At 33.6% G+C, this 225101-nt stretch overlaps 11 protein-coding genes across 38 annotated transcripts; 8 read left to right on the forward strand and 3 right to left on the reverse strand.

Annotated features, from left to right (window-relative positions):
- Positions 1–1029: 1029 nt before the first annotated feature.
- Positions 1030–9411, forward strand: LOC141459575 (serine/arginine-rich splicing factor 1B-like). The gene is made up of 5 exons (XM_074138811.1): positions 1030–1359; positions 3459–3649; positions 3893–4065; positions 5280–5371; positions 5950–9411. Exons 1-5 carry the CDS (start codon positions 1196–1198, stop codon positions 6074–6076), a joined length of 747 nt encoding a protein of 248 aa, XP_073994912.1. The 5' UTR covers positions 1030–1195; the 3' UTR covers positions 6077–9411.
- Positions 9412–10157: 746 nt separating this feature from the next.
- On the reverse strand, positions 10158–14678 carry LOC141459574 (uncharacterized). Its single transcript, XM_074138810.1, has 5 exons — positions 14352–14678; positions 12698–12870; positions 11913–12078; positions 11124–11257; positions 10158–10533 (listed from the first exon to the last, which is right to left on the reverse strand). The coding sequence occupies exons 1-5, from the start codon at positions 14502–14504 to the stop codon at positions 10254–10256; spliced, it is 906 nt and encodes a 301-aa protein (XP_073994911.1). The 5' UTR covers positions 14505–14678; the 3' UTR covers positions 10158–10253.
- A 1250-nt stretch (positions 14679–15928) lies between these two features.
- On the reverse strand, positions 15929–20513 carry LOC141459284 (leucine-rich repeat-containing protein 49). Its single transcript, XM_074138175.1, has 5 exons — positions 20328–20513; positions 18963–19104; positions 18430–18803; positions 16922–17137; positions 15929–16151 (listed from the first exon to the last, which is right to left on the reverse strand). The coding sequence occupies exons 1-5, from the start codon at positions 20358–20360 to the stop codon at positions 15954–15956; spliced, it is 963 nt and encodes a 320-aa protein (XP_073994276.1). The 5' UTR covers positions 20361–20513; the 3' UTR covers positions 15929–15953.
- Positions 20514–22742: 2229 nt separating this feature from the next.
- LOC141459097 (uncharacterized) lies at positions 22743–46428 on the forward strand. 4 transcript variants are annotated; one of them, XM_074137686.1, is made up of 15 exons: positions 22743–22894; positions 27541–27599; positions 28338–28652; positions 29729–29777; positions 30317–30436; positions 31262–31429; positions 32218–32302; positions 33150–33297; positions 33487–33540; positions 39360–39417; positions 40074–40190; positions 40273–40490; positions 41353–41609; positions 41904–42005; positions 42835–46428. In XM_074137686.1, the coding sequence occupies exons 3-15, from the start codon at positions 28551–28553 to the stop codon at positions 42929–42931; spliced, it is 1575 nt and encodes a 524-aa protein (XP_073993787.1). In that variant the 5' UTR covers positions 22743–22894; positions 27541–27599; positions 28338–28550; the 3' UTR covers positions 42932–46428. The 4 variants fall into 4 exon arrangements, with proteins under 4 accessions (XP_073993787.1, XP_073993789.1, XP_073993786.1 ...); XM_074137685.1 differs by lacking the exon at positions 22743–22894 and adding an exon at positions 24884–25272; XM_074137688.1 differs by lacking the exon at positions 27541–27599 and having other exon boundaries at positions 22827–22894.
- Positions 46429–47095: 667 nt separating this feature from the next.
- LOC141459270 (uncharacterized) lies at positions 47096–58041 on the forward strand. Of its 2 annotated transcripts, XM_074138127.1 has the most exons (9): positions 47096–47670; positions 50594–50702; positions 51801–51947; positions 52146–52235; positions 52601–52788; positions 53090–53525; positions 56172–56387; positions 57297–57445; positions 57581–58041. In XM_074138127.1, the coding sequence occupies exons 2-9, from the start codon at positions 50630–50632 to the stop codon at positions 57713–57715; spliced, it is 1434 nt and encodes a 477-aa protein (XP_073994228.1). In that variant the 5' UTR covers positions 47096–47670; positions 50594–50629; the 3' UTR covers positions 57716–58041. The 2 variants fall into 2 exon arrangements, with proteins under 2 accessions (XP_073994228.1, XP_073994229.1); XM_074138128.1 differs by lacking the exons at positions 56172–56387; positions 57297–57445; positions 57581–58041 and adding an exon at positions 54449–55605 and having other exon boundaries at positions 47106–47670.
- A 10261-nt stretch (positions 58042–68302) lies between these two features.
- On the forward strand, positions 68303–89554 carry LOC141459170 (uncharacterized). Of its 8 annotated transcripts, none has more exons than XM_074137903.1 (8): positions 68303–68726; positions 70471–70602; positions 81500–81639; positions 82348–82461; positions 82648–83039; positions 83666–83803; positions 83886–84096; positions 85286–89554. In XM_074137903.1, the coding sequence occupies exons 1-8, from the start codon at positions 68651–68653 to the stop codon at positions 85472–85474; spliced, it is 1392 nt and encodes a 463-aa protein (XP_073994004.1). In that variant the 5' UTR covers positions 68303–68650; the 3' UTR covers positions 85475–89554. The 8 variants fall into 8 exon arrangements, with proteins under 8 accessions (XP_073994004.1, XP_073994005.1, XP_073994007.1 ...); XM_074137904.1 differs by having other exon boundaries at positions 81503–81639; XM_074137905.1 differs by lacking the exon at positions 68303–68726 and adding an exon at positions 68989–69346.
- Positions 89555–91654: 2100 nt separating this feature from the next.
- Positions 91655–126753, forward strand: Pvr (PDGF- and VEGF-receptor related). 16 transcript variants are annotated; one of them, XR_012461397.1, is made up of 28 exons: positions 91655–92397; positions 93526–93641; positions 97839–97998; positions 98349–98482; positions 98776–98920; positions 101986–102155; positions 103853–104033; positions 104210–104333; positions 105274–105452; positions 106215–106375; positions 107186–107321; positions 108293–108426; positions 108863–109022; positions 109840–109949; positions 110538–110688; positions 112077–112301; positions 112413–112536; positions 113083–113252; positions 114388–114515; positions 115868–115990; positions 116678–116807; positions 117612–117693; positions 118166–118271; positions 119199–119403; positions 122439–122570; positions 124760–124903; positions 125055–125168; positions 125868–126753. XR_012461397.1 is itself a non-coding variant. In XM_074137895.1 (26 exons), exons 1-26 carry the CDS (start codon positions 92343–92345, stop codon positions 125904–125906), a joined length of 3516 nt encoding a protein of 1171 aa, XP_073993996.1. In that variant the 5' UTR covers positions 91655–92342; the 3' UTR covers positions 125907–126753. The 16 variants fall into 16 exon arrangements, 7 of the variants coding, with proteins under 7 accessions (XP_073993996.1, XP_073994001.1, XP_073993998.1 ...); XR_012461396.1 differs by lacking the exon at positions 122439–122570 and adding an exon at positions 122731–122798; XR_012461395.1 differs by lacking the exons at positions 122439–122570; positions 125055–125168 and adding an exon at positions 122731–122798.
- Positions 126754–130184: 3431 nt separating this feature from the next.
- Positions 130185–192053, reverse strand: Smr (nuclear receptor corepressor smrter). Of its 2 annotated transcripts, none has more exons than XM_074137894.1 (28): positions 191500–192053; positions 185260–185830; positions 184360–184600; positions 183783–183916; positions 182873–183005; positions 182606–182797; positions 181940–182047; positions 181763–181819; positions 170574–170626; positions 170366–170495; positions 169718–169894; positions 168774–169074; positions 167320–167686; positions 163843–163943; positions 143572–143874; positions 142636–143033; positions 142385–142532; positions 141096–141289; positions 139890–140058; positions 139544–139752; positions 138721–138912; positions 138119–138329; positions 136817–137156; positions 135465–135620; positions 134007–134504; positions 132997–133186; positions 132328–132612; positions 130185–131417 (listed from the first exon to the last, which is right to left on the reverse strand). In XM_074137894.1, the coding sequence occupies exons 2-28, from the start codon at positions 185343–185345 to the stop codon at positions 131151–131153; spliced, it is 5640 nt and encodes a 1879-aa protein (XP_073993995.1). In that variant the 5' UTR covers positions 185346–185830; positions 191500–192053; the 3' UTR covers positions 130185–131150. The 2 variants fall into 2 exon arrangements, with proteins under 2 accessions (XP_073993995.1, XP_073993994.1); XM_074137893.1 differs by having other exon boundaries at positions 182606–182800; positions 191500–192052.
- Positions 152139–155335, forward strand: LOC141459171 (uncharacterized). Its single transcript, XM_074137912.1, has one exon. It carries the CDS (start codon positions 152169–152171, stop codon positions 153192–153194), a length of 1026 nt encoding a protein of 341 aa, XP_073994013.1. The 5' UTR covers positions 152139–152168; the 3' UTR covers positions 153195–155335.
- A 4554-nt stretch (positions 192054–196607) lies between the features above and the next one.
- Positions 196608–212933, forward strand: Gycalpha99B (guanylate cyclase 1 soluble subunit alpha 2). The gene is made up of 14 exons (XM_074137913.1): positions 196608–196807; positions 198852–199015; positions 199332–199396; positions 199511–199590; positions 200771–200946; positions 201795–201958; positions 202883–203121; positions 203834–203973; positions 204831–205010; positions 205990–206128; positions 206605–206771; positions 207168–207311; positions 207598–207752; positions 207931–212933. Exons 2-14 carry the CDS (start codon positions 198854–198856, stop codon positions 208121–208123), a joined length of 2004 nt encoding a protein of 667 aa, XP_073994014.1. The 5' UTR covers positions 196608–196807; positions 198852–198853; the 3' UTR covers positions 208124–212933.
- Positions 212934–214671: 1738 nt separating this feature from the next.
- Positions 214672–218308, forward strand: shrb (charged multivesicular body protein shrub). Its single transcript, XM_074137931.1, has 5 exons — positions 214672–215008; positions 215564–215741; positions 216120–216234; positions 217381–217516; positions 217748–218308. The coding sequence occupies exons 1-5, from the start codon at positions 214828–214830 to the stop codon at positions 217795–217797; spliced, it is 660 nt and encodes a 219-aa protein (XP_073994032.1). The 5' UTR covers positions 214672–214827; the 3' UTR covers positions 217798–218308.
- Positions 218309–225101: the final 6793 nt, after the last annotated feature.

Genomic DNA, 225101 nt, shown 5'->3' on the forward strand with positions numbered 1-225101 from the left:
AATAGACAGTGTGCGAAAGTAAAAAAAAATCGTTCAGATTTTTCCTGTCAAGCTACTTCCCGAAAACTCAGAATTTTAGGCTGCATACTTTACATTCCCTTAGAAGGAAGTGGAATGGATGTCGTTAGATTATAGTTAGGTTCCCTGGTTGGGTCCAATCTAATTATAAAGTTTCAGTTTTCTGCAATTTTTTTGAGATATTTTCTTCATATAAACACACAATTTTCTAGAAACCACTTTTTTTAACTCAGGTGATCTCAAAATAGATATTTCCTCTTGAAATTCGAAATTGAAAATTTGACAGGATGGCTTCACTTTCCTTACCTAAATTTAAATCATTTGTAAATGAAAAATGCTGTAAACAATCGTACTGTGTCTAATTACATTTAACACAATCGTGCAATTTAGTATTAATAATATTAATTAATTTATGTTCTCAACTAAATTGTGTGTAGATGACAAAGGAAACTTCGTTCATATCTCCCGAAAGTGTTGAACATTTGACTTATCCTACTTATTATTATAAGAATCCTATTATAACTTCTTTTTGGTAGTGCAACTAAGGTTCTGCGGTACAGTCTTCGAAGTTCCAAGCTTCTATATTTTTACTTGGTGGTGGATTTTTTCATATTTTGCTTTCATTACAGCTCCAACTCAGCCGCGCTTTTTCAATAATTTCAATGTTATTCACTTCTTACTGTTGCTATTACTGCAGTATTTCTCATATTGCCTTTCACAGTTTTATCTTAAACTTAGGTGTGAAATTCATTTTATTACTATTGAGCGGACATCGACCAGGTTCTATCTGTAAGAATGATTCGCTTAAGTCAAGCGGTCTCTATGTAATTACAAGTTTCTTCCAGTTACAATAAGCAATAAGTATTAGTTAAATTCAAACCTTAAATAAATACATTAATTTAATTTACTAAAAAATAAACATAGGTATATATGTGCACAGTGTGATCTTTTTTATCGACTATTTATAAAGTATATCGAATACGTATTGGTTATTACAAAATCGATTTTTTTAGTGGTTACACTTTTGTATATATGATGCTAACGATAAAGTGTTTGTGATTCTACGTGTTTATCTTTAAGAAGTTCGTTAGATGTAGATCAATGAAGTTTAATACAACTATTTGCAATTGCTTTATAAGCTATTAATTTTTATTATTATAATACAATTAATAGAATAATGTCTGGGAGAAATGAATGTCGGATCTACGTAGGCAATTTACCGCCGGACATTCGCACGAAAGATATTCAAGATCTGTTCTATAAGTTTGGAAAAGTCACTTTTGTTGACTTGAAAAATCGTCGTGGGCCACCATTTGCTTTTGTAGAATTTGAAGATTCTAGGTGAGTCTTTCTTAGCTAAGAACAAAAATAACTTAGATACGATGTAACATTTTATGAAGATGTATACATTGTGCATCTTAAGGAGCACCTTATTTGGTCAATCGGATTGACATTTCCTGACTCCTTCATTCCTGTTGTACAGATTTTTCAATCGTCTTATGTTTCATGGACCAGTACTTTCATTTCTGTTTCTGGATAGTGTGTTTAATGTAAATGATAATGGAAAGTAGTGTACCCGCGTATTTATAGTAATTGCTTGAAAGCAATGTCGTAGAAGCAAAATTTGTTCCACTTGATGAAAGATTAGCCACAGTCTTAAATTGTCTCTATGATTCTAAATCTACCACAATTAGTTTACAAATTGAAAAGCTAAGATCCCCTGGTAACTTACAAATAGCTTAAGTTTTTTATATCATGAAGGGTTTGATGGATAAATATTGATTTTTAAGGAAATAACAAATTGTCAATATTTGAATTTAGCCGTCATGTTCTACAGCGTTAGAGGTCTATCGGCGACTGCAGCTGTGATTTCTTTGATGTTCAATTATTTGAAGCATGATCATTGTTTTGTTGCTTGTTTCACTGATTTTACTAAGAAGCGAACGTTCTTTTAATTTTTTCTTCTCTGATAATGTTTAAATTGATTTTAGTATCCGATATTATTATTCTCCCTTTTATGTTTGGTCCTTTTATAATTTGTCTTCAATGAGCTGTAAACTTTCACTTCTTCTAAATTTAACCGTATCAATTTCTATACTGCGGTAAACAGTTCAAACTTTGCACAGTTTACAGACAATAAAATGAATTAATAATTTTCTGTGTTGAATTGCCAGCTCCGAAGGAAATAAGTCATTGATCAGAACAAATGATGCCAGATGAGGTTATAAGCTGAGTGAGGTAAGCTGCTCATTGCTGTCAAGTTCTGGGTTAATGTCTGGGGTCGTACTGGACTAATGTTGGGTGGGTGGTTTGGCCCAGTAGTTATAAGCGTGGATTTGTAAGTGGGTGATCCCCAGTTCGAACGCGGAGTCACTTTTTATGTGTTCTCGTAACCAAACTTTCGCGCTTTTACGTCGAGCCCCGCCAAAAAAATTCGGAGATTACCTTTCACTCGTTTGCATTCCTATAGACATATATTTTTAAGCCAAAGATACATATACATGCTCAGTAGTTTACAAATAGAGATGCAAACCTCGGTTTAGCCATTTAGGGATTACTTCTTGATAAATTTCTTTACAAATTTTCCTGGTTGCTTCGCATGCAGATCATTTTCTAATGTCCTCTTAGGTTCATTAAAATTTTGAATTCTACAGGCAATTAAATTAATAATAGATTGAAACACACAGAATAAGCATTTAAATTAGAATTAAGTTTAAAGAACATTTTATCAAATATAACGCATATGTTTATTACATTCACAGCTAGTTTACTAAATGAACAATGTCCAGTGGTTAATAAACATGGTATAACTGGAAAGCTAAACATTTTTGTACTCATGCCACTATATTTTCCAATATTGGCTGCTTTTAATATTAGTTACTTGTAATATATTAGCTCTCCGGTTTAATCACCTTACAAGTTACGAGGAGTTGAGCATTAGCCTCATTTCTTTTAGATTTTGTTTTGTTTTGTAAACTCTGGCTTGCAATCTTCCAGAACTCTGACATTGATTTATTTTCATGATATGAAATTATCTTGCACTTGCACTGTTCGTTGGTATGAGGTTCTCGATAACACGAGATTTGGGTCATTCAACTGTAATCTTCTTTATTGCCTATTCTTGTACCAGAATAACCAAAATTGATTTGCAGTACTATGCAATAATTACGACTGCCAATCGACCTCCTTACAATGAATTCGCGCTATGATTTCAAACTAACAAGAAAATTTTCAAACTCATTCAATCTTCTATCTACACAGTCAAACAGATTAACAGTGCTTTGTCTTTCTCTTAACCTGTTTGATTGGAAGGTGCCTGTTATAACAAACTAGTCTGGCGCCTACTCTAGTCTGGACTCAGTTCAGCAATATATTTGTAGTCTTTTCATCTTTAGAGAAGTTCCTAATTAGGTAACCTTGGTTTCTTCGAATGTCCGCAGGGATGCAGAGGACGCTGTGCACGCTAGGGACGGCTACGACTACGATGGCTACAGACTGCGCGTGGAGTTTCCGCGTGGGGGCGGTCCCAGTGGGTACCGGGCCCGCGGCGGCGCTAGTGTTGGCAGTGGTTTGGGCGCCCGGGGGCGGGGTCCGCCCGCACGCCGCAGTCAGTACAGAGTTATTGTCACAGGTGAGTCACATGGATGAGTCGTTCTCGGAGCATGTCCCTATACTTCCCGGTCAGTGCAATGTACATGATCTACCACTTATGTTAGGGAATTATACCTTACCCCTAAATTGCTAAGTCCATAAAATGTTCAGATCTACCTTCTGTTTAGAAAGAATTTCATCCTTGACTTTCCCCCTAAGTCAATAAAATATACAGTCTTTCGCCTTCATGAAATGTCTCAAACGAAGTGTTTTATTTTTACAGGTCTGCCCCCTTCCGGCAGTTGGCAGGATTTAAAGGACCACATGCGGGAAGCCGGCGATGTCTGCTTTGCTGATGTTTTCAAAGATGGCACTGGTGTTGTCGAGTTTTTAAGATATGACGATATGAAATATGCTTTTAAGAAATTAGACGATTCAAAATTTAGATCCCATGAGGTGAGTTGGTTGTCGAGAGTGTAAGTAGATGCTCTATGATGAGCAGACTTATTTTTAGCTAAAGGTTTCTTCATTCCAGAAGCGAGGATAGTTCCGTAGTCAATGGGGGGAATAAATGAAAAATTTATTTTGATTTATTTACACCCAGAATTGTTTTTAGTCAGGATTTGTAATTTAGGAGTGACAAAAATAAAGTTACTTTATAATACATAAAATTAAAATGCAATAATAATGATAATCTGAAAAGATAAGTGACCTTAGTAACTTCCTGAAAGCTTAAAAAATTATGTTTTCTGAAATTTAATTCCACTAAAGATTAAAACTAAACAACAAGCCACGATATAGTAGGATAAAAAGAATTTCAGAGATAGTAAAACGGTGATTTCATTTAATATACGTATAATAAGTATTTGTGAATTACCTATCTCAATTCTGGCGATGTGATTAGGAGTAGTTCTAGATAAGTGCGGCAATGTCCAATATAAATTTATTTACGCTGTTTCTAACGTATTCAGTTAACCTTCATACCCTTGAGGGAACAGCATAAGTTAAGGTACTTTTGGATAAGGATTCAATTAGTATAACGCGCTTGGTTCCCAAACATTGGATTGAAATTTTAGTTTCAGTTATTATCTTTTTTCCGTGGTTACTAATTGTTTCAGTAATCATCTTTTTTTCCATCTGTTTTTTAGAGTTTGTTCGATTGTGAGCTTTAAATTGTTTACTGCCATAAGTAGTTTTATAAGTCCTTCATTATTTCAAGTATTTGAGAAAACAGATAACTGATTCACAATTTTAGATCAAATCGCACGGAATAAAAAAAAAAACTGAATTTTAGTTTGCTAAGTACAATAAGAACTCAATAGTTTTATAATTCCTAGTTGTAGAGAATGTTCGCAAAGTGTACACACTAGATGTACTACATATCCTCTTTCCATTAGTAACACTGACCAAGTCTTACAAACACTTCCCGTTTACGAAAAACTACCATAAATTTTTTTAAAAATGTAATAGTACAAATTTCAAAGAAGAAATTAACTGCAAATCATAAATTACAAAATAATTACGTAATTAAAAAAAATTATGAAATATAGCTGAGCTTTTTTTACAGTTCTAACGGAGGGTACGTTAAGAGATGTAACAGTTATACAGTTTGATTGTGCTGCCGGAATCCCGTAAATGACAAATTTTAATCAACGCATGTTTAATTGCAGGGTGAAACCTCCTACATTAGAGTTAAGGAAGACTATTCCGGCTACGGAAGTCGGGAGAGTAACGAACGAAGTAGCGGAGAGCGTGGTGGACGGTAAGTTACTAAGTTGTTTTAGGGGTCTAGCTCTTTAGAGCCTAATAAAGAACGTTTTCGCTTGACTCTTTTAGACTGCTCAATGAATCGATATGGCCTCAATTTGGTCAGACAAATCAAGCGACTCTAAACTATACTTCAGATTTAGGTGATCTCACATTTGAAATTTCTTTAATTAACTCAACTAGCTGAAGGGACTTGTCAAACTGGACTAAACACTCTTAAGGGCTGTTCAAACTTTGTGTTGCATCAGTTCTTAAACAAAAAAAATTGTAACTATCATCTAAAAAACAGAACTGTGTTATTCCATTACTAAATCTCCTCTACCACCTAATGTTTTCTACATTGGTTGATATTAGGAGCTAGGCTAAACACTTTTCAGACTGAATAGACTTTGCAATAACCTCGGTGAGTTCACCACCTTTTTATTAGAACGAAGGTTGTTGTCATTGTCAGGCCGACTGCATGTTTATGACTCCATAGAAATGAGCTGTAGAGTTTATCCAGACTAAATTTAAAGCTTTAATAACTAGCTAGCTTAATTAACATATGTGTTAAGAGTATTTACTGTGTTACAGATCGAGAACCAGGTCATATTCACCACGGCGCAGAGGTTCACCAACGTATTCACCTGTAAGGCGCAGCTACTCATCAGCTTCTCGCTCGAGATCGCCCTCTCGATCGAGATCTCGCTCTCGATCATAGTTTCAATAATGAATTACAAAAAATCCATTCCAAAATTCCATTTTATTTAGGATTAATTTATATTAACTGAATTGTAAATTTACACGATTTTTATAGTGGAGAGGTATTTTACTGGGGCTCAGAATGTTACTGAAACTTATCTAGGAATTTGCCTTCTCGATCATAATTTCCATAATTCACTCTGAAATTGTATTTTATGTTTTGTGTGTACGAGGTTAATGAAAAAGTAAAGGCAGTTTTATGTTTCCAAAGGAATGAAATTGATGGGTCTTACGTCACCCCCAGTATATCAAAGTGGTGTGGAAATAGACGTATCCATAGCGCTCGGACATGAAAGTGTTGCGTTAGCACTATGGCTTTTATGTTTTCTTCTGAGGTGCATGTTTTTGGTCGTCCTTTGTCTTTGCACTTCGGCGTTCCACTTTGAAGTGGTCCACCCTTCTATGCACTTTTCTCTGAGTCATGGTGCTAGCTACGTACTGTGTTAATAGTCGACCGTGAATTTCTGCCGGATTTAGGTATCTCTGGCCACAGAAATCTCACGATGGCGCGTTGTTCCTCGACAGTGCATTTATAAATGGTTCATCTATAAGGTTACCTTTCGCTCTGCGACAATCGACTGAATGGGACATGGATGTATACACCTTCCACGTCATTAGTATATAGGTAGGCATAATCTGTCTTCGTTTATACTTTTAAAACCCAAAATTCCTGTACTTATTTATTGATTCACTTTCATTCATGATTTTTATAGTTATATATTTTATAACTGAGATATTTTATTTTGAGTGCTAAAGAAACAATTATAGAGTAATGCATGTTACTCCCATTTAAATCTGATGGAAAGCTCGAAGTTTTTGTGTGAGGTTCGAATAAGGTTTATTTTACACCAGGCTTCCGTAGAGTTCACTGGATATTAACGGAGATTACTGATCCTTAATAAATCTTACGAGCATTAACGAGCATAACTAGGCCTTGCAGAAAGTTATTGAACTACTGAGCATATCTGAAACTTGATAACATTACTAGTTTCCGCTTCGGCGAAGTTACATTACTATATAACATTACTAAGCCTTACTGAATCTTTCTGGACCTTACACTCACGTATTCTTCTTTAATGAACTTTATTTTGCGTTATTGAACTTTCTCAATCTCTCAGAGTGTTAGTACTCAAAATTATCAGCTTTACTAAAACTTTGAACCTCATAAAGACTTATAGAACTTTACTGAACCTTGAGCCTCTAGCAAAAACCTAAGTTCTATAAAATTCCAGTATCTCAATTGTGTATTAAAAACAAACTAAAATTTGTACGTAAATAGAGTTTATAAATTTTGGAAATAAACTACTTGAAATGAATTTTAAGTGAAAGGTTGAATTTTACTTGGCGATTTAAAAAATGACCGCATTTTGTTGGAGTCTGAAGTATTCCGAGTTCAGTTGTTTACTGCTGAGAGATAACCCTGAAATCCGTCGATGGGTTCACGGATGTTTGGATTTCTAGCGGCTTAAATAGTTCCTCACACACTTGAGACTCCAGGTATGTGGCTTCAGGAAGCACATTCTACAAGCCTCCGCAACCCTCGGCGAGCAATGATCCTCATCTTACCTATAGTTTCAGTATTTCCAAATTCCATCTGCATTTTGGATTTTTAGCAGCAAATTATGCCTTAATAAAGAATTAATGTCAGAAATTATGTGTAATTTAGTTCCTTCAGATAACTGAGTAACACTAAGCTAAAAATCCAAATCCTAATCATTTAACTCTTTTATGAGCATACATAGATCTAACATTTCAAATTACAGGAATGAACGTTCGATTTTTTTTTTTCATTCGCCAATACATTTAAAATTTTTGTCACTTTAATTAAATTTTTAAATTTATTATATTGTCCATAGTGTATAGAAAGGATATTTGTAATTACTGGTGGAGTTCTTTTGGCCGCCATTTTAAAGCGCTGGTATCGTTATGGCTCATTCCTGTAAACATTACAGTTTAATCTTTTTACTTTGAGTAAGCTCTAAGTTAATTGGGTTATAAAAGTTAGGCAGGTAAAAGTAAATCATTTTCTAATACCGAGAGGACACCAAAATGAAACCAAAGCTCTTGTTGTCGTTTAATTCTTTAAGTGCTATGTACTACTGCAGAGTCGTGCGAAGACATAGCGTACTGCTTATTAGCCTCGCTGTTAATACTTAAAGGTTTTTTGTTACTGCGTTTAAAACGTTTCTTTTTTTGCAGCTTAACAGTTTTTTTAAATTACTTTTAGAATTGTGTGTTAGCAGTACTTCCTGTTTGAAATTGATTGTTTATTCGAAATTTTTCGCTGTTTCTTTAATATTATAACTATTCTATTAAATATTTAATAAGTAGCGGTAAATAAAATAATTTCATTTACTTGTGTAAAAGGTTAACTTTACAATGGTTATTTATGTAAAAATTTGAAAACAAAGCGGTAGCCACAAACTTACGGAGTTTTTTCCTGGATCTTTTTAAGTGACATTATTAAAATAACCTACTAAGAAATCTGCACTTATTCAAATTTCTTTAAAATTTATTATTTTGTCCTAAAATAGACTACTGAACAGTCTGCCTATATTTAACATTTACCAAGAAATGATGAAAAAGAAGCACATATCATGCAAGCGTTGCGTGTAATTGCTACTTCCTCTTTCATATTTCTCTTGCTAAAAGTCCGTGATTAATGTCGCATGGTACGTCAGTGCCTTATCCAGCAGGCTGCTATCCAGATTTTAAAGGCGTTGGTGGAAGAATATAAGTTAAGAAGTATGGGAGAAATCGCATGTGATATCTTCTATTTTCCACCAAGCATTTCCAATCTCTCGCCCTACATTTCACATTAGTAAGTTTTAATAATTTAACCATTAGAATTTGATTTCCGCTCATGCTGCTCTTGTGATGCTGTAAATTGTTACGAAAAGTGGCTATTAATAACAGGGTCCTTAATAAAATGATTCCCTTATTATAATGTATGGAAAATTATATTATTTGAGTTAAATCATGAAAATAAGCAAAAAGGATGCTTAAAAAAAAATTTACAGTTAATAAAAAATAGAAATGAGTGGTTCCTGAGCCAAACCGACATTAGCGCTCATAGTTCGTTGATCTACCACGACCAATAGTACATAATCAGGAGTGACTCAGTTATGCTTTCCACTTCTATACACCATGTCCTAAATTTGAAAATTGAAATTTACAAAATAAAAATTTGAATATTTTATATTTTTATGTTTTTTATTTAATGTCATTTTGTTTTTTGAAAATATAAACAAAGATGTTGAGAAATAAAATTTAATAAATTGTATTTATAATAAATGCTTAGTTTTTATTATTTCTTACAGCTTGACAAGTACAACCTGAAAGCACTGTTCTTCGTGCTTCACTGAACTGGATTGTGTCTTAATTTCAAGGGTTCCATTTATCGATTATTCGCCCTTGGGCCGAATTGTCTTGGAGACTTTGACCTAATACTACACTGTACACAAAACTTAGACTGTGGAGAGCTCTGATTTTGGTCTTCGCTCCCGGTAAACTGACCCGAACAATTTATTACCAAGGCTCCTCTGTCGAAGGACTCCGCTGAGGTGCCACACTGAATAAAGAGAGAGGAACTCAGGTAGGGGTCTTTAGATCGACTCTGCGACAAAGCCCTATCTCCGAGGTACCGCTGACATGGAGCTTTACCCATCGATGCCCTAATGAATAGGAAGGAATCGATTTAGCATTTCTGATCTCTTCTTTAATTATACTTAAGTAAGTTTTAATAGTTAACATCAGAATTTGATTTCTTTACATACTGCTGTTACGTGGTACTGTAAATTGTTATGAAGAGTAGTTATTCTCAATAAAATGAGTCCCTTATTATAATGCATGGAAAATTTACAGTTAACAAAATATAGGAATATGTGGATTCTATGCCAAAGCGACTTGAGTGCTTATAGTTCATTGATCTACCAGGACTAATAGTAATCAGATAGGGTTAACTAAGTAGTTAAGGAACTAACTATAGCTATAGTGTGTAGTAGAAGACGTTATGAACTGAAATATTTTTTCATGTACTAATTGAAAAAGTGTTTATTTGAATTATACATCTGCTATTTCTGTATCGTGTTAACAGCTGGGTCTTAAGATTGGTCATGTTTAGGGATGCTAATCATTCATTTTGTGTGTAAATCTTGTTTTAGCAATAAAGTTTTTCCAGCTCGGATAATGTATCTTGTTTTGTCTCCGGGGCGAGCTTTTCGCACTTTCATAATTGTTACTTTTAGACAATGCACATCCAGATCTAACTTAATATCTGGTGGAACCAGCTGTCTAGTGATCTCTCGAAAATAAAATTTTACACACTGGTCAAAATGGTTAGCTAATGAAATTTCTGCAAAGCACTTGAAGTCTGACGTATAGATTCTCAGTGAGCTAGAATTAGCATTCAAAAATCTGCAAAATAAAAATAATCTGTAATGAAAATATGTATGTGTTGTTGATAATTAAAAATTACTTAATTACTAGATTTAGTTTAAAAAAAAAATTCTACTGATTGTTTCTTTAGATCTTGCTGTGATCTCGGCTACATTTATCAGTCTGTTCTTCTGTAAATTACCAGAAACTTGCAGTACTAACACATTAGTCTGGACCACAAGATTTACTTCTGCTATGTCAAAGGGGATTCAGAAATGGTAGGGTTACAAGAGATTACCTGTAAGTGCAAGACCCAAAACTATGACGGAATCGGTGAAACACCTATTTGGGATTCGAATCCATCTTGTTTTGTACATCACTACCAAGACCACTTTAATAAATCTAGTGGCTAGCCACTGCGCTTATCTGTAGTAAGAGAAAGAAACAGGTGCAGTAAGAGTATGACGATTTCACCCCACATTTATATATGTATAAACGCTGACTAGTGGTACTGATTTTTTATTTGATTTTTTTGTTTTGTTTTGATAAGTAATTAGGCTTTTTAAATTTCTTACTTATTTGTTAAATTTAGGATGTGTGGGCCGAATATAATATCAATCTAATCTTACGTTTCACGGTCAATTCTTAGATTGCATTCTATCTGGTGCAAGTTAAGCAATTCCTTTTTAAGGACCGGGATCAAACCGCTCAGAGTCTCCAAATTCTTAGAGCGTACTCTCATCACTGGATTTGGATCTCTTAGCTGAAACATCAACATTGTGGTAATGTAATTTGAATATCGATGTAAATTTAATGCAAATTGATCCCCGAATACCTTCTAAAACAAATTTTCACCAAAAAAGTTTTAATTAAATGTTGTGGCCTTCTACTTCAGTCCTTAGGACATCAAACTGTAATATTACTAGAGATTATTGCCGAATTTTTTTCACTACGAAATCTCAATGGTGAAGGAGTGTAGCCTGCTGAAGAATACTAGTATTCTTGTTAATATTCAGAATATTCTTATTAATGTTATTATTAGAATCCATGTTAACAGAAAATCACTTAACCGTATGTGTATGTGAATTTGCAGACTGTTTTTTGATGTGATTTTCTTTCAAATTAAAATAAATATAGATTTTTCATACACAGCACAGTTTCTTAAAATAATATTTTCTTTAATATATAATAATTATACTTTTCTTTCCATTTATTATGATTAAAAAGTTGTTTTATAGAATTAACATTATGCTTGAAACCGTATTTGATGGGTTTGACGTGGTTGCAAAGTTCCAGCCATCTGGTGCCATGAAAATGACCAATCTAACGCTGCTGTACTTTTGAAAAAATTGTATTATCATTAAACAGAGTTGTAGTAAAAGAAGTGGTTTTGTTTCAATGCAAAACGTTTTACTTACAGCGAGTATGCCAGAAATCATGAGTTTTCTCATCAATGCTTTACTTTTTTCTCCTTTTCTTGCGTTATGCAGTTTTACCTTAGCCTCATCTAGAACTTCTAATACTAAACGGTATCGAAAATTTAGTAACGCCAATTTCGCCTTTCTTCTCATTTCTATTAAGTCCCTACAAAAATTTGATGTAAATTGCAGTTTTTTTTTTTTTTTTTTTTAAACACCAGCTGTTTTGCCTACAGTTTAAACTAGATTGTTTAACTGTAGAACATGTTTTTTCATGATTATTTTGTTATAAATTCTTGTTGTTAGTCCAAGGACCGGCTTAATTCTGCCAACGCGCCCTTAAAAATAATTGAATAAAATAGAGATATAACAGAAAACCCCTTTTGTAGCGAAGAAATCTGCTTTTTCTTTCCAAAGATCTGCAATGAATTAGCCACTCCTAAAATAAGCAATTCCTTCCATTTAATGTTTCCATTTTTCTTAAACATATTTTCTATCATTCTGTATGCTACGCGATAAAAGAACAAAGATGATCTATAGCAGTGCTGCTAATAGCTATAGTTGTAGGGCCTGGGTTCATTTAAACGTTTAACATATGTCAGATTCATTTGTAGTAAAATCGTAAGAATATTTCTCAAAAAATATTGGCTATAATTTATCTTTAATGCTAATAGTTTTTTTAAAAAAACTTATAAGTGAAATAATTAAAAATTACTAGGTGTAAAAAAAAAGCTGTGTTTTACTCTTAATCGACAAGATTGGCCAAATTCCCCAAGAATACTTACATTGTGTATCGTTTGTAAACCGCAATTAGCTTACGCTCGAATTGTAGATCAACTTGATCTTTCGCTGCGTACTTTTCTCTTCTAATTTCATTTAATTTATTTTTGTAATCCATATCTTGGTATACAAGGCGTGCGTCTCCCATCATTTTGATTTTATTCGATAACATATCAATCTTTAAAAAAAAAATTAGAGGTTTGATAGTATAACTTACTTTTTTTTAATGCATCTTTCTTAGTAATGTAACGGCTGTATTTTTTACTTTTTATTTTTTTGTCAAAGCGGCCACTAAAGTCAGATTGAAGCCGTGGCTATAGTTTAGTGAACTAAGCTGGAAAATAACCCCCTAAAACTAAAAATGAAATAGAGCAGGTTCTTCTTTACTGCCTAGCAATTTGTTGCGACTACTTTCTTAAAATCTACATACTCCTTGATCAGCACTATTTACTTCATCAACGATCACCATGATGAGGGCCATGGAGATTTTTATTGTTAGCAATTATATTTTTTATAATTTTCTTTTGCTATTAAATTGTCATGTTAGAATTAGAAAGTGAGACTTCGGTAACAAGTTTTCAGCTTCTCTATCATGAAACAGTGTTTTTAACTGATTGGTCGTACGCATGCTACGGTATAAAAAGATAACTCCATTAAAATTCAGAGACGAGCCCTATCACCCAGTGCAGTCTATTAGTACGTGTTTATACAGTTCCCCGTTGCTAAAAAGCTAATGATTAAACGCAAAATACTGTATAAATTTTATTTTCTGCTTTTAAATTGAATTTTGTTAAAGCCAGCCACAATATATTTAATCTTTCAACAAATAGTTAGAAAAATATTAAGAAGTAATGGATTTTAATTTTTTGGTATCTCAAACTCAGGCTTAGTTTTCTGTTAAGCTGTAAAACCGAGCCTATAAAAAATAAATAAAATAAAAAAGTCCAGAATGAAAACATTGCACTTATTAAGATAAACATTTTGAATTTTCAACTCTCTGAATCCATCGTTGACTTAAATTTGAACATATAAGAAAACTTTCGGAAAATCATGTATAAAAACCAAAAGATCTACATATGATTTTCCTCTAAGGGGACTTTTATTGGAAATTTACTTGTAGAAAATAACTGTTTACCAAAAAAAGAATTTTTGTATAAATTTTATTAAGATTTATAGGATAAATTAAAATTTAACAGCAGTTCCTAGACATTGAGGCATTTTCCATCACGATCTAATTTCGTGTAATTTATCTCAGTTTCACTTGTACGTATCCAACTTTGTATTTGTTATTAGTTTAATCTTTTTAGTTTTTTTATTAAATTTATTAATCTTTTCATTTTATTATTACTGTGTCTAAAACAACTTATTTATTTGTTAATTAAGTGGTTCTAAATTCACACACATTTAAAGATAAAAATTATTTCTGAAAAAATATTTTATTTGTTCCATTTCTAAAGGTACTAAAGGAAAAGAGGTTTTCAGTATAATTTATCTAAGCACTTATTGAAGTAATTTCAACTTTTTAAGAGTACCACACTTCAGTTTAAACCTTCAGCATTGCAGTTAGATTTATTTATTTATTTATTTTTTCAAAGCCAAATATTTTAAATAAGACTGGAATACGTAATATTATAAACAAAACTTTATTAACGAACCTACCTTTCGCTCGGCGGCTCTGGGTTTATATGCACGTACCGACCGATAGTTGAAGTAACCAATGATATCGTCTTCTTCCTCTTCATCATCGACAACAAAATTCATTAAATATAGTAAAGCGTCCTGCATTTCTTCCCATGTAATTTTAGTTCCCATTTTATACAGTTAAGATTTTTTAATTACATTTTAAATAATAACAGGTGCATTGTCTAAAATTTTAAACTGTATCATGTTGTTAAAAGAAATCGTTACTATTTTCTTGAATTTACTTGAATGTTAAGGAATTAAAAAATGTATTAGAGGCATGGGTACGTTGCTATGTAAATGCTAATTAATTTTTCTAAAATTAATTAATTTTCAATAATGTTAATATTAGAATTTTTTTAAGATTTTGTAATTATGTTCTTGAATTTACTGCTACATTCGGATTGCTAATGAGTTTTATGTATGTATATATAGTTATGTATACAAATATATTTACAGTTATATATATGAGTTACATATATATATGATGGCAAATAAGAATGAGCTTAGAAAAGTGAGATAATGTTATGAGTAATCGGAGATATGATCAAAACAAACACCAACGATACTTGCTTAAGTGCTGTCGAATATTATTATGAATACCTAATAAGAAGCTACATTAGTCATGATGGTACCAAGAGTTTGAAGGAACAGGCATGAGAAATATTGAAGACAAGTAATGCCTAATTTTTTTTTTCAGGCGATCTTTACTTTTAATTATAATTTAGTTGAGAATTTTTCTAAAAAAATATTTTTTCTTCACTTCATTATTCCGAACTCGATAAAAGGCAGGATAAATTATTTTGGAAGTGGAAGTATCTCATAAAACTGTCCGCAAGTTATGGTGCTATCAGCAAAAGCATTGGAAATGAAGTTTCAATAAACAGAGCTTTTAGTATTTTTAAATTTAATGGAAGGAAGTCAATGAAAGAATTATGGTTTAAAAGATGCTACTTGGAAAGCATACCGGCCACTACAGGGTCAGAAAACACATGCATCGCGTGGGCCTAGTGGGGTAGCAGTAGCGTAGGCCTTAAGGGTCGCCCCTATTAGAATCCTATCTTATCTTACTTGGAAAGCATGGCCAAAACATCCTTTGGAAGCACCTAACAAAAATATTAAATTTAAATTTTCTGTAATATTTTGTACTTGAGTTACGGATGATGAAAACACACATGTAGAACGAGTGAGAGTGACCTTTTTCGGACTCGAAGACCTTCAAAACTTATATGGCAGGTGATAAATTTAAATTTAAAAAAAGCAGTACGATTGCAGTATCTTCTCTTAAGTAGATTAAAATAAAGCATAAGTCTGTTGAGCAAACCTAGAAGTTGTACACTGTAGAAAACCCATGTATGTAAACTTGGAAAAATCCATTAGCTCGTGGTTCCGGATAACTTTAGTGTCCTTCTTCAAGTACACAAATGAAGTTCTAATTGGGTTTCCAACAGAAAACGCCGAATCAGTATAGTTTTATGCTTTTTTTTTTTGCCCAAGTCAACCAATAAAATAACATACATTTTAACAACAACCAATCATCCAATTAATTCATCAGAAATATTTAATGTTCTTTTTTTTATTTTAAATATGTATTTGTGAAATACATTGTTTCATATAAGTATCGATGTGAGAATAATCCACAAGAGTGTCTCGAATGATTTCTCGCAGTATGACCGACCATTCATTATTTAATGATTTCAGCTTCATCAACGTGCATAGTGTCATTGAAATTATATTCTCTAAATGTATTTTACCTTTTTCACGCCATGTTGAATATTCCTGGAACATTAAAAAAATAAATAAATAAACAAGTTTGGTAAGTTTGTTATCTTATAACAATTTTTGAGAATAATGTGAACGTTTTGAAACAACATAAGTTCATACTGTGTACGTATGAAGGATATACTTTAAAAGAAATAGTTGGTAAAGTGAGTCAGAATGCTGCTAAATCTTAAAAACTTTTCGTGCATTTTAAAGTTTTAGCATCATCAAAAGATGTAAACATTAGCAAACAACATTCACCTGCTTATATCACAATATTTCTATGACTAGGATGGTAAGGATAGATTTATAAATGTGTAAACTGATATGTTCTATTCTTTACCAGCAAATTCAAAGATAAAGCATTGAATATCATTCTGTATTCAAGGAGGTTTGAAATTTCTAAGCATAACCGAGAGATCAGGGTTTTGTAGCCCTAAATGTGATTCGAAGAATCTCCTACCTGATTCATGTTTAACGTAGTTACTTAAATATACTATAATTTTATTTGTGAAAGATGGTGGAAACAAATTGTGATAGAAAAACAGCAAGGAAGGTCATAGGATATGTAAGAGTTAAGTATAATCCAATGCAATGAACTCAATGAATGTATAAAGTCAAAAAAGAGACTGCTGAATATTTTTCTATTACAGAAGAACCTTTACAACAAAAAAAAAATGGTGAATTGGAATGAAATCAAAAGTTTAATTACTGAAAAAAACATTCAGACAGAAATTTATTTTAATAAAAATTAATTCAAGTTAAGACACAAATGTTTTAGACTTTACCTGCTTGGTTTTGCGCCATTGCAATGCTTCCTTAGCAACCACAGTGCGGATAGAAGGTTCTGTTAAATCTAACCATTCTCTAGGATGTGTCATAGAACCATTCAGTTGTAGCCGGTCAAGTAATGGTTCCAATAGATTGTCTGGTAGGCAGGAAATCACTACATCGCTTAAACCACGAAATTCTAAGTCGCTGGTGGTTATTTCAATCACAGTTATCTATTTATACAAATATAATAACTTAATTTATATTTATGAGGATAATTTTTAAGAATTATTAGTTAATTGGTGAAGGTAAGGACAGTTATTGAAAATCTCTGTAAGGATGGACTATAGATCAATACTGATGGTCAGCAATCCATGGGTTAGAGAGTGAAAATTCATGCCTCAGGAGAGTCCAAGGGACAACCTGCAAGGAAGGTCTTGAAAGAAAATTTTCGAAACAAAGGGAGGTGAAATAAATTAGGGGAAAAACATTTCTCAGAGCTAAAATAACAAACTTAATAGACCTCAGCAGTCAAACATTTGAACTTAAACATTCTCCGTCGCATATCTCACTGATTACCATTACTTCCACTACTTGGCTCATTTTATCGGGGAGTGCTATTAACTGAGCCGGTAAAAGCAGAATGAGAACTGTTTAGATCTGAACTTGTCCAAGTGTAGTATAATTTCCTTCATTAGGCAGCGCGACCCCGCGTCTTACCTGAACGCTGAACGGCTCTTTTTGCTGGTTAGGGTATCGTCAGTAAAGGATTTGGGCATCACGTTCAACTGCAAATTGGATTTTATGGAGCACATGAATAGGATAAGAAGCAAATCTCTTCAAATGCTTGGGTTTGTACGTATTTAGGAACTCGAGGAATTTCTCTGACAGCCGTTCTTATATCACATTATATAAATCCCTTGTAAGACCCCATCTGGAATATAGTTCAGTAATTTGGATTCCGCTTTACAAGGTACATATGGCTTCTATTGAGGCTGTTCAGAACAAGTTCTTTTGGTGGTTAGCTTGCCGTTTGAAAATACCTAAAGAAACCCTTATCTATTCCGATCTACAGCTCACTCTCTATATTCCTCCACTTGTTCCACCAGAAGAATTTATTATGACCTCTCTTTCCTCTGCAAACTTCTCCATTCTCAAATAGACTGTCCTTACCTTCTTTCTCTAATTTCTTTTAATATCTCATCCCATACTACACGACATTCTTCTCCTTTCAATGTACCGTACTGCAACCATAATTACGTTTTTTACTTCCGTATCTTTCGTATGATGCGGACAGTCAATCATTTTAACTTAGATTTCTTTGGCACAGATATACAAAATTTTCTAAATAAAGCCAGATTTCAACCATTTCTTTGAACTATTTGTATTGTATAAATCTTCACCATAACCTCCAAAACGTAAAATAAAATGCTAAAACCTAATTATAAACCTAAACATATATACTGTAATTATTAATTTATTCTAACTTTCTTGGTCCTACTTTATTATAATTGAACTTAACTACCTGGGTTCCATTGATATGTTTTAATCCCCAGTGTGATAATCTGTAGATAGCGTAACTTCTCCAAGGCTTGCCGTGAATCGGATTGCCGACAGCATCAATAGTGAGTGCGGTCAGCCCTTGTAAGTCAGCTAGCGAATTTATCTGACCAAGACAGCTAATGTTTGTATCAATAAAATTGAAATATTCAGCATGAGGAAAACGTGTTTTCATTTTACTCATAACGCTGGCCACATAGTTGTAATCTAATGATGAAAATTGTACAGAAGTCACTTGTCTAGCTTTCCCAGGATTCCATGGGCGATCGATGAATCTAAGCGCTCCTTGGCCAAGTACGCTTAATAAGTTTCCATTTATTTCAATAACATAATCACCACCTGCAAAGTATGACAAAAAAAAGAATGTCCTCGTTAGAAGAAAAAAGATGGTCGCCCATACTAAAGTGCGGCTCCAACTGTTCAAGTGCCAAAAGCACAATTTTATCCAAATCAATTGTACACATGGTAAAAATTTCTGTCCACGATCTTTTAGCATACCATTGTGATGTTCCTTTTTTCTAGATTTTTGCTTGGTGCCGTATCTTGTATACTCCTTCAATCCATCTGGCAATGTCTTGTTGTCGCTGACCAATTTCACTGGTTGTAGTCTAAAACATACTTCACCGCCTTCATTTTCTGACTAAACGAAAAAAGAAAGCATTGGTATTGTTTTAAATATAATATTAGGAAAGTAAGGCTATGACAGTAAAATATCTTGGAAATGTAATTAGGTCTATATTGATGGACAATTTGTAGAGAAGAAATATCAATATTATAATATTGATGATGTCAAAAAGCAGTAGGCCTCTGTTAACCACCTTAAATATTAAGTCAATAACATTACTATACAATTTTATTGTAGCATTACAGCAAAAAAGAAGCAGTAATAATAAAGATGTAAGGGGCAACAGATACTGTTACAACACGCAGTTAATTTTATAACAACTTACTATCACTAAGACTGACTAAATCTAAATTGAATTCAATTATCAGAGAGATTAATCTAAAAAATATAAAATCAGAAATAAAGCACATGGAACGCGTGAAATTTAAGCAAGCATTTATATATTCTTGATAAATGACTGTGTTTTTTTTTTAAATAATATGAAACAGACTGGACTTTAAAAGACATTAAAGTAAACTGAGAATCAGGTACCACTCTAGAGTTTTTAGAAGGGATTTAGCTATGTGGTTAGCGTATTGAATTCCCACGCAGAGATTCCGGGTTCGAATCCAGCTCCGTAGATTTTTTTCTCTTCCTAAGAGCTTCTTACAGCTCACTGGCTGGTGATGGACTGTGACTGTGTGTTGGTAACGAGAGAAAACTGTCTAGAGATTGGCAGTGCACTGCCTTTAAATTTTTCTTTATAAAAAGTATCTCTCGTTTATTGTTATTACTAGACTAAAGCCCGTTCGTAAAAAAATCCAACTCTCATTAGAATTATGAATAAAGTGCCTATTAAACTGATACTATTTCAATACCAATTTAAGTAAATTTTTCCCCTATCTCTGACCTTTATCGGATTTTTGTCTTCAATAGAGTTTGATTTATCATTCTGTCTTAGAAACAATTCAAAACCAACTTAAAATATCATCTAGTGACTGTAACGGTTCACGGTTTCAGACTGTAGTTTTTGGATTAGACGGTTAGACGGAGAACAAAATTCTCACATTGGGCTTATCAGTAATTTTAAAAGACTGTACAGACAGACGATAATTGTTAAAGAACAAGCAGTCTTCTATTTATAATTTTGTTAAAATTTATGCTGTTAGGAATAAGCTAATGTAGAAATTGCCTATTTGAAAATATTAGATTAGTATTTGGCAGAGGGTTTCTCTTGGAGAATTTGTGGAATTACTTACCTCTGAGCACATCTCATTGTCCATTGCTATCATACGTAAACTTCACCATTTTGTAAAAAATTTCAGCTCTAATATTTTTAGAAAAAAGACGTAGTTAAAGTAAAGTAAAGACAAGCATAAATATGCTTGGCATAAGGGACATGACAGATAATAAACTGTTCTGGTTGCTTAGTTACCTTAGCTGAATGTAAGTGAATCATAGCTAGTCATGTATCTGTTTGATCAATCAAACCATGCAAACTAACTAGACAAACATATTGGCTAAATCTATCTTTAGTGATGCGCGATTAAGAAATGTTTTGTTTTTTCAATGTATAAATTAAATAGTTCTCAAATAATTTAATAAGTAAAGCGTTCAAAGCTTATTACTTTTATTTGAAACATTTTCTTCAAGAAAAATGTATTTTTCAGGTACTCAGTACTCTGCTATATCAAATGTGCTCGAATGCGCTCGTTCTTAATTAGTTAAAGCTTTGCAATTTTAAAAATGCATCGGAGATAAAAAAACAAAATACAAAAAAATTCACTTGTTTTTGAAATAATTGAAAATTTATAGCACAACATAAAATTTTAAAATATTGCTGAATAGTTTGTAACATTCGAATTTAAATTTAACGCTAATCAAAAAAGTATTTTGCAGGTTACTGGATCAGTTGATTGGATGTGATTAAGAAGGAAAATTTAGTATTTTTTAGTTTAAATTTGTGCATAATTTACTGCATGAGCTTTAAAAAATAAAAATGATTTTAATACAATTACTGTACTGAAAAAGTTCAACATTAAAGATGACAAATGCAAAATTATGAGAACATAAATATAAACATGTAAACACTTTGCATATCTGATGTGTTTTCTTGACGAAAGCAGCGACCACACTATAGGAGCAACTTTCATTTGGGCTGCTAAATGGCGTTAAGGTAATAAAAGTATTTACTACGGAAATATTACAGCTTGTCAGGGGCACAAATTGTTAGAATAAGTTTGTTCTTCATGGTGCTGAATCTCGAAGAGATACAGTGGAACCTCGCATAACGAGCACCTCTCTTAACGAGTAATTCGCATAACGAGTAAAACAAATTGATTCTTATAGCGAGCGATGTTTCGCATAACGATAGTTTCCTAATGACATTTCGCTGACTGCGCAGTTTTCGCTGACTCATCGAAAACTGCGCATTCTTCGATTAGTCATTCCTGTTTACGCATATGCGTTTCATATTCTCCACGTATCTAATGCATTGATACAGTCGAAACCGAACTTCACCGAATGAGTGGTGTATAGGGGAAGTCCATATAGTGACATTTGTGTTTAAATATTATTGTGTTTATTTTGTTATCCCTCTAACAAAATGGCTTCGAAAAGAATTAAAATAACGTTAGAATTGAAACGTAAAATCATTGAGAAACGAGAAAATGGTGTAAATGTGGCTGATCTAGCAATTATCCCCTTTTATTTTAATTTATATAAAAAAATTGTTTCGCTTAACGAGTATTTCGCGTAACGAGTAAGGTTCTGGAACGAATTATGCTCGTTAAGCGAGGTTCGACTGTATTATGAAAAAACAAGGCCATGGTGTATCTCAAAAGAATTTTGAGAGTTTGTGAAACCGCATTGTGCTTTCAGGTAGAATGAACAAAAGGCATCTCTTTTTCTTTCATTCAATATAATATTATTAAATGAAAATAATTACAAAAGAAAAAAAGTAAAATACAAACTAATGTACGGATATTTAGAGCAAGCCGTCTGCTTGAGTTCACTGCAAATAAGAAAAAAGTATATTTTTTTTAAGAAGACTTACATTAAATTTTGCCAATCCAAAGAGCTTGTAATTGGATTTGCAACAAATTATCACGTAGTTCTATAATCTGGAAAATTATTAGTAGTTAATGAGAATCTGAGAGAGATGATCTTTACTTAAACTCAGTAGACTGGCAACGTTTCTCACAAGAGGGTCATTTTTCAATTTTTAAATAATAGAAAATAAAGAAATGTTACGGATGGGATAATCCAATATACCTTAAATAGATAATTAACAAATTTATTATCAAATCCTTAATTATAACTTGAAAGAAATCATAAAATGTTAGCAGAAAAGTTGAAACGTGTATTGGCAGCGTAATAATAGAATTTGATCACATTTTGCCACACATCTCCAATACAATTACTTGGCAAGAATACCTACTGATCGTCATAATAAAGATTTGTTTAAGGGGTCATTAAACTTTTTCCCAGTGAGTCATAGATTGCCGATCACTGCTCTAACTGATTCAACTATGAGCTCGTTCCAACAATACTTCGTTTCCGAACGATGTTCCCTACATGTTACTGATGTTTGAAAAAAGATGACTGCAAAACTCATACCTGGGGATGACATAATACACAAATATTTTAATTACCCGAAAAGGAATAAATGAATTATAGCTGGCCTCGATATTACATTCATTGGACATTATCTGTATGAGATAAGATTAGGGCTAACCACTACCTAGCATGCTTCCTATAACTTATTAACGTAGGTTTATCAGCAAAGTATTGAAAGATCTTACTTCTTCTACTAATCTACCTGAAGGTAAATTTACTTACTATTATTTTTTTTATCAACAAAATTCTCTTTTGTTAAAATTTGACTTCAAACACAGGTTTTTACAAAAATTAAACGATTAGCATTTTCTAATCATAGTGTTTAGACTTTTAGATCGTAAATTTTACAATTTACTATCTTCGTTTTTTGTGGTCATACTACTATATTATCATTAATATTTCAATGTGAAGGCTTTAAACTAAATGGTAGATCGATTAACTGTACAATAAGACTCTACAACTCTTATCCTTCAGTTCTTGTTTATAGATTCTCTCTGGTTGTTCTACTTGCCAATAAGATTAATCTGGATGAAGCTGGGTCAATGTTAGTAGGTGTAAAAGATTCTCTTTAGCCAGAACTAACGTTCACGAGTTCTTTTTTATAATGACTGACCCTTTCAACATGTTTGTTTTATATCTTTTAATTATTTTAGGTTGTGATTTAGGCCAGTTTAGTGAGTTTTGTGCCCATTAATTACTTAAGTCATTACTGTTAACAACAGATCCATGTGTGTCTTGTCTTTCAATGGTCATTGGGTGCAAACAATACTAAAAAACAAAAACAAAAGATCATTTTTTTGCGTAGTTAGAAAAACTACTTACGTTATCTTTAACAAAATTAATACAAAATTTTACATATCCTAAAAAAATCTTAGGAAATATAGGGCAGTAATAAAAATAAATTGGGAGAGCTGAACTGAAAGTAATACTGCCTCTATTCCCTGAAATAATATTGGGAGAGCTAACTGAAAGTAATAATTAAACCAACCTTAAAATCGGAAATCTAAAGGCTACACTCAGAGATGCTAAAACATTAGACAATCACATATTTTTATATTTACAATTAATTCACTTGTATAAGAACATACAATAATGAGGTGTAGACCAGAAAAAAAATCATTAAAATGACGTAACAGTTTTGTCCCTTCGTAATTAGACACAAATTAACAATTAGCACGTGCTTCGCTTTACAATTTATGTTTCCTTCACAATTAAAACACAGATTAATTCCTGGACAATTGAACTAGGCTTTGGACTTAGCCTCTTCATTGACACTGTTCCCCTTATCTTTGACAATTAAAACACTGGCGAGTGCTTGAGATAAAAAGCTTTAGAAGCGTTAACCCTGGTCGACCACAATGGCTGACGCTAGATAAACACACCTTTTGTTGTCTTATAGATAAACACAGACTGACAATTGACTTGGAAATGACACAGTAAGAAAATGGGCAATAAATGATTATGTTATAGTCTAATATTGGTCTCTTGATGGGGGGGATATTCGCCATCATTGGCGGGGCTACATAACTGTTCTGTCGCTGGACAGAGAGACTAATGGGTGACACGATGGTTGAGTAGAGCATCTCTTCTTCTTTTATACAGTTCTGCCAACTGTTTAGGCATGGTCGGCTTGCAGGAGAGAGGGCGCTAACAGCTTTCAATTCAAACCTCTCGTCAGGGACCGAACATACCCACATGGTTAAATTTAAATAGAAACTCTTACGGCTGTGTTAAAGTAGTGCTTAGTTTTGAGATTAGTAAAAATGTATCTATTCAAAAGAATACAATTTATTTTAACAAAAATGTTTAAATATCAAAGATTAACGCGAATAATTGCAAATTAAAACTGTTTAGTATGACACTTGTTGATAAGAGTTGATCGTCAAACACTGCACGAAAAAGCGTAACGTTGAAAAACATCCAACTTTGACAATTGTTTTCTCTATTTCTATAAAAGATAAAGTTCCAAAATTTTCTTTGTAATATAGGGCAAATCCTCCTTTATAACTATAATTTTTTTGCAAAACCAAGATGTAATAGATTTCGAGGAAAAAAAAAAGGTGCTGAAAAGGTGCAAAAACGGCATTTTCAAAAATTGTTCTTGTTCTTGTTGTACACAAAAATTGCAGCACTCGTTTTCAAATTTTGTGTAATTTTCTCCCAAAGAAGTGAAATTACTCCCAATTAAATGTAGTATTTCATACTCGCTAATTGGCGGTGATGTTCGGCTGGATTCGGGACTACCACAGAATTTGCCTCAACACTCCTCTCCCTGTGATAGAATCTTGTTTGGAGTCTCCTGTCAGTGGGTCGTGGCTTGCGCCGGTAGATCGTTGATTGGAGGTTGCCTAAATTTTTTTGTTGTTGTTGAGTCAAATGAAAAATATTAATTATGTATTTATTGCATTAAATCCAAAAATTAATAAAAATATATATAAAAAATTAGGAAAGTAATGAACACCACAATTGCAATTTATATTGAATAACAAACATTAGGGTTATCTTACTTAACTTTTTGGCGTCAGCTACGGTCATAACCCTAAATTGGGTTTTTTTGTCTCTATTTTGGCATGCTGACTATGCAGAGTAAGTACTTGTTTAAACAATTTAGGTGTCAATTTGCTAAAAAGTATGGCGTACCCTTATATATAGTTAATTTTTTTTTTATTTTTTACTTAAATGAACGCCTAAAATTTGTTAATGTGTTGATACCTATGTTGATACAAACTGAGCAATGAATTTCTGACCATCCTATAATACATAAACGTTAATATTACAAGAAGTAAAGTATTTTTACTTTCAAATTTTTTTTTTTTAGTCCTACCTCTTCCTGATTTGTGGATGTCAATATATCCAATCTAGAGTTTTTACAAAAAACAAAATTTTTGTTTTATCCCTAAAAACAATAAAGTTAGTTTTACAAATTGCTCTTTGTGTTTACACGTAAATATCGCAAGAAATCGAAATTTTAAATTTATATTAGGTTCCACCTTTGGACGTTACATAATGGTTTGGTCAAAATCGGTTAAGAGATACTTTATTTAATTATATACAGTTTTTTCTTTTATCGATTTTAAGGACAACACTTCTCTCCCTAAGGATTGTATCAGGAGTTTATACAATCCTTAGAGCTTTATGAGCACATTTACCCATGAATGTAGGTTTTGAAGCAGGGATGTTTTTTTTATACTTACCACTTTTGCTCACCTTTGCGTAAATTGTAGAGGCGACTCCTTGTTAGGGGGGTAATGTTTCAACGCTCCATTAGTAGGAATAAATATTAGATGATAAATAAGGGACACCATTGGAATTTATTTATTGGTAAATTTAAATAAATCGAATGAAATGGTAGGCGAGAAATAAAAACTGATTTTATATGAATATAAATATACTTGGCGTACGTTTGTCATCTCTTTAAGACCGCAATAACAAAAGAAATTATTTAAAGCAAAGTTAGTTGTAAATTCTAACTAAAGTATTATTCAAAAAAATTAAAATTAAAGCTACATAAATACTAATAAATGTCTCTCCTAATCAGCCAAGTTAGACGTGTTGCAGAAAGAACATTAAAATACAATTTCTATATTTAAAAAAAATATCCTCATAGCCTAGAAATTCCGAAGTTTGAATATGTGGCATTGATTTTACTATGCCCCAAAAAAAGAGCTTTTTTGAGTTTAAAATAATAATAATAATAATTAACAAGTTGCGATTTGGAAAACTGTTAATAAAGTACTTACTGGTCTAAGGGCTATTTCGTTTCTCTGTCTGAGAATCACAGTTTCAAGTTACTAACATCCTGTTTATAATAATCTTGTTTGTATAAACTCATAAAACTTCATCATACCGCGAATTAGTTTACTTAATTAAATTTCCCGCAAACTTAAGAATTTTTACTGAAAAAAATAGTTTTGTTTCAGTATCATATGTAAATTTTCATAAAATAGTTAAAATATTACTGAAGTAAGGTTATATCCGTCATTCTGCTAGAACCCTACGAAATTCAATGTTCTCTAAATAACTTTCAAAACAATATTAATGGACAAAAGTAAATTTTCAAAATGGGTAAAAAATCAATTTACCGAAAGTAGGACTCTACAAAATGGATTGATTGGTCTAGTCTTTTTTAATTTCCTGAACAGTAAGAAGCTTTTATGTATTACTTTATAATATACTGCATAGAATTTAAATGTTCCTTTGTAAATTTGCATAAAAAGGTGTAATTTTGGTGGAAATTACAGTATTGCGCCTAATATTATTGCATAAGGTTTATTTCTCTTTTTTATTCTTTTTTTACCTTGCGCTAAGTGGATTCATTGGTTATTTTTGGAAAGTTAACAGACAGAGGTTTGCTCTGATTTTGCCTTGGCAAATTAAAACAAAAAAGGAAAAAAAAAACATCTAATAAGATAAATTAAGACAAAATGGAAAAGTAATCTACGTAGTCATAAAAGCAAATAAGTTTTATCGATAGATATACAAAATTTGTCATGATAAAAATTTCTGATAAAAAAATAACTTCATTATGAAGAAAAGTGTTTTTAGGATTGAATTTCAGTATAAGAAACAATGGACACCACAACGTAGCGTAATTGGGATCTACTTGATCCCAGAAAATTAGTGAATTTCTGCTCTCACCACTGACAATGCAAAAGAGCTAGAATATACATGCTGGGTTGCCCGAATTTGGAAATAAAACTTCAAAAACGATGGAAAATATTGGCTAGTATTTATATTAGATAAGCTGGAATGGCCGTGTAGACTAGCATACTTTCAAATGTTTTTTACTTTTTCTTAAAAGTAATGAGATCAAATGTACGATATCGCTTTACCACATGAAATATCCGCTTTTAGGTGCTGTGAGCCGAAAAAAATGCTGCTTTGACTGATGGGAATAAAGTTATCTTCCATTGGTGAGTGAGAATTAATGTGTGAGAAACAAAAATAATAGAAATGGCTAAAATAACTTATCAAAAACTATTTAAAATTAATAATTTAAATTGTATTTAGTTGATAAAATGTTTATTAATTTTTAATCTGTTTAATGAAATCCATAACTTCCAGCTACCTCTCATGTGGTTACAATTGGTCTTAACGCTTAACGAGTTCTTAACGCTTCAAGGTTTTGACAATATAAAATGATACGCACGTTTGGCTAGATATTCGATTACTGTGGAAAACTTTAGATTTCAGAGTTTTTTCTCGTTTTTTCCGAAGCTCAGCCATAAATCGGATTTATCGCCAAGGAATAGTTATATCTCGGGTCTATTTTAATGGAATATTAATACTGTGACACAGTTCGCCCATGTTTCAGAAATATTCCTCATTAGTAATAAAATATTACTATCAGAAATATAGTGATTGTTTTCGATGTCAAATTCATTTAACATCAAAATAGCACAGTACAGCATTTTTTCAAGTTGGGCAAATTTCTCTGCCCAACCTTCAGGCGATGAATTAAACAATGACCTTCTATGCGTGTGTCAAAAAGCTACGTTTTAAGAGCTGGTAAAAAGTATTTTAAACTCTGCTGCCTACAAAAAATTGTAATATTCTATTTTTCATCAAAATCTATTGACTAAATGAGATTCTGTTTTTATACCAATACATACAATTGCTGGCTGTGTACTAAAATATATTTTTGTTTACAGGGATCCTTAAAATATATATATAACCTTAGGAATACTCAAATTTTGGATGTTTGGCTGGATTGCTAGACAGCAAGGAGTAAATGCTTAGTTTAGAGATTTATCAGAGCTCTTTAAGAGTTACTTTGCTGGCTAGTTCACCTGCTGTCGAGGAAATCACCTTGAAGGTGTTCTGCTAGCTAAGAATATTCTTGTTCATTTCTAAGTAGCAGCAGCATGAACCAAATTGTAACTTGCAGTTTGGTGGTAGTAGCTACCACATTGATGCATACAACTCTTACAGATGTATACGAACTGACGCCACTGGTATGCTTCGAGGTAGGATAAATTTTATTTATTTTAATTTGTGCATTTATGCTGGTGCAAAACTAATTGCCGTTTCCATCAACTTGTAAAAAAGAAAAATGTCATTATTGAACTTCTTAAGCTTTAAGGAACCATTGGGCTGTTAACAATGTTGAAACTAATGGGACTGTTTTTGATTTCTGGGTCTGTGTTTTAGGAGCCGCTATTTGGAGAACAGGGCGGGATGTGATTAGGGAGAAACATAAACATAGGCAAGGCGAGTGATTCGCTCTTATGTTAGATTAAAATATTTATAGAGTGAGATGGTGTTATATTTATTTTTAACCTTTACTTCTCTTTTATTAGGAAGTACTGTAATAGCAAAATAAACGCCGTGTATAGGTTACACGTGGGTTATGTGGGCAATGAAAAGGCAGACAAACTGGACCGATTTGGTTCTGGTAAACCTTTCATGGGTCTAGAAATAACCTTTCTTCTACGTATCTAAGATTCTATGAAATTATTCTTCAAGTTCTGGGTTCGTAGAAAACTTTGAGGCCCGATGGAGTAATACAATTGGCAAGCGAAAGAGTTCATTCCAAGATTTGCGATAGATCTGTTTAACCAGGACCAGGGTAGCTCGTTTGATGGTTCTGGTTGATGATAGTAATTGTAGGGTTTTGTTTAAATTAATTTTGCATGCTCTTAGTGCTTTGCACTTGCACTTTCTATTAATATACAGATTACGAGTTGTAAAAGTATAAAAAGTTTTGATTTAGAAGTTGTACTAGGTTGTGGAGGAGTGTAAAGCAAGTCGTTGAAGTTTTACACCGTTAGAGAAATCAGAGTACGCCATAGCGTTCATCAGAAGGCAGTGAGCTTTAGAGCCTCTACAAACAGAACATAAAAAGGCTCCTTTGCCTGGGCTTGGAGCACTTAATAATTGAGTTCTCTCAAACTCATATTATTCTTACCCTCATATTTTCTCCCACTAGTTCCCACACGGATATAAAATCATAAAATAAAACGGCAATTACTTTTTCATCAAACGAAAAAGTTTTAATAATTTCAGAGACATTTCATGTAACTAATAATCATGCTCTTGACAGGATGGAATTCATGGAGCCGAGTGTTCAACATCTCTAAGAAAGATTTCAGGTCAGACAAAATAGATTCTGTGTTTAATTATCTTACTCTCGCGATTAGTCAGATTTTGGTAACTTTGGTTCTCCTAATGCCAGATAATGTCGGCATGGATTATGATGCCATAAGTTAAACTACCTTTCCAGTCCAAACGTTTCAAGAGCTATTCGTGTAGCGATATCTCATTGCAGACTTATTTTAGGACCACAAACCCCTTAAGTACAAACTATTTTATGGGAAATTCCACACTTTATCTTCATTTTTGTTTTTGCACCCGATTACACTTACATTTTTAATTTTCTAAAGACATACTTTTAAGAATACTAGTGTTGAAAATTAACTCGATTATTGCATGCTTCTAAGCACACGTGGACCTAATATTAGCAAACTTCTTAGTCAATTTTATGAAGGTCTGCTAGCTTTAGAAGCTACTTTCAACGGAGCCACTATACTTTCATTAAGAGCGCAGGGGCGATAAATATTAGAGCAACATCAGAAAATCCATTACTATTTTATTATTGAACTAAACATTTTGAATTCATTTATTACTGCAGGTGCACCGAGTGAATATCACTGGCTGAAAGAAAGATCTATCATCCAAGTACAAGGCGTTACAGAATCTAATATTGTTTACACGAATGTTTCTATAATCTATAAGAATTCATCAGAAATAAGTAAGTTATTGTTTGTTTACATTTGGCTGATACTATTAGGTTCAGTAGTAGTTGCTCTAAGGAGACAAAAGTTTGTAAAATGGTTAAAATAGAATGTTGAATCCTGTGCATCAAATTCCCTGATGAAAAAAAATAAGTTGACCATATTTTGTTACATACTGGGCTAATGTGGCTTACGTTGTAACATTTTTTTAAAAACCTTTCAACACATTTAAAATATTTTCATGGTTTTAGTTATTATTTGTATTTTACTCAGGAATTTTTACTACTTTGAGTAAATATGCCACTTTTCATGTTACTAAAGATGCTTTTTAAAAATTCAAAAAAGCTTAGATAGGATAGGGTATGGATACTTCATTCAGGACAAATACCTACATTTTTATGTATATTTGATGTCCACGGGACTATGTGGGAATTTTGGTTGTTGAAACATACACCAAGATTCACCCTCCGCTATACATACTACATGCTGTAGAATGTGCAAATGTTTGTATTTGTATGCGGTGACAGAAGATTCAAATTGGTGACCCTCATTTCTGACTACAGCAATTTATTATCTTAAACAGTTTGTTGTAAAAATGTATTTTATTCACTTAGTTAGCTTAGCTGTTGCATACATACGTATTTACATTTGAATAAATTTGACAATTGTACGTTTATACAAAACTATTGCATTTCTATTAAAAGCCTTTTTTTGCGGATAATTCATATGTTTATTTCAGATTTTCAAAATTTACACTGCAGTGAATGATGTTTAGAAAATTAGTCTTTTATTTTGAAGCTTATTGATGTTTATTAGTTATAGTTGGTGAAATTATATTTCAGCCCAGCTATACGTTGAACCAATTGGCGCAGGGGCCAACATCCCTCACTGGCTAGTACAGCCACAAGTGCCGCAGACACTGATGTTTCCTCTACATGTTAAACTTGCATTCATACCGTACGATCCTATAGATGTCAAGAGGAAATCAAAAACACCTTATTTGCCAGTCGGTAAGTGAATTTCTCCAGGCAATACACATCTAACTTCTTCTTAGTGCTTTGGTCAAATTAGATTGACTTGCATAGTTTGACTTAAATTTAAATAGAACGTAAGGTTCTCCATGGTGATTGGGTAGAAAAAGGTATGAGTTGAGGGGCATCACCACCCCATGGGAGAGCTACAGTTGATGAAAAACTTCAAATTTGGCGGCTTCAAAAATAAATTAAAATTTAGGAGTAAAGAGCTTGTGTTCCCTCTTACAATTTATTAGTACAAACTGATTTCTTTGAGTCCTGTAAAACTTACATGAAATAAATAATGTTTTTTGATTATTTTTTCCTTCAGTAGCCATTGTATTGGTGGAAAATACTATCATATTTTTCAAAATAGTCTTCTGAAAATTCTCTAGCATTCTCTTCATCATTTTTTATTTTTTGTCTGCGCGGACCTTTTATATAAATGCTGCATTAACCTTGTTTTGAAATGCCTCTTTAATTCACAAATAGCAATATACTGTTATTTAACAAGTAATTCATCAGCTCGAGATTCGTTAAATTCGTTGAGAACTGGGATTTTAGTTGATAGGAACTTGTACGCTCAAAATCTAATGCTAAATCACTCCCTGAATTATTGGAACAATTAAGAGCACGAATCAACTTCAGAAAGTACGGCAAATTCAAAGATTATTGTTTCTAAGAAGTTGAATACATTAATAATTTAATTTATCTAATAAAAAATTAATTTCTTCTTACTTTCGTAGAAAAATCTTAGTTGAAAAATATAATTTATTAATTTTCAGAATCGTTTTGCCAAACCAGTGATTCGAAAAGCGAATGTCGCATTCTACATAATTCTTTATTGGTATTCAAGAGCCTTGACTTTAGGTAAGTTATTTAGTGAACTATCTTACTTTAAAATCCTATATCCTGCGCTAATTTGCTTGGTTTATAATGGGCTTTACCACATACCAATTCAAAAAAAAAAAATCACAGACAAATAATTGCTCTTATTTGGTAAATCAGAATTAGTATGGAACTGCAAACATTGGTTTCCCTTCTTGTAGAAGTTGAAATCGTAAACGAACAAGCTTTATACAATGATTCGGTTCAAGTGAGTTCCATGTTCTCTCATAGATTGTGTAAACTGCAGAAGTTGCAATTTGCCAGCTCTCTCTGCAAGACTAAACGCTTCCTGCGATCCTAATTAGAAATACCAAACAGTACCCCATTTCTCTTGAACTGAAACCAATATGTTTATATGTGTGAGTAGTAATAATTAATTCTGTTTGTTTGAAATTTTCACTAGTAAAAGTATTTCTAATCTAATAGTTATACATACAATTTTATAATGGATTTCTAAAGTGGCCCTCAAGTTCATTTGGGTTGATCAAGGTATCCCCTGATCTAGGTATTTTCTTCTAACTCTGTCTTAACTTTTTTTTTTTTTTTGCCTTACACTTCTAAGGACAATACAGGCTCTTTATTATAGAAACTATTATAGTACAACTTTTGGTCAGACTTAAGCCATTTGACTCTTGAACAACCAAAGCTTTTAGATTCCTGCTGTCCTGTAGAGCGAACAACTTCAGTAAAGTGGGAGATAGTGTTTCTAAGAATTCATCCTTCCCAGGAAACTGTTTTTTATTAGCCCTGTCTTGTACTTATATTGTTTTTAATCTGTATATAATTATCCTTTTGTATAAAAATCAGCAATAAATAAATTTACTTACAGGACTATACTTCTGTCATTAGAAGGAGATATCATTCTGGAAGGATTGCACGTGGAATTACTCTCCGCACCCTGTCTGCTTCATTGCCAGCTTGGAATCAGTAACTGCACTGACGGAACAGTAAATGTCACATATCGGTTCTGGCATCGTGTACGTAGCTGCAAATGCCCCATTTTCAAAGTGTGAATCAACCCTTAGACCATCCATTGTTACATAAACAGTCTTAATCTCGAATACCAACCGGGAAAACCCTGTTTACAATTACTTAAGAAACATTTTTTTGTTTTTGTTTTTTTAATTTATTGGAGAAAGTTTATTCATTGATAATATTTCTTGCAGACATCCAATAATTTAATGTTTGAGAATCGATCACCAAATCACTACTGCGTCCGAGTAAGTAATTTAGAAAAAGTTGATTTCTATGTAATTTGTTTCCTTTTACTGCTGTTATTCTTAAAATTAAGTTTTCGCCAGAAATGATTGAAAATACATCGTCTTTTCCAACCATACTTTTCTAATTAAATAACCTAATGAAAAAAAAACCACATTTTCAAAGAATTTTGTTGTAATAGAAATTTAGGGAATTGAGATTATCAGTTTTGCTCAACTATGTTAAAGCGGCTAGTTACCTTTACAACCTGTTCATTATTTAATTAACTTTTAAATTGATTAAAATCTAAATACTTTTAACTTTATTTTAAGTTTCTCTAGGCTTTTCTGTGAAATTTTCAGGGTAACACTATTTTCCGAAGTACCAATTCAGAACGATTTGCTTTTTTACATATCAATATATACAAAAACAGTATTAGAATTCCAAAATTTAAGAAATATAATTTTGAGGAAACAAGCATATACACTTCCTGCCAAATTTTATCTCAGATTTAGAGCACAATTTGAATTAAAAGCAATAGATGGGACCTTACATACGTGGGAGTTAAGGGGCATAAGTGTGTTCAGCGTCCAGAACGACAAAAGCAATATCTTCTATAAGCAATATATCTAAAATTTAACCATCAATAACTCATAGTTTATTATAGGTAAGTAGAACATAACAATTCACACTTTTTATAGAGCAAACCGTTTCTCTACAATTCGGTAAAGCATTCATTAAAATCTAAACAGTATGAAAAGAGATGTAAACGTTTGAATTTGGAACGTATTTGAAAGCTTAGATCGAAAACATCCAAAATTTAACCTTATATATCTCATTTACTATTATAATTAGATAAATGCAATTTAAACATGTTCTACAGCTAACTGTTCACTACAACATACTAAAGAAATCATTAAAATGTGATAAACAAGAAAAGAGATATAATGGTTTCAAATTTTCAACGAATTCGAAAACACCCAAAATTTAACCTTCCACATCACAATAACTATTGGGACTAGGACATTGCTATTTATACCAATTATAGAGCTCACTATTCTCTACAATTCGGTAAAGCATTCATTAAAATCTAAACAGTATGAAAAGAGATGTAAACGTTTGAATTTGGAACGTATTTGAAAGCTTAGATCGAAAACATCCAAAATTTAACCTTATATATCTCATTTACTATTATAATTAGATAAATGCAATTTAAACATGTTCTACAGCTAACTGTTCACTACAACATACTAAAGAAATCATTAAAATGTGATAAACAAGAAAAGAGATATAATGGTTTCAAATTTTCAACGAATTCGAAAACACCCAAAATTTAACCTTCCACATCACAATAACTATTGGGACTAGGACATTGCTATTTATACCAATTATAGAGCTCACTATTCTCTACAATTCGGTAAAGCATTCATTAAAATCTGAATAGTATGTAAAGAAATATAAACGAATGAATTTGGAACATATTTGAAATCTTTGGACGATAACAACCAAAATTTAACCTTCAATATCTCACTTAATATTATAAATAGATAAACGCCATTTGTACCTGTTATACAGCTTACTTTTCTCTACAATCTGGTAAAGAATTCATTCAATTCTGATTAAAAGGGATAGAGATATAAAGGTTTGAAAATATGAACGAATTCGAAAACAGCAGAAATTTAACTTTCCACATCACAATAACTATTAGGACTAGCAAATTGATATTGATACCAATTATAGAGCTCACTTTTCTGTAGAATTCGGTAAAGCATTCATTAAAATCTGAATAGTATATAAAGAAATATAAACGAATGAATTTGAAACCTATTTGTAATCTTTGGTCGATAACATCCAAAATTTAACCGTCAATATCTCAATTAATATTATAAATAGATAAACGCCATTTGTACCAGTTATATAGCTTACATTTCTCTACAATCTGGTAAAGAAATCATTTAAATCTGGTGAACAGGGAAAGAGATATATTGGTTTGAAATTTGAAAAGAATTCGAAAACACCAAAAATTTAACCCTTCACATTACAATAACTTTTGGGACCAGGACATTGCTATTTATATCAATTTTAGAGCTCACCTTTCTCTACGATTCGGTTAAGCATTCATTAAAATCGGAACAGTATGTAAAGAAATATAACCATTTGAATATGGAACGTATTTAAAATCATTGGACGATAATAACCAAAATTTAACCTACAATATCTCACTTAATATTATAAATAGATAAACGCCATTTGTACCTGTTATACAGCTTACTTTTCTCTACAATCTGGTAAAGAATTCATTCAATTCTGATTAACAGGGATAGAGATATAAAGGTTTGAAAATATGAACGAATTCGAAAACAGCAGAAATTTAACTTTCCACATCACAATAACTATTGGGACTAGCAAATTGATATTGATACCAATTATAGAGCTCACTTTTCTGTAGAATTCGGTAAAGCATTCATTAAAATCTGAATAGTATATAAAGAAATATAAACGAATGAATTTGAAACCTATTTGTAATCTTTGGTCGATAACATCCAAAATTTAACCTTCAATATCTCACTTAATATTATAAATAGATAAACGCCATTTGTACCTGTTATACAGCTTACTTTTCTCTACAATCTGGTAAAGAATTCATTCAATTCTGATTAACAGGGATAAAGATATAAAGGTTTGAAAATATGAACGAATTCGAAAACACCAGAAATTTAACTTTCCACATCACAATAACTATTGGGACTAGCACATTGATATTGATACCAATTATAGAGCTCACTTTTCTGTAGAATTCGGTAAAGCATTCATTAAAATCTGAATAGTGTGTAAACAGATATAAACGTTTCAATTTGGAACGTAATTGAAATCTTTGGACGATAACACCCAAAATTTAACCTTCAAAATCTCACTTAATATTATAAATAGATAAACGCCATTTACACCTGTTATATAGGTTACTTTTCTCTACAATCTGGTAAAGAAATCATTTAAATCTGGTGAACAGGTAAACAGATATATTGGTTTGAAATTTGAAAAGAATTCGAAAACACCAAAAATTTAACCCTTCACATTACAATAACTTTTGGGACTAGGACATTGCTATATATCAATTTTAGAGCTCACCTTTCTCTACGATTCGGTTAAGCATTCATTAAAATCGGAACAGTATGTAAAGAAATATAACCATTTGAATATGGAACGTATTTAAAATCATTGGACGATAACAACCAAAATTTAACCTACAATATCTCACTTAATATTATAAATAGATAAACGCCATTTGTACCTGTTATATAGCTTACTTTTCTCTACAATCTCGTAAAGAATTCATTCAAATCTGATCAACAGGGAAAAAGATATAAAGGTTTAAAAGTTTGAACGAATTCGAAAACACCCAAAATTTAACCTTCCACATCACAATAACTATTGGGACTAGGACATTGCTATTTATACCAATTATAGAGCTCACTATTCTCTACAATTCGGTAAAGCATTCATTAAAATCTGAGTAGTATGTAATGAAATATAAACGAATGAATTTGGAACGTATTTGAAATCTTTGGACGATAACAATCAAAATTTAACCTTCAATATCTCAATTAATATTTTAAATAGATAAACGCCAATTGTACCTGTTATACAGCTTACATTTCTCTACAATCTGGTAAAGAATTCATTCAATTCTGATTTACAGGGATAGAGATATAAAGGTTTGAATATATGAACGAATTCGAAAACACCAGAAATTTAACTTTCCACATCACAATAACTATTGGGGCTACCACATTGATATTGATACCAATTATAGAGCTCACATTTCTCTACGATTCGGTAAAGCATTCATTAAAATCGGAACAGTATGTAAAGAAATATAACTATTTGAATTTGGAACGTATTTGAATTCTTTGGACGATAACATCAAAAATTTAACCTTCAATATCTCACTTAATATTATAAATAGATAAACGCTTTTTGTACCTGTTATAAAGCTTACTTTTTTCTACAATCTCGTAAACAATTCATTCAAATCTGATCAATAGGGAAAGAGATATAAAGGTTTGAACAAATTCGAAAACACCCAATATTTAACCTTCCACATCACAATAACTATTAGGATTAGGACATTGATATTTATACCAATTATAGAGCTCACTATTCTCTACAATTCGGTAAAGCATTCCTTAAAATCTGAATGGTATGTAAAGAAATATAAACGAATGAATTTGAAACCTTTTTGTAATCTTTGGACGATAACATCCAAAATTTAACCTTCAATATCTCACTTAATATTATAAATAGATAAACGTCATTTGTACCTGTTATACAGCTTACTTTTCTCTACTATCTGGTAAAGAAATCATTTAAATCTGGAGAACAGGGAAAGAGATATATTGGTTTTAAATTTGAAAATAATTCGAAAACACCAAAATTTTAACCCTTCACATTACAATAACTTTATGGACTAGGACATTGCTATTTATATCAATTTCAGAGCTCACTTTTCTGTACAATTCGGTAAAGCATTCATTAAAATCTGAAAAGTGTGTAAAGAGATATAAACGTTTCAATTTGGATCGTAATTGAAATCTTTGGACGATAACATCCAAAATTTAACCATCAATATCTCACTTACTATTAAATTTAGATAAACGACATTTATACCTGTTAAACAGCTTACTTTCCTCTAGAATCTGGTAAAGAATTTATTCAAATCTGATCAACTGGGAAAAAGATTTAAAGGTTTAAAATATTGAACGAATTAGAAAACACCAGAAATTTAACTTTCTACATCACAATAACTATTAGGAATAGGACATTGATATTTATACCAATTATAGAGCTCACTTTTCTCTACAATTCGGTAAAGCGTTCATTAAAATCAGAACAGTATGTAATGAGATATAAACGTCTGAATTTGGAACGTATTTGAAATCTTTGGACGATAACATCCAAAATTTACCTTCAATATCTCACTTACTATTTTAATTAGATAAACGACATTTATACCTGTTAAATAGCTTACTTTTCTCTACAATCTGGTAGAGAATTCATTCAATTCTGATGAACAGGGATAGAGATGTAAAGGTTTGAAATTTTGATAGATTTCGATAACACCTAAAATTTAACCTTTCACATCTCAATAACTATTGGGACTAGGAAATTGCTATTTATACCAATTATAGAGTTCACTATTCTCTACAATTCGGTAATGCATTCATTAATATCTGAATAGTATGTAAAGAAATATAAACGAATGAATTTGGAACGTGTTTGAAATGTTTGGACGAAAACATCCAAAATTTAACCTTAAATAAATCACTTACTATTATAATTAGATAAATGCCATTTATTCCGGTTATACAGCTTACTTTTATCTAAAATCTGGTAAAGAATTCATTCAATTCTGATGAACAGGGAAAGAGATAATATGGTTGGAAATTAGATTAGACTGTTAGATCTGGGTTGTTGCAAAGAAATTTACAGTTATAAATGTTTATTTGCCTTATATTATAAAGTAAATTTTATCTTTCATTGAAAAAGAGAAAAAAAAAAATCAAAGTGTGATGTTTTTTAACGTTACTCTTTTTCATGCACTTTTTGACGATCATCCCTTTACAACTGTCCTCCCGTCCAGTTTTAATAAAAAATAAGTACAAAATACAATTGTGTTGCAAAGAACCCACCTTTATTCGGTATTTACATTCAATGAAAAATTTTCTTGATTGCCCGCATTCTACTTACTTAGATTATAGAGTGATAGCAATTGAAGCAAGCAAATTTAAAGATATTGATTTTGTGTACGGTGCATAATCCAATAATTGTATAATTTGTAAAGGTAAGTCCAAGGGACCGGTGTTGCAATCGATGTTCTGAAAATGAGGTGCTTACTACCGGTGAGTAATTCATTATTTATATATACGAACTCTGCTATTTTTTATTTTATTGTTGTTTTGTGTTTGCTGAGTGTTGGCTTCTAAGATGAAATCTTACCCTTAGTTAATCAACAACATTTAATATTAAATTAAATTAATATTAAACCAGCGAGGACTCGGTCAAATAAAAAAACCAACTACAAAAATTTATCGACAAATTTATTGTCTTTCTCAGGGCCTGGATATTACAAATACAGAACACGCAATTAGACTATTGAAACACGTGACAATAATAATTCACATCTTATTAAAAAGCTTAACTTGCAGCCAATTCATATAACAATTGCAAGTCTAACGAATTGTTATCGATATAATTTATAATAGCGTATCGACTGCCATAGTCATTAGCGTCCTTCTTTTATCATTATTTTTATATTCAGAATTTTTTTTTGCGGGATGCATTGAGGTGGCGAAAAACCAAGATGGTCGGCTTTGTCATAACAGAAAGATTTTCCTTCTGATCGTCTACTTACCTAGGAACTTTCTCAATTCGCGCGCCGCGACCAACGCTCAGCTTTCTGCTTAGCGAGACTAAGCCTTCACTCCAGACATATTACGAAAGCGTAGAGCTACATTGATTATTATAATTTATTCATATGTTTTTTAATTGTTAATAGGCAGAAGTTTTGTCGAAAAATATGATGGTCATATATATACAAATGTTGTTGGAGTTTGTCTCTATTTTTCGATTGGATTTTCATTGGTCTGCTTCGTGTTGTGGATTCTCTACAGAGGTAACTATGAGTAGAATGTGCTAGCTTACCATCTTGCTTCTAAAGTAAAAGCTATCATTGCTTCAATTTTGTTTTGATGCAGGTAATTGCGGTCGAATTTCTTACACAGCTACTGAAGATCCGTCCAGGCTACTGCCAACTGCCTACCAAGCTGGTCAACATATGCATACAGATCATGAACTTGCAATGGTCCAAAATAAACAGTACGTAGAGATTCTGCTGCTTTATCCTAAAGAATCAGAAACGTTTCAAAATCTTATGGACTCATTCCGTAATCTACTAAAAATATATGTGTCCAAGGTATGTAAAATGAATGCGTAAGAGCACGGCAGTGGGCCTGGCTTCCTCAAACCTACAACTTTCATCGTCTAAACGTGCCTCTTGTATTTTTTCTCATTGTTTCACTTCAAAATTATTTGAAATTCTGTAACGGTTTGCCAGAGACACTTCAAGCAATATTCAACGCATTTATTTTTCATTTACGATTATCTCACTAATTGAAGGTCAAAGTAAATGTAAATGTGTTTGCAGTGAAGACATGCAACACTCTAATGTGGTCATATTTCCTTAACGGTTTGGCTGTCCACTCCGTAGTCTCAACAAAATCGCACTAAAGCGTTTGAAGAATAAAATGTTCACAATTGATATCTTACCTCCGCAGACTATATTTATTTGATGGCCTTCTTTTTATGAGCCAACCATGTGGCGAAATGTAAATCTAGTAGAGTGGTTGAAATTCAACTGGGAAAATTCAAAATCTTGCGCTTTGAAATGATGACCTTGCAAGCAATTTTTGTTATTTAGAGCTGTCTCTATGTATCTATAATAGAACTAGCTTACTAAAGTGTGAGAATGGTTCACCTATCCTAAGTCCTATACTCATCTGTCCTTAACAGTACCAGTCAATTACAACACTGCGAGTGATGTGTTGTAAACGAGTGGTTGTGTCAAGAGAAGGTCTTCAACGGGAGAATGAAACAACTGCCCTGATCCCCAGACCTTGTCTTTGTAACACTTGGAAGTGGGTTATTATATCTAGAACTTGCTTACTACCCAGTGCGGTTGTTCCAATCCAGATAACACCTGTCCCTTGCGGCACTTACTGCCGGGCACATTTATTTTCGCTTTGAAAAATTGTTTATTAAAATTTTAAATTTTACAGATTTGGGATCCTAATGATGAAGAATGTATTGAGTTGGTTTGTGAAAATTGGTGGCAATGGTTGGAAAGAGTGTTTAAGATACCTAAGCTGAAAGTTATCGTTGTGGAAACAGAAAATTGCAAAGAATGGTTGTCAAAAGATTTCGAACAAGATTCTGTACAGTTACATTATCTTGAGGGAATATTTTATTATGCACTTGCTAGATTGAAGGAAGATCTTTTATTTTGCAGAGACTATACCAGACTCTTCAGAGTTAGGTAAGTGCTTGATTAGCTCCTCTGTTTCTAAACTCTAAACATATCTCAAAGTGTATATTTTTGATGAATCCAAATTTAAACCCTCTCCCTTGTTTATAAAGATTGTTTTTTTAAAATTAGCCATAGTCCACCTTAATAATTTTTTGGATAAAAAATAATTTAATGAGCTATAGATATTTGTTTCCCTATAAAAACTGCTGAAAATGGTTGAACTTTGTCGTAGTCACTTATATTTACTATGTCTACAGCAATTATATTATATTTCTGGAATTCAATGAGCATTTATGCTTATAGATTTGATTCATGTGCACCTTCTGAAAGAATCAACTTAATTGTTCCATTCACATGCTATGAGATGCCTCAACATTTAAGCAATCTAATTGTAGATCTCTTGGGGTAAGTATCCTATGCATTTTGTTTATTCCATTTGGATAGAACGAGTATTGTGAAAATTGTACATTTTCAAAGGCATTATGCGTGGGACACTTAACTTTAAACTTCAAGCATTTACCTTTATTGGCGCCAAATCTTCTTAATTGTTCTACTTATCAATTAGAATTTAGGCTGAACTATTAAGCGTGATTTTCGATACAAATTGTTAACTTTATTCCTAAGTTTTGCTTGCTTGCAGGACAATTGCTTTTAGATTTGTGTTAAGATTCGTTTATTATGTATTATTATTAGATTCGTTTTAGTGTAATGAGTGCTGGTGTTATTTTCAATTAAATTTGCGCGTGTAAATTGTAGAAGTGCATTCACGAATTATATTTTGGTCCAACGGTCTTCAAAGGAAGTGTCTAAGTTACAGAATTTATGCAGCAAGTGCCATCTAGCGGATTTTTTTTTGTTACACCATTGTGGGCAAAAGTCACTATTAATATTGTTCTCCATTTATATTCTCAACATATTTCTTTTGCTCAAGTTATACAATATTTTTACGCTAATCTAGTAGTCCTGAAGGAAAATATAATTTCATTTGATAAGTTTAACTGTTCAATATTAGTGACAAAAATTAGTTCAAAGATGTATTAATACTGCTGTGAGAGCAAAGCTTATGGATCTCACATACTTTAGAGCGCAAGTACAGTTTGTTTGTCTACACTGGAGTCAGCTTCAATCAAACCTAGATTGGAAGATTGGTTGGGGCGCCTAAACTGTAATTTTGCCTACACCCACCTCATTATTATTTCCAACTGCTAATGAATAATTTCTCTTTCATTTTCAGATTACGCTCATCTAACTTGCTCTCCTCAAATACTGCGAATTCTAAAGAAAAAGAATTATTGAGTGAAGCGATGCGGCGAAGTGGATTAAGCATTTAAAAAATGTCATTACCTACTTGATTAATCTGAAATTAAGCTTGAAAAAGAAGTTTTTCCACGTAAAAACGACAAATACTCTTGCAAAAGCTATTTTGAGCAGAAACGGATTGGTACTGACGGAATTAGGTTTTAGATTATTGAATACAATCATTCAGATGGTTGTATTGGAACAGTTCAAACCAATTAGGGCACTAATCACTAGTTAGATATTTCTGTTTACAACATAGCATTATTAAGTGAGAAACACAAAGTAAAGTAAAGCTCATTTTTCTGATGTCTAACTACCTACGCAGGTGGTTAACATTATCCTCTCACACTTTTCAACTTCCCCCCAGCTAATTTTATAGAAACGTGGAATATTTTCATATTGAATCCTTGGCTACTGCTACTGATGTCATTTATTTATAGCACAAAAAGTAACTATGATTAAATCATCCGAAACTTTTATTTTAATATTCCTTATAATAACATACAAATGAAACTACATGTTAAGATGAGTACTTGGACGAAAGCTGAAGGCTCTTTCGGAATATCCATAAATTTTATTAATTTAAAACTTGGTAACAAATTAAAATTCAACAAATCATGCATCTACCACTTAAAAATCATAACTAAAGTAAAGTAAGTCTTTTCTTACTTTCTAGGGCAATAACTTTTAATTGCCTAATTTTTCAGGCAGGGCTTAATGTTCAATTCAATTCAATTTATTTATTTGTTATAGGGCTAGTCCCCCTACAAAGGAGCATGGTGGTGATGGTGTACAGATCAATAACATAGAATTATAAAGAAACCTAAGATTAATAATTACAAATACAGATTAAATAAATGAACTATTATGCAGACCAAAGTTATGCATAAGTTTTTATAAAACCATTTATATTATAATTAATTGAAAGAAAATGTCTTAATTTCAAAATGCATGTTACATATTTATATAAAACATGAGCCGAATTGACAGTGGTTGGGTGCAACAGTTTTTCAATATGCTCCCATACATTATCAGAATGGTAATACTCTCTAATAGGTTTGTAGAATGGGTATTCAACAAGAATATGGTACCAGGTCCTCTATCTTTTGTAACCGACATTACCCACAATCCAACTGAGGATCTATTTTGCTTATTAATCGATCGTGGGTTAACTTTATTGAGTATTTTCCACTTGTCCTAAGTTGGAATAATAATTTGCTATAATTAAACGGCATTTTATATGTTAGGTACGACTGTGTTTCAATTGAGGGGTTAAAAACTTTTACATAGTGGCTGTTATATCTAGACTGTTGAATACTTGTATTATCCGAATTAGTTAAATACTCTCGGTACAACTTTAAAATTATTCTTTTTTAAAATAAAGGCATCTTCAATATATACTATACCAGATCGGTTAATTGGTTGCAGGAGATCTTTTAACTGGGCTGCCCAGTTAAATCGCGAGTCCGAATTTTATAACGAAATACTCAACAATTTCCGCTAACATATTCTTGGTGATCTTTGATCACTCATTTCCGAAATATTCAACAACCAATTTAGGCAGGGCTTAATGTACAACTACCAATTTGGTGTCGTGGACGGGGGCGGAAGATCATACTATAAACATTTTTTTCTGACAAATTAAAAATAGTCATACACGGGATTCAAACTGGGGATCTCCCACATACAAAGCCACACTCTTGACCACTAGACCAACACCCTTCCCCCTAAATATTACTAGAAAAAGAGCTCCAAAAAAATATTAGCAACGTTAATGCAGTACGGTATGCGTTTACAACCAATCTTGGATACATGCATATAATAGAATAACTGTCTGTCCTTACCTAGTCTAGGTTAAACGAGCACCTACTAACACACTAACACGTAGAGTTTCATTCGTTCAAAATTATCACAGAATCAATCTTTTAATCTAAGAACTTTTTGGGTAATTGTACAATAAGAAATTTTGATTCTAGTTTTTTTTTTGTGTGTGTGTGGATTCGCGGCATTTACGAAACATCTTGTTTGTAAATAGAGGCTTAAAAAGTTGGCTATGTCAGCTAAGGTAGCCATTAAAAAGACGTCAAAAGGCCTCTAATAGATAGAGCAAAGATACACATAGAAACAACAAAGAAATGTCATAGATACAGCAAACAAAAATGGCCTAGTGCATTATTTCTGAGGTTTCTTTTCGTTCAATCAACTTTAAGGCTCCACATCAAACTTTGGATACTGATTGCTTTCTCTTCATTGGAATATACGCCATTAAACTATATCTTAAAATGAGGAAAAATTGCTCAAAACTCTCTCTCTCAAAAAAAAAAAAAAAAAAATACAAGCATTTCTCAGATATTTAACACTAGCTATTAAGAAGATAAAATATATTTTCTGAACCAATATCAAATAAACACTATTTTAACATTACAATGTTTATGTTGTGCAGCGCTGCTTTATTTTTGAGATAAAAGTAAATAGAGCAGTAAAATTCAGCTGCAATGCAAGAGAAAAGTTGATGTTGCTGCCCTTAGCTCGAACTGCAACTTTAAATGAGCATAGGACGGCTCCCATATTCCTAATTTTTATGGTATTTAATGCATTTCCATTCATTGGTGTTAAATGTATAACTTATTAATTAAGTTAATGTTGATAAGAAAAGATATTCTTCTCCTAAAATTTTACTATTTATTTTTAAATGTTATCTGTACAATATTTTTGTTTATATGAAAAAAGGACTTATATATGTGCTATCTATAAATCTTTAAATTAAATCAAAACCATTAATTCATGTTAAAAATTTAATTTCTAGGGTCATTTTTTAAAAAAATAATTAAATAAATTTCTTCACGAAACTTTTTAATGTTTTGCAATATTTTGTTCTTTGTTTGTTTTTATCACATCAGGGGAAGACCTAAAATAAGTTATGAAGAAAACAGAAATTATTATTACAACCTTTTTCTAATTAATAATTCAGCTGTTTGTTGGTTTCTTTGTTGACTTGATATTCATAAATGCACATATTCTCCTAATATGTCACACAACGCATCCACAGAGGACTTACCAGGTCACATATACATACTGATTTGTCCTTTTTTCGCGTCCACCAATCGCATTAGCGTCACGATTGGCATTTATGTATATATATATTTATTTAATTATATATGTAAACAGTTTTCGAGACCTGGCAACAAAAGTAAGATCTAATTGTACAGTGTTGAAATTCAAATTTTCATTTTAAATGTTTAAATAAAATTTTTGTAAAATCTATTTTAATAAAAGTTGTTATTTAAAAACAAAAACTCAGTATACGCTCACCTCTTGAACCAAAACTATATTTTCAATATTAGTTTGAGCATTTAAAATATGTTTAATCTAAAATACGATGGTATAATAGAGTTTTAAAGAGCATTCATTGTCTAATAGCTTATCTCGGAGTGACAATATTCTCAAAATAGAAAGTAAACTTATATAGGCTTCTGCGAGAATTAATGAAGGGAAAATTACTGTAACTATTCTAGAAATAATAAAAAAATCAACTGACAGAAACATTTTTATTATTACTATAACTAACTTTAAGACAATTGGTCAGCAAATTAAATGAATTCTCTTTGTGTATGAATCCATAAGTGAATGTATGCGGTATTATTGTGTGCATTACCAACACATGTTTATGTTCAAACATATAGCTTTTTATTAAAAATTTAGTATATTCTTTACACATATTGATGAAACAAAAGTTTTAGATGTATCTACCTAATGTATACATTAAATTTAGAGAAAATCGTAGCCTTTTTCGAAAAAAAATGTGGTGTGGAAAAAGTGGTACCTCCGTTTGGTACCACTTAGAGCTACCTGATAATTTTTCGTTTTTTAAGATAGTGTTCAAACTCACAAAAAATAAAATAAAAAGCCCAGGGGAGTTTAAAACAGATATACCCGTAGAAAATTAAAATTTTTGGCCAGTCGCAAAAAAGAAAAAAACAACTTTTGACAATTGTTGTCAATAAAGTATACATTCCCAATAAAATTCTCCGTTTTTCTCAGATGTCGAAGCGATTTTGTAGGTATCTAATTCTTACAACAAATTTAAATATTCCAAACAATATGACGACAATAATTACTATTATCAGGGCGATTTGTTTTTCACTTTCACTGGCCACTCGAGAGCTATTTGTGTAAATTTTGATTTTCACTGGGAATAAACGTTCTTTTCGATTCCTAAGTAAAAACCAAAATGTCGGCCGTGGTGAGAAATTGGTCTATCAGTGAGATATCTGTGTATTACTGTCTTGTTTCGGGGGACAAGTTAGATTCTTTTTCATATTATTCTCGTACTGAAACCGTGCACTTCAGTGGGTGAGTATAACATAAATAAACAGTAAAAAAAAGAGCTTTCAGCCTTTCGAATGAAGGAGAGTAACTTATAGAACGCAAAAGTCTTAAAAGAATTCAATAGATCCTAAAAGTAACTAGAAGATAGGTTGTCGATGAGTAAGCTGTTCACTGTTGAAAAGTGACTGGACCGAATAAAAAACACAAAAAAAAAATGGTGCATCTATCAGATATGAAAGCTCCAGTGAGGCGACTTACTTAAGAAGTCGTATCAGCTGGTAGGAGCAGTCACCGTTAGTAGGTCGAAGTAGTAGTGCAAGAAAGCAGGATGTAGCATCGCGAGTGGGGCAGTTCAAATTGTCTGTTTCTCCGAGCGTGTAGAAATGTGAGTCAGTTGGTTATACTAACTTCACTTAAACGTCTTCTACCAACAAATCAGCAGGTAACTACTATAGTTTATTCTAGTCTATTTAATTGAAAAAAAAAAAATGTAAATCTTATTTTTTATTTGAAACTCATTTGCCACTCGATTCTTCTTTTATCGAAGTATTTAAACTATTTTTCAAAATTATTTTGTTTCTATTTGTTATAAAATCAAAAAAATTGTGCATTAAATATGGGGATAATTCTGGCGCTAGATGTAGGACAATGAGAAATGATGATCCTAATTCTAGCAATGATAGGGTTCACGCAAACAGAAATACTAGATCTTTGCCTTGAACAAGAATTGGCTTAGCTAGTCTCTTAAAGCTACAAAATGTTATTTGGCCTTTTTTACAATTTTTTTTTAAAGCAAAGAAAATTTTCGCGATCGTGATAATTTTTTTCAATATTAAATTTTGGCGAAAATATCTGTTTTTTGATTTATTTTTTGTTTTCACTTTGTAATTGCACTTTTTTTTAATAAGGCATGTTCTTAAAGTCACCACCAAGTTGTCTTTTCTTTTTTTAAAAAATATTCGCAGAGAGATTTCATCTTTATAAAAGGTCTGTCTCTAAGTCCCCTTACATAAAATCCATTGGCAATCGAATTTCTTGCCCAGTACGACCTGGTTCCGTTCAGTAGAATAATAATAGTGAGGTTCACGAACTTACTCAATATTTTTCACAAAAAGTCCAACTGAATAGCACGACTAGGCTACCTGATTACGTGCGATAGGGAGTTATCCTTGTTTTTACTATTCCCAGATAATGTGCCACCCAACTTATGAAACAGAACAGATTCAAACTGAGATCCTTAATCCGAATGAAACTCATAAGAAATCCTGATGAACTTTTCCTCCTATACAATCGAAATTGTCTCTGAAAATAAATCCATCAATCCATTTAGTGAAATAGTTAAATATTTTGGTGATTGGAAATAGTGCACTCATATTTACAGATAACCTTGAGAATAGGAATTCTGCGACACGGAAGCGCAACCAACGTTTTACACGTTAAAAAGATAAAAAAAATTGTGACTATAAAAGCGTTAGGATTTCATCAGAGTTTTGGTTACGCCAAATAAAAAGATACTTTCTTTTACCATTACTGAGAAAATCACAAAAATCAAATATGGACGAAGAGATTCACACTTCTAGTCCAGAATTTTTTTTTTTTTTAAAGCTCAAACTCTATCACAAACATTTTTCACCTCACTTACTGTAACCGTTAAAACCGTACACATTAAACAGTTGATTTTAGAGTACACATCAAAAAATTAATTTTTAAGCGACAAAACTTGAAAGCGGTAAACTTAAATGGACAAAAACTTTTCATGAAATCCGCGTTTCTGATCACTCTTGCAATTTTTCAAAATTTTAACAACTAATTTCATTCTAGTTAATATCAAACAAGTGAGAAGATCGTATATTTTAGAAATGACAACTTCGCAACTATCTTTTAATGAAATTAATCTGGAAAAATGTTATAAATATGATGAAGGCTGTGAATTTTCATGTATACAATAAGTGAACCAAGTTTAAAGAGAAATCTTAGGCGAAATTTTCGAGAAAATCTCAAAAAAGTGAAAAATCCCTTTATTTCCGTCAGAAACGTTTAGTAGTATTTCCTGTGACACCGTATGGTGAAATATGTACGCATTTTGAGCTCCTGTAATTTTTTGTATTTGAGTTAGTATTCACATTAAATGAACATTATCCGTAAATGTGCATGCACACATAGAATATGCATATAAATTTTCTAAAAACCTTATTTTCGGATTCAAGGTAGCTTAAAACTTGTATTTTTGCTGTGGGAACGCAATATCTTAAATTTATCTCGATTGCAATACCTCCTATATTAGTAAGAGTAAACAAAAAATTGATTTGTGGGTGAGTTAAAATTAGGGAGCTTCCTAAAATTGATAATCTTAATAGATTAAGGTAAGGGAAATGCTATATAATCGCACAGGACTTACTGTTCACAAAATACGAGTAAGTTCGTTGTAGAAGGTGCTGGTGACCAGAGAAAGTGGCCATCGAGGGAAGTGTGTCAGTGCCCGCTCACGAGCAGTCACTTTCCTACATAACCTTCAATGCACTCATTCATATTTACAGTTTATTCATTTGTTATCTTACTAAAACAAACCCTCTATTTGAGGGTCCAAAACGTGATAACGTTGGAAAAATTTTTAGTATATTTTACATACTAGTAGTTCTAGACTGAAAAGGACGGAATTCATAAAAATTTATCATAAAGTAACTGGTGATGAACTACTGATTCATGGTTAAAATAATAAAAAAAAAAAAACTGTCTCTAACATCGTTGTTTTACAATGCCTTCTTCGGATCTCAGCGATTCGACAGCAAACCCAGTTAAAAAAAACACTTCAAATGAATGTTAAAACCAACAAAATTATAAGTATCTATTGTCCTGGTGGCATATTGAGCCATTAAAATTAATTATAATTAAATTGATTGAATGTGAAAAGAGATAGGTTTTTGCCTCAAAAAGTGCATTTAAAATCTCTCCAAGAAAATTTATTTTAGAGAAGAAAATTGTATGTTTTGACTACACACATACTACGATCAGTTGCTGCTCACTTTTTTCATTAAATGAGAAAGCCACTTATTGATCCGAAATAAGTACGATCTATCTAACGAATATTTGTTCAAAATAGACACAGTAAAGCCTTTTCGGCGAAGTCCTCTTCTGAAAGAAGGTTGCCGGGTACTTAATTTTCTGAACGATAAAAATATTTTCTAAGAGGCAAAAGAAAAGTATATTTCATAAATTATACTAATTCTCCTATTATATATTTAGCCTCTCTCTCAACAATACTGACTCTAGTTATATTTGTAGAAATAACAAATATTGAGTGAGCTAGTTTTTTAGAAAGATAAAAATGAGAGTTACAATATTTTTTCTTCTTCTTCTTGTTGCAGAGATAACAATTACTGCATGAAAGTTTATTGAGGAAAATGAAATTATCAACAGTGTTTGAACTTCTAATTATATTTCTCTTTATTGCCTTTGCTGCTTCCAGAAATGTAGGTAAGTTGATTTAATTTAATATTAAGATGCAAGCTAAAGTACTTGTTAAACAGGTGATCGCGTAGTTGTAGTTCGGCTTGTGGCCAACAGATCGCAGGTAAATTAACTTATTAGAACTGTTTAGTGTAGAATTTATTTTCTTACATTCTCATTAAAAGGAGAGATCGTGATATCTAATTTGATTATCTGTTTAGTATGAGTTTGTTTTTATGATGTATTACCATTCCGCTTCTTCCCTTCTGAACCTATTTCTGTTAGGCCTCTATAAGAATGAAGAACTAACTGAAGTATGCCCGTCTCAAGCGAGTGTATTCATTTGGTACGGTAATTTCAATAAATTAATTCACCAAATTTCCATCATCTCCCACGGTTAAAGCTCAGCCTATCTGACTAACTTATTAAGACACAAAAACGCCATTTCAAAAAGTTTAAGCATCTACAGCATGTCACCATAGACTGTAAATCAATTTTCTACTGCTTTTCTTTGTATTATTTCGCATTGCAATTTTATTCATATCCTCTTAAATATTTTCATCCCTAACATTTGATCCTAACCAGCGCGAACTTTGTTATTATCCACTTCCCATGACTCTAGAGGGTAACTAGATGCTGTGGGCTAATAAAATTGGGATACTAATACGGTTCTAAATTAAGAATACATATTTGTTATGTTACGAATATGAATTTCTTTAAGTTAATTCCAGATTTATCCAATGCAAAAAATGTAAACATATTCATTAATAATTTCCAAACGATTTGTGTTGTTTTTCCTTGATATACTTAGTTGAATCTATTCTGGTTTTACATGATCGTAGATGCTATATGTGGAAAAACGGAATATGTTTCACTATTTACGAAAATTTGTTGACGGTTTCGTGTCTGAACATATTAAGAATATTACAATAACTGCACAAAACTTTGCATAAGGGCTCTGACAGACTTTAGGCCAGCTGCCTAGCTCTATATGTTATGCGCCTACCTTCTTCAGGATGCCAAACTTGTCCTACTTAAAACACATACACTCACTGAGATCTACCGCTAGAATGGTATTTATTTTAGCAATACAGTTCTATTTTCGAAATCTTTATATTATTACAGGTGAAACGAAAGTGAAAGTTTTAAGGAAAGAAGAGAATAGCACAAAGCCAGCGAATCCAACACCACTGGGCAGTTGCAAGTGTGCCACTCTGCAGTGCAACTGCTGTCGTCATTTCTCCCTGCCGATAGTTTCAGTCAAAGGACCAGGTAATCATTTGCTTACCAAATATAACATGTAACAGTGGGTAGAAAACTTTGCAGATTCTCCATGTAAAGTTTATTTGTTCAGGTTGCTCGGCCTATGCACCACGCTGTAGCAGAACTGTAGCACCAATTGTTTTGGCACAAATGCCAAAACGTCTTTCATTTAAATATAAATAATTTTTGTGCATTGTTTTTAAACAGGTTGTGCATCAATCACTTACTTAAATGGAAACTCTCTAAGGCTAACCATGAGCTTCGGTGATCGAGTTCTGCGAAATATCACCCTTGCAGGTTAGGCAAAATATATTAAAGTAAATTATGAAAGATTATAATCGCTTATTAATCGCCATGTTTAACGACCTACTATATTAATAGACGAAAGCACATTCTTCACTATTTTATAAACAAAAATAATTTTAGTGGGTGTAGAAAAAGAATAATTGCACAACAGACCAAGTCTCATCCCGAATTTCAGTTACAACAAGCAGCTTGCATGATGTAAATGATTAGAAATAACTAGCCTGCACCAAAAATCTTTTCAAAACAATATTTGGGGATAAAGCAGAAGTTCTAGACGATTTGCAAAAACGTTACCATGGAATCGCTATCAATTTATTATCAGGCTAACTTTTTGTTTTGTTTTTTATTTTTAACAGGTAAAAAACCAAATCCTGTATGCATGGGTCTACCTGGAGGAGTATCAAAATTCTGTGGTCGTATCTATGGAATCCAAAGAGAGGGTGATCACTTTCGTGCATGTCTGGCTTTGGAACTGCGAGCATTGGACGACATTGAAGCAGCACTTCGTGTTTCCTGTTTTACATTTGGACCACAAGGCGTCAAGGTAAGTACACTACTAGTTTCACTAATAATTTAAAAAAAAAAGATCTTTTATTTCACTTACAATTGAATCGTGATTACGACTGTGTTAAATTTTCTAAATCGAGTGTACACTGAAAATGTAACCTTAACTACGTTTAAAACTCAAAATAGAAATACTCTTAAAATGCAATATATCCCTCTTAAGAAATGATAAAAGTAGAACATTTACAAAAAAAATTAACAAAAAAAATGAATGTATCTCTGCCAGGATTCCCAGTGTAAACAATATATCATGTTTTATATTTTTTTTATTGTTGGAATAGCTGGAACCAGCAAGACCATTACCAACCTCTCGTCCAGATGGTGAGGATGAAGATGACGATGAAGACGATGATTACAGCGATTTCGGATTGGATGATGATGAAGACGATGATGCAGAGAACGATGTAGATTCTGGTGAAATTGACTATACGGGATTCAGTGCACTCAGCGATGAATTTTTAGAAAGTTTCTTTGAATCGTCCGATACTAAAAAGAAACCATCTCACACACCACAGAAAATTCCAGCAACAACTGTTGTATTTTCGGAACATGTCACAAATTTACAAAATAAAAAAGTAACAACACTAGCGCCCACAACGGTAAACCCTACAGTTGTTACGTCTGATTATACTACTCCAAATCAAACCATTGTTGAAATTCAACAAAAAGTGACAACAACAACTGAAGTAAACAATTCCACATATGACCTGTTACAAGGTGAGTTTAATCAATCCGATAATCTTTTAAACTAATACCATTAGTGGTTAACAAAGTTTTTTTGGGGATCATGTATTGTTAGAGGTTAACAAAAGTCTTTTGGGATAATCTCTATGTTGCAATCATCAACTACTGGTACGCTTTATTCTTTCTCTTAGTGAAAACCCCACAGACACTCCTGCAACTACTCTTAAATTCATATCCTTTTGCCGTCCATGAATGCAAGTGGCTGCGGTGGTAATAAGGTACGAGTATATTCTCTTTAAGGCAGTTCTTGATTTCTTACGCCCAGGAGGTACATCTGCAAGAACTATCGTTATTATTGTGATTTGACTGTTATTTGCTGGCTACCAGTATACCATCTTCATCTTTGTCCTTCCAAACCGTTCTTCCTTTATATCCTTTCGTCAGACGCAAAATTATCACTTCCTAAACGACCGCTTTTACTACTTTTTTCATTCAATTTTAAGGTCCACCTTTTTTCCAGCAGCATTTGCGGATTTGTTGTCAGATAGTGTAAGAATAGCCCCGTTTCCTTCAGTTGGTCTTATTGTTTCATATATGGCTCCAAATTGAAGCCAAAATATCCTGCAACTTTATCTTCACATATCCATCATTAAAGACAAACGTCTTTCCAAAGTAACAAATGTTATTGTCGTTTCACGTAACGAAGCCTTCAGTGCAGAGTCTTAGGTGCTGAGAGCGGCACATAAACCTTAAGAAGTTTTTAAGAATCGCTTTTCGCCATTTAACTCAAGATTGTGATAAAATAGTTTTTTTAAAAAAAGTAACCGAGTTATCATAAATATTTTGATGTGAAATCAGCTAATGGAAAACTACATGAATATAAATTATTTTAATTTAATGAGTAATTGAATTGTTTACCAAGAAAAATGGTTTTTAATTTCGAAACTTTTGAACAGGAGATGAGAGCGATAAAGAGGAGCTACAGAACCAGGCAGAACTCCAAGTGCTAGATAAATTACAAGAAGAAGAAAAAGTAGAAGAAAATGATAGCAATACAGAAGATCCAGTAGAAGTTGATGAAGATAATGATGATAAAGTGACCGAACAATCTGCAATCAATGTCAATCGCACTGATGAATTTCGCCAATTAAGAAGTTACGTGCCGCGTACACCTTTTGCACCGATGACATTAGCCGAACAAGAGAAACTTTTTCCAGGATTGTCTGCGCTGATAAAGCGACCAGCTCATCACAGAGCTGCCTATGGCGATGTGATCACAGCGCGGCAGTATCCCATTGAACAACCAGCCAGCGCAATCAGTTTTGACTTTCCATCCGATCGTAGTGCCAGAAATCATAAAAAAATGAGATTTCCACTCGATTCTTAGCTTTGAATGGACAATTTTATTTCCTGAATTATATATAGTGTTTATTACATGAGTAATTTTACATCTGTAAGGGAACATTTTGTTGGAGTTGTTTTGCAAAAATAAATGCTGTTCAAAAATTAACGAGGCGTTCTAGCTTAGTCAGAGACGATTGACCCCATCATAGACCAACAACATTGGATATATTTTTGTTCTTTTTGTGCATTATTTGAGTCTATGACCAGTAAATCTCACCAAGATTCCTAAAGTATGTTATTGATAGTAAGTTTTATGGCAATCCATTTTTTTTTAAGTCGTAGAGAATTGTTTTGGATCACCAATGCCTCATACTGCTTCTCCAATCAATTTTACTGCAACTTCACATTGTTGCGAATTTAAAAATTAGAAGAAATAATCCTTTTTATATAGCAAAGGAAGATTTGCAGTTGTATTTTGTGGTGCACATATTTGTTGAGATTTTCTATATTTTGCACCGCTTGGTATACCCTAGTCAAATAAATCACTACCAAACATTGTTTGACAGTTCGCAAATATTAAAAAAACGGCAATTATTTTTGCAACAACCTACAAGCACCCAAATCGGAACAACTAGTCTGTGAATTGATACCACAATTGACGCCTAATTTTTATAATCTGAAATTGTATTATATTTTGTTTAAACATTAATTATTGTAAATAATTGTTATTTATATTTATTTATTATCAAATAAAATAATTTATTCATGACTTTGGTTTAGAAGAATTCAGTAACCATGCCATTCACAGCATAACATTATTAAGCAGAACAGTAGAATGGACACTAGTCTCCGCAAACTGCACTTCTGATATCTTCAGTTTCTTATGGTTATTTATCAAACATCTAGATATGCCAGATAAGTTGACAAAAACTTGATCACGTCCAAACCCCAAAGACAGAAAGAGCGGCTATACTTCCTTTTCGAAAAAAAAGTCTTCAATGACTATGCTCAAATTTGGATGCTACCTACAAGTTTACAAATCACTATTGAAATTTTTCGGAAATTTTGAAGAAGCAGTTGTAGGGATTAGGTTAGATTTTAAGTGAGGCGACCGTTAAACAACTTATTAATGACCATTCTGATATATATGTACTCATACTCCCACTTAGGGTTACGATAGTTGCCCATAATGCTTATATTTATGTAAAGAGCGACTAAACAAAGAATTTCCACGTGTCATGAGATTTGGGCCTTTACAATTCGATTAAATAAGAACTTGAAATAATTTTTTTTTTTTTTGTAATGAAGTGTATAATACGATATGTGTTTTAAAAGATGGCATGCTAGCCAGGCAGGCGGTACCTACACCATCAACGCCCTGTAACTGCACAGAAGGCAACTGCAGGTGCTGCACCGGCGCTTTATTCCAACGATTCAACATAAGCGCCAATAACAGAGCTTGTGTTGTCATCGATTATAGTCCTGAAGATTTTGAATTTAATTATAAACTTTTATTCAATGATAGAGTCTTACACACCAGTCAACTTTCAGGTAAGTGACGATTGTTAATAAAGAAGTATTAGAGCATATTAAGTTCTCTAAGATGAAGCCAACGAATTCCAGAACTTTGGGTGAAACTGGCTCAAAGGGAATAACTTTCAGAGAGTTTTTTTTATCTTTGCGAGAATACAGGGTTCTCCTCTAAAATTTGCCGCTGATGTCAGAACAGAACTTAATTTTCTCAGTTTTTCTCTTGGGTTGGCTCCCATGAAAAGAAGCAGAGCGGTAACAACTTGCCTGCCTAAAGCTTTTCCCTGTCGATAATAATAGAGCCAGTATGATTGCCGAAAAATCAATAAAATATGTATAGCAACGATATTGTTCTAGTTCTTTACAAAAAAAAAAAATAGATAATTACGGTAAAATTTACTCAATGAAGTCGACAGTAAGTGTCGGCTTGGAGCCATTTCAAAATTAGTTAAGAGTCTGAGAATCTCAGTCTTCTTACATTTTCTAAATTGTGTTCTCAGAAGGCATTTTATAACCATCCTGCTGTTGCAGTAAGAGTTTTCAAATGCGTTTTGCACTTCAGCCTTAAGCCAGGCATGCTAATTTGAGTGATTGAAAAAGGTTCTATGCTGGTTGAGATGCGAGTGCAGAACTTGCTTAACTCCTTTAAATGCAACATTTCTTTCCTGCCAAAAGTCTTGCACCTTTAAAATCTCATTAAAGCTCATCCAGCTGGAAATAGCCTCTAATCCTTCAAATTATACAATAAATACACTATTAGTCCTAAACAATTTACTGTATGGTTAATTTTCGATTGATTAACGTATAAAATTAAAAAATATAAAATATTTTACATTAGCGTGAATGTAATTGCTTAACAAGTAAAAGTATTTTTATTGTTATTTATGTATTTTTATTACAAAAGAGGGTATTAATATCCAAAAATTACAGGCAAAAACCCACGACCAATTTGTTTACCAATACGAAGATTTACAAATGCAAATTTGTGTGTTCGTTTTTCAAATGTGTACATGTTAGGAAGAAATGTGCATGCCTGTGTGAACTTAGAAGCAGTTTGGCAAAACTTTCAGTTATTCAAGGTAATATTTCTAATTTTTGTTTTTGTTTTGCTAGTGACGCTGCTTATTTAGCCTTAAAAAAAAAAAAAAAAAAATCATTTGGTAATTCATATATGAGGAAATATTCTTATGATGAGGATGTTTCTATGTTTAAAGGTAAATTTTGACTGCATACGTATCGGAACCAGTGGAATAGCTTATGTGAAACCAGAAGATGGCGGAGGTCTTGCTGAACTTCAATTGATTTCTACAGAATCACCACTAGATTTAGACTACAACGACACTGCTTAAAATACCATCAAAGCTGGATATATTTTTTATTGCCAAAAACCATTGCCTTTTTTTTCAAGCCTTTGTTAAACAGCCAGCTTTTATTTTCTGTACTAGAGATTGAAGATTGGAAACAAAATAGATTATTCAGTAATCAACCCTCTTATTAAGCAATTTACTGCGAAACAGGTAAAGTTCATTGTAAAGCATCACACGTGTAATTAATGTCGTTTTTACGAAATACTTGATACACTGCCACAATATTTGAAAATGCTTAAGCCTTTATATTCTTATTTATAAAACAATGTTTTATTCATATGATCTCGGTTGGTATTTAATATTTATTTCCCACCTACAAAAATAAGTTTTCAGAAATACCCGACCTTTCTCTCTCATCACAGACAATTTGGAGGTGGCAAAATTACTGTAAATTGGTTACCTCTGAAGATTTCAGTCAAAATACTACATACAATAGATCTGTAGTTAGTAATATGTGCTGATAGATCGTTAGTTGGTGCTGACCTTTGATTTTGTATAAAATGTTAAGGAATTAAACGTAGTTATCATACCTATTGCCTTAAAGTACATGCATCAAGTTACTGTTCTTAAACATTTTCTTTGGTACCGAAAGCATTCTAAATATAATAAATCTCTTCGTATTTAAACAGATTTGTAACAAAAAAAAAAATTAAGTAATGGACATTGTTCAGGCCGGTTTTACGACCCATGATCGATCAGGTGTCGTGGACGTAGATGGATAGCTAACATACTTAACTATAAATTTCTGTCTCCTCTACAGGTAACTATTAAGGTATTTTTTCTTGTTTGTAAAATAAAATCATGAAGTATTATTTTCCTTGTTTGTTGAGCAATTTCTTGTAATCTTTTTCAAGAATGATTATTTATTTATTCTTAAAAGAGTTTGTACGAAATAAAACAAGATATGCTCGCCTAAACTTATAATTAAAAATGATTATACTAAGTACAACTAACTAATAAAAATTCGAAATAACAATCAAAAGCTGTGCATGCTGAAAATAAATGTAAAGTATTAAAATACACCTTACACATTAACTATTAAAAATAGTAAATAGACTAGATCAAACTATGGTGATAACTCTCTCTGGTTCCCATTGCACCTCTCTTTGCAAATTCCTGCCGAAGACATTCAAAGATTGCTCTTCATATTAACAACTTAGAAAAAAGAATTGAAATGGTTACATCACTAGTAAACCACAACCCCCAAGTGACCAAAACCTCCTCCCAAAGTCCCAGAGAGAATATATCTCTCTCTTCAATAACTTGTGACCACCCAAGCCTTCAAGGAAAATCCAGGAAGAGAAGGAAGAAGCCGGTAAAGGAGAGAGAAACACTTCTGATCTTCCAAGGAAGGATAATTCTTATTTATTATTTGCATCATTTTACTCAAAAATTGTATTTATTATGTCCCTTATATTGATTTAGCTCAAATAAAAATCTGTTATAAATAGTAAGGGAAATATCATCTACAAACTACCATGGAAATAAATGATCTTACCATTGTCTAATAATGCATTGATTACAAGTTTACAGGTGAAGAGCTTTTTAGGTGCTGATATCTGGCGGCGCTTATATCAACTAAAGAAGTTAACTGAAAGCTTCTATGATTTCTGCAAACAGAACGTGCGTCAAAATGCACCGAATAGTTATTCCATTACATTGTTATGTAATTAAATATACAATTGCATGTACAGACCTCTCTTACTACCACAAATTAATGGTATTATACTCAAATATGGAGATAAATGGTATCTACAATTGGACAAAATTTCATCCAGTTTGAGACTGTAGAAAACCCAATATTAAGCCATAAAATTTGTGAAAGAACTAAAATAAGAAAATTTCAACTTGACATATCTCCTATAATATAGCACTGGAATAATTGTTATTGTACTCAATTATAGAGATAGTTGGTGTCTATAAATTGGGTAAAATTTCATACAGTTCGGAACGGTAAAAAAAACTTTAACTTAATATATCTCCTAATTAGTGGTGACTGGATTTAAACTGTCCGGTAGGACAGTTGTATAAGGGTTGATAGAATAGAATAGAAAAGAAATTTATTATTCTGGGACAATTGTCCCCTAAGAATAATCACAGGTACAAATAGAGGCCTTAATAGTTTGGCCTTTGATTAAAAGAAAATAAATAAATAAATAAGTATTTACAAAAAGTGAAAATCAAAATAACAGCAGAAATTAAGGAAATAAATTAAAACAATTAAAATTTCGGAGGAAGCTGAATAGAAAGGAGATAACTGAATAGACGGGATTTAAAGATAGAAAGGGTAGAAGCATGGCGTACAGATGATGGCAAGGAGTTCCAGAAAGAGGTAGCACGTATAAGGAAGGATTTGTCAAAGGATGAGGTACGGTGAGAGGGAATATAGAGATCGGATGAGCGAGATCTAGTGGGAAATGGGGGAATATAAGAGAGGAAACTAGGAGTTGCCGGGTCTCAATTGAAAAAAGATGCCAGGGAACTATTAAACCGCTTTAAGATATGAATGGAACGACAAGAGATTTGGGAAACATGGTTTTTCCAAGATAGGTTTTGATCAAAAGTTATACCGAGGTTCTTCACAGAGGAACAATATTCTATTGGGATATCATAGAGGAAAAGATTAGGAAGAGGAGCCAATGATTTAAGGAGTGGGTTGGAGCCAATAACAATAGCTTTGGTCTTTTCTACATTCGTTGATCATCAAAAAGTGTACGAAGAAACTTAACGTTGAAATCAAATAGATTGGACTCACAACAAAAACTTTTAGCAGCGAAAATTCAACATGTATGTTAAATATAGATGATATAATAATGGCAATTATGAGATGATCGAATATTTACTGACCATTTCTAAATTTATATAAAAACAAAAGCAACGAAATGAAATAAAAACAGCATTAGATTTATTTGTTACAAAAGCACCGCCCTACAAACCAAAATTTAGCACAAAATAAACAAATTTTTGTAAAATTAAAATGAATTTCGTGGGCCACAAAAATTATTCAAGGCTGGCGACGGGTTAGCCATTCCTGGGTATAAATAATCGAACTACCATCTATTTTGCTTCAATATTATTGTCATTATCAGGAATAATATTGGCTATTTAAGGTTCTCTTTACCACTCCATGACATCGGCTATCTTTTTCAATACCCCCAAGACGACGATCATAATGCACCGCTAGTTCCTGTTCTTTTTTCTTCTAAAATTTGAAAAGAAACTTTATTTGCAACATTATAGAAGAGAATAGTATCTCAGGCAAAGAGCCTTTTGATGCTCTTTGACGTATTCCCTAATTTTCCGATTTGAAAAATTAAGCTTTTGTCTTTATCATTGGCCAAAATTTTCAAACTTGGTGCTACTGAACTTTATTGATGGCCGACATTGTAGGTACATATTTAACTTTGGCAGTTTTTATGGCTATTACTTTTTAACTATAACAGTTTTGATGGCAGGTTTTTTAAAAGAGTCTGAGATGTGATGAGCATGTTTTGCTACTGAGATTAGTGTATACGGAACAGCTCTTATCAGTGCCAATCATTTTGTCGCACGAGCTACTGCTCACATGGTGGCCACCATAATTACTTATTAAAAGGAGAGAAAAAATAAAAACAAAATGGAGAATATAAAAAATAAAAGTGGAATGGTAGAGTGAGGTGTAATGTTTTCATTAGACTATAATTGTGGTCGGCGAGATCAAAGCGGCGGCAAGATGAAAGCGGCCACTTGGGGGACTCGTAGTGAACAATTACACTAGCACAGCTCGACTTCAACTCCAAACAACTACTTTTTTTCTCTTTTTTTTTTTTTAAACTGCTGTAAAAAAAAAATACAGAATAAATTCTGGTGATAAATATAAAATTTCTGGTGTGAACACACGCCGATCTCCAATAAGTCTCAAAACTCTAACTTAAATTTTATTTAAATTACGAAATTTTATTAAATTTTCTATGCCTTTAAGATTGATAAAACTATATTTTAGGTAAGCGTAAAACATACAAGGTATACAAAAATGCTATTAATTTTTTTAACAACTTATTTTATTTTAATTTTTTTAAACTGTTGTTACATAAAAGGCTATTTTATTTCATCTCCCCCATAAATGCCTAAAACGGATTTTCATTGGAAAATGTTAACACAAAAGTCGTAGTATTCAAGGCAATTTTTATTTTATTTTTTTAAATAAGGACTTTATAAAACTTATTTAAACTAACTTTAGTAAGATAAGAGCTATGACCCGTACAATACACTGAATGGCACATTAGCTCCCAGCACAGCTTTAAAATTAATTTATTATACACTTATGATTGATTATTGATTGACAATGGAGTGAATCGATCTAAAGTACAATAAATCGGAAGAGTTATTTTCCAGAAAATGACAAAAAAAGAAATAATAGTAATAATAAATCGGCAGTCTTTTACCAATTATAAGTTTCTAATCAATTTTTAAGTAACCAAGTTTCCTGTTATTAATCGTTTATATTAATGTACATTTCCGTAGACAGCTGAAATTCAAATACAGTCGAACCTCTCAATAATGGACACTGGCGGGGGAAAGCAAAGTGGCCGCTGTTTGGAGGTGGTCGTTTAGAAGGAGGTAGGCAAGTTTCAAAATGAAAAAATATGGTTTTTTTTCCCAAACATCTATTTAAAAATTGTTTATTATTAATATATTTAAATACGTACATAATTGCATAATTATTTAGCTATATGATATGCATCAAGTTTTTCTTAATTATCAAAAAAAAAAATTATCAAAAAACTACACATTAATTAAGTCAATAATTAATAATTTTTATAATAATCATCACATTTATTCATAACAATAATAATTTATGGTAAAATTATCATCATACAGTCGACTCTCGATAATTCGAAACTCGATAATTCGAATTTTTCGATAATTCGAACTCTACAGCTGCTAACTTCGGTAAATCGAAAAAATGCAGTGTATTTTGATACGCTCGATAACTCGAAATCCTTTTCTTAACAACAGGGGGTGAGAACGCTCTATAATTCGAAGGAGGTCGCTTCCCCTCTTTATAATTCGAATTTTCCCTAGTAATGTTTACTTCTCATTTTCCGCTTATTGTTCATTTTCTGCGTAATGTTTCCTTCGTTTCAGCCCAGCTTAACTTTCCGATTCTCTTTCTTAGTTTGTCACGATGGGAAGTACGTCTCCCTTACTGAAAAGTGGTTCGAAAAAAAAGATGTCGCCAAAACTTTAAATATTCCACCATCAACGCTTTCTACAACTCTAAGTCACTTGACTTAGTCAAGCCACATTGAAACCAAAAACTGTTCTTCATTTTTTTAATTAGGTACATATGTATATTATTATTTATTGAAATGTTAATACATATGTAATTTTTTGTTCTTTTTTGTCGTTTTCATTATTTTTACTTTTTTACTTGAGGCTATATATGTCTAAAACTTAGGTAAGCTCACAAATATTTTCAATATACGTATGTGCATACATATATACATAATAAAAACTCTTAATAATTCGAATTTTTTTTCCCCTTCTTGATAATTCGAATTTTTCTTGTAGTCCCTTGGATTTCGATTTATCGAGAGTCGACTGTACTATCATCTATTATTAGAAAAATAGAACAAAACCTTTCGGCAAGTTGACGATGGCTCGATTTGGTTTTTGCAAAATCTTCTAACACATTTATTTTCTCTTCTAGAGTTAAGTCACTTTCGTCTGAGAGACATATCGGAAAAAATAATATTGTTCGTCCAAAGTAATATTGAAAAATGATTAAAATGGTACAAGATGTATGTGAGCTTATATAGGAAACTTTAGGAAAAACCAGAAAAAAAACAAAAACATGAGAGGGGATAATTATTTTTATCACCGCGTCAAACGAACTTTTAATAAAAAGGTGGTCGTTGTTTGGGAGGTGAATGAAACATATAATCCGTTCCCCAAAATCATTTTACCGAGGTTCTTTTATATAGAAAGTGTATATAGCGGTAAAACGGGGAAATCCAAAAACTGTCCGTAAATGGAAGTGGTCGCTAGTGAGAGTGTCCTTTATAGGAGGGAGGCTCGACTGTATCTGCATCAAAACAAATGTTGGCGTAGAACTTATAGTCCCTCAAACAATTTTTTTTGAATATCTTCTGTTTTAATGGGCCAAAACATTTAATATCTTTTAATGTTTTGAAATTGTTGTTTGCTCTAAAGTCCGTGAAACGTGCTCCAGCTGGTCAGAGTGGGAAAACAATGTTATTATTTTACTCAATAAAATGGCTATAATCAACCAATTTGAAATAAGAAAACCAGTACTGTGGCACTGGGTTCGATTCTCGGATTTGGCGTTTTTGGAGTTGTTGACGTAAAAGATCACCTTAAAAAAATATGGGTTACTCTATATTTTTAAAAATATTTCTTCTGATGAGGGAAATTGTAGAAATGTGTTTGAACAGCTGTAGTTTTCTTTCTTAGAACATCTAACTTGTAACATTTTCTCTCAATACTTGGACATTTTTATTGTAGTAAAGCATTTATTTATACACTCCTGGATGAACAGGAAAATATACTTTTAGTATAAACGGCGTGTTCAATAAGACGCGCAGCGAGAATGTTATAAGAACTAAAGCAATACCGTTTAAACCAAACGAACCCAAAATATAGATCTATACTCTTGTTAGGCTTCAGTTTGATTGGTGTAAATGTTACTTTAAAAAGCTAAAATTACGTAGTATGTAATTGCGTAAATGAATTTAAAAGACATAAACGACTTTTCACATAATTTTCATTAAAATTAAAGTTGAAAAATTGATTAATTTGGGGGTTTCATCTCTTCGCAACCGTCTAGATACGCGCCTTGTTTTCATCATTCGCTTAAGCGAAAATAAAAAAGAGTTTGGTTAAGAGTTCTTTATCCTGAGATTTGTGTATTTACACTATAATCCAAACTTGACTGCGGAGTCGGCAGTGCAGCCGCCAATGTCGGGTGATAATATTAAAAGAAAGAAAGAAAAAAAAAAAGATGCGGTCAGGCCACTGTGGTGAGAGCAAGTTGGTAAGAAGATACGGCGAGCAGGAGGAAGTGGGCACTGAGTTATGTAATTTACTAATGGCCAGGTACCGGCAGGTCGGCGCGGCTCAAAGACCCACTCGGTCCTTTCATCTCCACCGACAGAGATTATAAGTCCGTGCAGAGGGGTCGGCGGAGGGGCTAGCAGAAGAGACTGCACAGCCGAACTAGCCGCAGTTCCGACAGTGATCATACAACCACTAACTCCAGTAAAAACAAGACTCATGGCGGCATGATCCGAACTGTTACGAGTTCTCCCCACTAGCGCTCTACACAGATTTCTCCACATACTGCTCCATTTGGGCACCAAGCGGCTGTCGTACGCTCGGGCTGTTAACCGATTGGTGGTTGTTACCTTCATACCGCCAGCATTAGAAGTTCTAATTGACAAGTGTGTTACAGGTCTCAAGACATTTTCCGTGTAACTAGTTGCTTTGAATAAATCTTTTATTATTTACCTGCATAACTTTCTGCAAGAGGATGGATCAAGATCGTGCCATATTTTCGTTATTGAGTCTTCACCGCGTGTATTCATCTTGAGGTTCCCCTTAGCGTGTTATTCACTAGCACAAAAACGATGGAACTTAAACTTAATGTTTCTTTTAACTACAACCATGGGTCCCGATCATAACTTTTAGTGGTCTTATAAATTTTATGAGACTTTCAAAACAATTCATTTAAATGAAATATGCGACTTTATTAACTTACAAACTATTAAAATAAGTTAAATGTTTTGTTAAAAATATCTACGAAAAGTTGTAAGAAATAAATCGAGTTTAGTTCCTATTAAATAATAATATTGATTAAGTACGTATAAATTACAATTATATATTAAATAACTTATAACTAACATTTATTAACTATAAACAAAACCTGTAACTACCATGTCGTTCATTGTTTACAGGTTGTAATGCCACAATACTGTGGCACTATTTATCATGCATTTAATTGGGAACAATTTTTGTCAAACCTCTTTGAAGAATAATTCAAGTGGTCAATTCAATTTGTTTGAATATTACATGAAGTATTGAAGAAGACAACAGTCGAAATTAATCTTTAACGATTTAATAGCTCTTTAATTCGTCTAGGAGCAAAAATTTATTACAGGGAAATTGATTATTTAATAACTTCACTTCTAAACTTTTGGCCTATCGTACCAGATCTCTCCTTACCAAGTTATCCAATCTCCAAGACCATCTTATACAAAATTTTCTTACTCGTCAAGTTCAAATCCACGATCCATTCTCGTAATACTATGTAGATCTGATCTCTATATTCCCTCACACCGTACTTCATCCTTTCACAAATCCTTCCTAATACGCGCTACCACTTTCTAGAACTCCTTACCATCATCAGTCCGCCATGCTCCTACCCTTTCCATCTTTAAATCCCTTCTGTTCAATTATCTCCTTTCTACCCAGCTTCCTCCGAAATGAATTCATTTATTTCCTTAATTTTAATTCTTATTTTTGTAAATACTTGCTTATTTTTTGTATATAAATATCTAAAATATAGGCCTAACTGTTAGGGCCTCCAATTGTACATGTTATTATTCTAAGAGGACAATAGTCCCAGGATAATGAATTTATTTTCTTTCTTTCTTGCCAAACCATTAATTCCTGATTAGAACTTACTCTCCATTGGTTAGCCTGTCTCTCGGAACCAAATTCCATTAATTTTCAACTCTCCAGATTCCAAGAAGCGTCTGATGTTCCCTTGCCACAGCATCCAGGTTTTTACAACAGTATGATGTGACCATCAACTTAAGAATAGTTCCATCAAATATAGACCATCAACTTTGTTTCCCTGTTTAATACAAAAGCGCAGAGTTTTTTGCAATGACCAATAGCACCTTTCCCCCCCCCCCCCAGGTCATTGTTTCAAATAAACGATAATGATCAACATGTGGAGAAAGGAGTTAAAGAGACTTTAAGAGAAACGAATATAAGAGATTTTCGCAAAAAACTTGAAAAACTACTCCACAAAAAATGATGTACATCTGGTTAACTGTCAAAATACAAAATGTGGCACGTCCTCTGGTGGCACCTAAACGAAATAATAAATTTAAACTTCTACAATTTCCTCTCTTAGAATTACGGAGAATACTGGCACACAACGAGTTGAACAAGAACATTTCTAAGAACACAAAGAACCTTAGACATGTATTTCTAGTGAAAAATAAAAAATATACAGAATTCTCTTCTTTTTTTTTACAAGGGTTAAAACAGTTTCGTGGAAGTAAAATTGAACTTATAATGGACGGATTATTACCAACATATTCTTGAGGATCTCATTCAGAATACTGAATGCTGAATTATTTTTGAATAATGTTTGTATCTCAAACTTGTAGTATTCAGTTTTCATAATAACGGCACTTCTAATTACTTGGGATTCGAACGAAATTCGTGAAACTTTAAGTGCTTTCCTCTTCATAGTTTTTATTTTTTCGAGAATTTTGATTAAATTTTGTGTACTATCTACTTACCAAAGTGCCTTATACTTCTGTCTTAATAGATGCGACAGAAAATTTATTTATTTATTTATTTTTGAGGGTTCTCGAGAAATGTGTGACGTTAAACTCTAAAGACCCCTTCAGAAATACTGCACCAAGGCCTATATAATATCAAGTAATATTAAAAGCATTGCTACAATTCAATCGGCAAACCAAAAATGCAATTTTCATTGAACATATCATTTATTTATTTTGTACCTTTCTAATAAAAGGCACCAGCCATTTGCCTTGCTAATGTTAACTGTAAATATTAGAATCAATCCTTTTTTTCCGGCGCATCCACAGCTTGCGTCATTAGCGCCCGTCAATTCCCTATTGTCTGAAACATTTTTAAAGGAAAAAAAATGGTTCAAGATGTTTTCTGAAAATCGTACTGTTTAACTCTATGTTTAAAACCATACGTGAATGGTTGTTGTCTATAGAGCAGATAGAGGCGGGAGATATTTGTATAACCACACTTTATACTCTTACCTGGAGCTTAATTTATGGCAGGCGTACACCATCTAGTTTATGAAAGGCAATTGAAAGTACAGCAAAATACATTATTAGGAGAAAATTTGTCATTAATTCAAAATTATCGCACTAGAGTAAAAGTGAGTCGTGTGCGGTTTTGTCCTGAATTGTTCATTTTCAAATTAACCTCATAGTTCCCTAAAGTGAAAACTAGTTAGAAAATTGCCATAATCGCTGAGCTTGCAGCGTAAGAAAGAAGTAAAAATCTATTTGCGAATCTCTGGAGCAACTGTCAAATGTGACAAAGTCGCGCTTTTCTCTATTGTTTACTTTTCTGAGCGATACATCAAGGGCTTATAGTCTTATTAAAAATTCCGAAGTTTCTAGAGAAGTGCGAGACAATTAGTGGCGTGTGAAGTGCCGTCAGAGAAAGCAGCTTTGTGCTTTGTGCCCACGGAACTTCACAAACAGCAGTATATTTCCGTAAATGTCCGGCTTCGTTCGTGGCACACAGTTTGTAGTGTGATCCTCGTTGGCTGCGTGCAGACATGTGTGTTAGCGTGGCCCGTCGGTGCGTTGCCTGTGGTTTCTCTTGCATTGTTCACCAACAAATATATTCCCTCCCCTCCATCACTCTAGTTTTTTTTTTTCACTACATAAGAGCGAGAAAGGAGATTTTAAGAAAGGACAGACAATTTGAAATATAATGGGGAGAAGTGGTAAGATACAGTTGCGTTATGCTTACCCAGAGAACTGAGTTGTGCTCAGTCAGGTACTAGCCCTCGGAGCTCTATAAGGTGCGATAGTAGTACAGCGTTTACGCACTTTCAGATATTTTTAAATTTATATTTTGCTGATGCAGTATTAAGGAAATACCATTTAATAGGGGCTTAATGAAAAAATGAATAAAGCTCAAATGGCTTTATTGGTTCGTTGGTGGAAGCAGAAATTTCTGAGCGGATATAAACAATTTTCAGGTAATTTCCAAAAATTATTTAAATTTACTTGCACGCGTATCACGAAAAGTTTGTGAAATTCACTTTAGTTACCCATAGAAATAAATCAGAATTTATGTTCATTATAAACTGATGTAAATTAAAGGTAAATGTAGCTTAGTTTAATTTTTCTTTTTTGGTTGGTCTCTTTAGTTTTTTGGAGAGAACATTTTCTAATTCATCGTGTGCTTTCGTAAATAAAAGAAATCCTGATTTGAAATAATTGACAAACTTATAACCAAATAGGAAGGTTTCTATTGTGTTTACATGGGTGCTAGCATGCTTGTGCTACCAATTTCAGTTTTTCTGCGCGTAATTATTTGTTAATTTTATCCGGAGCACTCGATAGTTTCTTTCGCGTCGCGAATTCCCTTGAAACTTGATTTATTTTTCCTATATCATTAAGTAAAGTGCCTGTAGATTACAAATCCTTAGTTGAGAGAACTAGATAAAATTTTTTAAAAAAATCATGTGCCAGCACCTAAGATATGCGTACTGATAATAACTCGCTGGAGTTACAAGCCATCTGTTAACGTTTCACATAATGTTGACTCATGCCAATGAGGAAACGTTACAGGACGAAAATGTAGAATGGTTTATGTGTAAGTGCAACCAAAATATTTAAAAAAAAAAAACTGGGAAAATCTCTGGAGCTCAAAATTCATACACCAGTCTGATATTATCAGTTCTCCTAATAGAAACTTAGCGATCAAAATCTCCTAATCTTAAGAATTATGTTACTAAATGGATTTTACAATTTTTGTATTCTTTGAAACCCCCTATACTTATTGTACATTTCTTCTGGAGGGAGGGAACTTTAGATTACCCTCTAAAGTGCATTTATAGTATAATGTATGTCTTTCATTTATACAGCATTAAGTATTAAATGGGTCGTCAAAATATCGAAATTGCAGAAAATGTCGTGAATTTCCTGAAGAAAGTTTGTTTTTGCCCTTTTCTTAAAAAATAGATCTTTCAGTTCTTTGTAATTATTGTTTACTTACGAGGGATCTATTTCTTTTATTTGTAATATTCATACAGAAATGTTAAGTTGGGGGCATTTCCGATCGTGGGGAGTGATTAGCCTCCACCAAGAGTACTTCATGTGTGGTCCTGTGACTTATGTATTATTAATTTCCTTATGTTTTCTTCTTTTTTGGAACACTATTCCAACTTAATAATAATCATTAGTTAGACAGGTTATAATGTTTAACTATTTTCTGAACAAAATTATTTTAGTAAGGTATTCCAAAGTTCCATTTCAGGGATACTTTACTTTACTCTTTATGCTTACATGTTGCTAAAATTCAAAATTTGAAAAAATAAAATAAACAAGAACCACGCTAGGTCTTTTTGAGTGTTCATGCCGGAATTTCTGTTTACTCTTACCCGTCCCTTTGATTTTTGACTTTGAGATTCACCGTAAAAAGACGTTTTAAAGTCTCTTGAGTAAAAAAGAAAAATCATTTACTACCAATCAATCTTTGAGACAGTTTCTAGGACAGTATAAATCAAAAATTAATCAGCAGGATACTCTACAATAAGATTTCGGTCCAATAATTAACAGGTACCACTTCCTAAATCAATTTCAATGTTTTGTTTTATTTTTACATTTTCTTAAAAAATGGCTCCAAGTGATTTCTTTAAACTTCTTACACTCATTACATACATGTAGAACTATAAATATTTGTATTTTAAACAAATTTTTCCTGATAAATTGTTTAAGGGTATTTTTGTGAGACACTGATATGGTTTAGGCTACTCTCTAAAACTAGGTTGGCCAACATTTTTGAGAGCAAGCGCGCAACAAAACATTGTTGTAAAAGGTGTTGCGGGCGCAAGAAGGAAAGACAAATGTGTAGGTATATATATATATACGTATATAAATATATGACGATCTCATGAATATTTATAAATAAATACCAAATAAAACATTTCCTTATTTACTACTTTTTACTTTCGGTTTATGCTTGTCAGCTTATGAAAGATTATGTGATCTAAATTTGTTTAAAAAAAATAAATGACGACCACAAATGTTGCTCTATTCCTATAAGAAGTTGTTAGATCTGGTTTTATAGATTTGGAGATAGATGGTGATATGTGCTTAGAAAATAACCGAGCTTTCTTATATTCAGCACTTCTAATAGCTGAAGCAGCGGATTCCGGCATCAATGCCACAGAACATATGTAAATTAAAGCATGACCCACTCAACCATAAAACGCCCGTGCGAGCAGTATCGTGAGTTAAGACAAACTTTGACGGAGATTCATTTAAATTTTCGTATTCAATTAAGGCATTAAACATTCGCATATAATTGTTGAATAAAAATAATTTTATTTTCCAAACATTGATTGCAACTTCTAACTTCAACCACAAACGTCAAGAAATTACGTAGCGAGGAAAAAGCCACGATATGGATGGCACTAACGAATTGAGAGGCAAACTTTCTGACTGGATAGATAACTTGATTAGATCGTACCATTCAAAATCTCCAGTCGCGACGTACCTTTCCAAACACTTCCGAAGAAGACTTAGCCTTCGTACTTATACTCTTTACGCAGAAGTAGGGAACTACGCATCAGCAGAAAACCTTTTAAATTCGCAAATCTTCTTCATTGTTGGTAGGCATTTCATCCTATGTAGTCCCATTGTCTTACTAACCATTATCCTGTGCTGCTTTCGATACTGCGTCTCTGAGTTTCCAATTTCTTGGAGATCATCAAGAACCTGAGGTCTTGCTGAAGATTGTCCCTTCCATCGCATGCGAGGCCTCTTTCTTCCAGCAACTAAAGAAATGACATTGAAATTCTTTCGTCTTCTATCCTCTGTAATAAATCACTTGACTGTTCGTACCTTGTCACTTCATAGAATTTTCTATTAATTCTCGATTGGTTTTCCTGTCTCAATTCCTTAGATTTGCCAGATTTTAAGAAGTCTCTCATCTTACCTTACCATCGTCCCAGGTTTTGCTACAGTCAGTGACAATCATTTAAGAACAGCCTTATAGGCCATCAACTTTCTTTCCTGGTTTAATTCTTAAGCGCAGAGCTTTCTGCAGTGATTCTAGCTGCTATCCAAAGCATCTTCATTTCTTTATGTAATTACAGTTTCCAGACGTTTAAAAGATTAGTCGACTTCAAAATGTTAGGTTAGTATAGCTCCCTTGCTACCTCTTTTCGCTGTTTCATGTACATTTAACATGCAATCTAGTATTTTATTGCTTTATTCACCTTAAGTCCAAGTTTGCTAGATTTTGAAGCACCAACCTGCAACCTAATGTTCATGATGATGGACTCATCGTATGCGACTATCAACCATCATTCAAGTGCAGCTGCATGTCGCTAAAAAAAAAATAAATAATAAAGTAAAAAAAGATTTGTCCATCACTTGATGAAAAACTAATCGAAGTAGGTGATATTTTCTTTTCGTTGATAAATATTTTGAGTGACCTAAGCCTTGAAAACATCCAATAGAAAGTTACGTCATTGCATATATATATAAGTCGTATAACTTTTATAGGAAACTTTTAGAGGCAGGTTTGTTTTGTATTTGTTACGAGGACAGACTAATAAGTGGGAAATTCCCAATTTGGGTCTCTCGTATAGTTATGTTTTATTTTTGAAAAAAGGTAAATAGAAAACACTGCGCCATTTAATTGTGATAGTTGGACGATAGATAAGTCCTGTCAAAGAAGAGTTTACGGATTTTTTTAATTTATTTGAAACATTACCGTATGAGAATTAGGCTTCCCTGAAAAGTAATATTTTCGAGGATTAACCATAGTTATTAGACTTCTGAGTTAGAAGAAAATATACTAGAAGATTTTTTGAAGATTCCGGAGGGAGGCGATTAATATAATTATCAAAAGAGGATTATTGCAATCGTACTGATTTACAATTTAGTTTTTTCCACAAGAAACACATAGTTTAAGCAAACCTCAGCATGGATTTTTATTTTTATAATTTCTTCAGAGAAGGGGGATTAGCTCAGTGTTATAGTGTATGCTGGATTTTAACCCGGAGATCGAGGGTTCGCATCCAGCTGTACGCCTTTTCGATTTTCTTTTCCTAGACGTTTCTTACGGCTCGCCGTCCGGTGATGGATTGTTTGTTGTGTGTGACGAAAGAACACTGTCCGGAGGCCGGCAGCCTACTTTATAAAGCTCCAGGCGTCAATGACAGCTGGTTGTTGATGTGCCTTAAACAATTAAATTAAAAATATAATTTTTCCATTAAAATTTGTTTAAGGGTACGTACAAAACTGTACTATGTTAGTTAACAAAGATGCTTTTTTTTCCAAATTCTAAGCCTGAAGCTAATTTCGCGATAGGAAGTTCAAAATTTCAAGCACTTTATTTTTTTTTTTTCAAGTTTTTCACGATTTTCTCAAAAATCAGAGCAACGCTTTCTTGAAATTTCTCGTAAAATAACAGAAGCTTATCATTTTTATCCTAAAATTTTTTGTATTTTTTTTAAGGTTGAGGATGTTGGGCTGCCCTATAAAAGTTATTTTTCTGTATGCTGTACTTTATACTTTTACCAGCAAGATTGTGCCAGTAGGATTTAAACTACCTTGCTGCTGAAATTTAGAAATTACAAAAATTCCAAAGAATCTTTGTCTACACTTACAACCATAAAAATTTAAATTTAAAAGTAAAAGTCGTTTTTTGTACCCATTAAAATGTAGGTTGTTAAAGCTCAGAGTTAGGCCCCCCTCTCTGAGACACTCTTAAATCCATTTTTTCGAAAAACTTTTGAGATATATATTTTTTTTTTTTAAAGAGAAAATGGTCAAAATTTGAAGAAAACCGTTGAATTCGTTTTTAAGAAAATCTTATAAAAGAAATTTGTCCACGTCATATGGAAGAATCTCAACTTACTATTTATTCGGCATTAATGATTTTAGCAGACAGATTTTAGTAGATCTGCAGAAAAGTTACCACTCAGTGGAGGAGTCTTAAGAGAAGGAAGTTCCTTATTTTCTCACCAATAAAGGAAGCAGTTACTAACATACAAACTTCCTTTCATGAACAAAGAATTCCTTGTAGTTGTGTTTCCTTCAGAGTGTAATTGTGGATATTATGTGCGAATTACTGGCAGTAATTTTGGCTGGTAACCAGACGGAAATACTCAGAATTGTGCCGTCTGGATAGTTGCAGTTAATATTTTCTCACTGGAAACAATTTGCTAAGGTCCGCCCGGTGAGAAATTCCTGATTGGTAGCGCTTTAAAAATTTGTAATTTAAATATTAATTTTGTCCAATTAACTAGAGTTTTATTATTTCATCCTGATTTTCTACAAAAAGAACAATGGTTTTTCTTTAAACTTTAGCAATTTTAAAATTTTCCCTTTTAGTTTCTTGTACTTATCATAAGGTGGCCCCTCTGTTGGTTTATAACCAAGAGTATTACCTTTATGTTGATATTAATATTCATGATTTGTTTATTTTCTTAATTTGGCCTAATAAAGATATTATTATTGCTATTATTATTATTATTATTAATATTAATACTATTATTATTATTACCACCACCATTATTACTACTACTACTATTATTATTACTACTACGACTATTATTTTTATTATTACTCATCATAAGAAGGTTTTATAATCATGCAGAATTTAATAATTTTAAAAATCAAACTTTACAAATTGGTCTGAAAGGGTGTATTATACATCTACCGTAAGTTAGAATGTAGCTTAGTTGCAATGGCTAATAAGTGCCGTTGTATTTCTAAGTTGCTTACATATCTTATTCTGGCTAAGAATCTTATTCATCACGAAAGGCTGGTTCGAAGTTTAAGTGCGATTAATTGCAGAATGGGAGGGAAGGGATTAGCTATGCGGTTAGCGTATATAGACCTCCCACGCGGAGGTCCCGGGTTCGAATCCAGCTGCTGACCCTTAGATTTTCTCTTCCTAGGAGCTTCTTACAGCTCACTGTCCGGTGATAGACAGTGTTGTCTGTCCGGAGGCCGGCAGTGCACTGAAAAAAAACTCCGGGCGCCAATAACCTCAGATGTTGATGCGCCTTAAATCATTACAAAAAAAAAATGCAGAATGGAGGATGGCAGGGGTCATTCCTTCCTAGGGCTTAAATTCATCTTATCGGCTATGTATTATTAGAGACGTCAACGGTGTCCAGCTCTGATAGTTCTACACCTTTCGTATATGGAAGGAGTGTTTGTCTGGAGATTGGGAGCGGCGCCTCGATGTGTACTGGCCTCGGCCTACTTTCTTTACGATCAGCCCTCTCCTATGCCTCACGAATTGATGAATTTGGTAAAACTTTTTAGAAGCTACCAGCAAACTCTTTTGCTTAAAGGAATGGTGATTGTTATTATGCTGTTTGGGATTACATCAAAAATAGTGGACGAGCTGTCATGGACTAGTTGAACGCGAATTAAATTGTGAACCCATTTTAGGGTTAGATAACAGGTTAATGATATAACAACCGTTTCTGAGAATATTAGTAATTTGATTAAGATTTGAGGTTAAGCTTTTATGATAATTAGATTTAAGAATTGAGCCTGTCAGCAAAGGATCAAAGGAGTCAAAGGATCCCCAAATGGATGAACTGGACTCGTAATCAAGACTTCTAGGGGCTGTGTTGAATGTCAGTTCTGATTCCTTTGGAGGTACTATGGAATTGGTTGTAGTAACTCTTAGTAGTCCACTTCTATGGTGAAGTTGAGAAAACAAGTTTAGGGCACTCAATGACCCTACCGAGAGTTGGGAGAGACATGGTCGTTTGAAAATAAATATATATATGTCTGAGGAGAGTTTAACTAAGGAACTCATGCAGTTTCTTCTGGAAGTATCAGAACTCAACAATTTGGCGAAATATGTACCTTCTCATTTCCTAAAATACTTATACCAACGATATTACGCGCCCTTCTGATGATTTTGGACAGTTTTTTTTAACTTCATGTATTATCTAGAAGTGTATGCCGTATCACTTTGGTTGGTAACTTTCTTGAGAAAACCTTTTCTTTCTTTCTTTTTTTTGTAGATGAGGGTATCCTCCCTCCACAATATTGTTTTGTTGCGGAGACCCTACGTACCATTGTAGCCAACTAACATTAGAAAACAATTTTAGGTAGAAGATATTTTCTAAGTCACAACATTGTTTTGGGCATTGTACAGTAAGAGAAAGTGATGTAGTAGTTCTCTTCAGATATTGTTTTGAATGGTAAAACGTAGAAGAGTTACGTGTCGGGAGAGAGGACGATGTTTTCAGGACGAGGAGTAGTGCGGCCATTGTCCTTGGCGGCGCCTTCAAAGCGGTCAGCGTGGCCAACAGCTGTTCGGCTGTCAGCGGCCTCCCCCCGGCAAGCTCACTCCTCATTCACATAACAAATCTAAAACCTTATATATCTTGTTTGGTTGTTCTGTTTCATCTTTCTAGAAGGAACATGGATAGCTGCTGCAGTCCAGCATTGCACGCCACCAGTGCATTTAGCTCTATGGGTGCTGTCAGTGCGATGAATTTTGCTGGCCGACAGTGTAGATGTTCCCCCAGAAACTGCTGTAGCCAAAAAGTTACAAATGTTGGAATATGTCAAATTTTTAATAAAATCTAATCAGTTTAAAGGAAGTAGAGATCAATTAAACTAGCTTAAAGGTAAAAACTCAGTTTCATACATTGCTTTTTGTTTCATTTAAAGGGAGTGCCATGATTGATATGAAATGCAGCACGATACCATACTGTCGCTCCAATGAATCCTTAAATAAAATTCAAATTCTTAAGAAAATTCAAGTATTGACATCTAAGGCATCCCACCGGAATCCGACTTAAGTCTATAATCTAAAGGAAGATGTTTCAAACCTACGTACACTATATGCCCAAGTGTAAATGAAAGTCTCTAGCGGCTCAAAAGTATTTCAGTACGGCTGAATTAAATTATTATTACTGAATTACGGCTTTCAGTATATTTCCTGTGGGCTGAAATGCTCCATTTCGGAAATTTAGTAAGACATAGAGTATGCAGCCCGTGCACTACATTAGTATTAAGAGTGTAACATACCTAATGTATTCAACTATTTTTATGAATGGGCCTGTAAAAATAAATAAAGACTAGAAGTTATTATTTAGATTGATTCTTTTTTTATTCAAAATGAGCCCCACCGATTTCAATGCACTAGTTACAGCAATTTAATAACAATTCGAATGCCTTTTCCAGTTCACTTTCTACTTTCAAAGCACATATAAATTTTTATGGTCCAAATATCATCCTTTTAACATCATTTTAAGTTTTAGGAAAAATTGAAGTCTTAAGCATGCTAAATCAGGCGAATGAAGTGGATGATTTCTAAATACAAACCTTATTTTTTTGCCTAAAATCTACCACGAGTTGTGATAAATTCCTGACTGCTTTCTATCCAGATATTCTGGACGTATTTCGACCAACAATACTTCAAAATATTTAAATATTACTCATCAGTAATTGATTGTCAAGTTAGTACAAATTCTTTGTGGATAATACCCTTACTATCGAAGAAAGTTTTGCCTTAAACAATCTATAATCTAAAAATAACATCTGTTGCAACTTATGCATAATAGTTAGTGTAACTTTTAAAATTTGATTGTTTAAGTTGCATATTTATGCTCCGCCCCTACAAGAAAAATGTAGCTGCTGAACTATTTGTTCAGGCTAGGCAGTGCCTAGCTAGAGGCTAGTCCTAGGGACTGTTGTACAATATCCTCATGCTCAAATTTGACTACTTGTATTGAAGTATTATCAGTATTACTTATACTGATTAGTAATATTGTGTAATATAATTTACTGAACGGTTACAAGTAAACAAAAGCCCTCAAACGTGATCTTGCGACTAGCGTATACTGGCCTTTGGGACAAGAATTCAGGGTTGGATTCCCAGAAGGACCAAAAGCGGTTCACTCGGCATTATGAGAAAGTGGGCAGCAGCCTCTTGGCGCAGGCAAGAACTAACGGCTTTTGTTCCACCTCGCCTCCTGCAAACCTTGACCCTCTCTGGGCTATTGCGCTAAGGTTTTTCTCCCCCCCTCCCTTAGTAGTGAAGTAATGTGGTAGTTCCGTATGAAATTTTCCGAGCAATTTAATTTTAACGGGAAAGTTACTTGGAAAAGTTAACTTGAGTTTTCTTCAAAACTACGCATTTGATAATGAAACCGGCGGCATGTTACTAGGGATGCACTTACTAGAAACATGTTACCACGTTACGTCTTAGTTCTTAAGATGTTGATCTGGAAGCCGGAAATATGTAAGGCGAGTTCCATTGTGAATTATTTCTAACTGTAAGAAGATAAGAGGGGCTCGAATAACCTAGAAGTAGGATGCGCTCCTCCAAACAAAAGAAATCTGGTATGAACAACCTCAAAACCTCTACCTACAATTAACTGAATTAAAATTCATGACACTTAACATTTAATTGGCTTCAATATTGATTGATTATTGCTAATAAATCAACAGTTACGGCAAAGAATTTGATATTCATAAAATATTACTATAACGAAACATGTACAATGTAGCATGAAAAAACTAAATATATATATTCTATTAAAATATTGAAACTAAGGAAAATAAGACAAAAATGAAAATGGACAGATCTGAACATGTCAAATTAGTTAGTTTCCTGTACCTTTAGTGATTGAAGAGCAAATAAAAACAATAATTTTTCGTTAATTATTCATAATAAGCAGGTATTTCAATATTTACAATACAATTTACGTTTGAAACCAAACATTTTTCTAAGTAAACTTTCATGTTATCTGAGAAAAAGCGGCACTTCAATTCAAATTGTAACATATTGGGTTGTTGATCCAGACTGCATAAACACCTATTTCTTCACAAATAGATTTACATAATGCATCGTTAAAAAATGAAAATGTCTTTTTCTTTGCTAGCTAGGTGCAGTGAAACAATTAAACTTATTTGATTAAACTATTGTACAGTCAAAATATTTTTCAATGAAACCCAGAAACTTAAGTTAGAGTTAAATAAAGTAATTGTCTATTTTTTCAGGTGGGATTTACGTCCATTTATCAATTAGGTGTCGTGGACGGAGGCGACTAGCAAACATACTTTACTGTAAATCTCTTGAATTAACCATTTAATAAAATCTAAGGCCTAGGACCGGGTAATCGAACCCAGTACCATAATACATATTATAGCTTTACAGGTCTCGCATCTAACCGCTCAGCTACCGTGGCGCCTTAGAATTTGATAGTTTTTAAACATTTGTACTCCGTTAGGTGTGAATAGAGTTCTTTCTTAGAACGATCTAAAGAGTAAGGATTTCTACCACAATACTGGCATTAAGATCCGAGTAAATACATATTTGGGCTCCCAAAACTGCCTTGTCCAGTGCCTGCACTGCCTTCCAGCACTATTTAATTCTTTCAAATTATTCTTCCTGACTTGATGGTGACACAAGGTACAGCGACCACACATCTGCAATAGTTACTCAGAATTTTGTCAGAATAAGTTTTTGGCTGTATGTCCCTCACTGTCAATTCTATTTGTTTTGTGTTTGTGCGTGCGTGTGTGTGTGAGAGAGAGAGAGAGAACTGTGAAGACACAGGCAGCTGTTTTAAGAAGAGTGCCGTAGTTGTGAATACTAAGAAAGTACAATAAATCTAGTTATAACTGCTGTAGTGTGTGCGTGAAGTGGCGGCTGGGGCCAGTCTTAGTGAGAGAAGGAAGGCCAAGCCGAGTGGGGGGCAGGTAGTGAGTCGGCAAGATCAAAGCAGCTAGAGGTTGGCGCTCATTCAGCTTGCAGCAACAATAGCGCTGCCTCACGTTCCCAGTTTCTGGTTTGCAGCGTTCATCGGATGCCAGTAGTTTTAGCAGTCATTTCCTATACCACGTGTCTTCTTCTTAATTCCCATCAGATTTTTAGAAATATAAAGCTATTTAATTTCGGGCCACAACTTTGGGGTCACTTAAAATATATATATACGAGTAATATATTTCATGTTGACCATAACATATTATTAAAAACCTATGAACATCGCACGACTTTCACTTTCCCAATAATTGCAACTCTAATTGGCAAATTTTCTACAAATACTAATCTTATTGACCGTGTTTAGCTTAATTAACACTGTCTTAAACTTTAGGTAACTAAATATATACATGGTTATTCTACCCACCTTGGTTGGATACTGCGCCATCGTCAAATTCAGAAGTCTGTTTTTATATTACATTCACTTCCCTTAAAACCTCTAAAATCATGGGTACCAGCAAAATGTTTACCTTTTGTTTATGAGAGACGCAATTGGTACTCCTTAGTTTAATGAAAATTGTTGAAACCGAGAAAACTGCAAACCAAAAATAAAATAAAATACAGAAACCCATACTGTAAATTAGCATTCCCGGTTTTTTATTTTTATTTTATTTAAATGTTCGAACTTTAGTTATGCTTTTAACGTTACTTAATTCAATATACTTATATGTTACGTAGTGAAATTATGTATTATTTAACTGGTAGTTTAGAAGACATGCTTAAAGTTGCTGTCTTCTGAGAACAAGAAAAAGTAAAGTTTCCTATGAAAATACTTCAAATATACGCAGTTATTTTGAGAAATAATGTAGGAAATTCAAAACCTTTGGAATTTTTCCGAGAAAGCCTTGAAAAACTGAAAATTTCATATAGACTTACATAACTAAACGGACTTCAGAGCATAATACAAGTCATTTACTTCTTTGGAATCCTCTAAAATAACTAATAACTTACCTAATAACTAAGTGTATTAACTAAAAGTGGATGGATAGACCTACCACCTTATTCAGTGATTATTATTATTATTATTTAATTAATGCGCGTCAACATCTGAGGTCTTTGGTGCCCGGAGCTTTTTTCAATACCCTGCCGATGTACTCGTATATGTAGTGATAAATATTATTAACATTAATGAAAATTGTTTGGAATTTTATTATTATTAATTTTTCAAAAGTTAAAATAATTTTCTATAAAAAAAAAAACTGCTCTTAATGTTGGATTGAAGCCGTTCAAACAGAGCTAACAGTTTTCTAGTTCCATTCTCTTCAGTTCTGATAAAGAAGTTGGTTAAAGGAATTTTTTTTTTCATATTTTTAGTCTTGTTCAGATGTCTCTGGGAAATTGGTCTTGAAGGCTACCGTTATAGTCCTTTTACTGCATTTTTATTTCAGTTTTGCGATTTTCTCGGAAAAAGATTCTAACAATTTTGCTTTATTTAAATATTACAATCAGTAGGTCAATTATTTTTGTTTGAAACACGTTTCCGAGGAAATTATTTAGGTTGGTTAGGTCAGAAGTACGTTTGATGAAAAAAAAAGCCCAAACCCAAAACATAGCCCTTCTCATTGCCCTAAAACGTGCAGTCCTGCTTCACCAACTTCTATACATAGTGTCTGAACAGTCTGTCCTCTGCTAGACTCATGCGATGCAAGAGTTTTTTTAAATTCATATCCCATAAAAAAGGCTTACGATCAACCTTAAATCCGCCGGGCCTTGGGTGTGATGTTAGCAATGCAAAATATTCTCTACGTTGCAACTATTTTTTGATAAAATTGTCAAAAACCTGGTAGTAAAATTAGAATTAGTTCTCTTTGACCACTTTTTTCCCAAACTGTCGGATGTTCTGGCGAGACTACAAAGTGTAATTAAAAAACATATACTCCGGTGTAATATGGTTTAGATTCCTGCCAGAACAGTAATAGGATATAAATAATAGTTCTACTGAAATGTTATAATTACAAAATTATTATTATTATTATTTGTCTGTAGCAGTTCTGGCTGATGAAGAGAGATATTCAGATACGGAACAGCTGTTGAAAACATGCCCTGAAGGCTACACGAACTGGACGTCCGACAGAGAGACATTACCTCCCTCCACTCCCAGTCCGACGGCACGGCTCAATCTACAGGTAAGCAATAAGCAGTTTACCAAAGAATTTTCTAAGCAAATAGTGTACTAACTGAACACTCACCTAAACCTGATCATAATTTTGTATGTGAAGAACCAATACGGACAGCAAGTATCCTAAAATCTCCCAGATTGAACGCTCAATGCTTCCTTTCACTTAACAGTCCAGGTCTGGACCTAATGAATGTTGGAGCAGTTCTCTGTATTGAAACTGTTGCAGTTTGTTTGCGCTTACTGATTCTTCAAGATATCATCTTCTCCACATCCATGTATTTAAACTTTTGTGTTCATCCCAATATTTATTGAAAGAGAAAAAACTGATTTTGTTTTACTTAAACCAAACATTAAAAAGTATCTACTCCACGGGTTGATGTACAAGCACACAATTATTACAAACAATACTAGCTGAACGATGCTTTTGTTGATTTGTCAGGTCGATATAAAACTGCGCTCGAATCAAATAAAATTTGTAAAGCTTGAATCGCATGGTACGTACATTGCATAACTTAAAGAATTTTGCTCCGCCTACATAATGGCTGAGAGGTAGGAAAGTTTTGTTGCTGCCAATCAACAATGGATCAACTGATTTCTTATTTGACTATTAGCAACTTGTTTATTTTTGTAAAAATAGAAGAGACAGTCAGTCACTTAATATCCAGAAAAAAAAATTGTTTTCGAAATAATGAATATTTGGCTACTTATGTTACAGGGACTGCAATGTGGCATTTCTGTCAATGAGAGTTGTGCTACTTCACATAGGGATCGTCAGGAGTTTTCATTCACCCTTTATGACTTTGATGGCCGCGGTAAAATAACCAAAGATGTGAGTCATTTTTTTAAATTCAAAACCTCTTCCCCATTCTCAAAAAAAATAATATATATATATATATATATATATATTTATTTATATTCCTAGTCATTAGAATAATAAATTTGTAGAAACTGGATATCTGCATTAAGAGAAAATCGTTTGAAGGAAACTAACAAGAGTTGAACTATATTGTTACAGGATATTGCCGGATTAGTCACTACAATATATGAAACGGTTGGTTCGTCAATCAGGGTACCACAGTACGGTTCAAAAACTATTAAAGTGAAGCTGACTGTATCACCAGGACGTGGCGTTCGAAACAGTTGCACAAGAAGTGATAGAAATGGTTCGATGCAAGATGGCGATCTGCGTACTCCAACAATGGACAACCATCGGAGAGAAACGAGACGAGCCCATGTGTCCGGTAGAAGAAGTCGTAGGCAGAATGAAAGAACTGCAGTTATCAGCCAGAGAAGACGTAGAGAATCGCCTGCTAGTTCGGTGGGTAGTGAAGGTCGATTGTCGGATATTGAAGATGGTCAGACACATCCTAGGCTTTCACCTTCTGTCTGTCAGCAGCAACATACCACGTAAATAATTATTTAATTATTTTATTTATAGTAAAAGTATAGGCCCGTGTCTGATATAGGTATAATTGGATTGCTGATTATACAAATTAATGCTAAACAGATATCTGACAACACTGATTATACAAATTCGTCATTTCCTCAGGATAGCCAGATTGCATTAAAACACGTGTTCCTTGAGAATGGAAGCGTAAAAAGATTGTAACTCAAAACGAAGTGTTTGCATAAAATACTTGTTAGATCTTGTGGAGCAAATGGGCCAATGTTAGATTATAAATTGATGATGGCAGATTAAAACCGTTTGAGATTGAATCATAAAAAATGATTTTTGGTATGCTGAATGTTTATTTTCGGTATATTAAAACTTTAATTTAATGATTGAATAGCCGCTAAGTTCAATAGTCCACTCTAAATTTTTACATCACTCTACTTATCTTTCTGAAACAACTGTTGAAGTGCTTCATAAACAGTTCAGTGATAGGAGAAACTTTAAGCATTGCTTTCGGAAACCCATCTAGGAGATCAAAGTATCATATTACACGTCTCCAAGGTCTGCTGCGCTAAAAATTTGGTTTAACATAATACCACTGTCCAACATTATTTCAATGCTAATTGTGACATCAATACAGCTTGCAGACTGGAACAGCATTGAATTGCGGATGTTGTGGCCGGGCGAAGAAACGATCTAGTTCATTGCAAAGACAAGAATTACTTAAAATTATACAAGCAAATATGGATAAGAATAATTTAAGTTTTCAGACTTCCAGGTAGGATTAGTTTGGTGCAATAAAGACTTAATTTATTTCAAAATGCACTCAACTCATATACTTTTGTCGAAAACATTTTTAGGAAACATAACTTGTGGAATCAACAAAGCAAGGATAAATCGTCCGCGCCATTTTTTCAATATCTGAGCAAAACTAAGAATCAGTCGACATCACCGATGCAGTCAACAACATCGCACAATCATACACAACCTACCTTTCTGGCCAAAACACCTTCCTCCCATCAACACAAACATCGACATCGTGAAGCTGAACAGGCTAGAGCAATGGCCCAGGTAAACATTATTCTTGGTAAAATATCGGCTTGTTCTAAACGCATTATCATGATAGGTCATACAACTGAAAACTTTTCCTCAAATTAACCTTAACGCAATGACATTACCAGTGCACATCAAAGGTGTTTGTGTCTTAATTTTTATTTTTATAATTATTATTTGTTTATGATATACTTAATTATATATTTCACTTCGCTTTCTTGCAGTAAATTTACTTCTCTTCTCTTTTTTTCATCTCTATTTTCTTCTCTTTTTCATCTACTGAGTTACCTTTCATACAGAGTCCCTTGTATGGCCTAAAAAAAATTTTCTTAAAAAAACAAATTATCTGTCTATAACCACTTGTTAGAAAGAGTAGAGCACTTTTTTTGCATCACGATTGCAGCTGTAAATGCTGTTTTACTCCAACCCTCGCTTTCAGACTTCTCTAACTCATTCTTAGGTTTTCTATACCTTTCTCTCACCCTCTTTTCAATTACATTAGCCATTTTGAGGCAAATGCTTACTTACAAGGGGCCGAACTCTTTAGCGTTTTTATTCCAGGATCATGTTCATTGGAATGATCTTGAGGCTGGACCGATCGCCACGTTTGGCTTGGAAGCTTAGAATAGTTTCTGTCTAGGATGCCTGCTATATAAATTTAGGCCGATGGGGGAGGGCTCTTTGGTGGTCGTTGGGCATCCAGCATTCAACACCCTCTGAATTCAGTAGCAAAGATCTGGATGTAATATCTCTCTTCTTGGAACTATGATAGCGGTGACTTGTTTTAATTCTTTATCTTCGCAGTGCTTAGTAGACGAAAAAAGCCAACTTGCCGCACAACGGTTCAACACCACCACTATCCTTTGAATTCACATCCTCAAAGAATTGTCCCTTTAATATCTTATATTTAAGGGCTTTTACATCACTCATAACATTAAAAACTGCTAACATTCTTCACTCAGGGCTTCGCTGAGTTACATATCATTAGTTACATTTTTCTTTGTTTTGAACTATTTGTATACGGAATTTTGTTTCTGGGATTACTCATTGCTCAGCATTCCAGTATCCTTTCGCGCTGGCCTGTATTGCTTTATTGTATTGTAAATTTTTTTCTATGTTATAAGAAAAGAAGTCAGTTGGAGTATAAGAATTGTAGTGAAAGAAATTCAAGATTTGTACCCTTTTTTTTTTTGTTTTTTTTCAACAGGTAGTTAAGTGGCTTGAACAAGAATTTTCTACAAAAAGTAAGACGAACGGAAATATGGGTCAGACCAAGACTGGGTGTAACGCGAGCACTGGGTGCGCGTCAGCGTCGGCTAGACAAGAACATCACCACGTTCACGAACATGTGCATCACCACTACCACCATTATACGGATTGTACGCTGCCTGTCTAGCCTCTCCTTCGCCGATCAGTCGGAGCAACGCCAAGTGCTTGAACGCGTGCACTACCACCACCAGACTGTGCTGCCTGTTAGGCTTACTTCCATCCCCAGCTAGACGTCTGGCATTGCCATGTTCACGAACACGTGCATCACCACTTCTAGACAGTGCGCTGCCTATCTAGGCTTCTTCTATCGTTAGCCAGACGGAGAATTGCCACGTGCATCTCATTTCTGGACTGAGCTCTGCTTGTCTAGCCTTCTTCTACTGTCGGCCCATCTTCACTAATTTGAATTATTTTCCCTTTTAACCAACTCAACAGAAAAAAAATCTTGCCAAATTCTTTGTTATGTTAATTTATTATTATTTTAGTATATTGTATTAAATACTGTGTGAACTTGAAGAAAAAAAAGAACGTTGATTGGGGACAAAGATACATAACAGGCATTGTTTGTTTAAAATGTGAATGCTATGATCTTGCTCTGCTGAAAAGAGCTTGATAAGTAAACATTTCTTCCTGCTTAATGTATACTACATAAACGTTAACCTTAATGTCTAGTTTACAAATTTAGCCTATATTACAGCCCACATATTAATACTCCAGTTTCGGTTGGCGGCTGATATACACCTCGTTTGCTAAGAAAAGAAGTTCCTGTAAAAATTAGCCGCTTAACCATTTTTTATTTTTAAAAACGTATTTAGTGGAATTTGGACTTATCGCTTCATTCCGCATTAAAACACTTGAATCTATAACAATACAAACCTTATTTGATAATTTAAATTTACGTAAACATATCCTCTTCATTACTAAGACTAAACATTTATAAATAAAATAAAAGAGTAGATTTATAAATAATTTATTTAAATTGTACAATATCTAAAGACACTACCACAAAATCTGTGGAAGTACAGTGTAAAATCTTTATATGTGTTCAGTCAATACATGAAATAGTCTTAAATTATGTTTTTAAGAGAATCTGCAGGTTTTCGAAACAGTGGTAATAGCAATAAATCTAAGATTTTTAAATTAAATTGCTCTTCTGACGGTATACTAATATGACCCTCTAAATACTCTGACGTCTCAACTGAATCGCAAGAACTCTACATTTCTACAACACATATAAAGATAGTAATTGACGAGCAACAAGAAAATCTTAAGTTAAAAGCAGAAATTAAAGTTAGTTGGTGGCCTCACTTCACATTCTTTCACAATATAATTTTAGCTATTCCCTACTTTTAATATTTAAGATTTATACTCTAGGTTAAAAATTGTAAAAGCGCGCTCTTAAACGCCTTAAAACAACTAACATGCTTATTTTTACTCATTGAATGATTCTGTTCAAGGTAACTTCGGTATTACTAAATTAATTAATGAGTGTATTTTCACAATTAAGTTTAATGTCAGAAAAGGTGCTAGTGTCTCCTATTGAGATTCTGTTGTACATAGGAAGATTTCACTTGAAAAAAAAAAAAATAATAATAATAATAATTAACGCATTATAAGTGTGATAGGAAATCGTATTCGTAAATATCTTGGTCTTGAACGATTATGTAAATGGCTTACAAAACATGAATGAATAAGTATCACAATTGGTCAAATATTTCTACGAGCTTACTAGAAACTAGGGGTGTGATGCGGCCATGAACAGTAAGGATGCAAGAAAGAAAGTGAAGGTGGCTGTTGGGGCCCCTTAGTGATCCTTTATGAAGCAGGTCTGTATGCCACATTGCTTAGACATTGTGTAGCATACATTCTGCGACAAATACGAGGTGTGTTCAAAAAGTAACGGGAATTTTCGTTTTTTGAAAAAAATATTTATTTATTCATCTACATTAATTTTGTCGCCTTCAAAGTAGTCCCCTTCGCATACAATACACTTGTGCCAGCGCTTTTTCCAATCCTCGAAACACTTCTGAAACTCGATCTTTGTGATAGCTTTCAGCTCTTTCAGCGATTCGCTTTTAATGTCATCTATGCTTGTAAAACGACGGCCTTTTAATGTTCTCTTTATGTTTGGAAATAGAAAAAAGTCACATGGAGCCATGTCTGGCGAATATGGAGGCTGGGGCATCGTTAAAGTTTTGTTTTTGGCCAAAAATTCACGAACAAGCAATGAAGTGTGAGCAGGTGCATTATCGTGGTTCAAAATCCATGAATTGTTTTGCCACAAATCCGGGCGTTTTTTTCGGATTGCTTCACGCAAACGGCGTTGAACTTGTAGGTAGTACTCCTTATTGATTGTTTGACCTTGTGGCAAGAATTCATGATGCACTATGCCATTAAAATCGAAGAACACAGTGAGCATAACCTTCACATTCGACCGCACTTGTCGAGCCTTTTTCGGTCTTGGCGATCCAGAATGCCTCCACTGGGACGATTGAGCCTTAGTTTCGACATCATATCCGTAAACCCATGTTTCGTCACCTGTTATAACACGTTTCAGTAGATCCGCATCGTTGTCGACTTCATTGAGTGACTCTTGAGCAACTTCCATTCTCCGCTGTTTTTGTTCGAAATTCAACAATATTGGAACAAATTTTGCTGCCACACGTTTCATACCCAAAACATCCGAAAAAATTTCATGGCATGGGCCAATTGATATGGCAACATCATCAGCGACTTCTCTGATTGTGATTCGGCGATCGTTCATAACCATTTCTTTCACTTTTTTCACGTTTTCATCGGTTGTTGATGTGCTTGGACGTCCAGGTCGTTCGTCATCTTCAACGTTTTCGCGGCCATGTTGGAAACGCTTATACCACTCGTAAATCCTTGTTTTACTCATAGCAGACTCACCATATGCCCTTATTAACATTTCACACACTTTATTACACTTTATTTCATTTTTTACGCAAAATTTAATACAAATTCTTTGATCCATTTTTTTTAACAAACAAAAATCGCCAAGCTCGAAAAACACGTCTAACCTTAACGGCTGCCACTTAAGAAGTAAACAATGAATAATACTGAAAATTTTATCGTACTTCAGGGGCATGTGTACCAACATAATAAAAAAAAAAAAATTTACAATCAGACTCTCCAAACCCGCGAAATTTAAAAATTCCCGTTACTTTTTGAACACACCTCGTATACTATGCTGCAGCTTCCTGTACGAAATTTGTAAGATTTCTGAATATTTTAGAAATAATACGTCGCAAGGATTCTTATTGCTTTCAATGCAGATTTTAATTGAATGGAACCGACGACCCTTTTGATTCATTTGATTAATCCATTATAAATCTGGATTGCACAGCTTCTTCACTGGCATATTGAATGGTTCATATATAACGAAAGTGGCTTCGGGCTAAGTTGAGATTAACATATAGTATATGAAAATGCACGTCCTGCAACCGGTTTAGCAGGCGTTCCTCCGTCAGGACGAAGGCGCTCCGAAGGACTGGATGGTCTGATTTTATGAGAAAAATAGAGTTGAAGTTAGACATGCAAGGCATAGAACGCTTACTCCAGTTTTAGATGTTTAAGCATCTCTTTCTTAAATCTTACCCAACTTCTTGTTTACCGTTGTACTGGTTGAGGGTAACAAAAAAGCCACGGATAGATAATTTGGAAAAATCATTTCTTCAAATTTTGGATTATGATACCTCCTAGTAGTTTATGTATGTGCTTAGAATATAAGTGATTTTATGGTGGAATTTAGTGACAAGTCCTAAAAATTCATTAAATTACAAGTTTATCCAAGATAGTTTTGAAGAGCGTGGGGCAAAGTGATTGTACCAAGATTGCCACCCAAGTACAGCAATTCTTGAACTTCATAAAAATGCGGCTTCCAAACCCCCTAAAATTGGCCACCTAGATTAATTAATAATCAAGTAGCATTAAATATTACTTACAAACGGGTATTTATATATATATTTTTTTTTTAATAGAAAGAGGGTAGTATTTAATAAACCAAATATTTGTATAACTTAAACAATGTTTAAGTGTTTAATAAACACCATGTTAAACAAAAATTAAATACAAAAAATAATTATAAAAAAAAAGCATTCCATAATATAGATGTGAATAATTATTCTATTTTATAAAAAGGAATTTAAAAAAATTAAAATAAAATAAAATTTTTCTTTGTTTGCAATTTGTTAGAGATGATCCTCTGAAAGGACACCTCTCCCATTATCCTAACCGTTTTACATTAAGGCAAATTAAGACATATTTACGTTTATTTTCAAAGCTCCCTAATAAGAATTCTGATTTCTGAATGCAAAACATAGTTCCATAACTACACATCAGCTATACCAAAAACTTAAACGGGCAACTGAAACCAATCTTTCCATAGATTTCAAACTAAGATCTTATTTTTTCGTGTCAAGTTTATAAAGAAAGTTCCTCGATGAATTACAAAGGAACTTGCTTCTGAGTAGGGTTCGGGATGTGTCAGGGCATGAGCCATAATGGACTCAGGTCCAATGGACTAGTTAGTCCACCCAGTAATAATAATAAAATCCCCACTCAAAACTCATTTGAGCATATCACTCAAAATCTTCAAGTATTTTACTTTCTGACACTCTTATTATGAGCAAGTACGACGATCATGTCAAATTTTTACCAGGGACCCTGGTCTGGTAAAACCCTATTTTGAGATCTGATTCTTCTGATTTTGTTTTATGAAAAAAACTGCATCATTTTTGTAAATTTTATATACTATTTACTATTTTTTATTTCGATGATGAAACTTTTATTCCAGAAAAAGTTATTTTAACTAAGTTCTGGGTTTTTAATAAACAATAATAGTATGCAGAATTGGTGATGACTGCCGAACTAAGTATACTAATATGAATATGTATATCTGCGGTAAACTCGATATCCTAGTTTCAAACCAAAGGAGTTAGATTGTTTTCGTCCAGCGCACGCCAACCAAAACAGTTAGACTTGCTAGTAATAAGTTTTGCCTGCTTTAATTTAAGATATATATACATATAATTTCGTTCAAATAATTGCAAATGTGTAGTTAATTTAGAACAAGGATTGACCTTCAATAACAAAAATTTTTTTTTATTCAGCTACCAGTTTGAAATGTTTACTTGGCTGTTGACAGTTAAGTTTTCCAGTTCACTGTTTAACACATACACATTTGAAAACATGCTACGTGAAGGCTCTACGAACACAAGGTAAGCAGTAATAAGTACAATTTCCTTGAAATTTTCCTCTTGATGCCAAGCTAAGGTACTAAAATAAGATGGCCAACGGCTAGCTCTCCTTTCAAAGTACAGCATATTATTATAAACACAGTATATCATTATATACACAGCTAACATATGAGTTCTACGCGGTCCAGCATATGAAGATGGATCTGACTTATTAGACAATATTCTGAAGGGACCACTCTGTGGACGATAGAAAAAGAAACGTTTTCGCTATCGCATCTCCTTGTGATAGTATAAGCCAGTATATTGCTCACACTCCCATATTTCGTCTATTAACAAGAGTAATTGTAGGGAATAGGTAAATGAACGAGCAAGATTGATCAGTAGCCTGCGCAAATAATTCTTGTGCTTAGCTACCACGTCCGCTTTTCCTTTGTATTCTTTAGAAAAAGGAAACAGAAGGAAAGTGTTTGGTTAACTTTCTTCAAATGCTCAATTATAGTATCTTTATAGGTACCTGGCTAATACTTCGTTCTACGAATTAGCTCCATTGGCAGTAAGAGAGTGACAACTTGTTCTCTTTGTCTACATTGACAAAGGTGCTTTAATCAACTATTTCGCAAGTAAATAAATTCTTTTAAGTGAATGCAACTGTTTTAATGAATCAACAAGAACAACTAATAGGATGAAAAAATAATTGCCATTTCAGTCGTGATACATTTATTCTGCCAAGCTTTCCACCTAGGGACTAGGTCATCTTCAGAGCTAGTTTACAAAGTAATATTTTTACATTACAGGGTTGGTGTGTCTTCTGTCTTGTCTGTTCATTGACTGAAAATATCAATTATTTTTTCATCTTATTGAAACTATGAATCAGTCACCAAAAATAATGAACAACAAGAACAAAGTTAGGTAATTGAATTGCCAGATAAATTTTTTTCAATAATCATTTATTAAAAATATTTAGATATTATTTTGAAGCAGGTATCAACACATTTAATAACAACACAAAAACTTAGCGACCCTTTCAAAAGTTGAATTGTTCGGGTTTGCACTGGTAGGGGTGAGCCAAATGTTGCAGGAATATTGTGTGTTAAAACTCGAGATGGAAATTCCATTTGCTTCAACTCGTAATGTTGGCTATAAGTTTGATTTCTGTTAATGTTGCACAGTAGTAAGGATAAGCATCGCTAAATATACTAAAGTGCTCTTAAGAGGAAGCCCAGCGCCTTCCCCAAAACTCTACTAAAATGAAATTTCTCGGGAAAATATTTCTTTAAAACGTTACAGACGTAACATATTTAGTTGGAAAGTAAACTTTAAAGAAAATCGTTGAAGATGAATTTTTGAGAAGGTTGTATAATTTCTAAATTACTGGAATTACAATTTTCGTGTTTCTTTTCACTTGAATGCACTGCAGACGAAAACAAATTGCAGCTGAATGAAGTAGCAGCGGAACCTCCCCTTCGGTTTACTATGATTGTGGAGACATTCGTAGTACGGAGTAATATTTATTGATAAGAGCAGGAGACGCATCATTGATCGTTTAGTGAAGTTTTCTTGTTGGTGTACATTTCTGTGCTTGTAAATTTTAGTAAAACAAAAATTCCATGTATTAAAAAAAAGTGTATGTTTTAAATCATTTAAATGATGAGTCACATTCAGAAAAAATGAGTCATGCTAAATATTTGTGTGCTTTTTAACAAAAGAAAATACATTTGAGTGAAGTGATTTATCTTTCATTTGTATATGTAAGTTATTTTAAATGTAGGGACTGAAATGCGGAAATTCAGACTAGTTTTTCTCTTACTTATCTCACTTTATCATTGCGAAGGTAACCTTTCTTGTTTAATTAATTAATTCAATTGCTCCTTAAGAATATAAATGTTCAAATAATTCCCCTCAGAGTCATTAATTAATTTTGACATGTTACCATAACTGTATTTTTTATAACAAAAACTACAGAAATTAATAGAATAATCAGAAATCTTATGAATGATTCCATTAACAAAGTACGAGAGTAGCTTGAACAAATTTCATAGGATTCCCTTTATGAGTTTTTTTAGTGCAATAATTTACTTTTTTTAATTTGTTTAGTTGAAGAGTTGTAGCCAAGAGGTTGTAGTCTTACTTAAGTCTGTTCTTTGCTCGTACCCAAATTTCTTTCATCAATATGTCTCTCAGTCAGCTTCTGTTTCTTTTAAGGTTACTTTACATCCGGGCGGTCTTATTTGCTACTGGTTCTGTAGTGTGCATTCTGTAAGGTAGCTTTCAATACAGTTGGATACGAAGAACAGCAGAGCTCAAACCAATTCCGAAATCATAGCTCTGAATTCTAAATTAAAGGAGATGAATTTTATTTTAATATTCTGGAATATTCGTGGGTATGTATGGGCATCTCTTGTAAAAATTAGATCAAATGAGTGAAGCCTACTCGTAAACTTTACGATTCAAAAATTGATTTTTTTCGATCTTTCTCAGTTTAATTTCCTTTAAAATGTCGGCAAGATGAACAGCATAGAATGGCATGGATTTTCTTCCATGATTTAAAGAAAACCTCGGCTCGGCTAACAGGCTAAAAAGGTATCGCGAAATCTATCTGACCTCATGAATGAAGGAAATGAGGTGGTTTGATTACTTCGTAGTTTTTTTTTTGTACTCAACTGCATGAAGGTTTTCCAAAACCCCATAAGCTAGTCGAACTGTTTTGCCGGTTTTTAAATCAAGTGCAAAGCTAGGTAGGTTCTGTATTGCTTTAGAAAACCAGCTATAATTTGTGCATGCTTATTTGGATTCAGTCTTCGACTTAATAACATGAAAGTATTCTCCATTTCTTATGCAGTGAAATTGAACAACAAAGATTATTGCATCAAAATTTAAATATCCAAACAGGCATTATTGCAGAAGTAATTGCTAATTGCGAGTATTCAGGTTATCTAAGTTTATTTTATTTGCTTTACAGGTGTACATATAATACCAACGGAATCGGAAATCGTAGCGGCTTCTGGCTCTGATATTTTGTTAGAATGTTTCGGCGAGAACCCTCTCAGTTGGACAGTCCCTACAAATGATGAGGATGTAAGTTGAACATTCATGTAAATTAGTCAAGGTATTGGATAAGCTTAAAGTCTTGCAGCAAACAGAGATCTGATAGGTACTAGCTATTTCTGAGTGTTCGATAAAAAACTGAATTTCGAATTATTGTCACTTATGTAGCTGTGGCGTTACGTTCTTAAATGGTTGATAGAGGGTTTGCAAGCTTATTACAAAAATGTGACATATTAGTTTAGGACTTAGATTCAGTATGAACACCTAAACAAAAAGAGATCTTGCTAAATCTTTGCAGTTAAAAGTGGTTGCGTTATTTGCCACTCCACGTCGGAAAATAATAAGCTTGCGCTCAGGTGCAACTTGCGGTTCATATGCTTATTTCCATACTTTAAAAACTGGTCTTTTTCTATTTGCCACTGTTTCGGTAGGATGTGTGCTCTCATCAGTGATAATATGATACGGAGGTGTGCTGCGTGAATAGTATATGATCCTTCTGAACCATACTCCACATGGATCATACATAAATTCCATTCCTTCTCTAACATATCTGTCAGTAAGCTTGCGGTAACTACCTCAACTGGAAGTGCATGTACTAATTTTTTTCTCTCACTTTATTTTCAAGAAATAGACTTCTCATCTTGCCGTTGAATGAGAAAATTCAAAGTACATAGTTTGATTTATAACTTGACTTTTTTGGAAGGATATTTTTTCGTTTTTAACTGAGTTTACTTTAATTTATTTTTAAAACTCAAATGTATTTAAATCTTTTGGAGTTGGCTTCACCTGTTTCAACTGGTACATACACAATTTTTTTTTGCAGAATTTTTAGAAAAAAAAAATCCATTTCAAATTTACACAACGTATCAAGAAATAATGTGCTGAAGGGAAGACATGTCTTGAAAAAAGTCTACAAAAAATACCTGCTGGGAACACTCCATTTAAAATTGACCACGTTTTTAATTATTGATACTTATTAAAGTCATAATAATAGTAAATTTAACCAATAAAAAATGTTTTTCTTTATGGTAATTTGTAGACAACGATTTCTCTTGACCAACGCAACCCAGTAAATAACAATTCTATATTTCGTTCGAAACGTTTTGCTCGGGAGAATTGAGTTTAGTGGACTTTGAGCGAGCCAACCCCAAACCAAAATGACCAAAGTAAAATGCTACTAAATTAATGCTACTATCTCTGCTGAAGAAAAGCAGCGAAACTCAGTAAGTGCGAGACATCCGTAGTCTCTTGTCGGCATAAGTTGCATATAAGAGAAGTAGCAACGCCGATACGTTTCGGATGTTTTTTTGCTGATAAATATGGCCTTCATCATCCAGAATTGGTCACTCCGTGGGCTCCGTCAATTTGACCTAGCCAACAAATTACATCGTGTTAAGGTCTGTTAGGAGTTCAGATGAGATGAAGCGATGGTTGGTGCAACACCGCTTTTTCGCGGAAAAGTTTTTTAACAAGTTGAAGTTGTTAAAGCAACGCAACGACGTTTCCGGCTCATAATGGTCGATGTGATGAAGAAAAAGATACTTTAGGTTTCAAAATAGCGTGAAAAAAAATAATAATAATAGTTCGTGGTACGATAGATCTCCAAGGCGTTCCAAGTCGGTGGTACACCTATGAACCTCTTGCGAAGTCCGTCCAAGAAGATACGCTCTTGTACTGGGTTTGGCGGATAGCAGCTTCGTATCATATTACGACGATGACCTTCATTTCCAAGCTTTGAAGATTTTGGTAGTCTAAGAACTTAGGGAACAGGATAATGGTTTGCTTTAACAGAGTGTCTTGTCAAACGTTTCTATCGCGAAAATGCTGCATCGCACCGGCCAATGCTCGAACTCATTTGATCTGAACTCAATGGCTGATCGTATTTTAGCACCGTGCAACAGATGCCTGAGTACTGAAAGTTCAAAAAGATGTGAGCTGTATATAAAAACCTAAGTGGAACATTTTGTGTTTTTATTTTGCCAAAACTTCTGGAATATCTATGACTACCTATAAAACTACTTCTCAGATTCAAATGGGGACGAGAGTCCATCTTGCTACCCTGTATGTGAATGGTTGCATGTTAAGTAAAAATTTCAAATGACAAAAAAACTGTCAGTAGCAGTAAGAGAAAGTTGTGTATTCAGAAATAGTGATCTAAAGAAAATTTTACTGATTTCTTATTCTTATTTTGTTGCGAAGGTTTGCCTAGGGAAATCAACTTTTGTAATCCATCTACGAACCATTGCCAACCTCATACGAGCCAAAATGAGTAAATGAGAAAAAATTTATATTTTGCTAAAATAGAAGATTTGTTATATAATTACTACTCAAATTTTTGAATGCTTTTTTTATTCTCTTAATTTTTTTTTTTCAGAACTTTAGCATTTTTTATTATGCATGGCATGTGAGTTTGTCTGAGTGCGTCCACGCAATAGCGGTTTTCTACAATAATATAATTTTACCTTATTATTATTTTTTGTTCTCAAATGAATAATTTTTAACAAGTATTATGAAACATAAAATATCGAACTGCTTAAGAATGGACGAGAAGTTAAAGATTGTTGTTTAAGCAACACAATTGTAGTCAATAAAGTATGAATCTTGAGAAGTTTATACCATATATTCAATTATGTTGTCCCGAACAAGTCTACACAGTTTTTTTTTTTTCATTTTCTCCGCGAAATATATATATAAAAGCAAGGACACAACCACTAGTTACAAAATACTAACTTTTATTTGTAAAATTACTTAGGAACCCCAAAATTTAACATAATTATGCTTATAATTTTAATTTAAAGACGTTCTATTACTTTGTGGATGATATTGAATGCTCTCAAGTGTGTATCTCTTACTATATGAAGAAGTATGGAAATATTAGGCGGTATGCATGTATGTAACGTAAGCATGGTTTGAACGGATGTCATATGCTAGATTGTTATGATGGAAAATACTGGTGAAATTAAGCGTTTTTAAGTTTAGCATGAAAAAGTAAAATCTAAAAATAGGTTGTGTATTGTTATTAAAACATTGGTATTACACGCATTAAAATTATTTAATTTTAATTCATTAATTAATTAAAGTGTGCGTTTTTCACCTACAGGAAAAAATGATTTGTTTACTCATTCATCAAGTTATATCTGGAAATATAGGTCATCACAATCTATAACTTGAACCTATTTATGGGTCAGCAGTTCGATCTCCTCAGGTACTGGAGCTATCCTGGTGGCAAAAACTTGATGCAATCGGTTTTCACCACCCACCATTAGTCAATTTTTTTTTTACTACATAAGAATTGGACTATGGAGCGCAAAAGGTGGAATCAAATATTGGCACGAAAGTGGGTCAGGAAGAAGCTCCAATTTTTTATTGCTGAGAATTAAGAAATCAAATGTTAACGCAGGGTGAAGCCTGTTCCAGTTCTCCATATTTGAAGAAATACACATCGCGTTGATAAGTAGTGTGCTTTTTTTGCTCTCATTAAAGCCTGGGATTGGGTCTGTGACCCAGGCACTGCTGTCAAAAGTGGCATTATTTTATTTTTTGAATGGACCACTGTTGTTACTTACGTCAAATAGTAAATATTGTCTGGATGTTATTTCAATTCAAAGTGAATATTGGAGAATATCCGCTATACTCTGCTGGTTTCTTCTGAAACTACAAGGTGCTAACGAAAATATTCTTTGAGTTGATTTAAAATAGTTAGTTTGTCTAGAAAACTCAATACCGTTTGACAGATAAGAATTTTTGAAGTTAGATTCATTTAGGATCAATGAATTCGTAAACTCAAATGAAAGGTATCCGAATTCGAATATTGAATCATAATTCAAAGTCACTTTATGTAATGTTCGGTTATGCATGGTAGGAAGTCTGTTGTCAGTTCCATTAAAACACCTTTTATCGGTTAACTAAGTTGAAATATAGTTGACAATTTATTTGACACTTCAGAGTAGGAACCAGTTCGTGTAATTAGGTCTACCCGAAAGCAGCAAAATTATGTTTGTTTAAATAGTGATACCAAGAACAGAAAAAGAACTTTTTTTTTAAGCTGGATGAACTAACATTTAAAATATATAAAAATTTTATGTTTTATGTTTTTGAAAGATCGATTTTTGAATGATTTTTTTATCGCATGTTTATTGGTAGAATTTTTGCTTAAATGCGTTTCATTTTCTCAGCTATATCATAGTTGTAGTGTAACTTCGTGTTAATGGTGTTGTTGTTGTTTAGGCACAGGCAGGCAAAAATGTCACAAGTTATAAAATGAATGAAGGTCACCATAAGTCAGCTCTTAAAATATATGGATTAACATTTGTAGATGTCGGATACTACACTTGTATTTCGGATAACGATGAAACTAAAGATGCGAAAATATATGTTTATGTAACTGGTAAGTTTTTATCAAATTCGAAATTGTTACATTCAATATAATTTGTATTAATATTATCGGGAGTTAGATGCTAACAGTATATTAAAATGATACTTAAGAGGGGAGTCCACGGTTATCTTTCTCTTAAACCCCCTAGATTTAATTTTCCCGGAGAAGCAGTTCAGCAGTGGTTGACCTGCACATTGTGTGAAATAAGTTACGTTCTCGTTTGTATGCATCATTCTACAGTTAGTATCTAAACTCGATTATAAGAAGGCATTACTTCACTTCTAAATAAGAATTGCACGAACTCAAAAAAGCGTTTTCCTCAGTCCCAAGAGTCAACACGTAATTTAGATTTTTATTTTCAGACGTCAACAACCTTTTGGTTTATAATGGGTCACATTTGTATTTGATGGAGCTGCAGCGTGAAGCATTTTATATACCTTGCAGACCTTCTTTCAGTAATGTTAAAGTTACTTTATGGAATGAATTTGATGAACAGGTAATCATAAAGTTATTGACCACTAATTAGTGAAAAATAGACTATTTCAAAACGCTAAGGAATAATTATGTTTAGTGTGATATAAAAACTGTGCTAACCACAAACTGGTGCTGTATTTTAAGATGGAATTAAGGGGGTGTTGTATTTTGCGTCCTTGGTGGAGATTATTTCAGAGCTTGCTGCACACACTACTTCTTTAACCTTTAATAAAAGAACTTTTAGAAGAATTTTTAGGTAGCCAAATTACAGAACTTATAAATTATTGATTATACTTTCTGTTTTTTTTTTTTCAGCTTGAAGAATTTCCATTTGATCCACATTACGGATTCTTAGTGAACAATCCTAAGTTAACTAATTCTGGCATTTATACTTGCAGAGCTTCCTTTCCAGGATATACGAACGCATCACAGAATATTTCAATTACAGTTCATATATCGCGTAAATATTTTATACATATTGTTTTTAATGTAATTATTTTCTGTTTATCTGAAGTCAATTTTCCTGAGAAAAGGTACTTCTGTTCTGGCATATAAAGTTAGTTCCACTGACCTTCTTACAAGGCTTTCTTCAGCCAGTAAAGCGTTATCTCTTCGTCTTTCCGACAGCCTTCATCTTTGTAAATTTTATTAGGCAGATTTAGTCTTCTAATTTTAATTTTAAATGTAACTGAATCCTATTCTAAATGCTACTGAATTCCTAATGATTTCTAAAATTAAAGTTTAATGTAATTTTCTTACATAAAGTGTTTATGATTTTGGGGAATATTTTGGTGCGGTCAATAAATTCACAAACAAATTTCTTTCTCCATATCAACGTTTCGGTAACCTTCTTCAGGGTCTGTACAAAAGGAATATTACACTAATATAGATACAAACTGAGCAAAATAAAAAATATATAAAAATTTTAAATTTTTTGAAATTGTCTGATTACATTGTAAAATTTATTAATTAAGTGATTATATATACCTTAACAAAAACTTACAGTTTAAAAAGTTAAGTATAAGGGTTGATTAAACGCCAAAAGGTACACAAATCAGCAAGTACCCAACATTTCATTAATACTTCATTGATATTATTTAAGTAATTTTACCGCATTAATTTTCATTAATATTTTTTAAGAATTTATTAGATGTCACATACCCTTATGCTGGCCATTTTCATCTACAAAATATTTGTTCAAGTAGCACACCATTTAACTTAGATTGACTGTAATATCTATTTATCTATAATAATCAAACTATTAATCACTGGTGAAAAAGAAAACGTTATAAAAAATAAAAAAATATGAGGCTAAAAAATTCATAAACTTTTTTAAAAATTGCTTACACCAACTTACATCAATGATTTTATTTATTTTTATTTTTAAATAAAAATCGTCGGTTTAAGTTCATTCTTCGATAAAGTAATTGTTATTTTATGAAGTAGTCAATCTGGCTTTATCGTAAATAATATAGTTTTCTTCAATTACATTCTCCATCTAGGTGTTCTTCCCACAATGTTGTGTATATGTAATATAAAATAAATAAGATATGCATATTTTTAGGACAGCTAATTATTCCAGTATTTTACCATAAGTAAAATTAGGGGAACTAAATTAAATTACAATTGAGAAATGAATAATTGTTGTTGAATAATCTACTTGTTATTAACTGTGTGTTATTTGTCCTCACGAATATTTCGGTAAGACGAATTCAAGACTGAAATATTGCTTTAAATCCTCCGTGATTCAAATTTAAACAGTAGCCGGCTCTAAATTTGTCTTTTTCTAATTTAACATGCATGTATATGTGACAACTTCAGAATCAGAAGAATAATTTGGAATAGAGTTAAAATAAAGTACCTATTTATACGAAGATATAATATACATTTTATCACAATTATAACTATTATGAATGAACTGGCCAGCATAAGGGTATGTGACATCTAATAAATTCTTAAAAAATATTAATGAAAATTAATGCGGTAAAATTACTTAAATAATATCAATGAAGTATTAATGAAATGTTGGGTACTTGCTGATTTGTGTACCTTTTGGCGTTTAATCAACCCTTATACTTAACTTTTTAAACTGTAAGTTTTTGTTAAGGAGATTTTTGTACCTTTTGGACAGATTTTCCTTTTTGTCTATTAGCAAAGTTACATATCTGCTTTACAGATTGGATTTTTTTAAAATTTGGAATAAGCTATTCTATCATTATAACCTGATAAGGTGTTAAATCGGAACCGTAACTACCACTGGAGAGATCTTTTTAAAGAATGGTTATAGTTGCGGTCCCCAAACCATCCTCAATAACAATTTTTTTGAGAAAGCCTTTTTATATAAAATAGGAAGGTATTTGTACGTAAATAGCAAAATTAAACTGCGATTTCAGTACTTCCTTTTAAGAGGAGCAAGAAAAATAAACTGCGATTACAGTACTTCTTTCTAAAAGGCAAAGATTTTGAATCGAACGACAATTCATTGATGTAAATCGGTTCACTCATTGATAATTTTAACGATTGCAGTACTTCCTCTTAGTAGGTGTAAGAGCATGATGGCACTTCACAGCCACGTAGAGGAGCTTTAATCACTTCTTCGTGCTAAATTTTATCAAAATCGGGTTAAGCTTTGTAGAAATATTGGTAATAATAGTTTTAGAAAGGGCCTTATTTGGGTGGGGCAAACTCCCCTCCTTATGAGGCATAGCGTCGAGACTTTTAAAGTACAAATCTGTACAAAATTTCGATTCATTCATGAAAATCGGTTCACGTGTCGATAATTTGAAACGATTGCTATACTTCCCCTTAATAAGTGTAAGAGCAAATCGTCGCTTTATTGTTAGGTAGGGGAGCCCTAACCCTATCATCCTACCAAATTTTATCAAAATAGGGCCAAGATTTACAGAGTAATTAGTAATAATAATTTTGGAGGGGGCCTTACATAAAGGGGGCTAACTCCTCTCCCATTCGATGTACAGGGCCGAGACCCCCAAAAGGCACATCTACATAAAGTTCCGAATCGAATGACACCTCATTCATGAAAATCGGTTCACGCGTTTAGGCGCTACGTTGTTTACAAAAAAGGTAACAAGAACAACAACAAGAACAACAAGAAGAAGAAGAACAAGAACAAGAACATTTTTTGAAAAAGCCGTTTTTGCTCATTTTCGGCAACTTTTTTCTCGAAACCTATTAGATCTGGGTGGTTGCAAAAAAATTATAGTTATAAAGGAGAATTTGGAGTAAGATTTAAAGAAAATTTGGGAATTTTATCTTTTATAGAAAAATAGAAAAAAATTGTCAAAGTTGGGTGTTTTTCAACGTTACACTTTTTCGTGCAGTTTTTGATGGTCAACCCTTATACAACTGTCCTACCGGACAGTTTTAATAAAAAATGAAATATGCACGACATGCACAGGCAAAGTTGACTTAAAATCCAAGAATATGTTGTGCTTTCATTTTACATTTTACCAAACATTCTATATTCACAATCCCTTTTTTTTTTTTTTTTTTTTTTTTTTATAGCTAAAACTGATGATATAAAAAAACCAAAAATTACGGTTCGGGGGGAAAAAGGTAGTGGTACACATGTAGTGATTGGCCAAAACATTGTGTTGGAATGTTCTGTGACTGTATCGCAAGGCGTTCAGATACATTTCGCTTGGACAACACCTTTGGATAACAATGGAGAATCGGTATGTTTACTAAATTTGTTTAAAATGTTTCTTTAACCAAAAATGGGATTGATCTAAAAGAGTCTTGTATTGAAATAGCAGCATAGAGTGCAACAATTGTCTAGATTCGCTTGTATTATGATTATTGTTATTATTGTTATTGTTATTATTATTATTATTGTTATTGTTATTATTATTATTGTTATTATTATTATTATTATTGTTCTTTTTATTATTATTATATTATTCTTATTCTTATTATTAGTATTAAAACTTTGTATACCTAGTTCGTGGACTAACGATTCGCTTTCAGCCTGCCTGTGTTTCTTTTAACTGTAGACTTTTAATATGATGGTTAAGTATGATTATGTACTCAATCTTCGCCAGATTCTCCACTCTAACAAATTTGGAGTTACGTAGAAACGGGAGCGCTTATACAACAAAAAAAGAGACGAATGGAACATCTTGTTTTTTGTTTTTTTTGGTTTTGTAAGGTGCGCAACAACACGGGTCCTTTGCACCTTCACTATACTGGAGAATAGACACTTTACTATACAGCCTAATCTACACTTAGTCACTCTAATCGAAACTAACCTAGTGGTTGGCCTAACTCGTATTTCCTTCTAACCTAATCTTACTAATGTTGGGGTGGAGTACTGATATTCCTCGCACCCCATGGAACATCTTGGTTTCTTCTGCAAAGTTCATTAAGCCGCAGCATGTGTTGTGCACCTTTAGGAAAGGTGCCAGCTGATCGGTACATTATTTAGCCCTGCTTTGGAAGTAAGAGATACTACACTCATCACGGACTTCCAGCTTTTAATACGAGTATTAAATATGTCGTATATGCGACGCGTAAAGGTAATGTCTCCCTAAGAATTTGAGGCAGCTAAATTACATTTCTCCTTTCCCCACCAATGATGTATGTTTATTTAAAAAAGAGGTCAACGTCGTTGCAGTCCATTTAAACGTGCAAAAAAGTAAAGAAATAAGTTGCAGTATCAGTAATAATATACATTTCAAATATTCAGGCGCAACATAATAACCGGCACAATTCTTGTACCTAAAAGTATCATTGCGTTGGAATAGTAGTACACGCCCGTTTTCACATACCAAATCCTTATTTCCGGAGCCTGAATGTCATCAGATGTGGTCGGCCATCACCTTCAACAAATTAATGGCATTTTTTAGTCGGGTAAACCCTTCTACTGCGTATGACCCAGAGCTTTACCTCTTAAGTAGCATTAATAGGCGTCATTACTTCCAGCTCTATTTAGCTCCTGGGTGTATTAAGGCATGCATACAGTTTACGGTATAACCGTTCCGGAAAGGGCAACGGATGCACTACTTTGAATAAGAGGCGGCTTGGGCCTGTAAAAGTCAGACATTCCAATGTCTTTTTGCTATACTTTTGAAGAGCACGTTTAGAGGAATCAAAGAAACGGTATAAGATTCAGAACTGTCCAAACTTAGAAAAAAGCAAGTTCAAGAGCATTAGGAACCAGCATTTTTAAACCAGAAGTAAGTGGGAACGAAAATCCAAGATCTGTTGTCCATCATTCGTGGTTGTTGAGTTTTTACCTAGACCAGGCTGAGTACAATTTCATTCCCAAGGCATCCGCGAGAAAGTAAATTCGAACGAATTATTAGCCGAACTATTTACCTTGTTTTTCTGCTTCACAGTTTCTTAATTTTTTTTTTTTTTTTTTTTTTTGTAGACATCAATAGAAGTGAAACATACAGCCTACGACACTAAAGTCAATGGGCTGACAGTAAAAATCATTAAATCTGTGTTAGCTTTAAAACGAGTGACAAAAGATTTCGAAGGATTATATAAATGTACAGTTATTGATAATTCCAACAACACTAACCAAGATGAATATGAGTTGAAAGTTCATTGTGAGTATTCATTTATTTATTAAGTATAAGGTAAAGTAATTACTGTAACCACCTCAAATTCCGCAAAGAGCTTCGAAAGAGTATTATATTACTCTCAAAAACCCCATTGCACAATAGAATATAGGTTTTGTGTTTTTCAATTTTTGTTTTTTTTTATTTTGCTCTTTTTTTACTAGCTGAGGACACTTCATATTTGAGTCTGAGAGTTGAAGGCAAAGACGTTGTGGTTGTGAGAGGGGAAGGTAGCAAAGCTGAATGGACTGTGCAAATTAACGCTCATCCGACACCAGAAGTTACTTGGTATTATTCTAATATGAAATATTTAAGTAGATAGTATCAGCTATTTAGGCTGAGAATTAGTTCTTAATCTTCTGAAATCTGTGCCAAAGGCTAAATGTTTTTTTAGTGTTCACTTTAGGTTAGTAGACTCGGCTACGAACGTAATATTGTGGTGAACACGCCATGGGGTCCTAGTGCCATACAGTGTTCGAGTTCCGTGAGCTTTAAACACAAATAATGTTTACAGTGGTTTCAGTGTTGAAATGCAATGTACTTCAGCATTAGTATTAAAACATTTAAAAGCAACATGTGAATGGTGAATGTCATTGCGTTAAGGTTGACTTGAGGAAAAGCTTTCAGTTATATGACCTATCATGATAATGCGTTTAGAACAAGCCGATAATTTACGAAGAATAATGTTTACCTGGGCTATTGCTCTAGTCTGTTCAGCATCTCGATGAGCAATTTACAGAAAATAACTTGATGCTTTATTTCAATTTCGGCGTAAGAACCATTTGTTTTCTCACCACAACTCTTTTTGTGGATTCTTGCAAAATTCGAGACGGCCGTTTTCACATACCAAATCCTTATTTCCGGAGCCTGAATGTCATCAGATGTGGTCGGCCATCACCTTCAACAAATTAATGGCATTTTTTAGTCGGGTAAACCCTTCTACTGCGTACGACCCAGAGCTTTACCTCTTAAGTAGCATTAATAGGTGTTACTATGAATCTTTTTCCAGAATTTATCGTTGAAGCCATTCTTAAAGGCAAGAACCGCAAAGCTATGATCTTTCGAGGTACTGGGTTCGATTCCGTTCTGGGCTTTGAATTGTATTTAATGTCACAGAATAAGAAATTAATAGTTAAGTGTGTTAGCTCTCCGCCTCCGTTCATAACACCTAATTAGTAGTTGATGTAAAGCCCAACTAAAACAAAACAATATAATTTTGATTTTCTAGGTTCGACCCATCTTGCAAGAAATTGCCCTCAAATAGTAAAAAGTTCAATATAATTCATGACTATAACAGTTCAAGAGTTGTAGTACAGAATGCTAGAATTCGAGATTCCGGCTATTATGAAGTGCATGCTGAAAACACCGCTGGGATGGAAAAGTTAAAAGTGTATTTGGCAGTAGAAGGTAAATGAATTCTAAGTTTGTTTGGAAAAAATTGAGGAGAGAATTTTGTCAATTATTAAATAGAACTTTGATTACATTTAGTGGTTCATCCGCTTACCAAAAAAAAAAAACGACTTTTCACTTATCACTTAGATAGGAAATAATCCAGTCAGCTTTTTATTTCACGCTGCTTTTCAAAAACAGCATCGCAGTAGTTCTGTTCTCAATGGACAAGTTGTTTTGTTTTACATTTTTATTTTATTTTACTAACTGGAAGAGGAAGTTTGTAATCGAATCAAATTTGCATAAATCCTCATTTCTAGGCTTTGACAGGGCCTTTCGCATATTTTATTCTTCAAGTAGAGAGAAAACTTGTAGTACACTTGCTGCACAGTTTCTGATCGGACTAGTTTTGTTTTACTTTATACCATTAAAGTCTAATGCTCTCAAATTAATTTTTGTTAATTAAGTGGTTATTGTTGATTAATTCCTCCTCTCCTAACAGTATCACCATTTATTTATCTGGATTTCTCAGTCTGAATGCGAATAAGTTTTGATATTAATAAAATATAAAACAGAAGTTCTTATGAAAATTAAGTATTACTTTAGAATCTCAATTATCTGCTGCAGACCAAAAGTAGAACCCAAGCTGTTATTTGAGCCTTGATTCAGTTAAAATTAAGTTGATGAAGAACCAAAGTTTTTCAAAAATTAGCGGCCACACACGTTGCTATTGATATTTTAAATTTATGAAATGATTCTAAATAATATACTGTTTTTTAGATATCCCGCAAGTTGCTGTGAACGTAGATGCTTTCTATTTGAAAAGTGAAGAACATACAGTTAAATGTACAGTACTAGCCGAGCCACAAGCCTCAGTTATCTTAAGTTTTACACCCTGTGAGCAGCGTATTTGCAACGAAAGCAACCGTACTTACATCTCAGTAAGCATGCAGTTATTACTTAAGCTTCTCCATTCATCCTTCAGAAGCGCTAATCAATAAGGCGAATTATTAGTTTTTCGCTGATCATACCACTTCCAGCTTTCGAATTGATGGGATGTGTTATCATTTATTAAGCGCACACATTCCCTTCATTTTATATCCCAAGTTTACAGTTCCAAGCGTCTGTAATGGAGAGAAATTTAAAAAGTTGTTTTGCGGGCGTGGAATTCAATATTGCAGTCTGGCCGGCTTCATACTTGGGTGGAGTTAACCACATTAAGCCTGCGGATTAAGCCAAAACCAAGATCTTAGTTCGTTGGTTTAAACTCAAAATCCCTTGCTTCTACATTCATTGAGCTTTTCTGTAAGGGCGTAGATTTCTGTCTTAAGATTTAGTTTTATTTACAGTCCTGAGCCACCAAATTTGAAACCCAATCTGGCCAACTGGATGTGTTTCTTTTCATAAGCTGCATGATGTAGATCGATGCCATTTTCTAGTGGTTTTCATAAGTCCAACTTCATAAGGTTGTGTGCGCTATTTTTTTATGAGTTTTCATTATGACCTTCATACAAAAACGTCGTGCATGCCGATTATAATCAGTAGTGATCATTAAAATTGTGATAAGATAAATTGCTTTTTGTTAGGTTCAATAATTCGGGCAGAAGATCAAAATTATAATTTTCTTGTACCAAGTCAGTTATTCCTTGATATACAAATTAAATTTGGTTATGTACCCAGTTTATTTTAGTTTTTTTAAAAATAGATTTCGATGTATTTATAATCAGCTATACCAATTTCATTTCTATTAGGTGTATCATCAGAATTCTAGTACTATTGCTAAGGAATACTATGGGAAAATCAAAGCTATTCAGAGTGGACATATCACATGTTCGGCTTCAAACAGATATGGCAGCGCCTCAAATTACTCCAGTTTTAAAGTGATAGGTAAAATTTTATTTAGTGTATTATCTCTGACTTCTTCACTAATTAAGTTCTTGAATTGACTTGAAACAGACGTGTTAGTAAACCAGATCCGCTTATAACAGACTTTGTGGAATAATGTTTTAAAAGGACAAGATCCCATCGATCTTGCTTTTAATTAGAGTAGTTGAAGAAAGTATGAAGGACAGTGAGGTTCGAATCGGCTTTGATCTAGTTAAAAAGATAGTACTTGGTAGGGGAGAAATTAGCTATGCGGTTAGCGTATTGGGTTCCCACGCGGAGGGCCTGGGTTCGAATCTAGCTGCTGGCCCTTAGACTTTTTCTTCATAGGAGCTTCTTACAGCTCACTGTCCGGTGATGGACAGTGTGTGTCTGTAACGAGAGAACACTCCCGGAGGCCGGCAGTGCACTGAAAAAAGCTCCGGGCGCTAATAACCTCAAATGTTGACGCGCTTTATATATATATATATATGTGTGTGTGTGTGTGTGTATAAAATAGTACTTGGTAGCTGCGGCAAGAACGGTCTGCTAAATTTTATAAAGTAGTAAATTTGGCCACAGAAGTTGATTATTGAATTATTTAGCGCACAGAAGAATCTGATTCAAACCCCATAGGTATCAACATTCTATAAAGGTGAGCGCTCAAAAAGGCTACCGTTTCTTTCTAAGTTTAGAATTCGTGCGTCACCAAAATTATTTTTGTGTACATGTTGAAATACCGAGGCTTTGACGTTTTAATGTACCGCATTAAATTGCATTGTTTTCAAAAATTAATAATAACAATAAGCAAATCAAACATATCACATAGAGATGAAATCAACTCTCGCTTACTAACTTTCCATTTATACTAGCATGATGGATCAACATACTCGAAAGTCTCGTCGCAACCATACCTAGTCGCTTATCCCAGAGACGGTGTTATCTTATCTGGGTTATAAAAATAAATTCCAAGTTTGTCTCTCTTTTCTTTGTAGATCCGCGAGCTCCAGTATTCAATGAGACCGTCATGAAGGAAAATAAGAGGTACATGTCTGTGCCTGTTGGTGATTTAGTGAAGTGGAAGTGTCGAGCTGGAGGATTGCCCGCTCCTTCTATACGGTGGTTTAAGGTAAGAAATTTTTAATTCCAATTTATAGGGAGACGATCACGATGTAGAGAGTTCATTATCCAGTAGCTACGTTAAATCTGATATATCACTTAAATCATAGTGATGAAATAGTTAGGGGTGCTCTAATGAGGCGGTGACGTCAGGTATCATTCAAAGATTGTTTTTAGTGCAATGGCTTGTGTTTTATTGAAAACAACTGTCTTTTTAGTACAAATTCTAAGTTAGAAGAAAATAAAATTACGTTAACTATGGTAAGGGAAAGTTGTTTAAATGTTCTGACCAGAAGTTTAGTGTTTAAATTTTTTATACTAGTGCCTATGTTTTGAAAGTGAATTCCAAGATAAATTAAAAGATTAGTTTTATGGTGATGCTTTAACGAATGGGAAAATATAGCGCATTGTTAATCTAATTTAGTGTAAATTTCAATTTGTTATAGGATGAAAAAGAACTAGAATTAAATGACAGTCGAATACATATTAGTGAGAACAATGAAACGCTGGTAATACCGATGAGAAGTAAATTTGACGACGGCACTTACAAGTGCATAGTCAGCAACACAGCCGGCACTATTACAGAGAAATTTACATTAAAAATGTGTAAGTATTAGTTTTAATTTTCTTTAATTAGAGAAAATCAGGATCTACAGCGTACAAATCTAGATATTTATTACATTCATTTAGCTTTGATTTTTCCAGTCTTACAAATAGTACTAGAATAATGTGTGCTTTAGATATAGCAAAATCACTGTGTGTTTTGAAGTTCGATTCAAAATAGGTAATGACTTTCTATTACAGTTGTTTAAGTTGCCACGGTTTTCAGTAAAACGATTTTATCAATTGTACTTCAAACCCAGCATGTTTGATTTGAGTAATCCTCAAACGTACTTTTTCTTCATTATGGCCGGTTTCGAACTTAGCCATCTTGTCACATACTGTATCGAACGGTTGGTCCACAGTCTGCCCGATTTGATCAGTAAACACTGACCATAAAGGAATAATAGTGACTCCTCCACCCTAATGGCTTGCGCAAACGGATTAGCCGAGTAAATACGATATCTGATATGAAAGTGGAAATGAATACATAGATGAAGCACTCAAATGAATAAATTCCCTCTCTTTCATTAGTAATAAATTCATAATTAAATAATAAAGTCATAATTTCTAGATAAATCCAAACATAGTAATTATAACGATTGTAATTCTGGTAACTGGAATAAATATCTCATTTTTTAGGGTTTTTCATTCATTCTCGTTAAATTCTAATCCTCGGAATAATAAGTCTGTGTAAATAGGTAAAATTGATTGCTCAACCCATATAAAATAAAAGATATTTAATTGTGTTAAACACACCTAGTTAGTATAACTTAGTTCCTGATTTTTGATTACAGTAACATTTCCTTTCTACTTTTTTTAGCAACAGAACTTGCATCTTGGCATTGGATACTTCTGGTTTTTGCAATAGTATTGACCGTAGGTTGCGTCGGTGTATTTTGCTTTTTATTTAGAAAAGTTCGATATGAAAAGGTATGGATAATTTTTTTATAAGTTTGAAACAGTTAGTTAAAAGATAATGCAAACTTTTTGCAGTTACATAGACAAATTATAATTTATTTTGTTTGCACTTATACATTACAAAAACATCGTAATACTTGTGAAGAGGTGATCCACAAAATCTCGCTAAACCTAATAAAGCACCATCCAAACTAAAAATTGTGCTAGTGTAAATATAAAGTTTAAGCAATTCAGTGTTTCTCTTCTAACAAACACCAAACCATTCTTATTAAACCATTATATATAGCTTCAATTATTTTATCTGACATAGCTTGTTTGTCTTCGTAAAATGAATTTAATAAAATTAAGTTAGAATGGAATAAATGCTCATTTCGACAGATAAAACCATTGATATTGCGCAGCATTATCATTATCAATACATTCATTTCGTTAGGAAATTGAAAAAGTTTCATTTTAAATTCTCTTTCTCGTTTGAAGGTATATAATGATTTATACTCATTTCTTAAAGAACTGGCAAATAATCTGCTAAGCGACGATTTTGGCGTTTTTGAAAGAAGTGTCATAAGCTTCTTTAATCTACTTATTTTTTTATTTTATCAGCAACTGCGAGAAACTATTACAGCGGCTGGATTGTACTATTTTCAAGAAGGACAGATTGGTTCATTAAATCCAGACTTAAGCATTGGCGAACAAGCTGATCTTCTTCCTTATGATAAAAAATGGGAAGTGCCGAGAGAAAAAATCAAACTAGGTAAGTTAATCGTAGTTAACAATGTTTTGCATCGATGTTTCTGTATCTTATAGCAATATTTTTCATATAGTCTACAATTTATAAGTATTCGAAACATTGATGTTTGAAAAGTGTTACTCCGTTGTGAAAATCTCAGCTTCAACTTGTAGTTTTCGCGAGCAAGAGATGCGTAAATAAACAAACATTGATGATAGTTTAGTTTTATTAGATTTGAAAGTTCTATCGAAGTGGGTTTTCGTAAGTAGGAAATATATAAATAAACTAACATAGATCTTTCAATATTTTCATTCGGTTGTGGTAACCTTAGCTTCATCGGAGGCTGTTTCTTAAGCGAGAAATGTAACTAAATTTCAAGAAAAAAAAAAAAAAGATGTGCTCAGAGCTAGAAAAAGTTAATTTTTCAATTTCGTTGACGCGTATATTGGGGGCTTTAATGTTTTTTTGAACTATATTAAATAATCAAAAGTAATTTAAATTTGTATTTCTTTTCAGCTAATATTGTATATGTATAAACGTCGGTGTTTTTAGTCGATCTCCTAATCCAACTGTCATAACTTCCTTAGCGCTTGATTTTTGGTTCTGGAAACTAATAGCTCGAACTCTTTGCATTGTGAAAGGGATAAAATAATATGAATTTGGACTGTCAATTAACTTCTTCGTTTTTATTAACAACTACAAAAATTAATCTCCCGGCGACTAAATTGTAAAAATCGTTACCTACCACAAATTCTACGATTGAAGCTAATCTTCAGTCATTGTTAGGTCCGATTTAGGTCTAATAAATGAGGCTTAGTCGTAAGTCACAATTGAATGTTGCCCAAGCCTTATCAGCTGATAAGACTGTCAGAGCTATATAATTAGGGAATTTCAAAAGAAAGAAAAAGTGAAAAATCAGGTGTTGTGTATTTAAAGTCTTTACAAAAGGAACGTACCAATATAATTATTTTGTGAGCGGCGAAATTAGAATAGAAAATCGATAGGTCTGGAAAGATTATTGTTAGAAATTACTCACGCAAGCAATATTAATGTAGTAACCGCAAACAATCCATTGGAAAATGGAAAACAGTTCAAATTTTCAGACAGACCCATATTTTGCTTACATTAAGGTACCGAGGCCAACCAAATCCATCGGGTGTCTTTTAGATGATGGATTTTCGAGTAGTTAATATCTTCAGGAGAATTAATTGATTTAAAACGAAAACCATTGATAATACGTAATTCATTAGGTAATATAGCGGTTAGAGGGAATAGTATAATAGTTATAACAAGGGAAATAAGAGGCAACTAATTATTTGTTAATCATAGTGATTTCAAAAGGAGAAATGTAAAAGACGAGGAACTCCCCGTATGTACATAAATAACACAGTTATTAAATACTTGTTATGCAGGTATTCAACTGGGTAGTGGGGCGTTTGGTGTTGTAATGAAGGCTGAGGTGCAAGGATTAAGAGCAGCTGAGTCATCAACCACTGTTGCTGTGAAAATGGCGAAGAAAAATTCAGATTTTGCATTAGTTAAATCGCTGGTCTCTGAATTGAAGATTATGTCTCATTTAGGACAGCACTTAAACGTTGTAAACCTACTAGGCGCTTGTACTTCAGGTATTTACACTGGTAAGTTAGATTGTCATCAGGTAGCTTTGGATTAGTTCTTCAAGTTTGGAATGAACAGTTCATTATGAAATAATAATCACTACAAATTCAAACTTCCAGTACTGTTTACAGGTGAGGTTTTAGTACTTGTGGAATATTGCAGACATGGCAACCTTCATAACTATTTACTTAAACATCGAGACACTTTTATAAATCAAGTAAATCCAAGTTCTGGGAATTTAGATCCTTCGGAAAGGTAAGCTTGCCCAGCTCTTCGGGGACTGAATGTCTCAGCTTCTACAATACATCACCTGTCTGACACTTTTATATTTGCTGAATTTGCGCTTGCGAATATGGAATGTTAAACATTGCGAATGCCTGCGCCTGAGTCTGATAGATTAATGTGAAATTAATTGACATGGAATCTTCCGCTACATAAGATTTTAGCTCAATCGACCTCCTAATTTAGAATCTTGAAAACAAAACGCAAATCATACCTCAGTCGCCTATCCTCAAAAGAATCGTAATTCACAGTGAATTGCTTCTCTCATATAGTTTATTTTGAAAATAAAACGCAAATCATACCTCAGTCGCCTGTCCTCAAAGGAATCCTAATTCACAGTGAATGGCTTCTTTCATATACTCTATTTTGAACTAATCAACTTTTGAGAATAAATCCATCTTCTAAGAAAATGCGACAGAAAGATAAAAAAAGCTTTGAGGCTTCAGAATATTGCTTATTAATGTGAAAGGATGGTACAGTAAGTGCTTAGAATTGATCATTAATCTCGTTCTATTTCAGATATAGTGATAGTCTAAGTTCTAATACGTATGTTGTAAGTAATAGTGAGATTTATGAAGCAGCCAGTGATTATGATGGTTTGCAGTCTGCGAACACGGAAGTGACTACGTGGTACGGTCCAGCATCCGTTACTGGAAATAATCAAACACAGCCCCCTCAGTCACCTGTCGGTTAGTTATATTTACCTCTATATTTTTTTCAATTTTGCACAGTATTTATCATTCGAGTACACTCACTTTTTACAACTTATTGTATTATTTAATTTTTTGAAACTAAATTATTTGCAATTCTTGGTTGGTGAACACCAGAATATGATTGTGGTGAACACCAGAATATGATTGTATTTTTGTATAGATTAAGGTAAGCTATTCATTAACATCTTTAATGATTTAACAATATTGTGTTCAAAATTTACCTTCTTTTCTCTCTCTCTCTTAGTAAGTGCAGTCAGATTTAACCATGTACCAGATGCTTAAATGTAACAGTTGCCAACTTCATGCAACTATGTAGCAAGCTTCCTGGAACTCATCGTATATTGCTAAAGAAAGAATTCATGCACCTTTGCCTAATAAATCATATATATTCATGCATTGCCAAAACAGGTGTACATTAGAAGTCAAGAATAAATCAATAAACTACAATTAACAATATTTATTTCTCAGTGAAGGAATTAGCTATGCGTTTAGCGTATTGAATTCCCATGCGGAGGTCTTGGGTTCAAATACATCTGCTGGCCCTTAGATTTTCTCTTCCTAGAAGCTTCTTACAGCTGACTTTCCGGTCTTGGACAGTGTTGTCTGTAATAAAAGAACACTGGAGGCCGGAGTGCACTGAAAAAAGCTCCGAGCGCCAATAACCTCAGATGTTGACGCGCCTTAAATCAATTTCTAATGTAGAGACTATTTTAATATACTTTATAATATTCTTTTGTAAATGTAGAGTGTTGCAATACTAACATAAGTAAATTTAATTTTAAAAAAACTTTAAAACATGTACATTAATAGTATCAACTTTCTCCTCTATTAGTGTAAGGTATAATAACTGCTCTGGCCCTTTCATATTGGGTGCCAAATATGACGCTTAATTTTTGTGAGTAGCCTTCGTGGATATTTTTCATGGCAGTTTGAATAATTTTATCTGCAATTTATTTGTATTACTAAACAAACAACAAAGCCGAATGGCCAATTTGTTTTTTTTAAATCTCGAAAGATCAAACAAATAATATAAACACGTCACTTATAGTCTACTTTTTTGTTCTAATTTAACCCTAAATTCTGAAGTCTCTACTTTTTACTGGGTTTTCAGGAGAAGATGGTTATTTAATTAGTAAACCATTTAACAAGGACAACTCCAATAAGCGAGTAACTACAAAGGATCTAATTTGTTGGAGTTATCAGGTTGCTAGAGGAATGGAATATCTAGCATCTAGAAAAGTAAGTGCAAGTTTTTGAGAAATTAATGGTTAAATTATTTATTTTTTGTATTTATTTTATTTTACATCATAGTTGATATAAATTTGGAAATTATAGATGGAGAGTAGCATTGTACATGAACGTACATATGAATAATATTAAGATAAATATAGTTCAAGTACATACGGGATTGTGAATTAAACTTTGTACATTACTGTAATAAACTAAACAAATAGCGAATTAGGGATTAGCTCAGTGGTTGGCCATACTGGATTCCCACGCCGAGATCCCGGGTTCGAATCCAGCTGCTGGCCCTTAGATTTTCTCTTACTAGGATATTCCGACAGCTCTTAGTCCGGTGGTGGATAAGGTTATCTATAACGTGAGATCACTGTTCAGTGGCCGGCAGTATGTTGAAAAAGCTCCGATGTGAACATTGTGTCAATAGCAAAATGATTTAGTTAAATTATATTAAAACAGAAAGTTTCTTTAATAACTTTAATAATATCAAATAACCTTTCGTTTCCCTTAACAGGTATGTCTGAGATCTTAATTGTATTTCAATAAAATAATTGATTATTAGAAGCAACTTGTACACGTAACGGTTCTACTTCCTTTTTGAGAAGTTTGTTATCTTGAATTAATACTTTGTTACAATTCTTTGTTATATTTATTCAAATTTCCATTCAAGTTTAAATGATTAACTTAAGAGTCAATTTTTGAGCTAGTAGTGGAACAACTTTGGTGAGCTCTATGCTATCAGCATTAAGTTGATTACATCACTTTGAAATTTATTAAAATCTTTACTTAGAGCATCCATACGGGTAACTGTATATTGAAGAAATGTTCACTCCCACCACTGGTGGCGCTACGTTTAAGATTTCTTTTGTACTGGTATCCCATCCTTCGATCGACTTTTGTTTTCTGCATCCCCACTTACACTCATCAGTAAAGTTTAACTAATCCAAGCGTAATTTTTTCTAATTTAATAACTTCGGTAATGTACTTTAAGGAAAAGAACCACAGAATTTTACAAGCAAAACTTTCCTGGCCAGAGTTACAATACACCTAGTAGAAATTACTAAATTTGTATTTTTTTCCTGCTTTACCTTGAACTTTGGATATCTGCCGCACTCAGTAAGGTCTGTCACTTTTATGACGACATACTTCCGCAAAAATTCTAGGGTGCTATTGTGAATCACTTAAATATTCAGTCCACTCAGATTTATTTATAAGTGCGAAGAAAATTTGTCATTAGAATTTCAGGGTTCCTGATAGACTGAGAAATCGTATCACATCTTGCAGAAGAAAATGAACTCATGAATGTTATGTGCCTGTTTTGCCCGCGTAAATTTATTTATATAATGTTTCAGGTCCTTCATGGTGACCTAGCAACTAGAAACATTCTTCTTGCCGATGAAAACGTAGTGAAAATCTGTGATTTTGGATTTGCCAAAAGCATGTATCATGATGACAATTATACTAAAAAGGGAAATGTATGTAATTTATTTATTTAGTACTTCATTTATTTATTTTGGATGATGCAGAGCGATCTTTAAAATCTATTGCGCTTCTCTTACTGTGCTAGGTGAAACTTAGTACACTCCTCTATTTCGAAGAAAGTTCAGAAACTGTGACAGTTCTAGTGATGGTGTATCCATCTTCAGCACTTTCCAGTTGTCCAAATTTTTCTTAGATAATGACATTGTAGTCAGCTAGGAGGTGTATTGGTGTTTCTCTATCACCCCACAGAAACTGCAGGTGCTTCCTCGCTCCAGACTCTGTATCGACAATGCTTCGTTATGGGAAAGTCCGAAGAGAAGTACAGTACAGAACGACAGTAGCGAATCGTTTGTAGGGTAAAAGAGGGTAGAAATATGTAAAAAAAGGTGCAGTACGATATGAGAAGATTAAAAATTTTAAATAATAATACAGAATGAAAGAAATAAAACAAAAATAAATTAAAATTATGAGTTTTATTTGCTTAAATATTTACTTAAAAAAGATCTGTTTAGTCTTAATATAATAGGTACTTTTACAGAATGACATTACTTTCTTATTTCGAAAGGTAATGAAAAATATTTAAAACGTGTTATTTTTGCTCAATCCAAATGAGATGCTTGGGGCTGTTTTCAAAATTGTTTTCTTTGATAAAAAATGCGTTTTTTTTTGTTTTCTGTAAGGACCCTCTACCCCTGAAGTGGTTGTCGATAGAAGCATTAAGGGATCGTGTGTTCTCAACGCAGTCTGATATTTGGGCTTATGGCATCGTCCTGTGGGAGATATTTTCCTTGGCTAAAACGCCATATCCTGGTAAGATACATCATTACTGTATGCTTTTTCGAGTAAAATTCATTGCTGCATTCAGTAACGTATACAATAAGCTTGCTTTATTGAAAGTTCTTTGTCTTAGTTACTTTGTTGCCCATTGTTTCTAAATATAGCAAATTATGTTTCAAGTCTTACAAATTGGATTTATGCAGTAGCATTTATTGATCCAATAATAAATGTAAGTATGCACGAGTGAAAATAGTGATATGCCTCAGAAATCAGCTGTTCTTTTTTTCTTTGTAATAAAGTATACGAACAATTTCTATAATTTAAAATGTTTTTAAACACTACATACACATTTATCATATTCCCGCACATGGTTCCAAATGCTTGCTGCCAACATCTCTTTTTGTGAAATCTAAGATTTACATAATGTTTGCATGAAATAAGTTGGACGGTATCTTATAAGATAAGTACAAATAATAATTTATTTAGTGAACAATAATTCTTAGGGAAGAGAATTAGTGGCTAAGTCATTACTCCACTGAACTCACCGTAGAAGACCTGACTCCTACTGACTGCGCTTAGCTTTCCTCTTCCTCCGAGCCACTACAGCAAACTGACGGGTAATAGCTTGTGATGTAGACTGTTACTTGAGAACACGTCTGAAGGCCTTAATTTCCCGGGTGCCGCTGAACTCAGACGTTAGCACTCCTAAAATTAAAAAATTATAATACAATTTCAAACAACACCAATTCGCAATCTATTAAAGTATTTTGAAAATCAGATTTTGGCTGTGTTATTAAAGCGCATTTATTTTCTGCTATTTTTTTTTTTTTTTTTTAGGAAAACAATTTGACCAACAGTTATTTGACTGCTTATTAGAAGGGTATAGAATGGATAAACCAGACTATGCAACTGAAGATATGTAAGTTTAAAGATTGAAATTATATTTTACGTATTGGAGCTAAATATTTTCATACATACCTTGGTGTTAGTAGCCTCATATTACAAAACCCCAGTAATGGCCGTAAAGATCTTTGTTCAACATATCTTTTTATTTTTAACTCTATAGGTCATATACTCGTCTTGAACTTTAAAATTTAGTTAAAAAAGTTATAAAAATAACTTAAGAAATTTACTTTTTTATCTAGTTCTCTGGCTTCCTATTCACTTCTGCCTTTGACAACTTGATTTTATGTTCATCATTACCAGTAGGAGAAGTACCATTTGTATTGTTTATGAAGATGTATTTCTATTGAAATAATGGACACCATAGTTTGTAGGATTTTACGCTCCAAGCTTACTAGCTAATTATTGATTTATGTTTTGGAAAATGGAGCAGATTTTGCTCCACATCTTATGTGAATGAGCCCTAATCCTACTTTAAATATTTGAAGATATAATTTAATGTTGGAATGTTGGAAAGAGCAGCCCATGTTAAGACCAAGTTTTACAGAATGCGCTGATCGTTTAGGAAACATGTTGGAAGAAAGTGTTGTTCAGGTAAGATTTGTTTATTTTGACTTCAGTTAAATATTTTATCATGTTATTGAAATTCACACACTAAAAATGTGGGTTTCATTTATTTTCACTGGACTATCGCTTATTATTTTTTTTGTTTTAAAGACAAAATATGACTGGCTGAAGTAAGGTTGAGAGAAAAAACGCCACAGTAAGTGTTCCCAGACAGTCCGCACTAGTGAACCCTGCTCTTATACGTATATCTGACAATAAATATTGCTTTTGACAATCCAGTCGTAAGAAAAATTATAACATCGGGATTTCATGGCTTTAGAACCTCGAAAGCATAGCTTTATCTAGCTTGAATCGGAAAGTTTAGGTAACATGTTCAAAACAACATTAATCAAAAAATTTTCGGCAACAGAAGCCGATAATTTGTTGGTTTTTTAGTTTGAGAACGTAGTTGGTCAAGCCAGAAAAGTCTTTAACACATCGTCCGTTGAAAAACAAACGTATGACTTTTCGGTTAAAGGGTAATTCGACTGGTTCCCTTAAGCTTTGGTCAAGTATTCAAAAAAAGTTGACTCCGTGAAATTGTAAGTCTTCTTTTAAAATTGGTTTTGCTATTATTAAAATATCGTGGAGCTCTTTTTGACAATTTTTTCTAGGCTGATTGGAAATCACCTATAAAGGAGTGACCGAACTTGGCTAAATTAGACTTCCTCCCCTTCGTAGGTGCCGAACCACACGGGCCAATGGAGTTGAGTCTTATCCTTGCAAGTGATTGTCACATTTTGAGATGTCTTTTATAGTACCTAATTGCTTGGGACGGATTACAGCTTTCTGTGTTTTGACACGTCCACAGTTTTTGTTTTGCTTTAAAATAGATTATTTTTACCTCCATTTTAAGATTTTAATTTGGCTCCTATCTCGAATACTTAAAAATTTATATTTGAAAATTGGTTACAGCACTATATGGAATTGAATGACCCTTACATGAAATTCAATGCAATGACTCCAGAAACTGAAGATTACCTTAATAAAATAAATAGTCCAATTTATACGAATTTCTGCGCAAACACACCGAGTAATGACAGTGATGGCCAAGGAACTTATTTAAACATGTCGAAAAGGCAAGAGCAAGAAATGGAAATGAAGCCAATGATTAAACAAGGTAAATTGTTTATTCATTTTTCTGTGTTACTAACTATTTCTCATGAAGGTCGGACAGTTTGTGTAGCTACAAGTTGTGTCAACTAGCAACATTTGTCTAATTATTTTAGCTGCTATTTAGTAGCCTGTACAGCACCAGGAAACGAAAAAATAACGTACAGAAAATAACACAAAATAAATATATTTGATTGAAACAGGTTCATACTTTTGCCCTTTTGGATCAAAATTTAGATTTTACTAAGTTGGGTTTTGCATTCAGACTGTTCGGCCTTTGGGAATATATTTTTTAAACATTTTGGTGTTATTAAATGAATAAATATTTGTGTAAACAGTAGGCCCTAAAAATGTATTCGAACATATCAAATATGTTCTACACTGGCAAAAATTACGTGCATAATAGTAGCACCAGAAAGGAGGATGCCTGCTGTTCTCAGCTGGTAACTCCAAAGAGGCTACTATCTTAAAACGTACTCAACTATTTGTCTCGAAATATTCGTCTATCTGGTCTCATTTTTCTTTTTCTTGCACTTTTCAAATTTTCAAAATTTTCAAAACATGGTGTCACAAAGATTCCATCTTATAGGCATATTTTATCTGTTCCGAATACTGTGGGTTGTTTCAAAATGAAACCAGTTACTCCGCATGTTTTGAAGTGAACATCCTACGGATCTTTTCAAAAATCATTTCCTTTCTTTACTTCTTCCAGTAGTCATTTAGTAACATGATCAATAACTAATGATAATGCTAAATTTAGGAGTGTATTACTAATTGCTATAATGAATAAATTATTGCCAATCGTAGATTAACTGTGTGGAGTGATAGAGACTAATGCTTAGTGAGTAAGAGGAATCATGATGAACGAATAATGTAATTATCAGTAGAATGGTTTAATGGTTAGAGTGGTTTTACTGTGGTTTAGTAAAAGAGAAAAGAACGTTTATTAAAAATAATCAATGATACCAAATAACCACTCAGCCCATCTAGAGCCCCTTCTTTTTTGTTTTAAAAACTTATTGTCGTCGAGCATGCGATATATTTCATTATTTAGGTAATTATTATTACTTATTCACAAAACATAATATTTGAACTCGTTCCGAATACTTTTAGTACCCTCTGGTTTAATCTGCAGTATTCACCCAGTTACTTAATATGTTTATGATCTAGATGTCTTTATTTCTCCTCAGGTTATAAATCGACGATTTAAGACGCATTGATTGAGGTGATGCGTACTACATATCCATCCTTTTGTTCTTACCTTCGACTTTCAGTGACACACTTCCTCAAGGAGATAATCCATATGAAGTTCCCTTCCTAATAGAAGGGCTAACAATGAAGTCGCCTATAAAATATTTACTGGGTTCTATATTGATTGACCAACATCAGAAATTGTCGCTGGAAAAGAACTCCCAATCATCGAAAAGTATGCAACGAGTACTATTTTCTTCTTTTGCGACTGTTTCTTTATTTTGGCGAACCCATAAGGTTTTACAGTTCTCTCACGTTTGCATTCTGTACCCTCTGTACAACATTAAATCTAAATTTTAATTTAATGTTCACAAGTATCATTATAGTTTACTTTCAATCCAACGGTTTATGTTTAGAATATAGTAAACGGAAAGCATTACTATTTGTGTAAGTTTCATAGATACAGACATAGATTCTGCACACTTCTGGTACCCATTAAGTTTCAGAGGAAGTATTATGTTTATTTAGATCTTGAAAGTCGCAGTACATCGTTGTACCTAATAAAAAAAAGTTCACTGCTTATCTGATTAACTGGATATTCACTCAGTCGTTCGACTCTTTTTCATCGCAACTACCTCTTTTTAGTCCCCCAACAATGTTTTTAGCAGATGTCGTGAATACTTGAATGTGTGGGCGTTTGTGTGTGAACAAATGTGTCTCAAAAACAAAAAAGCCCAGAAACCGTAAATTAGATGTTCCATTATAGTAAGTAGGTTCAATGAATCTAGCTAAAATGTGTTTAAAAAGTGATACTTGGAAAAGAGAAGAGCATCAACATTTTCTTTTAATTTCGCATTCCTATACAGTCCATTAACTACTGTAAAAATTTTCCAGAAAAAATTATTTTAGTAGTGTGGTTTAATTTTAATTTAAATTAAGATTTGCTAGTCGTTACCATCAAATCAGGGATATTTAACCTTGTTACATTTCAGTGTGTTCACTTTTTGAAAAAGTACGTTTTATCATTGTAACAGTTGAATATACAGTGCGTGCGTCCGTAGTAAATACGACACAAAACTACGCAACTTGGAGGGGGTCCCGAGAAATTACGCGAAACGCACAATTTGTTGCAGGAACTAGTTCTAGCGGCCTTACCCCAAATGTTATGTATTTTTTTCTAATTAGACCCTTCAGTCTGCAGTCTCTCTATTCTACCATGGTGTGCTCTGCTCGTATCGTTGTTACTACTTTTATTGTTATTGCTTGTTATTTTAATCTATTTTGGTATTATTACTATTAATTCATTACTTGTTGTGTTTATAAAATATTCAGTAGTCTGAATATGGAGTGAAACAGTATTATGAGGCAGTATTTGCTTGCGTTCCTTACCTTTCTGGAGTCGTCCTGACTCCAACTCGTCTCGTAGTTTACTTGGCACCTTAAATAAAATTATACAAAATTAATCAGATTTTTAATTTTAGTATCTTTCAAGCTACTCGATTGAAAAATCACAAAATACAAATACACCTACCTTTAGAACAAATTAAATAAACTGCAGTTAGTATAATAAAGTTTATCATAAATATCCTTCGTTCTTTAACCTTCAAAAAATAACAATCGATGCAGGAACTTAAAATGTATGTCCACTCTCTATGAATGCTTAAACAACACTCCAAAAAAATGCTGAATTTCTTTTCAAAAGTGTTTCAGGGCGCTTGTTCACTTCAGTATAGTGGGCTCGTGGCCTAACCACTCACAAGCATCTCAAATCGTGTAAAGCAACAGCACCTTCTAATATTCTGTTTCCTGCATGTTTGTGTTCACTGCAGATATATCTTCTTTAAATTAAAGTGGAAGCTGTGATTAGTATGATGCATTGCTGATGGTTACTAGTTGCCCTGGAATGGCGTATTTTGCATTTGTATGCTGTTTTTGTGCTCGAATACATTTTTTGGATTACTGTACCAAATATTCCGAAAATTTGTAAGTCCTAGTGTATTTTATTTGATTTAATTTTTTAAATTAGTTTCAGATATTTTTATATTTTAAGGCAAACTTTTGACCCCAAAATATTGAGCTTTTCATTCAATAAAAAGAAATTCATCTAATTGCAAGTGGTTTAATTAATTTATTTCACACACAGTTCTTCCCAAGTTAATTAACAGTAGAGTATCAATAAATATGCTAATTTATTGTATCAAGATTTCTTTTGTAAGTATAAAATTTACTTTCCAAGTGAATTTTTTTTATCTCTCAATATATTAAATTCCGGGTTGCACTGTGGGCGTATGTGGTTTCATTCATACCTTGATTCAATTTTGCACAGTGCACTTCCTTAACTAAAAAATTGTCATATTTCTTCTCTTAAACTTTTGGATATCATTGTAATGTTTAAGATTTAGAACGAAAAACTTTCATGAATTACAGAAAACTTTATACCAGGTCTGACTTCACCTTTTTGTATTTTAATAAAAAATGTAATGAACACTTCATATAATAACTGAATTTTGTGGTAGTAAGTTAAGAGAATGCGTTTCGGCAGATTATGTTCTTCCCACAAACCACTCAATTGTGACATCAGTTTGAAAGTGACCGGACAAGCTTAGTTATAAGCAAGAATAATAATATTAGGCTTTCTCTCTCTAAAAAAAAAAAGTAAAGCAGTTGTGATTTTACCAAAGCATCTATTTCTTCAAACACTCTCTTCACTGCAAATGTATTTTTAGTTACACAACAAATATTTATTACAAAAGAGTAAAGCAGCATTGATAGCTGGATATACGAAGGCGTGTAAAAATATGAAAAGGTGAATGTACTTGGTTTGCGCTTTTTGTGGTGGCATTACTTCAAATGATTCCTCTATTTCACTATCCATTTCTGCACTATATTAAATCAGTTTATAATTTCTGATTATACTTTAGTATATATACAAATTTATCTCCAATGCGATAATTTTAAATGAAAATGGGCAAAAAAGATCCTAAGAAAGATTGTATTTGATAACCAATCAATAAAGCCATTCCCTATTTGAAAATGTGTCATCAGTTAAATAATCACTAGTAAACATCAATAACCTTTTTAATTTATTATAATTTATAATAATTTTTTGTTTCAAAGAAAAATTTCATTTCGTAAATTACAATAGTAAAAAAGTGTTCGAAACAGATTTTGTTCTCTTGCATGTGGTGATGTGTACAAGATAGGTGTTGCCATTAATAGCTGATATAAATATTTCCTGTTATATCATTTAATGGCATATAGTTTCTTTCTTAGATTATATCATGAAAATCTACTCTCCATACAGTCTCAAAGTTGATTTCCAAGTTGGCACCAATCTACTATTTGCAAGAAATTTCATGTCTCAACCTAAATTAAAAAATTGTAAAAAAAAAAAATACATAGAAAGTACTTGACAGAGCACATGGTGAAAAATAAAAACTGCTTAAAAGTTGTTTTTGTTATGTTCTTTAAAAAACAATACCAATCATGCCTTAAATAAAACAAGGTTTGAAGAAGACCGGCTATAGATCTAAACCTCACGATAAATGTAAATTGCGAAAATAAAATTAAGTTTGGGACTCTATGGAGGTTTTTTGAGGATATGATCTAAAAAAGAATCTTCAGCTGGTCTTAAAAAAAAAACCTAGAGAGCATTTAAGGTTTGAGGTACTTAAAATTTTTTGCCTGATTACCTAAGGTGCCTAATTAGCTTCTTCTTCTTTTTTTTTTAAGTTAATTTATAACTTTTTTCCGCGATTTTTTCGTTGATCGTCGGTACAACCTTTCAAGTTAGCGTTGGCTAGTTGTGAATCTGATACAAGTAATGTTTTGCTAGATTTTAGAATTGTTATACTATATTATAATTTTTTAAAATTCATATTGCAATCTGTGTAGAGTTTGAGTCTTGATGAACACTTTTAAGTTTAGAGACAAGCAGTTAGCATTATTTACTGCGATTGCAATCTGAACGTTGCCAGTGTAATTAAATATTAAAGAAATGTATCATTCTTTAGATGTTTATTTTTATAAAACAAAGGGGTTAAAATTTATTCCATCAGTTAATAGGCTACCGACACAACTTTTGCTAGTTTTTCTTTCTTACTGTGTTTTAAACAGTTTTTATGTTTTAACGAATGCTCGTTTATAATTTTTTGTTTAAATTGATTGTGTAGGTGTTAAAAGTTTCTTAAACCCAGGATATGAGGGTTTAAACAAAGTGGTGGTTGATTGCCGCATTAACAACATGTCTTGCAAACAATCTTAATTTAATCGCATTAACAAACAGTAAATAACAATTAGTATTATTATTGTTAACAGTGAGTATATTTTAACATTTTATGTGCATGTGGTTGCTAGATTTTATGTTATTTATTTCTTTTTTCCTATTTCAACTGTTATATCTGAGTGAAAAGAACGATTTCCTGTTAATTATTTTATAATCAACTGTAAAGAAACTATATCTTGCAGGTACAGTAAGTACTAGTCAAAAGATTTAATTCCCTATTTCTGCAATGTTGCAAAAAACTGAAAAGTTATTAAAGCTTAATGCTTTAAACTACGTTTAGTTACTGGAAAAGGCCGGTAAGTAATGTTAACGATGTGGGTATTGTTGCTCTTAGTTTTGATTGCCGTCCATATCCGTTCATATCTGTGTGGGTAGCAATAGGTTACAATGTAACTTGCCTTGATAGCGACACTCTTCTTTAGTTACTGTATTTGAAGCCTCCAGCATGTTGCCTTAGTGGCTTTAACGTGGAGAATGGGAAGTAGATGGTTATATTTGGCGGAAAGACTGATAAGTTTGTATTAATTTATTGTCTGCATGGGGAACATTTGGGATAGCATAGGGTTTAGGATTTTAGTGCTGATTCCCCCGAAAATTCTAGGAAGGAGGGTCCTTTAGTATAGTATTAGTTATTATTTATAGTTTTATAATTAATTGTACATATTGCATATTTTTGTCTCCCTCCTTTTTCTTTCTGCTTTGCAAAAATAGATGAACTATTTATTAGTTATTGTTGGAGAGTTGATGAAAAAAAAAACAAAAAAACTGCCTTATGCATATAATTGTGCATTTTTCCTTTAAATAATTGTTTGTTCCTTACTGCTTTCCGAGGATTAAAATTTAAAATAATAAAGTGGATAATTATTTAAATAAATTCCTTATAAACTTTTATTTATCTTGATGGTACGAAATTATGTTCATCTTAAATTCGTACAATTTGCAGATGTTGAGATACAGATTATTGTATTTTATTTTGTTTATTTTATTTATTGCAGATCAAACGAATGAGTAAAATCGATGTATGGATTGAATAGTGAAATTAAAAAAAAAAAAAAAAATCAATTCAGAACAATGTTATGATATTATTCTAAAAGGAATGAACTCACAATTCGCAGCTAATGAAAACATGTATTATTCACTAAATTTGGACTTACGTGTCCTAGTTTTTTAAAACAGGGTTCTTTTATTTATGCCTCACACGCTCATCTTCAGCTGAAGGCAAGCAATGCAACAGCCTCATGTAATTAAAAGGCACTCATAGTTTCAAACGCTGTGGCAGTTTGGTTGATTTTCTTGCCGATTGCCGCTAACACGCTTCTCTGGTTATTTTAATTTAGAACAAATCCTTTGAAAGTAAGAATTAACTTCATTCTCGTTAGCTGGTTAAACAAGTTGGTAGATTGGCCAGACTGAAGGCAATCTGTGTTGCGCTTGCACTGAATATGTGTTAGATGGGCCTGACGACTTAATGAAGCAGCCGCAGCTGGATAGTATAATTCTGCACAGACCATCTGCTTAGTGTGCGCTCTGCAATCAACCGTATTCAATATGACTTCTTCACCTGCCGTACAGAAATTGAGTGGACGTGCATGTACCCGAGAAAACGTCAGAGGTTGTTTTAAGTTATTTGACATGATGGATAAAGCTAGCGCGGCAACATCAAATCTAGGATACTCAAACTCTATGTGTGCTAGTGTATATTTTAAATACAAAAAACTTGCAAGCTATTCAATGAACGTCCCTTACCTATTTTTGTGTATAATAGTTAATAGTAAATAGTTAATAATGAGATTTTTGTATAATATTTAAAACGTTTGTACAACTAAAAAAATGTATTTATTATGTTTTATTTTAAGAAAGAAATATATTGTTCAATTGTTATTTTGGCTTCTGACTAGTTAGTAAAGTAAGTGTCTACTGCCCTGTTAATCTAAGTATCCTTGACTTCCTTTCATCATTTTTTCCGGTTCACCCCGTATGTAAGTACTTATGCAATCTAAAAAGCGTCAAATTAAAAAAGGCCATCATCGACTCTTATGTTTTTGCGCTTCGTCTGTGCCGCCATTTGCAAAATTTCATCTTTTTATGGGGAAATTGACAAAGTTATTAAGAAAAAATGTGGCCATCTACTTTTAAGTTTTTGATTAAGTTCTGTGAGTGTTGAAAGTTAACACCGTACCTCCACAAAAGTACCACCTTCCGTTCCTCTTTTGGAGAAAGTGGTTCCAGATAAAGTTAACTGATTCTCAAAGTTTAGTTGTTCATTTTTTCAGAGAACGGATTTTTAGTGTAAAACCCTCCAGATCTTTTATTTTTGACTAATGAATCACGATAAATTACAATATGTCAAATGGATTAGTAGTGATTCCGGTGGCGTAGGCTTTCTCACCAACTTCGAATCTAAGTGGTAAGTAGTTGAAAAAGTACATTATCTTGCTAAATAATAAGTTGTACTGTCACAAAATGAACTTTCTTATATTACTATGAGTTCTATTTGAAATAAGTATCTGTGAAGTGAGCTTCAAAAATCAATTGCAGAAAGCTGTTAGAAGCTTAAAACTATCCCCTTGTTGGTGTGAGGTTGATTCATGCATCTGAAAACTACATAACCATATAATTTTACATGTAAACATATAAACCAACTGTTTTAACTGGTTTGTAACCTCGTCAAGACAGCCTTAAATTATACCGAAAAGTGTTTGGCAATTTCAAGTGAAAAACTGTAGTGACATTCGATGTTTCGGGTACCGATACCATTGGTGTCTTCATCCGGATCTTCTGGATATTTATAACAATTTTTATTATGCATATATAAAATTTAAAATTATAGAGAATAATAATTATAAAACAGACTTATTTGGTGAAAACATTACAAAAAGATCATAGCCAAATAATAATATAAATAAAAATACAAATTTTTTACTTCTATGATTGAAAAAGTAGTGTGGTGCAAATAACTTAGAACCAGTTGTAGCAAATTTAATCATTAAGGGACAGTGGTGTGATAGAGGGAATTGGAAAGATGAATGATTGTGAACGAGAAAATTCAAATTAAAAATGAATTATTGAGGTTTATGTTTGTTTAGAGATTAACAGAGGCAAAACTATACGGATTTAGATAGGCGACGCTTAAAATGGTTGGATGGTAGCGTGATAAGATATAGGAATCTTGTCGGTTTTCTGTAAATAATACAAGTTTTATATTCTGCGAACTTGAAACATTTCTCTAATATCCGAACAATTACTGTTCCGCCATCTAAAAATAAGCATTAGTAATCAATCAATCAATCTATCAGCGGTGTGAGGATTGTAGATGAACATCGAATGAGCGTACAAGTGTTTTTTTGAATCACTAGGGTGATTACACCACCTATTTACCTGCCTCAATATCACAACAGCATATCAACTTTTCATCACAAGGAAGAGAGTCAGTTTAAAAAAACGGCTATATAGATAGAAGTAAACCAGAGTTGTAATGTGGCTACATTTCAACAAGGTGTAAACAGAAGCGCTAGAACTGGGGATGGGTATGTTGTTTGTTGAGAGGTTTAATGGCTGACCATTGAGTGATTAATTACCCGTGCAATTTTTAACATTCGTCAGCTTAGTATAACAAAGTCACGAAATTTCGAGGCTTGGGTAAGCTCATATGCTCCAGTTACAAGAAAAATAGTCAACAATTTGACTTTTTTTTTTAATCTCTTATACATCACAAATATATACTTTACATGAAGTAAATAAAAATTTGTTGTGTTTATTTCACTTATATATTTATATTTACAAAATGCACTTTAAAATATTTATTTTATAAATTTCAGATTTAGGCAAAAATTAAAGAAAAGTATCTATTTTTAATAATAAAGTAAATAAATTGCTCATATCTATTTTTTTTTATTTTTTGTTATTTAATTTTATTGTAAATTACAAGCAGTTACAATATATATTAAAACATTTGTTGTAATTCCATACCTTCTGCATTGTATTTTAAAAATAGCAGACGCAACTATTTTATACAGTTTTGTACAATTAATTTATTTATTTTGTATTTTAATTCAATTTTTTTTAAATATAAATATTACTTTCTTTTGAATAAATCATCACTGGGCTAGAACCGATTTTTTTTTTTTTTTTTTTTGTGATTCAATTACAATCACAATGGTTTCTTTCTTTTCTTATTTTGTATTGTTACATAATTTGACTGCTTTCAAATAATGCAAAGAAAATTTATCAATATATATATATATATATATATATATTCATTTAATTTATTTTTGTTTAACTTTTGTTTGGGGAGAGCGAACGCCCTCGAAATTTATGTAGCAAACAATAAAAATCACTTCTTTCAATTTCTTTAAAGCTTTTCTTTATATTCCTTATTAATTTCAACTAAACAATATCTAAATGCCACGGCTTTTCACAATAAAACACTGAAATTAGGTGGCTACGTACTTAATTTCTCTCATTAATTCCCTGTTCTGTTTAACTTGTCATGTAAGTAGAAATCTTTATTACATTTTTCAGAAGCTTGCCAGGGTCACCTAGATACTGAAGATATTTTAGGGATCTTTTAAAGAATGCTCCAATCAAAGCTATTATCCTCGGCAAGTCTGTAGAAAGAAGATCCCACTGAGAGAGGGCAGTAGCGTGCATGTGGTCGCACGCTTAATAACTCACCAACTTAAATACAAACTGGGGATTATCCTTAATAATGGATTGATCGCACCGGCTCTAAAAGTATCTACTAAACTTCAAAATTTGAGAAGCCATATCTAATAATTAATAGCGATGAAATCAATTTTGAACTCTTGCTTGTGCCAGTTAACAGAACCGCCGCTAGAGTTGGTCAACATGACTGAACAATAATGATTAAGAATAAACGAGGAATGTTAATCGTGACTTACGATTAGTCTTGTCACTTGTCTAACAAACTGCATCAGTCATTAATGTTTTAAAGTTATCTCATTTATTATTTAGCTTAAGGTAAGTGCTGATACAGACACCATGTTGGTCGATCTAGATGATACGTATTTGTGTAATGAGTTGTCTCTTTAATATCTACATTTTATCACTTTGATAAAATGACTTTGATTACTGGTAAATAACTCTCATGGGACGAGTTTTATTAGTCATAAGTCCATACATAACTCATAAAATACGTATCCACACATACACATATAATTTTATATGTATATATATAAATGTATATTCTACTGCCGAAGAACTGTTGTACCAACAACCTAATTTTTAATTGGAGCTCCCATTTAATATAACCGCCACCTTTTAAGTACTCTTCGAAAATTTTACAAAAAAAGTTTTTAAACAGAGACGGTGCGCGAATGTCCATGAATTGAAACTCTAAAAAACAAAAAGAGATCTAAATTAGAAGATACGCCAAGTAACAATTCCAGAGAAGTGCCCCCACAAACTTCAGTGTTTCAAAAAAAGATAGGAGAGAATTTGACTCAATTTAAAGATATAAAAATATCTAATAATAGATTCGATGCAATTAAAAGCAGGTGTGCGCGCTTACATTAGAAATGTAGTACCGGACGAATTGCAAAGGTATTCTTCAGTATCAGCTCTCCTAGAACTTTAAGAAATTTGTCATATATACTCGCATATCTCATTGGGCTCCAAGGAAAAGAATCACATTTGGCAGGTTAACTGAGATAAACAATCCTTTATCTGATAAAGACTCAGAAAAGAATCCAACTTAAAACGTTGAGAGTAAGAAAGGTTTTTGATATCCGTCTACTCAGGTTAAGAAACAACTGCCTTGGTCTTGTTGAGAATTATATCATTCTAATTACTGGTACGGCGACAATGTCCAGTCTGTCATATTATTGGATAAAGAAGCATTTAGGAATAAATGTGCGATCGGATACAATTACTTATTTTGATATCATCAAGAACATACGAACACACGCTAGCATCCACATGAAAATACCCACTTGTACTTTAATAACATAAGTTGTACATTAGTACAAAAAAAAATTGTATGAAGTATCCGTGCTAATTAAATTAATTGGATCTGCCATTAACACTGCAACCTCAAGAGCCCGATTCTTAAAAAGAAAAACAAATGACATATTTAGAGTAGACTGTGAGCTCGGCTCAGCCTTCGTTTAAACAATGTATATAAGCGTCAACTTCTCTTTAAACCTTATTTACACATTTTGACAAAATAAGAATACAAATAAAACAAAATAGTATTTATTCTGTCATCTGTTTTTAAATATCCATTTATGTTTTAGCAAACTCAATTTACTGTTTAATGGCTAATCCTCATCGGATAAGGGTTCATACTGGGCGGAGAGGAGCGGCGCCGGCTCCGGGATAGACTCGGTGGTCTTGGCGATAGGCAACGAAACGGGCTGCTGATGAGGCGGTGGACCGGCTCCTAACGACAACGCCGAGTACGGGTACGCATAATGGGTGGCCGGTGCTAGGAAGCTCTGCGCTGGCGCCACACCCTCCTCCGCCGGACTGGCATCCTTGTCTGCCGGCTTGCTGGCACCGCTATCCTCTTCTGAGGTGCGCATTACCTGCAACATACACTACCTTAGTTTCTAACTTCTAATACTTAACTAATATCCATTTGCTCTAACTGTAATTTATCCTAAATAATACTATGTAAGTGTTTTTTTATTTTATAGTTGACTGATAGATAACTGTAATATTATTAATGAAAAAATATATACAACAGTTTAATAACACAATAAGAATGGCTTATTGTTTACAAGATAAGCTGACTTTAATGAAAAAAATAAATAAATAACAACATTTAAATTAATTTTCGGTTAATTTTCCGTAAAAAAAAAAAAAAAAAAATCGGTTACAAAACAATATATCTTATTTATATTCAAAAACCATTGAGATACAAGCTGCCTCTATAATAATAAAGAAATATTCCTGACTCAGCTTTTGTGCCTCTAAGATTAATGGAAAAATCCATTAAGAGGTAAAGAGGAATTCCTTTTTAAACTCGGAATTTTAGCATTGCATTTAACCCTTCGAGCAGTAACGGCGTTGAGGCGGGGTCAATTCACAAGTAGGTAACTTGTCCGAAAGTGATATAGGTCAGATGTATAGGCATTCAGGCAAGGAGAAGAATTCTGCGAAAGCGGGATGGAGTCTGAGGTCAAATCTCGGTGATACTTCTCTTTCCTTTCTAGCTGTAAAGCTGGGAAGGCGAAACTCTACCACTCAATGACCGCTTGGCCGTATTAGTCCCTACAACAACACCCTGGTTTGACAGCGGGGGCCAGGTATAGCAAAACTCTTCTCGATTGGGGATGGGGCGGTTTAGGGACATGACCCAAAACTGGAGAAGATATCAATACACCAAGTCAGTGAGTAGACCTAAAGCATAAGAAGCTTTGATTTGGTACGTTTATTCAAATTTGATTAACAGCTCGCGAAGCAATATGCTGTAAAATAAATACTAGTTATTACCTCTGCAATCCTGTTTTTTACATAATCAAGCGGCGATAGAGGTACAGGCGATTCTGATAATGTAGCATACTCTTCTTTTGTCTGTAAAGCTCTTCGCAACTTCCAGGTTTGTGCTTGGTCATATCCTTGGTAGAGCGCTCTCGAGTTGAACACGTCCACGTGATCCTGCGATATGACCGGCGTTCCACCTCCTTGCGACGCATGGGTCACTTTACTTTCCATATTTTTACTCAACTTTATAGGCGATAATTTACCATTTGACTCCGTACACTCGCGATGGAAACCCTAATTAAATTGAACAGAAAAGAATATTAATACTTTAATATTGGAACAACTCACCACTACTTTCTTCCATGTGGCCAACTGTAACTACAAAAATGTATATTTTGAAGTCACTGAGCAGAGAAAGCAGCTAGTTATCCGATTTCATAAAAAAACACAAATTTTTGTGATAGTCTTCCTGCATAAGTGGGACAAAGCTATTATTCATCTGTGTAGAGATGATCGCTTGTCATTCATCATTCTCATAAACCTCCCTAATTAGTTTCCATAATAGAATTATCTCTGTTTGTCTGGTATGTGTTATAAGTGTAGTTACAAGTGGTTTTGGGTAAGAAAGTAGCACCAGCAAGAGGTAGATTTTTTTCAATCACTTTAAAACTAGCAAACCTGAAAGAGGCGATCGCCAGGCCTCGTCTGCGCTTGGGGCGTACTGCTGGCCGCGCCAGACTGCACATTACTCGTCTGACTCTCAGAACTCTGGTTGATCTGGTGTGTGATAATGGCGTCTATCAAACTGGCCGCTGTCAAAGTTGAACTTTCACTGCCTCTCACACACGCTCGGCCCACAGACTCTCCGCTAAGCAAACCAAATAAAACACGACCACATATATAACACTGATGACACCAGTTCTCTCGCCGTCTTTTATATGTTGTGAAACAATTTTCTTTAAAATAAAAACTAATAAAAGAATACCGATATCTAACAAGGTGGGTGGGATGAAAGCTGCTGCTTTTTTGTAAAATTTGACCTGGGTTGGGTCTGCATAGTTCTAGCAATGCATTTAATATAATTGAATATTTAAGTGCGCATTATACTAAAGAGACACCTACACAGAGGAAACACAACTAATGCGGGATGGAGTGGAGTAGAATGAAACACTGTATGACAGAAAATGGCGATATGATCATATTGCTTCATTGAAGAATGATCTTGTGGGCTGAATTTAGTTTTACATTTTATCGAGTGTAAGAACGAATAAAACATTGAAGATCCCTGAATGCAATGTGGGAAAATCATTTTTCTACGCTGAGAATTTAATCAATTCTTTTGAGGCGTAATTCTTTAAATATGATTAATTTTAACCAGTTTGTATGACAAGTTAGAAGCCAAAATTAAATACAATATGTCACTAGAAAAATATATTAGTGAAACAAAAATATAAGTAGAGACTGAAATTAGAAATTAAGGATGCGCTGTGAAAAATTAACAGATTTTTAATGAAAATATATTTTACTTCTATTTTTATTAATTTATTTTTTAGTTACTAATTTTTTAGTTATCTACCACCACAACTTCATCTACAGATTAATAGGTACTAAAGCAATAAGTATTGTTGAAATAAGTTGAAATATGCCGAGGCAACTATAAAGGGTAAGAAGGTAAGAATAAAACTAACCACTGATCCGGCCCAGTATGTCGGATGGTATGCGCTTGTTGGTGTATGGTGACAGGTTGCTCTCGGAAAGTAGTAGCGGACATCATCCTTTGTTCCATCGAATGATGGCCTTCGTGTAGTATTCTTTGAGGGAAAGATGCAATCTGTCTTTGCTGCGCGGCTTGCTGCACAGCCACAGCTTGTTGGTGTTGTACATGCAAGTGATGATCGCGCAGTTTTTGTTGTTGCTGCTGTTGTTGTTGTTGTTGTTGTTGTTGATGTTGTTGTTGCTGCTGCTGTTGCTGTTGTTGCTGAGTAACAACTGCTTCTCGGTCACGGATCTGCTGCATCTGAGCCTGATGTTCAATATGGTGTGAATAACTGTCACGAGATCCATGCATCTGATCACGTAACTGCATTAATGACTGCTGTGTCTGATGTTCCGACCGGCTTTGAGACAGTTGTGGTAAAGACTTATCCTTGATGTAACGCGCTTCTGTTGTTTCTCTACTAACGTATCTAAAAAAAATATATAAATAAAAGTGATACTTTTAAGCATAAATTCTAACATACAGAACAGAGTATTATTTACTGACAAAATAGGAAATGTATTGTACAAAAGTACTAAGTTATTTATCAGAAAACCGTAACCACGTGTAAAAATCATCTTCTTGATCTAGGATTTAAATTTCATTCTGCTGACTATAGTTGTTGCTGGGCTTCAAATTTTTGGATGGACACCAAGTATTTTAATTGCTAGCGATAAGTTCAACTTAATAAATAGATTTTTCACTCCACAAAACAACTTTACAAACAATCTGTTTGAACAGATAGTGCAAAAAGGGCGGCCTAAACACCTAATGAGCGTACCTTCAAACATGTTTTTCTTACAAAAACTTAAGATTTGTGATAAAAAAATCACTAATAAAAACTCTCCCACAGAAATCCATACGGGGCAGAAGCACAATTGTTTTCTAACAAATAAAAAGTGGAACAAGTAAACTCGTGAAATTTGATCTGGGGATCTCCCACTTCATGATCACTACACCATCACCCATTCCTATGTATATAAAAGCTATATATAACAATAAATAGAAAAACAATATATGTATAGTATAAGTTGTATTGTAAATTTTATATTAAGATATATATTCTATGAAAATGTAATAACGAAATGCGAATTTCCTGCTTTTTGTTTTCAGTTTTCCGGAATATTTTCTGAACCCAATCGAGCAGAAACTTTCTTGAAACTTTTGTGTATAGACAAAGTAAGTGTAGACTTACTACTCATGAGTTTTGCTTGCACCCACCCTCGTGAACTTCAATATCACATAACCAGCTAATTAGGAATATGAACACCATAAAAACGACAGAAAGTGAGCAAACCACGTTTGCTATATTGTTCATTAAAAACCATAAAAGTAGTTTTTACGTTTACAAAATAAATAAATAAATTTTTAAAAAATACAGTTTAGCCACCTGTCATGAGTAGTGTCCCGGGGAAAGCGATCTCCCAGACCTTCGTGCATTCTTCGTTTGTCTTCCTGAATGGAAACTTGTGGCGGCACTGGTAGGCTGGGTTGTCGAACAGCCACGTCCACAAGTGATGAGAATGCTTCGTGTCCTGGAGGATATCTGCAACATGCAAATATAATCCATTAATCAATTTTACTCAACTCCCACTCCTTAAATCGCCTTTCAGTATCCACGGTTAAGTATCTTAAAAACTCTGCCTCTCTCTTCCTTTATTTCTCTTTCTTATATATACGTTTTAATAATAACAATAAAAATTGTATCAACAACTAATGAAGAGATCACTTGAGCAGTAATCTATTAATCTATATAAATTAATGAACTATTTTTTATTTGACGAATAAAAAAGTTGCAATAACTTAATATCGCGACGTTTCAAAGAAGGCAGAGAGAAAACCATTTGTAAAATACGTCCCCCCCCCCACTGAGACCAGAGAATGTCTTTTCGGTATAAACTCCAAATGGAAAGTAATAAGATATATAATTTCCTTTAAGTATTAAATAACTTGAATCCATATCATCAATTTATTATGGGACAAAGTGTTTTAGTTGTTGAACGTTACCACCCAAAAAACTCTTACATTATTTCAGTACTTGATCTCTGTACCTTTTAATTAATTACCCCTTTTTAACGTAGAAGTGGAAATCAAATTTCTCTATAAAATATAATGATTCAATCTGTGAAAATTACTAATATGCTATAGTGGTTGAAATCACTGACATAGGTTAATACTGCAGATCCACCCAACAACAATTATTAATGTTCATCAGTTATAATAATTAAAGAATTTCCGTACCACTTTCCATATATGTATCAATATAGAATTTCTAATATTTCTAGTTAATATTGATATTTTGAACAAAGATGACAAAGTGACTCTTAAAACACTATTTCATAAAAATTTACGATTTTAAAGAAATGTAAAGGTTTCTTCAATTCAAAAGGCGAATTTGGCAACAGGAAATGTCCAGAAGAATTTACTTCAATCAATCACAAATAAACTTTGGTACTCTGCAGTACTAGTCAATCTAAGTCGTTAATATTTCTAGTTAATATTGATATTTTGAACAAAGATGACAAAGTGACTCTTAAAACACTATTTCATAAAAATTTACGATTTTAAAGAAATGTAAAGGTTTCTTCAATTCAAAAGGCGAATTTGGCAACAGGAAATGTCCAGAAGAATTTACTTCAATCAATCACAAATAAACTTTGGTACTCTGCAGTAAGTTCACCAAATTAGCAATACTGCATTTGGCTACAGAATGTTCACATATGTATATTAGGGCTCACTGACCCAGACACTTGCGTTACAGGACTGGGAGGTCTCTGTGCGGTGTGTCGTTGGATGACCCCCTGCCGACCACCACTGTACGCCGAGAATACTTTGTCCGAAGCACTAGAGCCGCCGCTGGAGCTGGTCCGCCCACTGGCTCTCTGACTGGTTCCGCTCCCGCTGCCACCATGCATTTGCTGAGATGTTATGTAGTCGTTCATAATAATCTGGCGCTGCTCCACGCTGTAGGCTGCAGGGCGGTTGGGTGGGTAGAAAGCACCTGCGGGCGCATGGGCGCCGCTTCTCTTGTTGTAGTACTCTGTATTGGCATACAATGTGTTGCGCTGATGTACAGGTGTTCCTGCAAGTATCAGAAAAAGTACATGAATCTAAACATTACTTTATACATGTGTCAGCTTTATTTGTACGTCCTACTAAAGCTGAAATAGCTTTTTTTTTATTCATTTTAACCAAAACAATTGTTTTATAATAATATTTTTTATGATCATATTTACCAATTTAATTGTATGTAATCTTCGGATATATGTAAATTTCAAAATAAAGTAGATAGATAATTGCAATACAGACATAATTGCTATTTTTCAAAGAAGTCACAGCCAAATAAGACTGATCGTTTGTTATTTACAAACTGTGACAGATTTTCAATATTAACTCCGTCACTTACAAGTCCTACTTATATATATAAATCCTGTAAAATATTTCTGTAGTTATTGTAGAATGGTTACGTTAGCTAGGAATTTTCTAAACTATCTGGGAAACAGTTACAAAACCGTCTGGAAATGGTGATGTAGCTTCTTGCCCAACCCCTAAAGGATTACATAACAGACAGTCGGTAGATCATCACTAAATTTATAAATATTTTCATCAAGCACAATTCCAAAACTGTTTAGTTTTCTAATTTTTATTAAGTATACTTCCCAAAAATCTGGCTAAATGTTAAATAAAACCATATTTACAGCGAGAATTCACGATAAACTGAATAACAATGGAGAAGTGACTGGTATTTTTCATCATATATTTTATTCTAATGCAGTGAAATAATTATTCCTAGGGTTATTTATTACATTGCAATGGTGAGAGTGCTTCCGTTTCCTAGTACAGCATTTTGACACAGTGCGCCTTACATAAGTATTTAGAATGTAAAGAAAAAAAAACAGGAATTGTTTGACTGACTACACAATGAAACATGGTAGCAGCTTGCTGAACGGCAGCGTATAACATACTGCTGTATTGTTCAGTTACCTCTTTTGATGAAAATAACAATAAAATTCTTAACAGAAGCGACTTATTGGTTGTTATTACCTTGTGTAATTGAGCCGGTCTCTTTGTGTGGTGATGTGTGATGCAGAGCTGGAGGGTCGTAGCGAGCCTGACTGTAGATATTTGGCGAAGACACGGGCGTGCCATGAATTATTGACCCACTCTGTTGGACTGTTTTCGAAACGGGTGTACAATTTGTTGTGTTGATAACACCAGGCGAAAGTTTGGATGTCAATGATGATGGCAGAACCTGCTGTTAAACAATAAAAAATATGCCTAAATAACTTGTCTTAAATGCAGTCAGTATACATACTATTTTGCCTGATACTGCACAAAAGTTGTCAGCCTGCCTTCCCTATAACATCTGCTTCAAACAAAGATACCACTTTTTTTTCTTCTTATGTAATGGAGAAATAAAAGCCAAGGTGACCTTTATAATCACCGTATAAATAGAGGTTTACACTGGCGTTATAAATCTGAACCAGGTACGATGTTGTGTTATGTATTTCAGCTAATGGAAATATCGTTTAACTATTTTGGTTCAAATAAACTTTTGATACCTTTATCGTCAAATACTGTATAACCGTTTGGACTCAAACCTACCTAAGACACGACAGGAATAAGAAAGTAAAAAAATGTATTACCTGATGAAAGAATGACTGCTCAGATGTTTGCTGATTTGACCTAAACGAGTTGTGAACATTAGAAGAACTGTGCTGATGTGACTGTTGCAAGTTAGACTTGGTTATTTGTTGGGAAGCGCTTAAGCTTTCCCTTGGCTTCTTTATACTTAGGTCAAGTGTAACTCCCTCAGATTCTCTGGTTCCTTGGCCAACCTGCGCACAAAGTTTTTATTTACATTTTGTATTCTAAAAACCAAAGGGCTGTTAAACAGTACATAATTTTTAATAAGGCAAAGTACTAAGTGACAATGGGCTAAGATAAGTCACCATTGTATAAACTTGGCATTCTCACGAAATTTGTTACGTTCTTGAGATCAGTATTTTCTTTCATTTCATTGGCATTCCCTGCCACAAAACCTTGCGTTCACACATACAAAAGATTTTAACATTAATTCATTTAAATTGAATTTTAGTATTATCTTAAATGAACTAATTAGTGTCGTCTATTACAGCTAAAGGTACATTTAAATAACCTGATTGTATTCAAATTTTGGCAACTATAGTTCTATATTGATTCAAGAAAACAAAAAATCACATTAGACAAAGAAACAATTTATAATAGGTTGATAGCCTGATAAACATAAAATTTTAAATAGTATTGCTATTATTTATTTAAAAATACTTTTTGAAAAGAACCGTTAATCGTTACTGCTAGAAAAGCCTGAGATGACTGCTACCCTTCAGCGAGGGGAACAAGTCCGGACGCCAGGCAACTGCTGCACCTAACATTCCTAAAAAATAATTCGCAATACTTCTTAGGAGACTAAAAACAATTACTTCTTACCTGAACAACCACTAAACCATCCTTAGGCGGACTGAAATCCTGCGTCTGGTGGGTATGGTGACTGCTCACCACTGACACGGTGGCAAGACTTGAATCTTGTCTTGTCTTGTTGTCAGCACGCTCCCTGAACATGCCATGCTCAGACTTCAAGATAGAAGAGATTGTGGGCGCCACGCCACCAGCTGTCTGTCCGGCCGCTACACTAGCACCTGCGCCAATTTAACGCATTGAATTAAATATAGTGAAATAATTGGTTGATTTAATCGCAATTCTGAATTCCTTCAGACCTGCCATAATTACAATTGAAAAAAAATTACTGTATGTATTATGGAATTTGTCAAACAACCTTGATCCTTCTTTAACTGCATTTCTATGACTTCAAGCATGAGATCCTTAACGGTGCGATCTTCGCGTTTGGCGGCTGGGCCAGGCGAGGAAGGAGGTGCTTGGTTGACGTGCGTCAGCGCGCTGTCCCGGTCCCCTTCGCCAGCTCCTTGACCTTCATCAGCAGTCTCCTGTAGGTAACATATGAACACTACAAATTAATCTGTTTTTATAAATAGTGCCACCTTAGTTGTAAAATTTGATTGTTACTAAGTCAACCATCTGCGACCTGAATTATCTACTGTGGTCCTAACATTTAGTGTTAGTATAAGTAGTTCGCACAAGTATTCAATGTGTGTAATATGTTAAGTTATTATTACAGTTAGCCTGAGACATGCTTTAAGAACCCCCTACTAGGATGTTCTGATTACTTTTGACGTGATTTGAAAACCAGCAGGAAGTTTCCTCGTAATTTAAGATTACATTATTAAGTTGACCTGGTTTTTCCTCTCCTTTTTTCTCTGCATTCCTATCCTGCTCACTTAACCTTTCTCGTTCCAACTTGTTATGAAGGTTAAAATGTATTGAACTTTATACTTCATTATTTATTTTATGTAAATATTTATTTAATAAATATTTATTCATTCATTAATAAGTTGACCTTTATATGCTACAAAGGCGAACAACTGAGTCATCTTTGGAAATGGAATAAGTAGAATCGAATATAAGCTGTAATATTTTGCATTTTTCAAGAAACAAGCCTGAGTAAACACCCAGAAGTAACGCTAAAAGATGGTGAGCTAAAATTTTGCCAGAAGAAACCAAACATAAAAATAAAGGTAATCAATCAATGCAGTGAATAGCTCATAGATGAGACAAGTGCGACTGGACCGCCCTGCCAATTAATTGCTAAGTCACCCTTCTCAAATAAATGACTATTATTAAGGGATTATTATTTCATTATCATCAAACACTCCACTGAATTTGCAAGTGTAGTGTGAGACGAAAACATAGCTTAAGACAAATTTTCTATACCAAATTGATTAATCAATCTCTGATGATCGATGAAAGTCCGAAACCGTCAAAGATACAAAAAAACAAGAGTGGTACGACGGATAAAATTAACGATATTATCTAACAACGCGACCCTACACACATTTTTAAATAACTATTAACAAAGGCTTATTATCAAATAAAAACTAGATACTAATAGTAAATTTATAATCACCGTAGCTGAGCTATCGTAGTCCTCCTTGGCGTGCAACAAAGGGGGCATTGAAGGCGTCGGTGCTTTACAGACGGGTGAGTGTTGCTGCGAGTCCAGTATCGTGTCCCGACCTTCTTCTGTTAACTTTGGTGGCGGCGTCATGCCAGGTAACACTCGAATCTGCTCTTCGTTCTGAAGTATCGCGCCCATGCCTCCTACAATGAAAGAATTACATGAGATTGGTCGATCAACATAATAACTTTTTAAAAATTTGTAACAATTGAAATACTTTCCCCACAAGGATAAAAAAAAAGTAAAAGTATCTTTAACTCGTAGCATTGTTTCTGTTTGCACCGTGCAAATCAGATTTCACAAGTAATTGATGCAATGTAATTGTAAACTTCAGAAAAATTACTAACACTTCGACTTTGAAATAGCAAGCGTACATCCTATTTTCTCACACTTTTTACTTTCCTTTATTAGCCAGAGAATAATCACTTCATGATCTCATAAACATTATGGAGGCGATCTTTGGCGTTTTAATGACTTGTAGATTAAATTAAAGCTTCTAAACAAAGGACATTGAAAATACTTTGAATATGTGAACGAAAAGAAATAAATTCATACTGATATGTTCTGATATGCAGCGATTCGCCTGCAATCCAGGAACATAAGACACTGAAGTATCAGGATTAAGGCCTATTAAAACTTCAACTCATTACACTGTAATATATTTCCAAGTACTTTAATATTTTATCGTAAAAGCAAACAGTAATTTTTTCTGACCTTCTTTATACGTAGAAATTACAGAACACGAATAATCACTTGGCAGCCATGTCCAAATAAATTTCGATAATGAGAATTGGCGGATTTATACTGAAAAGCGTGCCCAATTTTTTTTACTCATCTTTCAATAAAATAAACAATATTCAAAACTTTTCTGCTTCTACTTACATTAGAAGTATAAAACAAAAAATCAATTATAAAATAAACCCTTATTTTTTTATTTATATTTATTTATTTAATTTTATTTTTTGTAATTTATAATTCGATAATTCATGAAATCCCTATGGGGATAAATGAGTTAGACAAATTTAAATAGTATTTTCCTGTGAAATAATTAGGAAAAAAGAATTGACCAACTGCAGTCGAAAATGCAGGCGGCGCATTTGGCCAATAGGAAGCCGAACCTACTTCATAAAGGCTACAACACCCCTCCCAAAGGTAACTGAGCACATCATCATATTTGGATGCGAGACACTGACTGTAGTTGTTAAAAAGTACCCTCTCAAATAAAGTGTTCAACTTACCAGCTGAATGTTGCGTAGGAGAAGGTGCACTGGTTGTATCACTGTCTGCTCCCACTACGCCTGTCTCAGTTTCATCACAACTGGAAGTGGTAGACCCTGATTCTTCCTCGTCCGAGAGCATTGGCTTTCTGTCCTGGAACCCTCCTTGCTAATTTCATTAAAGTAATTTTTTTTGTTATATTTATCACTCTTTAAAATAGATAAATGAATAAAGAAGAAATAAAGTACTGTTCTAGTTTGAAAACCATTACCTTTATTTTTTGTATAATTTGATCGAGACCCAATTTTTTATTGTATGTGTAGTAGAAATTCATACACTGATGTGGGGTCTTGGCAGTGCCAATCATCTGCGCAATATCCGACCACCTAGTACCGTGAACCTTCAGTGCTTTCCTCAAACCTGCCACTTCTTCATCTGTCCAGGACTCAAGCGTTGATAGTGGACTATGTGCATTGTTTGCAATTGGCCGCCCAGATATAATATTCGTAGGAGCATTTGCACTATCAGTTGTCACTGAACTTGAGGTGGTTACACTAGTTGCTGTCGTGGTAGACTGTGAGATAGGTTCAGTTTCCCCAACCACTGTTATCCTTCGCATCAAACGATTATAGCATGCTGAGCAGCATTTTGTAATGTTTCTATCGATTTCTGTTAACAGAAGTAATTGAATAGATTAGAAAATAATATACACGTTGACGTCTATTCTAAATATTCTATGCTGCAAATCCTCTTTTAAACTAAAACCTAAGACCGAAAGCTTTTTGACAGTAAAAACTGTCAAGCCATTCATAAAGATTCGTAAGTTAAATCAAAAAATTATTTATAGTTTATTAAATTTATAGAAATAAAATAACAGAATTTGCGGAGGGAAAACAAAACTACCGATGATTGTAATGATGTTGGCATTATTTTTTTTAAAAAAAAAAGGACAAGCAATCGAACTCTATTGTTAGGTTCGTCGATTCTGAACTTTCTCGTGAAGGGCTTAAATGTTTAATATCAGTTCTTTACAAAGACAATAAAACTACACAATACGCCTTCAGCTAGATAGTGTTCTTATGAAGTCCATAGATTCAAAATCTACAGTACTTCAATATTGAGTTGTTTTTTCATGACCTACGCCGCTATTGATTTACATATTACTAAACGATTCTTATGATCATTTTTTTTAAAAAAAAGTACTTACGAAATTCCGTAGCAATTGGATCTCTGAGATGTGAGGGCAGATCAATCCATTTGGAGGGTAGCTGACGAAGACGCTTTACACGATGCCCTCTTGCATTTGGACATGAGGGTATCGGACAATTAGTAAATCTTGATCGGACCGCTTTGCAACGACATAAATTGCATACTCTCGCATCAGCACCAATTTCTTCCTCTTTCAAGCCGTACTGGCTCGCTTGTGACCTTGGCAGCGCACGGGAACATGCAGATTCTGATTTACACACAGCACATGCAACTCCCACAACAGTCTCTGAATCACCACTTCCTAAAATAAGAATTAGATTTATTTAAAAACAAACTTGTGTGCGAACTGGAAAGTTATTTTGATACTCGATCCTGAAAAGAGCTATTGGCATATCTTAAAGGACCCACAAAAATGTATTATCCTGAAAAATGTTTCAAATATTAGTCACAGGTCTACATCTAAGCAGAACCTACAACATGCCAACATAAAAGAAAATCAAGGAGCTTTATTGAAAAACTGAGTAAACGAAACCATTTGCAAAATGATAATGATGATAATGTGTGATAATTTTTTTGCTGTATGTTTGTGTGTAGAAAACATCTACAAAATAATAATAATAATAATACGTAATCGCAGAAGCTCAAATATCCAGGTTAGTTATCGCAGGAAGCATCTAACACTAAGGTCAGCGGTCAAAATCAAATGACCGGAAGTGATTTTAATTAAAGTTTTTCGTTGTTATTTCCCATAATAATGCAGTAAAGACACGCAAATCAAGCAATCGAACTGAATAGATTCGAAGACGCCAGTAATCGAACGTTCGTGTAAAATTATAATTTATTTTATTTTTTAACACACATGGAGGCAATTAGTGTGTATCTGGTTAAAACTCAATTTCCAAAGTTTGGTACGATCGCAATACTTCTCTTATGTGTTAAGGCAAGTGGAATGCTGATGTAAATTATGCATTTAATTAATAAAGTGAATGAGAAGAGAGTTGATGCCAGGCGGTCAGCTTGAATAAGTGATGAGGCTGCTGCTCATTCATGCTCTCTGATCTTCCATTTCAAACCAACAATTAGCATTTGCACAATCTTTCTGAGCTAACAACAAACATTATTCTTTCTACCTTTTATTGTTACGAAATATCACCAATAGAGAATTATTAAATAACTTAATTTGTTTAAATCCACAATAATTGAGCTCACATGCTGCTGTTCCCAAATCACAAATCTGATATGTTACCAGAGAGACGGCATAGAGACAAGCTAAACAATAGTTCCCCCTAGAATAACTTACTGGCGCAAAAGAAAAGTGATGGACCTATACGTGTGTACAAGCTAGTGAAGTCAACACTTTTATATTAAATATAAATATAAATTTTATAGATCAGCCCAAAGCAATCCCTGACAACGATGACGGAAAATTATCACTACCTCAGTCGCAAAAATGATCAATCAAAATAATATGCATTTTAAAAGTAAACGTCGAAGCTCTTTTAAAGCTTCACTAAAAATATTCAATTTACTAAAGCAAAGGCAATTACAGTCGGGAAATTTTGTCTAAAACTGATTATTGGTAACCCCTAAGTAGCTTGCTACCAAAAGATTTGCAGACACACTTTTTGCATGTATGCAATACTTAATTCAAAAAAGTAAGTTCAAATAAAACGAGGAAGTTGCGGTTGCCTCACATGGACTGAAATATTGTCATCACCTCTGCGAAGCTTAACGTACGGTTCCTCTCCAGAGCTGTGCACAACAATACGCACGCAACTTTTTTTTAAACCAAATTTTTGTCCTGGAAGTTCTGTTGTGATAGTACTGTAATATGATAGACTACATTACTCACGAGAGAAGAAGTAAAAATTACTGTTTGATTTTAATTTTAAGCTTAAATAAATCGTATTTTAATTAAAGTAATGTTTAAATTTACAACTGAAAGTGGTGCATCAGAAAAGCCCGTCTCATATCCTTCTGTTAATTGAATCATTTTAACTAATTAGTACAGAACAAACAGTGAATTCAAGATAAAGCTGTGTTTAACTGAGCGAATTTGGTTTAAATGCAGGGAAAGTGGGGTGCGGCCGTGTTAGTACAAATCTCCTGAATGTTTGCACTCACCACTTAGATGAGTTGGCAGTTTGCAGATATTTACCTTTCCGCCTAACTAACACCTGCAATTTACCGCCCAACTATCGCCGATATTTATTAACTTAGCAAGCCGCTGGCCTAACCATTTACCTCCGTGATCCTCCAATCTCAACTATGGCCACATTCACTAGTGCACACCACTTTCTAAATTCACGCTGCATTCTAAATAATTCCAGCCAGACACAATATGTAAATTCTCTCACTTTCAAAAAACCAACTATTGCGATCGTCTGTAAGTATTATCGAAAAGGGCTCAAATAGTATACTTTAAAGTTTCTGTACTATTTTCACACAAAGGCATATTACTTTAATTTGAAACAGAAAATTCCAAAAAGTTCATTTCTGGAGATTCTTGTCGAGAAACGTAATATTAAAGTCGGGTCAGTAAAAGCAGGTAAGAATAAAAAAATTCTTTGTTTGAAGATTTTAAAAATAATTACTGATGGAAAAAAATTAATTAATTAAAATTTTTGTCTAGTCTGCAGTGTTGGTTTTCCGAAAAGTTGTAACTGACTTGATTATGCGTTCTGATTAAAAATGGCATCAACATATGTGTTAATGTTTGAAAATAGTATGGTTATTTATACCTAAACCTGTACTTTCACATTTTTGTGGAATTACGGGAATTATTGGTCAAACAAATACCAAGTACATATAGAAAAATTGCTGCAGAGTAGCTATGTCTGAAAACAGTGGTAAACTGTTATCTTTATACTATGGGCAAAGTGAAAAGAAGAGTAGTAAATGCCTCAAGAACTTGGTGCGTAGAACACTATCATTGATGTTCTTTTCTGTTTTACATGTGTCTCTTGTATTAGTTAAATATTTTTTTGTTTGTATTTTGTTCTTTTTAGGTATTGTGTACCCTTTGAGGACTCTAGTTTACATAATGGGGTAGAGGAGCAAATTATTTAAGGCTTAAATACCGAAGATAACTGAAATGAATTGAATTAGACAATTAAGTATATTAAAAGTCTAATTACGAAAAAAGTCTAGATAAAATGAGCTATTTGTTAATTATTATATACAGTGTCATTCTATGTCTATATGGAGTGTGTACACTCCAAAGACTTTCTCTAACTGTGATTTTTAATTTTCTGACTAAATATATTCCTCAAACTCAATGTTTCAAAACATACTAGTTCTTACGAACATACAGTTTGATACTCTTAACATCTAAAAAGACAAAAGAAGAAGTTTACTCCTTCTACAAAATTTACCTGGTAAATGTTTTAGATAAAAGTAACTTAAATAAAAATACTAGCCGTAATTTTTTTTTAAAAAAAAAGTGAAAACTAACTACTGTTATGTGCCATTTCCGGTTCAGGATTGTTACGGTAGATCATGAAAAATAATCCAAATTTAATTGTAGTTGAGCTCCCTGGGCTGTTTTGTTTTTGAGATCTTTCGTTCACAAAGACATAAACAGACTTTTCTGTAAACCATGACGTCTTTTTACGGAAGTGTATTTCCGGTAAAAAGTAGATATCAAAAATTTACCCGTTCACGATACTTTTTCTTGCAAAGAAGAAGTAAAAAAAAAGTATAAAAATAAAAGTGTAAATGAATTTGCAAGTTAGAAGTTGTGGTTGAAGAGGAGTTGGCCGAGCCAGCCTAACTTCATTATAACTTAAGTATACTTTAGAAATTAGAGGGCATTTAAAATGCAGTTTGCTCTTCAAGTCGCTTCATTTAATTAAGGAGTTGTGGGCCGGAGATACTTTGTGTACACACTGTTTTATTGCGGGAGCGGGAGTCGGCCGCGCCAGGCAAGAAGTTGCGCGAGGAGGGATAATTGGGAGGAGCAGCCAGTGTGTACTCTGCGTGGCCCAGTCTCCAGGGAATTTCTTTTTTACTTTTTATCATTATTTAACTTAGTAAAACTGGAACTTTACAAAATTGCGTTTTTTCCTTTCAGCGGAGAGGACGGTAGGAGGCACTCAAACTTGAAACTCTAACTTGTATTAATTAATACCAAACGTTTGCAAGTTACATCTACCCTTACTTCACCACGCTCAAACATACATTTCACATTTATTTACTCTTTAAATACGTGTATTTAAGTAAGCGGTGACTAAGTGGATTAAAAAGGGCAGCGCTCTTATCTCCGTAATCACGAGATCTGCGCACCTGACGATGCGAAATCTACTCCAGTTCGAGTAACGATCTACCCTATGTATGAGGTGCATCAGAAGAGTTAATAACAACAGCTCGTATATCCTGAGGAGAATCTTCTACCGATGAACTAAAACTGATCAAAGCAAATGATTTAAAGAGCAGAACTACAAGAGCAGACGTGTACTTCTTTGCGAGAACTCATCTTTCTCAACAACTTTGCTATTAATATCATTACAATTCTTCCTCCAAGCACAACTAAATCCGATAGCAACATATTTTTAAATTAACACAAGCCAATAAAATTCCTTTTATTATTTCGCATTCTTCCTCTTTAGTAAAGGACCAGAAAAATTGCTCTTACTTTAAAATTACAAGGAAGGACTTTGAATTCTGTGGAGACCAAGTGTTTAGGGTGTACCATTCACTGCACAAAAAGAGCTGAAGACTGTGAAGGCAAGTTGAAATAACTGCGACTTCCCAAGGGAGAATTTCTACTTTATAAAAGTCACTTTCTGTTTTATTAAAAAAAAGCAAACCCTTTGTGTATTGAGGTGGAGCCAATCTAAGCTATTCTCGTAACCGTATACACTGGCAAAGTCTTGCAATTCTTACTGCAAATCTAGAACTGAAAATTCATCATGTAATACAAAAGTCCCATATCGTTATTTTTTGTTACTGCCTTCCCGTGCCGGAAGTGGGTAATTTAGTGGCCCGCTGCCTTTCTAAAATTTTTCACCAACAATGCACGATTTGTGGCTCTTACAGCCCCAAAATAAAAAAATTGATTTTTACATATTATTTATAGAAGTAATAATTATTTTAAAAGATAAATCATGCTTTTTTATCAGGCGACCTTTACGTTCAATAACTGATTAGGTATTGTGAACGAAGAAGGAAAGCTAACGTAGTTAACTTAAATATCTCCTATTTCAATCCAATAAATTAAGTCCATGACGGGAATCGAACCCTCATGTTAGCTTAGCTAACCGCCCTCTTAACGCTCGTCTAGGGGTCTGTTAAATATGTATCAGCAGCATACTTATAAGATTTTTAAATTGGAAACGTATCCTTTACTACTAGTTCTATGATTCCTAAGAGATAATACTTCGATCGAATAAATATTCCGATCTCTAGTATTCAATGGAAATACACGTCTTGTGGTCCTCCTTAGTCAAAAAAGTGGATTTTAGAGTGAGGGTTCACGTGGGCCAGTGTGAACAGAATTACTTAAAAACGTAAACATACTCGAATTTATTAAATTTGAATTTTACAATACTATATGGAAACCAACTGTAATTTCTTGCCGAAAATGCCTGTACCGGATATTGCACTTTATTAACCCCTTAACGTGCACGCTTGAGTTAACTCGAGCGCGCTAAACTGGCCAAACTGTTCACACTCGAGATAATTCGAGCGGCGTTGCACTTAATGCTACTATAATTTTTCACTCTCGAATATAATCGAGAATTGAAAATAATGTGAAAGCAAAGAAAAGCAATCGTTTTATAGATATTTATCATTTACATGGGATTGTAAGCTATAACACTTACTTATTCAAATATAAAATATAGCGGTTTTTTCAAAAAATCTGTGCATTAAGGGGTTAAAGGCATTTTTCATGTTTTCTGAGCTTAATCGTACAATAGTTGCAACCATTTTCTTTACAAATAGTTTACTGAAATAGTTAATATAAACCAAACAAAATCCCAAAAAATAATGAAAAATTCTACTGATGAAGGGTTGGGGTTTGATTGAAGAATGAGGAAATTATAAAATGCAGCCTTTGAAAAACTTATTATGTGAAAAGAGAGTTCCTGTGGAGAGGTGGTATCTGAACTACTTGCTATTTAACACATTCTATGGTTTTACCGGCTAACTAGTTCGCTACGAATTAAATGTTCAATTTTCAATACCAAAAAAAAAAAAAAAATCAAGACCAACGAGAATTATTGAAGTAACAGTCGTGTGAGTGTTCCATACCAATTTTTTGTTTTTTTTTGTTTTTCAGTAGTTAAGAGTGAATGTAATTTAGGTGTCGCTGACGCGAACAAAATACAAAAATTCAATTAATCCTTTAACGTGATGTTCAGAATGATGAAAGTTTTAGGGTGTAATTGCCATCTGTCATCCCTGTTTAAAGGGAATGAATTGAATTACCCCTCATGACGACGCGCAATCTAGCCATACCCCTCCTCAACACATTTACACACACAATGCACACCACATACATTGTCACAGAAATTTGTAAAACAATTAGATGAATATAAAATTGACTGTAATCATTTTATAAACCAATTATAAAACAGAAATTAATGAAGACTTGCGATACTTCATAAAACTTCCATCTGTCATATAACAAATAATTTTATAGAACTGCTGGTTAAATATGGACCTATATTTAGGTTGTAAGCTAAGAGATATCTCAGTTTAGTCTGCTTACTGGAAACAACTATTTTAGAGACAAGACAGAAAATATAGTTTTACTGACCTCGAAACCAAAAACCTAATTCATACTTTTGAAATTCAACTGCTAAGAATAGTTTTTTTCATTTTGTACTCAGGTGAACCTCACCATCAGAGGCTGGCACAGTTCGACAGTAATTCTGCTTTCTCTTTGATTGTAGCAGACCACAATTTAAACGCGTCCATTAAAGGTTAAACAAAAATTGAAAAATGAACGAAGGTTTACAAATTATCATCTAATTTTGGTTAATTCTTACAATATATTTTAATTCCTTTTATAATTAGACATGGCAAGGCTGGTCGTAGTGGCCATGCTCTAGAAGCAATCGCTCACAATTTTTGACAAAATTTAACAAATAGATTAATTAGGGTTTAGTTAGTAGTAACCTAAATTTTAGAGACATATAAAGATAATTTACCAAATTTAATGAAAATTTTGGTAACATCTTCCATAGAACCCATCAAAAAATATAGTAAGAGTACGATAGAACCCTTCGAATATGGGTCCCACTAATGGTATTTCCTCGGATTTTAATTGAAAATTCATAGATATCACTTGGCTGTCTAATGGCTTTTCACAGTTATTCTATAGGTTTTTCTCTCTAACTCAAATAGAAAATGAAAAAAGTGTAAATTTGATACTTCGTTTAGATATCACATAATTGGGGTTTCCGTCAGCCGGAAATGCCTTATTATTTACTGTTACACCCAGAAAGAAAAAATGCAATGATGTGAAATTTTTACCTGATACATCCTCAGTCCAAAAAACGAAAAAAGGTTTCTAAAAAATGGGCAAGCCTGTGCGTTGTACGTAAAATAAGTCTTAAATTAAAAACGAAAAATTGCAGGAATTTTGAACTTTGAACTTTCATCGAAAATAGCTACGAAGAATTTCTTCAAACTTACCACATACCTTACGCAAATTTTGATAATTAACCCTCACCTTTTTTTTTGTTTCTTTTTTTTTAGAAAAATTCGCTGAAGGGTATTTTTGGGAGAAGGTTTCGTCAGGCTTACCTGATACAAAAAAATGAGAAGGTAAAATGAACTGTTAAAATTCCGTGTTCGAAATAACGCAGTGACCAGTAATGCGAATTTTACTCTTAGTAATAGTTTGCACGGGAGCTGCAATGCACTATCTATTGGCGGCGTGAAAAGAGGTTTGCTAATATTATCACAAAAATATTTATGTTTTTCGTGAAACTTTTCTCGAGCAAATTGATTTTAGAACAATTTATAGGGAAGATAGACATTGAAGCACCCCTCCAGAAGTGCCCTTTTTGGGATATTCTACATTCTATAGATTACTGTGAATTAAATATGTTCTAAAATTTCAAGTTTGCTGAAAATCTGAAGAGTATTTGTCACAACTATAAGCAAGTCGTATAAAAGAGTCACACCAAAGTTGTTTTTATGATATTCCTGAAAAATTTCATGAGAAAGTGTGAAAATAAACCAATGGAGATTGTGTGAGAAAGTGGTGGTGGCGTCCGTACGAATCGCCGCGTACTTAAGAACACAACATTCGGAGCAGTCAGATGGCCTCATGATAAACAATCAATTTTCTACCACAAATTTTGCAAACTTAATTTTCCTTTTCTTAACCGACAAATGAAAACAAAAAAAAAATAAAAAATTATTCATTAACGTCAGTTTTAAAAAATCAAAAGAAAGGCAACTGCAGAGGGCGTGTCTTTTTTCTTTTCTTTTTATTAACTCTATTTGCATAAGTTGAAAAAACACAAATTGTGAGTTAATACATAAAAAGTGATTACATAGCCCGCCCACCTAAACCAATAGCAGAGCGGGGTAGACACTGTACGCATGCGCTTACACTTCTTACATCGTATATATATATAAATGGTATGGGGGCAACTTTCAAGTACCATTTTCATAAATTGTTGTGAAGTATTAAGAGTAGTTTTTGAGTTAGTGAGTTTACTAGAAGCACGAGTTCGGAGTGCCGTCATGTACTCGCAACTCTACGGCAGCCACTGGCACCATGACGACATCGCGGTTGTGGCCGGCATCGCTAGTGATTCTAAAAGATTTGTTTGTTATAAAAAGTTACTAATGTTACACAGTGGATACATCAAATCTCAAATTGAAGCCGGACTAACTGAAATACAATTGCCAAATATAAATGCAGATATATTTAGTATTATATTAAATTATATAAACACTGGTTATTTAGAACTGAATAGAGAGAATATCTACGCCGTGTTATTGGCCACACACCTTCTGCACATTCCCAGCGCGCTCGAACTGTGCAGAAACTACTTGATGAGACAGAACAGCAGCAACAGCACTATCATCAAACCTATCCCGAGCAGGAAGTGCATGCCACTGTACTGGTCACCCCCGCTGTGGTACCCCACAGTGGGGCTGAGCGAGGCGCCCCCCCAGCCCGCGCCATCTACCTCCACCCACCATCCCACCGAGTCCAAACATAAAGTCCTTCACAGGGATATTGCCTGCTGCGACGGGCCGGTGCGCTTCAAAAAGGTACTCAACAAGAACTACTTAAAAAACTCTGAAAAGTCCGGACTGGCCGCCACAGCTGCAGCCAGTAAACATTACGTCTGCACTTTTTGCAAGCACACATTCAAAAGTCACTACTGCTTTCGTAAGCACACCAGAAGACACATCAACCCCGTGTCAGTTGAAAGCACTCCTCCAACTACTGCCTCCGCAACCACAACCGCCACAACCACAACTACCACCTCAACTATTACCCCGACCTTATTAAAAGATATGAACGTACAGTATTACCCATGTAAAACGTGTGGTTCTAAATTTCCAAGCTACTATTTTGTACATAAACATCGTAAATTGTGTCATAAAATTGATATTAATACTGATAAAGACGTATGCAATGATAATTAGAAAAACAATAGTAATACGGTTGATAAAAACTTTAGGGTGAGAAGTGCAACTGATCAGAACAGTTGCTAGGAATGAGTGTCAAGTTGACAAGACACATACCAAAATTCTTCAACTTTAGCAATGATCTCAACGGAACAGACTTTAGTAATGTATCACGACATTTCGAATCCTTAAATTAGGGAAACAAATCTCTCTTATTTTAGCCAAATTAAAATATTGTTTTTAAAGGCTATTTTGATGTTGGTTACAAGAAAGTACAGATCAATTTAAAATCAATTTGGAAATAGTGATTCCTAATTGTATTCTCCTATTGAATGTCCGTTTGCCACTTCAATTCATTATTACAAGATATCGTGAAAATACCAAAATTAAAGTTACCTATGAAAAAAATTAAATCTAAAACTTTACATAATAAGTTGGACCACAGGAAAAATATTAAGTGTCCTGTAGGCATATCACTTGGTGGCCAAAATATTCCTTCAGCAGTAAGATTGCAACAAACGAAACAGATATCCTTACTGCAAATAGTAATAAAAAAAATAAATAAAACACGGTTCTCTTTGCATCAGTTGTTTGAGACTAAGGCTCCTAATAGTGAATAAACTTTACAAATGAGTCTTTTTAAAAAGGAAATTTCCTGCATCCATTTTTGTTTGTTTTGGTTAGCCTATTACTTTTAGTTGAATAACCAACCGCTGATTTTAATAAATCTCGTTAGATATTTACTTATATATATTTGAATGCTTTGTGCAGTTTTTGTTTTGTATCTTTTTACTTTATAATGTGCAATTATTAATGCTCTTATATGCATATGAACAATTATCATTTTCTTTCATTGGTAGCTTTAAAAGTGATCAATGTCACTAGGAAGGTAACTTTTTTTTATTGATGCCTTTTCATCTCCTTAAGAGATTGTTATTTAAAACATTTGATTAAATTTTAAGTTTTTAATTGATTTTTATCCTGTTTATCATTATAAAATGTTTTGTTAATGATGTAATCTATTGTTTTTTTTTTTTAAAGTTTTTTCATTTGTACTTTAGGAATATTCAGGTGCCACTGTATTTTAAGTTATAGAAGCTGCTATATTTAAAAATAGCATAATTTAATTAGTAAGCAAGCAGCAAATCGTTATTTTTTATTTTTCTAACTTCTGTACTTAAGTTATTTTTAAGAATAAACTCTTTTATGTGTGTTTTTCGTGATTATTGCCAAGTTATTGACATTGTTTTTTGTACTTATTTATTAATTATGTACCGGGATTACTCAGCACTCATTTTAAAGGAATAACCGCACTGGCAAATAAATAAACAGTAACTTTAATAACCTGTTACATTTTTCTCTTTACATTAAAACAATAATAAAAACTAGTTTGAGGATTATTATTCCTTCTTTGTGACCGTTAGCAATGAAATTTTATGGATTAAAGTAGCAAAGATGCAACAGTAATGTAGTAACTGACAACCAACTCGCCTATAACGTCCAAAAATAGACCATACATTTAACGAAACGTTGGCAAAAAAATTAGTGTTGTCTTTGATTGATTAAATCCTCCTAACTATTAATCCACAATAATCACCTCTAATACAATTTGCAGAAGTTGAATTGAAAAATAAACCAAAGAAGAATAACGTTATTGTAGTTGTACAACTACAATTTCTATTATTGTTAAACGTAAATCAGAGCTATTTTAAGAATTTCTATAAACGAGATATAAAGTTAGAACAGACCAAACATCAAATTGCTTAGTAACCGAAACATAAGTTTGCAAGTAAAACTTGTAAACTACAAGTTTAGTTATTCTAAATTAAAAAAGATGTTGAAACTTTCCTGTACAAGAAACATGAAGATAAGAAGTTGTAAAAATGCAGTTGCCAATCAAATAGACCACATCTATCATATTTATCTATTGGTTACTGCATTTTGCACTCTGATAACCAACTCGTATCAAATACTAATCAAGGATTAATTAATGAACGTTAAGATGTCTGTACCTCAATTTCAAAACTACTACATCTTTTCCTCTTAAAACTACATCTTTTTCATTTATCTCTAGAAAAATTACGAACTTTTAGGTTCATAATCGATCTTATAACCGTCGCGAATAAAATAAATAAATCAATACTGCACTAAATCACATCTGTTCTAATTTTATATTTTATTTTTCTAATCAAATTAAAAAAATAAAAAAGAAAATAGCAGAGGAATATTTTCTAAATACTTCGCTCTAAAATCTGTTTAAGCTATAAAATCTTTTTATAGCTACTAATTTTTTTTAGTGATTTTTTTTTTAAGGAAGGTTATTTATAACATACATTTTCAATTATATTAAAATGTGTTTTTTATTACATTCATTCTAAATATTCCACCATTTAAAAATTTATGAAGAAACTAAAAAAAGTGTCGCCTTTTTATTCACATGGATTTTTTTGGGGGGCCGCCAGTAATTTTTTTTATACCCAAATCTATAATAATAAAGGACAAATAGGTTGGGTTGTTCCAAAATATAATAATAATATTAAATCAATAATGTAGTAGACAAACGGTATTTACTTCTACATTCTGAAATTTAGGTAGAAGTAAACTTATTTTCTTCATTAAGTATTTGTCATCAGAAGCCCCTGTAATGAATTTATCTATTTGCATCAGCCCAATTCAAAACAACTGTTTTTCACTCCACGAAGAGAAAGTGTTATAATTGTACAGATTTTCCATGTTGAGTTTTCACAAGAAATATCTGTTCTGAGGTTCCCTGACTCCGAAAAAGTGATTTTTTAAAAAATGGGTCAGTGTAAGTGTGTTAATGTATTCACCTTAACTCCAAAACCAAAAATCGAAGTTAGTTTAAGTGCAAACCGAGGATGCCAGAAACTATAAGGTGGTGGTGATACTATAACTGGTTTGAAACATTTTTTTCATAAAAATTCGATTTAAGATAGTTCTAGGGGAGGGAGTGTCATTACTGTAATTGTACAGTTTTGCCACTTGCGCAATATTAATAAGTACCAAATGTGGTATGGACTATACTTCTAAATTTAAAGAAAATCGACTGACAGGAAAGTGTCTTTTTACCGAATAGATTGTTTGTTCCGTTTGTTTTTGTTATTTGGTCGCAAGACTCCTACTTGAATTTAGTGTACTTGTAACAAAACATAAATCTGCAGCTTTTACAGAAAAATGGATTACGGTTACTTCTGAGAATGAGGTTGGGGTAGATTCCTTTTAAAGAGATAAGAATTAAACGTATCGGTATGCATGTTGTACTTTAATATTTGTGGACAGCACGGCACAAAAATAAAAAAATGAGAGAAGATTAATCTTACCGATATTAGGTTAAGGTGCCACCATCAGACCCGACAATAAGCTTTAAGGTCAAATCTATCTTCCAGAAGTGCCACTCCAATAAATCGAGTTAAATTTTGTTTAGACTTTTCTCTAAAAACTGCTACAATTATTTTATTTCAACCTGGCATACTCATACAAAATGTCAAATCAAAATTATGATCAGGAAAATTATCAATCTACCGGAGCAAAACGAGTTTTTTTATTTTCTGCAATTGGCAGTCGCTGTAGGGTTATTGCTTAAACGATGGCTAACACAGGTTAAAACTTTATCTACACCACACAATAAATATAAAAAAAAAAAAACTTTTACTGAAGGCATATTAATGAAGTGGGGTTCTGTGAAGTCACGCTTTCTTTAACCATTTTTAATTACAGAAACATTGAAGCCAAATAATTTTTTATTACTAATTCTAGGTTTCAAGGAAACTAAATTACGTGAATTACGGTTAAAGAAGGTTATGCGGATTACATGAGAAGGTGTTTATAGTATAGGAAATGAAAAAACAATGAGCTTTCGTGAAAATTCAATTTCTAAAAATTGACATCTTTAGCAATACTTACTAGGAATAAGAGGAAGTTAAAACAAAACTTGGTGTATACTCACGTGACTTTCTCTTACTTCAATTATCAATTATAACTTACAAATTTTCTTCTAACTTCGAATGTATACTATACTAAACGTTAGTTCAAGTTTTATTAGGTTCACTTTAAACATTGGTATTGTGGTAAGCTGTTTTCCCATTTTTCCATAATATCCTTAAAATGAATTTCATAAAAAGCATGTCAACATAAGCGATAGGTCTCCGCTTATACGAAAACTATAAGAGAGAAAACGGGAGGAATAACAAACAAAAAATTGAAAAACTCGATTCAGTACAGAGCCATTTTTTTTATCACTAGACTTCATTCAAATTTCGTAATTGTTGTTATCTATTGTATTCCTTTTAATAATTAATTACATTAATATGACATCTTTAGATAAAAGGCTGCTCAGGGGCGCCTAAACATGTCTTTATGCTGAACATACGCACTTACATTATTGAGTTGTGGAGAATTCGGAGCCGTAAAAAAAGAAAGGGCAGTGTACCAACTTAGTCCAGCCATCCTAGCTCCTATATTCCATTAAGTGGCACACTATCTGTAGAATATATTTTGCAGAAGTAGATTAATATATTTTACGGTTGCTCATCGCAACGTAACTGTAAGTGTAGGCTTCTTTTCGTATACCAAATTTCCTTCTTTAGGATAAGCAATGATGAAAACCAAATATTTCCCGATTGTTCCCGATTTCAAAAAATAATGCACAAAAAACTATTTAGTGTTAAATAATGGTATTATTAATCTATTTGTAACAGCCTTGTATCTATACAAAATTTATATGGAATGAAATTTATAAAAATCATAAACCTGACTGTTATTGTAGTGAGCACAAATGAATGCAATGAGATGTTTTAATTGTGATGGTTGATGAACATTAAAAAAAAATTAATAATTGTAAAGATATCGACACTGTATTGTATTCTTCAAAATTCGAGATAACTAAATGAATAACTAGTACTTAGATAACTAGTAATGTGTATTAGTTAAATATAATATGAAATATGGATAAAGTGCAATGGTGTTGTGAGCGGATAGTAATTTTATTAGCGGGAAGCGGAACTTATACTGCAGTCTTGCTCGTAAGTCTATACGTAAGTGTCTTCTGTTGCTTTCGTATTGGTATCATTACCACTTCTCCCACTCTAAACTGTAAACACGAATGAACCACTAGGAATAACAAACTAAGTCTGCACTAAACGTATTTGACCAATTGTAATGGTGTAAAAATCTGATATGATTTTCTTATCCAACTTATCTCCTACCTTTTTCTAAACCTTAGTTGGCTTCAATCGCAATTACAAAATCTTTTGAGGAAAGTGTATCGTGTCCTCCCAGAACACGTCCTTAAAATAAATTTTGGTGGATTTCAGAACAAAAGCTAAGATACTGTTCAGCACTGCGGAAGTAACATTTTCAAAATCGAGGGTTTTAACTAAGTACACTGTGTTTGATTGCTGATCGTTAAAAAGATTAACATTTCCGGTCAAGCGAAAATTCAGTTAAATGGCACTTTAGTGGGAAGGGTAAACCCACACTTCAGAACTACCTCTAGAAGAACCATTTCTTCTAGAAAGTTTCAATAAAAGTTACGCCATTTTAAACGAGTGGTTAATGTTCAAGTTTACAGAAATAAACTGAAGCAGTTTTCGAGAAAATATCGCATAACAGAAAGGAGGTCTTCAAGATAGTCATCCGTCACGCCATTTCCTTAAAACTCATCATTTTATCTTCTTTAATTTTGTGAGAGTGACGACCATAGAATGTATTACACTAAAATGGCAATTTAGTGGAATGCCAAACAACCAATATTTGTTACAATAGAATTTTTCTAAAAACTTTTTTCAAAACATTTTAAGTTGTAAATCTAAGTAAGATTCTACTAATTGGTCTTTTAACAATAAACATGAGTAATTTATTATTAAAACAGAATAGCTTATTTAAAAACAAAAACAAATTAAAAATTGGGAAACTATAACGTATCTGAATAAAGTTAAAAGGCTTAATTTAATCTTTGCCATCATCCCAGATGACCTCTCTTATAACAAAAAATCACATCTTTTAAAAATGTAGTTGAATTCACGGTGCTGGATAATAAATATCATTCATCTTATCCATCGTAGCACGCATGTTTATTGACAGCAAGTGTAGTGCGAGACGGTAACGTAAATGAAGTCAAAATAACAACAGCAAACTGATTAATCTACCTGTGAAAGTCCGAAACCAGTCAGAGATACAATAAACATGCGTGATACGACGGATAAAATAATGATATTCACATCTTTATTTACATAATTTATTAATCTAATTAGAAGAAAATGTAGACACAAAAAAAAATCTAAAAACCAAAGTTTATAGCCGAGAACTTAAAATAATTATTCCAAAAAATTCAATTGTGACTACAGAAAAATCTACACATTATTGGATTAGCACAATATTTATTTAATTTTTCTTATCCACTGCCATCAGTTCGCTTTTAGAGAAAGACCGTATGCCACATATCAGAATCCTGAACTTACAGTAAATTTTTTATAAATTAAGGGCGATGAAGCAAATCTATCTTTTAATGGCTATTAAATTAGGTTAAGCAATAGGACTCTTACTTTCATATTTTGTATAAGATGTTAACTATTAGGATCATTAATACAATAGCTTTCCGCTAACTCAATGGATAATTTCTAGTACTAGCTGTGAAAAAATAAACTTAACATTTTGATCAGCATTCATTTTATCCAAAACCGATTATCAATATTCCAGCCAAAATAGTTCAGTTCAAAAGAGGGAACAAACTATACTTTTGGCATAGATGTAGAAATATTATATTATTACAGTTGAAGTGTTTTGCTCTGCAATGTACATTGTTCAGTGGTTCTGTTATAGCAACATGGTGTGTTCTGTTTCATATACATCTTTTGTTTTATAAAGTAAGACGCGCTAACATCTAAGGGAATTGCTTCCCAGCGTCTTTTAGAGCACTAACACCTTCTAAATAGTGTTCTTTCGCAAGGATATCTCTGTAACTGTCTATCGCCAGGCAGTGGCCCTCTTGTAATGTTTCCAAATTTGAGACGTTTATGCGGTGGGTGGTGACTGTGCGTTAATTTAATGTATTAATCTGCACGGCTGCCATTCTCGGGTGTCAGCAATGATGTGACGGTATGATTGAATGCGCTCTTTGTTATCTGTTATTTTGAAGATAACTTTAACTTTATGACCATCACAATTTGTTGTTTGGGAGATATTGTAAAAAAGAGTGCAGACTAGAATGAAATTTCAAGGCCCTACAGTTATAATTGCAGAGTGTCATACACGAAATTTTGAGACAGATTGCTCATGAGAATTACTTCTCTTAATTACCAACATTTTGCCAAATCCTTTCTTTTATAATTATAAATCAACAAATAAAAAAAATAGTTTGGTCAGTGTATATTTTGTGCACAAAAATTCAATGAAGTTTTTAAAATTATCAGTAAAGAATTTTAAACTTTTATCGAAAAAGTAATTAATGCACGAAAATTTAATTAATTGCAGAACGTGTAATAGATAATTTACTTTAAAAGCATTTTATGAAAATGAATTTTAAACACTTCAAGAATGCTACAAAATGAAGTAAATTTAAAATTAGAATAGAATGTATTATTAATTGCTCACTTTGATGAAATATGAAAATTGGTCAAATATTCAAGACAATAAGTACACATCAATATTTAAAATTTTTCATAATTTGTACCACATTCCGGATTCATTAAATTTACCGAACTTAAAAATTTCCATAGAGGTTACGAAAAAAAATCAAATCTTGTGAAACTGGAAAATATAATAAATTTAGTCCAATATTTAGTAAGGAAAGTAAGTTTACTTCCACTGTAATCTAAGGTAGAAGATAGCCTTAAGCTAATGTTATAGTTGTGTTTCGTAATCGCGACGGATCAACTACGGTTTTTCATCCAATTGTATCTGACTGCGATGATCCTAAGCTGCCATCCCGCAACAAAGAGTTGACTTCTTTCTACAGTTAGAAACTGGTGGAAAGATACAGATTTTGGCGGAGTAGATCATCTTAGATCCCGTAAGTATAATCCGTTCCATATTTTTTGGGTTATAAGGTGATGTGAGACGAAAGGAATATTCTTCCAATAAATTTATATTTTGTATTTCCCAACAGTGTAGTTCGTAAATCACCATTTTGGTAAATGTTTATCGCAATTAACTAATTGAAATGTTGGGTTGTAGTAATTTTTGAGTATTTCTCGTTTTATTGTGAATTTTTATAATAGAATGTCTCTCTCATATACTAATTACAAAAAGAGAAAATTTTGAATTAGAATATTTTAATTTTTAAAATAACAATTTTGAGAAGTGGAAAATTTTGTAACTCATAAAATATTTGCAGAAAATAAACTGAGTTTAGAAACTGCAGCAGGTAGAATTTATTAAATAAGAAAATAACGAAGTTAATTGTAATAATGAACGAAACAAAAAACTTGAAAAAAGGCCACCTTAATTAGGAATTGAACGATTTAACGTTAAGCTAGAATACTGGCAACTTTTTCTTGAAAGTTCCAAATCAATATAAGTAATAAGAAAAATCAATTTAATTAGGTAAAAATTCACAATTTAAAATTATTAACATTACATTAAAGTATTTGTTTATGCAAAGTTCACATTATTTATTAGGAATGTTCGAATAGTATAGTACAGCTACATTATTATTAATACGTCAGTCGTTAATAAACACTTTTATTGTCGGATGGTACTGAAGATGGAAAAGTGAACCAATCAGCTAAAGAAATTAATTTACCTAATTTGGAAAATAATGTTCGTTGTTTGAATCTTAATTTTTTGTCTTGTGCATGATTCATTTGATTGAATTGTCATGGTATTGGATTACGTTAGGATTTTCAATTTAGGTCATTGATATGTAAAGATTGTTTGATGTGTTGAACGTGAGCTCCCTTTGAGCTCAAGTGAGGAGAGGATGTTAGATTTATTTAAAAAATGTTGGTTTAATAATATCACAAAGTATTTTTCTGGAATAACTTCGATTGTGCAGTAAGAATTCGTGGATTAGATCGTACCAAAATTTTAGTAGCGGAGGTTTTTTTTTTTAATGTATTGTAACGAAGTTGACCTGGGCGAGAAGAAAGGCCTAGATTGTTCTAGGGGTTGAGCGGCCAAAGTCGGTTACAGGCCACCACTGTGTAAACAAAAGGGCCAGTCACTACCTGAGGAGAAAAGAAAGGCCTAGATTGTACTAGGGGTTAAGCGACCAAAGTCGGTAACAGGCCACCACAGTGTAGACAAAAGGGCCGTCTCTACCTGAACTAGAAAGGAAAGGGCTAGATTGTTCAAGTTTAGTGACCGTAGCCGTAGCGGTCCATCTCTGTGTAAAAGCCAGCTAAAAGAAAGGCCTCAGTTGGGGTGGTGGCATATGTGTTTCCCAGCCAGTGATTGAAAGGTGAGAGTGAGACAGACGGAGTTGGAGAGAGACGGAGAATGGGAGGAGGCGGCTCCCAGCTGAGGTGGTGGCAGTATGTTTTCTCCAGCCAATGAACGTCAGGAGGGCGTGGAAACTTATGCTCAGAGAGTTGGAGGAGGGCAGTCCCAGTTGGAGGGAGGCACGCAGTTAAAAGGAGGCAGACACAGCTGGAGAAGTCAGTTTCAATTAAGTGTTAATCAAGTTTCAAGCAAGTTTTTAATAGAGTTTAGAGTTTTTAATCAAGTTTTAAGGAGTTCTTAACGAGTTGTTAATCAGTTAGTTTTGGAGTTAGTCTTGGAGAGTCAGTGTTGAGACATAGTTAGAGAGAGTCAGTGTTGGGGAGTGCTTCAGTGGTAGCTAGTTGGGAAATTAGTCAGTTGATGAGTAGAGCTGTTTTAGTGCAGCTGAGACTAGTGCAATTCGGTGCAGTGCGGACCAGTGGTCAGTCGGGGAACAGTTTTGTGGCGTTACGAAGTGAGTAAGTAACAGTAAACTGTTGTGACTGTTGTAAATGGTGACTGTAATGAATAGCGTTAGTTGCTAGTAAATGTTAATGTTAGTTAATGTTAATGTGTGAATAAATCAGGTTATTACTTACAACTTTAGCGAGTTTTATTATGTAATCAAACCCACATATTTAATAACTAGTGGCAGGCATTAGTTGTGTAAGTAAAGTTTTTTTTTAGAAAAACTTTACAGTATGTTATATAAGAGAAGCAGAGCCTTCAAAATGAATTATATCCCGCCAATAAGAAAGGCGGTGATAATCCAAAATTTTTAAGATTGTTTCAAGCGTGATTTTATAATAAAAATAGTCATTGTACAATAGAAAATTGGATTTTACTAATGGAGTGTCCTATTAACTTCAGCAATTGCATTGTAAACTTTGTCAACCTCCCCCCACAAAAAAAAAATACCACAAAAAGGAGTGTTAGAAAAACAAATTGAGAAATTAATAATTGAAAAAAGGAGCGGATCCTGTTCCAAAACACTGCAGTGACGGAAGCTAACTGTACCAAACTGTTGCCTTAATCTGGAAATTTCAATTCTGCATTCAGCCCATGCTGATTCCCTGAATTTTAAATAGAATGCATGTTTGCTGATAATCGGGTGAGAACGTTAATGCAAGGCTTGTCAATCACAAAATAGCTAAACGTCGTTTGAGCGTAAAACCAACGAACCGCTTGCACTGGCAAAATGTAATTTAATAATATGAGTTCCACTCACCGAGAGCGTCAAAATTGTCGTCATCAGTAGTTTCTACATCTTCTTTGTCACGCTTCACTTCCTTTCTTTCTTCCGCAGCCTTCTCGTGCGCACCAGCCTCACTGCAATACCAAGTGAATAAAAATAATTTTACTTTGTTTTAAATCAATGCATTCAAGCCAGGCCATAATTATAAAATAATAACAGCCCAACTAGAGTAATAGGACTATTTGCATTTCTTAAATCTTAACAAGGAATAGTTTCTTCAAAACTCGGTGTTTTTTTTTCGTAAATCGTTTCTAATAGATAGTTGCGCCAAATCTCTTATAGTAATTTATCCTAATGTCAATCAGAAAACCTTAATAGAAGAAATTTCTTGGCATAATGTTATTGAGGATAGACGTTTATTTCAAGTAAATGTTTTTTAAGCCATTCTGCCAGATAAGACCATCAAACAGATAGGTCTTACTGAGGTTTAATAGAATTAAAACTGTCCGGTAGGACAGTTGTATAAGGGTTGATCGTCAAAAACTGCACGAAAAAGCGTAACGTTGAAAAACACCCAACTTTGACAATTTTTTTCTCTTTTTCTATAAAAGATAAAATTCCCAAATTTTCTTTAAATTATAGGGCAAACCCACCTTTATGACTGTAATTTTTTTGCAACCACCCAGACCTAATAGATTTCGAGAAAAAAGTTGCCGAAAATGAGCAAAAACGACATTTTCAGAAATTGTTGTTGTTCTTGTTCTTCTTGTTGTTGTTGTTACCTTTTTTGTAAACTACGTAGCGCCTAAACGCGTGAACCGATTTTCATGAATGAGGTGTCATTCGATTCGGAATGTTATGTAGATGTGCCTTTTGGGGGTCTCGACGCTGTACACCGAATGGGAGAGGTGTTAGCCCCCTTTATGTAAGGCCCCCTTCAAAATTATTATTACTAATTACTCTGTAAATCTTAGCCCGATTTTGATAAAATTTGGTAGGATGATGGGGTTAGGGCTTCCCTACGTAACATTAAAGCGACGATCTGCTCTTACACTAGTTAAGGGGAAGTATAGCAATCGTTTCAAATTATCGACAAGTGAACCGATTTTCATGAATGAAGTGTCATTCGAATCGAAATTTTGTACAGATTTGCACTTTAAAAGTCTCGACGCTATGCCTCATATGGAGGGGAGTTTGCCCCACCCAAGTAAGGCCGTTTCTAAAACTATTATTACCAATATTTCTATAACGCTTTGTCCGATTTTGATAAAATTTAGCACGAAGAAGTGATTAAAGCTACTCTATATGGCTGTGAAGTGCCATCATGCTCTTACACCTACTAAGAGGAAGTACTGCAATCGTTAAAATTATCAATGGGTGAACCGATTTACATTAAGTAATGAATTATCGTTCGATTCAAAATCTTTGCCTCTTTGCCTTTTAGGGAGAAGTACTGTAATCGCAGTTTATTTTTCTTGCTCCTCTTAAAAGGAAGGTCTGAAATCGCAGTTTAAATTTGCTTTTTACGTACAAATACCTTCCTATTTTATATAAAAAGGCTTTCTCAAAAAAATTGTTATTGAGGATGGTTTGGGGACCGCAACTATAATCATTCTTTAAAAAGATCTCTCCAGTGGTAGTTACGGTTCCTACTTAACACCTTATCAGGTTATAATGATAGAATTGCTTATTCCAAATTTAAAAAAAAACAGTAAAGCAGATATGTAACTTAGCAAAATAGACAAAAATGAAAATCTATCCAAAAGGTACAAAAATCTCCTTAACAAAAACTTACAGTTTAAAATGTTAAGTATAAGGGTTGATTAAACGCCAAAAGGTACACAAATCAGCAAGTACCCAACATTTCATTCAAGCTTAGTTGATATAATTTAAGTAATTTTGCTGCATTAACTTTTCCTTCACATTTTTTAGAATTTATTAGATGTCACAGACCCTTATGCTGGCCATTTTCATCTACAAAATATTTGTTCAAGTAGCACTGTAGATTGACTTTAATATCTATTAATCTATAATAATCAAACTATTAATTACAGGTTAAAAAGAAAACGTTATAAAAAATTAAAAAAATTACGAGGCTACAAAATTCAAAAACTTTTTTAAAAAAATGCTTACACCAACATACATCAATGATTTCGATTATTTTATTTTTAATAAAAATCGTCTGTTTAAGTTCATTCTTCGATTAAAGTAATTGTTATTTTATGTAGTAGTCAAACGTTTATAATAATAGGTAATAATTATCTGGCTTTATCGCAAATAATATAGTTTTCTTCAATCACACTCTCAATGTAGCTGTTCTTCTCACAATGTTAAATATATGTTATGTAATATAAAATAAATGAGATATGCATACGTTTAGGACATCTAATTATTCCAGTATTTTACTATAAGTAAAATTAGGGGGTCTAAATTAAATTACAATTGAGAAATGAATCATTATTGTTGAATAATCTACTTGTTATTAACTGTGTGTTATTTGTGCTCACGAATATTTCGGTAAAACGAATTCAACACTGAAATATTCTTTTAAATCCGTGATTTAAATTTAAACAGTAGCCGAATCTAACTTTGTCTTTTTCTACTTTTGCATATATATGTGACATCTCAGAATAAAAAGCAAATTAAAGCTAAATCCGAAGAATAATTCGGAATAGAGTTAAAATAAAGTACCTATTTAAAAACGGATATAATATACATTTTATCATAATTATAACAAAATAATATTATGAATGAACTGGCCAGCATAAGGGTCTGTGACATCTAATAAATTCTAAAAAATGTGAAGGAAAAGTTAATGCAGCAAAATTACTTAAATTATATCAACTAAGCTTGAATGAAATGTTGGGTACTTGCTGATTTGTGTACCTTTTGGCGTTTAATCAACCCTTATACTTAACATTTTAAACTGTAAGTTTTTGTTAAGGAGTATATATATATATTCTATTAAATATATGTATATATAAAATCAAATAAGATACGAGGTGTGACCGTGAATGGACAAGAAGGAGAAGTGAGGCACGTCAACGTGCAAGCGTGAGAGCCAAGTAAGCTTTGTCAATTGCAGTCGGTGAGCAACTTATTTACAGAAATGGAATATTACTTTTACAACCAACCTCAGATACCGAAGCTACACGAAGTGAAGTGGGTAATGGATTCTCTAACAGCATCACACATGATGACACTTAAATATGCTAGTAGTAGGATGGTTACCTCTCTTAGTTGCAAAGCAGAATCAATATTATAAAAAAAATTTATGTCGAGACAATACTACAGATATTAAATGGAGTTGATATTCTCCCAAGTGGAATAGAACGAGCTATAGCCAAGCCATCAATAACAGATAACTTTCTATCACGTAACCACCAAGCCACTCAACATTGCTGCTACTCTTAAGATTTTCTACATTTAGGCCTTTTCAATAAACCATTGTAAATGATATAAAAATGATGATAATAGGATGTCAAATAGCTAAGGGCTTGATGTACTTACTTATTGGGGAATAAAAGAGGCGGGGGCGGCAGCTTAGCGGCGGTAGGTGGTGAAGCTACTGCTGTGGAGGCTGCCGGAGCAGGGGCAGGGGCAGGCGCTGGCTGCTGGTTCTGTGGCTGGCTCTGTTCCAGCAGAAAGGACGACTCACCACTCTGCTCGCGATTCTCTGGTACCGAGGCCACAGGCGCTGCTGGTTCTTGCTTCTGCAACTGCTCTCTTTGCAATCGTGTAGTCACACCGGCGCTCTGCGCGAGTATGCTATCCACGCTGTTTGTGCTTACAGCCACTGATGCTGAAGACGCTGAATTGCCGGCACCCACTTTGGCCTGCGGTCCTCGGCCAGATCTTGTTCTCTGACGAGATTTACCTGTTTGTTAGAATAAATAATTAAAAACAAAAGAAATTTATTCTTTGTACTGTAAGTGATAGAAGTCCCATTTTGACAAGGTGGCCGACTTTCTGAATACTTGGAAAGCTCGCTGGACCGAAACCAATTAAAACTTTCAGAGCGCATGTTAGTGTGCATATTATTACTGACTCCTCTCCAAATTTTGAGCCTTAGCTGCAAGAAAAACGCCCACGATTGGCCCACAAAAAAGTCCTTTTCCATCACGACAACGCACCAGCTCACACCTCAGCAGTTGTGGTCGCAAAATTAATGGAAATAGGGTTCCAACTCGTTTCACATCCCCCCTATTCTCCAGACTTGGCTCCCTCGGACTACTATTTGTTCCCCAATATGAAGAAATGGCTGGCGGGAAAAATATTTTATTCAAACGAGGAGGTGATTGCAGAAACGAATGGCTATTTTTCAGACTTGGACAACTCCTATTATTCGGAAGGGATCAACAAACTAGAGCAGCGTTGGACGAAGTGTATAAGCCTAAAAGGAGACTATGTTGAAAAATAAAAAAGGTTTACCCCAAAAAATTAAGTAGTTTTTATTTTTGCACGGACTTTTCAAACGACCCTCGTATATATATATATATATATATATATATATATACACGAGTCAGATTGCATGATAGTTAAACGTAAATGACATAAGATTTCACATACTAATATTTTGTAATAAAAGTAAAAGAGTAGTAATTAATGAAATCTAATTATTACAATTAAAAGTTGAAAATTAATATTCATTTTATAGAAAAATACATGGAATTTAAGGTTTAATGATGGGTACAAGCTCTGAGGAAGCAAGCACGTATAGGCGCACAGTCCATCTGCTGAAATCCGAGATTCTGTACTAAAGAAACAAAATACGTGACACCTAACGTTGAATGGTAATTCCTAGTGTTTCTAAAAGCTAGAAATTTAACAAATGCAACAACGGGCCTCAGGTATCACATAATAAGCACTCATGGACTAAAGGTCGATCAAGTTAAGGTCCAAAAAATTAACCAAGTTAAGGAAAATTTTAAAAATCATTACGGTAACAAAATTCTATTACTCACGCAACAATCTTTTGTAGTTTTCAGTTTTTTTACTCAGGTAATAATACTGTACACAGTCGCTGACGCTCTTTCTTTCCAAATATGATGCAATCACTGAAAAATTTTTTGGGTGCTGCAGAAACTTTTCTTTAAAGATTTCCTTCTCAGCTTGTGTCCACACGTTCAATAATTGCCTCTCCTTATAATCGGCGGCGAAATCATCTAATTTTCCGTTGTTATTTATATAGAAAACACTTCTTTGTCTAGCATCGAGCAATAGCGGCGGAACCACTGCGTACGAGCGCATTTTCTTGTCTTCCATCTTAAAAAATAATTAAAATATTATGCAAAGTGATTTCAAATCTGTGGAGAAAAGTTAGATTAGGCTAGGGTTGTTAATTATAAGCACTACAAATTGACATCTAAGATTCCTAATGTATTTAATGATAATTTCTATTTCTTTTAATTCTCGTGAGAAGAAATACAGAGGTTCCGATTTAATGATGTTGGGAAAAAACTCGATCCTTGGTGCTAGAGCTTTCATATGTACCTTCAAGACGTGAACGGTACAGGAAACTTTTGAATGTTATGGATAAGCGTTTTGGAAATATGAAGTTGGGAAAAGATGGTCGGCTCGGGCAATTATTCAGCAAACAATATACTTGAACCGCTCAAGTTGTTTGATAACTGCTAAGTAGCCACTGTCACTGACGTGATGTTGATTTGATATCTCGAATCAATGTAGGACCAATGTGATTGATTTTCATGGCAAAACGTAACTGACACGGGTTAGCTGCTTGAAATTGTTGGTATCGACTGTTTCATGCCATCCGTCTACTTCCAGCTTAATTAATCTAGCAAATAAATAATGCAAAGAGCCAGTAAACTGCAGCAATAAATAAAGCTGCTGTAAGTCGCTGCCACCAATATATCACTCTTTAAAGACAATATGTTTTAAAAATTACCTCTTGCTCTTGCAATCCATCCATAATCTCTTCCAAATCTGCATCACTTTTAACTCGTGCGCCGACACGATTAAATCTCTCTCGATCCTCCCTCTGTTTCCTTAACTTAGGAAAAATTTTCTCAAAAAACTCACGGTTTTTTGCTTCTTTTAACTTTCTTTTAGTCGAATTTTCAATCTGTAAAAAAATAAAAATATCACCACGTAACAACAAATTTCCAAAAAATGTGTCAAGTAGCATTTTTTATGTTTATCAAAACATGAGAAATGTAATCCTTTTCGATTGCCTCACATTACAGACATGATAAAATTGTGAGAAGTTATATTGTATTGACCAGCAAAAGAGCACTAACACTACAAGGAAACAAATATCAGAATAAAATTCTACGGAATAAATTCTAACATCAATAACATGAGTACATGTTGGAATTATCAACTAGCTTAACACAACCGACTTCAAAGATATGACCGAGAAGGTGTGACGCCGACCTCCCAAAGTCGTGGTTTTTCGGACTTTCAACGTCTAACTCTGTGAGAAGCTTTTGCATAATTTGCATTTCTGTTTCATTCAAGAAATTCAAAGCCAATATATCAGACAGTCGTTTTTGAGCTATCTACTGAAAATAAATTGAGCTATCATTTGACTTACCTTATCTACTTTACGCAACCACTCCTTGACCAGTTCGGAGTAGGAGGTAGTCAGGTGTTTCTCCCGCTGCTCCCGCTCCGATTGCTTCTTCATCAAGTGATCCAGCAATTTCTTTTTGAACATTGTATGTCTGCAGGAAAGAAGCCACAAGAAATAAATTTCAAGTAATTAAAAAAATCATTAATAGAATTAAGGTAAATGATTTTACCTCCTTTTATTGTCATGGTAGATGGCTGTGTCTGAAGGCTGGTTGTATAACGGCTGGAAAATAAACAGAAAGAAAATAACAGTTTCAAAAATAAAACAAAATATTCAACTTTATCTTATTGCAACTGCAAAAATTATCATGAAAAAGTAAAAGAAGAATACAAATTCTTGGGTTTAAAACGTCGTGTGATAAGAAAAACCAAGCGGGAGGTACTCCTAATACGAGTATGGCGCGCATACGACTAGAAGTGATTGCGGGAGTAGTGCTCTATCGGATAATTACGCTGACCCATTGGCTACTGTACTTAGTAAATTTGAATCTATTTCTCAAGAGTAGAGGGGGAAATAAAAATTATTCGGAATGAAACTGGTAAGGCCATCAACGGAGTTACCACCAATTTACAATATGCTGTCTGTCTCTTTCATGAAAGACAAATTTTAAAAAATTATTAAAAAAACTTTAAAAAAAATAGAAAAAAAAAGAAATTAGAAAAATTAATTAAGTCATTAAGACAAGATATAAATATTAACGTTCAATGTAGATAAAATAATACGATAAAATTATCAACTCGGTAATGCTTCGTCTAGCAGCCGAAGATGTTGCCTATTTAATTTGATCGTATGCGCAGTATAGTGTACTGTTTACTTTTTAATCTAGTTCCCGCCAATGTGCCGCGCTTTTTTTCACTTTCATTACTTCTTTTGAAAGCGCATGTGCAGTACAGTAGAGTAACTGTTTCCTTTTTAATCTGCTATGATTAGTTTCCGCCAGTGCGCTGAGCTTTTTTTTGGTCTCTTTTTTTAACTTCATTTGTCATAAATGTTATAATATTTTTTACAGTTACAGTTTTTATTTTTTTTAAAGCATGAATATAGTCCAAATGCGGATGGTCAGATAAAGTTTAGAGATTTTTAATGGATGTTGGTTTGATTAGTATAAGACACATGTATTTGTCCAGAGTGTGAAAGGGAAATGAAATTGACAAAACAAAGCAATGGCGGTGCCGCGTTTATTCGAATCTCTTTCATGAGGCGAAAAGAAGTGTGCGTAAGGGTTCATGATTTGAAAGGAGCAAACTTTCTATTACAGATGTGTTATTGATGACTGATTTTTTTGTGATGTAGCGTACGCAGAGTGATGCGCGTTTTGAATTAGGATCGAGTGAAGCTACTATTCCTAGGGGGAGCAGTTAAAGTGTACAAAACTAATGATAGGGATTGTCATGATTAAGGTAAGTTATTTTTGTTTTTCAACCTTATAATCTCAAGTTTTGCGTTACAACTGGTTGGAAGAACGCAATAAAATTAAGGGTTTTTATCTAGACTAATGGGAGAAGGGGTGAGGGGCAAAGCTACCCCATTACACATGAAATCAAGACCAGGTGGGGGTGAAGCCCCAACTTGAAATAAAATTATTAATATTGAAGTGATTTTGATTACTATGTAACCCGCTATATTTAAATAAAAATAATGCCAGTAACAAAAACGTGATATTTTTATTTAAACATAGCGGGTTACACTTTAACCTAATCAAAATCACTTCACTATTAGGCCACACCTCCGGTCGCTTTTCAAAGGAACTGCCGAGATCATTAATTTGCTTCCATCTCTTAAAGAAAATTTATATAACATGCCTGAAAAAGTTTTCAGCCGGTAATGTTTGAAGTTACAGACTAGCAAATTGACACAATTACTCAGGTCAGAACTCGTTTACTACTGACTTAGAAGCCACTTCAACCAAATTACCTATTTTTATTTCTGAACATTTATCACCGTTAAATTTGCATGTAATGATCACTGTTTAATTATTTCGTCCGGAATTAAATAATTTATTACCTATGTGTGATCACTGCAACTATTATTAGGCGGAGATTGGAATTGTAAGGTGGGAGACTTAAATACTTCGGTCGAGAAATGTTTGTTGATACAAAATTCAATAGTAAACAATTTTAGCATGGTTTTATGTAATGGCAGGTAATGTAGCGATCCCCTTTAAAATTTTCTTACTTAAGCAATTAGGGTTCTAGCATAATTGATCTTGTCTGGGTATCTTACACCGCATTATTAAATGATTTTCATTTTTAAGTCATAAAATGCAACACAACTACATTTTATAATGATTTTGAACAAAAAATATAATGAATGAAACAGGAATGTTGCGAGTTGAAAATTTAAACGGGAAATATAAATATAATTTCGGATGCATAAAAAACTGTATTTTGAGAATATAACATTAACTGTAGAAAAACATAAAAATTCCGAGATTCTTGGACTGTGGTTGGGAAATATAATTTTACAATGCCTTATAAAAGATGGTAGAATTAATTTAAATCAATGGGAAGAATCAATTTCGCCTCCTAAAATTCACAAAATTTTTGTTAAATGTTCCTCTCCCAAAGCTTCTGTACGCAAACTGCTACTTGGAAAACCAAATGCGTTTTATTTGAATCACTTGCAACACATCCGAGATATGGGACCTCGTCCATACTGACTTATTAAAAAAAGTGTCCAAGTATCTTAATACAAACAATTGCTTCGTTTACCAACTAACATAGAATTTCTATCTCAGAGCAGAAACTAGACGTTTTCATATCCAGTACAAAATATTTAAAAGACTTGTTGGCTGGTGGCCAAACTATTAGCAGTGCGTAACGAAAAATGTCTTAAGCTTTGCTACAATAGATTGGTGGAACTTATAAATACCCTATAATTATACCCTACAATTGGCGTGCCTATCTGAAAAATTATCTTGTAATGATCAGAGCAGAGGATGTCTGGGTTATACAGAACCATGAAGAAGTCTCTCTGAACTATAAGAGACTGTTCGAGTCACTTAAAAATATATTATCACCAAAGATGTGGAACAAATTGACAACTATTCATTTAATACTTTTTTATAGAAATATAGGGGTTTCCCTGTGCAACATTTTGAGTTTCACAAATAAAGAAGTTTAAGCTAATAACCCAAATTCGCTTAGTAATTAAAAAATTTCCACGCTTATTTCTGACTGGAATAAAGTATGAATTCTCAGAACTATATATGTATAATTATATATATATAATTGTTAAAAATAAATAAATTCTTAATCGAATATTGGTGAACTAAGATTTTTGTTACTCGATTATTTCAGTAATTACAATGCTTCTCTATTGTTTATATGCATAAATATGGGGTCCATTAACCTGGCGGCACTTTGGTTGAATTTTGAGACAAAACTTTTGCACCGAGCTCGAAACACATTGCACTCTTATGCACCACCAAAAAAAAATCTAAATTCGCCAAGGAAAAGCCACAATAAGCAATTAAAGTTTTTTTCCCGCCAAAAAAAATTTGGCCGGATTTGATTGAAACTTACTTCATTATGTTAAGTACACTTTGCACTCCATTGCACCACTTAAAAAAATTCATTAACTTTAATAATTACGGAGATATGGCCATTCAAAAGATCAAAGGAATTTGCCGCAAACACTGAATTTCGAACCGCGACTTAGTATACAGGTAGAGGAGAGCTAGCACCAGCTAGAACCACAAAAAAAATCTAATAAAATATGCACACATTCAGAAATATAAGGAATTAAAGTGCTAAAAAAAGCATTAACTTGGCGGCACTTTGGTGGAATTTTGGGTAAAAAATTATTGCACCCTGCTCAGAACACTTTGCACTCCTATGCACCACCAATAAAAAAGCTAGCACCACCAAGGAAAAGCCTCAATTTTCCATTTAAAGTTCCGCGCGAAATTTAAATTCAAAAAAAATGAGTCTTATTTGCGGGAAAATTGGAGCGCTTTTTTCCAAAATAGCAAGTACTAGTATTAGAACAACTAGCCCCACACAGGAAATGCCAAAAATTAGCATATTTTCAAAGTAATTTACAAATTATTCGACCGATTTTCCCGCCAACTTACCTTTAACCGGAAGTGCTCTAAATTGAATTGAAACTCATCCTATTTTGTTCATGGTAGCTAGCACCAATATGCACCACAAAAAGAAATTTTGAATTTACACTAAAAGCTGATATATTGATAATAAAAGATGCACTGACAGATGTGACCATTAACTTTGCGGCACTTTGGTGGAATTTTGAGAAAAAAATTATTGCACCCAGCTCGAAACACTTTGCAATGCCAATAATAAGCCAGCAACACAACGGAAACTGTAAAAATTCACCAATTGTACGCCAAATATAACTTTAACCGGAAGTGCCCTAAATTGAATTGAAACTCATTCCATTTTGTTCGTGATAGCTAGCACCAATGTGCACCACAAAAAGAAATTTTGAATTTACACTAAAAGCTGAGATATTGATAATAAAAGATGCACTGACAGACGTGACCATTAACTTGGCGGCACTTTGGAGGAATTTTGGGTAAAAAATTATTGCACCCTGCTCAGAACACTTTGCACTCCTATGCACCACCAATAAAAAAGCTAGCACCACCAAGGAAAAGCCTCAATTTTCCATTTAAAGTTACGCGCGAAATTTAAATTAAAAAAAAAATGAGTTTAATTTGTGGGAAAATTGGAGCGCTTTTTTTCAAAATAGCAAGTACTAGTATTAGAACAACTAGCCCCACACAGGAAATGCCAAAAATTAGCATATTTTCAAAGTAATTTACAAATTATTCAACCGATTTTCCCGCCAACTTACCTTTAACCGGAAGTGCTCTAAATTGAATTGAAACTCATCCTATTTTGTTCATGGTAGCTAGCACCAATATGCACCACAAAAAGAAATTTTGAATTTACACTAAAAGCTGATATATTGATAATAAAAGATGCACTGACAGACGTGACCATTAACTTTGCGGCACTTTGGTGGAATTTTGAGAAAAAAATTATTGCACCCAGCTCGGAACACTTTGCAATGCCAATAATAAGCCAGCAACACAACGGAAACTGTAAAAATTCACCAATTGTACGCCAAATATAACTTTAACCGGAAGTGCCCTAAATTGAATTGAAACTCATTCCATTTTGTTCGTGATAGCTAGCACCAATGTGCACCACAAAAAGAAATTTTGAATTTACACTAAAAGCTGAGATATTGATAATAAAAGATGCACTGACAGACGTGACCATTAACTTGGCGGCACTTTGGAGGAATTTTGGGTAAAAAATTATTGCACCCTGCTCAGAACACTTTGCACTCCTATGCACCACCAATAAAAAAGCTAGCACCACCAAGGAAAAGCCTCAATTTTCCATTTAAAGTTCCGCGCGAAATTTAAATTCAAAAAAAATGAGTCTTATTTGCGGGAAAATTGGAGCGCTTTTTTCCAAAATAGCAAGTACTAGTATTAGAACAACTAGCCCCACACAGGAAATGCCAAAAATTAGCATATTTTCAAAGTAATTTACAAATTATTCGACCGATTTTCCCGCCAACTTACCTTTAACCGGAAGTGCTCTAAATTGAATTGAAACTCATCCTATTTTGTTCATGGTAGCTAGCACCAATATGCACCACAAAAAGAAATTTTGAATTTACACTAAAAGCTGAGATATTGATAATAAAAGATGCACTGACAGACGTGACCATTAACTTTGCGGCACTTTGGTGGAATTTTGAGAAAAAAATTATTGCACCCAGCTCGGAACACTTTGCAATGCCAATAATAAGCCAGCAACACAACGGAAACTGTAAAAATTCACCAATTGTACGCCAAATATAACTTTAACCGGAAGTGCCCTAAATTGAATTGAAACTCATTCCATTTTGTTCGTGATAGCTAGCACCAATGTGCACCACAAAAAGAAATTTTGAATTTACACTAAAAGCTGAGATATTGATAATAAAAGATGCACTGACAGACGTGACCATTAACTTGGCGGCACTTTGGAGGAATTTTGGGTAAAAAATTATTGCACCCTGCTCAGAACACTTTGCACTCCTATGCACCACCAATAAAAAAGCTAGCACCACCAAGGAAAAGCCTCAATTTTCCATTTAAAGTTACGCGCGAAATTTAAATTCAAAAAAAAATGAGTTTAATTTGTGGGAAAATTGGAGCGCTTTTTTCCAAAATAGCAAGTACTAGTATTAGAACAACTAGCCCCACACAGGAAATGACAAAAATTAGCATATTTTCAAAGTAATTTACAAATTATTCAACCGATTTTCCCGCCAACTTACCATTAACTTGGCGGCACTTTGGTGGAATTTTGAGAAAAAAAATTATTGCACCCAGCTCGGAACACTTTGCACTCCTATGCACCTCCAATAAAAAAGCTAGCACCACCAAGGAAAAGCCTCAATTTTCCATTTAAAGCTACGCGCGAAATTTAAATTTAAAAAAAAATGAGTTTTATTTGCGGGAAAATTGGAGCGCTTTTTTCCAAAATAGCAAGTACTAGTATTAGAACAACTAGCCCCACACAGGAAATGCCAAAAATTAGCATATTTTCAAAGTAATTTACAAATTATTCAACCGATTTTCCCGCCAACTTACCATTAACTTGGCGGCACTTTGGTGGAATTTTGAGAAAAAAAATTATTGCACCCAGCTCGGAACACTTTGCACTCCTATGCACCTCCAATAAAAAAGCTAGCACCACCAAGGAAAAGCCTCAATTTTCCATTTAAAGCTACGCGCGAAATTTAAATTTAAAAAAAAATGAGTTTTATTTGTGGGAAAATTGGAGCGCTTATTTCCAAAATAGCAAGTACTAGTATTAGAACCACTAGCCCCACACAGGAAATGCCAAAATTAGCATATTTTCAAAGTAATTTACAAATTACTCAACCGATTTTCCCGCCAACTTACCATTAACTTGGCGGCACTTTGGTGGAATTTTGAGAAAAAAAATTATTTCACCCAGCTCGGAACACTTTGCACTCCTATGCACCACCAATAAAAAAGCTAGCACCACCAAGGAAAAGCCTCAATTTTCCATTTAAAGTTACGCGCGAAATTTAAATTTAAAAGAAAATGAGTTTTATTTGTGGGAAAATTGGAGCGCTTTTTTCCAAAATAGCAAGTACTAGTATTAGAACCTCTAGCCCCACACAGGAAATGCCAAAAATTAGCATATTTTCAAAGTAATTTACAAATTATTCAACCGATTTTCCCGCCAACTTACCATTAACTTGGCGACACTTTGGTGGAATTTTGAGAAAAAAAATTATTGCACCCAGCTCGGAACACTTTGCACTCCTATGCACCACCAATAAAAAAGCTAGCACCACCAAGGAAAAGCCTCAATTTTCCATTTAAAGTTACGCGCGAAATTCCACCAAAGTGCCGCCAAGTTAATGGTAAGTTGGCGGGAAAATCGGTTGAATAATTTGTAAATTACTTTGAAAATATGCTAATTTTTGTCATTTCCTGTGTGGGGCTAGTTGTTCTAATACTAGTACTTGCTATTTTGGAAAAAAGCGCTCCAATTTTCCCACAAATTAAACTCATTTTTTTTTGAATTTAAATTTCGCGCGTAACTTTAAATGGAAAATTGAGGCTTTTCCTTGGTGGTGCTAGCTTTTTTATTGGTGGTGCATAGGAGTGCAAAGTGTTCTGAGCAGGGTGCAATAATTTTTTACCCAAAATTCCTCCAAAGTGCCGCCAAGTTAATGGTCACGTCTGTCAGTGCATCTTTTATTATCAATATCTCAGCTTTTAGTGTAAATTCAAAATTTCTTTTTGTGGTGCACATTGGTGCTAGCTATCACGAACAAAATGGAATGAGTTTCAATTCAATTTAGGGCACTTCCGGTTAAAGTTATATTTGGCGTACAATTGGTGAATTTTTACAGTTTCCGTTGTGTTGCTGGCTTATTATTGGCATTGCAAAGTGTTCCGAGCTGGGTGCAATAATTTTTTTCTCAAAATTCCACCAAAGTGCCGCAAAGTTAATGGTCACGTCTGTCAGTGCATCTTTTATTATCAATATCTCAGCTTTTAGTGTAAATTCAAAATTTCTTTTTGTGGTGCATATTGGTGCTAGCTACCATGAACAAAATAGGATGAGTTTCAATTCAATTTAGAGCACTTCCGGTTAAAGGTAAGTTGGCGGGAAAATCGGTCGAATAATTTGTAAATTACTTTGAAAATATGCTAATTTTTGGCATTTCCTGTGTGGGGCTAGTTGTTCTAATACTAGTACTTGCTATTTTGGAAAAAAGCGCTCCAATTTTCCCGCAAATAAGACTCATTTTTTTTGAATTTAAATTTCGCGCGGAACTTTAAATGGAAAATTGAGGCTTTTCCTTGGTGGTGCTAGCTTTTTTATTGGTGGTGCATAGGAGTGCAAAGTGTTCTGAGCAGGGTGCAATAATTTTTTACCCAAAATTCCTCCAAAGTGCCGCCAAGTTAATGGTCACGTCTGTCAGTGCATCTTTTATTATCAATATCTCAGCTTTTAGTGTAAATTCAAAATTTCTTTTTGTGGTGCACATTGGTGCTAGCTATCACGAACAAAATGGAATGAGTTTCAATTCAATTTAGGGCACTTCCGGTTAAAGTTATATTTGGCGTACAATTGGTGAATTTTTACAGTTTCCGTTGTGTTGCTGGCTTATTATTGGCATTGCAAAGTGTTCCGAGCTGGGTGCAATAATTTTTTTCTCAAAATTCCACCAAAGTGCCGCAAAGTTAATGGTCACGTCTGTCAGTGCATCTTTTATTATCAATATATCAGCTTTTAGTGTAAATTCAAAATTTCTTTTTGTGGTGCATATTGGTGCTAGCTACCATGAACAAAATAGGATGAGTTTCAATTCAATTTAGAGCACTTCCGGTTAAAGGTAAGTTGGCGGGAAAATCGGTTGAATAATTTGTAAATTACTTTGAAAATATGCTAATTTTTGGCATTTCCTGTGTGGGGCTAGTTGTTCTAATACTAGTACTTGCTATTTTGAAAAAAAGCGCTCCAATTTTCCCACAAATTAAACTCATTTTTTTTTTAATTTAAATTTCGCGCGTAACTTTAAATGGAAAATTGAGGCTTTTCCTTGGTGGTGCTAGCTTTTTTATTGGTGGTGCATAGGAGTGCAAAGTGTTCTGAGCAGGGTGCAATAATTTTTTACCCAAAATTCCTCCAAAGTGCCGCCAAGTTAATGGTCACGTCTGTCAGTGCATCTTTTATTATCAATATCTCAGCTTTTAGTGTAAATTCAAAATTTCTTTTTGTGGTGCACATTGGTGCTAGCTATCACGAACAAAATGGAATGAGTTTCAATTCAATTTAGGGCACTTCCGGTTAAAGTTATATTTGGCGTACAATTGGTGAATTTTTACAGTTTCCGTTGTGTTGCTGGCTTATTATTGGCATTGCAAAGTGTTTCGAGCTGGGTGCAATAATTTTTTTCTCAAAATTCCACCAAAGTGCCGCAAAGTTAATGGTCACATCTGTCAGTGCATCTTTTATTATCAATATATCAGCTTTTAGTGTAAATTCAAAATTTCTTTTTGTGGTGCATATTGGTGCTAGCTACCATGAACAAAATAGGATGAGTTTCAATTCAATTTAGAGCACTTCCGGTTAAAGGTAAGTTGGCGGGAAAATCGGTCGAATAATTTGTAAATTACTTTGAAAATATGCTAATTTTTGGCATTTCCTGTGTGGGGCTAGTTGTTCTAATACTAGTACTTGCTATTTTGGAAAAAAGCGCTCCAATTTTCCCGCAAATAAGACTCATTTTTTTTGAATTTAAATTTCGCGCGGAACTTTAAATGGAAAATTGAGGCTTTTCCTTGGTGGTGCTAGCTTTTTTATTGGTGGTGCATAGGAGTGCAAAGTGTTCTGAGCAGGGTGCAATAATTTTTTACCCAAAATTCCACCAAAGTGCCGCCAAGTTAATGCTTTTTTTAGCACTTTAATTCCTTATATTTCTGAATGTGTGCATATTTTATTAGATTTTTTTTGTGGTTCTAGCTGGTGCTAGCTCTCCTCTACCTGTATACTAAGTCGCGGTTCGAAATTCAGTGTTTGCGGCAAATTCCTTTGATCTTTTGAATGGCCATATCTCCGTAATTATTAAAGTTAATGAATTTTTTTAAGTGGTGCAATGGAGTGCAAAGTGTACTTAACATAATGAAGTAAGTTTCAATCAAATCCGGCCAAATTTTTTTTGGCGGGAAAAAAACTTTAATTGCTTATTGTGGCTTTTCCTTGGCGAATTTAGATTTTTTTTTGGTGGTGCATAAGAGTGCAATGTGTTTCGAGCTCGGTGCAAAAGTTTTGTCTCAAAATTCAACCAAAGTGCCGCCAGGTTAATGGACCCATAAATATGTTCAACATAAAAATAACATAATTATTTACGATGTATTAAGTTTATAAACGTTTTAATTTTGTACAATACAAGAGTTCTTTTGTTTGTTTGTTGATTAGAACGTTTTTTATTTTTATCTTGTTTATGATCAGAACTTTGTTTATTTTTGTCTTGTTTTTTGTGTTATATATTAGGTACTTGATTAAAAATAATGTTTTGTCAAATTCTTGCTATAAGACCAAATGAATAAGTAATAAACAATGAATACAATAAAATACATATGTGTACACCACATAAATATAAGAATCGGATTCTTTGTTCTTGGTCAAAATTTATGAATGTATCTACTACCTGGTAATAAACTAACTTCTCCTTTTCGTTAATCTGAATAACTGCTAAAAAAATTGAGGTCTTTAGAATTAAATAAAAATAAAAAAAACGGAGCTATTTTCAAGAAAATCTCAAGAACTATAAAAATGCTTCAGTAAAGTTGCATTTATATCACAAGCGGTTGCACTACAAAACGGAACCAATTTGAGCTTTTTACTTTTTTATGTTAAGATATTCTGTTCAAGAACCATACACTCACACACACACACACACACACAAATAATATAGCACTAGATGGAGAACTAAAGAGTTCCTAACAAAAACAGAACTAAGGGCAGCCAGCTTGGTCTTGAATCCAATAGACTACCATTCAGCTAATCTAAATATCTCTTTTTGTGAAGCCCGAACAGTCATCAAATTGCCGGGTAAATGATTGTATGCACTCATACTAAAATCGGCAAGAAATGATTTTCTCTTTGGGCACTTCTGAACATTTTCTTCTAACGTGCAGCTTTACAATTAAACTACCGTTGTTTTGTAAGGAGCTGTAGCAATTAACTTTTTAACATGCTTGAATAGCACTCACGACTAACCAACATTCCCTAATCAATTGTTAAAAATTAACGATATAATTACAAAAATTATACTAACCAAATCAATTTTGGGGCCCAAATTTTTCAACAATGAATGTGCTTCGTGGGCTTTTCTCTGAAAATAAAAATTTAAATATTTCTTCTAGTTATTATAAAAATTCACTTATCAGATATAAGTATGTAACAACATAGTTACTGTGTTTATGTTTATGTCATTGGACCGCAAGAATCTTACCCTATTTTCTGCATATATCTTCTGCGCAGGACTATGGTGTTTTGGTTGAGGAATTTCTTCTTCTTCTTGCTTGATGGCTGGTTTCTTGGCAGCTTGCTCCAATTCTTGCTGAAATTTAATGAAAAAATAAGACGCCCCTGTTTAAAATCCAAAAATTAGTGAAAAAGAGGCATTGATTTTTTTTCTCTCTTACTTTTTTTAGTCAAAATGTATAATTAGAAAAGATTGTTTAATCACAAAAGTGAATCAGCTATTAATAGTTTTTTACAAAAATTTCTTAAAAGTACTGTGTTCAAATTTGAAAAGAATGTATTAGACATTAAATTCATTAAAGTCGGTGATTTAACTTAAGAACAAAACGAAATTAACCGCATTCTGTTTTAAAATTTCTAGTTTTCTGTAAAAACCAAAAATAAAATACATAATGGGTCAATTTTATTAAATCCAAACAACAACAACAATAATAATAATAATAATAATAATAATAATAATAATAATAATAATAATAAGTATAATAATAATTTTTTTATTATTTAATCCAACAAATTTTATTAAAAATTATTATTATCTAAATACGGTGGTCAGAACTAAAGCAGCTTTTACAGACAAGTAAAGGTCAACTAAAGTCAGTTAAATTTAAATGTCAAATCTACTGAATCTATTAACCTGTTTCTTTTTAAGTTTTGATATTTGCAATTCAGTCTTAGTGATTTCTCGATCGACTTTTGATATTCCATGAAGCAAATCATCTTTAGTTGAGCGAAAATTTGCATCTTCTTGGAGAGCTGCCGCGTCAGTGGGTAGTGTGGGCGAGATGGCCTCCACCTGTGGGTTGTACACTGCAGGCTGTCCTTCATCCTGCTGTGGATTTCACTAGGTTATTTCATATCATTCTCAACCTATTCTAATTTAAACATACAATACAAATATTACCCTTGTATCAATTCTAAGCGTACGCTGTAATTCGGTTTTTGGTTCACCTAAACGTATTTTTTTTATTGGCGTATTGAGATCGACAGGTGGCCCTGGTGGAGCAGCCATAGAGGATTCTCGATACCCATCGTTCCTGTTAACAAATTCAAATGCTTAAACAAATTCAGTTACAAAAAATGTTAAATGTTAGATCGGTTCTTAGTAATGCGATAGTTACATAATTTTTCACCTATGATAAACCCAACAAAACTGAGATATCTTATCTAGTACTGAATGAGTTATTACTCATGCCATTAATTTCCATCCAAATACTTCCTCCATTACTGTAAAATAGTTTTATACAATTTTAAGGCTTAAGTCTACCACTTTCCTGCAATATTAGCATCAATTAAAACCTCAATCCGAATATAAACCACTGTTGCTGATTTGAATGCATTTTCTTGATATTCTTCGGCAGCTCCTTGTTTACATTTGCTGCTGGGACAATGGCATAATGGTGTCCCGATTGGAGCATCAGAATAGCAGGCAAAATTCGATATCTGGATAAGTAAATGAATCATATTTTCTCTAAAAGAGTACGTATTCTTTTTTGCACTTTCTCTCTCGTTATATAACCCTCTGCTTTTACTGAATTTGAAGTTATTTAAGAAAACTGTATGTACAATATTTTCGAAATTTAACTTTTCTTCTTTTGTTTCTAGTCCTTCCAAAACTATAAATGTTTGCAAATACTAGGAGTACATAATATTGGATGAGTCAAGTTGATCCGGTTGTGCAGCACAACAGATTTCTTCAAAGAGCAGACAGAAGCGTTTATAAAAGATTTGACTCTCAGTCACTGTTTAGAACAGTCTAACTTAACTCCCCCATTCGCGCATCGCCTACATACCCTAAATAAAACATGACTTACTGATGTAATCTGTTTCTTGAGAGCGATGTAAGGTACTCGGGCGACGGAAGTAGTGATATTCTAGGCTTGGACTGATTACTAACTGGCTCTCTCATGAAGTCAACATTCTGGCCACCTCTTTCGCTCACAATATTCTAAAAACAAACAGAACAGATATTTTATTAAACATACCACATTGAATCTCCAGTAATGAGGTCAGCACTTAGACTAGCAAAGGGATATTTTGGCCCTATTTGGATTCCTTATTAAGATAATCAAGGGTAACGGTGTGAATCTAAAAGGTATTAATTCCAAATTCTCCTTTCGATAATAAATTGTATTGTAGCTTATCAAGACTTAGATGTTATGAGATTTCTTAAACCCTTTGGCGCAATCGTCTCAGGCAAAGAAAACATTATTATCCGCATTACGTAAGTAGTAACTGAAGAAAAAAACAAAAGAAAATGCGTGAGCCGCTGCAGCTATGGAAATGAATCACGAACTAGCAACAACGAGGAAATGACACTATTAGGGAGGTCACTTCTTACTCATTCATGTCTCTCAGATATCTCACGCCTTAGTAAAGTAACCTTCTTACCGGAGTCCTGACTGGTGTGTAAGGATTATCCCTGTAGGCAGGCGGCGGTGTAGGGTATGGGGCGGGATGTAAGTATCTCATCTGGGAGTAGGTGGTGCTTGGGTTCTGTTGCGCGCCAGCGTACGCTACTGGTGAGTGCCCGCCACCCACCACGCCAACTCCACTTCCAGAATTGTTTCCTCGGTTAGTTGCTCCTGCTGAGCCAGATTTGTAACAAATTTCTGTACCTTGCCCTTGGTTTCTGTAAATAAATTTATAAAATAGATAAGTACACTTCAATCACCACAAGGGAGGATAAGTGAATTACCAGATAGATACTCAATCTAAATTCAGTTCGAGAAATGCTTGACAAGCAAAATACCTGGTAGCGATACACTGTATAACCCAACATTTGCATTTTCACCACCTAATTAATGTTCAAGTCTTTAATGTGGTGCTCTCTCACAACATATATTGTTAAAGGCACATAAAAATTAATACCCAGCATTAGCTAGTCAAAATTAAAATCGCTCCATGGATAATGTCACCATAGACGAAAGCGTGCAGGTTTTGGACTGCTTACCGTATTTTGCTGTAATAGCAGCGACAAAGTCAAATGTGCACTCTCAATAGACATAAATGCTTTTTAAGAAATAGAGCGCGGAGCAGGAACGAAAACAAGCACATTGCCGTCGGCTATAGCATGTAATAATGACTTCTGAAATATGATGAATTCTGCAAATATTACTTCCGGTAACCAGATTTTCTTCAAACTTGGAATTCTAGGGTTATGCCTTTACTATTACAGATAGCAGAGCTATGTATTGTGCTGAAGGCACTTGAGGCATTAAATTTTAAACACTCCAAGTTAAAAGTTAGAACAATGAATATAAAAAGAAATAAATGAGATAAGTAAGTTACCTAAGAATGCCAGGGGATCTTGAGTAAGACATCTGCGATTGGGAAGGCATAGTGGCCGCTCGCTCGTAATGTACAACTGCTTCCATAAATAAGCAGGTAAATTACATAAAAGCCACTTCCAAACATCACAATTCTGCACTCGATTTTAGTATATTTTCTTCTTAGGAGCTTATAATTTCTCTTGTGTCACTTCATTAAATATTATTTTCCTTCTACAGCTAGTTACAGAATTGCCAAACAGCTTTAATGTTCATCACATTCATGAAGTAGACTAACATTTTATTACTTTCATACAAATTTTCTCCGTTTATATTAGTCAGTTTTTAGATAAATTATAGCGGAGAGAAAATCAGTCATCATGTGGCTTTAAATTAACAACAGCACTTAAAGCGCTTATTCAAATCTTGTTTTAAACAAGTAATTTTCGCGAACACATCATCATTCCTGACCCAAAGGTGTAAATGAAACAACGTGGGTTTTTTTTCCTTCCCTTTATTCGTCTGATGGGCTGGAGATCGCATCAACAGGCAGGCAAGTTTTTAAGCCATCCTTGTGCTCATATTCACCTTTCCTGCAATAGAAACACAAACTGCCACATTAATTTACCACTTATCCAATAGCATCACACCGTCCTCTCAAACGGAGACAATGAGCTGACATTAATTTTGTCACAAAAATATTCCAGAAAATAGTAACAAATTTGTCAGGGGGTTTAAGTAATAGAAAAGCACATTCATAAAGAAACGGGACAACAAATAGGTATACTTGAGCGAGTAAACGACAAAGAGAACTCAATACCAACGACTCACTAGAACAGAGGTCAGACTGTCACACCTGAACTGACTATGCACTTTCTGTGCAGTGTAAAAATTTGAGAAATAGATGGGATTACAAGGCAAAGTTTAACATCCCTAAGAAGGCTATTGAATGTAAGAATGAATAAATCAATAAATAAGAGATTTCTTACCAAGTTAGCCTTTTAATTGAAAATAATCCTAACAAGAAATCCTGTCACCTCGGCACTGAAAGGTAAACGAGGAATGATTAAGAAGAAGAAGAAGAGATTCTGTACATTTTAGTACCGTACCGATTCATGTTTTACCTTCATATTGGTTTGTATTGCGGCTACAGAAAAAAACAAAAAATCGTTGGAAACAGCAACGCACAAGTATTTCACCAAAGTCACGATGGCTTACAAACTGCTTTAGAAGCAGACTAAATCTCTAAGACAGGATATTTCACTCATTGTCTCTCAACCATGAACCATTCCGCATTATGTATATAGTACAGCTCTATATAATACAGTTTTAAACCCCTAAATCTCTGGGGCTTGATGACATTTTTTCTATATTATTGTTATAATCCCTTGAGACCTTTAAAGTTAATCATTATCCAGAAACCTAGATTGAAAACTTAAGTCCAGGCGAAGGCACATAGGTCCACGAGCCTCTCCTCATTTTTGCTGAAAACTATGGAAAATTTGTTAGACATAACAGGAAGAATGGAGCCTTGAATAAGTAACCCCTACACTACATACAATCCGCCTATTTGGCAGAACATTTTTGTGAGACCACCTTTAACTGCTTAGGCAGCGAATTGGGAGTGGTCGTCTTTAGCAAAAAGTAGCTCTAGGGATGTTATTGAACTTATGAGGCTGTGTTGTTGAGCACACCCTTCAGCTTCTTTATAGCGATACGAGTAAAAAAGCATAGATTAGAACTCATAGCTACTTGGATGAGTAAGTACCATGTTCGAGTAGACTATTATTGGTTGCTCTCTTTGGAAAACTATAGCCCATGATAATGGTCGCAGGATGCCCTCAGGGTAGCTGCTGCGGTGCATCACCGTTAACGAACTATTATAATAATTTACCAGTTCAGGTGTACGCAGATGACGTTTCCGTAATGCTTAGGAGCGTGCTTTAAAACTTTGTTAAAGCTCCTTCAAGAGTGCTGGTTCTATATGAAGGATAGTGATCCGTTCTTAAAATACTGTACCATTCACCCAAAAAAGGGGTGGAGCATTCAGAAATTTCTCGGCGAAGTTCTAAGTATAAATAAATAGTGTGGTCAAATACCTTCATTGTAACCATAGATTCTAAATTCACTTAAAATGGAGAATTAGCTAAAACATTACCAAAGGCCAAACAGCCTCTATATGTACTTCTAGAGCCCGTAGAGGAGACTAAGAACCAAAATGACTAATTGCCTGCACCTACAACAGTTGTTCCTATCTTAATTTACGAATCCTTGGATTATTGGGCAAAAATTAAACAACACTTTGTCAACGAAGCATTTGCTTAATTGCAGAAATTGGCATATCAGAGATTACAAGATCTTAAACCTTTGAAGAATTTGATGTTGAAAATTTCTTTTACATTCAACTTAAAGTTCAGATAGCTCAATTCGAGTCCCATTTCTTTAGATCCATGGCACTTAGTTTGCGGAAGAATATTCAAAAATTAATTTCGTCTTGCAAAAACCAGATCGATTTGCTTACCAAAACACATACACGTCCATGGGCTAAAAAACAAAATTTGCATTCAGATGTGTTCAGAACAGGGATAAAAACACAATTTAGAAAATTATGCATTCCTGAGATAGAGCCCTATGATAAAAACATAGAGCTCCAAAAACTGTTTATAGTTTTACAAATTTTATCTCTCTCTAATTACGATATAAAAGAAGCCTACCAAGCTTTTTGATTGGTTCTGAAATAAAAGAGACATTTTTTATCCTTTGTAAAAAAGTATTGTTTTCAAAATTAGTGCCTCTTGTAGCTCATTGGTAGAATTTGACTTTAGCAGACTTATAGAATTATATTTAACTATAAAAAGAACAAAATACTAATTCTTTATTTAACCATAGAACTTTAAAGGACTATGCATTTCAACTTAGTTTCCGATGGGTGGTCTGTCACATTTTAATTCTATTCCGCAACGGTTGGTTCTATTCTATACGCTGTCCAATCTATCCCAAAGTAATCCACAGATTACCTCAGAAATTAATGAGCTGGACTTTGAATTTTCATTGTTAGAGAAATAAACGTTTTCTACTGAAGAGATTGAAAAATCTCTGATAAATCTTTCATTATTATTTTTCTGGTTTTAAACATTTTTGTATTTGTGGATTTCAATATTTTTTTTTAAACTCGTGGTTACGACACCATGTTCCCGTTCAAAACCCAACAGCATAGACTTATTGCGTTTACAATAAATACTCCGTTATAAATGAAATAAATAGTACAACATACTGTTCACTTATTAACAGACAGAACTGACATCCTCTTCACGCTTGGTATCATACCCCTTGACATTACTAACTTATAGACATCTGGCTCCAACAGAGTCACTTAAAATACTATAAAACAGAAAAGAACACACAATAAGCTGAGAGCCAGAAACTACTGTAAATAAAACATCAGATTTAGCAGGAGCATCTATCTACCTCGCCAATGACGGATCAGAAATGGCACACCCGACGTCTGCAATACTGTCTGAATATATATGCAACACCTTGGAAACAATTGTGTCCCACAATTAAAAAAAAAAAATTCGACCAAATATTTCAAAACACGTTATGTAGTGTTGCCTCAATACTTATACACAAACAAGATATTGACACAGACAAAGTTTTGAGTTCCTAAAAAAATCTTCCACACAACTTTCACATGGGAATCTTGGATACCACATTTATTTGAAGAGACAGCAAATAATAAGGAACCTACAGAAAGCCAACTGACTACTGACATCATAATCTACAACAGTTCAATCCTACCCAACCTAAGCTGGTCGTTCTAAGACACCTAAGAAATCGACTAACTCTTACTTTAAACTCAACACCATTCGCATCATAGCTACAAATTACAGTTCAACTACCAAAATTAACAGTTAGTAATCGATTATTAACAACTTATTACAAACTTAAGACCAAAACATTAGCATATCTGACATATTCGCCACTGTTACTTACATCGGAAACAACTTTTTCAAAAACTAACCCACAAAATCGCGTTTTGGGTCCAAAAAAAAAACAACTGAGAAACAGGATATATGCAAAAATATAAACAGACAACCTTCGTGATAATGCGATATAAAATAGGTTTGTCCCGAATGTAACAGCACTTATTTCGATCGGAGCAGGAAAAAAATAATTTAAAAAACATGTACAAGAACCCATCTATCCGATAGTACATGTACAACAAAATCTGTTTTAGTCTGCTAAACTTACGCAAACCCCCTTATTACACCACAAACCAGATCATATTAACAACACACTGATACTGCCACTTCTAGGAAAGATAAAAATGTGTATGGACATCTCAAAAAGAATAAAAATACAAAGAAAAAGCCATGCTCAAAAACAAAAGAAACGAACAAATTACTGTGGCATATACTACTGTTTAGAGGAGATCTCTAAATATTGCTGGTTCATGCATTCGGTGATTAATATTCATCGAAAATTATATTTAGTTTAAAATATTACAACCTCACATAAAAGAAATAAATAAAGGAGTTCTTGAGATCAAATTCACTTCTTTCCTCCTGTTAAATGCAACCCCATATACACGATTCTCGAGATGTAATGATTTCTAAACCAACTTTTTATAGAAAATAATTGTTATTAGCTAAATTTCACAATTTTTGCAAAAATGTTTCACTGATTAATAACAATCTAAGACCGTACAATACACACCAAACCTCCTTTAACTGCTCAAAAATATGGATAGGTTCGCAGGTGCTGAACAAAATCAAAGATGAAAATTGTTCCTTTATATTTAACAAAATGTTCTTAAAACGTTCGTTCTCTTGTTTTTCCTTTCAAATGTTCAACAAAATTTTATTGCTTCTGAGACATTACTTTAAAACTAGTTTGTTAGGTGTAGGCATTGAGAACTCGCCTTCTCCATTAACCAAACTGGTGTGTGTCCTCACTAAGACTGTAATATACCACAACCATTGGACATCGCTGATCTATAAGGATAGAAGGCATTCAAAACAACTTAACTTGCATGGCTTTGATCAACAGCAAACAAATTTCGCGTCTAAAAGGTAGCCCACGACTACCTTGCTTAAAGCTATAATTTATAATTAAGATACTGATGAATACTGATTTCATAAACATGTTTATATTCTTGCTTTAGTTCCTTTCGACCACCATTTGGTACGACAGAAATTCTTTGCGAAAAAATTAATTAACATATACAAAATTGCAACTGGAGTGTAAGAGTTTTCTGATTCCAAATCTAGAAATGTTATGAGCGAAGGATCCAACAGCTGGCAGAAAGATGCCTTAAAACAGTTTATCATACTTTGTATGACATAAATATTCATGGATATTAATAAAAATTTATTCTTTATCGAAAAACTGTCATATTTAGCCAACCCGTTAATTTTTTAAAACACTAGACACATAAGGTTGGAATATTGGGTTCAATGAAACATAGTTAACTTTGGTTTGGTTGTGTTTACTACAAAGATGACTTCTAACCTCTAATTGTCAATAAACAAAACTTAAAGCGTATTGTTTTAAAGAAGTATATTGAGTTAAATTCTTCTTTTTTCGCGTTTATAACAAATTTATGTTAAAATAATTGTAAACGTTGCTACTAATACACAGTTTTTATAAAAAAATTGTGATTTGTTATAAACGAAAGCTAACCTACATTAAGTGGCTTTAATTAGAAAACGTATACATTCTCATATTTATTTGGACTAAATTGGAATAAATGCTTTTAAAAAACATGATATCAGGGGTAGCCATAAGACGAAACGTAGAAAGTGAAACACAACTTACGTGATACATTTTGTAAGATGAGCAGTAACATAGCCAACAAAGGCATACATATTAGTATCATTTTTTGTAAAAACAAAACGGAAAAGAAAAGTTACGTATGGTAGTAATCAATTTTAATTAATGAAAATAAAAGAATAATAAAGGCATCAGCTTGGTGGAGTACAAGATAATTCGATTATATAAGGTTACTCAAAATGGGATCCTATTGTAAGTCACCACCTTCAATAAAGACAACTAATTTATTTGTAAATAATTCCATTTACTTTTTCTTTTTTTTTTATTGTGCTATTTTACTATCTGCTAAGAGATATTTTAGATACAACGAATTATTAACATTTTTAGTTATGTAAAAGCTAATTGTATATGTAAGTCGGAGGTTTCCTCTTGTTTAAATTAAAATATTATTTCAACATCTAAATCTAATATGAAATTCAAGAATACATACCATAAAGATGTGATAACAAAACTGTTCAACTTGCAACAAACGAAACTTAGGTAGTCACAAATCAAAGAAAAATGTTATTACTTTTATAGATCCTCGAACTTTGTTCTGTTTCTAAAGTTGCTTTCAAACACACAAATAATTAAATGTAAACCCGTGCAACATTACGATACTTTGCTGCCTGACTTTTATTGGTGTCAGCTGGCTCTCTCAAAGAGCACTGTTTACACGCATGCTAAACCAAGAAAATAACATAAACACTGCTATCAAAGCCACAAAACAAAGAAATAGTTGTCAAAAGTAACACTTCGCACACAGCAAGTACTGTTTTCTTTAACCAAAGTAGAGATTTTAACACTTAATAGTTTCTAATAACTCTAACAATAATTACAAATTGAAAACGTCATTATTCAAAGTCATAAATGATAATGATAAAAACAAATACACTATTTCTCGTGAGTAATGCAGATTTTAATTGTAAAATTTCACTTTTTTAGAATGGGTTATAAACTGTGTTGGTGAGAGCAAGCAAACAACTAGACTCGGGCGAGTCGACCGCAGCGCCGGGGGTGAACCACCGTCCAGGTCAAATCTCCTCTTTTACTCTAATGTATTTAATACTGTCAACACCTCATAAAAACATATCCATTTAAATTTCTAAAATTAATTTTTTCCAAAATATAAATAAGTAATTAACACACAACGTATCTGCCATTACCGTAACCGAACCCACCAAATCTCGATGTGTATTCAAGAAGTAAAACTTTTGTCATTTCAAACCGAATGTTCTAATTTTACGTTAAATTGTATTATTTAAAACATTGTTAATCTACTAATTTTTAAACACTAGTCAGATGCTAACAAGAAAACACTTCACATTATGTGGCATTATTGTTGGTAGCGCTGACAAAGGGTGACGCCTCCCGAAAGAATGTAATGATGGTATACAAAACCAAATATCAGCTTCTTGATAAAATACAAAATTACAACTTTTATAATAGTTTATACTTGTGCAGAAAAACAATATCTCACAAATTTTATAAATACACGAATGACTGGAATGTTACATGGATTAAAAAACTGCAGTCAGTGGAATCAACAAATGCTTTTAGATTATTCGAATAATTTGAGAGATATTTAGAGTTCGATTGCGAACAATTTCAAGTGTTCATTTCAATATATATAAATATTTTCAGATTTACAAGATGGTCTATGAGATTTAATTTATTTAAATTGTTCTAATTCCTTCTCCATTCACTCAATACTTCCTCCAGGTTCTCCATTGAGTTCGTTTTAATTCCTAATATTTTTTAAGTTGTATTCGATGTTTTCTTTGATGTTTAGGTGTTTCACTTTATTCGTTTCCGACGATTCCATGATTTCCGACCTTTTCTATTAATCAGGATTTCACTCAAAAATTACTGATTTATCGCAAACAAATTTAATTTCAGCAAGTTACAGCTTGTCCACACACAAAATTTAGAGGGTTTCTCTGCACTGAACTTTTTTTTTTTTTGCCCAACATACCTCATTGTCATCAACGTAGGTTCTAAACCTGGCAGAACTACAATCATAATGGACTATATTTGCAGCATTAATAACTAATTTTTATTTAAATTTTTGCTTTTTATGAGGTCATGTACCACTAGACAGATCTCATCCATAAATAGGCTCTTGCTCCTCTAAAGAGCAAATAATATTGTGTTCATGTAAATTTGCAAACTATAGTTTTCTCAAGAAATACAAGCTTAGGAATCCCCAGAGTTTACAACAGGTGTTTTACTTGTATAAGACCAGTGGATATGTAAACGGAAAATCAATTAATATCAACTTTGCTTTTTCATTTAAGTATAAACGTACTTAGGCCCTGACAAATTAAATTTGGTGAAAAATCAGGCAACTGTAGATAATAGATTGTTAATTATATTGAGGTTCTTGAATAAATTAAATAAACAAAAAAATGTAGTGAAGGAGAGACGCTTAATGCAGGTAATTGAAACGTTTGTAAACGTTAGTTGGCAACCTTGCGAAGTGTGCCTATCAGCTGTTCTAATAATATTTACGTAAACATAACCTTTAAGATATTAGTATTTAGTATCGATAGCGAGTCCGCTCAAAGAAAGTACTATTGATGAACTGCGTTCTGTGATTAGAAAAGAGTACAACCTTCAGAAATATACATTCGGATGAGCAAACAATACGGCAGTAGTTGCATGACTTTATAGTCAATTCAAAGATGGAGAGGCCTGGAGGATCCGTAAAATAGAGAGCTTAGCGAGCTATATACGGAGGTGGATATAATAAAAATAATTAAATTAGGTAGGCTTAGCTGGGCGGGCCACCAAGCAAGAATGGAAGAGTCCGAGATGCCTAGGAAAAGTCTGGATGAGATCTTGTTTCGAACTCGGAGAGCTGGTAGGCCGAGGCTGAGGTGGGTGGACGGTTGCGAGTCTCTGAGTGGAGGGCGGTAGCACAGGACACAGCTGGTTGGCGGACGCTCTTAGGGGAGGCCAGGTCTCACCACGAGTTGTAGAGCCATCGAAGTAAGTAAGTAAGTTGCATGAACCGAACGAGTTTTGTCTGATTATCTGGGTTTTTATTTTTGGAGGAGAACGCATTGTCAACAACCTCAAACATGTTTGAGAACAAAGTCAAACCGTTGATGAGGAAAAGTCCGATATGACCCAGGAAAGGCATACTTCTCCTAGACAACGTTCGACCTCATACGGGACGCTGGAAACTTGCCAAAGTTGGTTGGGAGCTCCTACCTTATCCTCCTTACTGTCCTGATCATGTCTCTTCGGATTTTTATCTGTTTGGTCCAACTTTACGTGGCATTAAGTTCAACGGCAACGAAGAGGTAAAGAAAAAAATAAATACAGAACTGGCTTCCCGATCAAGGTATAGAATTCTTAGCGATAAGAAGACTCATAAGAAGATGGGACAAGTGCCTTCAAATTGGTTGGGATTACGTACAAAAATCGTATTGATTTAATTAACCATTTTTGACGTACAGCTTATTTATTGCCTGTTTAATAATTGAATGGCCCTCGTTTAACTATGTAAATTGTAGAAAGAGAAAAAACATTTAAGAAGTAGAGTCTGTCTGCTTGGGCAAAATAGCCATGTTTACTGGGGAAAAAAACAGTTAATGATATTTTAACGATTGCCATTGCTGTACAAGTAAATATTTGATGTGTCATTACTCGGACAGCCTGTTTACGATGAAGTCGAACCCCTGTAACCCACATATAGTTATCAATTACTGTTTACCATGTTTGTTCAAGGAAATTGAGACATTTAATTTTACAAGTGACAGCGTTGAGTCAATGTGGGGCAAATTGTGGCACGCCACTTGTCCTATTTCATCAAAGATTGGAGTCCAAACCCTCAAACAATTCCTTATTCATTTGGAAGCTTGTATTTTTCTGCACCAACTAATCTGCAGCAAGTTTACTGTTAAAAAAAAAAAGGTAAATGAAGTCATAAAGCCTTACTTGTTTATTATTGATAACAGCTGGCAACGCAGAGCAATTTATAGCACGTTCCTCACAACCTCGATTAACTGGGCTGACCTCCGGCTATACCCACCCCGGAAAACTGAAATCCTGGTTAAACCGAATACACAGTATTACATAGTAACATTACTGTTTCGTCCCAGAGATCAACTCCTATCTTAGACCAGTTTTCTTAACGGATTCCATTGCGTAAGTGAAATAAAAATTCGACCGAAAGGGCAAACGAAAGATGTTTTCTGTAGGACGAACTGATTAAGAGAAGACTACCTTGAGATTAGACTGCTCTCTGGGAAGATTAAAATAATGCCGGTAATTATCCATAAAAATATTACGTATAACCGTGAAGTTGAAAATCAACCTTTTACGACACGTAAATCCCCATGGTCTTTTGTAAGACCGTGGTAAATCCCAAGAAATTCGGTACTAATTGCACCAAATTTTGGGTTTTTACATAAATAAATAATAACCCTTCAAGAAAATCAGGTATAAAAGAGTTGCTGCCATGCCTACAATTATGTTACATCGGAAGACAAAAACGTTTCCTGTCGCCACCGAAAATAAAACATTTGTTTCGGCGCCAAATCCAGGTGTTCTTATCATGACTCAACATGATCCCGGTTAATCCGAATCCCGGTTAACCGAGGGCTGGTAAATCGAGGTTGCACTGTAATTTGTTAATTCTGACTAGTTCTGTTTCATTCATTTGACAAATTTATTACACCTTACCGTCTCAAAAACGCACTACTTCTGACGTCCTAAGGCGTCAGTTGAAGCGAAATTATCTTACATCACATCTCTACTTTTCCATAGGGTGTAATTTGTTAATTCTGACTAGTTCTGTTTCATTCATTTGACAAATTTATTACACCTTACCGTCTCAAAAACGCACTACTTCTGACGTCCTAAGGCGTCAGTTGAAGCGAAATTATCTTACATCACATCTCTACTTTTCCATAGGGTGGAGGCAATCTCCACCGCAATGGTTGTATCATTAGACTTTACTTAAATTTGACTTGTAAATCTCAACAACGTTACATGATGGCCGCCCAAAACGTATCAATGCTGAACTGATCAAGAGATAAGAGTGTATGCGTGGCGTTTTTTTCTTCTTCTTAAGAGATATAAATTTACCAAAATATGGTAAAATATTTTTCTTTAAAAGTTCCACAATATCTGTAGAGAATGTCTATAGAGGCTTTTAAGTTTAATGCAATACGGTGTTTGTTAATTCTAGAAGTATGGACCTTTATTCTTTCATTAATTTATTCCTCCATATTTATTTCTGGGGGCCGTTGGTCAGCCAGAGTTCTCAATTTACAGGTAAGTTTTCAACCTGCTAAGCTGGCAGTTCTGTTGAACACGACTTAATGATTTTTTTGTTGTTGTTGACTCTAGTTACATTTTGTAACTAATGTAACAACAATTTACTAGTTTACTTGACTTTGTGAGTTTGTTCTCTAGGGACCCGAGAAGGAGAGAGATCAGAGTCGAAAATTGACGCCGTTGTGGAGACGGGTGGTAATGTACTATGTTCGCGTGCGCTCGGCCCTCGAGGGTGGTTGCGCACAACTACCCGCCCTCCGCTAGGAGCCTCGAAGGGGAGGTTATTTAGTTGTAGTTGAGAGTAGGATGCAGTTACGGGGCTTCAACTGCCCTTACTTTAGAATTATTACTAGTTTGAAATACTTAAATAAATTCACGCAGCCAATCTACCAATTTCATTCCAATGTTTTCAATAAATAAGTTTCAAACGAATTAAAGAAGTTTATATGTTACACCGTCACTTGAATACGGTAAGAATAAATTTTATCTTTATTAATAATTCTAGCGTTTGTACAAAAAGTACTTTCAACATAATGATGTCCTCTCCAGACAGAGTTGAAAGTACTTCCATAATTTACTGATAACAAATTCCATGAATAAAAAAAAGTACAAAGAAAAGATATACAAATTGTTAATGGAGCTATTGCTGGCGCATGTTATTCATCGAGTCAAGCTAAAACAGTTGCCACTGTCAACATCAGCTCAAGAAGTGCTTCTCCTTGCTACATATCAAGTTTCATATTTAATCAAATTAAATCATCAAATATTCTACAATATTTTCCATAAACTCTATACTTAGTATTCTTGATCAGACTTAGTTGTAAGAAATGACAAGTTTATGATAACACATCGCACACAACTTCCCCAAATAGCATTTATCTCGGGGACCAAATTCCCCCCCAAAAAGGGTGTACCCCACACAATCAAAACATTCTTTTTAGTGACGGGGCAAGATCTATGTGGTTACTGGATCCGATACTTGTCCTTGAACTTGGTTTTTATGAGAATTTATCGTAAAATCTGTTAGCAATTCGCCGCCCTCCAACGCTGATCGTAAACCTAGCCCGTAAAATAGTACGTTACATATCTATCTTAAAATTGACACTGAATTCCAGTGAATGTGAAAACAGAATCTGGTGTGAATTACACAACTTTCTCTTACTGTCATAATTATCACTTTCAATTAGCAAACTTTTTTTAAGTTGAATTCTGCTAAACTTAACTTATAGTTCTTGTTAATAGAAGGGGCTGTATGCCACCATTAATAGCAGAAAGTAAACTGGTTCACACATAATGTGCGTGCTTTTGTATTCCATCCGCCACATTACAGCGCCATTTTCAACCCGGGAAGTTTGGTTTTAATTCGAATTAAGTTTAGTATGATTTGCATTATAAAGCAAATCATTAGAACCCTTTACGAGAAAATTTAAAAAAAAAATAATAATAATGAAAATGTCTATTAAGTAAAATTGCAGTACCTGTTAACAGATTTTTCTCAAACTTATAATTCTAACAATATTTCTCATATATGCAACACGGAGCAGTAACTTGTCTTGAAGAGGCTCAATAGAGGGAAATTTAACTTAATACTTTTCACGGAATCTCCTAAACTGGGTAAAAATTTTCAAATTAAAATGTTAAAACTTTTATGATATCTTAGAATACGATGTTTAAGAACATGGTTGGTGCTATTTTTGAGAAAAATCGTGAAAAACTGAAAAATCGCTTTTGTAAAGTCGCATTTCTTATTGACGGATTTTGGTTAAAACCGTAGGAATAACAGCATGAAATTGGCTCTTTTTTTTCTAAGTTTTCTTAGATTTTTAATTTTTTTTTTTTTACTCACTCTGTTCACATACCCATAGGTCATGCGCTAGCAACATAATTTGCATGAAGAGGAAAACTCGAAACATGTAATCTGGTGAAGGTTCAATTACCAAACAAGATCAAAACACTTGCTCTTTCTAGGACTAACACACAGTATAAATTGATATTGGTATTATTGGCATTCATTTTGGGATGGATACCAAAATCCAGCTAGTCACTATCTTGTAGATACCTAAAGGCAAACGTACCCAGACCTCTGACGTACTGCTAGGTACCCAAGTACCGTGGGCTTAGGAGACAACATGTATAGTGTACATACATAGCACATTACTTGTACATTCTTTCACACACGAAAACGACATCACAAACAACACTAATAATTGCAAAAATCCACGCGCGTTGAAAATTGTTTCGAATACATGGCACAGTGATCACGCGTCCCCGAAGGAGTTTTATGTTGTTCGTGAGACAATTGGAGGGCCAAGAAATCTTACAGTATTTCCTCTAAACCTTTAAATGACCTCTGTCTTCAAAGTAGAATCCTGTTTTAGAATCAGCTTTGAAGAAAAATTCAGATCTCCATTCAAATCTCAAGCAGGTTTCTGAATTATAGTATTTAGTGCAATGCTAATTAACTTACGGACAGAATTGGTTCTCTACTTGCAGACTATCATTTTTCTGTTCAAGGGATGTGTGCATGTCCCTTCAGTATAAATGCAATACCAAATCAGAGTTCATCGAATGTCACGCAAGGATCTGGAGAGGTGGTGGCGGAAGAAGAGACCAGTGAAGCATGGCAGCTGACGTTAAATGATTTAAACAAAGCTATGTCTTTAATTACTAACCCAGTGGTAAGTGCTCTCTTAATATAATGATATTATGGATATGCTACAAGCTGCGTGCATGTTGGTCTGACCGGCCAAAGAAAGTAAATGGTTAGACGGTATTCTGTGAAAAATCACCATTTTAATTAGTTATATTATTTTCTTTTTTGCTTAACTTTCATTTGTCCTAGTAATCTGATCGTCAGGTGGGCAGCAATTCTTGCTGTCGGTCAGACCAGTTGCTCTGGCTGTTCAGAACTAAAGAACAGTTAAAGGATCCCACTACTTGTCACGAATTGTCTAAGTAATAAATCTTGGTAACATAATTTTCCAAAATTTTCAGAACACCGACATACAGCAGGCATTACAGCTAGTTCTGCAACGAGAACACGGCTACCAGGACATTCTGTAAGCTTACACATATTACAAAGAGTTGTGTTTAGGAGTTATGCAATTTAGAAGTCAGTGGAGAATGACGCGTGCGAGACTTCGAACTAACTATCCAATTACCGTTTGTTCTAGTGCAAGCATTCCATCTGATGTTATTTGTCCAAACTACAATTATATTGAAGATATTTATGAAATCGTTAATGAAGCTGTTGGTAAGTTAGTATCCAAATGGAAGTTTCAAAATTAGATATATTTTAATTAACATTTTTCACAACTAATAAAGTGTGTACAAAACACAAACATTTTTCAGTTTAAAATTAATGTATCTATTATTTACGCCTAGCCCCTGAATTTTGTATAATGCATTAATTATAATACACAGTTCATCGTGATTGTTGTAAACTACCTTCCCACAGCTATTCGATCCCTCGCTGATACCTTCCTTGGGTTCGGCATCAAAAACTTCTGCACTCCGTCTAGTTGTTAGCAGACATTTAATAAGTGATAAAAGTTGAAATTAAGGAAAGTCCATCGGGAATGGATTCGTAATCAACTACTATTAATGCTCCCCCCCCCCCAAACGCGCGATATCTACATTTCCTCAAATTAACTATTACATCTAAGAAACAGTCATGGTTTTCTAAAAAAGCCCACAATAGAACTGGCTTTTTATAGGAGAGAGTGTCCACTGTTGAGCACATAAAGGCATTACGCAAGTTTAACTGGTGTTTAGTAATATCAGACGTGTGAAACCAGGGAACTTAAAAATACTACCATTTTTTCATATCCTATCTTGCGACTGACTTCTAGTTGGAATGTCTATGTGGAGTCTCCTAACATTACGTGGACTATTTCATTCCGAATTATCCTAAATCTGCATCCAGATAGGTTAGTAGAGAGCCACTACAATAAACCACATAATTTCTGTGCGAGCATTAGTTCAAGGCACAATACTAAGTGAACTGTAGATGAGGATTGAATCTGATTGGGATTGAAAGTTTACCACCGAGATGCAGACCAGCAAATTAGACTGACTCTTCAAGGTCAGCTTTCAGTCAGCCCCTTTGGCATATGCAGCGTACGATAGATTTAAGAGTGTGGACTTCGGAGCGATTATGCATCCAAAGATAGGCTGAAATGAGTCATTGGTTATTGAAACTGGATGCCAAACGGCTGATGGTTTTTTTCCTGCCAAATACTACTAAGGTCACTGGCGCCACAGCTCGTTGCTTAGGTATCCAGCCGATCATATTTAACACGAGTCTAGGCTGCTTGGCCCTGATTACTATCAGTGTGCAAAGAGATTCCCACTTCCGCTAATAATCTTACAACTCTTGCTGATTCTCATCATTCTATCATTTATTTTTATATATTTATTATTATTTTTTTTAGGCAGTGGAATAATATTGGTGCAAAAAATTGGTGAAGCAATTGTTGAGAAGTGTATTGTTGGGCAGGAATTGAAAGCACTGCGTGCTTTAGGACCTGATTTCCCATCCTTCCTTGCAACACTTGATGGAGTTTTGCAAACGCTAAAGCCTGATCATCAACCAGAATTACATACAACTGTGAGTGAAATATTGCTGCATTAAGATTTATTATAAAGAGTGCTGGATTTGCTGTAAGCTACCTAACAATCTGGCCGGATTGAGCGCACTTTCCTAAAAATATTGTACTGTACTAGTCACTCGACAGAATGTTTTTATTTCCAGTTACTACACGTAACAGCAACTTTTTAAATCACATTTCTTTTCAAAATTGAATGAGTTTTGCCGAAATTGTATGTTTAGAGATCTCTTGAATCAAAAAAATGTTAATAAAATAAAAATTGTGGGCATACTCTCCCGACTTTCTCAACCTCAACTTCCGTAATTAATTTTCTTGAAAGTCAGAATTCGTACAAAAAAAAGATAGTTGACTTCAATATCGTACATGTTCACTTGCTATGATACATGGGTGCAGTTAAAATAATCAAGACTTCACAATTCCCCCATTCTAGATCCTATCTATGATCATTCCCTGATACAAAGTTTCAAACCAAAATGATGGGTCTAACGTAAGTTGTGCTCGATGAAAGAACACGAGACTTTTTAGTCTGCCAAGAAAATTAAGAAAAAAAGCTGACATTCTTCCAACGTAAACATATCAATATAAACTTTAGAATAATAGGCTTGCAGAGGCCAGATTGATTTACTTGTGTGTATTTACAGTAGAAAAATTCTTGCATAATCAAGCGGAATACCGCTTAATTAAACTTGTAGTAACACAGCAAGGTAGAGAACCTTGCCCGTTGGGTATTTCGGCCATATAGTCTTCCAATAATACATACTTCAAACTGACAAATTATTTTTTTATTTTAAACCAAATATAGCATAATAAAAATTACTAAAAACGTTGACACCATGCTTCCTTTCAGTTATATTCAAGTACTCATAATGGAGATACAGAGATTCTGGTAGAAATTTATGAAAGTTCTGAAGCTAAAATGCATTTATTTTCTGGGGCTTTCATGGCTATTGGTAAACACGTTTACAAGACCCAAATAGATATTGATATTACCCAAGAGCAGGATAAATTCAAGTAAGTATTACACTATATTTGCTTTATCTCAGCTAGCCAAGGATTGAGCTCGATGTTATAATAATATTTTTTTTTTTCACAGGCTCTGCAGCCCGTGTAGGTAGTCAGAGAGCATCTCGCTCCCCCTCACCCTTTCTTTCTCAAACCGTGTTCCCTTCCTTCGGGTTTATTTCTATACAACTTACCAGCTATCCTATCTCTATCCATGCGCTCCACATGTCTGGCCAGTAAAGTCTTTCTCCTTCAATTTCTGCGACTATGACTGGCGACGCATTTAGCTTATCAAGTTCACTGTTTCTTCTTATTTTCTAAACTTCGTCATCCAGTTTAAGACCAAATATTTTCCACACAAGTTTTCTCTCCTACTCCCAAAATGTTACTATCGTTCCGGCTCACCAACAATGTCTCAGATCCATACATTACCACCGGACGAATAATATTTTTATAGATACGGAGTTTATGTTTATGCGAGTTTTTTCAGGTCGTTATCATATGGAATTTTATTTGCATGAAAATTGATTAATTATGCATTCTTCTGAAATTTTTATGCCTCGAAAAGTATTTTGGGTATCCCTGCGCTATATGGTTAATTTTTTCACTTATTTGTGAATAATAATATTACTTCTTTTTTTTAATTTCCCATACAATTCTATATATGAACTGTGTTAAATGAAGATATGTGGCCGAGCAACAATTATGCATATCTAAGGTCATTTGGTTTGGACTGGCCATAAAAAGCAATGCAAACCAATCTTAAACTAGCTCTAGTGTTGCGGATGCTCAAGAATGGCTGATGCGTCACTTTAGTTGTAGCGGCCTGTCTCTCCTACCTCTTAAATTCTCATGCTGAAATAACTTGTTAACACATTACAACCGCGTTTGTTTCAATTGCGCTTGTTTTACTTTTGATTTTGTGAATTTCAGGTTGTTAATTAAGACGCAGAAAGTATTTGACGTAGAAGAAGTTGACGATGACAATGTGGACATCATTACCAAGTGCAATATCACAACCAATTTATCCACTTTACCTACTGATTTACCAATTGGCATCAATACATTTTGCACGGCATTTCCATGGCATTTTATAGTCGATAATCAATTGGACTTTGTACAACTAGGCACGGGTTTTGCTTCAATAATTGGCAATAAATTAGATGAAATCGGTAAGTTTTTGTAATAATTTGAAATTAAAAATGTATGCAAAACTTGTAAGTTGGTATAGTAAAATGGTGGTTTAGGAAAAACTCTGCATAACAATAAATTTTGTTCGAAGAATGGATCAAAGGGTTAGTTGACATTTCAAAAAGCAATGCAAACATGCATCTGGAGTCGACTGTTGGAAGAAGTGTCTCCATTCGAAAGAAATGAAGGTGGCTTGATTCTCTTTAAATTTAAAGTTTGCTGGAGTTGCTGCAATGTCCAGTCTCTAAATTATATCCTAGTTAAATTTGAATTTATTCTCTTTTAATTTGTAAGAGGAAGTATAGCAATCACGCATGATTTTTGAGCTTTAAAAGTTAACTAATACTTGCTACTCTTTGAAATTTTGTAAACATATCATTTGCAATGTCTTAAAGTAATCAGGAAATGTTTTCTTTTATAATAATAAAGCCTCGCCTTTTATGATTAGCTGTTGTGTATTTGCTGACAAGCCGATACTATTGAAAATGTACTCACTGGTTCACCAACAGGTGTTATATTGCACAATCGTATGTTCATCTTGTTTGAATGTGTATGTTCGTGAAAAAGAGAGATTGAGGAAGTGAATGAGAGCGAAGTATGTTGTACGCTCAAGTTTACACCTTAAGAAAGTAGATGACAGCCATTAAAGATTTGCAGTCTGTATGAATTTGTTTAAATTTTTATCTATTGCAGGTACTAAATTTTATAAATACTTGGAATTAGTAAGGCCACATGGCCTAGACATTACATTCGATGGAATTATTAAAAGGGCTCAGTCGCCGTTTGTTTTAAAAATTTCTTTACCATCGCCTTATGAAGTTACACAAGCTCAGGTAAGTTGTGCATTCTTACGCGGAGATCCCTGGTTCTAATACAGCAGCTAGCCCATAGATTTTCTCTTCCTAGGAGCTTCTTACAACTCACTGTCCGGTGACGGGCAGTGTTGTCTGTAACGAGAGAGCACTGTCCGGAGGCCAGCAGTGCACTGAAAAAAGCTCCAGGTGCCAATAACCTCAGATGTTGACGCGCCTTAAATCATTAAAAAAAAAAATTACTGTAGTCGAACAAATATTAATTTAGAAGTATTTAAAAAATATTTGACTAACAAATTGCTTCGTTCTTATTTAGAATAAAATTAAACATTAGAGCAACTTCTTTACATTTACATACATATAAATAATAAAAAATCACTTTTTCTTTTTGTACTTAATATTAAATTTTGTCAAAATTGTAACCAAAATTACAAGGATTAATAATACATGTTATTCTGAATTTAACTAATTCACTCTTAAGTATAAATAATGAACATAATTAGGTAAAAATCTGCCTAACAAAATTTTCAGCAATTCGCAATAATTGACGATGGTTATTTTGGATGGTTGTTATACGGAAATTTTCTTTTATTAGAAACGAACATGTAGTTCACAAAATTATCTAGCAAAATGCAAAGAATTCAGCGAGACTTTTCTACTTATAATGGATGTTTAGCCCATTAAAAGGGATTTCTTCAGAGGATAACCTCAGTCAAAACTCGCATGTGAGCCAGTTACTTCACAAAAAAATTAAATACAAAATCGGCCTGCAGCTTTTTTAATAGAACTTGATGCAATGCACAGACGTATATTGCTGGATGTTAGGCTTTTTGTTTGATAACTCGCATGATGATGTGATGAACCGTTCTGTTCTCCAGGGACTAGAATTGAAAGGGCAGATGGTGCACTGTCAAGAATCTTCTTGCCTTCTGTACATTGGATCTCCATCGCTGGACGGATTAGATAGCCTAAATGCTCGAGGACTGTTCATCAGTGACATTCCCCTGCACGATGCTACGAGAGACGTCATTTTGGTTGGAGAACAAGCTAGAGCACAAGTAAGTTGTAACACCAGATCTTTGTAATGCATTCGATGCAGGGCAGACGTTATTTTACGAATGTGGCGGTTTCGACCATCTTTCATTCGGTTAAAAAACCGAGTATGGCTCCTCAGATCAAAATGCTTCATGTCATGTCGCACAATATGAGCTGCGCAACTAAGGATTGATCAATTGGTTCTATTCATCCACCTCAATGCTAAGTCCTACGAATCTTATAAGACCACTCTAGGTTTTCTGCACATTTTTCGTGGTTAGCGCGTATCTTTCAATATTTAGGTACGTTGACTAAATTAGATAATAAAACAAACGGATATATTAATAAAAATCCATGAATGTAATTAATTGTAACTAAAGATGAGACTGCTGAAAAAAACTTGTCTGCGTTCCTTACCATTTTGCAAATCTTCCGCACCTCTGTATTTAGAGAAATAAAAAATAAAAAATTTTAATGGAAATTGGTCGCTAGTCTAAAGTAGGAGTGGCTTTGTTCTTTCCTCTTAATAGAGTAATCGTTTATTTTTTAGGCAGAACTTGACGTTCAACTACTAAATCAGGAAAAATAAATTAGGTGTTATGGACGGAGAGAAGGGCGGAAACTCATACTTTACTGTTAACTTTTTGCCAACAAATAAAAAGTCGCAAACTACACCTGGACTCGAACTGGGGCTCTCCCACTTATTTGTCCAAAATCATAGCCACTCCGCTAGGATAAAAATGAAATCTTTTTTTTGTGGACTTAATATAATTCTTGATTAATTGTTCTTCTCTTCTCTAAAGGTAAAAAGTAAGTTTGCCTCAAGCATGGCTAGGCATTGTAACCATTTCAGTTTTAGGATGCGTTTCGAGCAGCGAAACTGTTTCTGAACCATATTGAGTGGATTCTCGCGACCTTGCCTTATTATACTTACGTTCTATCTTTCCATTGGCCCCTACATCATTCCTTGAAATTTACTAAATTAGTCATATATTTTTTTAGGATGGTCTCAGGCGAAGGATGGATAAATTAAAAAATTCTATCGAAGAGGCAAGTTTAGCTGTAAATAAAGAACGGGAGAAAAATATTAGTTTATTGCACCTGATATTTCCTCCAGATATAGCTAAACGTTTGTGGCTAGGTAAGCTAAAAAATTTTTTTTCACTTTTACTGATAGTGGTTAAAACGACGGCTAAGCAATTTCATTTGTATTACTGATTGTAAGGCAAAGCTGTGACATCCTGGGACGATGTGGCATGAAAACGTAAATTTAGCCTAATCTAACCTTTATCAAGAACTATTTAAATTTAGCCATAGTTCAGCTACATGCGAAAAGAATTCTTGTAAAAAAGTGTTACGAATTCCTAGTGACCAGCTCATAAAAGATACATCACACTACATAGGTAGATGATTAAAACAAGTTTGCTTTTACTGTATCTTGTAACTGAGCGGTACAATGTGCGTGATGAACATGTTTCATGTTCACCAAGCCTTCTGAGGACGTCAATACCAAGTGGTGGCCAATAAACTAATCAAGCTAAAGTTGTACAATCTATGTGTGTGCTCCCAGCTCTTTTCGACTCTAACTAGACTTAAATTATTCTTTTATCTCATTAGGCGAACAAATTGATGCAAAAACGCACGACAACGTAACCATGTTGTTCAGCGATATCGTTGGTTTTACATCCATCTGTTCAACAGCCACTCCATTTATGGTTATAAACATGCTGCAGAATTTGTACACACAATTTGATATATTTTGCGGAAAACTGGACGTTTACAAGGTACTTTGAAGTTGATTAGTATAAAATTGAAATTACTTTTATTGCACACTGTTAATTGTCGTGTTAGCCTCAACAAGAAAGCATAAAAAAATCATAACTGTAGTGGATCTGCTATAAGTGCATGTTTTAGAAACTTAATTTTCCAAGTATGAAGAAAACTAGTTAAATGGAAACTTGAGAAATACACGAGAAGTTGCTACGGTTAACTGTTCGTTGTGGTCAAATATATTTAGAATGCACCGGACCCCAAGCAGGCTCTACGTTGCCCTATCTTAACCAAACTTCATTCAGGAATTCTAAGCGTCAAATTGAGCTGATTTTGGTTTCTGAAAGGGTCCTCATTTAAATAAATTAATTATATTTTCTGTTAATTTTTTTTTGTGTGTGTGTGTGTAGGTGGAAACTATTGGTGATGCCTACTGTGTGGCAGCTGGTCTGCATAGGGTCAGTAACTACCATGCGTTGCAAATTGCTTGGATGGCTCTACACATGATGGACACATGTACCTCGCATGTGACCCACGATGGCAAGCCTATAATGGTAGAATACTGTTTACCTATGATGTTATTAAGCAGCTCCTTTGCTCTAATGAATAAATACTAAAAATGGTTTAATGCAGCGGCTAGACTGGCAAAGCTTCTGTCCAGATGAAGTTGCATTTTCTCTAGAAGCAGCCTTGAAAGCTGACAGTAATGAGAGAACACTGCCCGCAGGCAATGTAGTAGTCGCAACTGGTATTGCGCAGAGAAAGTTACACACCTTCAAGTCCCTTAAAAAAAAAATAAGATTGCTAATGTTTTAATGATTGATGCTTTATGATTTTTAGATGCGCATTGGAATCCATACAGGCACCGTTCTGGCAGGGGTTGTTGGCGTTAAAATGCCACGATACTGTCTGTTCGGACACAATGTTACAATAGCCAATAAATTTGAATCGGGATCAGAGCCTTTGAGGATTAATATCAGTCCAACGACCTTCAAGTTAGTTCCAATTTTACTTACCGCTTATTTAAGTTTTCAATCACGAATGAGCTCCACAAGGAGTTACTTCTAGATGTTGCAAATCTGAGGCAACAAGAGCAGAAATCAAGACCAGTTAGGGCATCCGTCCGATAATCAAGACTGTAAGCGCTCTGTTTAATTAGTTTCAACTTTCCAGGTGGCTGCAGGAGCACGAAGGGTTCCTACTGGAACCCCGACCCAGGGAACGTCTGCCAAAAGAACTTCCTCCTTCTGTTAGCGGAACTTGCTATTTTCTAAACGGGTATATTAACGAAAACGTCTCGCAGGATGCCGCTCTAGGTGATCATATTAAATTTGCTGTTGAACAAATTGGTCTAAATACAATATAGTCCGTCCTTTTTAAAAACAGCAATCAAGTCAAAACAAACCAATAAAAATAAATAATTATTTCTTTAAGAGTTTTCTACTATATTGCTATTTATTTAAGTGTAACAAAAGTGTTGCGTGGTGCATACATTTTAGTTGAATTGTACTCTGTTGTAAAGTTCACTGTTCGGATACAGACCTCTTTGATCGCTTAAATCAGTCACTATTCGGTTGTTTTAGCCGCTGCTTCTTCTTCACGCGTGACTATTAGTCCTGAATTGCAGTGAAAATTGATCGCAGCAAACGAGAGTCACTAGGCTCCGATGAGAACTCTTCCAAATTTTATTGTTCTGTTTCTAGAGTCTATCTTATTTGTTTCAAAAACTACTTCTATTTTACTTCTTCTACTTTAGCAGTTTATAGTAGAGGCTTGTGATTTAACAAAAAGTAAGTTAACGCCTCTATTTTTCTCTTATGATAGTTTAGCGTCCGACTTCGTCCACTTTTTCTTTTCTTTTTTTCAATAGGGAAAGCGCGTCATCTAATGTCATTGGCGCCCGGGGTCATTTCAGTGCGTTGTACGCTTCGCACAGTTTCTTTCGTCAAGAAAACACCCTCCTAAACATCACCAGACAATGTGCTGGAGACACTCCTAGGAAGAAGTGCAGCCTGCTGAACTCGAACGTGGAGCCTCTGCATAAATATATCTGCCTACGGATTGTTATTATGATTGGGGAAGTCAAAGTCACGCTATCAACAGCTTTTCCGGCAACATAGCTGTCTTCACACAACAACGGATCTAGAACAGGACAAAAATCCAGAGTCGGATTTGAACCGGGTGGTCATCCAAATACCGGAATGGGTATTCGCTGTAGTCTCAAAAAGGCGGACAGTAACCTATAGTTCCTCCTAGTCATTTCTTTACAGACTTAATCTAATCTCTTCACGTCACTATGCTTAGTAAGGGAGATAGTTGCTTGGAATCTAAAAGATTTAAATGAAAGACACGGCTCAGCAGCTCTACCAATTCCATATCAGATGACTGGAACATAAGATATTTAGAACATTAGATTGCTGACAACATACCTACTCAGCCATAACGATAAATGCTGTGCCCCATTCTATGCCAAAAAATTGTTTTTGGCTATTCGTGTGAAGGGTGTGTCAGAGCGGGCTACTTCAAGACAGTATCACTGCGATTTACACTTCTCATTGCCCTCTTTCTTTCTCATCACCCGAGCAATGTCAGTTAGTTTTAAGTCATGTAATGTCCATCACACTGGATAAAATTCAAAATTATTTGAATTAATTCAGAATTCAAAATTAGTTGTATTAATACAACCGTATTTTTATCACTATGCTTCCTATTAGTTACCAAGTAGCGATAGAAAATAATTATGGGACACCTGGCTTTTGTTACACTTTAATATTTTTGCATAAAGTTTAGTTTTAAGCACATTCTTCAGCTATTTACTAAAATAAATAAAATATATTATTTGATACAAACACAAAGTGACCAATATATACTGTAAATACTTGTTAGAAACTATGAATAAAATATTAAGTTAGGGAGTTGATATTTTTAAAAGGCAAAATAAACTTAGAGAAAATGCTAATCAAAAAATAAATTCTATCTTCCTAAATAAAATCAAAATATTGATTCTAATCTAAAAAGTAAATATGCTTAAATTTATATGCAACAAAAATAATTAAAAGTATTATTACTTAGCAGAAATCCCTTAGAAATGTTTAAACAAAGTTTTGTTACAAGTACCCAGATGGGTATTTCTGTTTAGTTTCATAGTAAGAGCAAGTGTCACAATTGTGCCAAATTTTCAAAACTGAGTTTTCATGAAAATTCATGATTTGAGCTTTAGCTGAAAATGAAAACGCGGTTTTTAGAATAGAAGGGCGTTTGCGTGTGGATAAGTCACAAACAAATTTTTTTACAATAAACCAACTCTCACCAATACAGACTGAACAAGACTAAAATCTAGAGTAACCAGTACTAACTAAAAAAAACACACACATTGATTAATATTATACTTAACAATTGAATCTTATTTCATCTTTCCACAATTTTATTGTAAATTTGTACTTAATTTTTGTGAAGCTGGAAAACCCACACACCAGTAGTGAGAGCAGTTTCTAAAAATCACTTTTTAGGACTCAGTGATGCTCAAAACATTATTTTATGTTGAGTCTAAATAGCGAAGTTAGTTAGAGCAAGAATATGTAGCAAATTAGAGGTTTGCTAGATCAATGGCAGGTGATTGGTAGTAGCAAATCCATTAGGGTGGTAAAAATTAGATGGCGGTGGAACTAGAAAGAATTAGGGATTGCTTTGAGCACAAAATTGCATCAATAAGCTGCATGAATAGAATGTATATTTTTCAGAGAAATGTCAGTTGTGAGATGCGATGTCCTTGCTAATCTTGTGTAGTTATTGTAAAACACGGTTTGTAATAAGAACTAAACAAATAAAATACTAAAACTAAAGATAATAACAAAATATGAACTAAAGATGATAGGAAAATGTTAACAATTTCTTCATTGTTGTTTTTCAATATACTTATCACTATCAGTGTTTTACACCTCATCTAGATTAAAGCATTTTCGAATTTGTCGAGCAACTTTCTAGTCCAGATATTTCGGACTTTAGTTTACTAAGATTGCTTGTAAAATCAGGAAACGTCATGCACTCGAGTTGTGAGGGAGTTCTATAGAGAACCCCAAAAAGAGATGTCTGTCTTTCTATCTGAAAGCAGCTAACCCCAATAGTTGAAGTAACTTGTACAAGAATTAAACTCTCATTTACAAACAAGGGTGAAATTGTCAGCTGAATTCGTACTATCTTCATTCAATTCACAAATTTTCCACATTTCTACAAACTACTTTTTGTTGTAAATAATACTTACTAGATGTATGTTCGCTTCATTTATAATTTTTGAAAGAAAGCTAAAAAATTCTTACTTTGTTTGAGTAATTCTTACAGTGCTGTAATCAGATTTTATTTTCATCAAGGAAGATTTATTTATTTATCAAAAATCGCTGTTGACTAGTGCATAGTACTTTTCAGTGGGTGATAAAAGTTACCAACCACAGAGACTTCAAGTGCGAAGAATAATTTCTTAGTTCCCTAAAACTGCTATTTGCTCAACAAAAAAAATATTTTTTTTTCTCCCGCCAAAATAATTGCTTATCGCAGTAATTTATTTTTTGCCGGCCCAAGAAAAATATCAGTAAAATACGGTACTTTTGACAATTCCATAAGTGGTGTCCAACAGAACTGGTGGTCAAACCAACCAGTTTGCCAGAATTTTGTAATAAATAATTTAAAATAGGTTCTTATCTCTTCCCTCGGTCGTGCTACAACAATCCTTCAATTACTTCAAATTTCAAAAGTTTGGGCTCTATTTTCTTGTCAGAAATGTCAGCGCTCTAATTGAAGCAAAAATTATTGTCATTAAGGTGAATACAGGTAGAAGGTGTGGCCGTCCAGTCATTGTGTAAATTATCTACCAAAAACCGTACAGTGTGGGGTAGGAGTGCAAGACCATAAATGTCTCTGTCACTCTTCACCTCAGTTATGTCTATTGATATCTAACATCTTCAAGTCCTTTTTCATAAAAATAATTGTTAAACCGCCAAATTTCAAAATTTAATTAACAAAACTATTAAAACTTCTTGAGATGCATGAAGAATCAGATTTTTCTTGTTGTAATTATTGTAGCGAACCTCTTTTTTGTGAACGTTTTTTTCTGTTTTATTTCAATTAAACACAAGTTTTATATGAATTCGGCCTGTTAAGATAGTTTACTTAGAAAGGAAATAAATTTGAAAATATGGCAAAATTGTATTGTAGTTTAATGTTTAATTTGTTGCTCTTGTTAATTGCGTTAATAAATATCCTCAGAAACTTCAGCTTGCCTCTCGGCAATCTCTCCATTCTATTTCTAGTCTAATTACACGGTCTGTGTGTATTACAACACCTAAAAATTTTTATAATCAGACAAATCATTGCACTTTCTTTCTCTGGACGTATTCCGTGTTGGTAGTTATTGAGAATAGCGGCAAGTCTAAATCAGTACCGCTGTCTGTTTAGAAAATAATAAATCAGTAATCAGCGATGAGGCTGTCCAAGGTGGCTCGTGAGAACTGTGTAAGAGCGGCCTAGTTAAGGCTCGATGCAAGCTCAGAAGCTGCTAGGTTCTGAACCCTGCTACTGCAACCTTGGTTTGCAGTGCTCGGAGTTCTGTACTGAATAAGTGCACGGCGCTCATCTAGCACCAACCGTTCATGGCTTATACTTATCATCTTTCATTTTTTCTCGCAGCAAAGATCGTCATGTGTCAATTTTGTTCTTCCCTCTTCAAGTTTCTAACGGCATTCTAGTAATTGTACTAGCCGGTCAAATTGACTAGAAGTTAAGAAAGTCAAACCATGATGTTTAATTGGTAAAAGTTATTTTGGTTTGTTATTCACTCCAAGGACAAATATATAATTAAATAAAATATTTATCAATAAATAACGTAGAGTAAATAAATAATCATAATGAAAACAAAAATAAATTTAATCATGAATGTCTGTGATGCAAATCTTTCTAGGTACTATCTTTTATTATTAAATACAGCTCCAAGAGCGAGTTCTATGCCACAATAAATATAATTAGCTGAAAATTTATATATATATAAATAAATATTGTAATAATGATAACTTAATTGTAATAAAGATAATTTAACCAGCAATAACTTAATGTATACTAAAAAAAAATAATAAATAAATAAGCAAACAAAAACAATGCAGAAAAAATAGATTAGTAAAAAATGAAAATACATTTTTTTATTCTTTACTATTTATCCTGTCCAAACTTTCTAGCACAGCAGCTTTTTCTAAGGATGTGAGGTTTGATTTTTGAAGATTACAGAGTAGAAAAAAATGTTTTGCATGAACACAAGACTTTCACTTACTATAACATACATATATTCGAAATTCTTATATTTTTTTTCTTAAAAACTGAAATTGTTATTTAACGGTTATATGAGCTCAATGTTATTCCATTTCATTATAATAAAACCTAAAAGAGATTGGCCTGCTTTGTAAAAGACATAACTGGAGCCGTTACAATTCTTATCAAATATTATACATGAGTGAGAATAAGCTGAAATGGAAGTTGAAGGAACAACATAACGTTATCCTTTCCACAGATGGATTTTCAGCATGAAATAAAGTTGGTCTATATGTGAGTACACGAAGTTGAAAGACATTCATGGGAGCCATTTTCGCGAAAATCGCAAAAACTTACTTTGATTCGACGAAGTTGAGTAGCATTTCCGGTTGGCTGATTTTATCAAAATTTTAGGTTCCGTGATAGCATCATTAATGTTGGATGAGTGATGATCGATCCACACAAAACAATTTGTAAAATCATTTTTTTTTCCTCAAGTACCTCTAAACGAGTATTTCTGATTTGTAAGCAAAATCCTGTACAATGGCATCCTCCTTTTACGAGAAGAAAAATATAGTAAAAAAAAAAAAAAAATAGGCGTATAAACGAACAGAATATTGAATAATGAAAATTTAATGGAGTTTAATATTAGATTGCCACACCTAACTGTCATCTCTAAAGTTCCAATCAAAATCAACCAACCGCTTTTTACTAACTGGTTTTTTAGCGATTTTCAAGAATTGATCGACTTTATTGGACGATTGTCATTATTAACTTGGCGCACAAGTTTACTGTTCAACCATAGAGCTCCAACCTCTTCTCTTTAAAATATTATTTTCCAGAAAAATGGCTAAAATCCGTTTAAGGCACCTCATTGGTACACTTCCGCTATAAAATACTACAGTACATTTATTAGGCACATTTAAAGCGCTTGAGTACATTATAAACTGGTGAACAGGTGTTAAGTTGAAGCTGATTATGGAAGGATTCTTGCCAGTGCTGAAATTTTGGCATTTTAAGTAGATATACCAGCAACTATGGAACTCTCTGAGTGCGTTCTGAACTTAACTTAGAGAGACTGCATCAGAAATGCAAGAGTTACAGAGAATTCCCAAATAATCAACAAAATGTACAATGTGCATGTGTGATGTGTATGATGATGAGCTAGAGTTTGCCTGTGGGCATGTTGTGTGACTGTTAGGGGTGCAAGTAGCAAGTGTAAGTGTTCTTAGGCTAGACTAGATTTGAAAAATCATATAGCTGATCTTAAAAATACTTTAAAAAGATGAACCTTAATTAAAAAACCAACGCAATAAATTCTCTTCTGTGAACTAAACTCCTTGTACACAGAAAATCATTTATAAGTAAATATTTATCTACCAGCTCTGTCACCTATGTACAAGTTCAGTTTACGGCAAGCCCCCTCAGCGAACAATTTATTCACCTAAATTATTTTATACTTTATTTTGCTGAACATGTAAATAACATTACACTGCCTTAGCTAAACTTTTTTTTTGTAATAACTAACTCCCAAATTAGAATTTTCTGTTGAATAAGAGAGTACGTAAATTTACATCACTTATGTAAGGTGACAGATCATAACTTGACTTACCTAAGATAACAGCGCTATTTTGAAACCTTCGTTATAATGGTCAAGTGTGTGTAGATTTCGTGATAGAAAATTTATTTTCTAATAATTTCAGTATTTATTTTCTGTTTTACCAAAAAAGAAAAATTTATGGTTGTTTAATTTGACTTGTCAAGAAAAAGAGAAATAAAATGAGTTTTTTTAGTAAAGTATTCGGGGGCAAAAAAGATGATAAAGCTCCTACAGCGTCGGAAGCTATTCAAAAGTTAAGAGCAACTGAAGAAATGTTAGTAAAGAAGCAGGAATATCTTGAGAAAAAGATCGAACAGGAACTTGTTATTGTGAAAAAGAATGGCACTGCCAACAAGAGAGGTAAGTGGAATTTGATTCTTTAAAGTTATTAACGTATTCTTTTTTGGAGTTCCAGCATTCTAGTTATTTAATTTCAGCATGGTACAGGCGAAGACAATCCACTCGCTGTTCCTAGTCTAGGCTTCAAGTTCAAAGTTTCACACACATTTCTTATTGAGGACTCATAGCCTTGAGACAGTAGTCAGTTGTGATTGACCAGCTATCCTCTCTTAAATAGTTTAACAATTGTTCTCCAGTAGAACATAAGGTCGTCTTTTATTTTCACTTTTTTTAATTGTTCAGCTTAAAAGAACTGATTGTTAATAATTTCGTTGGTCCTCAGCTGCTCGTCACTTGAAGACACAGTGTTGGAGATGGCGCTACAAACTTCTATCCATTTCTTCATCACTTAGCTAATTATTTCTTTAGCTCGGCCATTCTTACTTTTTATGTTGGTCACAACTGAAGAATGTCTTGAACATATATGAACTTGTGAAAAACCAAAAAACATTTGAAGTCTTATTAATTGTCTTTGTAATTTTAATTTTATAATGTTTTGTATATGTATTATTGCAGTGGCTATTCAGGCGTTGAAACGTAAGAAGAGATATGAAAAACAATTGCAACAAATCGATGGAACTCTAGCTACAATTGAAATGCAGCGGGAAGCTCTTGAGGGTGCGAACACGAATACAGCCGTGCTGCAGACCATGAAACTGGCCGCGGATGCGTTGAAGTCAGCTCATCAGCACATGTAAGTGTCACATTTACAATGCCAACCAATTCAACATTATTTTTTGGGTGTCGAACTATGTTGGTGTGCCGAGCACTTAATGCAGTGCTCTTTCTTAACATGAAACTCTACACAACTGATTTTTCTACTTTAATAAAAAAACTCGCCTTTTAAGAAGTAACATTTTATACCCAGTTACAAGGTGATGGTAGTATTAGGTTTTTGAATTAGGACCCTACTGTCTTTTTCTGAAGTATTCAGGTAGATAGTCCTTTTTTAGATACACACAATGTTTTGTTGTACCCGCATTTCTTGACAATACATTTCAAATGCACGTAAGAGCCTTAGTTGGTATCATATGAATGCCAGATCCTGACAATGTTTGTATCTTATGCGCAGGGATGTAGATGAGGTGCACGGCATGATGGACGACATTGCCGAACAACAAGATGTAGCTAAAGAAATATCCGAAGCTATATCTAATCCAGTTGCTTTTGGAAATGACATTGACGAGGTAAGTTAAAAGCGTAGTTGTGTTTGTGCAGTGGTGAAAAGAGATAGTTCAGCGATTCATATCTAGTCAACATTTGCCCACAATTTTATACTATGTTAGGCAAACAGCCTCCCAACTGCATAATACTTTTACCCTTTTCCGTGCAGTTTTTGACGATCAACTCTTATACAATTTTTCTGCGGGAAGTTTTACAGGTATATAATACTTTTGCGAGTGATGTTAGTTAAATTTTTATCTTCTAGACCAGTGGTTCTTAACGTGAATGAAATCGCCCTCCGTGGGACTTTTTACATTCTGTGGGGCGCGATTGAAGGAAATTGGATGTGTGGAAAAATGAATTGAACATAAGTTTAGATGTTATTATTTATTCGTAGTTATTATTACCTATAGATAACAATTAATTTTAGTATTTCCACGAAGAGACTTTCAACTTAATGAGGATTTCGTTTACTTTTGATATGACAATTGTTTCGCAAGTTTTATTATTATTATTATTATTGTTGTTATTATTATTATTCTTATTAAGACACGTTAACATCTAACGTAACATAGCTTATTCAATGCACAGTTGCCCCATCGTAACAAGAAGCACTCCATCACCGGAGAGTGAACTGTAAGAAGCTCCTAAAAATAGACCATCCAAGAACCGCGAGCTGGATTCGAACTCGCAAACTCCGCGAGGAAAACTGATTCGCGAGTATTTCTGATTTTTTTATCAAGTGAGCAGTTTTAATGGGATCCCACAAGCTCCAGACACAACATTTGGTGGTAACTGTGGGGCTAGGTAACGATATCAAAAAGATCTCATCAGAATGATATGCATTGGTTCCTCGAGTCTCTTATTCCATCAATTATGTTCTGTGATTCTCATGGTGTCGGATAAATTTACATTATAGAACAAGTACTGTTATCCAGAAGGCAAAGAATCTCCCATCGGGCATATAATAGGTTCACCTCAATATTTTAAATTTTAAATACTTCTTAGGAATCACAAAAGCAAATATTGTTAAGTAGAAAATTCAATTTATTTGTGTAATCTGTAGTTTTTAAATGAACCATTCTTAATTGCGGCTTGTTTGACTAGTTTCGTGTTGTTTTTCCTACATCATTTCCTAGCAAATGTATTCTTATGTTTTTTTTTTCAAGGACGAACTGGAAAAAGAACTGGAGGAATTGGAGCAAGAGGAGCTGGATAGAGAACTTCTTGGCACAGGCCCCACCACAGACCAACTGCCAAGCGTGCCAGCCACGCCACTGCCTTCCAAAACAAAGACACCAGCAGGTCAGTGCTTAATATTTGAAATCTTACTTGTTATTATGTTCTGGCGCTCGCTTGATTAGTGCTAAGACTGCCTGTTGCAGTTTTGAAAGGAAAATTTCTCGCCTTAGTTTTGGTTGACCGGACGAAGTTTTAAGTACAATTTGTTAGTTGGAATTGTAATAAAAGCAGTAAGATAAAGTAAGGCGTGACTTCAGTGTGCTGTTAGAAAACTTTAATTGTGGTTTGTTGTAGCGTCAGAAGAGGACGACGAATTGAAGCAGCTGCAGCAGTGGGCCTCATAACTGTGCGCTGCACAGCCGGTGTGCTAACTATACGACCTTCCGCAGTCAACTTAAACTTAAAAAAAAATCAATAATTATTTTTAAATTTTTGTGATTAGACCTGAATGACATAAAAGCACATGGTTTTAATTGTTCAAAACAAAAAGAGTTGCTGATGGAAATTAAAATTACAACCTTAACAATGTTGTATGCTTAACGCCCTCATTTTTTTTTTTTAATGAAATAAATATTTAAATAGTGAAAAAAACGTGTTACAGTGTCTTAAGTCTCATAATAAATTAGGAAGCATACATTCTAATAATTTGTGATATGTGCGAATTGTTTGGTTTGGAGCTGACAAAACTGCACCCTCTGCTTCCATACCACTCCTGCATAACTAAGAATCATGATTAAAAGATCACTGTAATATTTGAGGAAAATGGTAATTTGCTTCAGTATATCTATAATGTCTTTATTATGTATATAAATAAACTATTCACGCTATGGTAAATAAACTATATATTAATAACTACTTTTAGCTTTATTAATCTTATTAAACAGACAAATCATCATGTTCTAAGGTAATATGGTCAGCGTAGAATCACCACCATGGGACCGCATAACGCCAACACGCTGACATTTTTTCTACTCCTCTTCCTTGATTTGAACTTACACTTGCTTAAACTGGACTGTCTGATCCGCTGGAACTTGCCTCGAAATTGTTTGAAATAAAAACAATGGTTTATAAGGTGCCACTAACCGAAGCGGTCGCTGCGAAGAAAGTATGTAACTGTGAATTACAAAAGTATAGCTAAGAGAAAAGAGTTGAAAGACGTTACCAAAAAATTAATTAAAAAAAAGTCAAACTTCTACTTATTAAATCCGTACTTCCGCTTAACCGATTTTTTCAAATAGATACTTTATCAATGAAAACATCAATATTACAGCTGGTACCAATATGGCACCTTTAACCGGATGATTATGGTTGCATTTCCTGATCTGAAACGAAATACAAAACATGATCTGTCATTTGTCCGATAGATTTTTAATCGAGTGGTTGAAGTATTGAACTACCACGAACCTCACTCACACGGTGACTCTGACCTATGCACGCTTTCAAAATGAGAACTCAGGAAGATATTTACACTTTCTAACGTTGCTCAATATTATCGAATTCAGAGATCGTTTTTCAACACTCACACCTATCTAAGCATTGAGAATGCTTAACGTTAAGGACAGGCTGGTATTAATGAGGTATGCCTGCTAGGTATAGGTAGGTCTTTGATAAATGAGTTCGGAGAATAGCATTTAATAATTTATATTGGTCAATTCGTAAAATGTTTTCAGAATGTTTGTTAGTTTGTCACAAAATCACTGCCATTGTACTTCTTTGCTCTTAGTATATAGTCTTCTACTTTTCTAAACTTCTACTGTTTTCAATTACCTGTTTTCTTTAATGAGTTATGCATGCATCTCCAAAACGGACTTCCCGCTAATTTTTTTTTATTTCTTTCAGCGATATAGTAGCTATTTTATCATTATTGATTTACTTTCCATTTAATATGAATTGTATTTGAATGCATAAGGCTATTTATTATAACTAATGTTTATGCTACTAAATATTAATATTATAATTTAAACTACGAGTTCCATCAATCCAACACTCGCACTTGGTATTTACCATAGTAAAAGCTTATGGCGTGTACAGCACACGCTATACCAAATATTTTACGATTCCATTTCAATGTTTCCGATTTACGATCCATTTACGATTTTAAAATTTCAAATTTTACATTTTCATGGTTTCTTGGAAATGTTAAATTGAATGTTCATAGATTTCGATTTATTTTCATTTTGAATTAATTATTTCATGTGACATTGCGTTGGCATTGGAATTTCTACCGTCATAAAAAAATCCATAAAAAATTATTTGTATCTTGTTGCGGTAATTATATTTTATTTATAATCGGAAACACCTGTAGGCATTTCAAATTCTTATTCCACAGCATGCCACATCATACAGGATTAGAGTGGACGCTCACCTAACCCATTTCGAAGAGTTTGGCGACGCAGCCAATCTGACGCCCAAGCGTCCACTAGTTATAGCTTCCAACTAACACAGAACTCCAGGAAATATAGCAAACAATATTTTCAAACACTTTATTGTGAATTAAGGCACACAAGTGTAAAAATGGCACCATATTACAAAGTATGAAAAACAATTATTATTTACTTTAAATACTGAAATTATAAAGTACAAATTTTAAAAATCTATAAAACAGAAGAAAAATATACATCCTTTAAAGTTACAATATTAATTTAGAGAGAGGGGGCAGCAATTTTTGAAAATACAAAATTTATATCAATAAATTTGACAACTGTTATATTTGTGAAAAATTAAAAACTATTGTAATAATAGGGTGGACTGACTGTAAGGCACTTCCTGCACAATGCTTCTACATTAGGAAACACGCCAATACCACAGCCATAACAATGCAACACAACAATTAAACAATACAAAAATACAAATTATGGAAATATTAGCTGAATAAAAAAAAAGAGTGAATTCACTTGCAACTACTGGTAGAAGGACACAACTAACCCGGAAGTTACACTTACTAAAATTTTGGTTTTTGGTTCTCTAAAACCTTTTAGTCACATTTCCAGTAATTAGTCTGATCTTGTTGAAGCAGTGGTTGCTCCTTATGAGGCCACTGAATAGTTTTGATGCTACGATTATCCTTAGGGGACTGTTCGATAGAAATGTCATGTTGATTGATTTCCCTAACCAGTCTGTTACAACTATTATAAATGGAACCATTGCAATATTAGTCCCAATTGTCAGACAGCAAGCTAGAAGGTGATTACAGGGACTTCGGGACTCTCCTGACCTTGTTATCAGTTTAATGTTTTGTTTAACCTTTCTGTGCAAGAGGAATAACTTGCAATGTCTTGAGCGTTACCTTGCGCCACTGAATTGAAGAATACTGAAAAAATCTATTTTAAAAAATCCAAGCGAACATTGCAGAAGTAAGTGAGAAAAATAGTATGTTCACAAAACGCTTTTAGAAGAGAGGCGAGGCTGGTTAAAGTAGTGTGTCCGGCTAGAAAATGGACTTCAATTGTTAGCATCTGGTAATGTTTTTTATTTGTTGAAATCTCTGACTGAAGTGAAGTAGGAAGATTTGGCCATATAGATGGTTGAAGCCAAGACGAAAGAGATTGAGATTTAGAGAAGAGTTTAAGTGAATAAACCATACGTTTTTTCAACGTAAAATCAAGGCTTAACCAAGGTAATCAAATCCAGCAAGCAATCTGAGGGAGTCAAAGTGCTTGTTAAATAAACTGACTTACCACTCATCTTAACGAGTCCATAATTACCAAAGCCAGAGGAAGGATAGCACTTCAAACACGAGCCACCAGAAAACAAGTTTACCCTACGCTGTTCTAGCTCCGACACAGAGAAAAGAGGGAGTGACAGAATTAAACTTGATATTGTAAATTTTGGTGAAGCAATAGGAAGCTAGCCATTCTGTTAATAGGCCTCAAACCATAAAAGGTCTCAGACGGAAAAATTGTCGCTCGCAAACTAGATTCTAGAGACACGAGATGAGTTAACAGGTCTGGGGCGCCGCGTTGCTGCAAACTTGATATTCCAGGCAAAGCCAGGTCTATCCATCTGCGGTTCGAAGAGAATCCAGCATTCTTAACATAACTAAGATCGATTAGCTGATTAGTCCTGGACTGTTGAGTCTGAAGTCGACTGTTACACACAGAGCGCTTGCAAGCGAAGTCTCATACCTCACCTAGGTGCTGTGTGCAATATAAATAGTTACAAAAATAAAACTAAAAATAATGTTCCTATAGTCGGTAAGTACCATCATAGTTCACAAACCTTCTTCCCCCAACACACTAAAGAGATCAAAAAGTCAGGAATTTAATTTTTGGATAATAAATCCATATTTAAGGTATTACACTAACTTAAAATGCAAGAAATAGGATATCTATTCTGCTTTATGGCTTTGGCATTAATTCTTTTATAATACAAAACACTTACAAAATAAAATAAAATACAAAATTGGAAGGCGCAGGTCCAAGCGGTAAGATTGATAGGCCAACTTTATGTTTATTTAATTCGGTTTAGATGCTGCCAATCCCGGCTATAGAAAACACATTAAGTTAAAAAAGTGGTTTTGTATTGATCCTGAACCAAAACTTTGGATTTAGGGTATTTTCATTGACAGCATTTCTATGAACTTATTGAATTTCAGTGTACTTATAGTGGAAGATTGCCTACTTCCGAGCAACTCAGTACGGAAACGACCTTTTCTATTTCAGTATTACAGGATGATCTGTTTCTTAGATTTTGATGAAAAAGACCACTTTAAGGATACTGCGCTGCAAGAAGACAGAGCTCTATTTTTGTTTAGAGATTTAATTTTATTCTCTACTGAACATATAAATATTCTCCTTCAGAAATGCAGCAGATGGATAGATGTCCTTCAATCAGTGTGAAATTTCAGTTGAAATTTTTACCCAAACTTCAACTATAGTTTCCTTTCTTTACTTTTTCATTTCTACAATAGCATTGTTGGGAATCCTTCTTTGCTGGAGTGTTGCCAGTAAACTAACTAAATGCATGATGTAGAGAACGGACAGAAAGTTAAGGATTTCTTAACTCGCTTTAAGCAGAATCTAGGAAATTCTACATTTCAGGAGGAGGTTTTAAAAAATCAAATTTGTGTTTGGTACTGAGCCTTCCAATGTTCAGAGTAAAATAAACATAACTCTTCGCAGGGTAGCCTCAAAATTAATAACTAAAACAAAATTTTAACCAATCACACACATTATGTGCTCACATTTAGAGATTGCACAAACACTTGTTCTTAGAAAACATTTAACTGGATTCAAAAATAAACCACTCCACCAACCAACACAACCAAAAATAAGCTTTAAAATAAACAAAACTTAAATGTAATAATTTTAAACTCTAGAATATACAAATAAAACAAATTTTTGGTTTGCAAACATTTGACTGTAACTAGAAAGTTAGATCGCACACACCTTTCAGATTGTACTAACACATTAGTTCACGTAAAAGACAACTCTGCAGAAGTTTGTTGAGGCCGTTTTGGGAGCGCAGAGAGTGCGAAAATGCATCAATACCTGCATGACATTCCCTTCCTTTAAACTCAGACTTCCTTTTCTTTATAAAACCTAAGGTTTAGCTGACAAATTTTACAACAAAATCTATTTGCATTAATCTCAGAATATGAATTTGACTGCAAGCGTTCGAAGTAAAAGAAAAAACAACTATGCTACAAACGGTCAGAAAAAATAAAGGCCAGCCCGCTGTGAGGGGCCTGCACTAGCGGAGTACCTTGCTGAACGCCACAATTCGGGTTCTTTTTGTACCAATCCTTAAAAATCAGTTCTGTAACAACATTGTTAAAATCATAACTTCATCTACTTAGATGTGCACGATCTAGCTGCAACAACGCACATCTTACAAAACTTCCAACACATCAATTTTGTACTTTAAAAATAATAATAAAACCGAAAATTCAGTCTTCAGGAATTTTTTTTTTTGTTATTTTAAAAAATTGAAAATAAAATAACAACTAAAAGTAGCAGCAGTGCGCAACAAATAAATATTTCAATAAAACTTTTAAGAGATTTGTTGCTTAAAGAATATTTCAGCTTGCCCTTCACAGCTGGAACCCTCTAATTTCAGAATACAAATAAAACAAAGTTAACAAATGATTTTTTGGTTTTAAACAACAATTTCCACAATAAGTTTAAATTACATGGGAATGCTGTGGTTTGCGGAGACAGTCTTACTGAGTGCTCAGAGAAGCAAAAACCAAGACATAGCTTGCAAACACAGCAAAAATGCAAACTGATCTAAATATTAATTTAGAAAATAGTTTCAAAAATACAAAATGGTGGTGTGGTGCACTCTTTTCCCTCCAATAATAACATTAAGTAAATTGACTGTTTTGTAATTTTTGACAAAAATAGAACAGTTACAAATATTCTAAATGGAACTAGGAAGTTTTTAAGAACTAGAGGCATATGTTTTCTTACTCCAGGTTTTTGGAACTCACTGCTGCTAGACACCGGCTATCAAATATATATTATATATATATATATTTATTTATAATTTCACAACACTGGCGAAACGCTTACTATGTACGTTATACATTACAAACAACCCGACTGAGCCCTTAGCTGTTTCTCTGCTTCTTGCTAATAATCTGAATGCAGAAACATTAACAAACGGAAAATTTTTAAAAATGAGAAACAGCCTAATTTAGTTCATCTAAAATGCTTGCTTTTTCTTCTTTCAAGTTTTGAACCCTGGTTTGTTGGGTGTTGGCCTTACATAACACATCTCCATATTATGACAGAGCTACTGATGAGGTCACAAATCCATGCCGAAGTGGTTGGCAACTAGAGAAAACGAGTTTTTAAGAGCCGTACTCAACAAACCCGGGTTCAAAATTATTATTTCATATATATATATATATTCTCTCCGGCTGGCGCAAATTTACCACCAACTGTTAATTAATGTTCTTACAAAGTTTGTTGACAAGTAGTTTTGAACCTTTACAAAGTTCCACTTTACATATAACAGATATGTGTAAGGAAATTATTTTAACATATCTTTAGCAAAAATTTGTGTAAAAGGCTGCAAAAAGCAGAATTATTTTTTTACAGAGTGACCACACCTTGTATTACAGCTTTTTAAAAAATAAATTCTACAGAATACTTGAATTTATAAGAACCATTCGCGGAACTATTTTACGTTCTTTATGAAAGGGCGACGAGTTGCAGGTCCACCTAGAGTTGCGGCACGGAATCGTCTTCAACAGAGTGTGTTAACAGACCGGTATCGGACAACACACTGTTTGCTGCATGGGAGCTCACACAGTGGTTGGACTCATATCGGTCCTGGATCACACACAACCTAGTGAAGGCCTCGAACACGAAAGCCATTAACTCTATTCTAGCCGCAACTCCCGACTCGCCTATCAAATTCCATCTTTACTTTCATCACATTCATTTTTGGTTATACCGGGCATTTTCTTCACATGGAAATCACGTTATGCGGCAGGAGCAAGTGGACTGTTTGCGGCAAGCACAATATGTCAAGTATCGTCATCAAACATCACCTCCAAAGAAGGAATGCAGATGGAATGAGATTGACGAAGTCGGTCATCGGGCACTAGGTGGAGCTCTGAGTACACCCCCGCTTCCAACTCAAAATAACCTTTTACATTATTAACAAAAACTTACCAATATTATAATAAACAAATACGGTA

This window comes from Rhodnius prolixus, unplaced genomic scaffold, assembly GCF_049639745.1.
Source record: "Rhodnius prolixus isolate KJV_2025 unplaced genomic scaffold, Rpr scaffold_11, whole genome shotgun sequence".
In the NCBI taxonomy this organism is placed as follows: Eukaryota; Metazoa; Arthropoda; class Insecta; order Hemiptera; family Reduviidae; genus Rhodnius; species Rhodnius prolixus.

Bases quoted from the DNA above. Each gene is read 5' to 3' on its own strand.
- LOC141459575 (XM_074138811.1), top strand. From the start codon at position 1,196: ATGTCTGGGAGAAATGAATGTCGGATCTACGTAGGCAATTTACCGCCG. The intron at 3,650-3,892 runs GTGAGTCACATG...TTATTTTTACAG, and splicing joins GTACAGAGTTATTGTCACAG to GTCTGCCCCCTTCCGGCAGT. The intron at 4,066-5,279 runs GTGAGTTGGTTG...GTTTAATTGCAG, and splicing joins CAAAATTTAGATCCCATGAG to GGTGAAACCTCCTACATTAG.
- LOC141459574 (XM_074138810.1), bottom strand. From the start codon at position 14,504: ATGGGAACTAAAATTACATGGGAAGAAATGCAGGACGCTTTACTATAT. The intron at 11,258-11,912 runs GTAAGTAAAACG...TTGATGTTTCAG, and splicing joins TGATTTCTGGCATACTCGCT to CTAAGAGATCCAAATCCAGT. The intron at 10,534-11,123 runs GTAAGATTAGAT...TTTATTTTGCAG, and splicing joins CTAAGAATTGACCGTGAAAC to ATTTTTGAATGCTAATTCTA.
- LOC141459284 (XM_074138175.1), bottom strand. From the start codon at position 20,360: ATGATAGCAATGGACAATGAGATGTGCTCAGAG. The intron at 18,804-18,962 runs GTATGCTAAAAG...CATACTTTGCAG, and splicing joins AAAAAAGGAACATCACAATG to GTGGTGATTATGTTATTGAA. The intron at 16,152-16,921 runs GTAAAGTCTAAA...TTAATGTTCCAG, and splicing joins AATGGCGCAAAACCAAGCAG to GAATATTCAACATGGCGTGA.
- LOC141459097 (XM_074137686.1), top strand. From the start codon at position 28,551: ATGAACCAAATTGTAACTTGCAGTTTGGTGGTAGTAGCTACCACATTG. The intron at 32,303-33,149 runs GTAAGTTATTTA...ATTTACTTACAG, and splicing joins TTCAAGAGCCTTGACTTTAG to GACTATACTTCTGTCATTAG. The intron at 41,610-41,903 runs GTAAGTGCTTGA...TTATGCTTATAG, and splicing joins ACCAGACTCTTCAGAGTTAG to ATTTGATTCATGTGCACCTT.
- LOC141459270 (XM_074138127.1), top strand. From the start codon at position 50,630: ATGAAATTATCAACAGTGTTTGAACTTCTAATTATATTTCTCTTTATT. The intron at 52,236-52,600 runs GTTAGGCAAAAT...TATTTTTAACAG, and splicing joins GCGAAATATCACCCTTGCAG to GTAAAAAACCAAATCCTGTA. The intron at 53,526-56,171 runs GTGAGTTTAATC...GTGTTTTAAAAG, and splicing joins CACATATGACCTGTTACAAG to ATGGCATGCTAGCCAGGCAG.
- LOC141459170 (XM_074137903.1), top strand. From the start codon at position 68,651: ATGAATAAAGCTCAAATGGCTTTATTGGTTCGTTGGTGGAAGCAGAAA. The intron at 82,462-82,647 runs GTGAGTCATTTT...ATATTGTTACAG, and splicing joins GCGGTAAAATAACCAAAGAT to GATATTGCCGGATTAGTCAC. The intron at 84,097-85,285 runs GTAAACATTATT...TTTTTTCAACAG, and splicing joins AGGCTAGAGCAATGGCCCAG to GTAGTTAAGTGGCTTGAACA.
- Pvr (XM_074137895.1), top strand. From the start codon at position 92,343: ATGCGGAAATTCAGACTAGTTTTTCTCTTACTTATCTCACTTTATCAT. The intron at 98,483-98,775 runs GTAATCATAAAG...TTTTTTTTTCAG, and splicing joins GGAATGAATTTGATGAACAG to CTTGAAGAATTTCCATTTGA. The intron at 112,302-112,412 runs GTAAGTTAGATT...TACTGTTTACAG, and splicing joins TACTTCAGGTATTTACACTG to GTGAGGTTTTAGTACTTGTG.
- LOC141459171 (XM_074137912.1), top strand. From the start codon at position 152,169: ATGGTATGGGGGCAACTTTCAAGTACCATTTTCATAAATTGTTGTGAA.
- Smr (XM_074137893.1), bottom strand. From the start codon at position 185,345: ATGGAAGCAGTTGTACATTACGAGCGAGCGGCCACTATGCCTTCCCAA. The intron at 170,496-170,573 runs GTAAAATCATTT...TCTTTCCTGCAG, and splicing joins TACCATGACAATAAAAGGAG to ACATACAATGTTCAAAAAGA. The intron at 132,613-132,996 runs GTTTGCTAGTTT...CAATTTAATTAG, and splicing joins CTGGCGATCGCCTCTTTCAG to GGTTTCCATCGCGAGTGTAC.
- Gycalpha99B (XM_074137913.1), top strand. From the start codon at position 198,854: ATGTGTGCATGTCCCTTCAGTATAAATGCAATACCAAATCAGAGTTCA. The intron at 203,974-204,830 runs GTAAGTTGTGCA...TCTGTTCTCCAG, and splicing joins ATGAAGTTACACAAGCTCAG to GGACTAGAATTGAAAGGGCA. The intron at 207,312-207,597 runs GTAGAATACTGT...TATGATTTTTAG, and splicing joins ACGATGGCAAGCCTATAATG to ATGCGCATTGGAATCCATAC.
- shrb (XM_074137931.1), top strand. From the start codon at position 214,828: ATGAGTTTTTTTAGTAAAGTATTCGGGGGCAAAAAAGATGATAAAGCT. The intron at 215,009-215,563 runs GTAAGTGGAATT...GTATTATTGCAG, and splicing joins TGGCACTGCCAACAAGAGAG to TGGCTATTCAGGCGTTGAAA. The intron at 216,235-217,380 runs GTAAGTTAAAAG...TTTTTTTTCAAG, and splicing joins TTGGAAATGACATTGACGAG to GACGAACTGGAAAAAGAACT.